At 41.1% G+C, this 232,354-nt stretch overlaps 4 protein-coding genes and 2 non-coding genes across 8 annotated transcripts in view; 4 read left to right on the top strand and 2 right to left on the bottom strand.

Annotated features, from left to right (window-relative positions):
- The window catches only part of LOC103183182 (cytochrome c), a 7,740-nt gene extending 4,147 nt beyond the window's left edge, over positions 1–3,593 (top strand). The window contains 2 exon segments of one of the 2 annotated variants that reach the window (NM_001292392.1): positions 658–841; positions 3,196–3,590. In NM_001292392.1, the coding sequence (NP_001279321.1) occupies positions 673–841; positions 3,196–3,344 (318 nt within the window). In that variant the 5' untranslated portion in view covers positions 658–672 and the 3' untranslated portion in view covers positions 3,345–3,590. 2 annotated transcript variants of the gene reach the window in all.
- Positions 3,594–23,600: 20,007 nt separating this feature from the next.
- On the top strand, positions 23,601–116,509 carry osbpl3b (oxysterol binding protein-like 3b). Of its 2 annotated transcripts, XM_007900520.2 has the most exons (23): positions 23,601–23,974; positions 56,429–56,675; positions 61,967–62,092; positions 63,078–63,131; positions 65,258–65,371; positions 65,458–65,628; positions 72,109–72,241; positions 74,398–74,501; positions 74,677–74,769; positions 76,563–76,719; positions 79,505–79,638; positions 84,109–84,216; positions 94,995–95,132; positions 95,789–95,882; positions 99,214–99,464; positions 100,494–100,631; positions 101,946–102,009; positions 102,649–102,727; positions 106,923–107,067; positions 107,664–107,808; positions 109,930–110,056; positions 114,871–114,993; positions 115,871–116,509. In XM_007900520.2, exons 2-23 carry the CDS (start codon positions 56,583–56,585, stop codon positions 115,974–115,976), a joined length of 2,697 nt encoding a protein of 898 aa, XP_007898711.1. In that variant the 5' UTR covers positions 23,601–23,974; positions 56,429–56,582; the 3' UTR covers positions 115,977–116,509. The 2 variants fall into 2 exon arrangements, with proteins under 2 accessions (XP_007898711.1, XP_007898712.1); XM_007900521.2 differs by lacking the exon at positions 84,109–84,216.
- trnav-aac lies at positions 101,799–101,867 on the bottom strand. The gene has a single exon. It is a non-coding gene; the product is annotated as a tRNA-Val (tRNA).
- A 15,001-nt stretch (positions 116,510–131,510) lies between the features above and the next one.
- Positions 131,511–147,188, top strand: gsdmeb (gasdermin Eb). Its single transcript, NM_001292402.1, is given in 13 exon segments — positions 131,511–131,543; positions 131,973–132,040; positions 132,427–132,546; positions 132,676–132,907; positions 133,343–133,535; positions 138,947–139,118; positions 139,853–139,940; positions 139,943–139,966; positions 141,145–141,336; positions 142,644–142,771; positions 144,271–144,466; positions 145,338–145,411; positions 146,480–147,188. Coding segments are annotated over 10 exon segments (1,512 nt in total). The 5' UTR covers positions 131,511–131,543; positions 131,973–132,040; positions 132,427–132,546; positions 132,676–132,696; the 3' UTR covers positions 146,714–147,188.
- Positions 147,189–160,105: 12,917 nt separating this feature from the next.
- On the bottom strand, positions 160,106–229,730 carry bcl2a (BCL2 apoptosis regulator a). The gene is made up of 2 exons (XM_007900541.2): positions 229,150–229,730; positions 160,106–162,652 (listed from the first exon to the last, which is right to left on the bottom strand). Exons 1-2 carry the CDS (start codon positions 229,627–229,629, stop codon positions 162,518–162,520), a joined length of 615 nt encoding a protein of 204 aa, XP_007898732.1. The 5' UTR covers positions 229,630–229,730; the 3' UTR covers positions 160,106–162,517.
- Positions 209,702–209,773, top strand: trnam-cau. The gene has a single exon. It is a non-coding gene; the product is annotated as a tRNA-Met (tRNA).
- Positions 229,731–232,354: the final 2,624 nt, after the last annotated feature.

Below are 232,354 nucleotides of genomic sequence, written 5' to 3' on the forward strand. Positions count from 1 at the left end.
ATGTCTCCAAAACCTATTCCTCCAATTTATTGTACTCAAAGAAAACCTGATTCCAGAGTCCATCACCTTCCGTGGCATGTGATCACATGATCTGGATTGCACTGCTAGTACCCATTCCACTCGCATTAGCTTACAAAATACACAGTCAATCCACTTTACAATATATTCTGTGAAGCCCTTTGAGTCATCTCAACAATGTGATAAGGGGCTAAAAATGCTTGTGCACCAGTTAGTCAATCTAGTTTTCTGATCTGTAAGTAACCCATGGTTCGGATTCATGAAACGTAAAACTGAAAAATTGTAGCATTGAAAGTGACACAGGGTTCAGGGCATATACTAAATGAGTTTTGAGTGGCACTTAATTTGATATTTCAATTTTCCAGTAATGCATTGACTGCGATATTTTACAACAGTCACAAGATGATAACCATGGTATAGTCCTAACCTTTCAATTTTATGTTTGACACGATCATAAACTGTTTGAAGTAACTACCCACAACTCTTGTTTCTGCTGATAAGATGTCATGATATGATGCTGCAGACAGATTTGCAATTCCACCTGGTGAAAGTTCATGATTGGTGACCTTGACTGCTGAACTATTTTGCAATTGAACTGGGCAATTTTACCATGATAGTGATTTTTCACTTTTATCATAGGACTGACAAAGCAAAATGGGTGACATTAACAAAGGCAAGAAGATCTTTGTTCAGAAATGTGCACAGTGTCACACTGTTGAACAAGGAGGCAAGCACAAGACTGGACCAAACCTCTCAGGCTTGATTGGTCGCAAAACTGGACAGTCTCCAGGCTTCTCTTACACAGAGGCTAATAAAAATAAAGGTAAGGTGTTACAGCATCTTGAAATTGCAGTCTCAGCCACCTATTCTGGTGGATTAAATGTTGCACAAATTGGGTATAGATATATCAATGATGTGTGATATCTTATTAAAATATATTGATTTCTTCAGATGTCTTTGTAAACCGACGTCCAATTTGGCATTGTCTTCATTTTTTATCTATCAAAACTTCCATCAATGGTTATAAAACCATTGTTTTTAGAAACTTTTTAAGATTGTTATTTTTTCTCTCTGAATACTAAAAATGTGTGAAGGCTGAGCTAGGTGGGAACTTTACCAGGTATGTAAGAAGTGACTAGTGTCAGCTAGGTGAGGTTTCATTTAAACCCTTTGACACTGTTGAGAAATTATCTATTCAAAAGAGAAACTGTTGAAATTTCACAGATTTTTTTTGTTTAAAAAAATACCAGTTTTTGAAGGACAGTTTACTGTGACTCCCTTTTTTTTAGAGAGGTGAAATATAGACAGTAGTTAACATTTAACTTTGTGAGGAATACTGTTCTTTACTAATTTGCTAAGAAATGTATTTCTAAACTTTGGATTAAATACTGCACCTTATCAGTCCTGAATTCCACAGTTACTTTACAATTTTATGGTTCAACCAGATGCTATTATTCCAAGATTTGTGCTCATATTTGCTAGACTAATATTTGCTGCATGAGGCAGTGCTCACGACAACTGTCTGAAATGTTGCTGGTGGGCAAAAGGACTCACGTTAGCCCACAAAATATACAGTCAATCCACTTTACAATATATTCTGTGAAGCACTTTGAGTCATCTCAACATCGTGATAATATCAATATCAAATGCAAGGATTATTAGGATTTGGCATATTTTAGTTGTGGAATTAACTTGGGTAGGTAGATTAGATGTACTGTAGATATATTAGATGTAAAGTTGTCTTGTGCTTGTAATTGGAGTCCTGTAGCTCAGTGGTTAGAGCACTCGCTTTGCAAGCGAGAGACCTGAGTTCAATTCCAGGCAGAGGGCGAAACCTTGGGCAAGTTTCCTTACTCCACACGCGTAATAATAATCCCTCCAAAACCTAAAACAATAATAAATTGGTCATTTTCAATCTACGACTGTTTGTGGGACATTGCTGTGCGCAATTGGCTGCCCCGTTCGCCCACAAATATACAGTCAATTCACTTTACAGTATATTCTGTGAAGCGCTTTGGGACGTCCTCCCGACGTGAAAAGCGCTATATCAAATGCAAGGATTATTATTATTATTATTATTATTGCCACAATAATTCGTATGATAACAGCATTGAAGATAATTAGAGCAATACAATTGGAGTCCAGCTGATACAAGCTCAATCCTTGGCAGTCTTACACCAATTATTTACAGATCCTGATCCTGGCTTTCAAGGAAATGGGATCTGTAAAGTCTAATCTCGTTGATTTTAATTTTCTGTAGCATTTTTTGGTAAATTATTCTAATCCTTGCATTTGACACCCTGTTGGACCATCTTAAAGCATTTCACAAGTAATTGATATAAAATGAACTGACCTTGTATGTGTATGTGAACACATTTTCACATAGCAATATTCCACAAAGCTGTGGAGTACATAACCAGGACACTGGGAGGATCTCCATTCTTGTTTTGAATAGTGTCATAGGCTCTTTAATGCCCACTTAAACAGACAGATGTGACCTTGGTTTAACATTTGAATTCAAAGGCACCTCTGACAATGCAGCAGTCCCCAGCACTGCACAGAAGTCATCCTAGACTGTGTGATTAAAGTCCTCATGAGACTTCAACTTACCCAACCCAGAAAAGGGAGTGCTCCCAATTGAGCTAGGCTAAGACTTATTTGTTACAGTTGTGTTAATGAACAGTTTCTAGAGTTTGCCTGTATGGAATGAAAAAAAACAGGTGTAGAATAAAATAAAGTAGATTCTGTTTCTCTTCCTCTTGGAGTGGAATGCTTGCTGTTCATTCATTGCCACGATGACCCTCCTGGCTGAAAAGAGATTTATATGGCTCTCTTGGCTAAAGTGTTCAACTTTCCTTCAATTTTTATGTGAAATATTAAAACATGAAGTCCCATCTGCTTGTTTAGGTGGACTTTAAAAATCCAATGGTACTATTTGAAAAGAGAAGAGAGTTTATTTGGTGTTCAGGCCCCCAAAATTCCCCAAGTTAAATAAAGTAATTAATTTCTTGGCTGGTTGTGGAACATTGCTGTGATTGAATTTGCTGTACTGTTCCGCTTGCAAATGGATTCACTCTACCTTACATTAAAAAAGTGCTTTGAGATGTTGACATAGTGAAGAGCTATATCAAATACAATAATTAATTTTTAAATGTTTATTCATTTTTTATAAAAAAGGTATCGTCTGGGGAGAGGAAACACTTATGGAGTACCTGGCAAATCCAAAGAAATATATCCCAGGAACAAAGATGATCTTTGCTGGCATCAAGAAGGCAAATGAACGTACCGATTTGATAGCGTACCTTAAATCTGCCACATCGCAGTAACTTTCAGTCACAGCATCTGCTGCCTTATTTATTGGAATGTAGTCATGTCTTCTAATTGGAAACCTGAAAGTGATGGTACTTTGAATATGGCAATTGTATTTTTAAAGATCAGTAGTGGATTCACCACATAATCCTGTCCAACCATGGCATTATCTATCAAAGGTATCATTGTACAGTCGATCTGTTTTAAACCTGTGAATCACTGCTAACCCTTTCTGTTTGAAAGACAATAAAAGGGATTGACTTTCATCCACCTATTTTTTTTGTTCATTGTGCAGTCACTTGTGGTGAGCAGCTAATCAACGAGACAGTAGTAGGGATACTAACAAAGCTTTGGTTGCATAGGGGTTTCTTCTGCCTGTCCCTCACACTAAATTTACTGTCTAAACCAGTGGGAAGGGGCCGCAACCACCATGTTTCCATGAAATAGTGTTACCAAGGAAGTCGGAGAAATGACTCAACTAAGTGGGAGGGAAGACGTTAGGAAGACTACACAGGGAATTGGGTTTTTTGAATTGTCAGTAATATACTAGTGCGGTGATATGATGGTGTCTGCATGTAGTTTTTTTAAGTAAAATGGGGGAATACATGTCTCACTGTTATACAGTTAAAGTGATGCAATCTGCTTGAGTTTAGTTCTGTCACTGTTTATGAATTAATCATCATAAATTGATTTCCTTGCAGGAAGTCCTGATTCTGTAAATGATGAGATACCCAGAAGCTAACTTCTGTGGGATATCCCAGGAGATTTCACACTGCACAATACTGATTTTTTAAAAAAAAATCCCTTTAGACTTAAGCAGTCTTATTTTCTTGTCATACTCAAATACAACAACAACAAGATTGCATTTATAGTGCGCCTTTCACGTCGGGAGGACGTACCAAGGCGCTGGACAGTTGGGTTGGGACCCGAGCAGGGGGTAAATGGTCAGGGTGAGGGATGGGAGGGAGCAAGGAGGGGGTAGAGAGTCGAGAGGGGAGCTGAAGGCACGGTCCCTTTTTGACAATAATACTGGTTGTATTTAACAAACCACAACTCACTGAAACTTGTGATTTAAATTCATATCATCCTCTTTACATTATAATTAAAACAGAGGATTTGTATTATGGTGCTGTCTCTGAATTCTACAATATGTTCATTTATTAAATCGTTGGTCTCAGCTTTTGAGTGCTTTCTTCCAATATGACTGGATTAGGATACTTCAATCCAGATTACTTTTGAATTTTTGTTCCAAAAAGTCCTGAAGTCTGCTTTAATATCTACTTTATCAATCTTTGGCAGCTTTTTCTACTCCCATATCTCTATAGTGCATTTATTTAAAATACCCATCTTTTGATATTGCACTTAAGCATTTCCAATTGCTACTGCATTGATGATCTTTTGAAACAGTAAATACCACATTGCGGCTCTCTGTGTGAAAACGTAGGCAGAGAAAACCTGTATTTTTGTACTGCCTCATTGTGACACATTTCAAAGGGGTTTACAATAGATAGTCAAGTGTAGTTACCTTTTTGAGCCAAACATATCAGCCTTTTTGCACCAGCAGTGTCCTGCAAGCATTTGGATGACTGTTGCCCAAGACTCTTGGAGAAACTCCATTCTCTTTTTAACTAATGTCATAGGATCTTTAATGTCGATCAGATGGAAAGTATTTTGGATTAGTAATAATTCAGCCAAATGTTAACACCTCCAATGGCATTGACGTATCAGATTTGGGTTATAGCACTCTCGCCTCCAAGTTAAAAGATTGTGGGTTCAAGGTCCACGATGGAACCAGTACACTGCTGGGGTTGTGCCTCATTGTCAGGTGCCATACTTGGATGAAACGTTACACCAAGATCCAGTATGCCTGTTGAGATGGACATTGAAAATCCCATGGCCCTGTTCAAAACCAGTTTCTCCTGGTATCCTAGTGAACAATCCCCTAAATTTCATTTTGTGGCTGTTTGAAGAACATTGTGTGTAAATCGATTGCTGCACAATTTTTGTCGCTATAGATTTGTCAACTCTGAAGCAGAATGTGACCTAATTGCCCCAATGTGAAAGGCACGATACCATCTATACGGAGACCGTCTACAGTAAATCTCACATAAGTCAGATCAGTTGGAACCATACATTTAATATGACTTATGCAAAGTAGGAGTTAAGTGAAACTTGCACAAGTCATATCATATGACTTATGTAAAGTTGTATTACATTGATTGTCCGATGCCTGAACTGGTTCGTGACTGTAAGGCAAAGTTCATGTACTATGTTTAATCCACATGAAAGCTACTGTAGCCCTATCTTTCCATATACATTACTGCACCAGTACCATGAGGTAAAGTTTGGCTTCAAATAAATTTTGAAACTGTGTCCTTTAGCATTTCAGGATTTGCAATTGGAGAATTGGGTACTTCTCGTGATTGGTCTTTGTCAGTAATTTGCATTTAGTTGTGCAATCTTCTTTGCTTGATGGCTGGTCAAAACCTCGTCTTCTGTACTTGTTCACTTTTCTGTGCTGCGCATGTGGTCTTTAGGTATTGCAGCCAGTATGTGGATGACGGGTGGGAACTTAGGTTCCTGTGATTGTCTCACATGGAGCACTGCATATGCTGCTTCAAAGCCAGTAAGTGCGCATGCAGTGAAGGGTCCTCTTCACACTCCATGTGATCAGACATTCTTCAATCCCTCGCTCACCATGTGATCAGGTGATGCTCTCCTCTCAGACCCCCGCTCGGCTGTGTTTGCTGAGTTTGATGTTACTCCCCAAGGAGCGAGGGTCCAGAGAGCATCAGGGTGCGAATGTGATGTTCTGTTTCAAGTAGGCACGGGAAACTTAGTTTTGACCCGGCAGCCAGTATGTTCGTAGCGTCCAGTGCAGAAGCGTAGTTATGAATTGAGTGATTGTTAATACAACAACTTCCATTTATATAGTGCCCCTCATGCAGGATAGCGTCCCAGAGCGCTTGACAAGTGGCGGAGCATGACTGAGCTGGGGGGTGGAGGGGTGAGAGGTGACCGTAAGCACAGTCGAATAGGAAGGTCTTCAGGCGCGATCTGAAAATGAGGAAGGAAGGGGCAAGGCAGAGGGATAGAGGAAGAGTGTTCCAGAGTTTTGGGGCTTAGTGGCTGAAAGCGCAGCCACCAATGGTGGAACAGAGGGTATGAGGGACATGCAGAAGGCCAGAGCCAGTCAAGCAGAGGCAGCAGGTTGTGGGTTGGCGGATAAGCAGGTCGGAGTGATAGGGAGGTCCCAGGGCATGAAGGGATTTGAAAGCGAGTGTGAGGATTAATACAATTAATGCAGATACATTTAAGTAGATTTAATAGGAAATTCAACGGGACTTGTGCAGATGTATGACGGGTGGTTAAACAATTTCTATAGATCAGAATTGTGAGTTTTACTGTATGTATATACTATGCTATATAGTTGGCATTATGGCATCTTTATTCATCATTCTATGACCCCCTAAATTGCTTTCAAATTGGGAGGATGTCTTAAAGTGCTTTATACTGCTTGTTGGGCACCTGAGCCCAAGGAGGGGGTAAGTTGAGTGGGAGTACTGAAGGGGGTCAGGGGTGGTAGTTTAAAAAAAACGTGCTGAAATGAGCAAGGGTTCAGAAGGGCATAATCAGGGGAGAAAACTCTAGGGAAATCGCTTGTCGCTGCCATCCAATGAGGGAGTATTCCTGGTATTCCCCAACTCATTTCCCAACAATGGAATCAGTTACCATCAATTTCATGTTCCTCAATTTTATTTTGTAATGTCTTGTGTGGAACCTTATCAAATAGTTTCTGAAAATCCAAGTGAAAAACATCCAGTGATATTCTATCTAACATCTCAGTATAAATTCTTGATCAGTTTACCAACAAGTTACAAGTTTCCACAATGAACATAATTTAAACAAATATTCTAGCTTTTTTTCATTAAATGTAAATCTGCAGTGTGTTCAAAGGGTTATCATGAGTGAAAGATTCATTGAAAGTTACAGTTGTGTTCAATCCTGTCCTCCTGAATTCCCATACACATTTTAACAGGAGATGGTGGTTTGTGATGAATAGCAAATACCCTGGCTGAATTTGTGGGGATACAACGTGCAACCATTAATGTAACAAAATTGCATGAAGTAATGGGATACAGTTGCACTGGAAGATTCTCAGTGGAGGGTATGTGTTTTTATAAGGAAAGAGCATCGTTCTTGGATTGCACTTGTACATCACCTAGTAGACAGTTCAATGTACAATCAATTATTCCCAGAGGTTAAGAGGTGGAATCCTATAAAATAGTGGCTAGAGTACTTGCCTCACAACCAAGAAAACATGGATTTGATTCCCAGGCGGGACAAAAACTTAGGCAAGTTTCATAAGAACATAAGAAATGCGAGACAAAAAAAGACCAAGGTCCATCTAGTTCGCATTCCACCTTCCTGGAGATCGCATGCACATATGTCCCGAACTACCTATGTACTACAATGTTATTTTCCTAAAAACTATCTAATCTGTGTTTGAAGGAATCAACATTTCCTGCTTCAACCGTCTCCACAGGTTTACTATTCAAAGATTTACTTATTCCACGTGCTTTTTTTACCCTAGTAGTAAGTAGGAACTTGGTTGTTAGTCGATTAGCGGATCGCTTTCCAGAGGTAATAATCCTTTTTTTAAAAAAAATGGTCACTGAATCCAATACTATTTTTGGGACACTGCTGTGCGAAATTGGCTGCCATGTTTCACCTGCAAAATGTATAGTCAATTCACTTTACAGTATATTCTGTGAAGCGGTTTGGGACAATGACGTGATAAGGTGCTATATCAAATGCAATATTATTAATATTCTAATAAGCAGGTCATCATCCCACATCCTCTTGTTATCATTTCTGAATGATGAACAGATAGATAGAAAAAAGGAGCTTGCACTCCTCTATGTACCTCAGACTTTTACTTGGTTATAATGTTTGCGTTTTAGAAAGTGAAAAATTGTTTTCTTGGACAGTTATGCCTCATCTGCATTTTGCTTGTAAATTTCTTACCAGGAAGTAATTTTTCAAATCAATTTTGTTTTGAGATGCAGCAACTCTATACGTCATTTCTGTGCACGCATCACCATCATTCATCTGATCTCACTATTACTCGTGGATAGTTTAACCACAGATCATCTTGAGACCCTGTCTGGCACAGTTATTATTCAAAGGTGGATATGATGAAATCACATATGCATTTTTCGCAGATTTAGTAGTTGAATAAACAGCATATCCAACAGGCATGGCCTGCACATCACTAACATCTTAAAACTTGTACAGTTCTGCTCAGGAAATATGGTTGCAGAAGTTACAGAAAGTACAACAACAATTTACATTAATATACTGTAGTTACATCTCGGAGCACTGAAATAAACAATTGAAAAATGTAAATATTATTTATTTGTGTAAAGAGATTTCAAGTGGAGTAGTTTCATGATAGTTGCAAATAAATTCAAATTAGCATATATAAATTGAGTGTAACTTGCTTGGAAGGCACAATCAGGAGGAAGCCAGTGAGGTCCTTTGGGCAGTGATAGCTGTGCCTTTTGACTACCTTTGAGATGAGACCATTTAGAATTTTTTTTTGTAGTATAAGAAAAAGTGATGTAAAGATTAGTTTTGTAACCTGCTGGATTAGCAGAGCTGCAGGTCTTTATTTACAGTGAGCTGTATCTCCACCCCACACTGTCACTGAATTTATAACCCTGAAAACCAAAGGTCTATACGAAGGGATCTTTAATGTCCACCTGAACAGGCAGGTTCTACCTTGTCTTAAAGTCTCATCCAAAGGGCATCACCTGGAACAATGCAGAATCATGCTTTAAACTGAATCCAAGGATTTTTTTGGGGGGTGGGTGGGGGATCAGCTGGGTGTCTGATACAGGCTTAAAAGATGTGTTAGTCACACCCAACACACCCATCTCTCTGCTTAAAAATATCCAAACCAAACAGAGAGTTCCATGCGTCCCACCTATACGTAGAAATTCCAGAGAAATTTATTGGAATGGAATGCAGACTTTCTCCCGGGAGGGATGCATGCCACTTATCTAATTCCAGAGAGTATTAGGTGCAGAGCCAAGGCTTGGGGACCCCAGAATGTGGTTTTGGGTTACTGCTAGAGTCTAACCAGCTAAAAACACATAGCTTGCCATTAATAGCAATGTCTGGCAAGCTTTTCTGCTGCTTGTTCAGCTAAGGCCACCCTATCCATGCTTTGGGTTGCAGGTTTAACAGCAAATAAGCAGGAAGATTCTCTACCCCCAGTGACTGGTGTGCCGTTCCAGGTCCAATCCATGAGCCAGGCTGGCTGGGCTTTCATCAGCATGCCTTGGAATACTAATGACCTGCCTGGCTCAGGAACTGGACTACTGAGACCATCACAGAGGGCTGGTTATAATCTGACATTCCGTTGCCAAACATGTCACCGCTTACCTCCATTCCCCCCCTCCGCCCCCCCCCCCCCCCCCCCAGGATCATAGTTGGTCATTTTACATCTTACAAGCGTGTATTTGAACTCTCACAAGGTGGATGACATGTAACAAGAACTCCTACATCCTTACCAATAACAACATATTGCATTTATATAGCGCCTTTCGTGTCAAGAGGATGGCCCATGGTGCTGATGTTTTAATGTTGCACTTTACAGGAATTATCATCAAGTGTAATGGCTATTTTTGTAGACATTTAACGTTTAATGCTGATACTTTATATTTACACTGTCAATTATGCAGGTGCTAAAATAGAACATTTTTGTTTTGTATTATCTGGATTCAGCAAGTACAATTAGCTGCAAGCTACTTAGTTTCTGTATTTTGTTTCTGAGGCTTAAGTGATTCAAAGTAGATATCTTTGCAAGTAAGATTCATTGATTTGAAATGTTTTCATCCTTATCTGAAGCAGATCGCTCATATTTGAACCCTGGAAGCCAAAGCCCTAATGGGCAAGATGGTCCAAACTGGACAAGCAATGGGACAGCTTACCACACAGTGCTATCGATGGTAAGCTATGCGATTTTAGCTTGTTAAAACTCCAGCAATATCCCAATACACACTCTGGGGTCCTCGAGCCTTGGCTCTTACTAATCTGTGCCTAATACTCTCTGGAATTAGGTAAGCAGGATACATCCCTCCAAGGAGAGAGTTTCCATCTGTAGATGGAATGAATGGAACTCTGTTTGGTTTGGATACTCTTAAGCATGATGATGGGTTTCCACATATGTCAGACACCTGGCTGACCCAAAAAAAATTCAGTTGCAGAAATCTCTTACCACAGAGCATACAAATACATTTACTGAAAATAACAAAAAAAAAACTCATATCCTTACACTGTATTTATAAAAGACAGCACAAACTGAAGTGTGCTTAACAACAACAAAACCACATTTGTAAAGCGCCTTTCTGGTTGGGAGGACGTCCAAAAGTGCTGGACAGTCAGGATTTGGACCCGAGCTGGGATTGGGATCAGGAGGGGTGGCAGGGAGGGTAGGGGTAAGAGGGCGACCAAAAGTGCAGTTGAAGAGGAAGGTCTTGAGATATGCTTTGAAGGAGGGGAGGAGGCAAAGGGATTGTGGGGTGGATTTCCGAAGCGTGGGGTCAGAGAGGCTGAGGGCCTGACCGCTAAGGTGGGGCAGACTGGGTGGGGGATGTGGAGAAGACCGGAACCCGCTGAACAGAGAAATTATAGATCAGTATTAAAGGCTATGATGCATTGCAGGATTCAAACACTGAGAAAGCACTGACACTCAGGCAATTTGTACTGGTCCCTTATAGTCTTGTCACACATCCAGGCCTTTCATTATCCAATACAGAAAGCAGCAACAACAACAACAACTTGCGCCCCTCAGGCAGGGCAGCATCCCAGAGTGCTTGACAGAGAACATGATGCTGGAGTTTTAACCAGCTAAAGCCGCATAGCTTGTTATCATCTACTGCATATTGAAACAAATACTGAAATAAAATAATTTGTGACTCACTGACTTCAGACTTAATTAATATCTATCACCCATAAATGGCTTAGACTATGAAGGTTTCTTAATGCTTCTAAGGCTGTGAATACAATATCCTTAATTGACAGAAGTAAAGTGCAAGGCAGAGACATATTGTCTATGTCAAATCAGATTAAAATTAAATATATAAAGCAGCAAAGTTCCTCGATGTACAAAAAAAGCATTTGAATCTTTGTAAGATAGTCTTTGTCAAAGACTATCCAAATAGTACTTGATGTGAAATATAGATTGGTTACATGATGTCTTCCTCCAATGATTCATATTCTTCACAATATGGTTTAAATTGTTCAGTGCTAAAAAGTCTGCTAACAGTGGCTTCGATGGGTCATCACAGAGTGCTGGTTAGACCTCATTTGGAGTACAATGATCAGTTTGGGATTCCATAACTGAGGAAGGAGAAACTAGCTTTGGAGGAAGTCTAGCAGTGATTCAGCATAATGCTGTCATTCTCTTCTTAATGGTAAATTACAAACCTTTGATGATGAATATGATTGGGAAGTGTACCAACGAAAATATAATTCTAAGACTTTTTCACTTTACAAATAAATGCAAAACAGCATGAAATTATGAATATAATATCGGTCTTCAAGTAGAAGGTGTCAACTTGGTTGAAGCACTCCTGCCTCTGCATTAAAAGGTTTGGGATGCAAGCTCCCAATCAAGACTTGCATTTCACAGTTTAAGTTGACATTCCAGTTCAATATTAGAGAAACAATACAAACCATCCTTTCTTGAAGGAATTATTACTCCCGGAAATGTGATCCGCTAATCGACTAACAACTGGGTTCCTCCTTACTGCTAGGTAAACAGAAGCGTATGGAATAAGGAAACAAAAGGCACTGTAAGAAAATTAAAGGCACTATATCAATTGCAAGGATCGTGCTGCACAATAGACATTTATAGTGTGTCTTTCATGTTGGGAGGACATCTCAAAGTGCTTCACGGTGCTGGTGTACCACCCAAGATGGGGGTGGGGAGAGGAAAGATCAGCACAAGTGTGGTCAAATAGGTACAGTTGTGAAATGCCTTGAAAGAGATTAGGAAGGAAATGAGTTGGAGGGACTCTGGGATGGAGTTCCAGAGAGTGGAGTAAGATTATTTAGTCTAGGCATATAAATTACTGTGAATGATGAGAGAAACCTAGTGTGACCTTGGTGAGAAACCATTGCGATGTCAACCCAAATTGTGAGACCCCAATTACTGATTCTTGTTACAATCTCTGATTTGAGCTGTAGCAGTTCTCAGTTGGTCCACTAGCCGGTGCACCACTTGACAGTCAAGAAGCCAATAGACTGAAAGAATCTTTCTACCAGACATACTGCATTGTGGTCCAATTGACAAAAACCCATTTCCTGATCAACAAGCGGAAAGTATCAGTCACACAGCAACTGCAGAGTTGTGCCTGACTCATTCTCCTGGACAGCGGAAGAAGTGAGCTGGCAGAAGTAGTGGCACATTTGGAAGAAAAATGGTGCCAACGTTAGTGAATGAAAGAGCGCATTGTTGAACATTTCACACACATGCAATAATCTTCCCTGTTTTCTAATTCAGTTTTTCAGGATGTTACAACAATTTTTTTTATTTTAAGAAAATGTATGGAGATACTCTCCCCCAAATTAAATTTATGTTTATCTAAATAAATACTTGGGATGTCCAGTTCCAACATTTCTTGGGACGTCTTCCCGTTGTGAAAACTGTGTACCTTAACAATTCTCCTGTGCACATGAAAAAGAATTATTCTGCATATAGACCTCAATAAGCTATATGACATACGACAGAAGCTTGTTTTAATCCTCTGCTTAGACTAGTCTTTGGTTAGTTTCACAGAGGGTCTCCCAGAGTAACTTCTTTCAGTTTTTCTTCTATCGCCCCTCACTCATTCACCCACAAATGATGTGCTACATGGAGGCAGGCTTGAGTGCTGAAACTTGGGCCCGGGAATTCAGTGGAGGAGAGGGGGCTGAACTGCAACCACTATGCTATGTTACTACTTGTTCCTCAAATATGTTTTACTTTAATAGAATGATTCCAACACGCAAGAGTTGTTAGGACAATATGGAATTGTGTGCGTGAAGGGAGATTGTTGATTGTATTACACCAAGATCAACCTGATTCATACATTTCTTTTGCTGCGATATGACCACCAGATGTCTCCCTGCACAAAAGATGTGCTTTTCATTTGCACAGAGCTGCTTAACATGGCAGATGTTGCAATCTAATCTTCTTTATAATCTCGAATAACTAATTTCCTTTGCTGCTTGCAAGCAAATATGTTCCCTTCATGTGTTATCATTTAAGTTCCGTCATTTAGGATTACATTTCTGAATGCTTTATGACGGTGAAACTGCTATTGTGTTGTAAGTATTGAATATTATTTTGCTCTTGTGTGTTTTAAACTGTACAGTAATAGCCGGTGAGAACTGCTCAAAAAGAATTGGCCACAGTTAAGTCCTTTGTGTTGAGAAAGGAAACAGGAAGTAAAGGTAAAAATTGTTGAACTGCTCCGTGCTTGCGCTTCATATCCTTGTCAGTAAATACCATTGAATTTTTGGAAAGAAGCATTCATATTGAAATCCAGTAAATTGGAAGTAAAGTTGTAAATTCGCAATGAAAACTAAAGTGGTATGGTCCTCCTATTGTCATAAGATTAATTGACCAAGCGCTTTTTCAGCTTCTGTCAAAGCTTGTTGGACTTGCACAGAAAGGTATAAATGATGGCACAAACCCCAAATCCATCTTTGACTTTGAAATTAAGAGAAGCTTAATTTCAAGGAGATACTCCTTTGTTTCTAGATCTGAGAGAAATGATAGTTGGACCTCAAGCGCGCATCGCTTGCTCCACATTTTCTTGACTCCACACACCTATGTTTACCTAGCAGTAAGCAGGAACCCGGTTGTTAGCGAGTTGTTAGTCGATTGGCGGATCGCTTTCTGGAGGTAATAATCCCTTAAAAAAATTGGTCACTCAATCCATGACTGTTTGTGGGACATTGCTGTGCGTAATTGTCTGCTGCGTTTTGTCCACAAAATAAACAGTCAATCTGCTTTACAATATATTCTGTGAATCGCTTTGAGACATCTCAACAATATGATAAGGCATTATATAAAATGCAAGAATTATTAGGATTATTATTATTATTTGTCAATTTATCCATCTTAAAAAAGTGAAATCAAAGGCTTGCACTCAAGTGGGTGATCGCTAATTGTGGTACACATTACATTTGGAGCCCAAATTCATAACCATTTCTCCACTTATTTCCCTTTGGCTTAATTTCTTTAGATTGGAGGACCTTTAAGCAGGTATAATTATTGCACAACTATTTTAATGTATTTTAATTTCCACTGTTTGGAAGTCGGGTTATTATTATCTATTTGCACTAGTCCTTTCCACAATAATTTTTTAAAAGTACCCATTTCTCAAAACCATTCCCAGGCACAGAGTACTCAGATCTGTCAATGTGATTCTAAAGCTGGCCATCAAGAGATGTAAGGGGGGTACCTGTTTAGCTCACAATTCACCTCCTCTTTCTCCCGGTAGAAAGCAGCTCATCTCTGCTCAGCGTGTCTTCCAGTGACCTGGATAAAATTAGGACTAGAAAGACACAAAATCCTCATTAATCATCATATTTTATGCCAAAATATAACTGATGGTTTTACTTTTAGATGTCATTGTGCGGCAAAGCTACATTGACCCTGGAAAAAAACCATTCTTATTTAGATTCTATATATTTATGAGGATGATTACTGCTGCATTCAATGCTACTTCAGTATTCAAGTCAAGTGTGATGAATGTGCCATTGCAGTCTCTTAACGCAAATCAATCTACACGAGTACACTGATGATTTGTCTATAGTCTATTCCCCTTGCCTCTATTGTGTTATTACAGGGTAAAAGATCCCAAACTGCCAGAAATTGTTTTATCTTTTTTATTCCATTGTCCCATTATTTTTCTGAAGTCCTTAACTTCCTCTGGATTACTGGTTGCTGGCCACTTTCCAGATCATTGCTAGGTCACCAATTACTTGTATTTTGTAAGTATAGCCAATGACTGTTGACAGACTTTTTGACCATGGGAAGTATTGCAGCAGCGTGTGATTCCTGTACCCACCCAACATTCACAACCACACAAGTATTATTCAGGAGAAGGGATACTGGCTACCTTTTCCCTTTCTTGGACCCAGGGAAATAAAATCATTTGCAATATCTGTACTGCTATTTTTCTCAGATTAAGGTCTCAGATATGTTGATGGACACTGGCCGTGAACTTAATCTTGTGTAGATTGATGCCTGGCCTTTTGGCAAGTAGATGAAAATAATAATGATAATAATAATAATCCTTGCATTTGATATAGTGTTTTTCATGTCTTCCAGGCATCTCAAAGCACTTCACAGAATATATTGTAAAGTGAATTGACTGTATATTTGTGGGCGAAACCCGGCAGCCAATTGCGCACAGCAGTGTCCCACAAACAGTCGTGGATTGAAAATAACCAATTTATTATTGTTTTGTTTTGGAGGGATTATTATTAGGAGTGTGGAGTAAGGAAACTTGCCCAAGGTTTCGCCCTGCCTGGAATTGAACCCAGGTGTCTCGCTTGCAAGGCGAGTGCTCTAACCACTGAGCTACAGGAGTCCAATATAGAAATCATTAAATATTATTGGATCCTCTGTTAAAAGTCTTGCTGGTCTTTGGCAGAGAAGTTGGTTCAACCTCCAGAATAGGCAACTGTGCACTTGGGTAAGATTTCATTAAACTTAATTGGGGGGAGATTGCATCCTTTTATAATACTGAACTAATGTGAATTATACAGGGAATGATACTGTACTTTTGGAGACAGCCAACATCTAGTTTGAGCATAGCTTCTTAAGGGGAATCGCACAAATCTCACAAATGATATTAATTACAAGGAATTATGATGAACATGTCTGCCTAATTTATATTTTTTCATTTTTTTAATATTATCTTCCAATGCTGATTACAGAATTTGCTGCAAATGTGTGGAAGAGTTTCTGAATCTAATTTTGCATGAGAGTTAAATCAAATACTTGTTGCCAGATCACCTCTGACTCTATTAAACATTCAACTTGGAATTGGTTTTAGTACTCCAGTTCCTCTATTAGCCAGGTCCGCAGTACTCCAGACCACTGCTGATGACCATTGGCAGACCAGTCACTGGAGGTAGGCATTCTTCGACTCAGCTCTGGTTTGTTTCCATTTTTCTTCTCCTTACTTTTTGTAACTCCTCCCTCTCAGAGTAGAAAACATTGTTTCCCACTGATTATGGTGTATAATCCCTTGATGCAGCGCAGCTATCAAGCTGCCGGCCCATCTCCAACCTCCCCTTCCTGTCCAAGGTCCTTGAAAGAGTCATCGGCTCCCAACTTCGCTCTTTCCTCTCCACCCATTCATTGTTTGAGCCCCTTCAGTCGGGTTTCCGTGCTGCCTTGACCTGGTCAAGGTCACTAATGACATCTTGACCATCTGCGACCAGGGCACCCTCTGCCTCCTCGTCCTCCTCGACCTATCGGCCGCATTCGATACGGTCGACCACGCTATCTTCCTCCACCGCTTGTCCTCCCACCTCAACCTTCAAGGCCCTGACTTGAGTGGTTTAGGTCGTACCTCTCCCACCGTCTTCATTTTGTTTCCACAAACGGCTTTTCCTCCACCCCCCGCACTGTCTCGTTCGGTGTCCCTCAGAGCTCTGTCCTCGGTTCCCTCCTCTTCACCCTCTATATGCTCCCCCTTGGTGACATCATCCGCAGACATGGGGTTAACTTCCACACATATGCGGATGACACCCAACTCTACCTTTCCTCCTCTACCCTCAACTCCACGACCACCGATGTCCTGACAGCCTGCCTGTCCGACATCGAGTCCTGGACGAGAGACAACTTTCTTCAGCTCAACGTGCGCAAAACTGAGGCCCTCCTGATTGGCTCACGTCAGCGCCTCCGCACCTCAGGCGCTGACAGCATCAGCATCCAAGGCTGCACTCTCCACCTCTCAAAGCCAGTCAGGAACCTCGGTGTTCTGTTCGACCCTGAGCTGTCCTTTCTTCCTCATATCCGCACCACAACTGGCACCGCCTTCCATCACCTCCGGAATATCACCAGACTACGGCACTACCTCACCCCTCACGCTGCTGAAACTCTGGTCCACGCCTTTATCACCTCAAGGCTGGACTATGGGAACTCTCTCCTCGCCGGCCTTCCCGCCACCTCCCTCCACAAGCTGCAGGTCATTCAGAACTCTGCAGCTCGTGTACTGTCCCGCACCAGACTTCACAACCACATCACTCCCACCCTCGCTCGCCTCCACTGGCTCCCCATCCCCCAGAGGATCGAATTCAAGATCCTCATCCTCACCTACAAGGCCATTCACGGCTTCGCTCCCTCCTACCTCTCCGACCTACTATCCCCCTACTTACCTGCCCGTACCCTCCGTTCCTCTGGCTCCGGTCTGCTCCACATCCCCCGCCCCAACCGCCCTACCATCGGTTACCGGGCCTTCAGCCTCTCAGCCCCGAGGCTCTGGAACTCCATCCCCCAGTGCCTTCGCCGCCTCCTCCCTTTCCTCCTTCAAGGCCGGTCTCAAGACCTTTCTCTTTGACCGTGCCTTCAGCTCCCCTCTCGACTCTCTACCCCCTCCTCACTCCCTCCCTTCCCTCTCCTCACCCTGACCATTTCTCCCACTGCTCGGGTCCCGACCCAACTGTCCAGCGCCTTGGGACGTCCTCCCGACATGAAAGGTGCTCTATAAATGAAATCTTGTTGTTGTTGTTGTATATCTCAAATGGTTGGCTAGTTGAGAATGATTACTTGGCTGTAAACCTAACAGTAGAATCCGAATACATTATAAACCATAATCACTCCCAAAACCCAGAGACTACATTGTGCCCTGTTGATCATTCAAGTCGTTCTTTACATCATATAAACTGCCAAGGTTTATGGGTTGACCTCATTCAGATATTAGTCCCATTTATTTGCCAGAAGAAACTATCAGTGCAGTAGACATCTTCCATAATGTTTTATATTGAGGCAATTCACAATTAAACATTAAGAATTATGATGGTGTTAATGCAAATTCACAAAAATAAATTTGCTGTTCAGAGCTGTAAAATTATATAATAAAAATAATCTTTGCCTTTGGGAAAGCATCTTATCGCATTGTCAAACCATCTCAAAGAGCTTCAATGGATTGTTACTGTGAAATGTAGTGACTGCATTTGGTAGACGAACCGGGCAGCCAATTTGCTAACAGCAACGTCCCACAAACAACCATGAAGTGATTTGTGAATTTTATCTGGAGAATTGTGGGCCAGGCCATTGGGAGAAACTCATTCCTCTGAGTTATATGCTTATATAACAGCCAGGCTCCACTGGCTCCCCATCACCGAACAGTTCGGCTTCAATTTCCTTACACTCTTATTCAAATCCCTTCACTCTCTGGCACCTCCCTACTTCTCCGACCTCCTCATTCCCCAATCCACCATCTCTGCTCAACTGGCAGCGGCCTCCTGCCTGTCTCTTGCACCCTCCGCTCCACCATTTGAGGTCGCGCATTCAGCCACTACGCCCTCTGAAACACTCTCCCTCCATCCCTCCGACTTGCCACCTCCCCTTTTTCAAGTCCCGCCTGAAAACCTTCCTTTTTGACTGTGCTTACTGTCACCTCCCATTCAGCTCGGAGTCAGGCTCCGCCACTGTTAAGCGCTCTAAGACCCTGCGTGGAGGGAACTGTATAAGTGTAAGTTGTTGTTGTTGTGTATGACACTTTTAAATTAAGTTACAACAAATTATATTTGTATAACGCCTTTCACATCAGGAGGACATGAAATAACGTGAATAAAAGTGACATAATTGTATGATGGTATAAACATTTAACATAATTGTGTTTAGCTAAACAGTTCCTAAGTTTTAATATGAATTAGACCTAGTAGAGTCATGCACATCTTTAACTTTGGATAAATTAATAAACCATTTCCATATAGTGTATATTGAGATAAGCCTGAAAAGTATGCCTGACAATCACTCCTCACAACACCTTGTGCCTGATAACCTCTTGGCTAACCACCTATGATAAATCCAGGGTTTCTTGGCAACCTCCCTTCAGAGAATGCACATTTAAAGTCACTCAAATTTGATCCTCACGCCTCAGTGATTCAAGCCTCCAAAATCAAGCAGTTCCTTCTTCTGAAGCACTCCATCCTAAAATACTGTCATATCTAAAAGTAATTAAAAAGGGAATAAATTAAACAGGCAAGAAAATACATGTTGTTAATTTATGATTGCCACCTACAATTCCACCATTTCAAATTGTTGTCAAGTTCAATGTAGTAAGGCGATAAAAAAAAATAATAATCCTTACTTTTGATATACAACAACAAAATTACATTTGTATAGTGCCTTTCATGTCGAGAGGACATCCCAAGGCACTCGTCAAACAGTGTTTCGGACCTGAGCTGGGGGGTCGAGATTGGGGAGGGTGAAGGGCAAGTGGGGGAAGGAGGTTGACTGAAGGCACAGTCGAAGAGGAGGGTCTTGAAATGGATCTTGAAGGAGACAAGGGAGGGGCGAGGCAGAGGGACTGCGGGATGGAGTTCCAGAAGGTGGAGGCAGAGTGGCAGAGGGCCCACCTGGCAATGGTGGGTCACCCATTAAAGGTTGGTAGGGAGTTAGAGGTACGGGACAGCAAGGCCATGGAGGGCTTTGAAAGTGAGCACCAGGATCTTGAACTGTATCTTCTGTGTGATGGGAAGCCAGTGGAATCGGGATATAGAGCCTTAACACGTCATTGAGATGTCACAAAGTGCTTCATTGAATACATTATAAAGTGGTTTGACTGCGTATTTTGTGGGTGAAATGCGGCAGCCAATTTACGCACAGGAATGTCCCACAAACAGCCATCAAGCGAGTGACCAATTATATTTGAGGGATTAAGGGAACAAATTTAAAAAAAACTTTAAAGACTATTGTTCAAACTCTACAATGTAGAACTAAAATATCACTAAGGTTTACTATCAGTGCTCTAAAATATTCATAGATTGACAATACTGCTGGCAGGGTAATGAGGAAATGATCATGCACTGCTATGATTGAAAGCCAGCTTCATGTCTTTGAGGCACAAGTTTTTGATAATTGTCCTTGTAATCTTCACAACAGCGGTCCAAGATGATTGATTTCTGCAAGTGGTCAATTCTAGCTAAAGGCAGTTGAAGGCGATGCAAGTTAGACTTTATTATTATTGCAAGCGCTGACTTTCACACACATCATTGCTTGCCACAAATTCTTGCATAGCTGAGTCATCTTATCTGACAATGAGATTTCTTACAGATCCGTATACATTGTACAACATTTCTGAGCACATATTCTTTGGCTTGTTGCTCAACTTTTTATAATTATTTTCAGTGAATAAATACCACGCCCAGCAACAAGGAGAGTATGGATATGATGTAAATTCTAAAGCTTTGTTTTGGCAACTCTCGTCTTTACAGTGTTCCACAAAATACATTTTTAGCTACAGGACATTAAACATATATTCTCAAAATCACATCCCTTGATGGATCTAAAAAAAATTCCAGTGGTTTTCTCTAGATCAATTCTTTCCAGCAGTTTGTCACTGATTTGAACTGTCCACGACTGAATAATATATACTGTATAGTTAACCCCAACATCTAAAACCCAGTGCAAAGATCTTTAAATCTGGACTAAATTTCAACACTTCACTTTGCAAAAGTGTGCATCCATGTAATTAATGAATGAATTGTTGACAAATTCAATTAATTAAACATGATTAAGAAAAAGTAGGGTTACGGTTAACCCGAACCAGTTTCTCATTTTGTATACACTACTTGGCAAACAGTGCTCTCAATGGCAACCAATTTGATTTTATCTAGATAACTCTAGTATACTCAGGGATCCTCAGGCCTTTTCGCTTGCCAATCTGCACTCAATACTCTTGGTAATTAGGCAAGCAGGGTGAGTGCCTCCACAGAGAGTGTGTGTGAATTCTATTCCAGACACAAGTAATTTTCCTTGTGTAAGTGGCATACATATGTGGAACTCTCAGTCTGATTTGGGTACTCTTAAGCATGGTAATGGGCTCCTGCATTTGTTGGACATCTGGCCAGTGGACCAAAAAGAGTTTGTTTCAGTTATTTGGTCACATTGATCTATATGTGGCCAAACATCTTTGATCTACTGGTCAAAGTCACTAATGACATACTGAACATCTGTGATCAGGGCTCCCTCTGCCTCCTTGTCCTCCTCGACCTCTCTGCCGCCTTCGACACTGTCGACCCTCCATCCTCATACACCGCCTCTCCTCTTTACTTAATCATCACCGGTCTGCCCTTGCCTGGTTCGATTCCTATCTCTCTCACCATCTCCACTCTGTTGCCTCTAACGGTTTCTCCTCCAGCCCCCGCACTGTCACGTCTGGCATCCCCCAGAGCTCTGTCCTTGGCCCTCTCCTCTTTAATACCTACATGCTCCCCCTTGGTGACATCATCCGCAAACATGGGGTCAACTTCCATATGTATGCGGATGACACCCAACTTTATCTTTCTGCCTCCACCCTCAACTCCAGGACCACTGCTGTTCTGACAGACTGTCTGTCGGACATCAAGTCCTGGATGAGGGCAAATTTCCTACAGTTGAATGTGAACAAGACTGAGGCCCTCCTGATTGCCTCGCGCCAGCGCCTCAGCACCTCAGGCTCTGGCAGCATCAACCTCCATGGTCGCTCACTACAACTCACCAAGCCAGTCAGGAACCTGGGTGTCTTGTTCGACCCTCAACTGTCTTTTCTTCCCCACATTCAAGCCATGACCCGCTCTGCCTTCCCTCACCTCCGTAACATCGCCCGACTCCGCCACTACCTCACCCCTCAGGCCACTGAAACTCTTGTTCACGTCTTCATCACTGCTTGTCGGCCTTCCCAACCCCTCCCTCCACAGGCTGCAGATAATCCAGAACTCTGCAGCCCGTGTCCTCTCCCGCACCAAACTCCATGACCCCATCTCCCCCATTCTCGCTCGACTCCATTGGCTCCCTATCCTTCAGAGGATCCAGTTCAACATCCGGGTTCTCACCTACAAAGCCCTCCACGGCCTCACCCCACCCTACCTCTGTGACCTCCTAACCCCTACCATCCCGCCTGCTCCTTCCGCTCAGCCAGCTCTGGCCTGCTCCGCATCCCCCGACCCACCTGCCCCACCATTGGTGGGAGAGCCTTCAGCCACTCTGCCCTCAACCTCTGAAATTCCATCCCCCAATCACTCCGCCTCGCCCCCTCCTCAGCCTCCTTCAAGTCCCGCCTCAAGACTCTCCTCTTCGACCATGCCATCGGCCACCCCCCTACCCCCCTTCCCCTCCCCTCTCTCCTAACCCCCTGACCCCAACTCGGGTCTGAAATGCTGTACTCTGTCCAGCGCCTTGGGATGTCCTCCTGATGTGAAAGGCGCTATAGAAATATAATCTTGTTATTGTGATGTGAGGGATAGGGAGGAAGGCTTTTTTTTTGGTAATTGGGCAGCACTTGCAGTATAGGGCCTTCTGCATCACCTGGGTACCCGGACTGGCATTGCCAGTTGCCAACCGCCAGCTAAACACGTGTTATGCCCACCTCTTTCTGCATCCCCCATCTGCCGGCAGCGCGGCCAGAGATTAAAAACTCCTTGTAGCCCAAAGTCAACAAAACCCTAGCCCAAAAGTAGCCCAATATCATGTGTTGCCTCCCAATGGGTGGCAGACTGGTCAATTTAGGATAGTGCTTTTGAAGCTTAAGAGAAGATCTTCAAAGTGTGTGTGTGTGTGTGTGAGGGAGGGGGTGGGGTGTGGGGGGGGGGGGGGGTTGGTTACAGGTTTGAACTTAAAAAAAAATTAAAAATCAGGCGGCCGCCCAAAGCTGGGATTTTTTTTTACACGCACAGGCAAGCTAAACCCGCCCAATTGGAGGAAAACCCGCCCAATTGGAGGAAAACCCGCCCAACCTGACAACGCTGCGGTGCGGTGCTGTGCGGTGAGGTGAGGGGACCTGGGGGGGGGGAGAGCCACCGGTTGATTGGCAGGTGCGCGTCATGGAAAAGGAGCGTGGGGGGCGGGGCGCTCGACGTCACAGAGGGCGAGCGGCGCCTGATTGACAGCCGAGAGGCGGTCCCGCCCCGGGAGCGAGTTGTGGAGTTGGAGGGAGAGCAGCTCTCAGCTGTGCAGTCAGTGCTCTGCTCTCCTCCTCTCCCCCGACACTCCCTCCCTCCCTCCCTCACTCACTCACTCCCTCACTCACTGCAACACCGACCTTTGGTCGTGGCATTTTTTCTTTCTTTCTCTCTCTCTCGTTTCTGCAGCCATCCCCTCCACCCGCTTTGCTGCTGCTGTTACTTCGCCGCCTGGTGTTGCTTTGCTGTGCAGTAGCCAACTTTTCTTTTCTGTGTGGTCGGTGCTGGACTGTCCCTCTGCCCCGCAGCCTCGCACCGCTTCTTCACTTCAGTTCGCTCCGCAGTAAAGCTGCAAAATAAAAATAAAAAATCGGCTGCACAGCCGGAGAGAGGGAGAGGGAGAGAGGGCAAACAGCCGGGCCATCCCCAGCAGATCAGACTGCGGGAGAGCTCCAACACGCAGGTAAGCGGTGCGTGGCTCGGGCTGACTCCCGGGGAAGGCACAGGCGGGAGGCGGGAGGCGGCCGCTCTGATCGGCTTTTGAACTCAGTCCGTAATGCAGAAAGCACCACTTGTCCCGCGTGTGTGTGTGTGTGTGTCTGTGTGTGTGTGTCTGTGTGTGAGTGTCTGTGTGTGTGAGTGTCTGTGTGTGTGAGTGTCTGTGTGTGTGAGTGTCTGTGTGTGTGTCTGTGTGTGTGAGTGTGAGTGTCTGTGTGTGAGTGTCTGTGTGTGTGTGTCTGTGTGTGTGTGTCTGTGTGTGAGTGTCTGTGTGTGTGAGTGTCTGTGTGTGTGTGTGTCTGTGTGTGACTGTCTGTGTGTGTGTGTCTGCGTGTGTGTGTCTGCGTGTGTGAGTGTCTGTGTGTGTGTCTGTGTGTGTGAGTGTGAGTGTCTGTGTGTGAGTGTCTGTGTGTGTGTGTCTGTGTGTGTGTGTCTGTGTGTGAGTGTCTGTGTGTGTGAGTGTCTGTGTGTGTGAGTGTCTGTGTGTGTGAGTGTCTGTGTGTGTGTGTGTCTGTGTGTGACTGTCTGTGTCTGTGTGTGTGTGTCTGCGTGTGTGTGTGTCTGTGTGTGTGAGTGTCTGTGTGTGTGAGTGTCTGTGTGTGTGAGTGTCTGTGTGTGTGAGTGTCTGTGTGTGTGTGAGTGTGTGTCTGTGTGTGTCTGTGTGTGTGTCTGTGTGTGTGTGTCTGTGTGTGTGTGTCTGTGTGTGAGTGTCTGTGTGTGTGTCTGTGTGTGTCTGTCTGTGTGTCTGTCTCTGTCTGTCTGTGTGTGCGTGAGAGTGTCTGTGTGTGCGTGAGAGTGTCTGTGTGTGCGTGAGAGTGTCTGTCTGTGTGTGAGTGTCTGTCTGTGTGTGAGTGTCTGTCTGTGTGTGAGTGTCTGTCTGTGTGTGAGTGTCTGTCTGGGGGGGTGTTTGTGTGTGTGGGGGGGGTGTTTGTGTGTGTGTGTGTGGGGGGTGTTGTGTGTGTGTGTGTGGGGGGGTGTGTGTGTGTGTGTGTGTGGGGGGGGGGGGGGGGTGTGTGTGTGTGTGTGTGTGTGGGGGGGGTGTGTGTGTGGGGGGGGGTGTGTGTGTGGGGGGGGGGGTGTGTGTGTGGGGTGTTGTGTGTGTGTGTGTGTGGGGGGGGGTGTTTGTGTGTGGGTGTGTGTGTGTGGGGGGGGGTGTGTGTGGGGGGGGGGTGTGTGTGTGGGGGGGGGGGTGTGTGTGTGTGGGGGTGTTGTGTGTGTGTGTGTGGGGGGGGGGTTGTGTGTGGGTGTGTGTGTGTGGGGGGGGGTGTGTGTGGGGGGGTGTTGTGTGGGGGGGTGTTGTGTGTGTGGGGGGGGGTGTTGTGTGTGTGTGGGGGGTGTTGTGGGGTGGGTGTGTGTGGGGGGGTGTGTGTGTGTGGGTGTGTGTGTGGGGGGGGGTGGGTGTGTGTGTGGGTGTGTGTGTGTGTGTGTGTGGGTGTGTGTGTGTGGGGGTGGGTGTGTGTGTGTGGGGGGGGGGGGTTGTGTGTGTGTGTGTGTGTGGGGGGGGGGGGGTTGTGTGTGTGTGTGTTGTGTGTGTTGTTGGATATCGGAAGACTTCATGAAACAAACTTGCGAGTTTGCGAGGGGTCCGACCACGGGGACGGTTTCGGCTGTCAGTGCGGGTGAGACCGTCAGAGTGTTCACCTGTGAATCTGACAAAGGATTTATTATTATTAAATTGAGTGTTTGCAAAAACAATTCACGCCGATCAGCGGGGAATCAAGTCGGTGACCCGGGTTTTTAATGTGGTTCCAAAAGGGGAATGAGACGATGGTTTCATTGCACTGTTTATTTATTTTAAAACGATTTTTTTTGGGGTGTGTGGGGTGGGGATGGGTGCGGGGTTTGGGGGGGGGCTGGGGATGTGTGGGGGGGGTTGGGGTGGGGGGCTGGGGATGTGTGGGGGGGGGCTGGGGATGTGTGTGGGGGGGGGGGCTGGGGATGTGTGGGGGGGGCTGGGGATGTGTGGGGGGTGGGGGGTGGGGTGGGGATGTGTGGGGGGGTTTGGGGTGGGGATGGGTGGGGGGTTGGGGTGGGGGGATGGGTGGGGGGTGGGGATGGGTGGGGGGTTTGGGGTGGGGGGGTGGGGATGTGTGGGGGGGTTTGGGGTGGGGGGTGGGGATGTGTGGGGGGGTTTGGGGTGGGGGGGTGGGGATGTGTGGGGGGGTTGGGGTGGGGGGGTTTGGGGTGGGGGGGTTTTGGGGTGTGGGTGGATTTACAACTATTCACTGTGTTGGAAACGGAGCATAAAAGTGTTGCATTGAAGTACAACCTCCCCCCCCCCACACACAGCGAGAGTCTGTGCTATACAATTAGATCACATTTCAGTAACTTGGGAGCCCGGAGGATGGAGTTTACGTGGTGCAGATGCGGTGCGCTTTTCTCTTCTCTTCTCTCCCGTGTGTTCAGGGAGAGAAAAGAACATAAAATTATGTCTCATTCGCTCCAATGACCAGAAAGCAGAAGGAACTCTTGCACTTCAGTGTCAATGGCCAAACCCTTGGGTTGATGGTGATCTCTATAATAATAATCCTTGCGCTTTTCATGTCGGGAGGACGTCCCAAAGCGCTTCGCAGAATATACTGTAAAGTGAATTGACTGTATATTTGTGGGCGAACGCGGCAGTCAATTGCGCACAGCAATGTCCCACAAACAGTCGTGGATTGAAAATGACCAATTTATTATTGTTTTTGGTTTTGGAGGGATTATTATTAGGCTCTGTGTGGAGTAAGGAAACTTGCCCAAGGTTTCGCCCTCTGCCTGGAATTGAGCCCAGGTCTCTCACTTACAAAGCGAGTGCTCTAACCACTGAGCTACAGGACTCTCTCTCTCTCTCGTGTCACTGCGGGGAATTGCAAAGCAGTGAACCTTTCTTTGCCTGATCTGCTCCTAAGGGTGTGGACAACCCAGATTGTGAAGTGCGATTAACGCCTTAATGCACACGTCGCCTCTGGTTAGCAGGAACATTACTTTTGTTACCTTAGTTTCGGGGGGGGGGGGGGGGATGAATCACATTTTTTTTGCAGTATTTCGGTGAATTTGTGACACAATCTACTTAACATCTAAAAGTTGTTCAAGTCATCAATAATTCTCTCTAGATTTAAAAAGGCCCGACACCATTCCAACCAATAATAATAATCCTTGCATTTGATACAGCACTTTTTCACGTCTTCTAGACATCTCAAAAGCGTTTCACAGAATAGACTGTAAAGTGAATTGACCGTATATTTGTGGGCGAAATGCGGCAGCCAATTGTGCACAGCAGTGACCCACATAAGTTGTGGATTGAATTTACCAATTTATTATTATTGTTTTTTTCTTGAAGGATTATTATTAGGCGTGTGGAGTAAGGAAACTGGCCCAAGGTTTCACCCTGACGGAAATCAAACCCAGGTCTCTCGCTTACAAAGCGAGTGCTCTAACCACTGAGCTACAGGATTCAATCTCGCTCTCCTGGCAGTATATTAGCTCTATCTATGTATATTATTTGTTGAATAATTTTAATACAATGCTCTGATATTAGTTACCTATGCATTTAAATGCCTAATTAAAACAAAACGTGATTCTCAGCATGGTCCTAAGCCAAGTAAGTGTTGATATGTATAGTGAAATGGAAATGAGTTGAAACATATGGATAGGTCACTTGCAGAGCTGGTTTGTTAAATGAGGAAAGCTATTCATTTCATTGCAAGCGCTCATCGGGTTTATTATGCTCATAATTTTATATTGTACAATCATTGCACCCAATTTAGCAGTGAGAATTATGCCCTTCTCTTAAATCTTAAAACTACTGATTCATATTGTTAATGGTTCTGCATGCTCCGAGCATGCCCCTCAGTATCCATTATTCATGTATGAGTACACGCTGAGTATGAGGCTGTGTAACTGTAGGCAGTGTTACAGCCAAGCCGCACCCATCCTGTCCACACCTGATATGAACGCTGCCTAGAAGGGTCATTAGGTTAGCTGATTTTTTTTCCCCCACCTTCCTAGCTCCAGGCTACTGAGGCAAATTGTAGTACCCCTGTTGATAGCACACCAAAGATCAATTGAAGTAGCACTTAGGATTGCAAGTTTGGATCTTGGATCTTTCTTGCTATGCATGACTCAGTTTCACAAACTATGTAGTACATTTGCCAACTTAGATATTGGAGAGATTGAAACAAATTTTATATTCTTTTCTTTTGAATGTTCCTGAAACTCCAGTTGTGATTTTGAACTCAAAGTCTAGCTTGCCACTCCTTTGTTCATTGTGGAGACCTGTAGCTCAAGTGGTTAGAGCACTCACCTCACAAGTGAGAAACCTGGGTTTGATGAAATGTTTGCTTACTCCACATGCCTGTTTACCTAGCAGTAAGTAGGAACCTGTGTTAGTCGATTAGCGGATTGCTTTTCCGGAGTTAATAATCCCTCAAAAAATAATATAATAATAATAATTTGGTCACTCAATCATGCCTGTTTGTGGGACACTGCTATGCGCAATTGGCTGCTGCGTTTTGCCCACAAAATATACAGTCAATTCACTTTACAGTATATTCTGTGAAGTGCTTTGAGACGTCTAGAAGACGTGAAACATGCTATATCAAATGCAAGGATTATTTATTTTATTAATATAAATCAACAACATCGTCCAGAACAAAAATCAGATATTATTAGAATGATGGCATACTTTGTCGTTTGGATGTTGGTAGAAACTTGACTTTTTCCCTCCTTGCTTTATGTAATTGGGTCAGATCTTGAATGCATCCTGCTGTGTGTGAACAAACCATCATGAGATGTATTGCTGGAACAGAATCAAAGGCAATACAGTAACTGTTGTATGGGAACTTTTTCAACTTAGCACGTTTCCTCTTTGCTACAATATCGATGCTATCTGCCACTGGAAACAAAGGATCTGTTGTGAAGTTGGTTAATACTGAATGGGGGTGGGTAGGTATGTAACGTGAGCAGATCCATTTTTTAAAATTTCATAGCATCCTTAGTGGAATAAAATCCGGGATTGTGAAGGTTCAGAGGGTACAGTATACAATGAGCTTGAAGTAATCGGTAGTTTATTGGCATTAGTGTATCATATTATAGAGCAACTTCCTCTAGAAAATCCTGTGTTGCCATTGCTGTGGAATTTGCCCTTGTTTATAGTCCAGAGTGGATTGCACTGCACTCTTGACAATTGTTCAGAATTCCAACGTTCATTTCCTTATCGTCGGATATTATAAAACGGAAACAATATTGCTGTCCCCTACAGGTGATCTGAGAGATAAGCCTATTCAGATATGATTGGGGGTTGGTGTTACAGAAGACAGCATTTAATAATAATATTATAATAATTCTTGCATTTGATAAAGAGCCTTAACCTATTGTTGAGATGTCTCAAAGTGCTTCACAATAATTTGTTTATTTTATAAAATAAACTCGTCAGGCGCTGACAGCATTAGTCTACGTGAATGCATGCTCCACCTTGCAGAGCCCGTGCAGAACTTTGTTTAGGGTGGAGAATGAGATGATCACTGATTTGTGTTAGCTTTTTGACATTCTTTGCATTCTTTGCTTTACTGGGTTGTGGTAAACTGCCTTAGCGTTTCATTGAGCTGTCTCAATGCCCTTCACAGAATACATTGTAAAGTGGATTAATCCCTTTAATCGAACAGTTTTGTTCTACTCCAAAATGTCGACTGCCCGCCTCTTCTCTCCACGAGCCACAGAATGTCAGAATTCTGCAGCTCGTCTTCTTTCCCACACCAGGCTCTGCAAGTATTGCCTCCATCCTTTCCCGCTTACACTGACTCTCCATCCCCTAGCAGATTGAGTTTGATATCCTCGTCCTAAACTTTAAATCTCTCCACGGTCTTGCCCTACCCTACCTCTGAGACTTTCTCAAACCTTACAAACCTGCCCATTTCCTTCGCTCAGCAGGCACTGGCCTGCTTCACGTCGTCCGCTCTACCCTCCCCCACCACTATCGGCGGTTGAGCTTTCAGTGTATCTTCCCAACTCTCTGGAATTCCATTCCGGAGCCCCTTTCCTGCCTTCTTCAAGGTCCACCTCAATACCTTCTCTTTGACCACTCTTCGGTTATCTTTTTCCCAGCTCAGCTGCACACCCAGGATTGTCCAGCATCTTTCTGGACATGAAAGATGTATATAAATGTGTTGTTGTTGCTCTGTTTAGATGTCAATACAACATTGCCTGAATATTACTATAACGAGAATTATTCAAAGAATCATCCAACCACATTTCTTAGATTTTTACAGTCCAATTCATCTAACATGATTTTTTATATGTAGCCCTTTGAAACAACTTGGTGTGTTAGATTTTAAAAAGTTGAAATAATTTTATTTTATAAATTGTGTTTGCACATTGACATTCCCTTTGTTTCAAGGCTGCAAAATTAAATTCTTCAGCTCTTTGTATCTGATATGTGGTGGTTAACGTCCGTAACCTTGTCTGTCCAGCGCCTTGGGACGTCCTCCCGACGTGAAAGACGCTATACAAATGTAATTTTGTTGTTGTTGTTGGTGTTGATGGTGTTGTTGTTAAAAGCACTGCCTGGTGTAGCATAAGGTCACACAGGCCCAATGTTTGCAGATTTGAATCCCAGTCAGTGCTGAGAAGTCTGATAGCTGCTGGAGCAACCTTATGAGGCATTGCAACTGACCTCATTGTGGGTAGATTGAGTTCCTATTTTTGGTCACTATCCAGTGCCCTTGGTATCAAGTAAAGAAAGGATTGGGTTCATTTACAATGCATTGAAAATAGCCTGCCAATACTTGCTGTCAAATAATCAGTCATGACTAATTGTGCGAGGTACTGGAGGACCAGGAACTCTTAGGAAGTTATCCTGGAAGAAGGGGATGGGGAAAGCAATCCAATGTTTTCAGGAGAAGAAGGGAGAAGAGTAGAAAAATAGGCAAGATGATTTTTTTTCTAAAAGAGCTATTGGTTAGATGTTGAGTTTTGAAAACTTTTAATTGAACTTTCAATATCTGAATATTTAGTTGATTGGGTGATTTTAAAATGTTACCTCCCAGGGCAGTATGCATTTTAAAAACCCCTGGGATACAGAAAGCTTTCAAGTGTGCGTGCGTGCCCGTGTGTGTGTGCCCCCCCGTGTGTGCGCGTGCCCATGTGCGTGCGCATGTATGCGTGCGTGTATCTGCGTGTGCACTTTGAGAAGTTCCCCCCCCACTCCCCCGACATGAAAGACGCTACATAAATATATATTTTTTTAGGTAATAGGGTAGATATCACAACTTTTTGGTCACCTTGTATATTTTCCTTTTAGTAATTGTCTGTATGTAGCTTTGTGGCTGCCCAGATATGGGTCAATATGGACAAACCTAGCATGGCTTTCCAACAGGGCTCTAATAATTCAATAAATCCTTACAATTAATATTCCATCCATAACATTCAGATGTCTCAAAGCGCTTTCTAAGTAATTGCTAATGTATCTGGAGGATTGTTGGTGAGAACACCAGAAGAAGCTGCCTTTACAGTAATGTCACGAGAGCTTTTAAACATCCATCTGAACAGACAAATGAGATCTCGGTTTAATGGTTCATGTGAAGGATGGCACCTTTGACATTGTAGCTCTCCCCCTGTACTGAACAGTGTCATTGTAGCCTGATCTCAGTTTAAACAACCTTCAGACCCAGAGGTGAATGTTACAAACATCTGTCTGGATTAGGTAGTCAATTTGCAGTACATGCATCCAATTGTGCTTTGCAGCCAGAAAAGACTCCTTTATAGGTTATATTACTTGTGCTGGGAGAGAATTATTCAGAGTAACTGTTGCTGACAGTAGTACCAGTGGAGTTTAATCATCCACTTTAATGCCCATAAAAACATATTTTAAGTCTCTTTTATTACCTCCTGTCATTGCTGTCGGGTATGTCGCTGATTGTGTTTACAGCAAACTTTTGTTTACAGCAAACTTTTGTTTACAGCAAAGTTTTGTTTACAGCAAAGTTTTGTTTACAGCAGTTATGATACATCATCTCACCTGTGCAGTTTAATGTATCTAACACGTAAATTGCAAAATAATGTGGATCAAAAATAAGTTTGCAAACAAGGCATAAATTAGTTTTAAGCCAATATACTTGGAATCTCAGAATCGAGCGAGCCCTCTGTGACGGTCTGAGTAGTCTGGTTCCTGAGCCGGGTCGGTCCGCAGAATTCATTTGCTAGGGTCAGCTCCTGTTAACCGTGCAAACCAAAGCACGAATGGGTAGGGTGTTCTTAGATGGACCAGCAGTGGGAAAGCTTGCCAAACAGTGATATCAATGGCAAGCTATGCAGTTTTAGCTGGTTAAGACTCCAGCAGAACCTCAACACACACTCGGGGGTCCCCAAGCCTTGGCTCTTGATCTAATACTTTACGGAATTAGGTAACCACGATTCATCCCTCCAGGGAGAGAGTGTGCATTTCATTCCAACAATCTATCTCTGGGATTTCGATGTGTAGGTGGAATGCAATGGAAATCTCAGCTTGGTTTGGATACTCTTTAAGCATGGTGATGGATTTCCGCATGTGTCAGACACCCGGTTGACCAAGAAATAAATATTTACAACATTACTAGATTACAAGAAAGTTTTGGATGAAATCAAAAGGCCTTCAGCCCATTTGATGTCATCATTCATTTAACATTATGTTTCTCTAGTGTGCAATCACACATTGCATACTAGAGAATGCACACTGCATTACTGTGCATCAGCCTGGCTCAGTTGGGAGTACTCTCATCTCTGAATTAAAATATTGTAGTTTCAAGCCCCATGTTAGGACTTGAAACTCATATAGGCAAAGCTGGCGATCGAATGCACGGCTGAAATGTGCTGCATTGGTGGAAGTGGCGTCCTTCAGATAGGACATTAAACAAAGGCTCCATGTGCCTGTTCAAGTGCCGTTAAAGATCCCATGGCACTATTTGAAAAGAGAAGAATGTTCCTCCCAGTGTCCTGACCAACAATCCCCCATATAAAATTGGTCATTCATTTCAAGGTGGAGAATGGGACATTGCTGTGCACAAATTGGCTGCTGCATTTGCCCACAAAAAATATACAAGTCACTAAACTTTACAGTATATCCTTTTGGTGCTTTGAGACGTTCTCCTGACATGAAAGGCACAAGACCAATGTAAGGAATGTTATTTATTAAAATATGGGTATTGTGAATGTTCTTTTCTTTGTTTAAAAGCAAAATGGTGATATATTGTATATAGATTTTATTTCAAAATGAGAATTATTTCCCAACTACTGTTCAGTCATGATTCATATCATGCCCAAATCAACTAGTTTTCCTTATGGGGAACTACTTTGTTCTTTAGCAAATAACCAGCACAACTTCCTTCAGTTTCCTTATTTTCCTGAGCATTGGTGCTGTCTGAAGTTTCTCCTTTCCACTTCCCATATTGATTAAGATCATCATTAAACCAATCCATTTGACTTCTTATGTACACAAGTACCCTTAGCATGAACTTTGTGCAGGTGATAGCATTGCATTTTACTTACTGTGGCTTTCCCTTCGAGGATTTGCTGATCGTTATATAATGGTAGCTAAAAGCTGAAGGAAAATCATTTGTTCCGGTCTTTCCATTTGCACTAAAACATTCAGCTGTATTCTCTATTACATTAGTTTACAATTTATGTCACAACAATTTTAAAAAAATCAGAAGTGAGAAAACTCTAGCCATGTTTCAAAACCTTGAAGTAATGTTGCAATACACAGCTCAACGATATGGGGCACTCCAGAGACTTGGAAGTCTGGTGAATTTGTACATTTGATTTTGCAATTACGTTTCCCCGAAAGCAGTACAAGGCTTCGCTCAGAAATCATTATTGAATTGTAATTTAGAGTTGTACTGAGAAGCATAGCAGAATATTAAAAAAATTATTAACGTGAACAATAGGGACAGGAGTGGATTGCTGTCAATAAGTGAACTAGAGGGCTATTACCATGAAATAAATAGTTTCACTCTTACCATATGATTTCTCATTCTAATAACCTGTTCCCTTCCCTTTTTTGGAGTATTTGAAGACACCACGTTTACAAAAGTTGCCCCCACTTTACATTTTACATTCAGGCTTCCAATGGCCTGGTTAGGCTACATCATATAGTATAGAATTATGGATACTTGGATGATATTACATCCTGGAAATACTGCAGTAACAGAAAGGAATTGACTACTCTTGTGATTTTACAACAATAAATTGCATGTATTTAACACCTGACTTTTCACCTTGGGAGGATTTTCCAAGGTGCTGGACAGTCAATGGTTTGTATCCAATCTGGGGGTTAAAATTGGTAGGGGTGGGGGTCAGTGGGCGTGGGAAGATGATCGAAGGCATTGTCGGAAGGACCTTGAAGAAAGCGAGGGAAAAGGCAAGGCAACGGGACTCCAGAATGGAGTTCCAGAGAATTAAGGCTGAAGGTCCAACGACTGATAGTAGGGCGGGCAGGGCGAGGGACATGAAGCAGACTATTGCCTGCTGAGCAGAGAGAGAGAGAGAGGGCAGGTTTGGTAGGTTTTAGAAGGTCACAGAGGTAGGGTGAGGCAGGACTGTGAAGGAATTTAAAAGTGAGAACAAAGATCTTCAACTCCCAACTTCTGGGGGATAGGGAGCCAGTAGTATAGGGTGAGGATAGAGTTGATGGGCTCACAGAGCCTAATAGGTTAGAGGACATGAGCTGCAGAGTTCTGAATAGTCTGAACTCTGCAGCTCATGTCCTCTAACCCATGTGGAGGGATGTGGAAGGAAGAGTTTGGGATTTTGGACCCAAGGAAGTACAACATCTCGTAGTTGGAGGAGAGGTATGGGAAGGTAAGCGGTAAGGTTTGGCGTGATCCACAAAATCTGGCGTTGGTGCATTAGGTTGGATTTGAGCCAGATGCATTCATCGGCACGTACTGTGACTTGAGGAAGAGGTGGTAGGTAGTGTACCAAGAGGCTTTGTGGGAGGTGATGGGGCCAAGGATGTTAGTGAGGGAGTTTTGAAGGTGGATTACTGAAGTAAGGTTGTTGTGGAAGTTCAGTGGAGTTCAGATGACTCGCGGAGAGGGAGTATGGGGGTGATTTTTTTTTCCCCCAGGGGCAGATAATAATAATAATCCGTGCATTTGATATAGCGCTTTTCACATCGGGAGGACGTCCCAAAGCGCTTCACAGAACACACTGGAAAGTGAATTGACTGTATATTTGTGGGCGAACGCGGCAGCCAATTGCGCACAGCAATGTCGCACAAACAGTCGTAGATTGAAAATGACCAAATTATTATTGTTTTGGGTTTTGAAGGGATTATTAGGCGTGTGGAGTAAGGAAACTTGCCCAAGGTTTCGCCCTCTGCCTGGAATTGAACTCAGGTCTCTCACTTGCAAAGCGAGTGCTCTAACCACTGAGCTACAGGACTCCACAAATATAATTGGGTTGGGCGGCAGGGAGTGGGGTGGAGGAGTTAAGGGAGATGAAGGAATAGTTTGAGATTGTTTTATCGTGATGGTAATGTCCGAAACAGTGAGGCCCTGGGTAATCACCAGGTCAAGGGGCTGACCATGGATGTGGGTGGTGGAGTTAATATGAAGGGAGAGATTGAAAGAGGAGGGGAGGGAGGAATCATCAGCAGGAGTGAAGCGGAGGTTGAAGTCGCCCAACATGAGGATGTTTTCAGAGCAGAAGGAGAGGGAAGACAGAAGGATAGAGATGTTGGAGAGAAAAGTGCAGGAGGATTTTGGGGGAGGGAGGAAACAATAGATGAGAATTTTTAGGGAGAGATTGGAGGGATGGTAAAAAGCAAGACGTTCAAAGAAGGGGAAGGTTCTGGAGGACTAAGGGATAGACGGTATGAAGCCCTGTAGATGAGAGGCACGCCACTGCCATGATGGTTTGGGTTGTGGGATCTGCTGGAAGGTGTAACCAGCTGGGGTTGTCTCAGTGAGGGGGACACGTCGCAGGGAGGAATCCAGGTTTCAGTGAGAGCCAGGATGCAATGTTGTTGTCAAGGATGAGGTCATGGATGTTGAGGGCTTTGTTGGAGAGAAAGTAAATATCTTACAGGACGATGTGGAGGGGCAGGCAGCACACGAAGGGGGGGAAGCGGGTGGGGTGTGTGTGGAGAAGCGCGGAGGAGGATTGGTAGGAAGGGTATGTTGAGTCAAAATGTGGATTTTAGAAAAAATAATCAGCAGTATTGCAGGCTGAATTGTGTTAGATTAAATTGGAACTTTATTTTTTGTCTGCAGAGAACGTGACAAGCAGAAACCATTCACTGTGCTTGAGAGTCTCCAATTCAAACCACTGAGAATTTCACATATGTATGGGTTTTGTTTGTCTGGTATGGAATGTGCCTCAGAGGGACACACCCTTCTTACCTAATCCCGGAGAATTTACGCACAGAAAGGCAAGAGTGGGCAAGTTGAAAGAAAGAACGTTCATTAGTGCATCAAACATCTCAAAACGCTTTGCAGTAATTAAGCATTGCGGAAGAAAACAAAATATTACTAGTTTTTGGGACTTTTTTATTCATTTTCATATCTCAAAATATCAAGAGGTAACCCTGTATGGTAATTTGCAGTTAATAATAATAATACTTGCATTTGATATAGCACTTTTTCAAGTCTTCTCGACGTCTCAAAGCACTTCACAGAATATACTGTAAAGTGAATTGACCGTATATTTGTGGGCGAAACGCGGCAGCCAATTGCACACAGCAGTGTCCCAAAAATAGTCATGGATTGAAAATGACCAATTTATTATTTCATTTTTTGGAGGGATTATTATTAGGTGTGTGGAGTAAGGAAACTTGCCCAAAGTTTTGCCCTGCCTGGAATTGAACCCAGGTGTCTCGCTTGCAAGGCGAGTGCTCTAACCACTGAGCTACAGGACTCCAGTAAAAGGATTTTAAAAGCAATTTAAAAAAACTGAAAAGGATTTAATTTTCCTTAAAACACTTGGTTTCCTTTTGCTAGTATGTTGTACTGTATGTGGCAATTTAGCTGAAAACTCTTCTACTTTAAGAATTAAGTGCAGAATTTATTGTACACGAGAGGCAACAGCTACACAGTAAATGGCGAAAGCTTGAATGCTTATGTGCTGCAGCAGCTAAAAGAGGAAGCTTGCAGGTGGTTGACCGCATGTGTCATCCTGGCAGTTTTTGTTACCTATTGATCCCTTTTACACAGATGCTCTCGGCTCAGAGTATGTATTGTTCACCTAAGAGGTTTTTGCTCTATTTGCAAGAATAAAAGAGAATTTTGAATGAAGAAGGCCTTTCAGCCCATTTGACCTGAACTTTCCAAAATTCCAACTCTCTATAAGAATTTTAATTGTGAAGAAATGGATTTTGTTGTGAAGTAGTGTGAAGGTATTTTTTTGTGTGTGTAATTCACAATTTGTTTTTGAAAAACAGGAAGAACAACTGGGAAGAAACTGGTTCTGTGTTATGTTACTGACTGTGTTGAAAGCTGATTGTGAAACGTGTAGCATGTGCCAACTATCCAGTTGTGAGACAGTCCCCTCTGTTGATACCTTCCGCAGAGGAACATCTTTGACTCTGTCACCGTGCATTTCAAAACTGGTTCCAGCATGCCAGATAAGCCGGTATTCTGCACTCAGCACTCGAGGACATTCGAACATAGTTGGGAAAACAGAATATCCTACAATTTGATCATACAGAGTTGCCCTATTTCACAGCGAATCCTGTGAAGCACTTTGAGATGTCCTTCCGACGTGATAAGGTGCAACAGCAAATGCAAGGATTATTATTTTATATCACATCACATAACCACCATTTTCACCCCCTTTGAATCTGAAACATAAGAATGTCGGTAGCACTTATGAGTAGGTAGTCTAAAATGAACTGTATAACAAACCAGGAGCTCTATGGTGAATTAGACTCAGTAAATTTTAATTCAGCATTAGATCAAAACTACTACTAATAATAATAATCCTTGCATTTGATATAGTGCTTTTCACGTCTTCTAGACGTCCCAAAGTGCTTCACAGAATATACTGTAAAGTGAATTGACTGTATATTTATACCTCCATCAATGAATTAATAATATAATAAATATTTGAATTTCACACAGTGCCTTATCACATCATTGAGACACTTCAGGATATACTGTGAAGTGGTGTGACTGTATTTGTGGACAAATGTGGTCAATTTGTGCACAGCAATGTCCCACCGTGGAGTGAGGGAGATTAAGGAATTGATATACAGGATCTACAATAATTGATATACAGGAAGAAGTTTGCAAATAGAGTTAATTATTCTAATCCTTGCCCTGATATAGAATCTTTCACACAAGGTAGCATATTGGAGAGCTTATATATAGTATCGCCTAAAATATTAAATGTTGCAAAGCACTATAATATTTCTGTATATTTCTATATATTTGTAAGCAAACACATTAATTGTGTTTGCTTACAAATTGTCTTAGAAGCAGTGATGAAGTGAATGCCAATTTCATTTGTGGATTTTTGGTCAGCGCACCAGGAGAAAACTTCCTTATCTTTTTGAATAGTGCCAGGAGATCTTTAATGTTCACCTGAACAGGCAGGCTGGTTGTCCTTACATTTCTGGGACCTGCTTTGAATTTGGCTGAGATTAATAGTATGAAAATGTCCAAATGGTTGCCTGTAGAGGTCCTTTGTGAAATAAACTGTACAGTGCAAAACTGCCCACAATTTAGTACAAATGAACTAGAAATAATAACAATCCTTGCATTTGATATAGCATCTTATCATGTCATCGAGACGTCTCAAAGCCCTCGTGAAGGAATTATTACCCCTGGAAAAGCGATCTGCCAATCGACTTGCAATTGGGTTCCTACTTACTGCTAGGTGAACAGAGGAGTAAGAAAACTTGCCAAAATTTTGCCCTGCCGAGAATCAAACCCAGGTCTCTCGATTGCGAGGCGCGTGCTCTAACCACTGAGCTACAGGACTGTTGAGAAGGCAATGCAAGAAGAATAAATTAGTATGTGAGCCGAGGAAAACATCCAGACAGAATAATTTGCAGAATACATTTGCTTTTTACAACAAGAATCCATATTCTGATATAATTGTTTTTAAATTGGGATACGTCTCTACATTTACCTGACCTGTGTGTAAGTTTGGTGGAATGAATTGAAAATCTGAAAAAAGTGAAGTACTTTGATAATGTATCATTTTACCAAATCAGTAAATGAGATTCTCTTATTGTGAAAAATGGAGATGCATTCAAGGTACCCACTTATGTAATATATTTTTAAATGTTTTCTTTCCTGGTAGTGAAGAAATGGCATATAGTGTGGAAGCTTTCAGACAATCAATAGTAACTGATGTAAATTGTGTTTTATGGTCTATTTTTTGTTACTATAACTGATTGCCTCCAGAGAAAATACATCACTCCTGGCATGGCTCTGCACTTATAATAGAGAACGGTCTCTGCAATAAAGGATTGGTCCTAAGTGAATTGCTCTAATCTTGAAATAAATATCAAAACAAGTTAGTACAAGGTGTTCTTAAAATTCTTTACTGTTGTGGTTGAAAATGACATTCTGAATATGGGACCAATTTTCTTTTTATAAAAAGTAAGGTGCTTTGAAATATCAATTTGAAATGAATTGTTTTTTTTCCCCAGTAAATAATACTGTTCCACTGGCTGCATGCCTTAAGGATGCAATTTATAAACTTGCAACCTACTTTACTGCATATGTTTTTATGTTCCAGTTTCCACTCTTACCTTGAGAAGGTAAATTGAGTTATAGCTTTTTGGTGCGTTACCCAAGTGGCCATTCTTTCTGTATGAGGTTTGAAAGAGCATGGTCTCAGCAGGCTTTTCAACTGAGAGGAAATTGCAGGCATTCCTGATTCTGATGTCAACTGTGGACTCCAGCCAACAACTAAGTATTGACTGTAACCGGCACCCATCCTCTGTGGCAGTCTCAGTGCTCTGGTTCCTAAGCCAGGAAGGACTGCAGGACTCCAAGGCCTTGTTCCTGCCTGATTAGCCAACCTCTCTCAATAGTGGGACTTGAGCAGACCGGGCACCAGGGATTCATACCACTCAGCTCCTGTCAACCCTGCAAGCGAGCCCAATCCCTAATGGGTAGGGTAGTTCTAGCTGAACAAGCAGCAGGAAGCTTGCCATTGCTCACAATGTTAGCGAGTTAAACTCTAGCAGTTCCCCAATGCATATTATATGCGCCCCAAACAGCAGACTTCCTATCTCAGAAACCAGACCACTGAGATGGACTTTGATAGACTATGGACTCCTCTTGGCAACATGCACCTAATACTTTCCTGGATTAGATAAACTGGGTGCTTCCTCTAGCATTACATACCCAATGAACAGAAATTATACACATGTTGATCTCTAAGCATGCTATTAGGTGTGTGAATGTGTCATACCCAGCTGATCAAAAACAGCAACATCTTATGTCATTGCTGAAATTGAGTATAATTAATCAAAGCACCAGATAATGGACACCAGACCTGGTGCATCAAATGGGGCAAGGGATGAGTAGACTCTCTGTGGTTGAACCCAAAACCTTGAGGTCCCAAGGTTGATGCTCGACGAACTGAGGATGTTCAACTAACTCAGCCCTCGGGCAGAGTCTGCTGGGCGAGGGAGCCTACAGGTTGTGAGTATGTGTGTATGTGCGTGAGAGAGAGGTAGAGGTAGGCAGAGTGTGTGTGTGTGAGAGATATAGAGGCAGCAGCGTATGTAGATCCTTTAGGAAACATTCCATTCAAATCTGTGGCAATTAAAAATGAATTAAGTTTGGTTAAGATACCAAATTTCAAAGGCTTGTAGGCAGCTGAATCAAAGAGCCTTTATCTGGTCAGTTTATTAGGGTAACAAAAAGGCCAGTCACAAGGCAAGAGAGAATAGTTGTAGTAAAAGAGGCCATATAACCGTTAACCAAAAATGGAGCTGCAATATTTTCACCAGTAGCAGTAGATCAGACAGAATCAATTGATCATTTTGGTGCCAGAAGACTGACAAAGTGTTCACACCAAAGACAGTTAAAAGAGTAAGTTTCCAGACCATTTAAAACTTGAATTGCTGATCACTCTTGAGAGAAACAACTAATACCAGCTCCCAGTCAAATTTGGTGTCACCTGATTGAAGTTTAATTCTACCCATGTCAGCCTACTTTGCAACTATAAAGAAAGTTCTAAATATCTAATGTGACAAAGTACGATGGATATGTTAATGGGGAGTTCTAGTCAGATTGAGGCATATTTAGTCAGATTGAGAGCAGACAGGAGATTGTCAGAATCAACACGAACAACAAGAAGATTACATTTGTATAGCGCCTTTCACGTCGGGAGGACGTTCCAAGGCGCTGGGACGGATCAACACAGATTGACTCGGGTTGAGGCAGATTTTCACCAGATTTGACAGGGATTCATTTAGATTTAAGGGGAGATTTGTAGAGAGTGAAAACAACTTTTCTGCACCAGGTTGTGCTTCAGTTTGTGAAGTTAGTGTTTTCCATCAGGAGTAAAAAGGCTGGTAAAGAATACTTTAATATGGTAAAGAATTTTATTATTTGTTCAGCTTTCTCAGGTCTTGACCAGCATAGAGAAGCTGAGTCACCTCTTGTTTTGGCTGGAAGTGGGGGAGGTCTTTTTGTGTGTTCTCTATAACATAACATGTAGGAGCAGGAGTAGGCCATTCGGCCCTTCGAGCCTGCCCTGCCATTCAATCATGGCTGATCTTCTAATCTAACTCCAGCTAATAACCTGACCCTGCCTTAGCCCCCATATCCCTTAATCCCTTTTGCAATAAGAAATCTATCTATCTCAGTCTTGAATATGTTCAAGGACTGAGCGTCAACAGCCCTTTGGGATAGCGAGTGCCATACATTCACCACCCTTTGAGTGAAGAAGTTCTTCCTCAACTCAGTGCGAAAGGGCTGACCTCTGATTTTAAGGTTGTGACCCCTGGTTTTAGTTTCTCCAACCAGGGGAAACAATCTCCCACTATCTACTCTATCATGTTTCTATAAGATCCCCTCTAATTCTTCTATATTCTAGAGAATATAGGCCCAAATTGGTCAGCCTATCCTCGTAATTCATCCCCTTCATCCCTGGTACAAACCCAGTAAATCTACGCTGCACCCCCTCCAAGGCAGGTACATCCTTCCTTAAATAAGGAGACCAAAACTGCACACAGTATTCGAGGTGTGGTCTCACCAGGGCCCTATACAGTTGCAGCAACTGTATCTTGAGTCTCCTTGGTCTGCAACTGTTATTTTAATATTAGACTGCTTTTGCACTGGGAAGGCTAAGGAGTCATTTACTCCCACTGAATCTCTTAAGTAACAGATGAGCTCCTCTACTTTGTTCCCAACTGAAACCTGCCAAATGTTGCTTATTTAAAAAATTAACCCATTTTGGTACTATAGAAAAATAAACACCGCACCACATGGCTAAAGCACTTGCAATCTGATTTTCTTTTTTCCACGTCTTGATTCTTGCTTCAAAATTTGGTAAAAGATAGACCTTTCTATCCTTTTTTAAAAAATGAAATATAGTGTGTGTGTCCCCCCACCCCCGTATGGGACTTAATATAATAAAATACAGGATCAGACTATTGCAGTCCATTTGACCAATAAAGTTTTTTTAAACGCTAATTTGTATAACCTTCAATTGTTTAAACAGTCTTTGTTTCATTGAGAATATTTAAAAAATCTGGAACAAGAAGGTGACTGTGACCAAGAGGTACATAGAAATAGTTACATAAAAAGTGATGACTGGACTCTATTAGGTAAAATGCACTTGCCCTGATTCATAATGGTGTATACTGGAAAGGTTTCAGCCTTCCTGAAACAACACGGGACCTAGTTTTAGCCGTATTTCTGATGTAAATAAAGCTTGTTGAAGGAAGTAGCTACTTCCTGCTCATCTTTGCAAATGAAGAATGCAGCTTTTTTGCACAAAATTTGCACTAACGATTATTATTTCTTTCTGGGGGTAATAATCCATTCAAAAAATATAAATAAATAATTTGGTAACTCAATCCATGACTGTTTCTGGGACACTGCTGTGCACAAATGGCTGACACGTTTCGCCCACAAAACGCAATCAATCTACTTTACACATATGCTGTGAAGTGCTTTGAGACATCTCAACGGTCAAATGCAAGGAATATTATGTTTCCACCATGTTCACAGCTCTGCTTGGTGAGGAAATTGGATAAGGCAGTTTACTTTAGTCTTCAGTTTTGAGTGATCTACAATTTGCAATCTGTCCCTTTTCGTATGGCTTACTAGGTTAATGGATAACAAATTCTGGGCTAGTGTGAATGTTTTGTGGCATTAATAGTTATTTGATCAAATTTCCCAGCTCTTTGTGTAGCTTAGCAAAGCAGGCCTGGTTTATGGGTTATTGAGATGCCAGCGAGGCATGTTTGGTCATTCGTTTTAACATAATTGGAATTCCTGTGTGCTGCTTATAGTTGATCTGCGTGGCAACATGCTTGTTTGTGATGAGGTTAAAGTAGCCTTTATTTAAATGTGGCGAGGTCTAACTTGTTTCAAATAGGCCTTGGGAATGTGAAGAGTTAATGATTGTGTTTCTGTGGGGGCAGCGAGTCAGGAATCTGCTGATAAATCATCTCATTTCATACCTGGGACTCCAGTCTGGATTTGCACCTATGGTCCTAAAAGTATAATGTTGACTAATTGAAAGACTGGGTAATTCAAATTTTTTCGATTAACAAGGGTTGATTGTTGATAACAATTCTCTAATTGTGAGACGTTGCTGTGTTGATCCTGGGGATCTTTTAACATCCAACTGAACAGTCAGAGGGTAACATTTCCTGCCACCTGTCACATTTCTACCATATTCTACCATAGTGACTGTATATTTTGTAGAGATTGGTAATAAAGTGAAGTATAAACATTTTTAAGCTATTGACAAACTCGATGATGTATGTTACCTCAATCAGATGTGTGTTCCCTATTTGAATATCTTGATTTCACTGCTTCCTACTTACATACTGTAAGAGGGGAAGAGCCACACGTTTAGCTTGAGTACTAAGTAGAGAGAAGGGGACATGGTTTCCTGCCTGCATTCGATGTGGCTGCAGTTGCAAGTGACATTGTGCTCCAAGACCTGCAAGATAGCAGGAAATGGGCAGAGGAAGGCAATGTTTTCACTTTACTACTTGAAAGACTTTTAGAGAGTGTTGTACTCTGTTATGCATATACCTTGAGAAATTTGAGAGCAGTTGTATTTACTTCAGTGACATATCAGATCACCCATGTTGCCATATGAATTTTCTTGATTTTTCCATGCCAGTATGTCTACATGTCAGTGTGGCACTCTCGCCTCCAAGTCCAAAGGTTGTGCGTTCTAGCTCCATGTGAGGATTTTGAACTCAGAGTCTAGGATGATACTCCAATACAGTGCTGGGGGAACCTGAATTCTCAGAGATGCTGTCCCTCAAATGAGACGTTTAAACCAAATTCTCGTCTGCCTGTTCAGGTACACAGTCATTACATTTTACAGTAAAATCCTGTCAAAGTACTTTGACATGAAAAGTGCTTTATCAATACAGATTATTTATTATTTGTGGGGTCTTTGAGTGTGATTGATAATTTATGTTGTTAATGGGTACTTGGGGTTGGAGGCCAACGTCCATTGGGACCAGGGCTGAGACTGCTCAAATTTTATTTATCCTACAGACCCTTGCAATCAGCAGAGTAGAAAGGCATTCATTAATTCTGTGTTGGTTTTAAACCCCTTTATCGTGGTCAAATGCCAATGTGTAAACATATTGCTACTGTCTATCATTCTCTTTATTTGACACCCATCTTCTAATCTGGGGGACGAAGGAGGCAAGGAAGGAAAGTATCTCCTGCCTAAGGACAGGATCCTTCAGCCCTTTGAGCTTAGAATACTGAATGCAATTCTGGTCACCGTGATATAGCTTTGCTGCCCAGGCACTAGACACAGTACAGAGAAGACAACAAGGATGATCGCCAATGATAAAGGGTTGCACTTTGAGGAAGGAAGGACACAGGAAGTATTTTTTTTGCACAGGGGCTAAATCATGACTGTAATAGGTTACCAGGAAGTGGTTGAGTCCAGGGCACGTTATTGAAGAAATGGCTTGCTGCTGTAATAGAACAATGGTATCTTGGGTATTCTGAAAGAAAGATCAAAATGGGCCAAACCACCTTTTTTGTGATCCTTTAATCCCATTTCCCCACCTTTTTTCGTATCTCTTAAAGCCCTATATCTCAGGTATCTGTCTACTTCCCTTTAAAACTCTGATGTTACTCCATATGATGGACATTGTATAAATGTAAATTGTTGCTGTTACTTTATAATGTTTGCATACAAAATACATGGGCACTACATTTTACAGTATTTCCTGTGAAGCACTTTGAGATGTCCTCTTGATATGAAAGATGCTATAATCAAATCGTTGATTATCCCAATTGATTTCTGCAAGTACAGCCACGTGAAGCATTGTTCAAAAAAAAATCGCAATTTGTACATTTTACACTTAAGGACATTTGCTAAAGTACCTTTCAAAAATTATAATTTTCAATTAAATTGCCCAAACCACTTAAATATAGGACTATCTATCCTTCAGAGGATCCAGTTCACGATCCTGGTCCTCACATACAAAGCCCTCCATGGCTTCGCCCCACCCTACCTCAGCGACCTCCTAACCCTCTACCAACCCGCCCGTTCCCTCCGCTCAGCCAGCCAGCTCTGACCTGCTCCACGTCCCCTGACCCACCATTGGCGGGAGAGCCTTCAGCCACTCTGCCCCCAACCTCTGGAATTCCATCCCCCAGTCACTCCTCCTCACCCCCTCCTTAGCCTCCTTCAAGTCCCGTCTTCGACCATGCCTTCGGCCACCCCCCTTCCCCTCCCCTCTCTTACCCCCCCCAACCCCAGCTCGGGTCTGAAATGCTGTACTCTGTCCATTGCCTTGGGACGTCCTCCCGACGTGAAAGGCGCTATACAAATGTAATCTTGTTGCTGTTGTTATCTCCTTATATTGCGATTCTCTGACTCCAATTTCTCAGTATTATAAAAGAAGCATGAAAATGCAATCTAGGTTGCCAAGTTACCACCACGAAATGCATAAATGTGTTATTATTACATTAATTAATAAGAATAATAATCCTTGCATTTGATATAGTGCATTTCACGTTGGGAGGTCATCCCAAAGTGCTACACAGGGTTTTACTGTGAAGTAGAGTGACTGTGTATTTGTGGGTACACAAGATGCTCTGCTACTGACTTCATTTCCTTCATACAGTGACGTTAGTGGCAACATGACAACTTGGAAGTCGATCAGTCAGGGCCAGAAGCTGGGTGTCCTGTGCTAATGGAAGTCCACAGGACACCAGCATTGAAACGAAGCAGCACTGTACTGGTGAGAGTTATAATTGAGTTCCCTTGTAGATATTTATAAATTTTCTCAAGCAGAAAGTAAGCAATGTCATTGATACAAACTGAGTCATAGCAGCTTTATTTTAAATTTTACCATTTATACTCTCGAGCTGAATTATAAAACCATCATTGAAGGGACCCATGTGAAGGTCATTAGGTGGAAATAAATAGGAAAATGAGTAAAACAAACTAATGAACCTCCAGAGTGTAGTAAGATTGTGTGCGTGGGTATATTAGCAGCAAGGATGTCATGAAGATGATGAGCTGAATAAAATTATCATGCAGTAGTAGTATAATAAAAATATTATAGAGCAGTAGTAGAGAAGGTCAGGTGGAACCCTATTGATTTTATTTTTAAGGTGAACCGTTTTGGAGACAATAAAGTGTTGTAACTTTCATTACCTTTCCATCCCAAAAAACAGTTAAAATTGCTGTTTAATTCAGTTTGATTTATAAATTACACAATGGAATTTGGAATTCCAATGTGACTACCACATTTTAATAATAATTCTTACATTTGATATAGCATCTCTCACATTGAGAGGACATCTCAAAGTACTTTTCAGAATTTGTAGATTTACAAGGATGTTACCAGGGATGATGGGATAATACAGTCAAACCTGTTAAAGCAACCACCTCTATTCAGCAACTACTTACTGTCAATAACCAGCCTGGAATAGTCCTCGCTGATTTTCCGTAATCGACCACTTCTATTCAACAACCACCTGTCTAATGCAACCAATGCCCCTTTTTTATAGCGCTGTCAGTGTACAGAGACCATTTTCAGCAGCCAGTCCTAAGTGAAATTAAGTGTAATTACCAACAATGCATTACCAATTTCCGCAGGCCCGTGTATAGACCCCAGCTAGACTACTAGTGCATTTACCAACGCTACACTTAGCAGCTCATGTGATGCCCACAACTTCCTGTCTCACATGTGAGGTGGAATTGATAAATACGCTGGGAGTCTAGCAGGAGTCTACACCAGGCCTCACTTCACTTCAATATGGTGTAACATAATTCCTGTATAGTGACTGGGGCTTTTAGAGTAGAGCAGGAGGCATTTTCTTGATGCATTGTCTCAGCTGGTATGTCAAACTGAGTAAGGGTAACTGGTGGCTGAAGACATCAGTAAGAAGAATCCTCTGACCCTAAGTACGAAAGCCCACAATGGAAGGTAGGTCAGAGGAGATACAGCTTGTGATCAAGTGCAAAAGGCATTGTGACTACATAATTGTGAAGCACTCAGGACTTCACCATTACTTCATGTTGCTGGGCTGATCCGTGTGCACCTGAGGGTGTGATTGATCTGCATCATTGACCTCATGTTAATCTACAACACATAAAGATCAATTTGGAAGTACTTTCAAATATCTGCAGGGTTCATTCAGCCAAAAGCACTGCTATTGGTCAATGATTAACAGTTAATCTGTCTACACCATTACTGTCACCATCACTTATTGTAACGCTTAAGTACTCGTGTACTCAGCAAAATAGCAAGTGATCACACTTAATGGATTCCAATTAAGACAGTGCTGTAACGCAAAATAAGTAATCAAGATCACGTTTGTAAATGCAGTAGTTTGGAGTCGTAATTCTGTTCTTTTGCTACTGAGCAAATTGTATTATGTTTTTTGGCAGAACTGCAGAAAAGCAGGTTAATAGAATAAAATACCAAGGTCCCACTTGTGCAAATTCCTAGCAGTTTTCAATATTGTTGAATTAATCTTGCAACCTTGCAAGTCTGGTTTACAGTTAACATACCCCCAACCACCACTTGTCGATTACCAATAAATATTGCACTGCCTTTTTCCTCTTTTGGGAGTCTTCACCACATGTGGAAGTCAACGAGCAGCAGAGTTAAAAGGATGACCTTTTCACTTCCTTCTGCATCATTATCGTATACTCCGAGTGCAGTCCTTGCATACCTAATTGTGGCATTTTCCCCATACTGGGAGCCACATTTAGAATTCATCTGTAGCAAACGAAAGAACTTTGAGAAGTGGTTTCTGGTGTGTTGGGTGGGGGGGAGGGGGAGGAAGATCGCTAAGGTCCAGGTACAGACATTTATGCTTTCATTGATCTGAGTTCCAGGGCCCTAGCAATTACAGCAGGTTGGAACTGGCATTTCTGCTTCGTTATTCAGAGATCTTAAAATGTGTATAATGAACAAAAAATATTAACTCTTCCTGTCTCCTGCATCTGGGTGCAGACTTTTGCATATTTTCAGTAAGGCAGATAAAATGCTGAAAAATATTAAATAGTTTTTGATTTATGAAAAGGACTTTAAAAAATCTGAGAATCAATTCGTAAGCTGCCATCGCTTTGCTTGCATTCAACAGTTGTGTTGCAGCAGCAAGCAATGAAGCAGCTGTACTCGTCATTTTAATAAATTGATAAAAATGAGTAACATTATAGGTAGGTGTTGGTGATTTCATGGCATTGGAGTTTGATGTAGAGGGAATAAAGCACAAGCACAATATTTTATAGCAATAAAGTTGACAAGTGTTTTTTGCCCTTTCTGGAAGCAAAAGTTGTTTCCCTGTACGTTCTGCTTGAATGTATTAGAATTTTCAGAGTATCGTACTTGTGCTTTGTTCCTTCTAAATGAAACTCCCCATACAAAGCACCAATACCTACCTGAAATGGCATAATTGTATCAATTTATACAACAACATGCATTTATATAGTGCCCTTCACACAGGGTAGTGTCCCAGAGCACTTCAAAATTACATGTGGACTGTTGCCTTGTTGCTGGTTGATGGAACATGAATGTAAAATGCAAATGATGGCAGCTGGCATAGGTGGAAGATGAAAGGCAATAAATAAGGCAAACTGGATGCTGGGCTCTACTTCTACAAAAACTTAGTTGAGTTTATATCCGTTTCACTCAACCTGTTATAATTCTCTGCTCAGGTGACACATAAGGGTAATAATGCTTAGATTTGGTTTAGTGCTTTTTACTTTGGAGAAGAGATTCTTGTCAGCTTGAGAATGTTTCCAGACTCATTTGGAAATGTTTCTGACTGTAAAATTTGCTTTTAGTCATGCTACTTGTGTAAACTGACATTGCATGAAAAATAGAGAAAGGTGTTTTACAACCCACAGAGAGCTTTGTGTGCGCTTTTTTTTGTTGCGGGGAGGAAATTCAATGCATGGTGTGAACGTGCAGAATATATTTAGAGCTGTTGCAACTCTCCACCTTCGATGAGTTTATAAAAGCTCCTACTTAAATGTCCCTTAAACAGGCGAAATGGATTCTGGTAATCCATGTTAAAAATAGCCTCAGTCGATTAAAATATGCTGTATAGAGTATTATGGGGACAGTGGGCAATGTGCTATCTCTCATGATCCACAATGTTCAAAGTGTTAGATAACCTGCAAGTAATTGACTTTGTTTTTCGTACTAAAATGTTTGTTTGAGAAATTGTAAGTAAATTGCAAGATATTAAGTGGATCCCAAAACGAAGCATTGCTTTTACACTCTTGATTTCATGGCAATTTTATATTTCTGCTTAGTCACTGTACATCTAATTTACTTGCCATCCATTTGTCACGATTAGATTACACCTTTGGGAAACGGATGTAATCACACGAGTTTCCGTGTGGACAATATTTCCAATTCACCAAGGGTATTAAGTTAACATTACAAGCAGGTGCTTAATGGGTTAATGTAGGACAGACATTTCACCACCTCCTATTTGTACTGGCCCAGGACTGACTCCTTTCTGCTGTGTGGAATGTATTTGTAATTCCCCTACACAATACACAGTCACTACACTTAACAGTATATCCTTTGAAGTGCTTTGAACCATCCTATTGGCGTGAAAAGAACTGTTTCAAATGTGAAGATTATTGATAGGAACTGGCTTGTGTCGCATCACTTTGGCCCTTTGAAGCCAGCAACGTTGAACACTCTGGAAGTGAATTTCAGGACTGTTGAGATGAAGAATACATACTAATCCACTGCAGCACCTGCTTTATTAATTAATATTTAATATAGTACCTGGAAAAATCACTGCATTATTGGATTGCATGTCCTGTAGAGTCTGGAATAGCTGAAACATAATGATTACATTAAAGATATCTGAAGGGTGTTCCTACTGCATTATAATGCTATATGTATGACCTGCAAGAATTAATATTTCTTAAGTCCTGTAGTTTTCTGCTGAAATGTTTTAGTAACTATATATGCAGTGACTTAAAACTTAAGATGTGTATTCAGCATTGATATTGTCATGGTTTCCAATAACTAGTTACTATTCAAAGAGACTGTTCCTGCCAACAACCCTCCAGGTAAAATTGGTCATTCACTTCATAGCTGTTTGTGGAAAATTGCTGTTCACATATTGGCTGCTATATCTACCTGCAAATGTATAGTTCCTGTACTTTACAGAAATTTTGAAGAGCTTTGAGATGTTATCAATATTATAGGTACATCCATCAAATGTAAGGTTTACTATTATGTACAGTTGTCTTTTGTGAATTCTAAGGAATAACCTGGGTGTTTAGTGGGTGCCTTTATTTACTGTTACTTGCCTAAAGGGTTCGACTTTCTGGTGGGGAAGTGTAGAGTTTCAATTCATTGAATTCTTGGTATTATGTTTGCTCCAGGGATTAGACCAGAGGTAACACAATATTGTACTATTGTATTAAACGGACCCAACTGAGGTCTCGTCTGCCTGTTCAGACATTAAAGATCCCATGCACGTTTGAAAAGCAATCGGTCAATCTACAAACTTACTGCTCTGTAAACAGAAGCGTGTGGAGTAAGGAAATTTGCCTATGGTTTTCTCCTACCCAGGAACCCAGGTCCTCCCACTTGCGAGGCAGGTGCTCCAACCAATATGCTACAGGACTGCACAATATAAATGCAAGTTGTTGTTGTTGACATTCTGCTGCCAACCATGTCACTGTGGAGCTAGATCAGCAACAATAAGAACTTTTTAATAGTGTATTTTTTTTAAAAAAGGTGGATTTAAAATTACGATACATAACAAGTGCTGGTGTTAAGTGGCTGGTAAAGATCTCTCGAATGAGTTTGGAAGAGCATCATGAAATTATACTGAAGTATGCATTACAGGACTCAAATATGTATTAAAAGTTCTCATTTTCCTATTTACGTTCACTGGAGATCTGAAGATATCTTTCATTCGAATAGACCTTTTGAGCTAGAAGCTTATGAAGGCAGTTCATGAAGCAGGTTGGAACACGATGATAATGTTTGAGTTTTGCCGCGTACCTTTTTTGTTGGATAATGTGGATGCCAAACTGCTGTGATTTTCATTTTCAAGGAGCACTATCTTTTTCTGCTGTGGGGAGGGAGAAAGCCACAATGAGACACGCAAATTGATTGACAAAATAGCGCTCTTTTTAAAATTAAAGGGAAATTATTTGATTTGCTTTTTTAAAATGCACTTTCAAACAAATTGCATGTTACATGGTGAAATGTATGTTCACCATAGACTTTCATAAGGATGGTGCTCATTTAATTGAAATTGGCTAAATACTCACATGTAAACATTTGAAGAAGGATTCAACTTTATAAATTTTTATATAATCTCCAATTTCAGTTAAAAAATGAAAAGTTACTGTTCCACATTGAATTAAATGCAATATCCTGCTAATGAATGGAACAAACTACCAAAGAGAAGGTAATTTCATAGCAGATAAAATAAAAATGTTACACTCGAGTAAGAATATCACAAGATGATCCACTTTGTATTGTACAAAACATGACAGGAACAACTGAATTTCAATTGAAGAACAGCTCTGAAGGTCTTGCCTTTATAAGAACTCCTAGCTCACGGTTTATCCTACAAATAAAAGATGTTGAATGTTGCGCTCTTGAACTTATCTGAGGATAATGAAATCATCAAGAAAACAAATAGAAATGTGGCTACGTTGTTCAAAAGGGAGAAGCATGCACAATTTGCACAATGTGAGGGTGGGTGATACAACTTCCAACAGACAATTGAAATTAATTTTCAAAGCAGAGATTGAGATCAAGAATTTGCTGTTTATGTATGTGTTCTTGATCTTCGCTCTTGAGCTTCTTGATTTGTGAGAGATGAAGATTTTGTTACCAAATCTGAATTCAATTACCTGATTCTGTATTCATCTGCATTGTGTGTCAGCTCTTGAGATAGAAATGCATGACTCTATAGAATCGTGCAGATTTCAGGACATAATTCAGTTAGTCATGTTGACTGATTTGCCATCATGTTTCATTTAACTGCATTAATGAGCCTCAATTATAAAATTGCAATGATTTTACAGCAACTGTATAAATCTGCTGGAGACAGCCACTGTACAATACTTCTTTGGACACTAACAAAATAAGAAAGAGTAAGACCTGACGGTACATTAGCAATCTATAGCCAAAAGATTGTGTGCTGCTGAATTGTTTGGAAAAGCTGGGTTGTGGAGTTAATGTTGCTGTACAAATCCTTTGCTGCGACTAACCTAATAATGTGTATCTTTATGGTTGTGTAAATGGACAACATAAGGTTAAACTATAACCTGATTATTATTAGATCGCCCTGCTGTATGGAAACCACAAAAGAAATTAATTGGAAACCAGATCCATAAACATCATTTTATTTCCGTTTTGGAAGGAAGGAGAGAAATCATGAATTAAACTGCATGTCTATATCAAATGAAACTTTGTTATAAGCAAAGAAATCTAAGAACGGGATCCACATTTCAAAAGCAATATCGGAGGCCTTTAAGGAAATTGTCAGACAGACCCTTTAGTTCTATTACTCTCGAGTAAATTCTGAAATTTCTCGATCTATCTTGATGTATGACCACAAATGTCTTTATTATTTCTGTCATTATCAGGAGGTTGAATGCTCTGCAGGGTGCAGTGATCAAAATAAGTAAATATTAAATTTGATATTGTGCCTTACATGTCACGAGAACATCCCAAAGCACCTCACAGGATATACGTAGAGTGTAGTGACTGTATTTAATAGACGCCTACAACATACACTATCACTCCACTTTGCAGTATGTCCTGTGAAGTGCTTTGAAATATCCTCCTGACATGAAAGGCGATATCAAATGTAAGTATTTTTATCAAGAGTATTAAAACCAGATTGAGAATTCTGCAGGTGTATGCCACCTACATGTGGAAATTTTCTGTCAGGAATGAAATGCACACTCTGGAGGGATGTTAATTACAACAACCCACTCTCCCCATTTTGTAGGCATTTTAATATTCAGAGCAAATTGTCTTGTCTTGTAAATTTGCAGGCAAATCATGGATCTTGGCCTGCTGGAGAAATTTGTGAATGAGTCTGCTGCATTACGGTCTGTTTTAGCTTGAGGCACATGATTTGCAACACAAACTAAAGCTAATGAGGCTTAAAATGTAAAATATTTTAGTCCCTGCTGCTTAATCTGGATAGGGGTACTCAGAACCCAACCTGTTGGATCAATACAAATTCACATTTATATAGTGCTTTTCACATCAGGAGGACATCCCAAGGTACTTAACTATAATGGCTTGGCACCTGAGCTGGGGATGGGGGCCAAGGGGTTGGAGAGAGGAAAGATACTGCAAGAAGGTCAAAAGAGGTAGGGATTGAGATGGACCTTGAACAAAATGAGAGAGGTAGCAAGTCTGAGGGACTCCGGGATAGAGTTCCAAAGAGAGGGGGCAGATGATAATAATAATAATCCTTGGATTTGATATAGCACCTCATCACGTCTTCGGACGTTGCACAGCTCTTCACAGAAAATGCTGCAAAGTGAATTGACTGCACATGTTTGTGGACAAAAGCTGAAGCTGAAAACCTGGGCGGGTAGGACATAGACCTGCCTCAACTGTGTCTCCAGGTGGGGCATTTCATGTCTTAACAAACCTGTGTATAGAAGAAACTTCCCTACCTCTGCATTCCTTTGGTAATTGCCTTAAATTCCTAAATCCATGCCCTTTAGTTAGTTATTGACTCACCCATCAGTGGGCATAATTTCTCTCTTGTTTATTTTCAAAACCCATCATCATTTTAAAAACCTCTATCAACCTTCTCTGTTTTAGGGAAAAACAGTCTCCAATCTTTCTTAAGTAAAACCTCTTATCCATTGTATTGTCCTAGCAAATCTCCTCTGCATCCTCTCTGTAGCCTTGATCCTCATCCTCACCTACAAGGCCATTCACGGCCTCGCTCCCTCCTACCTCTCTAACCTACTATCCCCCTACCTACCTGCCCGTACCCTCCGTTCCTCTGGCTCCGGTCTGCTCCACGTCCCCCGCCCCAACCGCCCTACCATCGGTGGCCGGGCCTTCAGCCTCTCAGCCCCCAGGCTCTGGAACTCCATCCCCCAGTGCCTTCGCCGCCTCCTCCCTTTCCTCCTTCAAGGCCGGTCTCAAAACCTTTCTCTTTGACCGAGCCTTCAGCTCCCCTCTCGACTCTCTTCCCCCTCCTCGCTCCCTCCCTTCCCTCCCCTCACCCTGACCATTTCCCCCTCCTTGCTCCCTCCCTTCCCTCCCCTCACCCTGACCATTTCCCCCCTCCTCGCTCCCTCCCTTCCCTCCCCTCACCCTGACCATTTCCCCCCTCCTCTCTCCCTCCCTTCCCTCCTCTCACCCTGACCATTTCCCCCCTGCTCGGGTCATGACCCAACTGTGCAGCGCCTTGGGACGTCCTCCTGACGTGAAAGGCGCTTTATAAATGGAATCTTGTTGTTGTTGTTGTTGTTGTTGATATCCTTCCTATAGTGAAGTGTTCAAAAATGGTGCAATATTTGAATAGCGGCCTAATGATTTATACCACTCCTCTGCACCCCCCTACCTCTCTGACCTCCTTTCTCCTCAAAGCAGTGCCTGTTACCTTCGTTCCACCGGATCTGCCCTACTTCTCGTCCCCTGAGTCCTCCACTCCACCCTCGGCAGCCGTGCCTTCAGCCACTATGCCCCGAGGCTCTGGAACCCCCTTCCTGACTCCCTTCGCCTCACCCTCTCTCTTCCTGTTTTCAGGTCTCGCCTGAAGACCTTTTATTTCGACCGCGCCTTTGGTCACTTTCCTCCCCCTGATTCAACCCGGAATCCGTTACTGTGAAGCGCCTTGAGACGCCGTCCGCCGTGGAGGGCGCTATATAAATCCAAGTTGTTGTTGTTACAGGTTTAGCATTGGCCCCTTTGTCCTTTAGTGCCCTTATTTATAAAACATACATTCGTTTATTTTTTTCAGTTTAGCAACTTTCTGATGAGATTCTTTTAAATCGTGATGACTTAAAATTTACAGATGCCTGCTCTACATCTTCTTGAGATTTACTCTCATCTGATCAGTTCCCAGGCACTAGAAGATCAAATTACTCAAGCTAGTTAGTTGGCTAATTAGCTTCCCAGAAACTTTTACAGCTTCGTGTCTTAACTGAAAATAACCTCTTCATAGATTTGAAGCTGGGCTTTTTATGCAACCTGCACTGATGTGGATAGAGTGATTCCTATTAGAGTCTTTTATGATTATTGGAAGGAAGTGAAACAATTTCATGTTGCCCATTAAACCTAACCTTATCTGCCTCATGGGGGAAATCCAAAGTTATGATGTGGATTGTAAAACTAGGTTCATAATGTTGGAAGCTCATGTATGTATGTCAAACCTTTCTTACAACAGCCCGGAATCTAGTAAGATTCATAACGTGGAAGAATATGCTACATGAGCACTTTATGAGGAGGTGCCAGGGGACTACATTTTTTTATGTTTAAAAAAAACAGTAAGCAGAAAGAAGGAATTTGGCACCGTATGGATTTGGGTGTAATTTACTGAATCCCTGTGTTGAAGACTTCTTCTTGGAGCTTTGCAATATTTAGTGGAAAATGCTGTATTATGTATGTTGCTTTGTGTAAACTTGAAACAAAAAGGGGCCAACGTTTGGAAGGCCTGGGTTGAGGGTTTTTTTTAAGCTTTTTTTTCCTGTCGCACTCTTATTTAGTTTCACACCTTTTATGTATTTGGCTGGGTATTCCTGTCCAACATTTTAATTTATTTAATCAATCTGTTTCTGATCCTAGGATGAAATGAAGAGAAGAGTCACAGAAACTGGATTCATCTTCACTTAACCCGAGGCGATGCTTTGCAATGCAGGCAACCAAAGTAACCTGAGGCATTCCGCTCCATGAAGTTAACTGAAGTGGCCCCCAAAACACCAGAATACCTGAGGTCATCATGAACAGTGACGAGCAAAGCCTGACAATGTCCCAGAAATTATTGACTCCTACCCTGAGTTCCAGCAGCTCTTTTAAACCAGATATTCGGCAGGTATGACACCTTGTCTTGCAATGTACGAAGATGTCTTCTGTTGGCCAATATTACACATTCACTCACAAACAATATGTTCAGTCCAAAACTATCACACTGATGAATGTCACCACATCATTTAGCAGTTGTGAGTTAGAATAATTAGTATTTCTCTCACAGCTCTGGCAACATTTAAACTAATACTGTACAAGCATCAAATAATGCTAGCTTTTATCTCTGATTGTATGCTGATTACTCAAATACAAAACCATCCTTATCTTGCCCCCATTTTGCCCACAAATTATACAGTCAATTCACTTTACAGTATATTCTGTGAAGCGCTTTGAGAAGTCTCAAAGGCGTGATAAAGCGCTATATCAAATGCAAGGATTATTATTATTCCTATTGACCAAGATAATCTACTGTACAGTGGTAGGATATGGGTTGGTACTTGTATGGTCAGTTCCTGATATTTGGAGTATGTTTGGAAAGTTATCAAGTAAACCACAAGAGCAACTCCTTTTCCTTCTCCTTTATCTCTTTCTCCTCTCTCCCCCCCCCCCCCACCCCATCCCCACACAAGTGAGCGAAAGTTTGGTCAAGTCCCTTTAGCTTTTTTCAACCAATTCTACAAAGTAAAAATCTTCCTTTGCAAAAGTTTGCTCTAATGTCTCCAGGTGTATGGCTGGTGGAAGCCAAAGAAGAGGTGCAAAACGAATGGGATACAGCGGATAGAGAAAATAAGAGAAATAATATGAATTTTTGTTATTCATTGGTTTGAGCAATGTCTTTCAGTATAGAGGTCATACAAAACTAGGAAAAACACAATGTAAGTCACTCCTCACACCAGAAAATGCATCTCCTGCAGGGGATTCCATGTACATCATGCAGACCCATGAGATCTTGACTTTGATGAGTTCTCATGTAGGAGTCACGTTTTGCAAGTCAACATCTCCCTGCAAGAAATGCACTTTATAGCCCGAGGCACTTATTTGTGTGCTGAAGTGCTGTTTTTGCCATTAACCCTAAATCTAAAAAACCTAACTTGGAGCTTGGCTTCCTCAAACTCTGCTGACCTGGCTGCTTCCTTTGCTCAACAAGCATCGGCCTGTTTCATGTCCCTTGCCCTGCTTGCCCCACCATCGGCAGGTTGGCTTTCATCCTATCTGGCCCATTCTCTGGAACTCCACCTCGGAGTCCCTCCCAACTTGCTCAGTTTCAACGCCTCTTTGAGTTGGACATTTGGTTATCTTCCCCCTCCCCACCTCCCTTTCCCCAGCTCGGTTGCCAAGACATTTTTGTGCCTTGGGACACCCTTTCAACGTGAAAAGCCTTCTATAAATGTAAATTTGTGTTATTTAAAAGATGAAATTGCATGATAAAATTATGTGCATTTGCAAAGGAATGAAGTTGAAGAGCTTCTGAACAGATCAGAATAGTTCTTGGGTGACAGCAAGCAATTTGCTATACGTGGAGCAGAACACGCCCCAGTGAGTCAGAAGAAATGTAGAAATTATATGAGAATAAATAGAAATGCCACATAAGTAAATTGGAATGTGGGTCAAATCCTGCCCACATCTGAATTTTGATTTATATATTTTACTTGATGCTTTGCATTCTGTGATCTTCAGGGGTTATGGTGCTAAATGTCTGCTGCAGCATGTTCCTTAGAGATTGAGTGTAGATTTCATTGCATTGATGTCTTCAGGGCAAAAGAAATAGACAATGTGAGCCTGTGAATGAGTCCTGGTTGACACATATACAGTTATTAAGAAAAAATCATTTCAATATGAAGCTTCACATCTTGTGTGGCATTTTGTTGCATTTCTGTGCAAAATAAAAATAGATTAAATAAGTTCAACAATATCAGTGATATGGAAGCCAAACGTTTTTTAAAAAACTATTATTAGGTTCAATGTTCTTTTATAAAATAATGAAATACGTTTTTCGTTGCCATATTTTGTGACCTATTCCGGATCATTCTTTTTTAAAGTTACAAAGACATAAATGGAAATTGAAATTTTCAGGTCAGAATTAAGCCATTTGGCCTATGCCAATGCCACTTGTATTATCACCCTTTTAATATTGCATGGAACATTACAGCACTGAAACAGGCCCCTCAGCCCAACTAGTCTATGCTGTATACTACAATACAATACAAATTTATATTTATATAATGCCTTTCACAGGGGAGGACGTCCCAAAATGCTTGACAGTTTTGGCTTGGCACCTAAGCTAAGGATGGGAGCTGAGTGGGGGGGGCGGGGACAAGTAATATTATGGAGGAGGGGAAAGGTAACCAAAGGCGTGGTTGAAGAGAAAGATCTTAAGATGGACCTTGAGGGAGGGAGCGAGTTGGAGGGAGGGAGGAAGGAATGGAGTTACAGAGACTGAGTGGGCAGATGGGCTGAAAGTATGGTAGTGGGCATAAGGCAGGTTAGTGCCTGCTGAACGAAGGGAACAGCTAGGTAGTTATAGTTTAAGGAGGTCACAGAGGTACGGTGTGGCAGGTAAGATTCATTGAGGATGGGTGCTAATGGAGCCAGGGTAGAATAGGGCTGATAGTTTGTAGCTTGTGAAGAAGGGGATCAGGTAGTCCAGCAACCCGAGAGTTGACATAATCAAGCCTGGATGTGATAAATATATGGATTAGTGTCTCAGTGGCACAAGGGGAGAGGTAGCAGCAGAGTCGGGTAATATTATGGAGGTGGGGGAAAGATGAGCGGGTCAGAGCACTAATACGGGGTTTAAAGGACAGTCAGGAGTTAAATAAGACACCCAGGTTCTGCACTGGCTTTGTGAGGTGGAGTGTCCATCCATGTAGAATGATGCTATTAGCACCTTCGGTCATCCTCCTAACCCTACCCTCCATGCAATCCATCCCCCTGATCCCAATCCCTAGCTCGGGTGAAAATTCTTGACTGTCCACCGCCTCAGGAGATTCCACCTGACATGAAAGGCGCTATACAAATAGAATTTGTTGTTTTTTGCTGCCTTTTAACTGCAGCATTTAGACAATCTCATTACACATGGAGTATTTGCCAGACCGTTGCAATATTATATTGCAGGTGACTGGGTAATGAAATCGACACCTGGGCAACAAGTAAGTACCTGGGTTTAAACTTTTCCTCAAAATCACTTTGGCACATAGACTGAATTGTTTGCCCTAAAATGCGGCACAGGAAGGAGCTGCTGCTTGAAGGATAGGACAAAGGAAGTTCTCTGTTTGAGATCAGTATATTGATATTTATTCAAGTCCAGCTCTGACTAGTTTTCTGGAAGGGTAAGCAGGGGAGGAGGAGGGAGAAGAGTGAGAAAAGAACGCTGGAGAAAAGTAATGTTGGCAAGAAGAAAGAAAGCCTTCAGTGATCACAGTCCAGCACTGAAAGTGTGCACACGTCAAAGAGTGTTTGAGGGAGGAACAATCCAGTTCCTCATGTGGAGATTGCTGACTCCCTGTGAATCTCAAGCAGAGAGAGCTAAATATCAAGTCCTGAAGGGCAGTGTTGAAAGTAATTGTCAATAAGCAGGAGTTCAAACCATTCTTATCCTGAGAGTACACAAGCTTCAGAACTTGTGTGCATGCCCTCGGATATCAGAGGGCTTCAGCAGTTGCTTGTTAAGGAATTTTTACCTCACTGGCTGGGTAACATCTACAGTGCTGTAATGAGGAAGGGTCACATCCCACAACCTTAGCTTTTGATCCAAATTAACCAATTGTAAATCTCCAGCATTCAGTGTTTACTTTTTATGCATTTGGGGGGTGGGGGGCAGCTGAGTGTCTGGCATGAGCGGAAAGTCATCCTTAAGAGCCTGCTTACCTAATTCCAGAAAGTATTGTGCACAGGCTGGCAAGAGCCAAGCTTTGCAGATTTCAGAGTGTACTTTGGGACACTCCTGGAATTTAACAAACTAAAACCGCATAGCTTGCCTTTGAAAGCTTCCCCACTGCTCGTCCATCTTGGACCACTGTACCCATTAGGACTTTGGCTTCCAGGGTTAACAAGAGCTGAGTGGGAAGGGACCCCGTCTCCTGACATGGTCCGCCCTTCCAAGTACTGCTGCTGAGCCACACTGGAGTAATGCAAACCTGCCTAACTCAGGAATTGGTTGCTAAACAAGCCAGTTCAGGTTCCAAGGAGATCCTGCTATCCACCTCCGCACCCTCCACTCCGTAAAGGATAATTGTTATTTGGGTGTTTGTCATCCAAAAAGAACAGGTTAGAGCCCTTACAAAGTGGATGGCAGGTGCCCTCCGAGTCTTTGATGGTCTGTTTAAAAAGCCTATTTCTGAAACTGTCTTTAGTTATCCTTGCATTTGATGTAGCCTTATAACATCATCCCAAAATGCTTCACAGCATGCTTCACAGCATTTTGCTATAAAGTGCAGTGACTGTTTATTTCCTCAATCCTTTCCATTCTGTGCTCTATAAAGTATTTTACCCGTGGTAACTTATTAATTACATTATTATAATATTTTGAAAGCAGGCAATTTGTAAGATTATTGCTAATTTTCACTTCCTATGGACAAGAGTGAAACGAAAGAAACCCAGTTTCCAATTGTCTGCTTCTGGCCAGTCTGAGCTTGTCAATTGTCCCTGTGGGAAATAAATGCACACTGTCTGGGCTGAAGAGGAGTGACTTGGGCACAGCTGAAAGTGATAATATATGGTAATCCTTGCGTTTAATATATCGCTTTATCACGTCTTGAAGCGCTTCGCAGAATATACTGTAAAGTGAATTGACTGTATATTTATTCGGTGAAATGCAGCAGCAAATTGTGCACAGCAGTGTCCCACAAGCAGTCGTGGACTGAGAAGAACCAAATCATTATTAAATTGTAACTCAAAACATTCGGTTACCATTTTGAATCTGCTTTCAGCGTGAATTGAAAAACAAATTCGGGGCTTTCAACTTTAATTTGTAATAGTTGGCTTAAACTTCTAGTTTCCTGAGTTTTTTTGAATATTTGGTTAATATTTAATGTCTGGTCTTGACATGTTGCCATTGTTCTGATCTCGAATAATGTAGTCCCTTCTCAAACTACATTTTTATTTATGCTTGCTGTCCTGATTAGTCATAGTCTCTTTCTACCAGTATCGTGAGCGACTATTAAAATAGATATTTTTAAAGAATGGACTGAGGGAGTTGGGTGGAATGTGGAGGAAATTAATTTGGTTTCTCACAGCTGGATATCCAACCGGGATCAAATTATGATCTGTGGACTGCAACTTCATATGAGGAATATGGATTTGCATAATACATCTGATTAAAGATTTATCAATAAAAAAAAAATTTCTTTTGATTTGTAGTTGGAACAGGACAGCTGGGAGATTGTGGAGGGTCTTCGAGGTGCTATGAATAACATCCAAGAGCCAAACACACAGGAAGGCTACCTACTGAAGAAGAGAAAGTGGCCTCTGAAAGGCTGGCATAAGGTAACTTCATTTGTGGCATGGGAACACCAATCGTTTAATTTTAAAGCAGTTAACAAGGGGAAAGGTAGTATTCAAGCAGAGTGGTCTGGCAAATTGGAAATAATGTAGTAATAATAATAATCACCTTTGCATTTTATGTAGTGCCCACAAAACGCAGTCAGAACTTTACAGTGTATTCTCTGAAGAACTTTGATACATCTTGGTGACTTGATAATACGCTATATCAAATGCAAGCATTATTAATATTATTCACATCAACCATCTCAAAGCACGTCACAGAGTTTTTTGTAAAGTGTTAATGACTGTTTTTGTAAGTGAGATGTTTTGAAAATTAACAATGATTTGGAAGGCCAAACAATAATAATTCTTATATTTGGTGTAGCACCTTTCACGTCGGGAGGATGTCCCAAAGTGCTTCACAGGATATACTGTAAAATGCAGTGATTGTGTTTTGCGGGTGAACAAAACTAAACTCTCATTGTTCTGCCTCCAGCAACTTGTTACCCGATCCTGAGAAAAGCACTTTCCTAACTGTGCAAATGTTTAACCCATTTCTATGCCAGTTATTCTCATGGCCTTTCTGAATGTAATTCCTGAATTATGGACAGTTCTGTGTTATGGACTTATGCACGCTCAAAATTAATAGTAGCTCCTGAGTCTCATCTCATGTAGAACCCATAGAAGAAAGTCAATTTAGGCTGGGTTAAAGCGCAGTGTCCCAGAAGTTCAGGGATAGTGTTGAACCTCTCTGGTTTACCAGTTCCAGGTCAATAATAATTTTTAACCACTAGAATTTCTAGTAGCATGAATTCATAAACTTCAGGATGAGAAATTGATAACCCGAAGGGAAACTCTTTGCTGTGAATCAAAATAATTAATCACTAATGTATAGGACTAAAATGTATTGTGGCACTATTAACTTAAGGTATTAAGACACAATTTTCCCTTTTTTTAAAAAAACTTAGTGCAGTTTTTGTACTTTCAGAGATATTTCTTCTTAGATAAAGGAATGCTGAAGTACTCCAAGACTCAAGCTGATGTAAGTATAATTAAGAGTATTTGTGCAGGATTTTCTACAGAACTATCCTAGTGTTAGAAAATAAAATCAGCCAAATCTGTAAGGAAATAACGCTAATTTCTTTAACCAGATATCAGACTGTTTTATTATTATTCGTTCGTTATTCCCCAATATCCCGATGGGTCAGACCAAAGGCCGGTACAATCAACAGATCTTATAACAGAATAATACCACCGTAGATATCTCGAGTTCAAGAGTTCAACACTGTGTCTTTACAGCACACAAGCTTGATTCTTCATGCTTTCAGTCTTCTTGCTTACAGCTTTCAATCTTCCATCTGATATCCTCAGTCTTAGTGTTTCTAGCTCTCAGTCTTCCATCTCCCGTACCCTTGTCTCCGCAGCCTGGGATGGCCCCATCTCCCGTATCCTTGTCTCTGCGACCCGGGACTGCACCATCTCCCGTATCCTTGTCTCCGCGACCCGGGACGGCTCCATCTCCCGTATCCTTGTCTCTGCGACCCGGGACTGCACCATCTCCCGTATCCTTGTCTCCGCGACCCGGGACGGCCCCGTACACAAAGTCAATGGAACTCTTATACCAATGTTCATCCAATCATGGTGCGGACATTAGATCACCTGTCGAAATCATGCTGGGTTCACGTGAACACCTCATGGGGTGTACGTGCCTCAGCGCACATACACATTGTCCTTAAGACCCCCGTTATCTGATCTAATTGTCTAAGATAGAGGATTGATCAGTTTAGGGCTGTATCTGGTGCTCATTATTTTGTGGTGTGGGATCATTAGTACATTCCTTTTAAGTGACTGGTTATTCCTTATCAGTATCCCGGGATGGTACCAAGGCCCTCTAGTTTAAGCAACTTGCTCATTAGTTGCTATTCTTGAGGGTTGCCTTCTGTCGGTTGGCAGCCCTGTCAGAATCTAGCGACTTACTGCTCAGTCGAGATCCTGTGTCGACTGGTACCTTGGACCGTTACCTCTGTGGCTCGTTGTCATTTACTGATAAGAGGTGACCCCCTGCCCCTGTCCGTTATTCGTTCAAAAACAGAGAAAACCAGATGTGTCCTATCCCATGACTGTCAGTCCAGTTGTCCCCCACACTTAACTTAAAAGTAACCCATTCACAACATCTATTATGATTCTAACAGTATACAAAAAGTGTATATTCTAACACTAGCCATAAATTATATAGGAACACAGCCAAAATACTAGCTCTACGTTTTGAGTTGAGATGTCCAACAACAGTAACATTTATTCTCCCTCCCTTCGATGACCTGCCACTTGACTTTTTATGTATCCTTCTGAATAATGGTTCAAAATCCAGAGCACTGGGTGAGAAATTTGTATGCTTTATGAAGGAAATATCAAATAAATAATGTTTTCCCTCCGTTAGTTTTTTTTATGCATTTGCTTTTATGCTTCTGTTGCCAATCAGCAAAGTTGCTAACTTATTACGAAAACTTTTTAAGTGCTTCAGTGCTTTTGTAGTTTATTTGATAGATAACATGTCCTTGGACTAATGAAAATATAATTCTCAATTTTTGCACACCATGACATTACAGAAAATCTAAATCTCGAAACTAAAGCGGCTTATTAATAAAACTCAAATAACTCTATTCAATTAGAATCAATACTAAACATATAAATAAATATAAAACAGTTTAAAGCCTTGCTTGCCCCTCCCTATTTGTTTTCCTTTCTATCTTAATTTTTGCATTATTTCTATAATTACCTTATCTATGTTTCCTATACTTTTTTTCTTTTATAGAAATATTTTTCTTATCTATGGAACTTCTAAGGGTTAGGTATCTATCTCCCTTAATGTTATCCACTTTCAATAAACAGCAAAGTGGCTTCATCTCTTCGAAGATAGCTCTTTAGAAATGGGAGAAACAGAACAAAATATAGCTGCTGATTGACTGGAAAACCACTCCAAAGGCCAGTTTTTCAACCACATGAAACTACTTGACTTTGACAACAGATTATAAATGCAGTCAAATCAATCTTTGCAATTTTGAAGTATCAACTGAGGACTTTCTCTCAGTCTGTCCTTCTCTCAGTGAGATTGATAACTTGTCGACTTTGCCAAAACGATTTAAGAATAAATTGGGTTACATTTTACAGATTCAGAAGGGAAAGCTTCATGGATGCATTGACGTTGGATTGTCCGTGATGTCAATAAAAAAGAAAGCGAAATGCGTTGATCTAGATACTGAAGAACACATATACCATTTGAAGGTACTGTACTTGCATCTTTTTAAACTTAAACCAAACACTTATTTCAGTTCATGTTTCCTAAAATCGTTTAAATGTACTTTCACTAGGTAAAATCGCTGGAGTTATTTAATGAGTGGGTCATGAAGCTACGTCATCACAGGCTTTACCGCCAGAATGAAATTGCCAAGTTTCCACACGAGGTTACTACTCACTTCTTTCCAGTCTCGCCTGTTACAGACTCTTCACCAAGTTCTTTGGAATCCCCTTCTCTCAGAAAGGTAACCAGCTCCCTGAAATGTAACTGTGTGATGTGTGTGCATGTGCGCACGCATGCGCCCGCGTGTGTGAGACAGCACTCTACACCACCTACAGAATTAGAACAGGGCTTTGTGTAATTCATCAATTTGTACATATTTCATACACCCTTGCATGTCTAAAAATAATAACGATTACGTTTGACATATCATCCATAACTTCAGCTTCTCAAAAGGCTTCACAGATACTTGCTATCGCATGTAATATGATCCTGTAAAAGAGAATATAAACTGAGTTAGCTCAGATATCCTAGAGGATTAAGAAAAGTTGAGTGTTTGGCTGGATTTCACTTGTACCTAGTTCCCCAAGAACACTTTGAGATGTCCTTCCACTATGAAAGAGGTGCTATCAAATGAAGGTCTTATTATTTATTATTATTAATATTATTTGTTAATATGTATTCATTGTGGTACAAATAACAATACTTATATCTTAAGTGAGTAGAAAATTAGCTAAATAATGAGGCTCAAATGTCATGTTTTCTGGAAATGAACTGATGTATTTGGATGATTGGAACAGCAGCAAGAAATTTAATTAGTACCTATAAAAATATGTTTCCTTGTTACTGCTGTTCCAAATGTCCATGTCCAGTCCATCTTGCCTTAAATATTGAAAAAGAATATGAAATTGGGCTCAGTAAACTATAGTGAATACAGAGTAAAATTAAGCTGCTTCTCCTGGATATATTTAAACCAAAGATGAGTGAGGTAAAGTATTAATAGGGTACATCTTCCTACAGATGATAATTTTTCAGTTAGAATGTAAAGCAATTCTTGGTTTGTAGGAGCAATTTAAGCTACTGTGCCTTCAAAAAATGTGGTGTGTAACAAGTCTTTCAAATCCTTCATTATTGGATCATAAAAGCATTTGAAGCAAAATGTTGCACTCCAATGCAGTTAAACCAAGACCTTCTGTAATGAACACTGCATTTTTGTAAACCTAGGATGATTGAGTATATTTTATATTACCTCCTATTATTGCCGTTCAACAGGTCTATCTGCCTTATCCATCATTTGTCATTATTTGTTTTGTTCTATCCACGAGGAGCAGATAGCTGCCTCATTGTATCCTTTTATTTCTTAATACTATGGAGGTGGGGGGAGAGAAGTTTCAAGTGATTCTTTTATCACCTACACCAAACCTGCTGATGGAGATAGTAACAGCTGGCTAAACAGAATGTTTTATTCACCAACAACAACAACAAGATTCCATTTATTGAGCGCCTTTCACGTCGGGAGGACGTCCCAAGGCGCTGTACAGTTGGGTCAGGACCCGAGCAGTGGGGGAAATGGTCAGGGTGAGGGGAGGGAAGGGAGGGAGCGAGGAGGGGGTAGAGAGTCGAGAGGAGAGCTGAAGGCACAGTCAAAGAGAAAGGTCTTGAGACCGGCCTTGAAGGAGGAAAGGGAGGAGGCGGCGAAGGCACTGGGGTATAGAGTTCCAGAGCCTCGGGGCTGAGAGGCTGAAGGCCCGGCCACCGATAGTAGGGCGGTTGGGGCGGGGGATGTGGAGCAGACCGGAGCCAGAGGAACGGAGGGTACTGGCGGGTAGGTAGGGGGAATGGTAGGTTGGAGAGGTAGGAGGGAGCGAGGCCGTGAATGGCCTTGTAGGTGAGGGTGAGGATCTTGAATTTGATCCTCTGGGGCACCACAAGGGGCACAAGATATTTCTCTGGTTTGGTCTACATATAATAATAATAATCCTTGCATTTGATATAGCGCTTTTCACAAAGCGCTTCACAGAATATACTGTAAGGTGAATTTGTGTAATGTTCATTACAGAAGGGTTTGGTTAACTATATTGGACTGCAACAGAGCATTTTGCTACAAATGCTTTTATGATCCAATGATGAAGGATTTGAAACACTGGTTACAAACCACACTGTTAGTGAAGGCACCTGTATATTTGTGGACGAAACGCAGCAGCGAATTGCGCATAGCAGTGTCCCACAAACGGTCGGAGATTGAAGTGACCAATTTATTATTGTTTTTTTTCTTGAGTGATTATTATCAGGCGTGTGGAGTAAGGAAACTTGCCCAAGTTTGCCCTGCGGGAGTTGAACCCAGGTCTCTCGCTTGCAAGGCGAGTGCTATAACCACTGAGCTACAGGACTCCAGGTCTATTTTATGTCCTCTGAGTTGAGTGCAGTGGTTTTGTATTTGAAAACCAGGAATCTTGTATAAAATTCTAGTTGCTGTTGTGTTTCTACCCCTCCCCATTCTCATGTACAAGTCTAGGCTGTCTTCCTAAGTGCAGAATAGGCCACTTGTACAGTAATAATGTGGTACTTTCAAAAGGTAAAATCAAGCGTGCTTGAGTGGGGTGGGGGGGTGAAGGTGGCAAACAAAATATTTCTGAACCTACAAATGATTTTGTGTATGATATGAAAGTTCAATACAAGAGAGTAAATTGAGTGTGCTGCGAGAAAAGTAAATTATTTGTGTGTAAGGTTGTTGTTTGTGATATTCTTGTTGCCCCACCCTACTGAACTGAACCTTGCTAACTTCTCCAGCAGCTTTGTTAATTGTGTCGGGTCTGGATTTGATGCCTGCCTCTGCTGTTTTACACAGCTATAATCAGCCCTGTCTGACTTTGCCTCATGACTTGCATGGAACTCCTTGCAGGATATTGAAATTGTACAGTAGTAGTGATCTCCAGAGTTATCCAATTTCACTTCGTAAATGTAACATTTTTGTGACCTCCCCACCCCACAGCCCCCAATTCCTTTCAAAGAACCACAATCCTTGTTTGAAGAATTCGTGACATGCCCTTAATAGCCATGAAGGTAATAGCAAAACTGAGTAGTAAGTGGGAGCTGCATCAATTCCCTTTCCAGGCACACAGTACAGAACATACGGAGTTTATGAACTCATTCATGTGCAGCCCTTGCCACCACTTACAATATGGCTGATGTCTAAGAAATAAAATGCAGATAGAGTCAGCACCATTAAGTTCCTATTAAAGAAAGTCTTATTTAAAATTCTGACAAGTAATGGATACTTTTTACAAGGATGTTGGATGCTGCAGTGGGATAACATGCTATGCTTTCACTTAATGCTTTCAATCCATCCATGCCATGAAAGTCTCCTTTTTCTTCCAGCTCCAAGCTTGGACACTCAAATCCAGTTCTAATGCACATGTTATCAACAGTGCACAGGCAATTATAACCATGCAGTCTTTATGACTAAAAGCCATCATACTGTACAAGTGCTTAAGGTGACCTTTGGGCAGAGTGAAGGGCCTTTTAATCTGTATCTAGCCCATGTTTTACCTGATAAAGGGGTGCTTATTGACACTGAATGCCAAAATGAATAAAACTAGTCAATTCTCAAACACTTGAGATTCTTCATTTCAGTGAACACAAAAATATAAATTTAACATTCAATGATTTTAAATCTTCCCGAGTTGGATCATAAAATATATTGCATGGATTGCCCAATGCAGATCTGGGCTTTGATCTCTTAACTGTCCAGCTTGTAATGGCATTTAGTATCACATTGATATGAAGGTATGGGGGGGAAGGACAGAGAGCATAATTTGGAAGTAAGCATGTTTGTGAATAACAGTTTAGACTACAACAAGAAAGTTTGTCTTTCATTCAGACAACAGTTTATGCTTTGTGTGCACTTTGTACAGAATAAATAATCCTTACATTTCATATAGCGCCTTTCATGTTGGGAGGACGTCTTGGAGATTCTAAATGTCATTACAAGCTGAACAGTTAGAGATCATTGGGATGATGTCTAGGAGCTTCACAGGACGTGGTAAAGTGTAGCGACTGGATTTTGTAAGCAAAGGTCTGTAGAAGTGTAATTTAATTCTGGGCAGTAATTGCTTTGTAATATCTATCTGTTCCTAAGCAGTGAAATGAAACTCAGTCATGACTTAGTTCAATTCTGATGATTTGGTGATTGAAATCTGCTGTATGTAGCCATCCACAGTGGAGGAACGTCAACTCCTCTTAGATCCAAAGATTGAACAGTCTATAATGCACTTGATTCCTTATGTCCTGTAGCTCAGTGGTTAGAGCATTCGCCTCGCAAACCAGATCTGAGTTTGATTCCCGGCAGGCCGAAATGTTGGACAAGTTTCCTTACTCCACACTCCTCTGTTTACCTGGCACAAAGTAGGAACCCGGTTGTCAGTCGATTGGTGGATCGCTTTTCTGGGAGTAATAATTCCTTAAAAAAAATAATAAATTGGTCATTTCAATCCATAACTGTTTGTGGGACAATGCTGTGTGCAATTGGCTGCTGCGTTTCGCCCACAAAAATATACAGTCAATTCACTTAACAGTATATTCTGTGTAAGCGCTTTGAGACATCTCAAACACGTGGTAAGGTGCTATGTCAAATGCAAGGATTATTAATATTATTGTGTTACTGCTGTGTAGTGCTCCTGATTTGATTAAGGTGTCTATTGTGTGCCATGTATAAATCATGTGGAACACGCCTGTGCTATGAGATGTATGGATGTATGTATGACATGTTACACGTGTAACAGGTGCCCGAGTTAACCAATGATTTATAATTAACAACCAGTCCCTTCTGGCGCTTAACTACATAATTAAGCATACCTGTAATTCCCTCCATACACGTTTGCACTTGGCACATAATATAGCTGTTGCATATGACACATAATAATAATAATCCTTGCACTTGGAAAAGCACCTCATCACCTCGAGCGACCAATTTTGTTTTGGGGGATTGTTGGCCAGGACACCGGGACAAACTCCCTTCTCATTTTGAATAGTGCCATGGGATCTTTAACATTCACCTGAACAGGCAGACAGGACCTTGGTTTAGTGCCTCATCCAAAGGATGGCACCTCCGACATAACCCCAGCACTGCATTGCAGTGTCATCTTATGCTTTATGAATTCAAGGGATTTAATCCATAACCTATGACTCAGAGGCAAGAATACAACCACTGAGCCAAGCTAACATAATACAGCTGTTTAAACACTGTTCAGACATGACACGCAACATCATTTTTTGGCCTATAGATATATACACATATACACACACATATGAAATGTGTGTCTCAAAAATTTATGTTTTTTTAAAATCATTTCTACTTCTGAAATATTACAGTTCAATGACTCAAACTTTTTTTGGATGCCCAATATTAAAAAAATTGAAGTATTTAAAGCAGTTGAATGAAAATTACATGTCAAATATTTGCTTACGCTCATGAAAAATGTGTGGCCTCAAGCATTACCTGACATTTTACATTACAAGATGTCAGTGCAATTTGTTATCTGACGTCGTCCTCAATTTGAACATTCCGAGGACTTCCTTCCAGTGGGACTGAGCACAAAATCTTCATCTAAAACAATTCAGTAATCACGAAACCTAGTATCCTCCTGTCTTCTTTTAGCCCCTCCTCAATCCCTACTGAATGATTGTCAAACTCACGGACTATCTATAAAGGATAAAGTAAATCTTGCAATACCAAATAATAATAATCCTGCATTTGGTGCTGCATCTTATGTTGAAACTTTTCAAAGCACTTCACTGAGGTTTCTATAAAGTGTAATGACTCTAAATGTATAGGCATAAGTCTATATACTTATACTAGTGGAGGCTTCAGGTAGTTGGTCTAATGAAACATCAGTGTTTTATAGATTACAAGCTGATTATCAGCAAGTTCTGTTCAAGACAGTGATTTCCTCTCTTCTGAAGAACTGGGTCAGATTCTCATCTGTCCACGGAATTGGGTAGCAATTAAGCACCAGCTTTGTTTGGCAGTCATTTGACCCTATTAACGAAAGTCCCGAGCCACCTTCAATAGCTTAAAATAAATCAGAAGAAATGCACTGATAAATGGAACTGACTTTACTTATGGGTCAATATGTAGGCTGGAGTGTCGCAAGGCAGAGGATTGTAGGTAACAAACTACATCATATGATAGATTCAGTTCATGTTCATGAGGTTACTTTCATTCCACTTATGTTCCTATCACAACAATTCAAATTATGAATTATTTCCCAGGTGCTAATAACTGCTCAATGCCTGTACTAATAAAGGGGAAGTTAAAGCTGAAATAGGAGTAGTAATGATAATAATCTTTGCGTTTGATCTAGTGCTTGTAACACCAAAACATCCCAAACTGCTTCATAGATTTTTGCTGTCAAGTATAGTGGCGTCTACTTTTGGGCCAAAGAAGCAAACAATTTGTCCACAGCACATATAAAAAGCCATAATATCTCAATAATATTCAGAAGAAGAGATTAGCTCTTCCTTGGTGTCTGGGGAACAATCTTTCTGATTAATGGTCGCTCAACTCAAGACTGTTTGTAAGATATTGCTGGCAATAAATGGCTGCTGTATTTGCCAAGAAAAACAGAAACTTCACAGTAATTATCTGATATTTTGATGTGGTAAAGCTGCAATTATAATTAATTCTTCTTATTAGTTTTAATTGAATTTTGATTTGTGTTCTTAGTTGCAGAGAAACAGCCTATCCAAACAAATGTCTCTCCAAGGTGCCCCCAGCTTTCCTCTTACCTACTCCAACAGTCAGTTCAAGGTGGCAGCTTGGTTACAAAGTTCAGAAGATATAGACAAATGTTCAAAAGGTGAGTTTTCTTAACTAATTGCTATAGCTTGTGAATTACTGTATTTACGCAAAAATAAACAATCAGTGCCCTTGATCTTCCCCCATTATCCGAAACCGGAAGGTTGTGGGTCATATACAACATCTGATTCCGCTTGGAATTCAGGGCGATCCATCATAAAATATTTGTACTGATACATAAAGATAATATTCTTCATTAAACATAATTGCACATCTCTTGGGTTTGCCACTGGTGCTGCATTCTGGGAATCAGTTAAATGAGCTTTTAACTGTTCGAGTTCTGGATCCAATTCTTGTAAGACTTCTAAGCTTAGAGTTTTAGGAATGTTTGACCGAGTTACAATTGCTATAGGAGCCGTGGAACTCAACGGGGGTAGTTGACAATTTGTTTCCTCCCCGATCCTGATTCATGCAAGGGAATTGGCCAGGTTCCCTGCCTGGCCTGTATCTGGTTGGTCTGTATCTGGAACTTTAGAATAACACTGAGTCTGTGCAATGACTAACTGTGTCGTTAATCGGGTTAAATTTTACTGTAGCCAGCTGTATCACATGAAATAACATTTGCAAAACCTGGAAATAATAATAATAATCCTTGTATTCAATATAGCGCCTTATCACACCTTCTGGACGCCTTAAAGTGCTTCACAGAATATACTGTAAAGTGAGTTGACTGTATATTTTTGTGGGCGAAAAGCGTCAGCCAATTACGCACAACAGTGTCCCACAAACAGTCGTGGATTGAGTGACCAAATTAATATAAGTTTTTGAATTTTCGGTCCACATTAAACCAGGGTATAATCCACGTAGGAGAGAACGAAGGGGCAAAGAGTCCAGAAATTTTGGAGTGACCCTTAATTTTCTTAATACATGCCGAGAAAAAATTATGAATAATTGAAATACCTGTATATGTAAAAATGGAGACAAAATCTTAAATATGAAAAATAGAAAGAGTATAGTAAGCTCTATGGATTACTACACATCCAAGACATTTTGATGAGTTGAGTGCAACGGCTTACGTTTTCATATATTGCTTTTCAAAATAATTTAAATTCTGAATGCAGCAGCAACTTGCATTTATATAATGTCCTTATAAAGCACGCTGACAGCATCACCATCCAATGATGCACACTCCACCTTACTAAATCATTCCAGAACCTTGGCGTCTTGTTTGACCCTCAACTATCCTTTCTACCCCACATCCGTGCCATGACCCGCTCTGCCTTCCCCCACCTCCGCAACGTCATCTGGCTCTGCCACTGTCTTCACACCGCAGGCCGCCGAAACCATCGTACACGCATTCATAACATCGAGGCCTAACTATGCAAATTCCCTGCTTGTCGGCCTCCCCAACTCCTCCCTCCATAGGCTGCAGATCATCCAGAACTCTGCAGTTTGTATCCTCTCCTGCACCAGGCTCCGTGACCCTATCAATCCCATCCTCACCCAACTCCACTGACTTCCCATCACACAGAAGATACAGTTCAAAACCCTGATCCTCACCTTCAAAGCTCTCCATGTTCTTGCTGCCCCTTACCTCTGTGACCTCCTAACCTCCTATTAACCTGCCGCTCCCTACACTCAGAGGGCTCCAGCCTGCTTCACGTCCCCCGCCTCACCCGCCCCACCATTGGCGGACGGGCCTTTGGCCACTCTGCCCCCACCCTCTGGAACTCTATCCCGTAATCCTTCCGCCTCACCCCCTCCCTAGCTTCCTTCAAGACCCATCTCAAGACCCTCCCCTTCGACCATGCTTTCGATCACCCTGCTTACCCCCTTACCCTCCACCCTCCCCAATCTCGACCCACAGCGCGGGTCCAACACACTGAGTGTCCAGCATCTTGGGACATCCTCCCCACGTGAAAGCGCTATACAAATGGAATGTGGAAAACCCCTCTCATCGGTAGTGTCCTGGAGCACTTAACAGCAGCGTGGCTTGACGCCAAGCTGGAAAGAAGGTGGGAGTTCGCCAAAGGCAGTCAAAGTGGAAAGTCTTCCAGTGTGATTTGAAGATGGGCAGGAGTGTTTGAAGCAAGAAGTTCCAGAGATTTGGAGCATAATGACTCAATATAATTTTTTATGGAACCATAAAGAGATTTTGGGGAAAGAAAAACAAAGTTGATTTTGCAAAATAAACACAAATCTTCTTTATTTGTTTAGAACTCTCTCAGTGTCAATCAAGTTTAACAGAGCTGGCACAGCTCATAGAACACATGGAGGTAATACACAGGACATATTCTGCACCAGCTATAAATGCTATTCAGGTATGTTGTTCAGATTAGATTTTTTATGTTATATAAACTGAAGCAAAAATAACAGCAATTGTGCCGTTGATTTACATATTTTAAAGTGCAGTCATCAATATAGTAAAACTAAAATTATCGTACAATTTTGAAAGAATTGCTTTTCAATTAAATCATTTTTTTCCTTTTCTGAAAGGGGTACGTCTTTGAAAGTCCAAAAAAGGAAAAACGTGTTCAGAGAAGGTGGCTCTCTAAAAGTTTTGGCAAAGATGCTAAAACAACACTACAGGTAATTACCTTGAAATCAAAGGCGTTTTCTCTCAATAGCCAAGTAGGTAAGACACTACCTGGTGCAATACAAGGCCATTCAGACTAGAAAGTTGCATGCTTGAATCCTGGACAATGCTGTGTTAACTGATCAGAGCCAGGACAGTAGTTGGGATGCTACAGTTGGCCTCAGTAACCCTGGTTTAGGGTGCGTGGATTCTTGTTACTCTGATCATTGTACAGACACCTGCTGGAAGATGCTCTTGTGTGAATGTCAGTTAAGGACAGGATCGAGTTCCACTGTGATACCTCTGCAGTCCAATAGCCTATTAACGCTGTCATATTTGAATATGAAGAAGGATCACTTGGAAAAGCTCCTGGAGGCTTCCTGTGAGGGCGTACCCAAGCAGAAAGAAAAAAGGAGATGAATACATTCAGGAGAAAGAAGGAAAATTGGTGGAGAAATATTAAAAGAACAAAGGAGCTGTACTTGCTGTAATTCTAGAAATAACGCCAATCACGTTACAGGTTGCCAACGTTCGAATGTGCATGTTGTGCGCGGGTTCACTTAAACGAGTGCAGGTTATAAGGGATGGTTCACTGGTCTCTGGTGCGGACTGCCTGACTTTCCACAGTAAAAAATGGTCAGTTGTCAGGTCACCACTGACGTCACCTCCTGTGTGCTGTACATGCTCAGGAAGCAGCTCTAACATCGCTTTCGAAAAGGACGTGATGTCAGCAGTTAACTGGCAATGCATTCGCCCGCAAAATACACAGTCACTGCACTTTACAGTATATGCTGTGAAGTGCTTTAAGACAACCTCCTGACCTGAAAGGCGCTATAAGAAATGCAATTTGTTAATCTTAACTCGGAAGTTGGCCATTTTTTATAATGGGGCCTCTGGTAATGGATCAAGATGTTATGAAAGGGTTTCCCTGTGTTATGAATGGATATTAAAGCTTTTAAAAGACCTTATATCAGTCAGGAAAGCATAAGGCATGACTAGTTATCAATCTGTTCGGCTTGTTTTTTTAAATGCATCCCTGCTCCATTGCTAATTATTTTCCCTTCATGTGGCCATTGTCTTTCAGACTGTCCTCTGACAGTACTACTTAGGACCTTGTGTGTTCTGTTACAGCTGCTGGTCCCCATAATCAGTTTAACAGTGGATCACCAGATGTCTGCCTGGCTGGTTAGCTGCGATTTAAATAATTTATTGACTTTGTTTCATTAATGCTTGAGACAAATGCTCTCTAGATTCATTGATTTACAGCCGTGTGTCAGCCTGGCTCAGAGGCGGCACTCTCACCTCTGAGTCAGAAGGTTGTGGGTTCAAACCCCACGTCGGGACTTGGAATCACTTCGTCGAAGCTGACACTCCAGTGCAGCACTGGGGCGGTGTTGCATTGTTGGAGGTGCCGTCCTTCAGATGAGATGTTAAAACGGAGGTCCTGCCTGCTTGTTCAGGTGGATGTTAAAGATCCTATGGCATTATTTAAAAACAGAAGGGAGTTTCATCCAGGGTCCTGGCCAACAAATCCCTTAAATAAAATTGGTCACTCACTCCATGGCTTGTTTGTGGGACATTGCTGTGCAGAAGCTGGCTGCCATCCCAACATCTCAACAACTTGATAAGGCGCTATATCAAATGCAATGATTATTATAATTGCAAATAATAATTGTGAATGGGCATTTTTCACTCATTGAAACACTTCTATTCATTAGGCATAGCTAAAAACATTGTTTCATACCTAATTTTTGCCTTAAAGTCAAAGAATATTAATTAAGAGGTAATGATTTGTTCTCTTGTTTAGGTCCCTTCAATCTCTGCAAATTCGATGCGATTGCATGCCTCAAACCCTAACCTGTCTGAAATGTTTCTTGGAGAAACAAAACATTTTTCAGATGTTTCTGATCTACCTTCAAACTACTCCAAGCTCCAAGAAGAGTTCTGCCACATTGCACAAGAAGGTAACTGCTGTCATCGCTTTCAGCAAAACCTAAAAATATCTTTTTTTCTCACAAGTTATAGCTTTAAACAAAAGGATTGTGCACATTGGCTGAGCACTTTCAGCTCTAATTTCTCCTACGTTTTGTCCTCAAATAAAAGATCAGTCTACATTTCGGATGACTTTGTATCCAAAATGAGCAAATATTTCAGTAAAACTTATGATGGAATTTGATATGATGCTTGATGCAGACAAACCAGAAAGCAGGTATTGTCAGATTAGAACCATGGCTTGAAATTTATTTTGAATAGTTAATATTTAAAATTTTTAGGAGTAAACACCTAATGATCATAGAGTATCATTCATCTCCTTCAATTGGTGGGGGGTGTGGGGGCAGCGTTGGGCGAGTGGTGGGTGGTCTATAGAAAGAGAGAAAATATTTGATTAAGGTTCAAAAGGATTGCTTGGATTGATTGACCAGTTGAATCTCATTTGATTTTGGATGAACATACAAAATCACATGTTGAAATGTGATGAGGTGTCAAGACGTCAACATTCTTCAGGGTAAACTGTTCACTGCTGCTGTTGAGACAGACAGTTATTCACTTGCAGATGACCAGAAAAATAAGATGGCAAGTGAAGGACAGACAACAATCAATTGGTCATAAGACAACCATTAGTGTATTGTGCTGAAGATTGATCTACCTATCCTCATTTCTCAATAGGCAGAATAGGCGGTCATCCTTTTGTAAAAGCATATAGGCATAGAATTTCTCTAATTACAGATTGTTTTGGGATGACATTTATATTGTGACATCCCAAACCTTTAATACCTTATCTGTATGTTTGTATGCATCAGATATGAGTTAATAGTACACAAAGCAAAGGAATTTACTGGGGTAGAAATCATTAAAAGATTAATCAAAAAACACTAATGGGCTGATATAAATTATACTACTCTTGAGGTAAATCCTGTTTTGTCTGACATGTGCAGACTGCCACCACCATGCTTAAGAATATCCAAACCAGATAGATATTCCACATATGCTAACTACACATGGAAATTCCTGTTTCTGGAATGGAATGTACACATTCATCCTGAAAGAACACACTCTGCTTACCTAATTCCAGAGGTTGGCAAGAGCCAAAACATGGGGACCCCAGAGTATGCTTTGTGGTATTATTTGTTCTTTAACGAGCTAAAGCACACAGCTTGATACTGTCTGATAAACTTCCCGCTGCTTGTTTAGTGAGAACCAAGCCTCTCCTCGTCTTCGAGATGTCTCAAAGCACTTCACAGAATATACTGTAAAGTGAATTGACAGTATATTTTGTGGGCGAAACGCTGCAGCCAATTGTGCACAGCAGTGTCCCACAAACTTTCGTGGATTGAAGTGACCAATTTATTATTATTGGTTTTTTTTGAAAAAAATAATAATCGGGAACTGAATGGGAAAAATCCCTGCCCCCAATGATTGGTCTACCCCTTGAAGTTCTGCTGATGAGCCAGACTGGCTGCTCTTTCAAAAGCAGTGCCCTGGAGAACTGTGGACCCGCTTGGCTCAGGAACTGAACTACCAAGATACCTGCAGAGGATTGACTCAATTCTGACATTCTGTTGCTAAGTATGTCACCTTTGAACCAGTTCAGCTCCAAGGAGACCTGCTCACCTACCCCCCCCCCCCCCAAAAGAAGAATGGTCAAAAGTAGTAGTCCAATTGCAATAGAGCGCTGGTCAGATATCATATGGTTCTGGGTACCCATAGCTTAGGAAAGATAAACCAATTCCAATGATAATTCACCAGCTGTGACGGTGTTACTTAAATTTGAGTTGTATGGCCCAGATTTGAGATTACAAAGTGATTTAATTGAGGTATTGCAAATAATATTTCACAAGGTAGATGGGAATCAGTTTATCTCTCTAGTATTGGAACTAATAACAAATTGGGGACATCATTTTAAGATTGGATCTAAAACAAATTAAAAATGAACACTTTTGAGAGTGTGCTGCATCGTTTGGTTAGGTGGGATGTTGTCTTTAGGTGGTTGAGGATAATTTGATCAAAGTGATTAGAATTCTGAAAGGGCAATTCAAAGTGAGTAACTTTCCACCTGGTGGAGCCACGAGTTACAACAGAGTATAATGTTAAAATGAGAGCAAAATGGATTTGGCCCAAGATGAGGAAACATTTCTTGTTACAGAAAGTAATGGGCATCTGAGATGCACTGCCCCAGAAAAACAAAAAAGGAAATCGATTGAGAAATTTAAGTGAGAGGTGGATAGATACTTGGAGGTAAAATAAATTATGGATATGGTGGGATATGGAGGTTTGTAATATATGGGCCGAATGGCTTTCTCCACTCCTATTCCTAATTTCCTTTTTTTCCCTATGGAATGTGAAAACCACTGCCATAAAAAGTCATCCCTACAGATTGAACTGAGTTATTTATGAACAAGATAGCCAGTGACGTAGGCAGTGAAGTTATTCAGGAATATATTGAAAGTTGAGGAAATGGTATTGGAGAGATCAGTAGCTGTCCAAGAAAAAATAAAATGCCAGAGCAGACTTGAGTATGATTGACCGTCTCCTGTTCCTTCTTGTACTTCTTTCCCTACTATTTTATTATGGTAATTTCTAATAATATTCAAGAATTGGTGTGTTGTACTTAAAACTACACCACTATGTAAAATTCAACACCATATTCCTAAAACCAGTTTGGATATAATTCGTGCAAATGTTTTGTCATTCTGAAGTCTCGTTATTCTGGATATAATCATTAAAATATTTTTCATGTTTTTTTGTTAGTTCATTGCAGTTTGAAGTCTGCATTTAATACAATAGTAATTGAAAAGGAGAAACTGAAGCAGATGGTATCGGAACACGATGTTTGCCCATCACCATCTGGACAAATGATTGGCCTGAAGAATGCCTTATCCACGGTAAGCTTGGAAAGGTGCAACAGCAATTACTAAAGTTAAATCTCTTTACAAATGTATAAATGTGAAAAATAATAGGAAAGATGCTTGACGCTGTTATTCAATACTTGTTACCACACTGCAATCAAAACTGATGCACAAATTGATGTTTGCTTGGGTAACCTTTTTGTATTAGTCTGGTGAGGAAAGGTAATTGTCTTATTAATGTCTTGCATGAATAATTTTATCTTTCACAGGAACTTTGTGTGGAATTTCTTGGCAGTCGTACAACGGAATAATTGTTTCACTGGTAGCTTTTGTTCAAGCTTGTTATCTGTACACTAGTCCTTTACAGTATCAGGTTTATAGGCATCAGTGGAAAGGTGTCAAGTTCAGAAAACGAACATTACATCAATCTTATTTTAATATTTGCTTTCTTGGGGGTGGGGGGGTGTTGTATCAATTTACAGTTTTGTTTTTGATTCAATGAATACAAGAAGTGATTGTAATCCCATTGACAAAATTGTTTTGGGAACCTTATGAAGCTCAGTTAGGATCAGTCAAGATGTAATCAGACATGGTGGTTTTAGTAATTCCCATTTCAGTTGTATTAATTCATCTCTTACCCAATTTACTTCTGCAGTATCCTGATGTTCTATTTTTCCCATTGGTATTTGAATGTTCAGACAAAAAATAAGAAAATTAATTTGTTTAATCACATAACGCTCTCTGGATCAATACATTCCATGCTGAACGTTATTTATGTAAATTACGATGGCAGATGTAATTTATGGAGTTAGAGAGACCAAGCGTTAATTTGTATGTTCTAAATTTCTGCAAGGTTTATTGGAGATATGGCGGTCCTGAGAAAACCATCAAAAAGGCTTCAGTTGTGCACAAGTTTAAAGCGGCTTCTCTATCCCATAGAAATTAATGCTCCCAATATCAGTAAGAATGTATGTACACAGCTCTTTGCAAGCCTGTAAAGTACACCTTGTGTTGCTGGGTAGCTCAAAGAACCTCTGAGAAATGTATTTGTGCCAGAAATACTAACATGCAGAACCAAACAATGACTAAGGATAACAGTTAGTGTCAAAAAAATTGTTAAAAAGAAAATCTTTACAAACCCTCAACATATCTGCAATAAGGAGGGCTTCAGTGGACTCCCAGAAAATGGTAACTTATGTTATAGAGAGGCAGGGTAATGAATCTGACTGTGCATGTGTGCAGCAGTTGAGTCGCTCATTGCATGTTGTAAAAGAATAAATAGCCAATTTCCAGGTCATTATGTCGTCACCAATGTTGCTTCTTGTTTGCTGCAATTATGGCTTGCGTAGGCCATTAGATCACTACCAGCATTACACCTACTTTGCACCTGTGCATCAAAAGTAGGAAGTGCTATTGAAGATAACCTGATGACTGTGCGTGTGCAGTGGATGGGGTCCACTGTTATAATGAGGTGTTCAGTGCAACCACGTTATAAGCATGTTTCCACGATGGAGAAGTGAATTCTGAGGTGCATTTCTCCTCACATGCCTGACTCTCAGCATAACCTATTCATATATTAGAGGGAAAGAGAATGGGATCCTTGATGGTGCATTCCTTGGGTAGGGGGAGGAACTGGAGATGGTTAATAGCCTAATTTCTTACCCACCCCCCCTGAACACCTTCACTAACCCCAGAGAAGGCCTTGTGACAGTACCTCCCAGGGCTGGCTGGCATACTTCTCACCCTCTTTCCACCTTATCTCTCCAGTGCTGCATCATCCACCTTGCCCTCTGAGCTGCCATGCCCTGAATGTTGCTGTGAACCTGTACTGTTTGTTGCAGAGTAGGCCTGTCTAGGGGGCACCAGGAACGAGAGGAACATGTTGATGGCCTTGTTCCCTTACGTTTCTCTCTATCTCTACTTCTTTGCTCATGGCAGGTTTATTTGTGCTTTGGATATTTCATGCTGTATCAAATTGGTAATTTGAACCATTTCCTAAATACATAATTCCCTGATTTTCAAGTGAATTATGAAGATTTTGATCAACTGACACCTACTCCATCTTGACTAATGATCCTTTGTTTCTGCAACTTTCAAGACTAGGGATATTTTTATGCATTTTGTAAGTTCATCATTCAAATATATTTTATCACCTTTGAATAGATTGTGCAATTTCAGAATAATAAAAATATCAAAACTACCGTCTAGTGTGAAGTCTGAACTAAGCAGAACAGACCTAGGTGATTTGACAAGTTGATTTATTTTGAACCACACTAATACCTCATCATTTTTTTAAAAAAGCTACATGTCAAGAGGGGAAAGTCTATCCTTCATATTATATGATAAATAACCTGTCAGTTTCTCCTCCCAATGGTGTTTAGCTTCTCTTGTGTTCACCGTATCACATTTCAGCTTTGTAAATATTTGATTTCAGGGCTTCCACTGTTAATATTGGTCTTTATTCTTCTTTGTCTTAAGAAAAATAGGAACATCAGAAGAATTCCATAATGTTATAAAAGTTGCACAAAATGTAGTATGTTACGTCGCTTCCTGGTTGTAAGAGTTTATCTGTGATGTGCCAAATTGTCGGGCAGCAAGGTTTTAATGTTCTCCTGAGTTTAAAAACTTCCACAAAGTAGTTTTCTTTTAATATGTTTGCTGTCTCTTGTTCATTCTCTTTTTCAACCACTTTAGGGTACTTTGGGGTTTAAATCAAACAAGATGTTAAACTGAGGTACTATCTGCCTGTTCAGGTGTATGTTAAAGATCTTATGGCACTGTTCAGAAAGAAAATATGACTTCTTCCTCGTGACCTGGCTAATAATCCCCAAATGAAACAAATTGATCACTCACTTTATAGCTGTTTATGGGACATTGCTGTGTGCAAATTGGATGCTGAGTTTGCCCACAAATTCAGTCACTACACTTGACAGCAATTTGAGACCTTTTGATGTGATCAGGCACTATATCTCATGAAAAGATTTTATTTTAAAATAAAAGTGACTGACTATTTTGGTGGATCAGCTAGGGATTTTTGTTTGGCCCACATGTCACCTTTAAGTAGCTATTTCTTACCTCAAAGTGTGTTTCTGGGTAAATCTCAAGCTATTTGGTATCTCTGAAGAGCTGATCAGAATTTTCCACCGAAGCATTTTTGCATGTAGATGTTCTGGATGTATTCTTTGAAGTGATACGAAATGATGATGCACAGTTAATGAGTGGTAAACTGTGATACTGAAATGTAATGACATGAAATGCTTAAAAGCTGCAAGTGATGGAATTGGAAGTGGTTACGGTGTTTGAGAGAGTCTTGTCATTATTTTTCAGGTTCTCAGTGTTTCTCTCCCCTGCCATCCCTAATAGAGAAAGGTGTGCCTTGTGATTTAGCTAAGAGGTCAAAGAATTTGATTGATGCCTTCCTTTTCTCTTTTAACCCCCACCCTCCCCACCTCACGCACACACACAAAGATTATAGATTCCTCTCAACATACTGTATGCCTCTCCCTCCAGGAACAGTTTGCAGGCTACTGCAGGCAAAGCTTAATTTAAAAATAAATCCAATTAAACTAATTGCCCTAATCTGTACCTGGTACTTTTTCTGTCTGCTTCTATCATTAGAAGAAAGAAAATATTTTATTTAAATTTCCTCTCTGATTTACACTTTTAAAGCACCTTTGATGCATATTTTCTGTTTCTAACATGGTAAATGGAGCTATAAAGAATTTTAAAAGGAACTTGACACTGAAAATCAAAAAGGATTCAGGGTTATTAGGTGATGAGGCAGATGTGTGAAAGGAATCTTTTAGTAAATTGGAAGGATAGGCTAGGTGGCCTAATCTACCTGAAACTGGTACTAGTCATAATAACCTGCTTTGTGCTTCAAAGTCCAGTGCACAAAATGCAAAACTTGGAGTTTAACAGGCGTCACAATCTCTTAGTGTTTTGCCGACTAGACGAAAGCACAGTGCAACTTTGACAACAGTTTTTAAGCTACAAAATTAATTTGTCCATTTTATTTTTCCCCATTTTTTTCCTTTTTGTCCAATAAAACTATTGTTCTTTCCGTGTTCATTGTTTGAATTGTCCTTGAAAATTTAAAGGTACCAAATTCACCCTCCCCCAACCCCACCCCCCAAAAAATCGCTGCAGATTTGTTGCTGCATTTATCTATATGACATTTCTATATTAAGTACAAGGTGCTCTTCAGATATCATCCTTTTTTGATTGGGTTATTCATTTAGGGTTTGCGTGCCTTGTGATTTAGATGGACGTAAAGACTCGAATTTCAGTTCGACTTTAAAATAACTTTACTATATGTTTTTTTAAATGAATTTCTGGGGTCTTTTTATTAAAATTTCTGAATGGGCTGATATCTGGGGTGAAAATTTTAAGTGAATTGCTGAAGACTTAATGCAACTTTCTGGCATGATCAGTCTGTTTTATATACTTTTTTTTGTTTTAATAATTCATGTTTTCTGTGTTTCCTTGATAACTTTTTTTTATCAGGCCATAGCTCAGAATACAGAGCTCAGGGACCGGCTGTGCAGGATACACGCTGAGTCTAGGCTGGTAGACCCAGCTGTCACTGTAAATTCAAGTCCAGGTCCAGTTAAGGTGGGTTGATGAAAATATTGTTCATTATATCCATATTATAAATCAAGAATTTTTAATGTGTAACTGTAGTTTTTTGAATTCCTACAATTGACAAAGAGCATGTACGTCACAAATACCGAGATACATCTCAGAAACATGATATATCTGTAATTGCATAGTTTGTTCACAATTTATTCTATTCAAACCATTGATGCAAAAACAAACTTTTCCCATAAACTCTTATTGATCAAGTTAGGTCATATCAGCGAGGTTTCAATGCCATATTTAACATTATGTGGTTATAGATTACAATATATTATATTTAATATTATATTTAACATTGGCTATTTGTGGAACATTGCTATGCACAAATTGCCTGCTGCGTTCGCCCACAAATACGGTCATTACATTTTACCGTATATGCTGTGAAACTCTTTAGGACATCCTCCTGACATGAAAAGTGCTACACCAAATGTAAGGATTATTATGTGAAAAATCTTAGCAGCTCATAGTTGTACAATTAATAATTCATAGTTAGTCATACAAGAATTGTAGGATGGATATTTTTGGATTGAATTTCTTTGCATAAAGAGGCAGCCTGTGTTTGTTTTGAAGAAAGAATCTTTATGATTATAGATTTAGTCTATTCTCTCTTGTAGAAGACTGGGGAACACTGAAAAGGCACCAACACAAAACATTGCTGTTTTGTTCACTCCATGGCTGTTTGTTGCTGTGCCCAATAGGCTGCCGCATTTCACTCACAAAATATACAATCAATCCACTTTACAGTAAATTCTGTGAAATGCTTTGAAATGTCTCAACAACATGATAAGGCACTATATCAAATGCAAGGATTATTATTGCCATTGCCTTCTCAAAAACTCCAGTGACTGGAAAGATGCAACACTTTTGTCTTTTTGCTTGTAGCTGTGTTTTATGTTGAGAATGCTGGTGCTACTTACATCAGAACAGTTACTGAATCTATCTGTTTAGGAGGGCACTGAATTATTAGTTAAATTGTCAGGTTTACTGTCTTTGTTGGGTGTTCACGTCTCCCAGCCAGTTTCTCCACAGTGATTCTTTCCACATTCTCAGTTCTAATAAATAATATAATCCTTGCATTTAATATAGCGCCTCATCAGACAACAACAAACAAACAAAAATTACATTGGTACAGCACCTTTCACGTCAGGAGGACGTCTCAAGGTGCTGAAAACGTCTCAAAATGCTTGACAGAGTATACTGTAAAGTGAATTGACTGTATAAAACTAGACATTTAAAAATCAGCAAACTCACTCTGCTCCTAAATTGTGTAAATGATATTAAACTGTGCTTCGTATGTGCAGAAATGCAGATTTTTTTTCAAGCTTCATATTTCTTGTCAATGTAAAACATTTCTGTTCCCTCAGGATGAAGTCTATAGTGCACTGTCAGTGGCTAACTATTCCACTATCACTTCAAAGTGGCTTTTAAAGTGTTACGTGCACCCAATGTCAATCATGACATTTGCGATATTTTCTCCTGTATTTTAATTATCTTTGTTCTGAATGATGGTGTCAGTCCGGGAAGAAACTCCTTATGGTTTATGCACCCCCTCTTGCCCACCTCTCTGAGTTTTAAATTTAAAATAAATAGAAAGAAAGAACTTGCATTTTATAGCACTTTCTATCAAAACATCTCAAAACGCTTCACAAATAATTATCATCAAGTGCGATGACTATCTTTGTAGGCAAATATAACAGTCATTTGCGCAAGCAGGCCCTATAAAAACCACGAGTGACGGGTTAATGTGGCAGATTGATGGCCAAAACACTGGGAGAATTCCCTTCTCTAATAGTGTCACAGGAATTTTAAGGTATGACCTCAGATAACCTCTTATCTGAATCATGGCATTTCTGATAATGCAGCACTCCCTCAGGACTGCACTGATGTCAGCCTGGACACTTGAACCTTCTGCCTTAGAGGCAGCACTGTTACTAACTTGACATATTTATGTTAAATAATGCAGCCGAGAAGTTGAATAGTAACCATTACTGAAGTTTTTGATAGTGGTGAAGGGTATTTTAATACAGAGAATCTGGTTCAGCACCTCTCTCCCTATCATATGATTGTCATGTTATCAAAATGTGATGTGTTTTTCAGGAGGTTTAAAGTTGTATATTGTTTGCATGTTTTCTCGGCAGTGTCACTTATAATCAAAGCCGTTTCTTTCATTGACTTTTAGCGTGATAATGTGTGGAAATTACTTGGAAAGTATGTAAATGAAGGGCCGGGCTGCAAACTAGGACATTTTGCGATTAATTTGCATATTGCCAGCTCAGGCCCACAGAGATTTCAGTCTCCAGCAAATCTCCCTTACTGCTCCTTTAGTCTTCACATATCCTTAGCCCATTTTCAACAAGCTTGAAATTGTCTTCAGTATTCACTTCCCCATATTCTCTCACCAGCAAACGCCTAAATGTTTTCTTGGATCACAACTAGAGGTATTGATTAACTGCAATGTTTGATAACTGAAAGGATTTTTCAAGTGTATTAATGTTCATATCCCATCTGTAAGAAGCAGTCCATAAACTGTTTGTTAATCCAAACATTAGCTATTCACAATTGTTCTTTCCTGAAGTGTTTGACCAATTCTAGCTTGAGGAGGGGAAGGGGCTTGTTCAATTGACAGTGAATGTGATTTGCTGTTGTGAGGAAAGAAACACCTGAGCAGATGTGTAAAATGTAATCCTACCACATAAACAAAAATCAATCAGCAAGCGATGGACTCCCATAGTACATGATTTTATTCTGCTTTTATGTACAATACCAACTCTGAGTTACAGCTAATGACCACCAAACTAGAAATGTTGAACGTTTCATTCGGCGCACAAAGTCAAAGCATAGCCAACAGTATTTTTCCATCTTATTATTTCTCTTGCCTTTATCTTTTGTGTCAAATTCGGTTTCACCCGGATGACTCATCTATGACTTTACAGTGATGATGACTCTCATTTATATTCGTTGTGGTCTAGATTTGTCCGTTCTGAGCAATTCAATTTCTGAGTAATGTGATTACCTGGCAAGGCAATCCTAATTATTTAGTGGAAACCAAGCAAGCCCGAGTAGTTGAGCCTAATCGGGATTTTCCATCACCACTCAATTTTCCAGTGAGCATTTAATGGGTTGCACAGGATTGTTAATTCAGAAAAGGTCAGTCGCAATGAAAGACTCTTTCCAATTTGTTTTACTTAATGAACCTTACCAGTAAGATCATTTTAGGTGCATTTCTTCCTGAAATGCAATTTAAGAGTCTTGGATAAAGTAAGTATTCAAACAAGGAATTGGGAATATTCCTGGAATCTTAAGTGTTCAAGGTTATTAGAGGATGAAATTGATATGCTGAAGGAATCCTTTGGGAAGTTTGAGTATGTTAGACAGACCAATGGTCCACACCTGCCTGGAACTTTACATAAAATGGGATTTGGGGTAAAATATAGAACCTGTTACAAAATTGGGTTCAAAATGAGAATCAAACTGCCTCTGATGGCTCAAAGGGGTTTATGCAGTAGCTGAGTTAAATAGAATAGAATGGGAAGGTTCAAAGTTTGAGTTTCCAATGTTCTGAGGTAGCTGATTTGAATGGAGGTGGTAGAAGGAAAGCTATTTTTGACCTCAGTGCCTAATATACATGCCTACAGTGCATCAGTAATAATCATTGTCTGATCTGTGAGATATTCATCCCAGTGATTAGCTGCAGTAAATGAGGCAAAGAAGTACTGGAGTAGATAAGTAAAAGGTTAGAGTGCATATCAAAGGAGACTATAGTAGTTAGTTAGATCTCTTCTTGATTTCTACATATCCACTCACGCTCTAATCCTCTTATCTTTGGCCTCTTACACTGCTGGAACCAAGCTCAATGTAAACTTCAGAAAGTATTATCTTCCTTGAACAATCTTCAACTCTCTGGGGCTAAGCAGAAGTTTTACCCCCCCCCCCCCCCCACTCCTCCAAACACCCATTTACCCACTCCATCTCTGAAGTATTTATTTATACGTTGAGTTCTGCCAGATCGCCACCCGTTTATTCTTTTGCCTTATACCCTATATCTGTTTTATCTAAAACTTTTGAAGTGGGCATTCAATGGATCAATAACTGGCAGTACTCTACACATCAATGAGACCAGAGCCAAGCCACTTTGCTTTATAAGTCTCAGTAGTACATTTCCTGAGCCTAGGAGGGTGGAGTGTGGGGTGGGGGGCAGCACTCCAGGGCACTTCTGATGACAGCACAGCCAGCCTGGTTCATCGGCAGGACTTGGAGGGACAAAACAATTACCGGAGGCAGGGAATCCCTGTTAGCCAAACCTCTAACAGGTTGGGCGGTCCTAGCTGGATAAGCAGAGGGAAAACTTGCCAGGCATTGCTCTTAATGGCAAGCTATGTGGTTTTAGCTTGTTACGCCCACAAATATACGGTCAATTCACTTTACAATCTATTCTGTGACACACTTTGAGATGTCCAGAAGACGTGAAAAGCACTATATCAAATGCACGGATTATTATTCTTTTATTATTATGCTACACTCCAGCAGGACTCCGACGCATGCTCTGGGGTTCCCAAGCTTTGGCTCTTGCCAACTATGCCTAGTACTTTCTGAAATTAGGTAAACAGGATATGTTCCTCCAGGGAGAGGCTGTGCATTCCATTCCACTAAACATCTCTAGAATTTACATGTATAGGTGGGATGCATGGAACTCAGTTTGGTTCGGATACTCTTAAGCATTGTGTGTCAGACACCCGACTGACCAAAAATAAAAAAGTAAGTGATGTTAAGAAGATGAGGTGGGTCGAGAGAAAGCACCCAGTCAATTATTGTAGGTTAGCAGAGAATCTCGACGGAGGATCTTCCATTCAGAGTAGACCCATTCAGCCACTCCACCCATTCAGAATATCACTCAGCCTGCCTAGAACTAATCACTTCTGTGTTTTAATAAATTACAGTCACCATTTCAGCCAGCTAGTCAAGCTATTTTTATTAACTTCTGGGGCTTAGGAATGTAACACTGATGCTTAAAGTGATGGCTTGGATTAGTTGGCAACACTCTCACTCCTGATCCAGAAAAGATAGGTTCAAGATCCACATCGGGACTTTGAAATCAGTCTAGGCTGACACTCCAAAGAGTGCTAGAGGAACGCTGCGATGTTGGAGGTGTCTTCCTTGTGATGAGACACACTCTAAGGTCCCCAAACCTTGTCAAACTAAGTGGGGCAAAATCGTGCTTTGTCTGTGATGCCATATCAAAATGTCTGTGGCAATACATTGGCTCCTCATATTATACTGGTGGTCATATGGTGCTGATCCACACTGAGAACATTACTTTATGAAGATCTTGCTCCTGTCGTCATATTGATTCTTGGTACCAAATTCATCACTGAATGGATCAATAAGTCGTAATGGTGTTAGTCTTGTCCTTTTAAAATATTGTCTTACTTGGGAAAATATTTTTAGAAAGCTGCTTCTAAAGAAGTCAATTTTAGAAGTAAACTATCTTGGCATTTGAGTGAACACGAATGTCTCTTCATATCTATTCTGATAAAGGTGTTTTAGGTGTGCATCAGTTCAAGTCGTGTCAAAAGGTATTTGTGTCTTCACAGTTATAATACACTGCACAAAAATTGCTCTATCAAAACAAAACTTGTAGCTGTGAAAGATCAAGATCCTCTAGGGAATATTTTTTTTCCTTTTTCAATTTATTACTTCCAAAATAGGTTTAGAATAACACCCAAAGTTAAATGCTAGTTCAACTGAGCACCCCTGCTTGTTTCTTTATTTTTCTCCCTATCTTTAAGGACCAACTTGTAAACACAATTTGTAAATGCAAATCGCTCACTTGCTATCCAGCTAATTCCTGAATACCATTTTGTAATTAGATGGCACTGTATCATGTACATGAGGTAGATTAACGGACAGTACCTGTGTTCTTATTGTCGCAAACCTGTCATGTAAGAATACATTTTTAGCTTCACAGCTTCCCTTTCTGTATGAAGGAGAAAACATTGGGAACTAAAAGTAGGTCGTGATAAAAATAGCCTGTTTAGGTGTCACAGTAGGTCTGGTTATTTAGGCCAGCCCACAGGTTTAGGAATACAGATTTTTTTAGTTAAATAAATTAATATGTTGCCAGATATCCTGTAATTGCAACTGTTCTCTTCACTGTTGCATTTTTAAAATGAGTGTGAAAGATTGAACAACATAATAAAAACCGGATAATAATCAATGATATTGTATGAACCACAAAAGGCTTCATTTTAGACAGTGTGCGCTAATTTTGCTATTTTCGATTTTGATGTTGTTTTGCTCTCTGCTTTTGCACTTTGCCAACATTCGGAAACCATAATTATCTGTTTTGTAAATATTACAAGTTGAACAATTTTCGGATGTCAGTCACAAAGCAAATGCACATATCACAAATTAGACCCCAATATCATTTTTGTTATACATCCTGGTTAAATTCAGCATTTTATCTTCCTCTCCGCTGTACATTTTTAAATGTACCTTATGGATAAATATTATAAATTGACTTCTGTTTAACTTCCCTTCACTCAGAAATTGCTGCAGTTAAAGGAATCTGTGATACTATTGAGAAAGTACATATCACTTTACAAATTCAAGTAAACACTCTATATACTGATTTTGATATTCAGTAGTCTGCATTTCGTTATGATTGTGTTTGAAAATCATTGGATCATTGGTTCTGAACATTTGGTAATTTTTGCCCCTCTTGTACCCAGTAAAAGTTGATTTGTCCCTCTTGGTTTGACGGAAATTAAATTAATTTATATTTAAAAAAATCCAAACTCTCAAGAGTCTCTCCTGGTGAAATGTGTAACTGCTAATTTGAATAAAAGACAAAACAACATTGACCAAAATGTAACTTTTTAAGCGCTCCAATGTTACTCACGTGAAGGACACTGTATAAATGCATGTTGTTGTTTTCCAATATTTCAGACAAATGAGGAGAGAAGTTTTTTAAGTGAATGACTTTTTCTTATTTTCTGTGAAAGTTATCTGATTATTTTAATGCAGTATTGCTTGGAGAATGCTGCAGGGGTGCAGCATTGTGATTGGGTCAGAATGTCCCAGGGAGGAACGTGAATTGTGCACGAAGCAACTTGTAGCTGAGTCAGAATTGCTGTTTCTGGTTTGTAGAAGTGCATTCTCTCCTTCAATCATCTCATAGTTTAACTATGTAGAACGTGCAATATCAAATGCAAGGATTATTTTTATCTCATAACAGATCCTGGTGTTCGTGTGATCCTCTTTTTTGTGCTCTGTTTGCAGAGAAGTGCCTGAAAGACCAACAATTACACTGATTGTTGCAATTTGATCATTAGAATTGCTGTTGTCTCAGTCCAAAAAAATCTCTTAAAAATAACATATTACAACGCAAACCCACTAATAGTCCAATGTAACAACTGACTTTACACATTAAAATCAAGCAAAACCTGGCAAATAAAACAAAACTAATATATTATACACACACGTACTAGATAAAGCAATAATCCCTCCACGAGGGGTTAAATTAGACTTGTATTGAAATGTGTCTTGCTTCAGGTAACAAACTTGGATCAATGAACAATTGTTGACCAACTTGCGAAAAACTGCTCTCCTGGTATCTAGCTTTTTGTATCCTGGCAGATAAGGCTTGCACGTGTCAGACTATCTAGCTTGTTATATCGTCCATACAGCCACTAATAGTCCATTAAACTATTAATACAAATAATTAATTGTTGTATGAAAGGCATCAACTGATAAACTGAAGTGTCTATTATATGTTTCCAGAAAGCCTTAGTATCGTCTTTGAGAAATCTCAAGGGGTACAGGATACTTTGGATTTATTAATGTTAAGAATGCTAAGATTTTATACTGAGTAGTATATTGTGCACAGTCTTGTACTTACAGCTACACCTATTTATATTACTACAAAGGTCCTGCAGTTACACTAAATTAAACCAATATCAAGGAAAATGAGTGAGAGAGAGAGGGGAGAAATTGTGGTGGTGGAGAATTTGTGTGGAGTACAAACACGGGCATGGACTAGTTGGGCCAAATGCCCTGATTCCATGCCGTATCATTCTATGTAATTCTGTGTAATGAAAATGGAAAGTAACTGAAATGATCCTCTTTTCTACACGAGAAGCTAATTTAGAAAATGGTTGCGTTCACCACCTCTAATCCCACCACTTGTCAATCAATGAATGATGATTACAATCACAGTGCTAAACATTCAATAAGGATGAAACACTGCAGAAGCTTTCCATTGATTGCTACAACCACCTGAGCTTGTTTTGCTGTTCCATAACTTGCATTTTGGGTGTGCCGGGTGAAAATTTCGGGAAGTCTTAAAATGTTGTACGGTAAAATACACAAATTATAAAACTTTTTTTATTTTTTTAAAACTCATTACTTTACCGACCTGGAAGCAAATTGCAAAATTTTCATCCTCATTCTGGATAGTTCATGGTTCAGTCAAACACATGAAATAGAACAAAGATTGAACAAAACTTATAGACGTTTGGGTAGGTGAAACTGGAAGGCTTAAGGAATCTATTGAATGCAACACTTCTGTTCAAAGATTAATCTGGTGTCTCAGGACCAAAATACATGCATCAGACTTGCTCACTCCACAGACCCTTGCCAGCATTTATTAAGTGTAATATTAAAATGTGTCCAGGGTGAGGTCGTTACAGGGCTGAAGTTTGAATTGGCTTCTGTTATTTTGTTGAAGATTGAGGTTGAACAGACGTGAATCTCTGTGGAGTCCCAGTCCATCAGTGGAATTCCTGGGTTGTGTTCCCATCTCCCTTGCAGGTTTTCTGTGAGATCTCCTTCCGTAGAGTACAGTCTGAGATATATTGTGGAGATGTATTTATTCAGGGGGCTGGGTTTGTGATGATATTTTTCTCTGAGGGTAGGTGTGAGATTTGAAATAAAATGGTGCATTATTGTAAATAATGGCGCGGAGGGGAATTCTGATTTGGAAGTTGGAACTTCTCCTTTAACTCCAGACCATAGAAAGAAAGTGGGGTTCATAGTAAGGAGCCTGAATTGCTGGACAGATACTCAACTTGGAAGTATCTGAAATAAATATAGGAGACAGGACAGAATATTAATCCATCCAATTTTTATTTTAACATTGCATGAATCCACACTTATCTACTTACATTGTGATGTTATGTAATCTGTTAATGCAGTGGGGTTTGCATCAATTTTATAGCTAGGTTAAGTGCTTTGTAGCTTTAAAAGTAGACATCAAGCATTGTGGTTCAGAGGAAATCTATTATTTATCACATTGTCCTGATGTATGCGATCAGTGTATTTTATTGTGTGGCCTATTTAATATTTTATGGGGTCATCTCCCCAACCTATGCAGTAAATTAATACCAACTGTGTGCGTACAGTGGAGTATTTGAAACATTTCGGTTTCTGTTTATGTCAAATAGTAACTATTTTTGACGTTGTCATCTTATACTGGATTTAAATAGAAACTACCCAGATCTACTTTTGAAAGACTATTGAATATGTTACCAATGTAGGTTGGGTGTGATCTCACAGCTTAGCTAAATGAAATACCAAGATAAGGATGGGGCAAGAGCTTGAAGGCAGGGTACGGATCTTGAAGCCAATCTGCTGGAGGATAGCGAACCAATGGAGCCGGTTAGGATGGGGGAATGTTGCTTTGTGTAGCTGAATGCAGGAGAGGAGATAAGCTGCAGAGTTCTAAATGTTCATTATTATGTGTTGAGCACTCTGTTTTATATAATTTTAGTTCAGCTGTGCTAGGCAAATCCATTCCAATTGTAGTTAAATCTCTTGCTAGTCGTAGGAATACTGTACAACAGTATAACAATCGGTTGATTAATGCTATTGATTCTAGTTGTTCATTTTAACATTACTGCATATATCAAAAGAAGCCTTAAGTAAATTTTGTAATAATAGATCAACATACTGATTTGAATCCAGTATGAAATAGATTAAATTACTAAAGAAAAACTGAAAGAAATTTGGTATTTGTACTGTTGATTAAAACTAGGCATGCCAACAGTGTAGCATTTAACTTTTATTATAATATGGTCCAAAAAGAAGTGACAGTAATATTATTTACGAATCCAATAACTGGGGGAAGGTTACCAGCTGGAATGAAGGTTGATTAATGTTGTCTTGTCCTGTATCTGTGAGGATGAGAGAGCTTCATGCTTGGTCTAGTGGCTGGTTCCAGTCCCACTATTTCATTAGACATTGAGTACAGGGAGATAGATGCAAGGAGAGACTAATTCTGTATCTCTGTGTCCCACTGCACGGTTTGTCATCAAATGCCCCATCTGCTGGATTGGCTATGAACTGACAGTCATTGTGGACCATTGGGTACAAATACCAATTAACTCGGGAATTTGAGATCTGGCCTTGGGCAGGGAACACAGCATTCTATGTGCTGCATTTACCAGGGCTGCTTAACTTCGCACACTGCAATCCTATTGGCTTTGGTTCAATTTGTTTTGAATTTCACTGACACAATTATATGCTGCAGCTGCCGTATTTTACATGGATCATTTCTAACCTGGAAAATCTGAGCCAGTCAAAGGATACTAACATTTATATTCCACTTGAAAATGTTCCAGCCAATTCTTAACTGTATAACCCGATTGAAATGCTTTGTAATTCATTGAAAAGTTGATTACCTGAATAGTTATTGTCCTATAATTCTTGACATTGGAATATGAATAGTTACATTTAATTTTCTCCTTCTCACCCAACAGCAGCAAGACCTTACTCAAGTAACCAACCCTCTGGTGCATCAACTCTCAAATGAAAGCAGGGTCTCTCGAACAGACTCTCTCTCCGAATTTTTTGATGCACAGGAAGTCTTGCTGTCCGCAAGCTCTTCAGAGAATGAAGTTAGTGGATATTCTACTGCAAATCAATAATTTACATTTTTATATAGTGCCATTTCATAAAATAACGTCACTAGAGTGCTTATCTCGGGGGAGGGAAGAAAGAGTGCGTACTCCATACCATGTACTTGGAAAACTTATATGTATGGAACTTTAATATTTTTTTCTGCTGACTCTTCAGAGTCGCACAGAACACAGGTTTGATTCCTGGTCTGTGTTCTAGCCGATTCCAGCCAGGGATTGGCTGGGGTGCTAAAATTGGAGTTAACTGGACTCGGGAGGAGAAACATCAGCCAGGTTTCCTGATTGTTTCCAGTAATGTGTGCTGACATGGGGAAGGGATTGTAGTTTTCCCAAGGCACGATCAGCCTCAGATACGTCATCTCTAAGGTCAAATAATTTGCACCACTCAGTGTCTAGGCTCAGGTATAAATAATGTTCACTTGGAAAGTTATTGGAGGGTGATGAGTGCGTGTGGAATTCCGGCAAAGGGTCAACTACCTTCAAGAGAGGAGAGGAGATGAGGAGGAAATTGGCTAGCATTAAAACTAACTCTGTGGCACAATCATTTTTACGTGGCACTTTATTTTTGCATTTATGTCCATACTAGTTATTCAGATATTTTAAAAAGTGTGAATAAAGTGTTTTCTCTGTGGCAGGCTTCAGATGATGACTCGTATGTCAGTGACATAAGTGACAATATTTCAGAGGACAACTTAAGTACTGAAGTGGAGATTGATACTCCGAATATGTGTAAGATTATTTTGCTTGTTCTTGACCTGGCATATGTCATTCCATGCCACATGTGCTGGTGGGTGAATTGGTGTTTATTGAAGAGACAAGTCAAATTTCCAAAATAATTTTTACTTAATGAAAATGAGACTTGTAGCAAAATGAGTTTCATTTGAAGCTAGCTGCAAACCTAACCTCAGCTGATAGTAGCAACTCTTGAGAAGCTCTTCATTTTAATTATTTTATCACTAGTGTCTGAATATGCAATTTGCTTGATATCAACTAATCAAGTTGGATAATTTTACAGGTTGTAAGTTATCAGCCTACATACCTGGCTTCGAGCACCTGCAAAAATATTTTTTTCAGTATAGCTTTAATCAAATACACACATCACAATAAATGTGAATTAAAGCTCATTGGTGGTAATTAGCTTGTTATTGGAGTTCACTCAAACCCTCTGAGAAAGCAGCAAATTTCACCCTCCCTGTAAGAATGCTGTATTTTGTTGCACACTAATCCCATCATGTTATGAAATAATTTGCTAATGGCAGTATTTCTCTGCAAAGCCTTAAAAGATTGAAATGCTTTGTCAATGACCACTTGCACCCTAATAGTCACACAGCATCAACACTTGTTTCTGTCTGGTTGTCATTTTGTAATCCCTCAGCATGCATTAGCTTTGGGACGGTGCTCACTGTCAATCCGGCCGATCACATTCTACATTTGTTTGTTTTGTCTAGTTCTGCTGCAAGGGTCATTTTATGACCTCCATTTTCATTGTGTGAAAACATCCCCCAGAAAATAGATTGTGTTTCAAGAAGCGTGTCTCAAAACCTTAGCTATTTTGACAATTTTGTTAACTCAACATTTGAATTCGAGCCCGAGAAACATGACATTGGAACACTGATAATGGTGACTTCTGTCCCTTTCCGTGACTTCTCACACCTAGTTTCTCATTATTGTGTGGTGCAGACCCAGGATAAGTGTACATTATTGATTATTTTCTTATCTCAAATCTTATAAATAAAAAGATTTGCAAATGTTACATTCTTCCTTTTCTCTTGCCTCCCCCCCCCCAGTCTCCCATGCCTCACAGAAAGGTCAAACTGGAGGCCAGTAGTGATTGAAGTCCCTCAGGGATTTGCTCTGAGCTCCATATTCCTCCGTAGATTTGAAGAGTCGGAGCAAGATACAGTAGTTATATTTTCAGTTGGAACCAGGCTGGAGGGAGGGGAGGAGACTATGGATTCAGAGATGGTAACCAACACCTTACAAGAGAGCTCAGGAGGGTGGCATACACTGTGGGTCAGAACTTTAATGGGTACAAATGCACAGTGTTATCACCAGGTAGGAATACAGGTGAGCACTCCCTATCAGCCGAACCGGGGGGAGTGGGGTGACCATAGGCACAGTTGAATAGGAAGGTCTTCAGGCCCGATAACTGCATGACCACTGAACTGCAACAAGTTGAGATTATGAATTTAAATCTATAGTTGAACATATACATGCATGTGCATTTAACCAGCAGGGATTTTTTGTCCTGCCAAGCAAGCATCTTATAGACAGCAGGGCCTAATACTCTCCAGAATTAGGTAAGCAAGGTGTGTCCATCCAGTGGAAGAGTGCACATTCCTCTTCTAGACACAAGGAGATCTGAAGGTGGCATGCATATGTGGAACTGTCTGGTTCGAATACTCTTAAGCATGGTGATGAGATTCTGCATATATCTGTTTGACCAAAAAAAATATATTCTTTGATCTGAAATCATCTCCTGGAGGTTGATTTGTGATGGGAACGCAAATCTAGAATCTGTCAGTGCAGCAATCGGAAACCATTGTCCATTCAAAACTTCAGCCAATTGATATTCCAAGTGTAATATAAATAGGTTGTAAGGTTCCTGGGGAATAAAAGCTTAAGTAGACAAGACAGAATTTGGTGAAAATATTTTTTTTAATATCTTCCCATTCAGATATAACAGTGAATAGTCATTTCACTCATTGTGAAATGTGTTATATAATTTTCTTTCACAAATAGGGACCCAGACAGAAGGAAAGTGGAAGGTCAAATGAGTGTTAAGACTCTTAGAGATGACCTGAAAATACCTCTCTTCCTACAGAAAAATAAGCAGTGCTGAGATCAATTAAGTTCATTACTAACATAATAGAAACTTCACTTGAACACTGAAGGTCTTAGCCCTTATTTATGGGACCTCAAGTATATACATACACCGTGTTTAAAAAAAAATACACTTTTGATTAACTTCAGCTCAGGTTAAATGTGCCACTTATTAATCTTTTAATGTGTATATAATGGCAGCTCGAAGTCTTCTGCCATTTCATACTGTAGATGATTATAATTGATTATTGTAAAATTGCGTTCATTTTCACATTTAAACAAAAAAATAGTAATCAGTTCTTTATGAAGATTGTTCCTAATGTGCAATTATGTAGGTTGTTTAACCTGTACAGAAACTTTTGGCCAGCTGTACATATCTGCTCACCCTGATATCAAATCTATCCTGCATGCTTTCTTTCCACCACTCCATCATGGATTAGTAAGTGCCAATAAATTAAAATATTTTGTGCTCACTGACCAGTTAGTAAATATATTCCATCTGGAATGTAGTTAAGTTTCTATAAATAGGACTGCAAATATTGCAGACAGTGGGTTACTTTCCATGGATTTATATAGACTCTTGAAAAGTACCGTTTGTTTTTAAAATTAAACTTATAGTAATAATCCTTACATTTGATATAGTGCCTTATCATACCATTGAGACATCTCAAAGCGCTTCACAAAACATATTGTAAAGTGATTTGACTATATTTTGTGCGAGAACTTTTCTAAATGTACAGAATAGGGCCATTTTCTTTTCTTTTTAGCTAAGTTTACTGTCCTCCCCACATTGTGTACCACTTCTTGTTGAAATGGACTTCATTTAACCTGTTTACTCTGTAAAGTTGTACGCAGGATTAGGATGCGCTTCTAGATAATTGGTATGTATTTCATAGTGCTGCATTTCACAGTCTATTATTTTCTTTGTTCCCCCACTGAGAAAGCAATAAAATTGGAACATGAATTATAGCATCAATGATTGCTGTAACCTGACAAGCATCTGATCAATGCTAGAAATAAATAACAGAAAACAAAAAGATTGATCTTCTATCCAAGGTTATAAGAACAGAGTGGCTGTGCTTGCCCCTATGTTACAGTTGAGCTGTTTCTGTGAGAATACCAAGTAAAACTGCACAAAACTGCAATTTGCTCAACATTGTATGTAGATGTTGATGTTAGTATTCTGAAACCTAAACAAATTATTTGCTTCCTTCTTTTGTTTGTTTGTTTTAAAAAGTATCTGCTGCCCAAAATGGGACGGAACATCTTGCGAGAAGAAGATCGTGTCTGCCAGCTCCAGGACCAAACATCAGTAATATAAGTTTGTGGAATATTCTAAGGAATAACATAGGAAAAGATCTTTCCAAGGTTTCCATGCCGGTTCAACTAAACGAGCCATTGAACACTCTTCAGCGCCTATGTGAAGAACTGGAGTACAGCGAACTACTGGATAAGGCATCTCAGACCCTGGACCCTTTTGAAAGAATGGTAAATAGCTGTTTAAAAGTTGTTTGTATCCAAACATGGGATAACCCTTTGTGAGGGATCACTTCGCTTGATAAAGAACCCAGCCAACTGTGAGAATTCATATGAACTGTAAGACCCGTTGATCATTAATACTTTAAATGATGAGTATCGTGTTAACCTTTTCACCAACACGTTGCCAGTTTTCTAATGCTTGGGTTTTAACTTTGTTTAATCTTTCTTTCAGTGCCTCCCTGATATGCCTTAGCATGATTTGTTTTTGTAAATCGGTCATTGTTGATATTACAAGATTGGTTCGGGTGAAGAAGGCACTTCGGCCCATTCAATCTTTTCCTTGCAGAACATCCATCCTACTGTCTCACATCACAGCATCAACCTAGACTAGTTTCCTGGCTTCAGGAATGGCCTCCTTTTGTGCTGTAATATTCTATGATTCCATGATTCTACTTTACAGTAATTATTGTTGTGACCTTTCCTGAGTATTGACTGCCACTTCAGTGCAGAACTGGGGCAGTTCCGCATTGGTCAGAGGTGTCATCTTTCAGATGAGATGTCAAAGTAAGGTCGTATCTGTCCATTTAGGCGGATATTAAGGATTCACGTGACCCTATTAAAAAAGAGAACAGAATTTCCCCTGTAGAAACAAGGAAAAGTTGCCCAAATTTCAAATTGTGTGTTTTTTTAATAAAAGCAGTTTTGCTGGCCTTTTAAAGTATTACAGTGGAATAAATAATAATCTTTCAAATGGTACTTGTTGCTTCTATTTTGTAGAACACAACAGTAAAAATATTATTTTAGGAACTTGACTTTGTAAAATCAAACTTGTTTGACCTTCAGTACAAGATTTTTTTTCCTGAGCATGTGTTTTAAATAACGAAATATCCCTGTTCACTGGTTCTATGTAAACTGCCACAATGTAAAAAGAATTAATGAATGATAATTCTGATTTCTGTATCTTAATGAATCAATGTTCCGGGAAGTGCTTAAGTGATGGAATGAGAACAGGATCATTTATCTTTCATATTCCCACAGGTTTTCGTAGCAGCTTTTGCAGTTTCAGCTTATGCATCCACATATTACAGAGCTGGGAGTAAGCCATTTAACCCAGTTCTTGGGGAAACGTATGAATGCGTGAGAGAAGACAAAGGCTTCAGGTTTATTGCAGAACAGGTAATGCTGCTTCCTACACATTTAGGGTGTTCATATCATGTCTCTAAATGTACAGAGTGAAACTGCTTTTGAAAGGTGTTTCTGCACCACTCCTCTACTTCATGAAGTGTAAACCTGCTGAAGCATCAAGTTGGTTGGTAATTCATTCACATCAGTGGTGGCCAACCTGTGGACCCACTGGGCCATCAAGAAGCCCCCAAATTATTTTCTTACCCGACCATAAAGGTTGGCCCCACTAATTTATATATTGGTTACAATGATAAATGGGTAAGCAATGTATTTGAAATAAAAATACCGTAGTACTGTAGATTCTAATCATTTGTCTTGTTTTGTATGCTTCATGACTATAACATAATTTAAGAAAAGGGGAAGTGACTTAAGTGTTGATGTAGGTGAATGGTTTGAGTCTAATATAGTCAGAATGTAAGAAATGGGATTCCTTGTTGTTCAATATATACAAGTATTTTGAAGCAATCTTGTGGGAGGTTGGATGGATAGACAAATGGTCGACTGACCCCTGCCTCAAACTTTTATTGTGTTTCTGAGAAGCTGTGAACAAAACCTTTGACAAATCAAATTCTGAGCAAATCAAACCAATTTCAACAGTTTTTATGACAAATCAAAAGTAGAACCCAAATGGATAAGTATGTAAGTATAAGTATGTTTGCAGTTTTGCAGACAGATATGGACACTCAATAATTGCTCATCTCGAAAGTCGTGGCAAAGGGAGAACTCCTGTTGAGACTAGAAGTGTTTTTCCACAATTCTGAAATTCTTCAGCACTGTTAAAAGCTAACTAGATTCAAATTCAGAGGGTGGAACAAGTTGGAACTCAAGGCTATTTTTAACTGTTGCATGCCATGAAAGTGAACACTATCTTTTAATAATAATAATTCTTGCATTTGTTATAGCGCTTTTCACGTCTTCCAGACGTCTCAAAGTGCTTCACAGAATATACTGTAAAGTGAATTGACTATATTTGTGGGCGAAACGTGGCAGCCAATTACACACAGCAGTGTCCCACAAACAGACGTGGATTGAAATGAGCAAATTTTTTTTTAAGGATTATTATCCCCGGAAAAGTGATCTGCCAATTGACTAACAACTGGGTTCCTACTTACTGCTCGGTAAACAGAGCCCTGGGAGTAAGGAAACTTGCCCAACATTTCGCCCTGCCGGGAATGGAACCCAGGTCTCTCGCTTGTTAGGCGAGTGCTCTAACCACTGAGCTACATGATTTTCCCATGATAGCAGATTTATTTTGAGAGGAGAGAGGAAAAAAATTGTAACTTCAAAAAATATTTTCTTTTCTAGGTCAGCCACCACCCTCCCATTTCTGCATGTAATGCTGAATCAAAAAACTTTGTCTTCTGGCAAGGTAGGCTTATACAACATGGAAGATTTGGGCTTCTAAACCTGAATTGTAGAATGTTTCTGCACAGAAACTGGCCATTCAGCTCATTAAATCTGCACATTTGATCGGATTTCCCTTCGTGCCCTGGCACCTCCCTATCTCTCTGACCTACTTACTCCTCAACCCACTACCCGCTGTCTCCGTTCGACTGGCTCTGGCCTTCTGTAAGTCCCTTGTGCCCTCCGTCGGTGGCCACGCTTTCAACCACTGCACCCCGAAACTCTTGAACACTCTTACTCTATCCTTCTGCCTTGCTCCTTCCTTCCCCATCTTCAGGTCGCAGCTAAAGGCCTTCCTCTTTGACTGTGCGTACAGCCACCTAACCCTGGCACCAACTGTCCCCTTTAGTATTCCTCCAATTTAATTGCTCAGTTTTAATCATCTGCTAATAGAAAATAATTCTCTCTTCATTAACCAAATACATGATGCATTTTATGATTTCGGAACTGCTTGATCTACAATTAATTTGTAATGTATAAAGAAATCAAGATTTATCTAAGAGTAGAATATTTGTACTTTTAACCTTGCTCTCAGATGGTATAAAGTTGATTTATTAGGATTATAAATGATTGTTTCGTAGTATTGATTTTTTTTCTATTTCAGATGTGAGGTGGAAGAACAAATTCTGGGGTAAATCGATAGAGATAGTACCAATTGGCACAGTACATGTAACTCTGCCAGGGTGAGTATCATTATGGACAAATCTGTGGCACAAATAAATTGGTTGAAGTAAAATGCACTTACAGTCCAACCCTTTTATAATGCAAGTTTGCTTATTGCGTGGTTGGGATATAGATCCACCTAACTAAAAAATCCAAAATGTGGTATCATCACTTCACACTGGAACTGATGTGGTCAACCTCTGATGGCCTACAAGTCATCCATTTGGCTTTCGTCATACAAGCTGGATTTTGAAATGCCAAAGGAGCTGGCCATCTCTTTGCACATATGCCCAGTGATTGTGAAAGCACTATGTGTTAGAGCTGGTTAGGATTCGAAGGGCAACAACCCCAGGGTTCAAATAGGCTTCTACTGTAGAGAGAGCAGTTTTTTTTTCCAAACTAACTCATCTCTCTTCTTTGCCTCCCTATCCCTCACTGCTAGATGTTGGAAGATGGAGTTTTTGCTACGATTTTACCGTTTATCAAGGATAGTTTAGCAACTCATACGCACCTATAGGAAAGAACAATTTGCCATTTCTATTTGCAAGTTGCATTATATTCTGTAAAAATTAAAACTGTTTGGTAATTCCTTTTCTATTAAGTAGCCTAGACATGTATTTGCAAATGTAATTTATGACCATGAAACCTGTCTTGTGACTGTGGGTCAGTTGTGAGCATGTCCAGTATCTGGGCAGAGCAGTGAATTAGTACTCAGTCTTTTCACTGATCCAATTGAAGATTTACACATTAAATGAGTATTGCTCGTGGTTTCTGGAACTGGCAGGTTAACAAACGCAGAATACAATGGATCCTCATGTATCCACCACTGACGCACCACTCATGCACTGACACAATTTTATTCAGCAAATATACTTGCAAAATAACGTCAAGACGTCTGAGGTTATTTTGCAAGGGTACGTCAAGTAATGTCTTTTGTTGCAGTGAGTTTGCAGAATAAAATTGGTCAATTTGGCTTTCTGGAGGTCCTGAGAACCACAGTATGAAAGTGTCATTGATATTCTGTCGACTCACAATCTCTTCTGTATGCAGTGTTCCAATCCAATGCAACTAAATTGTATCATAAATTGTAGTGCTTGTTCATTCATTAAAATGGAATAAAAGTAGACTGAGTGCATGCTCTGCAGTTTTGCACATTTCAAAAGTTGTCAATACCTTTCAATCATGTAGTGCAACTACATAATTATCAATTGTAGCATTTTATTGAAGACCCAAATTAATAGCAGACTTAATGAAGTGCAAAATGCTATGTTTAAAGCATTCAAATGCAGAACTGGAAAAATCATCTGGTCATAATTGTAAAGCTAAAAAGAGAAGCTTAGAGAAAATATCCTGTATATTCCTGTGAAAATGACAGTTTGGGAAAGTAGATGTTCAGAGGAAAAAAAATGAGGCCTGATGCAAGTCCAAGCTCATCTAGGGTTCCAGTTAGGCTGGTTTAACCCTAGGCATGACTCTGTGAAACATATTGAAGGGAGCAAAATAGACCCCATTGAATCCGATTGGCTATAGACTAAAAATAAAGAGTATGCACTAATGGCAATGGACTATACTCTGTCCAGATAGAAATAACTGTGAAACTAGCAACATTACACAACAAATTTTACACGGATGTTTTTGATGTGTGCATCATTAAATATTAATAATCTGTGCAATAAAAGTTTTTTAACTGCAAAAAGCACAACCATTCCAAGCTAGTTGCAGAGTGCAGTGAATCAGCAAGGGATTAATTCTATGGAAATTAATTATTTCTTGAACTTTCTCCTTTTGTAAACGATTGGTAACAATCCCCCAAATTAAAAATTGGTCATTTGTTTCATGGCCGTTTATCGGATATTGATGTTCACAATTGTGCTGCCGAATTTACCTACAAATAGTCACTCCATTTCACAGTAAATCTTATAAAGCGCTTTGAGATGTCCTTCCAAAGTGATGTCGTTATACCAAATGCAAGGATTATTATTATTGTTATGATTTATCTAATAGGATACTTTTATATATTCAAGATTCAATAATCGTTGAATTTAATTATGGTTCCTCAGCATTTCAAATTGCTGCATGGGATTTTATTGTAAAGTGTACATTTGAAGGTGCAGCCAATGTTGTGCACAAGTGTCCACAAACGTTATGAAATGAATGTCCGATTTTTTTCTAGGGGATTGTTGGCCAGACACCTTCTCTTTTTGAACAATGCATGGGATCTTTAACATGCACCTGAAAAGGCAGACAGGGCCTAGGTTTAGCATCTTACCTGAGTGATGGCACCTCCAGCAATATAGCACGACCCCGGCCCTGTACTGGACTCTTAGCCTAGAGTACGAGTTCAAAGTCACGGTATAACATGGGGCTTGAAACCACAACCTTTGGACTCGGGGCAAGGCTGACCCCATATACACTTCCTATGATATTGTGTTGAAAGATGAAAGATTTGCTAAGAAATTATGAAACAATCTAGTGTGTTGGCTGTTCACCTAAAATAAACTTCTTAAAGAGCTTTATAGAATGAGATTAATTAGAAATGAAATTAATAAGAGGCAGATAAGGCAGCTAATTTGCCCCAGCAACAGTTTGCAAATAACAATGAGATGCGTAGCAAGATTATTTAATTTGGGGTGGGATATTGTTGTGGTTGTTGTTGCTTAAAGTTCCTTAGTTATAGTCTTTCTGTCTTCTCTCTAGAACTCATCCTAGATACTCTCCAACTCACTCACTCACCTAATTCAAGGTCCATCACCAAGACGTCCTTCTTTGACCTGCTTTTAGTATATTTTTCCCTCCCCACTCCCTTCGGCTCCCACGCCTAGCTGGGTGTCAGCCAGTCCTGTTAAGCACCTCAGGACATCATCGTGACATGAAAGGCGCTATATAAATGTACATTTGTTTTATGAATTATTCATAAATCTGTTATGCAGATTTCAAGCAAATTCTCCTCCCCCTAAAAAAGTGTACAGAAAAGTGAAAGTGTTTTATTTTCCCCCCATTCTGTTTATTTCTATATAAAATACAATTTTTTGGTCTGGTTCCTTCCTCTACTACAAATACAGCATTAAAAAAAATCATGTTTCACTTAATTCTCTGAATATGTTCTGATCTTTCTTCCTTCCGATTCTGTTTTTAAGGACCTTGAAAACATATAAAACTATAAGCAAGCAAAAAAAAACTTCTTTGTAGCCTGTAGCTATTTGTACTTTGTCATTAACATGCAAAGAGTTAGTTACCTCAAATATTTTTGGTCAGCCAGATATCTGACAAATGTGAAAATCCAGCACTTTGCTAAAGAGTATCCAAACCAAACTGAGAGTTATATAATAATAATAATAATAATCCTTGCATTTGATATAGCGCTTTTCACGTCGGGAGGACGTCCCAAAGCGCTTCACAGAATATACTGTAAAGTGAATTGACTGTATATTTGTGGGTGAACGCGGCAGCCAATTGCGCACAGCAATGTCCCACAAACAGTCGTGGATTGAAAATGACCAATTTATTATTGTTTTTGGTTTTGGAGGGAATATTATTAGGCGTGTGGAGTAAGGAAACTTGCCCAAGGTTTCACCCTGCCTGGAATTGAACTCGGGTCTCTTGCTTGCAAAGCGAGTGCTCTAACCACTGAGCTACAGGACTCCACGAATTGGACTCCAGTTCAATGCATCCCACCGATATAAGGAAATTTCATGTTTGGAATGGAATGTGCACTCTCTCCACGGAGGGACACATCCTGCTTACCTAATTCCAGACAGTAATAGACACAGGCTAGTAAGAACCAAGACCTGGGGCCTGCAGAATGTGTGCTGGGGTACTGCTGGAGTTTAACCAGCTAAAACCGCATTACTTGTGAATGCACTGACTGGCAAACTTTCCTGTTGCATGTTCAACGAGGCCAACCCTATCTCTTAGGGCTTTGGTTTGACTGGGAAGAATACCTGCCCCCAATGACTGCTCTGCCCTTCCAAATGCTACCGATGAGCCAGGCTGGCTTAACTGCTAACAGCCATACCCTGGAGTACTGCCGATCTGCCTGGATCAGGATCTGGACTACCAAGACCACTGTAGAGGGTTGGCTCGACTAGTTTCCAAATAAAATGATTTCATCAAGTATTTAAGTAATTATTCCATCATTAAATCCAGAATAATCAAAGCCAGGCTTTTTTTTTAAAAAAAGAAATCCCTTAGCTAATTGGTCCTTGTCTTCTTCAGGTATGGAGACCATTATGAATGGAGTAAAGTAACCTCTTGTATACACAATATCCTGAGTGGACAGCGATGGATAGAACATTATGGTGAAATTTTAATAAAGAACAGGAACAGCAGCATTTGCCAATGCAAGTTGACATTTGTCAAGGTATGAACAGATTTTTGCTCTCTTCCTTTCAGGGGACGTCCTGAAACAACATTCCTAAAGGCATAATAATAATTATTATTGCATTTATTATTACATTTATTTATTAAATTGGTATAAGTGTGTAAAGCAGAGGATTTTGCTGTGTTGTCAAGAGATTATTTCTGCATATATGTCCTTCATTCATTCACCGGAGCAAGCCTATATTTAGGTTTGAGCACACTGCACTCCAGAAATATTTAACCTACTTTGTTTCTATACACATTCACACTGCTAACTTTTTGATTTTCAATTCAAACAAAATTTTATAACAATTTAGCATCTTGTGGATGAAATTGACAGCTATAAATGCTTCATCGTTCATTCTGTTTTCATATCGAAATGCAAGAAAAAACTGTAGAATGCAAGTCTTACTTTCAGACAGGGACACTTGACTGCATTTTTTTTATCAATTCACTAGACCTCTTTTGTTAATATAATCCCTATATTGGGATTTATTATTCACATTGTTAAATGCATATATACCCAGGGGACTGCAAATGCCCTTAACTTTGCAAGTGCAAATGAGTCAGTTCTCACACTGTTCTTTGATGTTTTAGGCAAAATATTGGAACTCAAATGTAAATGAGGTTGAAGGGACCATAATGGATCAATATGGGAAAACAGTGCAAAAACTGTTTGGAAAATGGCACGAGGGTATATATTGTGGCTCACCCCCATCAGCAACTTGCATCTGGAGACCAAGTGAGTACCTATGTTAAGTATCTCATTTCATAAACTAATCATTCACTTTATGGCTGCTTGTGATACGTTGCTGTGCCCCAGTTGGTTGACCCCTGTCCACCTACAAAAAGAACAATATACTTTCAGAAAAATAGTTATTTGCCATGTTGTAATTCAGATTGATTCAGATGCGGTTTATCTTCCTGTTCAGTTGGTTGTTAATGATCCCATGGCACCATTCAAGTCCTAACAACTCTGTGCCTAAAATAAAATTATTTCTCTAACTACAACATCTTGCATTTATATTGCGCTTTTTAAGCCGAGTAGCATCCCAGAACACTTTACCTTCACGAATACCTTAAAACTATTTCCTCTAGTTACTGATTCCCTCACCAGTGCAAATAATTTAATATTGCCAGAAAACGTCATTATTTTAAAAATATCTATCAGGTCTTCTCTCAACCTATTTTTCTCTCGTGAAAACAGCCCAAATTGCTCCAGTCTCTCCTCGTAAGTAAAACCTATCATCCTGGCAAATCGCTTCTGCACCCCTCTATGGCTTTGACACCCTTCCTATATTAAGGTGCGCAAAGCTAGACTAAAATTCCATCTGCAGCCTAACTAGTGCGTCATGTGGAATCCTGTAGCTCAGTGGTTAGTGGCGAGAGACCTGGGTTTGATTCCCGGCAGGTCGAAACCTTGGGCAAGTTTCCTTACTCCACATGCATGATGATAATCTCTCGAAAAGAAATATGAATAAAAATAATTTGGTCACTCAATCCACGACTGTTTGTGGGACACTGCTGTGCGCAATTGGCTGCCGCATTTCGCCCGTAAATATACAGTCAATTCACATTACAGTACATTCTGTGAAGCGCTTTGAGATGTCTTGAAGATGTGAAAAGCTCTATATCACATGCAAGGATTATTATTATTATGGCTGAAATTCACCTGTTTATGTTTTGCCCGCCTAATTGTAAAATCTAGGATTTTATTTCCTATTTTATACTTTGTCATCCTACCTTCTCCCTAATTGTTCCATGTTATATTGTATTTATGTTGCATATGTTTTGTTGTTCAAACCTTTAGCAATTCAAACAAAAATGCAGGAATGTGAATTGAAGATCAGCATAGATTTCTGTGAATTTTTACTGTTCTGTAGTTCCAGAAGATTGCTTCAGATTTAGCAGCTGTAGAATCCTAAAATGCAAGGACACATCAGCTGCACGTATGGTCAGCAATTCACTCAGACTATGATTGTTTTATACTTGCACACGCATATGTGCACATACAAACGCAAACATTCAGATATAGGCTATAAAAAAAACACCAATAGAGGTTTGGACTTTATATCCAGCGAGATGGAATATAAAAGTGAAGAATTTCTACAAAACCTTAGTTAAACCACACTTTGAAGTCCAATGACACTACACTCCACACTATGAAAATGATATAGCATTGATGGAAAGAGTACAGCAAAGGTATATTTGGATGATACCAGGACCTGATAGGATACTGTTACTGTATCAGGACAGACCAGATAGGTTAAGCCTTTTTTCGCTACAGAGGGCACTCTAAAATTATAGAAGGGTTTGATAAGGTTAGCTGTTTCCATCGGTTGGGGAGTCCATAACCATGGGACACAAGTACAAGACAGCGATTGGAGGATCTAAAAGAGGATGTAGGAAGAACTACTTCATGCAAATTTTGGCCTGAAATCTTATTAGGTCGAGGAAGCTAGCTACTCATATTGTGTGTAAACCACATCACCTAGCCGCTTAGTCAAGGAATCGTCTTTTTAATAATTCTTAAGAAAAATATAATAATAGGTATTAACAGAAACTTATTCTTTTTATGAGGTCTTGGTATGCCCTGTCTGAAATGAAGAATGATCTGTATATGAGTCCATATGATTCATATGATGCCCTGATTCACTTTCAGTGCTGCTTTGCACAGTCTATGCTCTTATTTTAATGAGAGGTCTGATGTGCATCGTTAAGTATCTGGAACTTCTGAGCTGGCAATCTCATCATGTGGAAAAGTGCAAATGTAACTTGAGTCTTGTCAGCGTGGGTAGCATATTGCAGTATCAGGATCCTGGGCCACCCTATACATTCATTTGTTTTCCCCTCCTCTTTGCAGATTCTGTTCCAAAGGAGTTTGAGCAGTACTACGGCCTGACTAAATTTGCACTAGAATTAAATGAACTGCACCCTGATTTGAAATCAAGCCTGCCATCCACTGACACAAGGTTTCGGCCTGATCAAAGGTACTTCAAAGATTATAATAGTGTAAGAGTAAAACAGCTCTCTTTATTACTCAGTTTTTTCATCTTAATTTTCCTGTTTTCTCTCTTTCCCTTTTCTTTCCTTACTTCACCTCTCCTGTATACTGAGGTGAGAAACATCAGATGTGGATTTACATACTCTTTGCTTTGGTATCATTGACAGTGAAGGTGGTCTCTGTGCCTAGATTTTCTAGATTGAAGCTTTCTCCTTTGATCTTTTTCTTATTTTTTTAAAACAAGTTTTGTGAGTGCTGAACTGCAACATAACAACAAATTACATTTGTACAGAGCCTTTCACGTTGGGAGGATGTCTCAAGGGGCCCTGAATCTAACTACTTACGACATCTGTAATGTGTTTTTTTTTCCTTCCTCCTCCTCCTGTTCTGAAGATAGTGATTCATGTTTGGAGTATAATTTCACTGGTGCGAGCAATCATCTAGCAGCTCACCTAAGCACCCATTCATAATGTGTCATCTTAATGTGTGAGCAGGATATTTCAACCATGGGAAGTCGTACAACTGAGCCCAATTCTTTCCTAATCTGATAGTCACACACCACAATTCTTTACTTTTTCCTACCTGGAGGGTGCTGAGGCCGTTTGTGGTTCTGACACAGTTCCATTGGCTGAAGACATTGTACTTTGTTTTAGAAAAGAAAATCCATCCCTAGAAGTTAACATAAGTGAATTTTTTCCAATACAAAATTTAATGTATCATATTTTCAGGCTAGATTAATTTGCAATTATTCTTGCTGATTCAATATGTGTGATATAATAATGCTTACGTTGCGCCATACACTTTCTGCTCATAATTTATCATAATTCTTTTTCTACTCTTATTATAAGTTCTATATTTTTATTTTATATTACTTTTTAAACATCAATTTTATTCTAATCTATTTAACCATGGAGCCTTTGATTCATGTCCTTTACTCACAGTAGGAATGGATTTAACCTGTATCATTCATCTCGTACTTAAATATGTACTGCTCGCTGTTCTCCAAGTAATTTATTTGGCTTAGGTCTCCCTTCATCCCATTGTCATAATTGAGTTCCTGCAATTATCGTACTTGACTCTAAAGCCAAGGTCTCTAAAATATTCCCCAACAATCACACAAATAATAGTAATGTATTCTGTTGCTAGGTTTCAGCACAGAGAACGCCCACATACTCTCAATCATTAGAACATGGGGGAAGACCTTTCATTGTGAGATTTGTTTTTGGCTTCTGTTTAGAAGATCCAGGAACTTGTCTGATTCATACAATGTGACATCAGTGCTGTATCTTGATTATATTTTCTGGCTCCAACTTTTTTTTCTCTCTTTGTATGTTTCACTGACTTGACAGAACAATTAAACAAAACTTGCCTTTATGAGTGAGCCTTCACTTGTCTACGCACAAGAAGTAAATAAGGTTATACCAAATCAAGTGCTTTTTATTCTCTGGTGACTTTTATTTCTCCAATGTTTACCTCTGCTTTTCCACGTTTTCTTACCTCTGTACTTCTGTGCTCTGCATTTTTTTCTTTCTTTCTCCCTTTCATGTTCTGTTTTCATCATAGGATCATAGAAATTTACAGCACAGAAGGCAGCCATTTGGTCTATCAAGTCTGCACCGGCTCCCAGAGCAAAGTATTCCATTCAATCCCACTGCCCTGCCTTAACGCCATACTCCTTTAAGCCTTGATCTTTCATATACCTGTCTATTTCCTTCTTGAAACCCACAATGGACTCTGCCTCTACTAATTTACTTGCCAGGACATTCCACATCCCAAGAGCTCTCTGAGTGAATATCTTTTGTTATTTTGTCATAGCTATTGCCCTTGTCACTGGTGCCAATTTCTCACTCTTTCTGTCCGTCTCTCTCTCTCTCCATCTCTCACTTGTGTTTTTGCGCTCTGGGAGCCTGCTGCCCAGTCCCTGAGATAATTGGTTTGATTTCATTTTGAACATCATGTGTCTCTGATGCCACATGTGCCTCCTCGTCCCATATCATTAGCCCACTGTTTCTCCATGAATAACTGCTTGCTTCTTCTCATCTCATAGCAAGAGCCATGGGATTTATGTCAAATGACGGAATATCTCTCTGCTCATCACAGGGAATAGTTTCAGAATCCCAGTTTACTTCCACCTCCTGTCATGTTTCCTGACTCTTGTGAATACAGATTAGTCAACGTTTATCGTGAGGTAGGACAGAATGGCAGGTTGGGTTCTTATATCACAAAAGTGAAGTTCTTTTTGTGTCTTTCCTTCCTGGGTCTGATCAAAACTCTGAATCTGTTTGGGGTGGGAAGAATTGCATGTAAAGTGATGCAAGAACAACAACAATGGGCCTTATATAGAGCCTTTCAAGTAGGTTAATGGCTCAAGTGCTCCACAACAGAAAAAACTGCATTTATGTAGCACCCTTCACACAGGGAAGTGTCTTGGAGCTCTTCGTGGCAGTGGAGCTTTACAGGGAATGTTGCAGATCAGGGTAGAAATAAGGTGGGTTTAGGTTGACCACAGTCTAGTAGGTTTTTAGAAGCATTTTCAAGGCACAGAGAAGGTAAGGTAAAAAGGGATTTGAGAGAGATCTTTGGCGAGTGGGGCAAAGTGGCTGAAAGCTCTGCTACTAATGTTGGGACAGAGCGGAGAGGAATGAGAATTGAAGTTTGGAAGAGGGAAGAAAGTTTTCTTCATTTTCTCTGTAGTTTAGCTCCACCTAGTGAATGTTTGTAGAAATATTTTGGTAAAATAATGAGTGAGAGTTCCATTTTACCGAACTTCCCATTATCAATGGCCAAAGAATATCAGAAAAATGCCAGATTTCCATGTGTTACCATGCAATTGAATTCTGGTCTGAAATAAAGTTTGTTGATTCTGGTGCAGGATGGCAATGTTTGTAATTTTTTTTACCCTGGTTCTGGTCCATTACGTTCAGACACCCAAGGTAGCTGATAAAAGGTTTGATTTGATTGTAAGATTGCATCAATGAGGTAACTGATGAAAGCTGACTGACTGCATAGAAGCTTTCATCCTACAGTGTTTTCCCTATTCCATTAGACCTCAATATATGGTGCCATCTAATTCTCAATTACATTGATTTCCACTCAATGAAAAAAAAGGATGTTCCACTTTGTGAGGTTATAACCATTAACTCTTATTGTTCAGCACAAGGATGGATTAATGCAAAGGTAAAAGATTGTTTATATTTGATGACCCTGTGAACATTGCTGTTAGCCAAGACTCTGCAACGGGCCTTCCATTGAGCACCATAAAGATTGGAAAGAAAGATAAGTTGAGGAGCAGTGGTTAAAATGACATTTGACACTTAGTTTCTTATCAACAACAATAACAACTCTTTGAAGCGTCTCAGAGCGTTATCAGTGCATCAGCATTGCATACCTCAATATTTCAACGAATAGCCAATCAAAAGAATCACTTTATATTCAGAATACATCATGGTGGTTTGGTGCCTCCCATTTCTGAAAATGTTTATTAACCTCGTCACTGAACACAGCTTGCCTCAAAATATGCAAATTGGGATGTTGCTACAAGTGGCCACTCATCGCTAATAATAGTCACTCATCGCTAATAATAGCCAGTCCTCTTGAGCGTTATATTTAGAACTCTGCAAGATACGTTTGCATCCAGATATTGCAGCACCTTTAACAGTCTTTGTACTGTTTTTAGAGCACCGTGTCTTGGGATTCTACCTTATCTCAGATGATGATTTTTTTTATTTATTTGATAAAAATGTACTTTGTCTACTTGAGATAAAGACTGTTGCTGCTGTGTTCTGATAGGATTAGAGGAGACAAAGAGTTACTTTACAAGTCTTGTCTCCCAAAAGACATGCATCCAAATGTACTCATCTGTATGAATAGATTTTCAAGGTGTACTGACAAGGATTACTCCACTGAGAATGCCTTCACTGTGATTTGTTTTTTGTCGTTTTGTTAGAATGGAGGCAAAACAAAAATGTTGTCCTTTGAAAATAGTTTATTTGTTTCGCTTCAGCAATTTGTTATTGTCAACCTATTTTGAAAGCTAATGTGATCTATAAAAAGAAGGCTCTGTCCATTTGCATTTAAATATAGTGAATCCTCACTTTGGTCTTTCAAGCTAGAAACACACGAGGTGATGTTTCATCTTTTATTCTGTAAAATTCATTCTCCTACCAGTTACACACAAAGGAAGTAGTGTAGGGCTGCAAAAACATGCTTAAGATATCTTGGAAGTGTTCATGCTCGCATTATCATAACCTTTCAGTTATGGAGTCCTGTAGCTCAGCGGTTAGAGCACTCGCTTTGCAAGCGAGAGATCTGGGTTTGATTCCCGGCAGGGTGAAACCTTGGGTAAGTTTCCTTTCTCCACACATCTAATAATAATCCCTCAAGAAAATAAGATAATAATAAATTAGTATTTCAAATCACGACTGTTTGTGGGACACTGCTGTTCGCAATTGGCTGCCGCATTTCGCCCACAAATATAGAGTCAATTCACTTTACAGTCTATTCTGTGAAGCACTTTGAGATGTCTAGAAGATGTGTAAAGCACTATATAAAATGCAAGGATTATTATTATTATTAAGACTGTACAAATGCTTCTCGTCCTTCAGACACAAAGCACTCTCTCCATCCCCTCCCCCCCACAAACACTTCTCTTTGCTGTTATATGTCTCTTGTTTACAAATTAAAAGATAAGTAGTTTTAAGTATGGCCCTTTTTAATATGAGTTGCACTTTCTTAAAGCATGTTTTAAAACTCCTTAGATTCAAATGGCTTCTTAATGTTTATTTCATCTTTGCTTCAAAGATATTTGGAAGAAGGTAACACTGAAGCTGCAGAGTCCCAAAAGGAAAGGATTGAACAACTTCAAAGAGAAAGGAGGCGAATTCTTGAAGAAAACAACATGATTCATCAGGCTCGGTATTTTAGGTAAGTAAGTTAAATTTAGGTAAATTTCCGATGTAAATTTGGTTCTCACAATAGACATTTTATATTATAACGATAAGAATACAGATACTAGAGAATTTATTTAAATTACTTTTTACAAAATCATTGCAGGTGTGCCCTTTGGATTAAATTTTACTGCTTAATTTTAACACCGAAATACATATAACTGCTTATTTTTATGTTAGACTGTGTCCCCTTAGTAATAAGCTGCACAATTCCCAATGATATTGACACTAGTACAAGAAACTTATTTACTTCCAAATACATGAACAATATAAAATTATACTGCTATAATTTTTTTAAATATCCATTACATCCTTTGAGCAGTCTCTATCTAAATGCATATTGAACATACCCCAAGTTAAATTAAAATGTATGTATGAGTAGTTTTGTCTCCAGATACTGCTATCACAAGTGAGTAATCAAAGCAGCATTAAGATTTCTCTCCAGAATTACGTGCAAAGGACCTGATATTGAAACATTGCCAGAGTAGCTATTAGTTCTGGATTTTTGCTCTGGATACGGTCAGCTAGAGTATCTGAACCCTTGTAAAGTATCTGAATAAAAATAATAATAATCCTTGCATTTGATATATGCCTTATCATGTCGTTGAGATGTCTCTTCGCAGGATATACTGAAAAGTGGATTGATTGTATTTTGTGGGCAAAGCAGCAGATCTGTGGCAGCAGTGGAGATGAATTAGCATTTTATTTTGGTATCTCATCTTGTCAGATCTCACGTTGCATCTATTTAATAATTACTTTAAAAACATATTGTATAAATGTTTTATCTTTATTTGAATGAATAAGTTTCTGTATTTTAATCAAATTGATCACTTAAAATATGTCATTTTTCATAGACAATCTCATGACGTTGGTAAAGAATCTTGGATCAGCACAGAAACCTACTGGGAGCTTCGAAAAGACCCAGGCTTTGACAAGCTTGAGTGCCCACTGCTTTGGTGAAAGGTTACAACAATTATTGGGCACCAACACATCCATTCTTTGTTTCAAGACTATTTTCTTTGGTTTATTAGTAATCTCTTTGGAACAGATGTGTATTGTCAAACACAAACACTGATGAGTCATCTGTAGTTGTCTTTATAAATCAAGTGGTGACTTGTATTTATTTATTTTAAACTTATAAAGGCATTGAATATGCAGTTTTATGCCTTAACAGAAAGTACTGGATCTAAAATTGATGTAACGTTGCTTCAAATATTTTATATACTGCAGGGTTTGGTTATTTACAAGGAAGCACAAAAACGTAGATGTGCAACATATGCAAATATATCATGTATTTATTGCTTATAAAGCATATGAATGTTCTATATAAATCTTATATAGAGAGAATCTTATAATATGCCTTTTACATTCCTTTTCATAAAGGCTTTCAGAATGCTTTCAACATTGAATTTATTTAAAGTTTAGTACTGACCGCTTTAAAAGGTGATAGCATGTATACAAGATATATTATAAAAGTCTCCTGTACAAATTAAGTCACGTGCATTTGGTCTGAATAAAATATTCTAGTGTCATCCAGGCAAACCTTTTCTACAATGAAACTTGTCCTGAAGCCTGAGAACTCAAATTTTCCTCTGTTGCTTTCTAGTGCAATGCCTACCAAACAAATGTCAAGCTGAGCTGTAACCAAATAGATTTTTGTTCTCGGTCTCTCTTTCATTTCATCTATTTAACCCCTACCCATTGGAAATACACTGGCAAATTGTCTCCTGGCACTCTTGTGAAAATGCAGACCTGGGGTAAAACAAATCAGAGATTTGTCTCTACTTGTTAACTGCAAGAAAGCCCCTGAATCTGTATCAGGACCTTTAGATTCATGAAAATAATCTTGTCCTTTACCCCTATAAAAGGAGTCCGATAGATTAGTGGAGATCTTTGACATCCATCCTCTCGTAAGGAACACCAGTTGTGAGTGAGCGAGCACGCTGTATTTGATATCTTCCTCTATCCATAAGAAGGAAATTGCCTTCAATTGGAATGTTTCAGCTTTCATTTTGCCACTATTCTTGCACCTGAGCTCCATGAGGGTAATTCTATGACAACAATTGCCTGGCCCTAAAAGCTTATCCATACCTGATTATGTATCAAGAACTTATTGGTCTGCTAGGGAAGTTTATTGTTATGGGCAAGTTTCACTGTACTTCCATTTCCCATCTGTACACATTCTACCTCTTTGAGAAGACATTTTTTTTCTTCCATTCTCACACCATTTCTGAATCCTTTTTGCCTTAAAGGAAAAACACTCAATTGAGAAAAAAGTGGCCTTTTCAATCTGACATCACAAAATTGTGTCAAATATTAAAATATTGAGGGGGGAGGAGTCTTCCTTTAGATATTCTCCTCTTCCTTTGTTTCGCATTTCAGGTTGGCTTGCATAGGACTTCAGCAAGTCTGGGTGGGATGAGCTAGCCAAAGCTGTCATTACAACATCCATCAAAATTTTTAATGGATAGTAGGGTATGCGATCTTTATTTCTGCTAAGCTTAATTATACTATTTAATTTCTTGCCCTCCCTCCCCTCACTGTGAGCACTTTGTATGTAGAAAGGTGGCCTAGTGCAAAAACTGACAAATGTGTTTGACTCTGACTTTCTAATTGGGAAACAAATATAAAATTGCTTACATACCTTTTTGTTTCAGTTTGTAAAGGGAAAACAAAATGCAATGTTTTGGTAGAAATTTGCCTGGTTAATAAAATGAGATTCCTGGTTAGTGGTGTGAAAAACATGTCTATAGGTTTCATTTTAATACAAATTTGAATTTGCTTGATGGCCATTTTACAGTAGTTATGCTGGGTAATAAAAGAGAACAATCAAGGATGGTTAATGTGGCTTGATACTTGCCCTTGGACCTCATAAATGCAATGTTTCATAGTAATGAATAAATTGATATAACGACTCGGAGTTATTGCAAGTTGCTGAGTGTACTGATCCAGTGTCAGTACATCAATTCACTGCTGTACTATTTCACTAGTGACATGTTCCTTGGCAATGATTCAGGACAGTGAATTCTTTTCAGCCGTAAAGGTATTCGAATGCCTTGGAGAGTTCATTATTATTTGTTTGACGCTGACTGTATATTTATGGATATCACCCAGTTGTTGGTGCTTCAGACATCGATAGTGCTTATTAGGAGTTGAAGACAAACTAAAATTAAATTACAATTGAGACATAAGAATCAAATGTGCCACATTAAGAAGCACAGCAGAAAATGCTTTTATACATTTTGATATTTCTTAAAATTTCAACCAAAAATCCTCGACTGCTACACCAAAGTGTGAGTGAGAGAGAGATGCATAAGGATTGAATTTCCCAGGAAACTGGGAACTTGTTCTCTAAATATTCTCGGTTCTAGACATTATTGACGTTTAGAAGAGCAAATTTCAAATGGAGGACAATTTGATTTGCAGACATCCTGTGTCCATCTATTTCAGTGTTATTTTCTCAGCCCCCTTTCCTTCCCAAATATGGCTTTGGGTAATTGTCTTGAATAAACCTCATATTGATCAAGCAGCCTTTAAGTTGAAGAAATTAATAGCTTTGTTCATTCTCCACAAGGAAGTGCTCTATGAGTAATTAAAACCAACCACCATTGATTCAATTGACACCTACCCTCCCCAGAAGCAAAAGTGTAAGAGACCTACTAAAAGCAGATTCCAAGAGACTTGGTAAACAAATGTATCCGATAACACTCCTTCATGTAACTTATTTAACTTTTTGCTCAAATGCAATGATTATTAAATTATCAGCTATCCATCTTCTGTATATCCACACTTACATATGGGGTGTTTTGTTTTGGTCAGCCGGGTGTCTGACACATGCAGAAACCCATCACCATCCTGGGGTTGGACGACTGATTTGTCACTGTACATCCTGGGACAGAGAACTGTGAAACACAAAGGAAAATCTGTCAAACTCCCATGTTCTGAATATCCTTCCTCTTACCCTCCCCTCGCTCCATACACACACTGGTCTGGATCTACTTGTAGTGATTTTGCATTTAACATTTTTAGCTTAGCAGGAATAGTAGAAGGCCATCAACCTTTTTTTATTTGCTATATTACTGTCAAATTGTATTTGATTCATCTTGCACTCAGACTGGTTATGTTTTCAGGTGGCTAAAGTTTATTTAATAAGACTACTGCTCTTACTTTAAACAGACACCAATTAGCTGTGACATCCACTTTTTGTGAGTGACTCTTCATAAATTCATTATGTTTTTTGTCACAGATAAGCTAGAGTGGGACAGACATTTGATTTTCTCTGGAACAATGAATTTTTTAAAAATTGGTCACTCAATTCACGAATGTTTGTGGGACAGCAATTGGCTGCTGCGGTTCACCCACAAAATATACAGTTAATTCAATTTACAATATATTCTGTGAAGTGCTTTGAGACATCTGGAAGACGTGGTGAGTTGGTATATCAAATGCAAGGATTATTATTATCATTATGATGTGAATTGCAGGCCTAATATGGAAATATCCTGTTTTCTGGAGCCTTTTTGGTTCTCATCATCATAAGATCATTGCAATTTATTTTCATAGCTATAGTAAGATAAATATAAAATTGTCCTAGGCTCGGTATTCAATTAGAAAGAGTATTCAAATTGAGTATGGGTTTGAACATCTCAAAGCATTTATTGCCCATGGAAGTTATGATCACCACCATACAAGCACTCATATCGCACTTGTTTGTAACTGACAACAGCAACTTGCATTTATATAGCACCTTCATGCAGGGTGGTGTCTCGGATCGCTGAACAGGCTGAGTTTAACAATTTATTTAACCATCATTATGATCAAAATTGGGGGAGAGAAGCAAATTTTGAGTGATTGCTTTCAAAAGGACAGATCTATAATAGTAAATATGTTTAATTTAACCACTTCTATATTTTTTTAAGAGGACGACTGTTACTATTCACTCATATGATCTATCAAAGTAGAAATAAACTGGTTTGACTGCCACGTTACTTAATGTATTCTGCATTGGTAAGACTTCTTTAGTTGACTTTTTTACTCTTCGGAATGCATATCGAAGTCCCGTAGCATAATGGTTCGCATGTTCGCCTCGCAAGCGAGAAGACCTGAGTTTGTTTCCTGAGCGAGGTGAAACCTTAGGCAAGTTTCCTTACTCCACACGCCTGTCCAGCAGTAAGTAGGAACCTAGTTGTTAGTCGATTGGCAGATCGCTTTCCGGAGGAAATAATCCCTCCAAAAAAATAATTGAGGGTCACTCAAACCACGACTGTTCGTGAGACACTGCTGTGTGCAATTGGCTGCCACGTTTCGCGCACAAAATACAGTCAATTCATTTGCAATATATTCTGTGAAGCGCTTTGAGATCTTTGAACAAAGTGATAAGGCGCTATATCAAATGCAAGGATTATTATTACATATTCTAACAAGATTACTATTGCAACAATACATCATCAATAGGGTAATACTAAACTATCTCACGATGATCTAATCCCAGATCATGTTCCCTATTAGTTGGTGAATAATTCAACGTTTGGTGAATTCTGCTTCACAATGATAGAAAGAAATGACACCAAATGACTAAAAAGTGACATTGCAATGAATGCTTGACCGTCACAAGCCAGTTATCCCTGTGGTAACTTTTCTGGCACCTCCTGCTTAAACCCCAGAAAATCAGAAGAATCAGTATGGGTATTTCCTTTAACTTTAAATTACATTTGTTAAATTGCATGTGCACCAGGACAGCATTTTTAATACAAATCCTTTCAGCATTAAACAATACCAATTTATGTAGGGAGAACATCTCACATCACTTCGCAAGATCATAATATTAATTTGGTTGAAGAAGACCCTTCAGCCTACATAGCCAGTGTCCTGGTTTCACTTGGCAACCTGATCTTGTCATTAATTACTCTGGGTTAAGAAAAACCTCCTGGTATCTATCCTGAAATTGCCCTTTGCAACTCTATACCTCGACCCCAACCACCCTTGTTCTGCTATCTTGTAATCCTAAAGTATTGCTCTTGAACTGTATCCTCTGTGTGATGGGAAGCCAGTGGAGTATCGGTTCTGCTCAAGGACCCAAATTGCTCATTAACTCAGAGGAGTGAACATCTTCCCAGGAAAATATAAATTGTAATCAGAAGCTAACCTCAACCCGTCTAGCAAAGCTACTTTTAACCATTTAACTATCAAACCTTCTGGAACATTCGGTTGCTGTATGAAATATACCAATGTATCCCGAGGTGATAGTCAATATATTTCAACAGCCCTAACACCTCCCTACTTCTTAACCCTGCGCACATCCCACTCCTCTACCTGCCCGCTTTGTTCACCCAGCTCAAGTGTTCTGCATGTCCCTCGACCCCTCTGCTCCACCATCGGTGGATCGGCTGTCAGCCACTAACCCCCAAACACCTGGAACCCCCTGTCTTAATCCCTCCACCTTGCCCCTCTTTGCTTCTCTTCAGATCACACCTGAGGACTTCTTTTTTGACCGCGCCTATGGTCACCTCGTTTTTCTCTTCTGCTCGCTATCAAACTTTGCCATCGATCAGTGCTCTAAGATGCTTATACAGTGCCTTTCACTATATCAATGCAAGTTGGTGTTATTGAGGTGTTGACATATGCTCAAATAATGGTTCCATGGATACTGGCAGGCCTTTCCCACCTTATCCAATGGGTGTTCTTTGTCTTTGGGCTCAGGCTATGAGTTTCAGTAGACTATTTTGACCACTGAGTGCATGTGGGCAAGAGTTGAGGGGAGTTTTGTGAAGAATGGTAGCCTGATCTTGCTCTTTTCCCAATGTTTACTTTCCAGCGAAGATCAATTGACGGTGATAAAGAACAGAAAGCCTGGATGATTTACTTCCTATCTCACTCCTTCTACCACTGAAGCCTTCATCCGTGCTTTTTTTAGCTCAAGGTTACACTTTTCCAATACTCTCCTTGCTGGCTTCCTTAGCTCCACCCTCCACAGGCTCCAACTCATTTAAAACTGTGCAGTCTCTATTCTCTCCCAAACTAACCTTCAGACATCAAATTGCCCTCATGATCACCAGGCTCCAACACTAGGCTCCACAGGTTTACTTTGGATCAATTTAAGATCTTCAACCTGACTTTCAAATGCCTTTCATGCTCTTGGCCCTTCCTATCTATTCCTTGTCCTCCAGCCCTATTCTCGTTCCTGAATTCCCTGCTCTTCCAATCCTGGTGTATTGCTCATTTTTCACTCCCTCCATCCAACCATCAGAGACCGAATTTTCAACCAGTAGATTCCCTCTATGGAATTCTCTGCCCAAATATCTTTGCTGTGGTCTTTCTCTCCCTGCCTTCAAAAACTTTTTTGATTGTGTTTTGTTCACACGCTTAAATTCTTATTGTAACTTTAAATACCTTGAGACATTAAAATCCTGTGTGAAAGATACTATATAAGTTCAAATTGTTGTCCCATAGTGTGCTCAAAGTGGCAAACATGGTTTACATTTATCACTCCGAATTAGCATTCATTGAGGCTCAGATGAGTCCTACAGTTGCACAACCAAACATATGGTCAGACGTTTGCTAACCATCTTCAAATGCTGGTTAACGTTTCAAATGTTACTTTTTAATAACATTAAAAATTGTACCTAACCGTTAATAATTTGACAGGCGGTGGCAAGAGTATAGTGTTTATTCCACTAATATCAAATATTTAAAAAACGATAAAGTTCAACAATCTGTATTCAAACTATATGACCACATATAACGACCAATAGTCTGCACCATACAACAAAGCAGATACACAAATCAAATAATTGAGAAACAACAACAGGCACTCAGGAATTGCTCAGTACTCCAGACAAAACAATAAGCCCGAGAACGCACCTCAACATATACAATAGCAATCAGCCCCTGGAAATCCCTCAGGGACAACTAATTCTATAATACAAAACTTAATAGGGACCAGCGCCTGGTTAACCCTCAGACCAATCTTATATAAAACATACACAGCAGAGATCACAGAACTATCATACAGAATCACAAAGAGTGGATCCTATAAGCTCAACAGAAACAATCAGCTCTTAGGCCAGTACCTCACACGTGCTGCCTAACCTGACTTCTGCATTTCAAAAGGATCAACCAACCACTACTACTGTTATTATTTCTCTGCCTAGCAAACAGAACCGAAAACATATTACCCGTTCCCGATGTCTGAACAGCGGCAGGAGGGAGATCTCTTCTTAGAATGCTTCCCCAACTGTTGTGTCGAACCAAACTTTTGCGCCTATCCTTGTCTTTCCTGCAGATTGGTTCTCAAGCATTCCATTCTCACTAATGTATCTAGTACAGATAGTTCCTCCATTTGTTGCTATTCTGCCATAATCTTCTAGGTCCAGCTCCCTTCTTACCTTGTGACAGGCCAGGCCTTGAGAAAAGTTTCTGCCAATGTATCGACTGGCTATCAATTATGTTCATTGTGTTAAAGTCGAGTATGACAGAGCCTGATAGAGCCTGAGGTTTTGCTGACAGAGCCATTCTCCACAATTCCGTGGTTACAACTTCTAAAACACTTAATACATAAGCATGCCTACATATACGCATATTCGCTCTATAGATATATAGTAATCAAAAGAATACATTTTGACAAAACCTATACTAATATAACTGACTCTCCAAGAGTTTTCAAGGGGCATTATTTTGGCAGGTACTGAATCAAATCACATCTGTACTGCAGTGATGCAATCTGTTTTGTGGTCTTCAGCAGAGCGGCCTCAGGATGCGATCTCCAGTACAATCCATTTCACAAATGAATGGCTCATACAGATTTATACTATTTTTCATATAAATAGAGCACATAATTGCAATGAAAAGACTTTTGATACAAATAATAATGATGATCCTTACATTTGCTATAGCGCATTTCACATTGGGAGGTTGTTCCAAAGCACTTTACAGGATTATCTTGATGTCCACCCCCATCTTTGTAAAGCACTCTAAACTGGTATCCTATATTAAGGGCACTATACAGATGTAAATTGTTTCCATTGTTACTATTATTATTGTTGTTGCCCATCTCAACTCTAAATCCTGATTATTTGTGTACGTGGCACTATCTAGTTTCCTCTCAACTGTGTTCCATATAGCACAATAATCCACGAAAATACTGTGTTACATATTCTGTTAGTTGCTAACATTACTGGATTCAAAAATTCAAGCAGGTTGTTCTTAATCTATGAAAAGCCATTGCAATAAGAGCCATTTAACTTGACATATAATACACAAAGTGCATCTTGATAATCCAAGGTCATGTGATGTTTTAGAATTTATTGCACATTAAATTGCCATTTATTGATCAGAACAGAATCCACAGGCTAAACTAATTTTTGGTACACTTCCATGTAACCCACACTGTTATAGCTGCTTATAACTAAGCCTTTGGTTGTATTCAGCCTCAGTGATCTCCATTAGTACAGTATTCTTAAGAAAACATCGTAATAGTACTTGCCATTTTTATAGATAAATTTGTGACTTAATCCATGATGGCCCATATGTTGTTTCTCAGTTGCTTTTCTAGTGATCTTCTTGCCAATGTTATTTTCATCCAGAACTCTATTATTGGATATCTTGGTGATTGTTTTACCATTGGACCTCTCAAAAACCTTTCGCTCCAAACAAATTACTACCATTTGGTTCTTTCACCATTGTTTTATTCACAAGTATCTAGTTTCCTCTCAACTTTCTCCATCTATGTTGTAGTGGATTTCAAAGGCAAGGCAGGGTCCTGTAGCTCAGTGGTTAGAGCACACGCCTTGCAAGCGACAGACCTGGGTTTGATTCCTGGCAGAGCGAAACCTTGGGCACGTTTCCTTACTCCACATGCCTGATAATAATCCCTCAAGAAAAAATATAAATAAAATAATAATTTGGTCAATCAAGTTATTTGTAGGACACTGCTGTACGCAATTGGCTGCCGCATTTCACCCACAAATATAGTTAATTTACTTTACAGTATATTCTGTGAAGCGCTTTGAGATATCTAGAAGACGTGAAAAGCGCTATATCAAATGCAAGGATTATTATTTTATAGTGGGTTTCAAGATCCTCACACTCATGTTCAAATCCTTTCACTCTCTGACACCTTCCTACCTCTCCGACCTCCTAACTCTCCAATCAACCTCCCGGCGCCTCCGCTCAACTGGCACTGGCCTCCTGCTCATCCCTCGCACCCTCCATCCCACCATCAGAGGTTACACTTACGGCCACTATGCCCTGAAACTCGGGAACACTCTCCCTCAATCCCTCTGCCTTGCCCCCTCCCCTTTTTCAAGTTCTGCCTGAAAACCCTCCTCTTCGACCGTGCTTACAACCACCATCCCACCCCCCTTCCCTTGGCTCAGAGTCAGGCTCCACCACTGTTAAGTGCTCGGAGACACTACCCTGCGTGGAGAGTGCTGTATAGGGTCTAGTGGAGATGAAGTGGAGACAGTGTAAGAGGTAGGATCTGAACCATTCAAGGACAGAACCATGAAGGATGAGGAGAGGTGGTGGAGGAGGATAGAATGGTCGATGGTATTGAAGGCAGCAGAGAGGTGAAGGAGGACAAAGCGGCAGAGGGAGCCCTGGTCGCAGATGGACAGAATGTCATTTGTCACTTTAACCAAAACCGATTGGAAAGGTTTGTGAAGGGAGTGGCAGGAAAGGGAGGAGCGAAGCTGGGAAGCAACAATTAATTCCAGGACCTTGGAAAACAAAGGGAAGTTGGAGATGGGGCGGTAGTTTGAGAGCAGAGATGGGTCCAGGGAGGGTTTTTTAAGGATAGGAGTGATGATGAACATTTTTATCTATGAGTAGAGGGCCAAGAAGGTAGAGTTGGGAGGTAAGGAGAGGGTAGGGATTGGGCAAAGTGAATTGATTGTGTGTTTTGTGGGTGAAAAGGGGCAGCCAATTGCACACAGCAGTATCCCACAAACAGTCGCGGATTGAGTAGCCATAAATCCTGATTTCTCATACACCCAGGCCGCCCTTGCTTATTAGATACAATGACCAGCGCTCCCTTCACTCAGCGAGCACCAACCTGCATCGTCTCCCTCTCCTTTCTGCTCCACCATCGGCGGGCAAGCTTTCAGCCGTTCTGCCCCATCTCTGGAGTTCCTCCAACTCACTTGCTTCTTCCCCTCTTTCAAGGCACATCTCAAATTGTATTTCTTTGACCATATTTTTGGGCATCTTTCCCCTCCCACCCCCTCGGGCTCGGGTGCCCCTCCAACACTGATAATGCATTTTGGGATATCCTCCTGGTGTGAAAGGTGGTGTATAAATGTATATTGTATTGTAATTATTATTTTAGACTATCAAACCACAATCTTGGGCATTGTTCTTGTTACATCATTAACATTTCAGTGATGCCAGAACGTTGGTTAAACACTTTTGAGATGATTGAGGAATTTAGGAATTCACTACAATATCTCAGTTTACAGAGTGAATCACATAAAATTGGCAATTGTTGTGCAAATTCCTGAAAAACCTTCATTTGGCCTTTTTATATAATTACAACCTGCACTTATGACATCCTACAATTAGGCTGTCAAAATGCTAAAAAATAGATATCAGCTAAGTTTCAAAATCTGCTAAATTATATGAGCTATATTAATAAAGTTTGTGGGTGGGTTTAAATTATATGTATTTGGATTTTGTGGTGTGCGGGCAGAGTGAGTTCTTTCTTAACAGATTTGACATTAACCCTTGATAGCAGCCTGATAGCTGAAAAAGGAATCTTAAAATACAATTTACATTGACATAGCACCTTTCATGTTGGGAAGATGTCTCCAAGTGCTTAAATCTTAACAAGAGAGGGTGGGAAATCATCAGAGCAAATGGTCAAAGCTGACAGCTCAATTCCATTACACACTGTTTTTATTTGGGGGGGGGGCGGTGTAATCTTTATCTCACTTTACACTGTCTTTGTTTTTTTAATGTAAAGAAGTACATAATTCACCGCTTTTGGTAAAAAGGGTTGGTTTAGCACTTTTTAGAAGAAGGAGGTGAAGGAATCATGAATTACAATTATAAGTCCATGTTTTACTACTGTAATAAAGCCTATGCACTTTTCACCACTTTACCAATCATCAAGTGAGATGACATTAAGTTGGTAGGAAATGGGTTATTGTCATTTTAAAATAAGAAATACAAAAGGTTATGGGGAAAAGGCAGGAGAATGGCACTAAACTTTTGTTACTCCAAGCACTCCGAGGCATTGTCTTGCTTGAAGGGTGCTATATAATTGAAAGATATTGTTGTACTAGCATGGGCAGGATGGGCCTCCTTCTGTGCTGTAAAATTTCTATGAGTCTAAATTATTTAAACATGACATTTTATTTGGAATTTCTCTTTTGCTGCTTCTGCTTCCACCACTCTCTTTTCGAGCTCTTTCAATCCAGTTTCTGCTGCACTCACAGCACTCAGACTGCTTTGGTGAATGTCACCCACAATGTTCTTTTCATCTGCGACCAGCACTCTTTGCCTCCTTGTTCTTCTCATCTGCTGCCTACGGCACCATTGACCACTCCATTTTCTCCACCATCTCTCTTCCCTGCTCCACTTCTCCGATTTGGTATCTTCCTGCTTTCACGCTTACCAATCCCAGCATCTTCAGTTCATCTCTTCCAAATAGCTTCTCCTCCCACTCCTGCACAGTCACATGCAGCATTCCCAGGGCTCTCTTCTCATCCTCTCCAATTCACCATCTGAATGATTACTTTCATCCTCTGTAGGCAATTGGGTCCACTTCCACACGTACACCAACTCTAACTCTCTGCCTGTACCCTCAATTCCAGGACCACAGCTGTTCTGACAGATTGCCTGTCAAGACATCAAATCCTGAATCAGTTCTAACTTTGTATAGCTAAATGTCAACAAGACTAAGACTTCTGTCAGTGCCTTCTTACCTTAGGCACTGACCACAATGACTTGCTTAGATGCTCACTCCACCTCACAAAACCAGTGCAGAACCTCAATGTCTTGTTTGTCCTCCAACTGTCCATCGAAACCTACATATAGGCTCACATGTGTTCGGTTTTCCTTCACTTCCACAACATTGTTCACCTCTGTCACTAACTCTTGCCGAGACTTTCGTCCACACCTTCATTACATCCAGAACTCTGCAGTCTGTGTCCTCTCCCACAGCTGGCTCTCATTCACTCATGGAGTAAGCCCAATACTCACATCTTGACTCCACTGGCTTCCCATCTGCCAAGATCCATCTATTCAACCATGCTTTCAGCTACTTTTTTCCTGTACCCTCCCGCCCCGCATTTAGAGCTCCCAGTAAGCTATTTGAAGTGCTATGAGAATTCCTGGTGAAGGTGCTATATAAATGTAAATTGTTGTAGCCATGGCCCAGACCAATAGAAATGTGCGGAAATATTTGCCAAAAGTTGTGGAGCGTTTTGCAAATTCCAGAGCATTGCGGTGGAAACCTTTAGATTTTGTGGAGAATTGCGGAGGTCTCATTGGTGCTACTGAGAGACACATTTTGCTGCTAACCTGCACCCATGTCCTCAACATGTTTCTTCAAAAATGCTTCATGCTCAGGAATAAGCTGCTTCAAATATATATTATGAAGCTGTGATGGTGTTGGAATAGTCCCTCCCTGTTTTGTGTACTTGCATAGAAACTCTTGGAAGGCAGGAGCTTTTTCAAGCGATATGTCTGCTCTAGTCAAACGCAGCACGAAGTCCAATATGAATTCTTTCCTCTCCATAGATGATCCAGTGGCTCTAGAGAAGCAGGCTATCAGAGCCACTTACCTTTCAGGTCCAGATCCATCCAGAAAGGAAAAAATAAAAATTGATTTTCACGATGCATTTGTCATTAGAAATGTTGTTTTATGTGCTTTTAAAATTCAATCAAAAACGAGAAAGATTATCTTTTGTAATCATACAAATTAAAAGTTTCTCTCAAAATTAATGTGAAAGCCAAAAATGATACATTTTTATTTAATATTATATATATATCAAAAGTACTTTACCTTCATTTTTTGTCTTTATTGCCGCTGCCTTGCGTTCACAATGTTTCCGAGATTTCATGTGCTCATCACTAGTGTACTTGTGAACATGGTCAATTGTGTGACAGCAAACATGGGAAAACAACTGCCCCCACTTCTTAATAAAGGTTATCTGGATAGAGTACAGTTGTATCTGAGGGACAGATGGAAAATGAGACGTGCTGTCCCTTGGCTTCCTCATGGGATTTACAAAAACGTTTTGACATTTTTGTATTGTACAACCTAAAAAGTGAAACAACCGTGATTAAAACTATAGGTATATATTTCCTGAAAATGTAGCTTTCTTTAAAATACTAATACTTTAATTTGAACAGTACAGCACTTACCAAGAATTTGTCGCAGTAGTGTCATTGTTAGCTATTCTGTCCTTCCAGGTTTCAACTTGTCACGGTCACCCCTTTGTTTTCTATGCCTGTCTGTTGTTTAAAATTTGTTCTGTATGTGTTTGCTAAAAGCATTAGCCAGTGAAAGTGTGGTTAGTAATTACCGATTGCGCTCGTGGAAACTCGGAAAGTGCCGAAGTTAAGTAGAAGTGGCTATAAGCGCATTACAAATATATTGAGTAGCCCTTTAAATAAAATTTTTATTGTATTTAACGTTTTTAATACTTATGGTGCCATCAAGTCGATTGCAACAATTTGGCAGGTAACTGACTATCTATAATTTGCATAATAATAATCCTTGCATTTGATATAGCGCTTTGGGACGTCCTCCCGACGTGAACACTGTACAGAACACTGTAAAGTGAATTGACTGTATATTTGTGGGCGAACGCGGCAGCCAATTGCGCACAGTAATGTCCCACAAACAGTCGTAGATTGAAAATGACCAATTTATTATTGTTTTTGGTTTTGGAGGGATTATTATTAGGCGTGTGGAGTAAGGAAACTTGCCCAAGGTTTCGCCCTGCCTGGAATTGAACTCAGGTCTCTCGCTTGCAAAGCGAGTGCTCTAACCACTGAGCTACAGGACTCCACGTAAGTGGAGAGGAAGGTTCACTGTTTCCCTTTTGGGTCACTTAAAGGATGATTGTGATTGGACCATAAAAAACGCATCGATTACATCAAGTATCTGGTGCAATACAATTCCCATTGGGTTCCCTAATTCAGGGAGGGCCTCAATGCCCATAAAAGAACGAGCGCCATATGCTCGTAGTCGCTATTTTTCTACCTGATAACAACAAAAGGTACTATCTGGCTATTGATGAGTAGTAGTGAAAGGCTGGTGCTTGGTGCTTTACATTAACTTCATTACAAGTGGCTGCTAGCATGTGTAGTTTAAGTGTGATTAATGTTTGTTATCTTATAGTTGTGTTTGTAGATATTTATCGTGTCGTTTAAGATTTAAGGCCGATGGTTGTGGATTTCATCTAAGCTGCAATAAACTTCCGTTGAGTTTACTTCACCGTGCTTTCTCGAGCTTTCTGATTAATCAAAGGAGGGAATACACAAACCGATTCAGCCTAGGTCACAGAGGTGTAAAATAAACCTCTGATTGACTGAAGCTTCCCAATTTGCTTTATTTTAAATAGCAATTGGTAGTACCTGTTGTCGCGGAAGGACTCATTAGTCAAGTTACACCGAGTTATAGGGACTTGCATTCATTAGTGAGAATTGAACACAGGCCACCCAGTACACTATGAGGGAGAGCGAGCCATATCGTCGATGTACATATAAGGGTGATAGAATCATCTCACACTTCAAAAGCTACGGAAGTGATTGCACTGATTTTTTTTAAACGAGGTAGTTAATTGATCCATTTGCTGTTCAAATATATTTTATTTTAACTGCATCGTGCCTGTTGCTCCCCTCACTGCCTCTCCCAAGGTTGTATGGTACGAGGCACCTTCAGTCACCATAAGTTGGCGTTCACGCAAATTTCCATTCCTCGTGGCGCCACTGTTTCTGCTAAACTCGACTTCAAGATTCTCACTCGTCCACAAATGCCTTCATGCCCGGGCACCTAACCACCTCTCCAACCTGCTTACTACCCACGCCACCACCTGCCGCTCAGCTGGCTGCGCACTCCTGCGTGTCCCTCGTCCCCTCCGTTCCACAATCGGCCGCTGTGTTTTCAGTCACTACGGCCCGAAACATTGGACCTCTCTCTCTCAATCTCTCCGCCGTGCCCCTTCCTTCCCCTTTTCCAGATCACGCCTGAAGATCCTCCTCTTCGACCGTGCCTGCAGTCACCCTCCCCTGCCTCAGCGTCGGGCTCCGCCACAGTTAAGCTCTCCGAGACGCTACCCCAGGTGAAGGGAGTTATATAAATGCAAGTTGTTGTTGAGCAGAAACCCAGATGGATTCCTCTTCCTCTGTGCCCCCACACTTTGCATTGCCAGGGTAATGAGCAAACCCCACGGGAGGCAGACAGACAGACAGACAGGCAGTGGAGCTGTTGAGAGCTGTCTGGGCGGGGACTTGTCTTTGCTTTGCTGTGAGAGGGGGACAGACAGTGTTGGCAGATGAGGGCGGGTCAGACCCAGTTGGGTGTGTTTTGCTGCTGATTTGGGGGTGAAGAACAACAGCTTTGTGCTGACACCTGATTTAAAATACATCACTTGGTTGTCGGTTCCTTTGAAGACCTTTTCCTTATTACACGGTTTCAAAAGCACGGAGTTGGCCACTGCTGTGCCAAGGAGGCGCCGCACCGCACCGCTCCGCACCGCCCGCCCGCCCCGCCGCTCCGCACCCGCCCCGGGGCCGCTCCGCACCCGCCCCGGGGCCGCTCCGCACCGCCCGCCCGCCCCGGGGCCGCTCCGCACCGCACCGCCCGCCCGCCCCGGGGCCGCTCCGCACCGCACCGCCCGCCCGCCCGCTCCGGGGCCGCTCCGGGGCCGCTCCGCACCCGCCCCGGGGCCGCTGTTTGGTTGACTTTGGGCTACAAACGTCTGGTAATTCCTGACAAACCCTAAACAGGACAGAGAGGCTCAGCCCCGAGAGGATCACAGCATTTCCGCCCCTGTGAGAGCTGAAGACTCACTTGGGTGAGTCAGTGTCTGTGTGTGAGTGTGTGTATCTGTGTGTCTGTGAGTGTCTCTGTGTGTGTGAGTGTCTGTGTGAGAGTGTGTGTGAGTGTGTGTGTCTGTGTGAGAGTGTGTGTGTGTGTGTGTGTCTGTGTGAGTGTGTGTCTGTGTGTGTGTGTGTCTTCAAGATGTCTCAAAGCACTTCACAGAATATACTGTAAAGTGAATTGACTGTATATTTTGTGGGCAAAACGTGGCAGCCAATTGTGCACAGCAGTGACCCACAAACAGTCATGGATTGAGTGACCAATTTATTATTTTTTGATTTTATTTTCTTGAAGGAATTATTACCCTCGTAAAAGTGATCCTCCAATTGACTTAACAACCAGATTCCTACTCACTGCTAGGTAAACAGAGGTGTGTGGAGTAAGGAAACTTTCCCAGCGTTTCACCCTGCGAGGCTGAGCTACAGGAATCCACAAGTGTTGAACATATTGATATCTTTGAATGAGAGGTTTTATTGGGCTGTAAGTATATTTCCAAATAGCACATTGCTGTACAGACGGTGATTGTCAGATTGTTTGTATTGCTTCATTAATAGCTGTTCAACTCAAGAAACTTCTACTGTAATAGACAAAATCATCTTTATTTTGTAGGTGGAAGTTCATCCTCTGAAAATGTTTGCAACAGCAACCAACAGTTTTGTGAAACAGATCGACAAGGGTGGTGACCTCATTCCTGTTAGAAGTTTGAATGACTCGGATAAACTCCAGCTCCTGAGCCTGGCAACAAAGAGGAAGATGAGATGGTTCTGGCAAAAGCCAAAATACCACTCTTCTTCCTTCAACCTTGAAGACATATTGACTGGTGATGTGCACATCAAACCGGGTACTGTTATAGTTCCTTACCAAATCAAATGATTTTTCAAAGCATTACTTATTAATTTGAATGTACAAAGGTAGTGAAAAATTCAAGACTCTTTTGCCCTATTTGATCCTGAACGGTTACATCAGTTAACATTACTACAACGTACAATAGGTTTTGAACCCCATTCCCTAGACTTTTCCTGGGGTGGTTTCAGGAATCAAATTGTGGCATTGCTGCAGTATAAGTCTGATTTCACTATTGGGAACCTTTTTATTTTTATTTCCATTGAACTCTGCTTTGATAAACAATTTGCCCCTCTCATGTACTTAAGACATGTTCTTAGATTTTACCAGACTTCAATTGAACAAACAAGGGGTAATGTACTCTTGCATTATCATGTGCTGGGAACTATGGTGACGTGTGCTGTCCATAACTTAAACTCTTGGTATCTTGCAGCTGTTAAAGAATCTAACTTCTTAAAGTATGAGGGAATTTTTGAAAACAGTGTTGGTGGAGCCATGAACACTTTGATTGCTGATATCAGCTTCCATATCGAAGGTCAGAACTCCATAGCACTGGAATCTTCCTTTGGAAAACTGAGGAAACAAGAAGTCGATTTGCACCAAGTTTTGAAAATATCTCAAGAAAGGTAAAGGATGATACAACTACAGAATAATAAAAATAAATAATTCTTCTTATTTATATATTCTTTTATCAAGATGTCCGAAAGCGCTTCATAAAAATACAATACAAAATTACATTTGTAAAGCTCCTTTCAAGTTGGGAGGATGTCCCAAGATGCTGAACAGTTAGAGATTAGGGCCTGAGCGGTGGGGGTTAGGATCGGGGTCGGTGGCGGGCAGAGAGGGTGGCCGAAGGCATGGTTGAAGAGGAGGGTCTTGAAGGAAGTAAGGGAGGGAGCAAGGCAAAGGGAATGTGGTGGGGCAGGCTGGGTGGGGGACATGGAGCAGTCCAGAGCCTGCTGAGCGGAAAGAGCAGACAGGTTGCTAAGGGGTTAGAAGATCGGAGAGGTAGGAGGGGCAAAGCCATGGAGGGCCTTGAAGGTGAGGACGAAGATGGCCCTAGAGTGTGATAATTGTTATTTTGTAGGTGCATAAAGCAATCAGTTTGCACACAGTAATGTCCCACAAACAGTGAATGACCAATTTTATTTGGAGAATTGGAGAAACTCCCTTGTTGAGTAGTGCCATGAGATCTTTAATGTCACCTGAACAGACAGATGAGGCCTTGATTTGATGTTTAATTTGAAGGACTGCATCTTTAACAACGCAATACCCCCCAGTACTGCATTGGGTCAGCCTGTACTGTGTGAGCTCCAAATTCTGATGTGAGGCTTGAACCCACAACCTTCTGACTCCGAGTGCTGGCAACTGAGCCAGGCTGATAACCTACATGACCTAACTCGTTGTTTTCTTTTCATCTGGAACCACTATTAGGTCAAACAAAAGCCAATGTAATAGTTGCCTACGAGCACAAGTTACTTTATAATAATAATAATCCTTAAATTTGATGTAATAATAATAATAATACTTGCATCAGATACAGCGCCTCATCATGTCTTCGAGACGTCTCAAAATGCTTCCCAGAATATAATGTAGAGTGAATTGACTATATTTTAGGGGCGAAACGCGGCAGCCAATTGCACACAGCAGCATCCCACAAACGGTCATGGATTGAAGTGACCAATTTTTTTTTTTTTTTGAAGGAATTATTACCCTTAGAAAAGCGATCCGCCAATCGACTAACAACCGGGTTCCTACTTACTGCTAGATAAACAGAGGGGTGTGGAGTAAGGAAACTCAACGTTTCGCCCTGCCAGGAATCGAACCCAGGTCGCTCGCTTGCGAGGCGAGTACTGTTACCACTGAGCTACAGGACTCCACATATAGTGCTTTATCATGTCATTGAGACCTGTCAAAACGCTGCACAGATTATACTGTAAAGTGAATTGACTGTATATTTTGTTGACGAAGCTTTCCTTCAACTGATTACATGGAGAGAAAAGAGGGCATAACTGTTCAGAGAATGGGCTAATTTTAAAAGGAAGGAATGTTTACTTTATAATTAAGCTTTAAAATGCAGGATCATTTAGTTAATGCCACTGACATGTGCCTATTCAATAGTACACAAGAGTGAGTATATTAGTTTATATTGCTGAATTCATCAGACTATAAAGCTAACATAGAATCTAGCTGTAGGAAAATATTTTAGCTTCCCACCTAAATGATCCCACATGCCTTGGCCACAACAACAAGAGGGATGGTTCTGGCAAAGCCCAAATGCATTTTTTTTGTGTAGCCTCAGAGTCAGTTACTGGCAATTGCAAAAGATTATTCAATTAATTACTTATTTAATTGTGAATGCCCCTGCATAGAATCCCAGAAGCTTGACATTTCTTTGAAGTAGGCACAGAGCTCCAATGTCAGTTTGTGGTGATGTAATATACTAGCATGCAGCAGGAAGTTGTGGTTTTTCTTCAAAATTGTGGAAACGTACTTCACACTATAAATACTTCTGTTTTTTTCCTTTCTCTTCCACTCCTGGTTATCTTCCATTTGAATATAATCTTTCTTGCTTCTCTGTCTTACAATACGATACAAATTTACATGTATATAGCACCTTTCACGTTGGGAGGATGTCACAAGGCGCTGGACAGTCCAGGGTTTGCATTCAGCATGGGTGCCAGGTGGGTAGGGGCGATTTGGTAGCTGGGGTCAGTTGTGGGGGAAGGAAGGGGAGGGGAAGGTGGGTGGCTGATGGCATGGTTGAAGAGGAGGGTCTTGAGGCGGGACTTGGAGGGGGCGAGGCGGAGTGACTGGGGGATGGAATTCCAGAGGTTGGGGGCAGAGTGGCTAATGGCTCTCCCGCCAATGGTGGGGCGGGTGGGTTGGGAGTCGTGGAGCAGGCCAGAGCCGGCTGAGCGGAGAGAACGGGCGGGTTGGTAGGAGGTTAGGAGGTCACAGAGGTAGGGTGGGGCGCGAGGCCATGGAGGGCTTTGTATGTGAGGACCAGGATCTTGAACTGGATCCTCTGAAGGATAGGGAGCCAATGGAGTCGGGTGAGAGTGGGGGAGATGGGGTCACGGTGTTTGGTGCGGGAGAGGACACGGGCTGCAGAGTTCTGGATTATCTGCAGCCTGTGGAGGGAGGAGTTGGGAAGGCCGACAAGCAGGGCATTTGCATAGTCGAGCCTGGAGGTGATGAAGGCATGAACAAGAGTTGCAATGGCCTGAGGGGTGAGGTATTGGCGGAGTCGGGCGATGTTACGGAGGTGAGGGGAGGCAGAGCGGGTCATGGCTTGGATGTGGGGAAGAAAAGACAGTTGAGGGTCGAACAAGACACCCAGGTTCCTGACTGGCTGGTGAGTTGAAGTGAGCAACCATGGAGGTTGATGCTGCCAGAGCCTGAGGTGCTGAGGCGCTGGCGCGAGGCAATCAGGAGGGCCTCAGTCTTGTTCACATTCAACTGTAGGAAATTTGCCCTCATCCAGGACTTGTTGTCCGACAGACAGTCTGTCAGGACAGCAGTGGTCCTGGAGTTGAGGGTGGAGGCAGAAACATAGAGTTGGGTGTCATCTGCATACATGTGGAAGTTGACCCCATGTCTGCGGATGATGTCACCAAGGGGGAGCATGTAGGTATTAAAGAGGAGAGGGCCAAGGACAGAGCCCTGGGGGACACCAGACGTGACAGTGCGGGGACTGGAGGAGAAACCGTTAGAGGCAACAAAGTGGAGACGGTGAGAGAGATAGGAATCGAACCAGACAAGGGCAGACCTGTGAAGATTGAGTAAAGCGGAGAGGCGGTGTATGAGGATGGAGGGTCGACTGTGTCGAAGGCGGCAGAGAGGTCGAGGAGGACAAGGAGGCAGAGGGAGCCCTGATCACAGATGTTCAGAATGTCATTAGTGGCTTTGACCAGGGCTGTTTCTGTGCTGTGGGCAGCGCGGAAGCCGGATTGGAGGGGTTCAAAGAGGGAATGGTGAGAGAGAAAGGAGCGGAGCTGGGACATGACGACTCATTCCAGGACCTTGGAGAGGAATGGGAGGTTAGAGATGTGGCAGTAGCTGGACAGGAGGGATGGGTCCAGGGAAGGTTTTTTCAAGAGGGTGTGATGATGGCTGTTTTTAGGGGTGTTGGAACTGAACCGGTGGACAAGGAGAGGTGGATGACATCGGACAGGAGAGGGGCCAGAAGGTGGAGCTGGGAGACGAGGAGACAGGTGGGGATGGGTGAGGTGTAGGTCATGAGGGAGAGGTGATGTGGGGGTGGCTGTGGACGGGGCTGAGGTGGCTGAACGTATCCCCTCGATTTTAGATTCGAGGAAGTCCAGCATCTCCTCACCATTGGAGTTTGAGGAGAGGATGGGAGAGGTATGGGAAGGTGGACGGAAGAGATGGTTAGTGATGGAAAAGAGAAGCCTGGGGTTGTCCTTTGCCTCCAAGATAACCTTGGAGTAGAAGGAGGATTTGGCGGAGGCAAGAGCACAGCAGTAGGTCTTGGTGTGGTGAAGCCAAATCTGCCGATGGACCGTTAGTTTGGATTTGGTCCAGGCGCATTCGGCAGCTCGCACTTGTGCCTTGAGGGAACGGAGATGGCTGGTGTACCAGGAGTATTTACAGGATATGAGGCAGTTCAGGAGGTGAGGAGGGCAAGGGAATCCAGAATGGAGGAGAGAGAGTTGTGGAGAAAGGAGAGTGAGGAGGGGAGATCGGTCAGTGAGGGCAGAGGTGAAGGAGTTCAGATGACTCCAGGGCAGTGGAGAGGGAGGAAATTTTTTTCCATGGATGATATGTAATGGTGGAGGGTTGGGAAGGGGTACTGAGGTGTTGAGGGAGATGAAGTGGTGGTCCGAGATGGCTTTATCGACGATGGTGATGTCCAAGATGGTGAGGCCCCAGTTGATCACCAGGTCAAGGGGGTGGCCATGGTCGTGGGTGGGGGAGTGGATGAGGAGGGAAGGTTAAGGGAAGAGAGGAGGGAGGAGAAGTCAGCAGAGGTAGAGCAGGAGGGGGTGAAGTGGAGGTTGAAGTCACCTAAGATAAGGAAGTGTTCAGAGCAGAGGGGGAGGGAAGATAGGAGGGTGGAGATGGCCGAGAGGAAGGTGGGGGCAGGCTTGGGGGGATGGTAAACAAGGACGATTTTGAAGGAAAGCCTGGAGGGGTGCTAGAGGGTAAGGTGTTCAAAGGAGGGGAAGGTTCCGAAGGAGTAAGGGCAAAGGTCGAGGGGGGACCGTGAGAAGACACAATCAGAAGAGTCTCAGTCTTCTCGAAGTTGAACTGGAGTTGAATTCCTAGTTCTTATTGCATTTACAACTTGTGCTTTATGGTGGATAAATAACAATCTGAACTGGTAACATTAACAATTGCTTCATTCTATCACAGATCATATGCAAAGTGATCAGCCTCTTATAATGTAATGATAAAGAACCATTTTACACTCAATACTCCGTGTACTCTACTTGTTTTAATTGAGAGACAAACTTGGCCCAGATCCATTCCCTGAGAGGATGGATAAACCATCTCCCCTAGATTTCTGCAATAAGACACACTTACCATTGAGTGACTGGTATATGACTTCTCCACCACTGCGCTCTTAGAGTTTTGAAAGATCTCATCCACGCCATCAACTGGTTTGTTCTGACACTCGGGTCTCCAGACCTGGTGCTGTGTCCTTTGAATTTCATGAAGTTTTTATGTCTGACCTCGGTTTATTCTGAACCTTTGGTGGCAATATTTCAAGAAATACCATGTGCAGGGCAGCATAGTATGCTTGATCTCACTCATGACCAGTGAAGCTCTTCAAAGGTGATAGTTTTTACTAGATAAATACAATGACTAACTAAAATATTTTAGGGATTTTTTTCTTACCGGAAGAGCTGTTCATCTCAGTCCCCTTTTCCCAAGCTACAGTAAGAAATCTGTAATGCACAGTTCATTGCGAAAAGCTTATAAACCCTGATTCTGTTTTAGTCTTGCTTTCCAAGGACTTTGTCAATGTAAGACTTAAACGGTTATTCGATCCACTTGCTTACTTTTCCAGGACTATAAATATGAGGCACAGTCTTGTGCAGCAAACACGTGAAAGAGGAGATGAAGTCTTGTGTGTGGTTAATGAAAAGATTATCACAACCCAACAGTGCTTTATATCGGAGCACCTGCAGATTGCGGAAAAGTGTGGTGGCATGTTCGGACTCAAAATCAAAATGTTGAAGGTATGTATGCTGACTGATACGCATTTGTGTGTTTGCTTTGTGTTGTAAGACAAACTTAAAAAAATACACTTCATGCCTTTGTAATGTGGACTTGGGAGCCAGCCCAATGGCACTGGACAATGAGTTGGGAGATTAACGTTAATAAGAGTCCTTTTTCAAATGCCTTGCAGTTTTTTTCTGCCGCTGTGCTTGTGTGTGTGTGTGTGTCGGCGAACTTGACATTATATGGGTATGGAAGCATTTTTACTGGATTGTTGCTTCAGTGGGCACAAAATATCATCAAGTGCATGGAATTTCTGGCTTCCCACCGCACAGGCAAAATAATAAGGCCACTTATTGTAAGAAGGTTGAGAATGTCTGAACCAGTGGGAATCTGATGGTGTTACTCCACTGCTCTTGCAAGTGGTGTATTGCATTTTGCCAATTAAAGCAGGCATCAGTATGACTTCTTAAAAATTGAATACACTGTGCCTGAGCAGTCACATCATTTCTTCTCTTAATATAGGAACAATGTTACACAAAATTTATGGATCACTTTTTTTCGTGGAAAAAAAGGCTTTTAAAATAAGACTGAATTGAACAATTTTCCAAATTTTGCACAATCTTCAATTTATATTCTTATGATGTCCAAGACTTGTGAGATTATGGGACTCTGGAGTATTTGTCTAAATTTATAATGTGGGATTCTTTCATAAGTTCTCTTTGACATGTCTCTAAGCAGCCTTCTTTTGTAGGTGTCAGCAAATAACGATGGGAGTTTATCAAAGGAAATTGTTTTGGAGATCCCACCTCAAACTGTTATAGCATACAGTGTCAAAGAACTCATCTAAAAACTAATGGACAGTTTGGTACGTATCAGCAATTCGGAGTATACTTTAAATGATGATGATCTGATAATGAAAAGAGAAAGTTCATAAATTAACAATACTAACATTTTGCGTAGATGATTTTCTTTTTAACTGCACTTGGTTTAACATTAGAATTAAGCAGTGAGTGAGTTAGTGCATTGTTTTTTGTATTTTGGACTGGGTTCAAATGTAGTTTAAATTGACTGGATTTAAAAGTCTCCAAGTTACCTCTCCTTGATGGCGTAGAGCATAGATAACTAAGATGTTAGTTAAGAAGGTATGCCAGTCAAGAATTATGATCATTACTAATAATATTACTACTACTACTAATAATAATCCTTGCATTTAATCTAGCATAGGTAATTGCTGTTTTAGTGTGGTGACTGTGTAGGCAAATGCTGTAGTCAATTTACACACAGCAAGTTCCATAAATGGCCATTAAGTAAATCATCAGTTTTATCTGGAGATTTGTTGGTTAGGGTACTGTGAGAAAATCACTTCTCTTTTTGAATAGTGCCATGGGATATTTGTCATCCTCCTGAAACAGCAGATGGTACCTTGATTTAATGTTTCATCTGAAGCACAACAATTCTGACAATGCAGTACTCCCACAGCACTGAAATAAATTGTCCAATCTAGATTGAGGGCTCAAAATCCCAATGTAGAGCTTGAAAACAACTGCTTGATCCACAGGTAAAATTGCTACCAACTGGGCTGAGCTGCTTGAGGCTTTGTAGATTATTTGAAAGCTGACATCACTGTCAGGATTTCTTCCTTTTGTAGGCTTCAAATATGGCTCTTTGGCTTTGTGTAGTATTGGGTAACTCTTCTGCTTTGTGGGTAATTACTTGCCTGCTTGCCTTTATAAAATTCTTTTAATACTACCCTGCATGAAATATATAATATAAATGCAAGTTGTGCTATGAAGGTTCTATGAAGTCATGCTGAGTTGGGTTAGTCTATCTTCGGCTAAGTTTCAACATAGAGCCAAACCCCAGTGAATTAGTGATAAACCTGTGGTGTTATTTCTGGGCTTTGGGAAGTCGTATTTAGGCTGATTCTGACGATAATTGTTTTGTAACATGATTCATTAGAGGTTTAATTCTTTAATGGTTAGTTGTGTTGTGGTTAAGATATTTAGCATAGCTGTTAACATAAGTGTTTTGTGTTTGTGGCAGAATTGTGCCTGCTTTCAGACAAGTGTGGAGGCTTTGATAAAGCTGAATGGGATAAGGGGAAAGAAGCTTATGTTTCCACAGCATGTTCTGCTTTAGACTGTGTTGATGCTTCAACACAGAAGCATGGAAGCCGGCACCATACAGATGAGAAGAATGTTTGCAGTGAAACATCACTGAGTGCTTTAAAACAAGGTAAGTTTATGAATTTATTGGTGCCATTGCAAAGAATGCTCTCACGATTCCAACATTCATGAGATTCAAGCTATCTCTTTTATTGTTTTACTTTTAATTGTCATGTTTTCCGCTCCAGTTTTCTCTCCTCCACATTTTCCTGGAAGCAACCTGCCAACATTTTTTTTGCCCTTCTATTGGGGTATGGTTCCACAGGTGCTGCTTGCCTTCATGGGTATTATTCCTGTGTACCTGTGTGCCTGATCCTATGATGTCATACATAGTTGGGTTAGTCTATCTTTTATCCTTTATATTTCGCCCACAAATCTACAGTCAATTCACTTTACAACGTCTAGAAGTGAAAAGCGCTATATCAAATGCAAGGATTATTATATTATATATCCTTCCCGCATCTGTATCCACACATATGCACATGGGAGCAAGGTGAGTCACACTGCCTGTGATACAGAGGAGGATTATCTTTAATGTTTATACCAAGAGGATAAAAGTTTTACTTTGTGGTATTTATTGCTGGTAGACATCAACCTCTTAAATAAACTGGCAAAGTGTCACTGAGAGAACATTGTGCTTAGAGAATTATTCGGTTGGCAGCGTTTAAGTTATTTTCATGAAAGTGTTTTCTTGTACTCATTACATATTTAAGGATACTTTTTGACTGAGATTATTAATATTACAGTGCGTCTCATTTTAATTCATTCTTTCCCAAGATCTCAAGACTGAGGCACTCCACCATACTTCCCAGTCTACCCTTTCTCATTACAGACCTTTAAACTTAACCTTGTGCTGTCACCTAATCACTACATCTCAGTTTACCTGTTGATCTTGTCAACCGTGTCCTGCACTATGGGTCTCAAATGTTTCATCTCGGTTCTCAATTTTTTAAAATTTCCAGGTTGCTTATACTTGGGATTCCTGGAATTCAGTTTTGAACAAACATCAATGAAGTAAGAAGTGGTTAACACAACTTTTGGGATGTCCAATTTACTGCCTATATTTTGGCATGAATATTAAATGTATAAAAGATCCAAAGTGGGGCTAGTCATTTTGGTGATGAAGGGGGAAAGGGAGTTTAGGTTTGGGTTTAGTCCATTTATTCAATATGTGAATATGATCTCTAATGTGTGAGCTTTCTGAATATGGTCCCACCTTATGATATCAGATTCTAATGTTCAAGGTCTGCTGAGAAATAGTTTAAATGTCTGACAATAACTGAGATAAGCTCTGCATGTGCTGTGATTGTAGAACTTAATGTTTAATTGCCACGGAACGTGTCCTCAACTCAGATTTGTATTTATAATACTTTTCAGATATCGAAGAAGCTAAGCAACAACTCCAGCCATTTGAAGCTCTTTCAGAAGGAAAATGCCAGCAGTTGTTTAGACTGTACAGTGAACTCTTATATCAGGGTGAAGCGATTTGCCTTCTTGAAACTATTGTAAGCCAATTTTCTGGAACCATAGACATCAAGAATGAACTGTACATGCTTTTTATAAACTTTTGTTGTCTCAGCTGAGTGTGTGACACACATGGAAACCCATTTTCATGCTTAATCTGTGAAGCGCTTTGAGACATCTTGAAGATGTGATAAGGTGCTATATCAAATGCAAGGATTATTAAGAGTTTCCAAACCCAACTCCTGAATGTTCCACATATCCATGGAAATTTCCATTCATCTGAATGGAATAGACACTCTCTTCCCAGAGGGATGCAACCTGTTTACCTAATCCCAGAAACTATATTCACATTGCTATGGGATTACTGCTGTGCATCTCTGTGGAAACAGAACCACGCATCCAGCTGAGCACTAAATGATCTCAGCAGATACTTTCAGTGATGGCAGATTTCAGGTGTCATTCTGACAGGATCAGTCTGCTTAGTGAGCACAAACTCCCAGCACAAAACAACGCCTTCTCCTATGATTCACTGAAGCTGGATACAAACAATGATAGGATATTTCTGCCTCATTGACTCAACAGAGCTGATTTGCACCTGCTATATATATATATATATATATATATATATTTAGGCATTCACCGAGAATCTGAATTTGAAAGTAAATTAACTTGTTAAATGATTTGTCCTGTTACTGAGCAGACAAGTCGCACAGCAACAGGTAATCCATCACTAAACCAAACTAAACTTATCCTCTTTGGAACTGTTCTGGCTCCAAAGTGATGTGCTTGGTAATGGAATGTCAGGATTGAGTAAACCTTCTGTGGTGGTGTCAGTAGTCTGGTTTCTAGGATGGGGCCTTATTTGTAAGTGGAAGTTGAATGAATGTTAGATTATATTGGAAGGGGAGTTTTTTGGGGGAGGAGATCTACATAGAGAAGGTCATCCTCAATGTATAGTTCTTCTTTCTAACCTGTCTCGCACTCCGCTCTTGTGAAGCTTGGCACTGCTTATTGATAACTGTATTGATAATTATTTCTTGGTCTCTCAAAGCTTGTTCCGCTGATTAAAGAATGAACGGTGTAGTCCAAAGTGAAGCTTGTGTGTGTTACCTGAGTGAGAGAAGTCTCCTTATCAAAGTCTAGGTGACTCAAATGTCTCTGTGACTTTCTCCATTGGGATGCTAGAAGTTCCTATTTGCATGTAGATTGATTTAAAGTGAGCAACACTATTAGGTAAAATAAATACCTAATTAGGTCTAAATTTACTCTGTTAACATAGCATTTCAGAGCGTAAAGAATTTAGTCAAATGATTGAATTCAGTTTTAATTTTGAAGCCTGTTTTGTGCAGGTCTTTAAAAAAAACTACTGAAAACTGACTTCAAACTTTAAAAATCAAATTTAAGAATTTTCCAATTCCTGTACATTCTAGAGTAAATCTATACCCAGGTGAAATTTCCACCCGCATGTATCATAGGTAATCAACATTGCTCCTATTTAATACTGCCTATAGGATCAACAATTTTGTTGTTTGTTTTGCAGCTAAATGAGCTTTCTTTGGGTGAGCAGCCAAATCTGTCGGGATTACATGAGCTGGAACCAACTCAGGTGCAAAATGTCAAGGAGCTGCTGCAGTTTCTGGGTTACAGCACAGACAAAGAGCACCTGAAAAAAACCAAAGAGATTGCAACACAGGAGCTATTTACAACTGTGTTCTATTTTATCAGTGCTTTAGATGGTAAGTAAAAAAAAACCTGAAGCCTGGACATTTTTATCAAATATTAATCTCTAGGAAATTAGTAGCAAACAATTGTGCGATCTCTGAATGGAAGAAAGAGCTTATATTTTTATAGTTTCTTGCCACATTGAATTTTACGAAGCACTTTGCAAGTAATTGCTCTCAAGTATAGTAATTGTTTCTGTAGACAATGTTTGCACTGGCAAGGTCTCACAAACAGCTATAAGGTGAAGGAGGGTTAATAGCCTGAGAAACACCATTTAATTACCAATTGTGCTGTGAAATCTTTAATGTTCACCTGAAAAATAGGCAGACACGATTTTTGTTTATGTTTGTCTTGTTTAATTACAAAGACTGTAATGAGGGAGAAGTGCATTGTTAGAGCCAGCCTAGACTATAAGCTCAAGGCCCAGGGGGCTTGAACCCACAATCTTCTATCCCAGAGATGAGAGTCGTACCTAGTAAGACAAACTGAAATCTAATTGTTTCAAAGAACATTGAGGTGATGTAAGGAATGACTGTCCAAATTAATCACTAATGTAGACTTTGTTGAATTATATTTGTTCGTCTTAAGCTCTTTAGTTAAATACTTTTGAATAGATATTTTTAAATTAATTTTGGTAAGAACTAAATTACATTTCATTGAATTGTTTTAAACATAGTTAAAATGATCAATTATCAATTTAGTTTGCAGCTAAATTAGTTTCTTTTCTCCAGATTATTCCTGGGGCAGTCTTAAGAACAGCAATGCATTGCAAGATCCTTGTCTGGACACAGATTTGGTTTTATTATAAATACATTGAGCTTTGAAACTTGTTTTTTAAACTACAACTGAAACATTATATAATAAACAAACCGTTTACTTGTTTAGATATGTCTGACGCGTGTCGTACAGTCTTGGGTATTTGCTGTGAAATGCAAGTCATTCCTACACTATGGCATTTGGTAAGTTTAGATAAATAATAATCCTTGCATTGGCACAGTGCCTTTCACATCAGGAGAATATTTCAAAGCACTTCATAGGAGGTTGCTATAAAGTGTAGTGACTGTGTATTTTGTGAGTGAATCCAGCAGTCAATTTGCACACATCAATGTCCCATGACGGTCATGAAGTGAATGACTGATTTTATCTGGGGGAAATTGTTGGCTAGGATACTGGGGGATATTTTCTTCACTTTTTGAATAGTGCCATGAGATATTTAACATCTACCTGAATAGGCAGTCAGAATGTCGGTTTAATATCTCATCTGAAGGACGGCACCTCTAACAATTCAATGAGCTGCCAGTCAACAATTGTGTGAGTTCAAAGTCCCCGTATAGAGCTTGAAGCCACAACCTTCTGACGCAGAGATGAGAGTGCTACAAACCTAAACTAAGTCAGGCTAATACTTAATAGGAAAAGACTCAATTATCAGCTCATCAGAACTTTAGGGCCGGTCATTTTCTAAACTGCCTTATTCTCAGTTGGGCTGCAAGGTAAGGTGGAAAATGAGAAAATATATCACTGTACCAAAGTCAAACTATTCTTTGACCAAGAACACATGAAGCATCAATTGTGGAATTCGTATTTGTCAAAGAGCTATCTGAAATCCAGATGTAAAACATCATAATGAAATCTAACAACACGACTACTGGAGCATTGGCCACACCTATTGCCAGGGTTATTAGGGGATAAGTGGAAGGAATCTTGTAGTTGTAGGAGTGGGCTAGCTGGGCTAGTGTCTACTTCTGCCAGAAATTTACTACAATATGTTGGAATATATCTACGATTCAGAAGGGATCACAGTCAAACCTCAATAATGTTTGCCTCATAGTCAAACCTTATGGCATTCATCGTGAATTAGAAATAACTAAGATGTTACCCCATTTGATCTCATGCTTCCAGAATACCCATTCCATCATCTTCTTGTTACATCGTCATTCACTGCCCTTTCAGGAGAGGAACAAAGAAAATTGAGAGGCTTCAACTATTACTTGATTAAACAGAATAACTATGTATTGTCATCCTTTTAGATAAATAACCTCTCTGATGATGGAACACTTCCCATCGACAGCCCAGGTTTGTTCATGTTGAAAGAAGAGAACAAATTCTACACAGCCCAGCGACTGTTTGGTTTATCACACATGCAGCTCGAGAGGGAAAAGTCTTCTATCAAAGTGATGACTAGGAAACAGCCTGGAGTTCTTCCATTAATTCTCTGCATAGCTCTGCATGGGTTTGCAGGCCTAATGGGATTAAATCAATAGTGCAATTCTGTCTCTCTCAAATCTATAATGTACACAATATCAGTCTTAAATGGAGTGTTTTTTAAAAAAAATTCAAAATGGTTGTGTTCATCAGTATTTCAGTAGAATAAAGATACTTGGGAGACAATTCACATCCCGCAAATGACTGACTCCCAAATAATAGCCGTGCAGTATTCATGAATTAATTCCAATTTAGCATCATAAGTAACATATAAACTGTTCCAAGTATCTTCATAATGTTGTATGTTTGTCCGTTAAATTACAGGGAAAAAAACATGTGATTTTTATCCAGAATGTTATTAGCGATCGATTAGTTGTAATATGGAATTGTGCCGATTGAGAATTGGAACTAGTTATTAGATGGAGGCACTGTAAATGCAATTGAATTAGTATGTGAAATGGATTTGGAATGTTATAATGTTCTCTTAAAATGAATTAGCTAAAATGTTTTAACTAAAATATGATAACATAAAACACATAGAGGCGAGTACAATCATGGTGTGATTTGAATGATGGCTTTTTATGGTGCCGCGATGTATGCGATAGAGACTCCGCCCGGGATGGAGAAAGGAGATGAGAGAGCAGGGACGGTTCGTGCCTACAGCGTGAGCCAAGAGGCTGGGAGAGGACCTGGCAATGCACATGCACTGCTTTGTGGTGGGAAGGTCTTCGGATGAAAAGTAAGTTAATGTTTGAAATTTCCTTCCCTCATGTCCCTTCATTTAGTAATACTTGTACAGCAAAAGAAGAACGGATCTATTTTGGAGTTCTGAAGCTCAGTGGTCAGAGCATTTGCCTCGCAATCAAGGACCTGGGTTTGATTCCTGGGCAGGGAGAGTTTCAGCAAGTTTCTTTACTCCACAAGGTTCTGTTTACCTAGCAGTAAGTAGAAACTCTGTTGTTAGTCGATTCGCGGATCACTGAGGCTAATAATCCCTTAAAAAATACTGTACAATAAAATTTTAAAAAATTGGTCACTCAATCCATGACTTTTTGTGGGACACTGCTGTGCGCAATTGGCTGCCACATTTCACCCACGGTTCACTTTACAGTATATGACTTGAAGACATGATAAAGCGTTATATCACATGCAAGGATTATTATCCTTGCCAACTCTATCTCTCTGCCTCCACCCTCGACCACAGGACCACTGATGTCCTGACAGACTGCCTGTCAGACATCAACTCCTGGGTGAAAGTCAACTTTGTACAGTTGAATGTCAGCAAAACTGAGGCCTTCCTGATTGGCTCCCATCAGCGCCTCCGCACCTCAGGCATTGGCAGCATCAACATCCAAGGTTACACACTTTAACTCACTAAGCCAGTCAGCAACCTAGGTGTCTTATTTGACTCTCTCCCACATCCGTGCCATGGCCCGCTTTGCCTCCCCCACCTCCGCAACATTGCCCGACTCCGCCACTGCCCCACCCCTCAGGCCACCGAAACCCTCAAATATGCCTTCATCACAACCAGGCTCGACTATGCCAATGCCCTGCTTGTCGGCCTTCCCAACTCTTCCCTCCACAAGATGCAGATCATTCAGAACTTTGCAGCTCATGCCCTCTCCTGCACCAGGCTCCGTGACCTCATCACACCCACCCTCGTCTGGCTCTACTGGCTCCCCATCCCTCAGAGAATCGAGTTCAAAATCCTTGTCCTCGCCTTCAAGGCCCTCCATGGCCTTGCCCACTCCTACCTCTCCGACCTGCTAACCACTTATCAACCTGTCTGCTACTTCCACTCAGCAAGCTGTTCCATGTTCCCGCCTGCCCTGCTCCACCATTAGCGGTCGGGTCTTCAGCCTCTCTGCACCCAACCTTTGGAACTCCATCCCACATTCCCTTCACCTCGCTCCCTCCCTTGCTTCCTTCAGGGTACGACACAAGACCCTCCTCTTCGACCGTGCCTTCAGCCATCCTCCTACCCTCCCAACCTCCACCCTCCCTGATCCCAATTCCCCAACTTACCCACCCACCCCACTAGGGTCCTAATCCCTGACTGTTCAACCCTTTGTGATGTCCTCCCAACGCGAAAGACACTTTATAAATATAATTTTGTATTGTATTATTATGGATTCTTCTTTTACTGTATAAGTATTTATGTTAGTACCTCTCTGTACAGAGAGCGTCAGGAAGAGAGTGAGAGCAGTCTAACTGTGGACACAAGGTGCAACCTCTCACATTGCAGAGGAGCCAATCGCACAATTTAATAATAATAATAATCCTTGCATTTTGATATAGCGCTTTTCACGTTGGGAGGACGTCCCAAAGCGCTTCACAGAACACACTGTAAAGTGAATTGACTGTATATTTGTGGGCGAACGCGGCAGCCAATTGCGCACAGCAGTGTCCCACAAACAGTCATGGATTGAAAATGACCAATTTATTATTGTTTTGTTTTTTGGAGGGATTATTATTAGGCATGTGGAGTAAGGAAACTTGCCCAAGGTTTCACCCTCTGCCTGGAATTGAACTCAGGTCTCTCACTTCCAAAGCGAGTGCTCTAACCACTGAGCTACAGGACTCCACAATTTGATTGCTTCCAACAAGATCCCAAAAGCAACAGGTCTCTAGACCTTGAACAGTGTACATTTCTGCATTTGCGTAGTACTGTATATGTAAAACACAAAACATTTTTAAATTCAACATTGCAGTATTTTAGAAACATTTGCAACTGCTACTAATAGTTTACAGTTTATAAATCACTAGTTTGCTCCTGAACCAGAAACTGGTTTATCAGTTACTAACGGAAGGGTATTTAAGCTATAAATGTAAAACTTAATAAAATTCTTAATCTAATATTTTATTTAGAAGCTGTTATGTGAAAATCTTTTCAGCCTAAGTAAATTAATTCAGCACATCTCTTGCTAACATCAACAGAGCTGCTGTGTGTCCTCCCTGTAATGTACGGCAGTGAAGTGTTGCAGTGCAGGAGGGAGGATCTAGGCATAATGTGACAGTGGACTGAGTCACAGCACCACATGAGATCCTTCCCTTACAAACTGCAGGGAGCAGCCATGTCCCTCACAACAACAACAACATGATTGCATTTATAGAGCGCCATTCACGTCGGAAGGACGTCCCAAGGCGCTGGACAGTTGGGTCGGGACCCGAGCAAGGGGGAAATGGTCAGGGTGATGGGAGGGAAGGGAGGGAGCGAGGAGGGGGTAGAGAGTCGAGAGGGGAGCTGAAGCAAGCAAGAGAGCACTCGCCTCACAAGCGAGAGACCTGGGTTCAATTCCTGACAGGGCAAAACTTTGGGCAAGTTTCCTTACTCCACACACCTGATAATAATCCCTAAAAAAAATTAATAAATTGGTCACTTGAATCCACAACTGTTTGTCACGACTGTTGACCCACAAATATACAGGCAATTTACTTTACAGTGTATTCTGTGAAGCGCTTTGAGACGTTTAGAAGACGTGAAAAGCGCTACATCAAATGCAAGTATTTTTTATGTCATTCATTTTGTGCTTGTATTACCAAGTAGATAATATTAATCATTACATTTGGTATAGCATCTTTCGGGACGATGTCCCAAAGTGCATCACATGATTTACTGTAAAGTGCAGTGACTGTATTTGATGGACAAATGCAGCAGTCAATTTTGTACATTGTAATGTCCCACAGAAGCCATGAACTGAATGACCAATATAAACATGTATTAAGAAGGGTGAGATCAGGTGGCCAAAGAGCTTTTCAACCGATTTTGTGAGGTGAAATGAGAATAGACTAACTTCCGTAGTTTCTAATCCAATTGGCAAGTGTTAGATGTGAGGCAATTTCAGAGAGAGAAATATTTGGGGATGGGGTGGATCAATTTGGTTTCATTTCTTGTAGTCTTGGGAAAATCAGAATTAAAACTTTGCTTGCACACATAGTTGTTTGAACATTAAACAACTGTTAATGAGAACTATTGCAGGAAGAGGTTTTATGATGTAAATACAGCATGAACCAACTTTTCAGTCTCTAGGAAGGTAAAGTGTAAGAGAAAGAGAAATTTTACATTGGAGTCCTCTAGTGGCATGAACTGGGTAGTGACAATCTATGACTATGGAGTGCTGATAATGTGAACTGAAATACCACCAGGAGGGGGTTTTCTCTGCAGTCTGAACCTTCTTTAACAGCACTATCTGTGCAGGCTTTGTCAGTATGAGTCAGAATTCACAGGGCGTGTATGTGACTGCCCGGCAAGGATAAATAATAATAATCCTTACATTTGATAAAGCGCCTTATCACGTCTTTGAGACGTCTCAAAGCGCTTCACAGAATATACTGTAAAGCAAATTGACTATTTTGCGGGCAAAACATGGCAGCCAATTGCACACAGCAATATATCAGCTTTTAATATGCTGGAGTAGATTATGTCACTGAAAATGTCTCGACTAACTGAATATTACTTCTGCAAAACAAATGCCTGAGTGGTAAATGGTTAAAAAGTCATAATTACTTTTTTGTCATTGACAAAAGTGGTTATACAAATAAACTGCTTTTGTTATACAATCAATTAATCGGATTAATGGGGGAAGATCCGGTTCGGAAAACTGGAATTTGTGGCTCAGTGTAATTGCGAAGCCGTTGTCGTTTTTTTGTCGCTGAAAAATGCAGCACCTAACATTGTAATTGTTTGAATCTCATGAGGGTAGTGAATAAGCTATCTTCTGTTCCTAACATTCAAACTAAGTCAAAGTTGGTGAGGCGGGGGTTACTGTACTTAGAGTTATATTATCATAGAACAGCAAACCTGTGCTTTATACCAACCAATGTGACCAGGCTCCTCTGATCTCCTCTGGGTATGTCAGAGCAGAGTTCCTGTAAGTCAGCGAGAGAGACCAAAGTGACAGACTGAGAGACAGACCGGCAGCACGACAGACTGATTGACAGACAGGCAATGTAGCAAAAATGTAAAGCAGAGATATTTCATTTTACTTTGAAACAACAAAAAAAATTACATTCAACAACAAATTACACTTGTAGAGCGCCCTTCACATCGGGAGGATGTCCCAAGGGGTTGGACAGTCAGAGATTTGGACCCGAGCTGGGATTTGGCATCAGCGGGGGTGGAGGGCAATGAGGCTGGGAGGGTGCCCGAAGGTGCGGTCGAAAAGGAAAGTCTTGAGACGGGCCTTGAAGGAGGCAAGGGAGGGAATGAGGTGAAGGGACTGTGGGATGGAGTTCCATTGGGTGGGGGCAGAGTGGCTGAAGGGTCAACTGCTGATGGTGTGCCAGGCTGGGCAGGGGACATGCAACAGTCTGGAGCCTGCTGAGTAGAGGGAGTGGACAGGTTGATATGGGGTTCGCAGGTCACAGAGGTAGGAAGGAGGAAGGCCGTGGAGGGCTTTTGAAGGCGAGGAAGAGGATTTTGAACTCGACCCTCTGGGGATGGTGAGCAGGGAGAGGGTGGGGGTGATAGGATCACGGAGTCTGATGCGTGAGAGGACACGAGCTGCAGAGTTCTGGATGATCTGCAGCTTGTGGAGAGAAGAGTTGGGAAGGTCAACAAGCGGGGAGTTGGTGTTGTTGAGCCTAGATATAATAAATGCGTGGATGAGTTTCGGGAGGGTTAGGAAGAGCCAAGCGATGTTGCGGAGGTGGGTGGAGGCAGAGCAAATCTTGGCGAGGATGTGGGGTAGAAAGTATAGTTGAGGTTCAAACAAGACGCCAAGGTTCTGGACCGGCTTAGTAATGTGGAGTGCGCAACCATGGATGGTGATGCTGTCAGCGCCTGAGGTGAGGAGGCGCTGACGGGAGCCAATCAGGAGAGTCTTGTTAACTTTCAACTGGAGAAAGTTAGCTCTCATCCAGGACTTGATGTCTGACAGACATTCTGTCAGGACAGCAGTAGTCCTGGAGTCAAGGGCGGAGGCAGAGAGGTAGAGTTGGGTGTCATCCGCACACATGTGGAAGTTGACCCCGTGTCTGCAGATGATGTCACCAAGAGGGAGCAAATAATTATTGAAGAGGGGGCCAAGGACAGAGACCTGAGGAATGCTGCATGAGATGGTGTGGGGGCTAGAGGAGAAACTGTTTGTGGAGACAAAATGGAGACGGTGTGAGAGGTATGATCTGAACCATTCAAGGACCAAGTCATGAAGGTTGAGGTGAGAGGCGAGGTGGTTGGGCAAGGGACAATGATGGCTGTTTTTAAGGGGGTGGAAACGGTGCCAGTGGACAGGGAGAGGTTTATGATGTCTGAGAGTAGGGGGGGCAACGAGGTGGAGCTGGGAGGTAAGGAGAGGGGTAGGGATGGTGTTGAGAGAACAGGTAGTTGGTTTCATACGGGTCGTAATGGTGACGAGAGAGGAGAGGAAAGACAGGTTCAAAGGTATAGAGGGAGAGATGGGTAGGGACCGGAGTGTGAGGGGGAGATAGGGAGGGTGTAGCAGTTGGAAGGGTAGAGGCAGTTGAATGGATCCCCTCGATTGTGGTCTCGAGGAAATCGGGCATTAAAAGTGTGGAGCTGCAGATCTCTAGACCTGTGTAAATTCCCCATTGATCAACGGATGTACATTTTAAACCTACGCGGCTAGTCTTTCATCCTGGTTTCAAAGGTATTTTGGCAGGACTTTTGTGATGTCAGAATAAAGCGCCTTCTTCTTCAACCACACCAATCTGGTGATTTGCCAAGGTGTCCTTTTTATATTAGGTGATATAACAACAGGGTCAGCCTGGACACAACTTCAAAAAGAACAAAAAAATCAATCCTTGCTACTTGCTGAGAACAGACAAATTTGTAGACACGGTGCTGGGTTATAAACTGGTACCAGACCTCTCGGAGCTGCATGTTCAGCAACCCTGGTTCAGCTTGAACAAAATGTATCAGTCACAGCTGCTCACATCTGAGGCCAGATCTCAGGTCAGACAGTCAGTCGGGTTTCAGTTCTGCCAATTCTTTACAGATTAGCTTCATGAGGAAACCATTAGTAAGTCAGGCTGATTTACAGGCTTTACACTCCGACATAATCTACTTTCAGAACAGAGACGGATCCTCCTCCATCCCACTTTACAACCTGCGCTTAAGAGGAATATTGAATGAAGTATTTTTCTGAAAACTACACATTTTAATTGTGTAGATTCCCTACATTTATTATACTTGCCCGTAAAATAGGATCGTTATTTTGTGTGTATATTTATCTTAATGTATTTTCATGTGGTTTTATGGAAAAGTGTACATGGGAGAACCTGAAGTTCTTTTTACAGTATAAACATGGGGAAATCTGTAGACTATGGAAAAATAGTTATGGATCTGAAAATGCCACATGCATCCTAGTAAATCAATACCTTGAAGGGGTAATGTTATACAATGTAGTCACAGTCTAATAAACACTATTAAATCTCCTCAATGGGTCTAATATGCAGCAGTTGCGAATGAGCTTCCTTAATAAGGAAAGCAGAAGTACAACATGTGGTAATCTGCTCTGATGTCATCTACTTTCAGTGCAGTCAATGCACCTCGATATAGCATGCACGACAAACTTAGTTACCGGAATTATTTCTTACAGATTCATTAATAAGGAAACCCATTAGGATTTATTTTACAGGATATCTCTGTAAGAAGTGTGTGGTCTCAGCCTTCATATTGCAATGTGAGAGATTATCATCTGGAAATCAAGCACCAGGTTCTAGGAAGTGTCTCCATAAGTTTATGGAGAATCACGATCTCCTGAGCTGACTGCCTCTGTATCATCTGAAGGAAAGCAGGACTTTGTAAATGTTGAGTTCTACTTGCGGCGAGTTCCCAAACTTGATATCCACGGAGTGATCTGAGTTAAGTCTCGACCAAAGGACACCACCTCAAACTGCACCAGAGTCAACCTAGGTTACGAGTTCAAATAAAATCCTGATGCAAGACATGAACTCACAACCTTTTTGACTTGGAGCCAAGAGTGTTACCAACTGAGCTAGGATGGCACTCAATTGGTTTGGCTGTAAAAAAAAACTGTAATACATACCCAAATAGAAACTCATGATGATTTTGCTGTGGCAGTAATTGGAAAACTTGACTATTGTAGTTTCACATGTTGGGAGTCACGTGCACTCTAAAACAGTGCAGAATTATGTTGCCTCATGGTATACAAGGCATGGCATCAATTGTGGTTGCAGTTACAGTAACAGGTTCAGATTTCAAAGAAGTTAGAAACACCAGCAGATAACATAATAATTCTCTTTATTCTGCGCAGCAATACCTCCTACACAAATAAAGTGAGTTGCTGGTTTATATCAATTTCTGTAGACACAAAACTACAAGTACACAGAAGTATACAAAAAAGCTTAAGAAATATTTTTTTCCAAATGCCTAGTCTGTATAAGCATTTGCTACACTGAAATTTACACACTTGAACAATACACATCACATCATCAAAACAGGTATACACATTTTGCCAGTTTTACTTCGTAGTTCTCTTACTACATTAATGTAAACCTCTATTAAGTCATATGTAGCTTATAAGGAGCATAGACTACATGCAATTCAGGTAGCCTCATTTTTCCTAAGTTACTGTAAAAAAAAGGTTCTTGCATCAAGTGTCCAAAGGGTGTTGACATTGTCCTAGACTTTGAACAGTACTGCAGCATCCCCAAATCTATGTGAATTTTCACACTTGACATGGACAATTGTAAACCTCACTAATACTGGGTTTGAGCTTCCATATATGTTGGCCATTTCTGAAGAATCACTGGGACAGTCTGAAAATCTCAGCAGGCTGGAGCCTCATCCATCCCACTTTCCAGCCTGCGCTTAAGAGGAATATTGAATTAAATATTTCTAGAAAAACTACACATTTTCACTGTAGATTCCCTGCATTTATTATACTTGGCCATAGAATAGGATCAACATGAGTTTGTGTGCATGTTTATCATGGTGTATTTTCATGTAGTTTTGTGGAAAAGTGTACATGGGAGAACCTAAAGTTTTATACAATATAAACATGGAGAAATCTGTAGACTATGGATAACTTGTCACTGATCTGAAAATGCCACATACATCCCATAATATACACAATGTAGTCACAGTCTGATAAACGCTATTAAATCCCCTCACTGGGTCTGATGTGCCTCAGTTGCGGATAGGGTTCCTTAATAAGGAAACCAGAAGTGCATCCTTCCAACGTATGGTACTCTGCTCTGAAGTCATCTACTCTCAGAGTTGCTGCAGGTCAGCAGAACGTAATTCCGCTTACCAAAGGGAGATCTTCAATTCCTTAATAAGGAATCCAGTTAGAAATTGCTGCATACAGGACTCCAATATTTTGGATAGTGTCTAGTTTTTGACTAAAATTCACCCCCATCCTCCCATGTGTATCCATATGATGAATGGAAATACTGATCCAGGCAATGTTCCACATTTTGTTCATGACCTGTTCTGCTTGTTTTTGAAGGGAAAGGGAGAGGGAGATACTAATATGCATCTGCTCATTTAGGAAGTAAAATTAAGAAAGAAATTTGGTGAGGACTGAATTAGTGCTGAGAGGGGAACATGAGCAGTCCCATAGGCAAGACATTTTCAGTAGATTATTAAACTGTGGAGTTTATATTTAATTTATACATTATATAGCATTAAGTAGATGGGTTTAAACAGGTTAAGATGACAGAACAGATGAACCTTGTGTTGTTGTGTGAGGCTTGCTGGACATGGCTCAAATACCAGGGTAAGGCAGGCATTTTTCCAGAACACATCTCCAGCTGCATTTACTTGAGCTCCACGTTACTGAACCTCAGGAACAGCAGGAGAGAGGTGGAGAGGTTTCTGCCAAGGAACAACAGGTGGTCACCCCACAGACAAAGTGTTACAGGATAAGGACGAGACTGAGAGGACCATAGACACAGTGCAGGGGTCTGCTGAAAACACTGCCTTGGCAAATAAGTATTCAATGCTGACTCAGGCGAGGGCGGGTACGAGCACCACCAAGGCACTGGGGAAAAAGTTGTTGCCCAAAGGGAGTGACTGTCAATTATGAAACTGTAACCCCAAATGTTGTGTTGCCTCACAGAGACCAGATCTGCAATGCAAGTGATCAGCTCAAAGTTAAGTTACATATTGGAACTAATGATGTAAAGAAATGGATTTGGGTACCCTTGTTATAGGAAGGATAGAGAAGCAATGGAAAGGATGCCATATAGATTCACTAGGATGGTACCAGAGACAGAGAGAGGGGTCTTGTTATGGGGAGATACTTAATTTAGACCTTGTTTTCAAAGTTAAGGTTCAGGGGTTTCCCTGATTGACATCTTCAAAGATTTTAAAACTTGCATTTATGTAGCAGCCTTGACTCAAGGGAATGTCCCAGAGCCCTTGACAGTGGAGGAGCAATTGATTATTTCTGATGGATGGCGAGTCAGTAATGAGTCGGCACAAATTAAAGTGATCACAAAAAGAATTTAAATGGGAGGTTAGAAAAAACTACACAATTGGAATGTGGAACTGTATACAACCAAATCCTACTTGAGGGAGAGTACATACATTTGTTAGACAAATCCTTATTAGAGAGTGATGGGGAGCTGGCAGGCAAGTGAGATTAGATGCGATGGTTCATGTGGAGAAAAACACCAACGACAACTTGATGGGCCAAATGGCCAGCTTCTGTGCAATAACATTATACAATTTTATGTAACATGCCTCCTACATGATATTACAAAAGACACAATACAATGGGGTCTAAAATGCTGGAGCTGAAACCTGGATTTGTAAAGGATCATAAATCCTGTATCGAATGGTCCCAGTAGGCTAACGTACGGCATGTCCACCTGGGGTAACTATGCTCCAAGTGGCTGGTGTGACACTTGTGCAGTCACTGGCAGGATTCGATCTTTATGATTATTTGCAAATGCCATGTTCTTTGCCACACATGCTTTTTTTTAAGTGCTTTTTTTTAAAAAGAAAAAACTGTGAGCAACTTATTTTAAAAGGAACAAAACCCTTTTTACTGTCCTCTACGAAGGTCTTTGTTAAAAGTACTTCATCAGCTGAAACAGATGGTAATTACAGTCATAAAACGTATACTAAAGGAACAGAATGCCCCTAAAAAGTTGAGTTAACATTCAATTTTCATACAAACCATTTACATCCAAAGCCACTTATAAAGTACCAACAGCTGGTTTTAATGGATCAGGAAAATGAAATATATATATATAAAAAATAATATAACATTTCATTAGGTAAATAATCAGACAAATACAACAAAAGGAAGCTTTGCAAAAAACCTCAATGTGCGCTCTTAAACTCAATAACCTTTGCCTCAATATTGTTATTTTTATTTAAATGGCCTTGAAAATCACCAGCAGGGCAAATTATTCGCAAACACAGTCGGACGTGTATAAACATTTAGAAAATCACTCTACCAATTGGGTTCAGGAACCAAAGACACAGGATAGTCTGATACCAATTCTAAGCCTACTTATTTTGCAATGAAGCACATTATCTCCATCACTATTACCTCCAACAGCAAAATTAAATTTGTAAGGCATCTTTCACATTGGAAAAACGTCCCAAGGCACTGAACAGTCGGGGATCAGGACCCGAGCGTGGCGGGGCAGGGTTGGGGTGAGGAAGGGCAGAGAGGTAGAAAGGCGGCTGAAGGCACAGTCGAAAAGGAGGGTCTTGAGTCTTGCTTTGAAGGAGGCAAGGGAGGGAACATGGCAAAGGGATTGTGGGATGGAGTTCCAGAGGGTAGGGGCAGAGAGGGTGAAAGCCCGGCCGCTGATGGTAGGGTGGGAGACCTGGAGCAGGCTGGAGCCTGCTGAGCGGGAGGAGTGGTCAGGTTGATAAGGGGTTAGCAGGTCAGAGAGGTAGGAGGGGGCAAGGCCATGGAGGGCGTTGAAAGTGAGGACTAGGATTTTGAATTCTATCCTCTGAGGGATGGGGAGCCAGTGGAGCCGGGCGAGGGTGGGGGTGATGGGGTCATGGACCTAGTGCAGGAGGAAACATGAATTGCAGAGTTCTGGATGATTTGCAGCTTGTGGAGGGAAGATTTGGGGAGGCCGACAAAAGGGGAGTTTCCGTAGTTAAGCTTTGAGGTGACGAATGCATGTATGAGGGTTTAGGCGCTGACACCATCAGCATCCAAGGCTGCACTCTCCACCTCTCAAAGCAGTCAGGAACCTCGGCGTTTTGTTCGACCCTGAGCTGTCCTTTCTCCCTCACATCCGCACCACAACTGGCACCGCCTTCCATCACCTCCGGAACATCGCCAGACTACGGCATTACCTCACCCCTCACGCTGCTGAAACCCTGGTTCACGCCTTTGTCACCTCAAGGCTGGACTACGGGAACTCTCTCCTCGCCGGCCTTCCCGCACCTCCCTCCACACTGCAGGTCATTCAGAACTCTGCAGCTCGTGTACTGTCCCGCACCAGGCTTCGGGATCACATCACTCCCACCCGCGCTCGCCTCCACTGGCTCCCCATCCCCCAGAGGATCGAATTCAAGATCCTCATCCTCACCTACAAGGCCATTCACGGCCTCGCTCCCTCCTACCTCTCCGACCTACTATCCCCCTACCTACCTGCCCGTACCCTCCGTTCCTCTGGCTCCGGTCTGCTCCACATCCCCCGCCCCAACCGCCCTACCATCGGTGGCCGGGCCTTCAGCCTCTCAGCCCCGAGGTTCTGGAACTCTATCCCCCAGTGCCTTCGCCGCCTCCTCCCTTTCCTCCTTCAAGGCCGGTCTCAAAACCTTTCTCTTTGACCGTACCTTCAGCTCCCCTCTCGACTCTCTACCCCCTCCTCGCTCCCTCCCTTCCCTCCCCTCACCCTGACCATTTCCCCCCTGCTCGGGTCATGACCCAACTGTGCAGCGCCTTGGGACGTCCTCCTGACGTGAAAGGCGCTTTATAAATGGAATCTTGTTGTTGTTGTTGGCGGCCTGAGTGGTGAGGAAATAGCGGAGTCGGGCAATGGTGCGGAGGTGGGGGAAGGCAGAACGGGTCATGGCACAGATATGGGGGAGAAAGGATAGCTGAGGGACGAACAAGTCGATCAGGTTCCTGACTGGCTTGGAGAGGTGGAGTGTGAATCTGTGGATGCTGATGCTGCCAGTGCCTGATGTACTGGCGTGAGCAAATCAGGATGGCCTCGGTCTTGCTGACATTCAACTGTACAAAGTTGGTTCTCATCCAAGACTTGACATCAGACAGGCATTCTGTCATGATGTCAGTTGTCCTGGAGTCCAAGGTGGAGGCAGAGAGGTGGTGTGTTTCATATGGTGGTGATGATAGAGGGGAAAACAAGTTCGAATATGTGGAGGGAGGAATGGGTATGGGTCGGAGTGTGATGGGGAGAGAAGGGGAGGGAGTGGCAGTTGGGAGGGCGGAGGCAGTTGAACGGATCCAGACTGCATTCCTCATTACACCGTGCTTTACAAACATGTGCTTGAATGTACAAAATATGACCCTGGTTGCTTCACTAAAACTGATTTATTGAACACACAAAGACTTTATAAACAGCCAATCACAGAACCCTCCCACATCCTTTAGCCCCAAGCTGAATGATGTTTTCAGTTGGAAACTCTATATTTTTAAAATTTAGGCTTGCATACAGTTGGTTATGTGGATTTCCAATTAAACTGTTCTTCCTTCCTTTCCTCTCTTCTCCCACCACCCCACCTTTTGTACTTTTAACATCTAAATGAGTATCACCACGGTGACAAAGTGCATGTAGCAGTGAGTACACACACATTATAAAATCAACAATAAGTCATAGAAATATTACACCTAGGACACAAAGCACAGCTGCTAAGATGACTGGAGAGTTTCCATTGTAACAGAAATCACACGCTAGAGTGCCCACCAAGGTGCACAAACACATACATTATATCCAATACAATCCTTACTCTTTTTTCACATCCGTATAAAATGACATGGGTCATCATTTTCTACAATGTGCTTATTTTCCGCTCATAGCCCTTTATAATCACGGAAAATATGACAATACTGTTAGCTTACTCCCAGTTTCAGTTGTGCTCTTTCCTTCATGTTACATTCACGTTGTCTTTTATGAAATGCTGGTAGGTTGAAGTCTGTCCTCATTAGCAGATGGAGCACTGCTGCAATTGTAACCTTATATTTCAGCCTTTGGTTTCGGGTGGGTGAATTAGAAGCAAATCTTCAAGCTGGAGAGCACGAAAAATAGAAGAGCAGCTTTTACCATTTGTAGAAACAGGAGACATTTCAACCACGTCAGAGATTCCAAGCAGCTCATCTTGAAGAATCGATCCATGAACGAGCATCGCACACAGATCAGTCGGAGCTTCCATATTTCGCTGATGTAGTATTTCTCACAGGAGAAAGTCACCATCTACCAACCTGACGTCATTCTGGGTGAGAATGTCCAGAGTTCACTTGAAAGCAGAAATTTGCAAAGCCTTTTCAATACATTCTGAGGCACTTTTCTTGAGCTGATTATGATAAAGAGACTTATGCCACTGGAATGATCACATAATGCAAAACTAACTGCAGAAATGCCCTTTGGTATACACCGGTGTCTACAAATTGATCAATTATCTGACAGGACTTAACTAATAGCAGCAATGCCTTTTTAACTTTAAGAAGAATTGTAAACTTTAAATAAAAATTAAACAAATCTTTATTAAGCGTTTATAGAACACTAGGCGGAAAATCCATTTTCTGGATTTCTTTTTTAAAAAAAAGCTCTCGCCTACAACAGCAACAACATCTTAAGTAACATTAAATGAACTTTTTTTCCACAGAACAGCTAGAAACATTAAATATGCTTTCATAAAATAACCTTTAGAATCTGGTGCAGTCAGAATAGACACTGGGAAGTCAATTTAGCTGTCTTATTCAGTGTCAACAATTGGTAACAAAAGCAAGGTTACCTGAGCAATTGTTTATTTGTATGTGTTTGGTTCTTTAAGTGCCAATATAGGCTCAAACTGATGAACGTCACTGTTTTTTCTCCTGCTTTTTCCAACATTCGTGTCCCACCTGATTCAGTATAGAAATACAGTCCATCTCAACCCAAGTGCTCAGGTCACAATAACAAATATATAACAAATATGCCTCAAACAACTTCCTACTGATCAGTTGCAAGACTAATAAAATCAGAAATAAAGCGTCTTTTGCTCAGCATCACGCTCTTCAAGACTTTCTGTATAATGGCCAAGTCTTGGATGTCACGGATCATTCCCAAAGTAATATACAAAAATTAAATGAAAATGCAGCACAAACACCCCACCCACACCTTCGTTGAGGGGCTGTCAGTTAACATGGCTACTTGGCTGCAGCTCCCGCCATTTGATATCTTAATCAAGTTAAGTCCTATATCATGCACTGTATACAGCACATGGCTGTACTATAGCAAGCACTATCATGCTGCATATAGTACAAATGCAAGGATTATTATTTACATGGCTGTTCAGACAGCATTACAAAAGGTGATGGGAGTGAGTGGCACGACAGGGGCAGCCTTGGAATCCTGACGATATTTACAGATCTGTGGTTTGATGGATTGACAAAATGTAAAAAATGTAAATGTAAAATCCCCACTCCTTGTCGCACTGCACCACTGTCTTGTAGCCACACACCATGAAACTAGCTAGTATCAGAACAGTTCACCTCCCGTGAAATGTACTCTTAAAATTTGCTTCACACGAACATTGTCAACAGACAACTCAACACAAACCCCTTCTCCTCCCCAAAAAAACACTCCTGGGATATCTGAATGAATATACAGGATATTTCTACGGCTGATGAATTTGGTCCCATTAGATTTAAAACAACCAGTCTGTAACATGAAAGCAGCCTAAGAACACATTTACAAGCAGCTCTAAAAGAAACTCAGAATATTGATTATTAATACTGGTGGGCCAGATAAGCAATTGTTACACAAGTCACCACAGCTGCAAAAGCCAAGGCAGTCCAAAGATGTGGCAACGGGATGTCAAAGAAGCGATGCGCGTTGTTCCCATAAAGTTCCACAAAGGCATCCTGTAAATAAAAAGAGAGAGTGAGTGAAGAAATGGTTCTGTACCCAAACCCAAATCAAGTCGACAGTTCAGTAACTGTGTGATTAAGCTGTGGGAGAGCAATGAAACAGTGATGAAACTTGTCACATGTTAATCTATGCCTAAAATCTCAGTAAATGGCTACTGTAACAGCTGACTGACATTGGACACAGATATTATGACAATTTCCAGATGCTCCAGTAGTTCCTCAATGTAAAGCCATTCTGCCTCTCACAGTATAAAGCACTCACAGCCAGATAAATATGGCTTCAACCTGCCCTGAAACCCACCCAAAATCTAATAATAATAATCCTTGCATTTGATATAGACCTTATCAAGGCCTTCAAGATATCTCAAAGCACTTCACAGAATATACTGTAACGTGAATTGACTGTATTTTGTGGGCGAAACGCAGCAGCCAATTTCGCACAGCAGTGTTCCACAAACAGTCATGGATTGTTTGACCAAATTATTATTATTATTAAGGGATTATTACCCCTGGGAAAGCGATCCGCCAATCGTCTAACAACTGGGTTCCTACTTACTGCTAGGTAAACAGAGACGTGTGGAGTAAGGAAACTTGTCCAACGTTTCATCCTGCCCAGGAATCGAACTCAGGTCCTCTCACTTGCGAGGCGAGTGCTCTAACCACTAAGGTAAGGACACTAAGCTCCATTATGAAAGACATTGCATTCTACTTAAACATGTTGAAAATATAAGACTAAAACTACATACTTAGGATGTTCTTGCCTACATGTGGGAGAAGGGAATGGAGGGGCATGGGAGGGAGGGGATTGGGAGGTTTGGCCGAATGGTCTGTTCCCATTTTGAACGTTCTATGAAATTCTGTGTAATGTGCAATACATCTCAGAACCAGCGGAGGGCGTAGTATATCATGAATAAAATCTTCCAGATTTTTAATCATAAGGAAGATTTGGTTGAAAAAGACCCTTTGGCCCATTAGATCTCAGCCTCCTAGGATAGTCATCCTACTGAGCTGCCATTGCCACAATACATGATTCTTGGAGCCCAGCATCCAGACCTCAACTCCTCTTCCTGGTAACCTCTGGGATGCTACCCCGGTGAAGGGCGCTATATATATGCAAGTAGTTGTTGTTGTAACCCATTCCCGTCTCTAATTATAAGCCTATTAGACAGACTATTTGTGAGTTCTTGGAAACTGAATGTCATTTCTCCATTTTAATAAATATGGGATGTACATACAGCATTTAAAGAAATAAATCTTGAACAACATGATGGAATTTGTAACTTCCATTAAAATAACCCCCACCCCCCTCAAACGTACTGAACAATTTGTGGGCTTTATATTATCAAAGAGGTTTGTGCAGGATAAAGTACAGACAAAGTAGTAGGGGGGAAGGGGGAGGGCAAGCAGGAGAGAGAGAGAGAGAGAGAGTACAAGTACAGCCCACAGTGGCAAGAGAAACAGAGGGCACAGCCCAGAACGGTGGTGAAAGAAGCGAGAGATAAGTCGTGACTGATCAGATGGTTGCTATGCACTGCCCACAAGCCACAGTCTTTCCTGATAGCCTGACGGGATGTCAGTGGCAACCTGAAGCCAGAAGCCATTGTTATTCCGTGGTCCAGTATAAGTCTAAAGCTCCAAAGCAGCATGTTATAATGTGCTCAATCTTTACATTGTCAATTCAGACAGTATAGGAGATAATAATTCAAGCAGTTCAGGACTCAAGATTTGATGATTGATGCATTTTAAGACATCAGAAATGATTAAAATCTATAACAGGAACAGTCAGGGGGAAACGTTAAACACATCAAATCTGATACTGAATTCTATATCATATTACCTCTTGTGTAACCAAGACAAAAATTGTTATGGTTCATAATGAAAGTTTATTTTTCAATAATAACAATAATACTGTGGTTACAGTCAGTATAGTGCTTTTCACATTGGGTTGATGTCCCAAAGAGTTTCACAGGATATACTGTAAAGTGGATTGACTGTGAAGCACTTTGGGACATTTTCCTGACATGAAGTCACTCTATACATGTAAATCGTACTGTGATTATCATAACTCTCATCCAGAAATCTTAAGAAATGCCACAAATTAAACACAGTTATATATTTTACACACATATACACAATGTCTGCTGATGGAGCTTATTTACTGCTCTGGTACCTCCTGTATGAATACTAAAAGCAGCAATTCTGAAGCTGGTATTGACACAGACACAAGGACATCCATGAGAGGAACAACATAAGAACTCACAGGCAAAGTTACGGTCAGTACCTCTCTGACTAGCTCATCCTCTATAGGTCATCGTGTCACTGATAAAGGTTTAATGTAAATGTTAATTATTAATATAACACAACCATTCAAACCAAATGATTGTGGATTACATGAATAAAATCTACTCTCTCTCCCTCTGGAGATACAACTGATATTAACTATATAATTAACAATAGGATCCTTGATTTAGTTACTTTCACTGTGCAGTATCATAATAATCTTTACATTTGGTAATATGCCTTTTACATGGGGAGGACATCTCAAAGCATCTCACAGGATATACTGTAAAATGTAGTGACAATGTGTATTTTGTGGGCAAATGCAGCAGCCGATTTATACACAACAATGTTCCCCACAAACAACTATGGCCAATTTTACTTGGGTGATTGTTGGCTAGGACACTGGGAGAATATCCTTTCTCTTTTCAAATAGTGGCATGGGATCTTAAATACCCACCTGATGGGACCTCGGGTTAATGTCTCGTCTGAAGTACCTCCAATAACGCAGTGGATACCAACACTGAAATGGAGTGTCAGCCTAGTGAATTTGTGAATTCAAAGTCTTGACATGGAACTCGATCCCACAACCTTCTGACTTGGGGGTGAGAGTCAGTCTGATCCCCTTTGCTTTCCAATGGACAGCGCTCTGAGACGCCATCCGGCGTGGAGGGCGCTATATAAAGTTATTGTTGTTGTTGTTGGACAGCTTTTGTTTTAGACAGGTTCCTGTGGGATTCACCCACAGGTCAAAGGATTTGTTTCTTTTTAATCTCGAGCAAATATTCAGATAAGGAGTTTGTGGTCAGGGGGAAAAGAAATGTCATTTGCTCAGTCTTTTATAAATTGTCATTAAAAGCCTCTCCAAGGAGCAACCAAGAGGAAATGACTATCGTTTCATGGGTGCCAGCCCCTCCAGTACTTCTCCCAATTGTCATACTTCTGGTGCAATGTTATTTGATTGGAGGGTGGGGGAGAGAGAGGAGGCTAGAGAAGGTTAAGCCCATCTTGTATACTCAAGCACACTGCCAGTAGCAGGGGACGCTGAATAATAATAAGAAGCAGCATGGCAAGCTGATGTTTCCTCTCGCTCGACCAGGAGCACCGAGGTCAAGATCAATTCCTTTTTTCAATAGAAAATTTTCCTCTCTCTTGTTATGAACAGGTTAAGACGTCTCCCCGTGCTCTTGAGCCTCTGCCAATGCTGACCTGGACTTGCAAACAGAGCTGAGTTCAGCACAACCCCTGGTGGGTTTCCCTCCTCTGGTGTAGTGACCAGCCTCCAGTTCACGCATAATAATTCATAATATTTGAATTAGTCCCCTATCATGTCTCTGAGATGCCTCAAACTCACATTTTGTCACACATCCTGACAAAAGCATGGCTGAAATGCAGAACGACAGGCACTACTGTGGTGCGACAGCTTTGAGAGACAGCAATGAGCACAGGACTGAGCTTTAGGGCACGTGTAGCCCATGGTGTATAACTCTCGATTCAGGTTAGGAATCATTTATAGAATACTTCACACAACAACCACAACAACAGCATCTGAGTTATCAGTGTTCCTAAGTAAACGGAAATTCATTGTAAAACTTATAATAAAAGAAAATAATCTTTCCAATCATCAACACATGCTGGAGTAGGAAGTGGCCGTGCTGGTGGTTAAACGGTCTCATTCAAAAAAAAGTTTGCAACCCATGTAAATAGCGTAACTGGCAAATGATTTAAACATTTGAGAATTTCATTGAGCAAGTGGCTGTGCTGCTGTATTATTAGCAATGGAGGAGGGTAAAGCAAAGCAAAAAAGGAAGCAAGAACATCCTGATGAATTTTAAAATGCTGAACAGCTGGTCAGGAAGCGACTTTATTTGCCTGGTTATCTCTATTGGTTTAGCAGGATATCCTTGCTGTATTGTGCTGAATGAAGCAAAAGCAAGGGTTCCATTTGATGAACGGGAATGCCCTATTGTTTTGCCCTTTTTTTAATAAATACACAACTTGCATCTGTCAGATCTGTACCACATGCTTCCAAGCTTAAGACTCCAGGCTTTTGAAGAAACTAAACATTTCATAATATGAACAAGGAAGAGGAACAGCACAAAAAATGGGAGGAGGGGTGGGGGAGAAGGTAAGGAAGAGTTGAAAAGTTAAAGAACCTGTCCTTCAGTGCTGGTGCCAAGGGATATGTAAAGTCTAAAGTCATGTTCTACATTTAACCAAATACAATAAGGGCCTATTATAAAAATACAAAATAATGCTCCTCACACCACGAGTCTAGAAGATAATAATAATCCTTGCATTTGATATAGCGCCTTATCACATCTTTGAGATGTCTCAAAACACTTCACAGAATATACTGCAAAGTCAATTGACTATATTTTATGGGCGAAACTCGGCAGCCAATTGTGCTCAGCAGTATCCCACAAACGGTCGTGGATTGAGTGGCCAATTTATCTATTTTTGAAGGGATTGTTACCCCCAGAAAAGTGATCTGCCAATCAAGTAACAACCGTGTTCCTGCATACTGCTAGGTGAACAGAGGCGTGTGGAGTAAGGAAACTTGCCCAACGTTTTGCCCTGCCAGGAATCGAACCTAGGTCCCCTGCAAGTGCTCTAACTACTGAGCTACAGGACTCAATGATGCACAAGCTCTTGGAGCGATGATGGTCAGTTCCATTTCACAAGATCAGTTTGGAAATCATCTCCTAATTCGTAATGCCACTCCCCATATCCTCCATTACTTACCAGCTGCACTGAATAGATTGCATGGAAATATTCATCCTGCCCCATTGACACATGCGCACTTGCAGGCTGAACGCAACGAATTGCAGGAAATGTAGTTTTGATCTGTCACCGCATGCGCAGAAGAATTTCACTTCTAGTGATTTAATACAATTTCAATACTTGACAGTAAGTGTGCACATGGCAATGGTTAAGATGCATTGAATCCGAGGGATGTAGTCTTGAGCTGTCACCGCATGAACAGTTACCAACTGCAGTGATTACATATGCGTGGACAGGGTAGATTATTGATTAAAAATCGGATCTTTCACAAATTATACAAGTTTAGTGTAACTCAGATTACGCACAAGTCATATGAAATGTTATGGTCCTGAATGATACGACTTATGGGAGTTTTACTGTGAAGGAGTGGAGCGCCATTCCACGCAATTTCCCTTTCTTTGTCAGGACTAAGACAGCTAAAAGCATTACATTGAGCACTGGGTTACAATCAGATTAACCCATGGTCCCGTACGGCAGACTGCAGCACCATTTTACCTTGTGAGAAATCAGGGACAAACATGTATTGACGTCTAGTGGCCACATAAAAAACAAAGAAGCAAGTTAAATTTTAACCCATTTTTGCAGTTTGTATCTGTAAAGTGAATAATGGATATCCATTCTTATATTTGCAAAGGGAAACTCGCTCACGGTTCCTGTGGACACAGAACTCAGTTTAAATGCACTTTCTGGGTGTAGAAAGAATATGTCCGGGTTCTTTCTGGAGATACGATTATTTCCATGCAATCCATTCAATGCAGCCGGTAAGTGTGGGAGGATAGGGGAGTCACATTACAAGTTAGGAGATGATTTTCTTATCTTGGTTACAATCACCCTTTGAGAAAGGCAAGATCTAATACTTTACAGAAATAAAATATAGCCAATGGATTTTTGTTTGTATCTCACAAATCTGAATTTTCCAAATATACTGTAAATGGCCAGATCCTCACAATTGTGGGCGAAACGTGGCAGCCAATTGCGAACAGTAGTATCCCACAAACAGTCATAGATTGAGCGACCAAATTATTATTATTTTCTTATTTTTTGAGGATTTATTACCTCCGGAAAAGCAATCGACTAACAACCCACTTACTGTTAGATAATAAAGGCCTGTTGAGTAAGGAAATTATTTAAAGAAAGGAAAGGTTTCTTTAAGGAAAAAATGTTTCATCCCGCCCGGAAATCGAACTGAGAATGCACTTTGGAAGCAGTTTAATTTATCCTGCGTCAACTGAGAACCACGAGTTCTATGTCATGCGCCATCAGCTGACTCCCCCAGGTTTGTACAGGAATTACAGAACCAAATGTCCACAAACTTCTTTTGTTTAGGTCAATACAAGGAAGTCTCAATAGCGCAACTTTTCTTGCTTTCGTCAATTCTTCAAGTGTAGGGATGGTGCAACAGAACTCGTGTTCAATGAGACCTTTGGAAATCATGAGCCAACTTGGTCAGGAGAAAGTCATGGAGACAACAAAAAGTAGCCTCGTTGTATTCGTGAAGGAGCCATGCCACCGAAGCATGTTACTGTAAAAGCTATGTACCAATGAATATTACAGTGAGGCTACTGTATTTCTAGAAGTATAGAAGCAAAACCCTGGAAACAATTTGTGTTTTTTTGAATCCATACCAGACCTCAGAACTGCGACTGTGACTGGGGAGGAAAAGAACCCAACAACAACTACTGTATAAACAGCATTTATTTAGCGCCCCTCACGCAAGGTAATATCCCAACACAAGTCAATGTCTACATAAATCACACAGAAACTTTTTTTTGCAAGCTTATGGTTTTACAATTACATTAATGAGTTAATAAAAGATACATAGTGCTGCGAGTGTCTAATCTTTAGAGATTGGACACCATGTAAACCTCCTTATCACCTCTTGAAGTGTCTGATAGATTTGCAAGGAAACAAATTCATAAGACGAGTCAGATGCCTATAATGCAGCTACATGAATGAAGATTTTGCTGTAGATGATGTTGACTTAAGACAAAAAATAACAGTTACTGGAAGAAGTCAAGTTTCAACAACTTACACTTAATTGGTACCTTTCAACTAGGGTGATATATCAAACTTTCCCTGAAAGACAACGAATTTAAAGAAGCTGATGACATGTATGTCAGTGAGACATTTAATGGAATCATTTCACCAAAGGAAACACACTCAAGAGTTGTGATGCCCTTTTTAACCTTAAGACAAACTGCTGACCTAGAAGGAAGTATTCAGAGCCGTGTGTCTGTCTTATCTACCGGATTTTCACACAGCACTATACAGCCATCACATTCCTGTTGTACTATTGTTTGAGTATAAACAATTTGAGTATGAAAACACAAAACAAAGCAAAAATTCAGGTGCACATTGTCCTAACAGGGAAAGATCACCTTGTACCTTTAGGTGCTGTACATTAAACCCCCAATTAGTGACCCAGTCTTGTAACGCACACCATATCAAAGACTTCCCTAATTTTAGTTAAGTTTATTTCGGAGCAGCAGTGTCATGCAACACTTGTGATTTTCAACATGTCAATTCTACTTAGATTAATCATCATGGGATACATTGAGCCAAGTGCTTCCCAATGGAGGAGGGGCAGAAAGTTCTCTCAAACCACATTTTGTATCTCTCTCATCATTCAGATAGAGCAGCGTTGACAGTAACCTGGGAGCAGATCAATCTTTCCTGTTTTCTCAACAGCCACATAAAGATGTCAATATAGACATAGTGAATACTGCAGGTACTTCACTATGCCTTCCAGATTCTCTATTGTAAACAGATGAAACACACATATGCATAGTAATCTGTATTGCTGACACCAAACTATGTGCTGACAGAAAACTAAGTGCAATTAAAATAAACTTACTGCTTTGCCCAAAGTAAAAGTAGCAATCAAATAGCATTGTGCATTGTTTCTACAATACTTTTCCACTCTACTAAGAATCAAATTAGTGCAATCAATTGATGGCATTTTGCACTATGTCCTTGATGCCCTTTCCCAACTAAAATCTGCTCTCGCTGGAGGGAGAGAGGCTTCATTCAGCTCTTCGACTCTATGCATTGCTGAGCTGCCAATCTCATGGAAGGAGTCAGGCACCTTCTGCAGTAAGGAAGAAAATCCATTACAAAGCAATCACTCTCCACTCTTCTCCACAATACTCAGCACCAGTTCGGGGATGAAGGGAGGTACTGTATCAATTGAAAAAAACTTATTAATGTACATTTTTGTGCTGCTGCTGATTCATGAAGTAAATGTCAAGGCTGACAGGAAAGAAGCATTGTTCCCTTATCAAGTAGCTGTCAGTTACTCAGCCATTCACATTCAATATTCCCACAATTGTCATGTGGGACATTTGGGTCCACATGTAAGGCTATTTGAGTTTCAGCACCATTTATATTGAAACCATTGACAAAAACAGCACAAGATTCCCTTCATATCACCCTAAGAATTTCCCCCTCTTATGAACAGCAACATTATTAGTGGTACAGAAAAGAATCTTACAGCAGCAGAACAGTGAACGAGAATGGCAAAATCCCTCAACAGGACCTCTCCGACCTCTTGACCCCATATCAGCCTGTCCACTCCCTCCGCTCGGCCGACACTGATCTGTTTCAGGTCCTCTGAACTTCCTGCCCCACCATTGGTGGTTGGGCATTCAGCATCTCTGCCCCCACAGTCCAGAACTCTATCCTGCAATCCCTCCGCCTCATCCGCTCTCTTGCCTCCTTCAAGTTCTGTCGAAAGACCTTCCTCTTCAACTGTGCCTTCGGCCACCCTACCACCTTCTGTTCCCTCCACCCCTCTTGACCCCAACTCCCAGCTCAGGTCCAAAAATCCCTGACTGTCCAGCGCCTCTGGACGTTTTTCCAACGTGAAGGGCACTATACAAGTGTAATTTGTTATTGTTGGCTAGGTTTAACACATAAAAAGGTTCAATGCTTAACGTGTGTTAATAGAGTAAGTCTGCAAGGGGTTTACCCTGTCCAAGGTCTTCTTTAAAAGCATTCATCCTTGCAATATTGAATTAAAAACAAACAATATACTACTGCGCTGCTCAAAAAAAATTCATGCCATCCCATACAGTCAAATAAAAACAAGCATTTGATTGTTTTTGTAAGATGTGCGTTGGCATGTCAGAGCAAAATCTCCCTTTTACTGCTTTTTCTGTGTTGTAGAGCTGTGAGGAGTGGGGGGAAATGTATGTATTCATTTGATAAGAACAACCCAAGAGCTGAAAGTTCATTTAGTTCATCCACTCACCTCCTGCTGAAGTTCGTATTGTTTATTTTTCCACAAGTGACATTTGAGAATGATGGAAAAATAAAAGTAAAATGTTATCAGTAACTGGCATGTTACAGCTGAAAGCAGGATGGAATAGTTCCACCTTTTGCATTTGGAGGTTATGAAAATTGATCCATGGTAGCATTACTGTCTATTAAAACAAACACTGACGTACAGCTTGCTCAGATCTTTGGGAATTCCTGTATTAACACAAACCCAACGTTAAATAAATTACAGACAGGAAAACAACAATCCCTGTGGATACATTTTCCATTACTACCTTTACTGCTCTTTAAATTGGGACATAGATTCTCTACCTGTGTGATGTTCATACATGGTGTTGGAAAACTGTAGCTGCCAGTTTAAAATGGCTTTTCAAAAATATGGTACTGTGAATTTTAAGGTAGGTTTCAATTGGAAGGTGGGCAGGTAATATTATGAGGTTGAGATTAATGTCTCCAGTTCAACTGGACACAATTATGACAAGTGTGCAAACTATATACAAGTGAAAGAAACTAGTGTTCACAAGACCTTACATTCTGCCAGTCCACGGGTGGATTATGTACATTGTATAGAAGAGAAACTGACTGATAATGTATTTGTGCGAATGCCTTCAACAGAAGAGACATTTATTTAATCCTCCAGAAAACTATCCTCGCAGTATACTAGGGATTAAACAGTACTGAGTATACAGAGCCTCAAGAACCCATAGTTCACAAGTTCATGCCACAGTTTAAAGACTCATATTAGTTAAATGCAAAAAATAGCCCTAGCACTTTAAAATCTCTTTATAGTAGCTTCGACAGGAAGAATTGGAGCATAAACATTTAAGGTGAGTACTCACGAGTGCTGAGCATGTTTTTCGAGAAACATAGTAAGGTACAAGACTAAACCCGGTGTATACTAAATCCTAGATTTAAGAATCTAAACTTTTCTGCAATTCTCCAACTTTAATGGTGGAGGTTTAATTTGAATTAGGAGACTAGTTATCCAGCGTTGCTCACATCCCTCTCAAACACATCACACATCATCTGTTGGAAATTTCCGTTCTCAACATGGGTATTGTGGAGGGTAGAGAGAAAAGACGTGTATGTAAACTTTGTTGTTTTGCTTCCCTGTCCCCAAAGCTGAGATGAGACCACTTTACCAGGGGCAGAATACACTGGGACTTACAGTGTCTGAGCTGCTGTTAGAAAACAGAAAAGGATTCAGAGATGGGATTAAAGCTATAGTTCTCAACTTTAGAAACAGGTGTAAAATGGACTGCAGTTCTGTTCAGTGTTTACTTTTCCAGAGTTACATATATCAAACCAGGTCTCATTTATAATCTTCTGAGTGACTATCACTCCTTAACAAACGACACTTCACAGCTGTGTTAAACTATACATATACCAGGGGGTTTCCAATAGTCTTCGGCCAATCACAATCCAACCTTGTTCCTCTAAAGCTAGCACAGGAAGAGAAGTAGACTATTCATTATACAAAAAAATGATTAAAACCTTGCTTTCTCAATCCTACACTGAAACACTATCAAACTGTAATATTTGTGCAATGATCAAGCTTATAAGTTATAACAAAGGCCAATGCTAATTGTTATCAAAGTACAATGTGTGTATCATGCACCATGTTACGCATTGGGGTTAATATTGCAAGTCAAGTTGCCTAGAGTCATCTTAAGACAGCTCTAACTACCCTAATGCAGGTAGGAATTCCCCCTCCCCAACTCTATTACAACAACAACAACTTACATTTATATAGCGCCCTTCAGGTGGGATAGCGTCCAGGAGCGCTTTTAGACAACAAAGGACCAAACGACTGGGACATGAACGACTGCCCTGCTCAGACAGTCTTTGTAGCAATGGCAAGAGGTCTCGTACTTTCATTCTATTGCACACTTTCACTGTGTCCTTCAACTATATCTCTGCATCAAATGAACCTTCAACTGATACATCCCCTCCCTCCGCTATCCAGTCCCCACTCACTACTCAGACGTGAACACAGTTTCAAAACAAAAAAAAGTTGCTTATTCCCTCCAAGTGCTCAATTGGTGCAAAAAAATACATAGAGTGAAATTGCCACACAGATAGAAGATTCCTGGTTGGTGCTGTGCAGGACAGCAACAAGGAAACCTGTGGATAGCAATCATTTTCCCAACCTTATCCAGCAACTCTGAATCCCCATCTGCCCAGTTGAGATCAGATGTCTCAGGGCAGAGCAGCATTCAAACCTGCAACCTCCTGGACTTCATAGCCTTTATGCAATGCTGTCAGAGGGAGCTCATAACAAAGACTTTTTTAGAGCAACAAAAAAAATATTGACAGCCAATTCACCGACAAAAACATTTATGACTGCCAAGTTAAACCGCAAACCTCACAATAACTAAATCAGATCAGGGGAATTTTTAGAATTGACTTGATAAACTTGGGTTAAAAAAACAGTCCCTTCAGAGTGAGTACAAGATGACTGATCTCCACAGAGTTGCTGAAACTGAAACCTCACTCTGAAACCATGCTGCACATTCTACAATTAAAACAACCTACAACAGATTGGGGAGTTTCCAGATAAATATTGAAGTATCAGCTACAAGGACCAGTCTGGACTTGAACTTGTAAGCACTGAACAAGTGAAATACGTTCTAAGGCATTTAGCTAAAACAGTTACAAAGCATTAAGAGAAATATCAGTACAAATGAACAGCAAATGCTTGGGTGAGATCCTGGAGGGAAGTTGGCTCTTTCATAATCCAGCATGAGACAGCGTTCAGGAGAAGAGGCTCCACATGTCTGTATCACGAACATTCACAGGAGTCATTTGGATGAAGAAAGCCGTGTGGTCTGTCTCATCCTATCCCTCCAGAATATCGACTTGACCACTTTCCCATTGCAGCAACGGGCTAAGTTTGTCGGAGTTCTGTAGCTCAGTGGTTAGAGCACTCGCTCACAAGCGAGAGACCTAGGTTCGATTCCCAGCAGGAAAAATTTTGGGCAAGTTTCTTTACTCCACAGGCCTGTTTATCCAGCAGTAAATAGGAACCCAGTTGTTAGTCGATTGGCGGATCACTTTTCCGGGGATAAGAATCCCTCAAAAAAAATTTAATCACTCAATTCATAACTGTTTGTGGGACACTGCTGTGCACAATTAGTCTGCCGCATTTCGCCAACATACATATACAGACAATTCACTTTACAGTATATCCTGTGAAGCACTTTGAGAGGTGTCGAAGACGTGATAAGGCATTATACCAAATGTAAGGATTATTATTATTATTTCTTAAATTAGTTCAGTGTCCTCACCTCCACTACCATTCCTAGGAATCCATTCTAGCCATTAAATATGCTTTGTGAAAATAAATACTTCTCAATGTCTGACCTGCAATTGCCTTGTACAAGCCTGACCTGTGTCCTCTTGTACCTTTGCTGTGGCACAACAAAATTTTGTTCTCGATTTAATTTCTCTTTTCATTATGCATACTGTATACCTATAATAAGGGTCCCGCAGACAACTGTAAAGGCTGAAGAAGCACACGTTATTGAATAATTCCTTAGAGTTTATCATTTTAACACCGGGATCATCCTCATTGTTCTCCTCCATTTCTAGGGACTGACCTTTATGAACCAGAACTGTACGCATTACGTAGCTCGTACAGTTCTGGTTGCTCCAACATATACCAGATGTATGCCTTCGGGGCATCTGAACTTGGCATTATAGCTCAGCACCCTGTTTGCTTTGTTTGTTGCTGATTCAAAAGGTGAAGCAAATCACCTAGCAATCTTATGTCTTCTTTAACCTCTTCAATGATCCCATCTATGCTAAGACCATCTACCTCTAGCTTGGTGTTGTTTGTAAATGTCACAGCCCTGCACTGAATGTGCAAATCCATCCAACTTCTCCCGCAACTAATGCTTCATACAATGAAGTGAAATTCCCAACAAACAAACTACACGAGAAATAAGTATTCCAGATGGAAGAGGCTGACTCCAACGACACGCGTGGCCATGTAGGCAGCTCTCGCTGGTTTGGGCAGGAATCCTCTAGTATTCAAGCTACTTTTACTATACTAACAAAGCCATTGGGTCAGACTTTTGTAGCACAAGGTTGAGGGTGCTCTGAACATTTTGAAGATAATGGAAGTTTGAGAGAATTGATTATGAAAAACTCTTTCTGCTGGTAGAGGACTCAGACAAGAGGACATTAATTCAAATAGGTGCCTACAAATCATCCTTCTACTCCAAGATAATCTTGGAAGCAAAGGACAACCCCAGGCTCCTATTCTCCACCACCAACCGGCTCCCCCATCCACCCTACCACTCCTCGCTAATTCTTTCCTCAAGCTCTGACTGTGAGGAGATGTTGGATTTCTTCGAGTCCGAAATCGAGGGGATCTGTTCAGCTGCCCTCCCAACCGCCACTCCCTCCCCTTCTCCCCCCACACACTCTAACCCCTACCCAACACTCCCTCCACATTTTCAAACCTGTCTTCCCCTCCTCTCTCATCACAACCATAACCAGCATGAAACACACCACCTGCTCCGTTGACCTCATTCCCACCCCTCTCCTTACCTCCCAGCTCCACCTCCTCACCCCTCTACTCTCCAGCACCATCAATCTTTCCCATTCATCTGGCACCATTCCCATTCCCCTAAAAACAACTACAATCAACCGCATCTTGAAAAAACCTTCCATGCTTTCTAACTACCGCCCATCTCCAACCTCCCTTTTCTTTCGAAGGTCCTTGAAAGAGTTGTTGCTTCCCAGCTTCGCTCAATTCCTCTCCTACCACTCCCTTCACGAGCACCTCCAATCCAGTTTCAGTGCTGCTCACAGCATGGAAACTGCTCTGGTCACGGTAACAAATGACATTTTGTCCATCTATGACCAGGGCTCTCTCTCTGCCCTCGCCCTCTCTGCTGCCTTCAATATGGTGGACCACTCCATCCTCCTCCACCGCTTCTCCTCAACCTTTAAGGTGCTGTCCTTGAATGGTTCAGGTCTTATCTCTCACACCATCTCCCCATATCTGTGCCATGACCGGCTCTGCCTTCCCCCACCTCCGCAATATTGCCCAACTAAACCATTGCCTCATGCCGCCGAAACCCTCATACACGCATTTGTCACCTCAAGGTTCAACAATGGAAACTCCCTCCTTTTCGGTCTCCCCCAATTCTTCCCTCCATAAGCTGCAGATCATCCAGAACTCTGCAACTCGTGTCCTCTCCGGCACCAGGCTCCATGACCCCATCACCCCCATCCTTGCCCTGCTCCACTGGCTCCCTCAGAGGATAGAATTCAAAATCCTCATCTTCACTTTCAAGGCTTGCCCCTTCCTACATCTCTGACCTGCTGACCTCCTATCAACCTGTCCGTTCCCTCCGCTTCCGCTCAGCAGGCTCCAGCAGCCGGGCTTTCAGCCCGTCTGCACCCACCCTCCAGAACTCCATCCCAAAATCCCTTTGCCTTGCTCCCTCCCTTGCCTCCTTCAAGGCACGACTCAAGACCCTCCTTTTCGATCATGCCTTCAGCTGCCCTCCTCCCTCTCTGCCATCCCTCATCCCAACCCTGCCCCCAATGCTCAGGTCCTGAACCCTGAATGTTCAGCGCCTTGGGGCGTACTCCCAACGTGAAAAGCGCTTTACAAATGTAATTTTGTTGTTGTTGTTACATAGGGTTCGGTAGAACTTCTCCCAGAGAGGTCTCAGGGAATGGAATGATTCGCCAGAGGGTGGCTGGTAGAGCAGAGACGATTGGGCATTTAAAAATAAATGAGATAAGCAGGATATTAGAGGGTACGGGGAAAGAGCAGGGAATTCGGATTAGAACAGATGGCTTCTTGGAGTGCTGTCCAAACCTTCAAACTGTTAACCTTGTTTCTCTGTGGAAACTTGATTCACCAAAGTACACTCGACCCCTCAAAAAAAGATTATGCAAAGGTATAGCAATAATATTCCACAATTTATCGAGGTCAGTGGGCAGACTCAAAGTGAAAGCGTGCAGTGGATATTATGAGTCATACAATCTTCACTTGCATTTGCATTCGGTGAAATCCCTCTACTGAGCTCAAATTAGCTACGAGTGCACCACCTTTTTAGCTATGTCCTATAGCGACAACCCTGCTCTAAATTTAGACACCTCTGCAAATTTCTCAAGTAGATTCAAGCGTGAGAATTCTGGGTGCAGATCATATCTGTTCCTGTATTACTGAATTACTGGTAGACTAATTGATTTCAGTTAGATTTTGAGAGTTTATTATGGAAATGCCGGAAGCCAGATCTGTGGTCTCTTGACTACAATATGTTTGAGTACAATCTTTTGCCATGTTAAAACAGGATAACCACTGCAAAGCAAATGAGAAATCACTGATGAGCAACTGAATTACGGGCAGAATAGTGAAACCACAAAAAAGTGCAATGGTCTTACAGTAAACTGGTTTCCCATTTTAACAAAGTGCCCCATGTTTTTTTTTAAAAATCCCCAATCTCTCATCCAATCCAATCCAATCGCTGACCACCTGAGTAATTCCACAGAGCCTACATCTTAAAACATATTAAAGTTGCAAAGATAGATCAGGAAGTCTAAAGTATGAAACAAAAATAGAAGTCGCTGGGAACACTCAGCAGGTCAGGCAGCATCTATGGAGAAAGGAAAGTGAGTCACGTTTCGGTTCCAAGACCCTCCGACTGACTCACTTTCCTTTCTCCATAGATGCTGCCTGACCTGCTGAGTGTTCCCAGCGACTTCTGTTTTTGTTTCAGATTTCCAGCATCTGCAGTATTTTGTGTTTTAGTCTAATGTATGAGTTTGCTGGGGGGAACAGCACACTTGGCAAAATGTACCACACATTATATTAGCAACTCCCCACCACTTCCCCAACATTTTGGGGCATAGCTATTTTTATGCTGGATTTAGCTTGTATTTCTGTGTGTGGTGGCAAACCTGACCATCCTGGTACATTGGGAGGCGATTGAGACTCAACTTGTTTTATTATTGGATGTCACTTCTCTCTTCACAGGTTGTTTCCCTCCTTGGCCTGATGGCTGTCAGCGGGGGCTGTATGACGTCATTTTGTTACACCTGCGATGGCATCGCAAGCACATAGACGTTAATGTGTAAGCAGCGGAATCACACTGGAGCTCGTGCCCATGCAAACAAACACAAGGAGCTTTCACAATGAAGGCCTTCAAACTAAATACAGTCTAGCTCCACTATGATGAGGTGGTTGGGGGTCCATAAAAGTGAGATAACATTTTTCAAGTGACCCCGGATATGCGAGTGTGTTCCAAAACACGTACACCAGGTTTCACCTTCCAGCAGCGTTTACCTCAAGCTCACTATTCTACATGGTGGGAAAGGCCTATACAGGATGACTTGTGACGTGCCACAGCCACCTTGATGTTCTCAGGGTCCAATCCAATGCTTGTGTTTCTGTGTGTGATGGCAAACCTGACTACCAGCACAGACTTGGCATATTGGGAGGCGTCTAAATTTAGAGCATGGTTGTCGCTATAGGACATAGCTAAAAAGGTGGTGCACTCGTAGCTAATTACTCAACGACAACTGTCGAATCCAGTTCCTTGTGAAGGACTTTGGTAAATAATGCACCTGCTTTGATGCTGATCTTCATTAGAAACTACTTTATGTCATACTCTTCTTGAGCTCTTTTTGTGAGGTTGGCAAAGGGCTATTCTCCTCAGGTTCAGCAAAAGTTTCAAAAATGTGACCTTAGATACAAGTAACTAATCATGATGTCTTGTAACCCTATATACAAGTAACTAATCAGAATATCCCCATCCCAAGTTAAGAACCTATTATTATACAGTGAATGTTGATGCACACAGAGAAAATACTGTACCTTGCTCAGTCTTTTAAAAGTAAATGACTAACATTTAACTGATTACAAAATATCTACAGCATCAATTATTGAAAGCTCTAAACGTTACCTCAAGATCTCACAACTTTCCATGGTATTTCAACAGCCCTGTAGTCTCCAGTTTAGAATGGTTTCTAGTTACTGCAATGCACTCAGGAATCCAATATATTTTCTGATCAGTTGCCAATGTTAAGCAAACAAGCACTGAAAAACAAATGTCAAGGCTTCCAGCAGAAGACCTCATTCTTAGAAAACACTTCCCACTCCCTCCACAAGTGTTTCCAAGGCTATTAAAAAATAATGGCCTATTTATATTAGAGGGATACATCGAGCAGAGCTTCTGGAATGCTGGTACCTGTGGTGCTGTAGAATTTATGAATTTCCGTTGCGAAGCAGATCAATGTGGAGTTGGTTGTAAGTCACGAAGGACAGCTTTTGTTTCCTGGTCATGCACCATCCCCAACTGTCTGGGGAAGGGATTTTCAGTCTGGCAATATAAGGACCACATCGCTGCCTGTACAGGCGGGCTAAGCAGAGATCAACACTGGGTTCACTTATATTTACAAACAGATGTACTGTTGCCTCTGCAGAAGTCTCAAGAAACACCCCTCAAGGCAAGTCTCAGATTCTCCAGTGATGTTCTTGTTTTATTACATCGCTACTGACAGGGATACATGTTTATAAGCAGGACCACTACACCACTGACAAGTCACAAACGATTCCTAGGGGCAAATTATATAACTTGCCTATTATTAATCTTAAAAGAATAAATTGACTAGTCTCTTCCTTCTGTTTTTTTTATAAACAAAGAAGCATCACTAAAGGCACGTGTTTATTTTTCTATCTTTGGCAAAACTAATTCTCTATGATGCCATACAGACACCTCTGGAAGTCTGCATTTGTATTATTTTGTTTTAGAAGTTACCGCAAGTGTTTAATGCATTTGATATGAAGTGCAATGCACAAACCAACAGCGCTGCTCCAGGGTTCAGTCACACTGGCACAAAGGTGCCAGGAGTGACTTGTGATTTGAGCAAATACTAGTGCATTATAAAGAACAGCTCCTGACTAATTTCATAATAGTATTAGTGTTCATATTACACTGTGACGTTGGAATTTCTTGAACCTGAAATGTCAAAATTGTCATTTCAAATACATTAATAATAATAATCCTTGCATTTGATATAGCGCTTTTCACGTCTTCTAGACGTCTCAAAGAGCTTCACAGAATAGACTGTAAAGTGAATTGACTGTATATTTGTGGGCGAAATGCAGAAGCCAATTGCGCACAGCAATCCCACATTACTGTATGGTTAACAATAAAGACAAAAGCTGAGCCCATTTACTTGTATATGCAAACACATTAATAATGATAAATAATAACCTTTACATTTGGTAGATCACATTTCATGTCAGGTGGACATCTCAAAGAACTTCTCATAATTTTTCTTTTATATTCACCTCTCTTGGAAGAATTGACTCCATGCTAGAATACAGTTACAGGGAAGCTAAAATGACTATTCTTCAGGTTTGAATATAAACAGTGAAGGATATTTCGAGGGTGCATTGCAGGCAAGCATACACAAGTATCCATAGAGATGACACTGAGTAACTATCAGGAGCGGCAATCCTGGTTAACGCAGCGCAATGAGGACAATTCTCTTTTGTAACGATTTAACAGTGAGAATGCTAATAAATTGCCATCCCAAGATACAATTCCTAGTATAGATACTGGAATCATTAAGTGGAAAACAAGTACAAAAGGTCACCAAAGCTGATAGCAAGTTTCTCATTTTCAATAAAGTGATCTCTTAGCTAATTAGATAACAAGATCATCACGGCATCTGTGTGTGTGTGTGTACATGCGGTGGGGAGAAGGGGAGGCTGCAAATTCTGGAGGAGAAAAGGATACACAGATTTCTATGAATACTTCAAAAATACCAAGTTGATTTTTTAAAATAATTCATGAGGTCTTGATCATTGCTGAAACAAGAGGGGCAAGAAGGAAAATGTATAACGGTCGGGGAGGGGCGGGAGGAAAGAGAAAGTTTTGAAAGTGGAAACGCTGAGGTCAATTGTGGTGCTCCAGTCACCTCACTAAGGATAAGATAACTCAGCCCTGGGGATCACATCTATGTCCTTGAAGGTCTGCACTGCTCAGCTATTTACTGAACGTCACAGAACACTGAAGGAACCTACATATTCTTAATAACTGATATATGTACCAATATCCAAAGCTTTACTTGAGGTATAATCTTATTGCATTTTAAAGTCCAAGCCTAAATAAAACTGATACCAGGATAAACCAGACTCTGAATACCCCACATAAACACACACATACCCACATCTCCTCATCCCCCCACCCCCACCCTGCTCCGCCCTGTCCCCAAATTGTCAATAACAAGCTATTAATAACTTCATTTCCTATTCCTTCTAAATACAAAAACAAATCCATTCCATCTGGTAAATGGGAGTCTGGTGCTGTCCCAAAGAATACAAATGAAATTACAAATTGGGGTTTATTTAAAGCTTTTAATGATTCATTGATTCAATATTGCAACCATTTGGTTACTGCGTTACCCAGTGTGGATGGAGCAAAACTAGTCATCTCCGAGTAAACATGATCTTATGTAGACGTTGGGGCAGCAGGATACAAGTCAGTTGTTTCATAACTCGACAGCGTAATCAGGAACAGGGAACTCGCCTGCCCTGCTTAACCATAACCTCTTGCCTTTCATTAAGATTCTTTAGCAAATGTGCCAACCCACAGATTCTGACTGGATACAGTGAAGGGACCTATATACTCATCTGCAAACCCTCTTGACTGCCCAGCGCCTTGGGACGTTCTCCCAATGTGAAATGTGCTATATAAATGCAACTTGTTGTTGACGTTGTTGTTCCTGGACAATAAAATTCTAAATATCCAACTCAACTGAAAAAAAACATCAGCGAATAAAATACGAGTACAGAAGTTCTTGAAATATCAACAGGTCTAAAGGGGTCTACAGTTTCTGTAGCTAACTGGTTTGTATGTTTTCCAACTTAATCATTGGGTCAATGGGAAAGACTCGATTACTGTATTAAACTATTGAACGCCAGGATAGATTTATGACCAACATCAATTCATAAAAAGGTCAACCCTAAACCAAATATCAGGTTAAAAAAAAGGCAATAGGAACCTTGTTGACATCTCTACATAGACACTGAACCTGAACAAGTCAGCTCGAGCTTGGTACTTAAAGGGTTGTGTTGTGGCATTTCTGCGATGAGGCTGGATAACCCTGGGTTATATATCTTCAATCATATAGAGCTGAGGAGGTGAAGGAGTGATCAGATTCCTAAAATTAATGAAAGGAATTGAAAAGCTAGACAGGGTTTGATGCTTCTCTTCAGTATAGGGGTCATAAATAGGGAGATATACTGCAAACTTAAAATTAGAGGTAAAAGTGAAATTAGAAAATAATTCTTTGCACAGAGTAGATTAAGAGTAAGTGAAATGTAGTGTCCCAGAAGGCTGGAGATGCAAATATTATTGAGATGCTTAAAATGCAATGCAATCTACATTTTTATAGTGTCTTTCACATCAGAAGAATGTCTCAAAGTGCTTTAAGCGCTAAAATTAATGTAGGTAGCTAAATGAGAAGGAAGGATATTACGAGATATGGCGAAAAGTGGTTTAAATTATGCCATGCTCTAATAAAATATCTTTGACAGGATAAATGATGCCCTTTTCTTCCTATTTTCCTAGAACTCTCTGGCAATGTTGCTTTAAGACTGGCAGCTAGGTGGCACACAAGAGCAGCCTAGTACCAGCCTGGCTCAGTTGGTAGCACTCTCACTTCTTGGTAAGAAGGTTGTGGGTTCAAGCCCCATCTAAGGACTTTGAGCTCACAGAGCCTCGGTTGACACTCCAATGCAGTTCAGGTGGCGCTTTCAAAAAGAGAAGGGGAGTTTTTCTCCCAGGATAAAGTGGAAAGCGAAGTGGGCTTCATGAAAGATTATGCACCTATGAGGAAAGCAAAGAAATCTTGGATCGATGACACTTTTATCCCCAAATACGAGTTACATTATATTACACACGCAATACATAGTACAGTATTGGGGGGGGTGAATAGCATTCCCCAGTCTTCATGTACTTGAACATGAATCCAACAGATGCTTAGAAAATATTACTACACATAACACAGGGATAGGGTGTGGCAGTGGGATTTGGTGAACATTTTGCTCTGATACCTGATGCAGACATGATGGGCTGAATGGCCTTCTTTTGCACTGTGATTCTATGATTCTATACCTACTCAAAGCAATGGACAATGATGAATCTATGCCATTAATAGACTTGTGCATGTCAAAAATAAAAACCACCCTGGATAAATTATAAGTAAACTATTTCTAAACTGAGTTGCCACACCAGGCTGTATCCAAATAGGTGGCATGAAGATGAAAGACAACAGTGTGGTGTGAGACCAAAAAATTTTGGGGCGGGGGAGACAATCCTGGATGGGTCATTTTGAAACAGAATAACCACCAGTGCCCCAACCAGATGAATAACTTTGTCTGGTACACACAGAGCAATGACAAAATGTAGTTCTGTGGTTGAGAAAAGGCCACCGCACCCACCAGAACGGTTTCTGTTTCACCCGTTTACAGCATCACCTGTTGGAATGCAGTAACATTCTTGGTTCCAGAATTACAGGTATTTGATGTGAAATTGATTCATCCTCATGGCTTTGGCTCGTTGATTAGAAGTGGAATTTTATCCCACATGCTACATAGCCAGTCTTTACTGTGTTAGGAGTGTCCATTTCACCTACAGTATATCCAATATGAAAGGTACTGTATAAAATGCAAGGATTATTTATTAACCCAATCTCCCATCTCTTGCTGATTTCACTAATTTTCCTCTTTTACCTAATTTCTTCCCTGAAACTTTCTCTCTTCCTTCAAACGCATCCCTCAGGCTATTCTCCCTGCTCAGTTTCTCTCGTCTGCCTAGTTTGTGTTTAATTACGTGGAGTTCCTCCAGATTCACATAACACAAATAGTTGAGTTCATCCACAGCATCTGTACCAAGTCAATGGATTGCTCACTGTACTCAATGGAAACCTAGAAAATTGTCTTGAAAGCAAGCCATCTCTTTCGTAAAACTGACGTAATGTCTTTAAAAGTGTGGTGAGCAAGTGCAGTCTTTGCCCACCAGCTCGGTGAGATAACCACATTATAAACCATTGTTCTAGAATTTTTTCCCGTTTTAGACGCAGCAGGAAATGCACTTTAAAGCGGCTGAGGTTCTTGAGCCAAGGAAAGCACCATCCGCAGTCAACGCATCTATCTCTTTGTGGGCAGCCCGCACGAAGGATTCAATTGTACCGTTTGTGAATTCTGAAGTTCAATTATGTGCTATTGATCTCCCAGTCGGATCCTGATGAGCAACAGCAATTTGTGTAAAATGCCCTCTCCCACTCATAATAAAATCCTTCCATTTGGTATAGTACCTTTCACGTCAGGAAGAAGTCCCAAAGCAATTCATAGGATTTACTGTATTTGTGGGGAAACACAGCAGCCAATTTGCTCACTGCAATGTCCACACACTGTCATGGAGTGAGGGACCAATTTTATTTGGTGGATTGTTGGCCAGGACACTGGGACAAATGCCTTTCTCTTTTTGAATCATGCCATGGGATCTTTAACTTTCATCCGAGTAGGCAGAAGAGACCTCGGTTTAATATCTCATCCAAAGGACAGCTCTTCCAACAATGCAACACACCCCCAACACTCCTGTCATGGGGCTTGAACTCACAACCTTCTGAGCCAGAGACGAGAGTGCTACCATTGAACCAGGCTGTCACACACACTCTCATATTACCCTCCTCCACTAAGAGGGGATTTACAAAGCACAATTCACAAATCAAAATTAGCAAACACTGCTAGTTTAAAGCTTGATTCATTAAAATAATCAATGGTACAGTAACTGCTGCTCACTGTGCAAATCCACAGGTTACAACTCAACATTAGTAATATAAAGGGGAACTAAGAACACATCTGATGTTTAATTACTTAAAATTCCCATTGAATGTCTTGGAAGGCTTAACAATGCCACCATTCATTAAAATGGGCAACCTTACAAAATAAATGTTTAATTCTACAATAATATGAACAACAGGCTTGTATCTCCTTGCAGGAGGCATCTCACTACATCTTGGCTGGGGTCACTAGATGGAGCTGTGATACAGTGGAGCTTTCCACCTCAGAATGGTGGTGTAGAAAGAAAGAAGGTTGGAAAAGCAAAGAGGATCTGATAGATCTTAACTCTGGTAATTCAGGTACAATCAATACAGCACACAAGCAATTTAAATCTTGCTCTCCAAGGTTGGTGGAGAAAAACGAAATGAGGGGGAATGGATGGGGGGAGAGAGTAAGAGGAAGAACTTGCAAAATTGAGAGATGAAACAATCCAGCAGGTCTCAACTTTGTTACAACATTAACTGACTTTTTAATCTCACTGCACATCTTCAAGTTCCCAAAAACAAATACCTTGCCAAAAGAATGTGGAGCAACAGATTAGATTAACTCGTTTCATTGAACTGACTACAGTTAAACATGGATTAACCCAGAACCGTATTCCTAAATTGATCCAATAATAATAACAAAGTGTTAAGGATGTTTAAAAATTGTAAGGTTGGTTTGAATCACCAAAGCAGGTTAAATACATCTGGAGATTAAATATGCCTCTTAATAATAATAATAATAATAATAATAATCCTTGCATTTGATATAGCGCTTTTCACGTCGGGAGGACGTCCCAAAGCGCTTCACAGAATATACTGTAAAGTGAATTGACTGTATATTTGTGGGCGAACGCGGCAGCCAATTGCGCACAGCAATGTCCCACAAACAGTCATGGATTGAAAATGACCAATTTATTATTGTTTTTGGTTTTGGAGGGATTATTATTAGGCGTGTGGAGTAAGGAAACTTGCCCAAGGTTTCGCCCTGCCTGGAATTGAACTCAGGTCTCTCACTTGCAAAGCGAGTGCTCTAACCACTGAGCTACAGGACTCCACTCTTCTTTTTGATCAGCAGTGCCCAGATACATGTATTTATTACAGATTGTACCATTTCAGGAGGCAGGAAAATAAGCTATTTGGTCACTGGAGGCATTAAAGCCGAGAAGTTATTTGTCCTCATCTCAGTCCTGACTTGCTTTGACATTATCTTGTTTTATGGCCTCTCCTAACCTGCCTTTCACGTTAGCTTAGTGCCCCTTTCCCCTGAATTCCTAGCATTCTCATAAATCTTTACATTTAAATCTAGAGAGATTTGCATTCTCTCCAAATCAAATGCATCTTTCCTATAATGAGGTGCCCATAATTGCACGCAGTACTTCAATTACACATAGAAGAAATGGGTATAAAACAGAAGTCCTTGAAATATCAACAGGTCTAACCCCATCTTTTTAACCCCAGCTAATTGTTGATCTAGCCTTCCAATCTCACTTTGTTTTGGTCAATAATACCATGGTTTCAGACCACCAACAATAAATCCACGATAAACATATACAAAGTCCTTCCAGCATCTTGGGACTTACAAATATAAATTGTTGTTATATTGCAACGTATTTGGCTTAAACAGTGAAAGTCAGTTCCACCACCTACTCACTAATCCAGCACAAGTTCAACACGTGCAGTGAATCAAATTAGCCACTGCGCACGAGCATCAAACAAAACATAAACAGATACAGGCAAGCATTGTGACCTCTTGCAAGCATGATTCATCCCACACAAAACAAGTCCTACAAACTATTCAGCACATGCTACTGAAAAATGTAAGGGCGTGGTCTTTCAATCTTTAAATACTGGCGGGTGGATTTCCTTATGCATTTCACAAATTAACAAATTGTGATTCACTCTGGTGGGTAGGGCAGGAGTTCCTCTCTCCACCCACCGCACACACACACACACACAATGTGGATCTTTATGTCCAGCTAATGATTTTTATCAGGGAAAAGTTTGAAACAATGCTCGACTTTGACTTTAAATTGCTATAAATATTACAGCTCATTTCCAAATAAAATAATGGAACAAGCTCTAAATAGCTGATGAAGTCAACTGTCCATGGAACAGAAAACGAAGGATGGGCCGGAGTTTGAGTCAGATTCAGTATTTCCATTGTACTCGTGAAAAGTATGGTTTACAGCATTTTAAACATTTTTAAAATTGCATTTTTTTTTACGACATTAAAAAAATGCAGCGAGACATAGATAAGGTTAGGTGATTGGGCAGGTAGTTGGCAGATAAAGTATAATGTAGGAAAGTGCAAAGTCATCCACCTATAGGTAGCAAAAACAGTAGAGCGGGTTATTTTTTAGAAAGGGAGAGATTGGAATGTGTTAGTGTCCAGAGGGACTTGGGTGTCCTTGTACACCAATCACGGAAAGTTAGTCTGCAGCTGCAGCAGCAATTAGGAAGGTGAACGGTATGTTAGCATTCATTATGAAAGCATTAGAGTATAAGAGTAGGGAAGTCTTGCAACTGTATAGGGCCCTGGTGAGACCACACCTGGAATACTGTGTGCAGTTTTGGTCTCCTTATTTAAGGAAGGATGTACTTGCCTTGGAGGGGGTGCAGCGTAATAAAAATAATAATCCTTGCATTTGATATAGCGCTTTTCACGTCTTCTAGACGTCCCAAAGCGCTTCATAGAATATGGGCGAACGCGGCAGCCAATTGCGCACAGCAGTGTCCCCACAAACAGTCGTAGATTGAAAATGACCAATTTATTATTTTTTTTGTTTTGGAGGGATTATTATTAGGCGTGTGGAGTAAGGAAACTTGCCCAAGGTTTCGCCCTGCCTGGAATTGAACTCAGGTCTCTCGCTTGCAAAGCGAGTGCTCTAACCACTGAGCTACAGGATTCCTTACAAGGTTAGTACCAGGGATGAGGGGGATGAGTTACGAGGATAGGCTGACCAATTTGGGCCTATATTCTTTAGAATATAGAAGAATTAGAGGGGATCTTATAGAAACATGATAGAGTAGATAGTGGGAGATTGTTTCCCCTGGTTGGAGAAACTAAAACCAGGAGTCACAACCTTAAAATCAGAGATCAGCCCTTTCGCACTGAGTTGAGGAAGAACTTCTTCACTCAAAGGGTGGTGAATGTATGGAACTAACTACCCCATAGGGCTGTTGACGCTCAGTCCTTGAACATATTCAAGATTGAGATAGATATATTTCTTATTGCAAAAGGGATTAAGGGATATGGGGGCTAAGGCAGGGTCAGGTTATTAGCTGGAGTTAGATTAGAAGATCAGCCATGATTGAATGGCGGGGCAGGCTCGAAGGGCCGAATGGTCTACTCCTGCTCCTACATGTTATGTTATGACATTACTGTTGAAACAAAAAAACCGCTGAGACAATGCCCTTGTGAACTCTGACAATAAGGATAGGTGGTCTGAATACTATTCAGAGAAGCAACAAGATTTGAATTCCTAAGGTTCAAATGTCTCAAAACCCTCCTCTTCGTCCTACTCCTACCCTCCTCACCCTCCATACCTCCTGATCCCAACCACCAGCTCGGGTGTGGATCCCTGACTGTCCAGCGCCTTGGGGTGGCCTCCTGACGTGAAAGACGCTATACAAAAGTAATTTGTTGTTGTTGTCAACATACAGCATATGGAAGCAATTTTATACAAATTTAAATAAGATTTCAGCCCCTCCCTTCTCCTCAGCTACTGAGATACCAAATCAGGTTGTCCATAAACTACACTAATCATCAAAATACAAAGATGGTTCCTTCACTAACCACCTGGGATCAGAATTTTAAAATTCCTGCGCGGGGGGTGGGTGGTTCTAGCTGTACACACTAGAGAATGATTAAGTTAAACGTTTGGCGGAACTCAAACCACTCATCTGAAAATGTATATTTTGTCATTCATTCAGCATGTCAGCAACAAACATTGTGCAACAAAGGATAATAATAATAATAATCCTTGCATTTGACATAGCGCTTTTCACGTCGGGAGGACGTCCCAAAGCGCTTCACAGAACACACTGTAAAGTGAATTGACTGTATATTTGTGGGCGAACGCGGCAGCCTATTGCGCACAGCAATGTCCCACAAACAGTCGTAGATTGAAAATGACCAATTTATTATTGTTTTTGGTTTTGGAGGGATTATTATTAGGTGTGTGGAGTAAGGAAACTTGCCCAAGGTTTCGCCCTCTGCCTGGAATTGAACTCAGGTCTCTTACTTGCAAAGCGAGCGCTCTAACCACTGAGCTACAGGACTCCACAGGATATCATATTTACACGGGCAGAATGGCATTATTTCACTACAACTGCAGGCTGTGGTTTATTTTCAAACAGACAGACACAGAACGGAGGGCACACTGGAACCTGAAGGATCAAAAGCGAGCCAAACCTCAGCTATTCAAGAAATGAACCCGAGCCAACCCGATGCAGATCACTTTACCTTCGGTGCTCATCTCAAAGTTGATGTTTAACCTTTAAGCGTTTCCTTCACACTTTCCTAATATTTCTCTACTATTTTTACTAATGGAATACTTCAAAGAAACGTGCAAAGTGCAGAAATTGCTCCATTTGCACACATTGCGCTGATCGGCCAAGCAGCCAGCAGAAGTTATACGTTTTTGGCAGATACAAGGGAGGAATTGTGACTCTTACTTGGATGCTTGAAATTCCATTGCAGCTTCTAAAGGATTAATCCAGATTTTAAAAAATGGAAGGCACCAGCGGCAAGTTTCATTATCGATTACAAACTCACTAATGCTGTGCTGAACAGGTCTTGGTTTTAGTGAATGAACTCTTAAAAACCTAGTTGCTTGCCAAGCAGGAAGTCAGACATCCATCATGGTTTATTTGCTGTGCAGTTGTAATTATAATAAACAACAACAAACCATCTGCAACACAACCTGGCAGAGAAGCAAGTTATTGTCTCTCATTACTGGTGTGCAATAGTTTTATAAACAGCGCTGCAGGAAGCCCCCAAGATGTGGGCAATGATTGTATTGTGACGAAACCACCCAGTTTCTTAGAATGAAGATATTCACCACTACCGGTGTTCTTAGAGTTCAGCTAATGCAGCCTAAACTTTTGACTGATTATAGTAAATTGGGTTCATCCTCACCTCAGCTTCACTTATTTCCATAATTTGTGTAGGAAAAGTGTAGGAAAGGAAGCAACAGAGAGCCCTTATCTCAGAGGAGCCAGACTGGCTGTCAGATAGCGCATTATAAGGCCACAATAATACATGAAAGCATATTAGAAAACAAATTTTAAAAATGAACTTCTGTGAAAAGTCCCTGCCTTCTATAAATATTTCTTCCTCGTCTAACTATTGTTTCAGTTTGAACGTGGGCTAAGATTAGAAAGTATATAGGTTACCAAAAACAGAAACGGTATATTTGTAGCATTACAATCTACACAAGCTTCATGAAAATAAAACAAAAATAAAAGCTGTATAACAATGCAAGTTAAAAAGCTCAAAGCAATTTTAGAAACTCTCCACATCGTCAATGTATTCCCTGCAAATAAATGAAGATAAAAATATTGCACAAAAGCATTTGAAAATCTGCACTAATGCAACAGATTCCAGTTTAACTGAATATCAGGAGTAAGTGGATGGGGGAGGACTAGGATGATTCTGCCCTACTTTTCCCTTCGCTTTAGATTCTTCCTCTGCACAGATGCACCATATGCAACTTCCAAAAATAACAATCGTGCTTTGTTAACTGGGTCAAAAAAAAATCAGCAGCTCACTGTGTGGACCAGTGACCACTTGTTAAAATGTACATCAGGGGCTCCCCTGACTTTTTAATTGGTAAAGAAAATGACTAGCACAACTTCACGTCACGAGGATCAGGAGGATTGGTACCTGCACACTTAGTACACCTCAGATGTGGCGGCAGGAATTGAGGAGGGCGGAAAAAGTACAGGTCTTATAGCATTGTTCCCAATAATTTTGATATGAATCCATATTTAGGAAATCAGATATATAATATAATGCTTAGATTTTTCATATCACACCTTATGTTGGCACGATGGCTCAAAGCTCTTCACGGGATTGTAGTGTAAAACAGTCAGTACAATCCGACTGTGTAATGACTATGTACTTTGTTGATGAACCCAGCAGCCAATTTGCACACAACAATATCCCACAAACAGTCATGAAGTGAATGATCAATTCCACCTAGGGGATTGTTGGCCAGGACACTGGGAGAACTCGCTTCTCTTTTCAAATAGGGAATCTTTAAGGTCCACCAGATGACTGAGTGGGAGAGACAGTTTGGCCTAAATTCAAAATTTAGGTCCCAGAAGTGAAAATGCAGCACACTGACCCATTGCACCACCAACTGCTCACACTTTTTAATTGTTCTTTACAAAAGCGATGTTCTTTCCTTATAACTTTTGGCAAAAGCAGCTCACATCATTGGGGACTTCTTTTTTGCACATTTTGGAAGAGCTCCAGATACATTTAGTAGCTCTGTCTGGCGTGCACAGAATAACCCACATTACACATGTCATCAGCTTGGCTCAGTTGTTAACACTCTAGCCTCCGGGTCAGAAGGTTGTAGGACTTGAGCTAATCATCCAGGCTGACACCCCCATGCAACACTGGGGCAGGTAGGCAGGTAGGGGGAAAAGAGAGCAAGGAAAGAGCTAAATTGTCAGAAAGGACATCTTTTGGATGTGAAGTTAAAATCTGTCCAGTTCAGATGGATGCTAAAGATCCTGCTACTATTTGAAAAGTGGGATAACACGAATAATAGAGTTGGTCATTTCAAAGGTCTTATCAATGTTTTTGATTAACAAGCCGCCAAATGTGACTGGAGGAATACGGTCTGACCACCTTCAGCCTCCTACCTTGTTCTCTTGTTCATGCTGCTTGGGTAATTTTAACTCCTATCCACAACCATGGATGGCTGTTTCAGAAGAAGCACACGTGTGCATTTAGCCAGTATAACAATGCATGCTCTCTAAAGGGTAAACTGTCTCCCCGGAGAGGCAGCCTAATGAAAGATTGTTACCAGATGTTTAATTTATATAAAATGCCTGTTGTTCTGGGAGTTGAGAAACCTGCTCTGGCAATGAAAGCAGTGTTTCCCAACTCCCCAGAACATTGGAACTGGAGTAAATTATAAATAAGTAAGGAAGTGGGTCCAACCTTGGCTTGGGAGGAAGAGAGCTCCTGATTGTCAAATCTATTCATTTTCACCAACCGCTGACGATTCATGACGGTTCTGACCAGATCTCTCTCCCTCCCCCCACCCCATCTTTAATGGTGAGGCTTTCCTTACTTTTTAATTGAGCTTCAAAAAGTGATGAGGAAGAAATGCCTTTTCCCACCCAAACCTAAACCTTCGCAAGTTTTAAACTTCTCCACACATATACTTCCCAATTCTGCAAATCTGGCATTTTCATAGCAAAAAGTTTCATTTACTAATGTGAAACATTAGTGAGTTTGCATCAAAATTTTCCTTGAAGAGAATTTCAAGAGGAAACTCCTCATTGAACAACCCACCGGAGACAGTACTCTGAGCCAATGCAGTTGAATGTTGCCACAACTGCAGGGGGAGAAATGTTTGCGACCCACAGCTGCAGCTGAACAAGGCAAAGGGTCAGAAGGACTTGGAGCAGATTGTTGCTGCGCACCCCATTTAGGCCAACCCTCTATTCCGAGACAGTTGACTTAATTCAGCTGCTTTGACTTAGTTACTTAACTACATTAACCCTAGCCAAGATTGAAAGTAACTGCAAACACTTCATTAGGATTAAAGGCTGCTGAGTATTCATATTATGCACAATGAATCATAAGGAAACTAATAGTGAAAGAGGGTAACAGTTTGACTCCGTAGGTAGCACTCTCACGTCTGGGTAAGAAAGTTGTCATTTCAGTTGTCCAGGTAGACACGACAGAGCAGTGCTATCCTTCAGATTAGATTTTAATCCCAAATTATGCCTATTTCAAGCAAATTTTAAAGATCTCCTGCCATTGTTTTACAAAAATGTGTCCCAAGGTGCTATTCATCCAGTTTCCTGGCCAATGATCCTCCAGATTAATTGACATTTACTATATAGCTGTTTGTAGGACCTTGCTGGCTCAAATGGGTACATGCTCTTACAGAAACACACCGGAATTTGAGACGCTGTGGCACTATAAAATGGCAATTTAATAATAACATAATAATCCCTGCATTTCTTAGAACACGTATAATATCTATGCCTCAAAGGACTCCACAGTCTTAAGTGCAGAGCATTTTGGAAGCAAAACTCACAAGCAAGGTCCCACAAACATGAAGTGAATTACCAATTTATCTTGGAATCTTTAACACCCACTTGAACAATAAAATGTGACCTCAGTTTCATGTTTCATTTAAAGGATGACACCTCCAACAACATAGCACTCCCCCGTTATTGCACTGAAGTGTCAGCCTCTACTGTGTTCTTAAAAGTCCAATATTGGTCTTTTGAACCCAAAACCTTTTGAACAATAGGAAAACGTACTGCCAACTGAGCCAAGCTAACACACTGCTTTGCACTTGATATAGTGCCTTACATCAAAAGGTTTCAAAGAGTTTAATAGCAATAGAAAAAAAGCTGGTGCAACACCAACAACAAGATTACATTTGTATAGCGCCTTTCACTTCGGGAGGACGTCCCAAGGCACTGGACAGTGTACAGCATTTCAGACCCGAGCTGGGGTTGTGGGGGGAGGGGAGGGGAAAGGGAGTGGCCAATGGCATAGTCGAAGAGGAGGGTCTTGAGGCGGAACTTGAAGGAGGCTAAGGAGGGGGCGAGGTGGAGTGACTGGGGGATGGAATTCCAGAGGTTGGGGGCAGAGTGGCTGAAGGCTCTCCCACCAATGGTAGGGCGGGTGGGTCGGGGGATGTGGAGCAGGCCAGAGCGGCTGAGCGGAGGGAATGGGTGGGTTGGTAAAGGGTTAGGAGGTCCCAGAGGTAGGTGGGGCGAGGCCATGGAGGGCTTTGTATGTGAGGACCAGGATCTTGAATTGGATCCTCTGAAGGATAGTGTCTTGAAGGAAGGGCTTTTATATAGCATTTTGGAATGGGGGGGAGGGGGGATCACAGGACACCTAGTCGTATTGATGGAATATAAAGTCTTAAAAGAACAATATTATTTCCTTCAATTGGATGGCTGGCAAGCCATTCTTCTGCATAGTGATTGTGCATGAATGAATGAGGAAGAATGAGCAGTTTTACATAACACTGTATATCAGGTGATTTTCCTAGTTATTGTAAATAAACTGGATTGTAATTGTAGAATACTCCTTGTGGCTTAATTTATAAAATGTCAATGAAGACTGAATTTCAGCTTCCGCTTTCACTCAACCACTCTGAGTGGAACGGTTGAACCAGACTACGCATAAATCAGGATGGCCTTACTGGAACATGCCAGAATAAAAAACTAGTGAACAGACAACTTAGACACAAGCCAAAACATCTGAAGTAGTGAATTGATACACTGATACAGTAGTGATATGACCACCAGCTTTAGATACTTGGAAATGTGTATTCGTAGAAAAAACACATACGTTTCTGAGCAAATTCCTGATAAAAACCAACATAAAACCACAAGCCACCACTGCACCCAATAGATAGACATTTTAAAAGAAGCAGCATAATATAAGGTGGCCTACATAGAGATTCCATTTTTAAAACTAAAAATCTTTTTTAAACAATACTTTCTGTACAATTGTAACTTACCTCATGCAAATTTCTATGTTTTCTGTTCAGTGCAATCTATCAGAAATACATAACTGAATGGTTTCACAAAGCTCATGGCTGTCTGTGTCAGGACTGTATTTACAGTACTGGAAATTAATGCTCAGTTCTCATGGAACAGAATTCCATGAGAATTCCCGTGCACACAATGTAATGATTAACATTCAAGCTCTTCATTTCAAAACTATGTGACTGCACTGTTTTGCAACCACCAACTCGATTATCAACTGCAGTTTACACTCAGAATCTTATGAGGAACCTTAAAACAGGTAAGAAAGGGCTTTGTAGGGGTGGTGGGGGGCATGGAAGAAGGCAGGTCTAACTCTTTACAAGAAAGCAATTGAGTGTAATCAGAAGACACAAATGTGTGCGCCCACATACACACTTTTGAGCTATGAGACATAAAGAGGCCATGGGAGGTGTGGGGGAAAGGAGAGTGAGTGAAAAAGAGCAGGAGAGCACAAAGATTGTGGGGTTGGCCCCATGTACGATGAGGGAAAAACAGAGTGAGGGGTAACAACATGTAATGAGTGAGTGTAACAGGAGCATAGCCAAAGGAAGTGCAAGCATGACTGGGAGAAGAAAGCAGCAGCATCTTAAGGGAGACAACTTTGCCCCTATTACTCACTTTGTCCACAGTAAAGCTAAAGTAAAATATACAGTCAATCCATTTTACAGTAAATTCTGTTAAGTGCTTTGAGACTTCTCAATGAGGTGATAAGGCGCTATTTCAAATGTAAGGATTATTATAATAATTATTGTAATCACTTAGGGAAACTAGCAACCCTAGTCACTACCAACTGGCCAATAACTTTACACTCTGTTGTCCATTCTAGAGTTCATTCAGATTAATTTACTTAAATTGTGTGGTTATCCCTCTTCTTGGATCAAACAAGTGTTCGTGATGGGGAAAAAAGTAAAAGGGAGCACAGCCAGCACTTCCCAGACAGAACCTTCAGTCACATGGCCCGACTGAGACCACAGGCTGATGTCACACAATGTGGTTGTGCCCACGTGGGTGAATGACAGCTTCGAAAAGTAAACACAATTTTTTTTATTACAGCAGTGATATTTTTTTTTGGGGGGGAAAAAAGGGAAACCGAAGGAGAAACATTCTTCGGATATTTTCAAATCATAAACACAACGACCGGGTCACACAGCTTTAATAGAAGCGATTACAAAGACAGTTTCTGTTGCGCCCAATTTGTTTAAACTTCACAGCCGCAATTCAAAGTCAGAACAAAGAAAGGTTCACAAGCTGCTTGGAGTTCATTAGAGGTTATGCAATGGTTCTCAGCCAATTGGAACACTGCTTCATACCAAACTGTACATCACAGTCTTTCAAGCTCACCCCCCCCTCGATAAATCATATCTATGATCTATCGCACTACTCTAAATAACATCGTTTTCTTTGATTTTGTACATCTTTACATCAATAGACGGTGGTACAAAATTGTCAGACACAATTGACAGGCAAAAAAACTACTTGAAAAACTTGAAGTGGAGTTGAGATACAAAAACACTCCTTTGGCAAAGGCTGAGCTCCCTGGCTGTGTGGGTGGTTTGACATTCTGTGAGGCCCAGAGAAAGGAACTTCATTCTCCCAATGGAGATTTCCACGATTAATTCATGAGCAAACAGAGGACTCACAAATTCTCCCCCCACCCCTCCACACACACATTAAGACATAGCTGCGGTTTCCTCACACCTTGCGAAAACTGAAATCCTAATTAATATATCCCTACTGCTGCTACGCTACACAAAAAGAAAAGAATTCGTCTGACCACAAGTTTTGCTATTAGCCTGCTGAAGCCTGCAAACCATGTCAGGAATGCGGTGAAGTGTGCAGAGTGTGTTTGGAGTTCAAGCCACAAAGCAATTTGAAGAGGCTCAATCAAAACACAAGAAAAAAAGTGAACAAATCCATGGACCATACTGCATGTAAGGAGCTCATCTTTAGCTGCAATTTTATAGATAACCCCCAAATAAGGCATTTACTGCACATGAATGATTAAAAATAATGTATGCACCTTTGGGCTTTGATGTAGAATCAGCTTTGATTTGGTTTGTTCAAAGTGACTGCACTGTGCAGCTAAACCTATGTAATGTTAGTCCTGTTTCTGCCCCTTTTCCTCCCCGTTTTTCCCAATCACATCATTACTCTATTATTATTATTATTATTATTACTCTGCAGCACGAGTGGATGATTTTCTCCCAGATCTCACTGCAATCACTTATCCTGAGGTGCAGAGGAACAACCCACTTTGATGCCCTCTGATTCTGCCTGGTGATTAGGAATCTCTCTTCTACTCAGTGACTTCCCTCACATAGTTCAGCCAAGTTTAAGACCTCAAGACAAGTGTTCCTCTGCTCTACGGCTCAATACATCAGTGCTCTTCAAAGCAGTATGCCATCGAGCCAGCTTCTGAATTGGACCTTCGGCAGACGACAGTTGTGTGTGCAGATGCAGTCTTCACTACCAACTAGTCCCACTCCCCCGCTCTTACCCCATAGCCCTGCACATTCTTCCTTTCTAATTACCTATCTAATTCCCTTTTGAAAGCTATTATCAATTCTGCTACCACCACCCTGTCAGGCAGTGCATTCCAGACCGTAACAATATATATTATATAATATATATACTATATATGTAGCGCCTTATTACGTCTTCGAGACATCTCAAAGCGCTTTACAGAAAATACTGTAAAGTGAATTGACTGTATATTTTGTGGGCGAAACGCAGCAGCCAATAGCACACAGCAATGTCCCACAAACGGTCGTGGATTGAGTGACCAAATTATCATTTTTTTTAAAAAGGGATTATTACCCCTGGAAAAGGGAGCCGCTAATCGACTAACAACCGGCTTCCTACTTACTGCTACGTAAACAGAGGCGTGTGAAGTAAGGAAACTTGCCTAACGTTTCGCCCTGCCCAGGAATCAAACCCAGGTGCTCTTGCTCGCGAGGCGAGTGCTCTAACCACTAAACTTTCAGGGCTTTGGGACATCCTCCCGACGTGAAAGGCGCTCTATAAATGTCATTTTGTTGTTGTTTTAAGCTACAGGACTCTAGAGAGTTAAAGCACTCTGGTTAGAGCACTTCCCTCGCAAGTGGGAGAGAGTGTGCATTCCATTCCAACAATCTATCTCTGCAATTTTCATATGTAGTTGGGATACATGGGATTCTGAGTTTGGTTTGGATACTGTTAAGCATGGTGATGAATTTCCACATATACCAGTCACCCGGCTGACCAAGAAAAAATTACCACTGATCAAGATGCCAAAAAGAACCAAAAGCATATCCCGTTCTAATCTATTGCTCACAAACTTTCCTGCACCATTCAGGCTTTAACTGGAATATTGCATTCCATTTGGGCATCCAATCTTAGCCATAGAGGGTGTCCACAATGATTCACTAGATTAGAATAACAAGATTACATTTGTATAGCGCCTTTCACGTCGGGAGGATGTCCCAAGGCGCTGGACAGAGTACAGCATTTCAGACCTGAGCTAGAGTCGGGGGGAGAAGGGAGGGGAAGGGAAGGAGGGTGACCAATGGCGTGGTCGAAGAGGAGGGTTTTGAGGTGGGACTTGAGGCGGAGTGATTGGAGGATGGAATTCCAGAGGTTGAGGGCAGAGTGGCTGAAGGCTCTCCCTCCAACGGTGGGGAGGGTGGGTCAGGGGACGTGGAGCAGGCCAGAGCCGGCTGAGCGGACGGAGTGGGCGGGTTGGTAGGGGGTTAGGAGGTCGCAGAGATAGGGTGGGGCGAGACCATTGAGGGCTTTGTATGTGAGGACCAGGATCTTGAACTGGATCCTCTGAAGGATAGGGAGCCAATGGAGTTGACGAGAATGGGGGAGATGGGGTCACAGAGTTCGGTGTGGGAGAGGACATGGGCTGCAGAGTTCTGGATTATCTGCAGCCTGTGGAGGGAGGCCGACAAGCAGGGCATTTGCATAGTGGAGCCTGGAGGTGATGAAGGCATAAACAAGAGTTTCAGTGGCCTGAGGGGTGAGGTAGTGGCGTAGTCGGGCAAAGTTACGGAGGTGAGGGAAGGCAGAGCGGGTCATGGCTTAGATGTGGGGAAAGACAGTTGAGGGTTGAACAAGACACCCTGGTTCCTGACTGGCTTGGTGAGTTGAAGTGAACAACCATGGAGGTTGATGCTGCCAGAGCCTGAGGTGCTGAAGCGCTGGCGCGAGGCAATCAGGAGGGCCTCACTCTTGTTCACATTCAACTGTAGGAAGATTAATAGATTAATAGCTAAAATGAAGGTGGTTCATTATGATGAGAAACTGAATAAACTTGGGTTATATTCCTTAGAGCTTAGGAGGTTAGGGGAATTGACAAGTTAGATCATAGATGGCAACAACAATGACAACAACACAGCAGGTTGCATTTATATAACACCTTCACGTGGTGGACAATTATTCTTTTATATAAAAAAACCAAAGAGGTGCTGCAATTTTTGGTGCAGTTTATAAAAATGAATGCTGGCCTACCAGGGAAAAACAAAGAGTTTCTCTTAATATCAGGATTCGATCCCTGATCAGCTACTAGAGCCACGAGGTGATCAAACACTAGAGCCAAGGTGCCAAACCAAATACTGGGTTTCAAACAAAACATTCTTTAAGAAAAAAATGAACTGGAGACTTTAACTGGAAAAGCTTAACCTACAAAAACTAAAAATGAAAAATCTAAATAGATCTCTATAAAGGTCCCCTCTGAGATATCTCCTTTGCAGTCAGATAATCCCCAGTTGATCTAGTTGTTCCTCTTAGCTCATCTCTCCAACAAGGTGGATAAGCTTTGTTGCTCATCTATTCCGTCTGTAGTCACAGCAACCAGAACAGTACTCAGTGCTTTAGGTGCAGCCTGACCAAAGCACTGTACAACTTGACCTTCAAATAGCCGAAGAAGCTCGGCATATAGCACTTTACCTATGAGTTGGAACAACTCAGTTTGTGGCATACAATAACCCTTAATTTGCATTATGCTGAAATGATTTGCATTTTTTAACTTCTGCCAAGTGTAGTGACCATTGGCAGCTGCGCTTTCAGCCACTAACCCCGAAACTCTGGAACACTGTTCATCTATTCCTCCGCCTTGCGCTTTCCATCCCCATTTTCAAGTCGCACCTGAAGACCTTCCTATTCAACCGTTCCTACGGTCACCTCCCCCTCCCCTTGGCTCGGAGTCATGCTGTCACTGTCGAGCACTCTGGGTCGCTATATGAATGCAAGTTGTTGTTAACTATATTTGTAGTTAAACATGGCAGCCAATTTATGACTGTAAGGTGCCACAGACGGCCATGATCAATTCAGAAAGAGATTATTTAAACAGTATCATTGGATCTTCAATGTTCACCTGACGATAGGTAAACAGGACCCCAGTTGAATGCCTCTTCTGAAGGGCAGCACTTTAACAACATAGGTTTCTCCCCCTACTATCACCAAATAAGTCTCAGAAGAATCTCTGAAAAACCACGCAAGTAAAAGAAACAGGTCAGAAATAAACAGGACAAGGGGACACTCCGGCTACATACACAAGCTATATATACACATAGAGTAATGTTAAAACTAACAAACCATTTAGTATTTATTTTTACATCATAAACCAAACAGCCACACATTAGTTTGCAGTGTAACAAAGAGTGAAGTATCCTTCCCAAAGCATGATAACTGCTAATGCAAACCAGAGCTCATGTTTTTAATCTCAGGAAGAGGAAAAGCATTTCTTTCTGTCTGGCAAATCGACACAGCGTCACAAACTACAGCGCTGTAGTAGATTATTGCTCCCTTTGTGGTGAAACAATGAACAGTTTACACTCCAACTTTTGCCCACAAAACATGGACAATTCACTTTTCAGTATATTCTGTGAAGTGCATTGAGATGTGTCGAAGATGTGATAAGGCCCTATATCAAATGCCAGGATTATTATTATTTGAAGCACTTCTAATAATTTTACTTTAAATGGATAATGAAAGAAAATATCAGGATGAAGGTGTGTGGTTTACAAGTTATAAGTTTCAAACTCAAGCTGTTAATATTCCACAGTTCAGACCAGGGGGCAGCCAAGCAGAAACCAATCAGAATGGTCCACAATATTTACATATAAATCCTGTAGATTTATAGATCATAAAAACCTACATGAAAGGGCAGCTTTTAGCTTTTATACTAGTGTGAACTTTTATTTTGGGAGGGAGGCGAGTGAAAGAAGTGGACATCTGAAGTTTATTCCACGGATATTAAATATATTTTGCTGTTTCCAAATTCTGCCTCAACAATAATCATGGAAAATGTAATAAAGTGATACATTAAAACAAATCTGGAGAGGTGAGAGGTCTATCGAAGTACTCCAATTAAGAATGAGCTTCCAAATCTTCTGAGCAGCATGAATCGAATGCTAACACAGGCATTTTATTTTGGGAAATGGACAAATTCACGTCCCTCCTGCTTCATCCAAAAACAAAATAATTTACAAATACCTCATCAAAATAGCATCTGATAGCTGGGTTCAAAGCTTATTATACAATAATGTTATTATTGATTATTGACCCTTTCACTTTCATTGAGATGTCTCAAAGTACTTCACAGCATTTACTATAACGTGTAGTGACTGAATTTTGTAGGTGAACTTGGTAGCCAATTTGTGCACAGCAATATCCCACAAACTGCCACAAAGTGAATGACCAATTTATCTGGGGAACTGTTGGCCAGTAACTCTCTTCGCTTTTCAAATAGTGTCATGTGATCTTTTACATCCACCCAAATAGACATAAACAGGACCTCAGTGTAATGTCTCAACTGAAGCACAGCATCTCATTTAATAGAACATTCATCAGACACTGCACTAGATCATCTGCCTAGACAAGAGTGCAAAGTCCCTGAAGTGAGGCTCAAACCCACAACCTTCTGAAAGTGCTACCAAGGAGCCACATGGACATCTAAGAGATTGCTTTAGAGTAGGATTTTTATTTATTTCAATCTTCATACTGACCCTTAAGCTTAATCAGAAAAAGTAATACAGTATGTCCTTGCAAAATAGGCCTCAATTTCGGGATTTATGAATTTTGACTTCTTTTGGCAACTTCACAGCAAATCCTGTGTTGCACGTTGAGATGTTCTTCTGACATGAAAAAGCAAGGATTATTATATTTTGGAAGGTGGAAAGGCAAAATGAATGAATGAATAAATAAATGAATGGTCAACCTTTGCCTGAAATTGAGATTCAAATGGTTAATTGTACAAAGAACAAAAGTGACTATCATCTTTGGAGGGTGATAAGTGGGGCCTCCTTGGAGATGAACTGGTTCTAAGGTCACATATTTGGCAACATGTAAGAACCAAGTCAAGCCTCTGTGACAGGCTTCATGGTCCAGTTCACGAGCCAGGAGGGTTCACAGTACTCCGGGTCACTGTTGATGACAGACCAGGCAGCACAGTTCATCCATCAGTAAGACTTGGAAGGGCAGACCAGTCACTGGGGGCAGAGATCCTTCCCACTCAGCTCCCATTAACCCAGCAAGCCAAAGCCCCAACAGGCAGGGTAGTCCTTCCTGGACAAGCAGCAGGAATCTTGCCAGTTAATAGCAGCCAATGCGTTTTTCAGCAATTCGCTACACCACATGAAGGGCGCTATATAAATTGTTGTTTTAGCTGGTTAAAATTAAGTAATACCTGAACAAATGCAATGGGGTCGCAAGTCTGGTTTCTTGCCAACCTGCACAAATTACTCTCCAGAATTGGGCAAGCAGGGTGCATCCCTTTAGGGAGAAAGTGCACATCTGATTCCAAATGCTGCAATTTCCATGTGTAGGTGGCATATGTATGTGGAACTTTCAGTCTGGTTTGATTACTAATATGCATGGTGCTGGGTTTCCACATGTGTCAGACACTGGCTGATGAAAAAATAAACTGACAAGCTTAACTAGCTGAAACATTGAATAGATTTTATCATCTCTCACTCTCTCTCTTCCGCTCCCCCCCAACCATGAGATCAGCTACAAAAGGATTTACAAAAGTCCCTTGGGGATTTTGTTTTTCTAACTCTATAAACAATCACACAGAATGATGAAAAATCTAAGTTGCTAACTAAGCCCTTTGGCTGCATATTTCAAGTGATTTACAGTCACTCACTGCCAGTGCACACAGTGTGTATGTGAAGCCAGGGATAGTGTTGGTGAGAATTCTAGTGCTGGTAGGAGGTGGGTCACCATGAAGAGAAGCAATGACACAGAAGCCATACATGAGATACCGAATATGCAAACCTGTTACACGAGACAGACAGAATCCACAGGAGTTTCTTACTCAGCAGAGAGACCACAATCTTGTTGCTCTGCTTCTGGCAATCCCCAAACTTAAACTGCTCCACTTTCAAACAGTTTTGATCAGCGTTAAATTGAATATCTTACGTGATGACTAAAACCACTCTAATGTAACGAACTTTCTGGTGGCCTCTTGTAGATGGGGGATTTTTCCCTTCAATAATCCATTTGTAACAAAATGTCACCACCTTGGCAAGTGCACAGTCAAACAGAAACTCGTGGCATTTTATGTTCCTTCGCTGGCAGATGAATAGAGGTAAATGTCTGAATGCCACCAATATAATTTAACTACAACGCACTCACTGAACGTAAGTGATCTACGTTACATAGAATCTAATACAATGAAACGGATCACTGTGCCCAACTAGTCTATGCCAATCTTTATACTCCACGAGTCTCCACCTCTACTAATTACCTCTCTCAAACCCTCTTATTCCCTTCTCACTCAATGTTCTGCCACAAGAAAAACAAAGACTAAGAAAACCAGCTACTGAATGGATAGCAAAACTATTTTGCAGATATAAAAGTATAAACATGAAAGTGCTACTTGGGATTGTATTGAGCTATTTAGGCCAAGTGCACAGCTTTTGCACGACTATAAGCCACTACAATGATTTTGTGATCCCAAACAACAGCACAGGGGGCCAAAAAAAGCAGGAGCAAAGTTACACGATGTTCAGGCACATCTACCAGCCTTCTCTGCAGTTGCTTGGGTAACAGAGATCACAAAAAAAATTCTAATTGTTTGCACATGCAATTACATCAAAAAGCTTGTGCATGCCGAGGACATCACCTGCTTGCGAAAAGCAGCCTCAGCAGTCAGTCAAGGTCCTGGCTCCTGTTTCTTACTGAATTTGGGGAATCCAGAATCACAAGATGCAAGATCCATTAATGAGTTTGCCTATCGCAGCTCCATGTAGCGAAATAGTTGGGGGTGAAACAAGTGTCTTTTGTGTCTCTGTTGTCCCCTTCGCTTCAGATAGTTACTAGTCCAGGTCCATGTTTAACCATGATATATGGTACACATCAGTTTGTAAAGAAGTTGCTCATCTAGTTTCTAACACAGAATGTTTAGAACCTATGTACACAAAGCCATATGGCTTCCACTGCCATGCAGGACGTCATCTCCTTGAAGTTGGTCAAACAATATAATCTTCCGTTTTGCTTCCAATGATTTTCCAGTGGGGCTTCAATTTTCATGTATGGCTCAGTCATGCTTTTTGAATGCCAGAACCACGGTAGTTTGTTTCCAGTGTGTCAGGACATTTTCAAAATGTTCACCGATTCCCTGAAAAGTACTGTCTCCATTCTGGACTCGCTATATGCAGTTTTTTTTAGTGGACAACATGAACGGTTATAAACCGCACTCACTCAGCACGTGGGCTTATTCAAGGTGAAGCCACAACACAAAACAGCAAACATTTCACTTTTGACTTACTAAACAAAATTACTGTATTTACTGTAAATGGTCAGAATGAAGTCAAATTGTTTCCCAGGACATATCAATTGCTCTCTCCGCTTTATATAAAGGAAGCATTTGCGGTTTCAACTTTTCACTCACTTCAACGGTAACAATATGCAGCTGGAAGAATCAATGATTGTAAAGTAAATTATGTTGTACAATCAAGATCCTAATCAACCCGTAAAAAGCTTCTCTGAGGGCCTAGTTGGCAAAGGCACTGTCGAGTGTAGAATCAAGCCCTCCACACCAGAATGCTCCACATGAGAATAACCGTGCTGATTTAGCTGACGTAAGCCAAGCCAGCAATTGAGCTGTACAACACTGCCAAGCTAAGTGGCCGGGGGGGGGGAGAAGGAAAGAGAAAAATCAATGGATGTGTGGATGGTCTGGGGAGGATGTGGCTTGTAATCAAAACTGACACTCCAGTTCAGCACTGGGGGACTGACACACCTGATGCAGACCTTCAGGGGATACAGCAAACCCAAGTCCCAACTTGCTCAGTCGGACGTCAAAAAAATTCCACAACAGTATTCGAAAAGAGGAAGGGAGTTTCTCCTGATGACCTAACTAACATTCCTCCAGACAAATTGGTCATTTGCCTCATGGTAACCTGTGGGACCTGTTATCACGAAAAATAACTATCACCTTTACCCACAGAAATAGTCACCAAAATTGACAACCACGCCAACTTGTATTTACATAACATCTTTCACACAGAGTAGCATCTCAGAGTGCTGAAGGGCTCCAGAGCACCAATAGTAATTATTGTATTGTGCCTTTAAGGCATTTGATATAAGGTGCTGAAAAAATGCCTTCTTTCTAAAAGTACATAAATAAATGGAGTTCTGTATCTTCATGGTTAGAGCACTGGCCTCGCAGGGGAGAGAACTTGGGTTTAAACCCTGGGCAGGGTGAAACTTTGGGTGAATTTCCTTACTCCACATGCTTCTGTTTACCTAGCAGTAAGTAGGAACCTGTTTGTTAGTCGACTGGCGGGTCACTTTTCTGTGAGTAATAATCCCTTAAAAATAAATAATAATTTGGTCACTCAATCCACGACCGTTTATGGGACACTGCTGTGCGCAATTGGCTGCCGCATTTTGCCCACAAAATATACAGTCAATTCACTTTACAGTATATTCTGTGAAGCACTTTGAAACGTCTCAAAGATGTGAAAAGACTATTTCAAATGCAAGGATTATTATTATTTTAAATCCAGTGTGAAAACAGAAATACCCACTATCGAGCAAAAGACCTTTATTCCCAGCCTTCACTGTAAAGAGTCAGGGAATAAAGTTGAATATTTTTGACAGAGTATTTCCTCCATCCCCCTCCCCCACCACATACAAGAAACTGGATGCAGCAGGTTTAACCAGCCCCTTTTACAATCGCAATGTCGGATCCCTGGCTCACTTAAATTACTTGCTGTACTGAACCACATCAAAAGCAGTTTACAAGCAGGCGACACTTAATGTCCATAATCAATGAAAGGAAGAACGAGTCAGGTTACAACAGGCCTTGACCACCTTGTTTCAATAATCCACCTTCAGACAAGCAGCAGCTGGTGAAGATCTAATTTCAGCAGCACTGGGTCCTCTCCAGCTGCTAGTTTATCATGTGTGGTTACCTTGATGAAAAGGTTTCCCCTTTCCCTTTACCACTTGATATGTACAATAACGCAGATGAAACACTGAGGGTTGCATACAGTTGGACGAGTTGGATTTTGAGTTCTATAAAAGCACCAGTGAACAGTTAGTTATCTTACACTTGAATGTAGTAAAAGGAGGGTTGTGACCATCTGCCAGACCTAAACGTCCTTGGATTCTTGGCAATACGCTACAATTTAGTCCAATGTGTAATATTCTGCCTGTACTGTACTAATTTTAAACCATATTTATAGGTCATTGTTTCAGCACAAATTCATTGTGTCAAAGTGTATTCATCATTGAATAAACCACCGGGGGGTTAGCAAAAGAAGCAGATTGAAAAGAAAGTTCGGAGTTTCTATAAACAGGTTTTGCCCAGTATCATGGGATTTTAAAATAAAATATCAGTTATGTTCCAAACTACGTCAACGGAATACAATCCAATTCCGGCGATGTTTTTGGGTGTGATTCAGCACAATTGTTTGAATTACAAATTATTCCAGAGGTGGACAGCCAGTCCTCAAATGTTCTGTACTCACAATTCCTCATCAGGTTTCTATGGAAATCATTGATATCACTCACTGAAAACAGTAGGTGAGAATACATGGACAATTTGACTAAACTCAACAAATGAGTTTTGCTGAGCTGAGATGCTTGCTGAGCAAAGGGAGTAATGGGTTGATTAATAAATTGTTAGAATGAAGCCTGAGAAACTTCAATGATCCATTGGGGGTGAAAAGCCAGTGGAGTCAACAACAACAATTTCCAGTTATATAGTGCTTTTCACATTAGGAAGACGTCCCAAGATGCTGGACATTCAAGGGTTTGCACCCGAGCAAGTAACTGGAATCAAGAGGTGTGAAGATCAAAGGGGGATGGGGGTGGGAGGATGACTGAAGGCACGATCAAAGAGGAGGGTCTTGATGTGGGCCTTGAAGAAGGCAAGGGAGTGCGAGGCGGAGGAGCTGACAAGAGCCAAGCAGGTGAGTCTGCAGCTTGTGCAGGGAAGGAGGTGGAGTTCAACAAGCAGGGTGTTACAGTAATCGAGCCTGGAGGCGATGAATATTATCATTGTTGCTTTTCATACAGTACCTTTCACGTCAGGAGTGCTTCTAACAGCAGCGCAGGATTTTACTGTAGTAAAGTGTAGTGACTGTGTATTGTTTTGAAGGCAAATATCTGACAATTACAACTTTCATTACCCAACAGTCTTACATAGGACAGCAGCTGGGGTGGGGGAGAGAAGAGAACATGACGCAGGCTGATGATATTGTGAGAACAGAGCGAATGCAAGTTCCAACGTAAGGTTTGAAGCACAGCTGGGGGTTGAGCAAGACATGAAGGTTCGGGAGGTGCAGTGAGGAATCCATGCAGTATGATGCCATCAGCAGCTGTGAGGAGATGCTGACAAAAATACTAATACTTGCATTCGGTGTAGAGCTTCATTACATCATTCAGACGTCTCAAAGCGCTCCCAGAATATACTAAAGTGTATTGACTGTATATTCTGTGGTGCGAAAAAATTGCGTACAGCAGTTTTCCGCAAACAGATAAGAGCCAAGCAAGAGACCCTCAGTCTCGTCGACATTCAACTGCCAAAAGACAGAACTCATCCAGGATTTGATGTCTATCAGGTAAATTGATCAGAACAGCATTGGTCCTAGAATCGAGGCTAGATTGAGCCTGGTGTCCTTCCAAGCACATGTAGAAGTGAACCTCATGTCTACAGGTGGGGCTGCATATAGGTGACAAGGAAGAGAGGACCAAGGAGAGAACCCCGAGGATAAACGTATGGGACTCGTGGTTGTTAACGGCTCAGTTTAACTGCAGGCACCAATTCAATGCGCTCTCAAGTGGATTAATTCCACTATAGAGTAAACCACAGTTAAGGTGTCCCTGCTCCACATCATTCCCATCTGGGCTGAGGCGATGGAAAGCAGATCTTTGTGGTACACAACCGAGCCACAGCATTTTTAAGTTATTAAAGAGCTAGAAGTATGGCTCATCTCCAACAGCAACATTGGACAACTAAGAACTTTTAAACTCGATTTTGTTTTAAGCATAATAGTGCACTCTGCATCAAAACAATTTACGCTGCTGCTGTTCACAGATAATTCATAAACTATCTCTATCTCTACAACAGAATTATTAAATCAATGTCACTCAAATCTCGAGTTTTCCTATATACCAAACATCTATTTGATGCAGAAATATCATTGATAAAATGTGCAATGTAACTGCATACAAGGTTTCCCAACTGAATACTGGATTAATTGGGCAGACTGAAATTGCCAATAATTTTGGCGTAAATTTGCAGTCTGTAATTTGCAATGTGGGACACTGCTGTGCGCAATTGGCTGCCGTGTTTTGCCCACAAGTATACAGTCAATTCACCTTACAGTCTATTTTTTGGAGCGCTTTGAGATGTCGAGAAGACGTGAAAAGCGCTATATCAAATGCAAGGATTATTATTTATTATTAATCTTGCTCAAAGGGCCAGAAAAGCAGCACAGAAATATTACATATGTAAAGGTTTCTCTCTTCTGATATTGGGGCTAGTTTAAGAACAGGGCAGGTTAGATAAGATTTGCAGATCTTAACTCAACATCCCATCAGTGCTATAAATGACTTGGAAGTGTTCGATGCTTGTGGAGTCCTGCAGCTCAGTGGTTAGAGCACTCGCCGCATAAGCGAGAGACCTGGGTTCAATTCCCGGCAGGGCGAAAGGTTGGGCAAGTTTCCTTACTCCACATGCCTCTGTTTATCTAGCAGTAAGTAGGAACCTGGCTGTTAGTCAATTGGCAGATTATTTTTCCGGAGGTAATAATTCCTTAAAAAAATAATAAATTGATCACTTCAATCCACATTTGTGGGACACCGTGCGCAATTGGCTGCCACATTTCGCTCACAAAGTATATAGTCAATTCACTTAACAGTATATTCTGCGAAGCTCTTTGAGACGTCTCGAAGACGTGATAAGGCACTATATCAAATGCAAGGATTATTATTATTATTTGGGTGCTTGAAATGGGGAAGGTTCCATCATTTCGAAGCGCTAAATGACTTTCACCTTGAGATGGCAAAACTTGATATTGAAGAGGAAAAAAAGGCTTTTGCTGAAATCTGGTACATATTTCAGCTGATGAGCACAAGGGAAAACTGCACACCAAGCACAAGCACCACTCCTGGACCTGACACATCACCCGTCTTTCTTTAATAATAAATGTAGAACTGGCACCATGTAAATATTTCATCAATGCAGAGTGGATTAATGAAATATCAATATTCGGACAGGATACAGCATGAATTAAAATTCCATTATACTAATGACAGAAACCACAACAGGACAATGTCTGGGGGGAGGCAAGGGGGAGAGAAATCACAAGTTTATTGACTCATTTTGACATATGGTGTCCTTAAGCCATCTTATCTAGGAATTTGGCAAGATCCAACTGTAAAAAAAAGTCTTTTTTTTGCAGTTTTGAGCAATACCACATTTAAGTTGTATGAAAATGCAGCGTTAAGTAGTACTGAGTGCTAAAGCAACAACTGTGAACAAGAGAATGCACAAAGATGTGAATAGAGTAGAAAGATACCCAATATTTTAGGAGAACTCTTCAACTTAAGAGGGCTTTCAACAAAAGGCCAGAAGTCTCCACTTCAATATCGTTTAAAAAAGATGCTATAAAAAGTAGTCAGTGCTCCAAGCCACTATCATGTGTGAATATTATTATTATTATGGGCACTATATAAATGCAAGCTGTTGTTGTTATGGCACAACACTGAAATTAGTATTTTTTGTGGTAACTTATGCAATACTATTTTTGCTCACTCAAGTACCCCACAATGTTGAATATATTCCAGTGCGGATAAAAAATTTAAAGTAAATAAGTACAAATCCTTGCATATGTCAATGACATCTTGACAGAACTTCACAAAGATGATGGGGATCACCAAGCAAGGAGGAAAGGAGGGCATCTTGACAGAACTGACGGTCAGATACATTTTAAGATGGTTGTCAAGGAAATAAAGGCAGAGATTTGGGGGAAGGTACTTTCCAGAAAATGTCTCAGAATGTTAGTAGCAAATTTCAGTTCTGCACAACCACAGGTACACAATTAGACCTACAATGTTCACAATAAGCTTGCGATCATAAATGGCCCTTGGAACAGACAACAATAATATCTTGGCCACATTGTAGGGAGCACAGTCAGCAGCAAGGCCACCCAAAAGAAACAGTCCACAGTGCAGACTGGATGCTCAGGAAGGGTTACACCCATGACCTTTCAAAATGATTTACTTTTCACTATGGTGGGAGGATTACACATCTGACTGTATATCAAAGAATTCTTTTTTTAAAAAAACATTTTTAAAAAAACACCGAGAGCGTGGATGCAACAAAGATCGGCCCTGAAAGTGCTCACTGTGGTGATTCGCAGCTCTCGTGGCCTCTGCGTGCTTTCCCATTATCAACATAGGCATCGAAGATTTAAAAATTCCCTAGTCTCACAATGTCTACCAATAACTGCATTGAGTCAATGCCAGACAATTAAGATCTGTTTCACTACCAGAGTATATTAGTCAGAGGAATTTAGCTTCATGCTTACTGGAAATGCCACAGGCTACAGCATTAATCTAGTTGATTTAAAGAGAATGCCCAAATCTCCTTAGGGTACAAGCTTATGAATTTCATACATCACAAGTTTTTTTTAAAACATTAGGGATTTTCACTACACTGTTGATTCATTTACAATAATAAATAATGATTCATTTACAATAATAAAGAATAATTCTTGCACGCCCACCAAAATTACAGTCAATCCACTTTACAGTAAATCATGTGAAGCGCTTTCAAACATCTAAATGATGTGAAAGGTACTATATCAAATGCAAGGATTATGATACATAGCATCTCATCACATTGTCAAAACATCTCAAAGAGCCTCACAGTATTTACTATAAAATGTAGTTAAGGTATTTGTTAGACGAATAACATTGTAGTGACTAAACAATGTTAGTTTCCACTCATATCAAACAGAAGAGTACAAAAATCCATGATGCTTGACAAATAGCTCATCAAAGTAATTTTATAGAAAACCTGGCCAGTCACTGGGAACAGGGATTCTTCCCCTCAACTCTAACTAATGGGTAGGGTGGCCCTAAGTGGACAAGCAGTGAGAAGCTTGCCTGATAGTGCTTTCAATGGCAAGCTATGCAGTTTTAGCTGTTTAGACCCTAGTAGTAGCCCAACGCACACTCTGGTGTCCGCGTGTCTCGGTTCTTGCTAACCTTCGGTAATTTCCAAGTGAGGTGGCACACATGGAATTCTCAGTTTGTTTTGGATATCTTAAGCATGATGATGGATTTCCACATGTGTCAGCCACCCAGCCTACCAAAAAGAAATATGATTTATGAAATATAGTCTGATACAGTAATTGCAAGCCATGAGCCAAGTAAATGCATCATAAACTACTGGCATCTAACCAGCTAAACGCTTAATAACTTGCTATTGAAAGCACTACCTGGCAAAGTTCCAAGCTCTTTCAGGTGTCCTCCTGACATAAAAGGTGCTGCAGAAGTGTATATTGTATTGTATATACTTAAGTGTATAGAGTACAGAGTACGTACTCTATACACTTATCAGCTGTGTCAGCTAAAGTCAGTTGGTAGCACTTTCAGGTCAGAAAACAGTGGATTCAAGCTCTAAGTTGGAACTCTGTGTCTTGATCTAAGCTGCAATGCAGTAGTCCTGAATTCTCAAAGGTGCCATCTTTTGGATGAGATAGTAAACCGAGGTACTGTGTGCCTGTTTAGGTAGATGCTAACGATCCCAAGGTACTGACTGAGGTTCTCTTGCTGTCCTGGCCACAGACCTCCAGATTGTGTTTTTTTCCACCTGAATGTTGTCGGCGATGTGTTGATGGCAGAAATTGCTGCTACATTTGTCTTCAAAAACAGACATAAGAAGACAGTAACTATCTGTAAAGTTCTTTCCCATGTGCTATAAATCACAATTTCTTTACCAGGTCTCTTATACCGCAAATAGTATGGCAGGCCAATTATATACTCTATGCTTAGTACAAAAGAAAGTGCTAAACATTCAGAATTAAACTGCAAAATGTAATCCCTGTGGGATTTTCATGGAGTTCTTTCTCTTTTCTAAAGACAATAAACCTAGTCTGTGAACAAGGGTTTTGCAGTGAATCTGGAGACAAAGGTTTGCCTTTGTGCACGATGCAAAAGATCCTCCATTTCTGAACCACAAATTCGGCAGAGTTCTTGTATCAAAGCCTCCAAAATGGCTCAACCAATTCATCTGAAAATTAATCTCTGCTTCAAGTGACTTCAAAGATATCAACAAAAGCAGCTTGCATTATGTAGCGACCTTCTTATTGTCTCGGAGCGCTTAACAGTGGCGGAGCCTGACTCAGAGCCAGGGGAGAGGGAGAGGGAAGGTAAGCACAATCAGAAAGAAGGTGTTCAGGTTTCAAAATTTCACAGCACTGTTTCACAGCCTCCAATGGTGGCCCTGAGGCGACGAGGGATAGGCAAGAGGCCGTAAACAGCCGAACAGAGTTGGTGCGTAGTGGAGTGGGGAGTAAGCAGGTCAGAAAGGCATGGAGGTGCCAGGGCATGAAGGGTTTTGTAGACGAGTGTGAGGATCTTGAAGTCAAATGGTGCAGTCTAACGAGCCCAAGAATTAGCCTTTACAGATTTCAATGTAATTTCTGGCATTATGCAAAGTAAAATATATAAATAAAAGACCATCTCCTCCAAATGAGGAAGGTCCTGACGAAAATAAGCATCTATATCTAGAAGTCTAACAAGTATCTTTCTACTTAAAAACACATTTTGTGAGCACAATTATTTTACTATTTGTCTGGGAAGAACAGGCTTGTCATTTTCCAATTTTAATTGATTCACCGATTATTTTTTAAATTTTCTCCACTAAGGAGAAATTCCCTTTCTTATGAACAGCGATGTTATTGGAGGTGCAAAAAACAATCTTTTATCTGCAGCAGTTAACAAGAATGGCAAAATCCCTCAACAGGACTTAATAACAATCTTTGCATTTGATATAGCTCCTTATCATATCTTCTAGACGTCTCAAAGCACTTCACAGAATATACTGTAAAGGAAATTGACTGTATATTTTCTGGGCGAAACGCAGCAGCCAATTGGGCACAGCAGTGTCCCACAAGCAGTTGTAGATTGAGTGACAAAATTATTATTAGTTATTTATTTATTTTTTTGAAGGGATTATTACCCCCGGAAAAGCGATGTGCCAATCAACTAACAATCGGGTTCCTACTTACTCCTAGATGAACAGGGGCATGTGGAGTAAGGAAACTCGCGCAACTTTTTGCCCTGTCAGGAATCGAACGCTTGCGAGGCGAGTGCTCTAACCACTAATAATAATAATAACAATAATCCTTGCATTTGATATAGCGCTTTTCACGTCGGGAGGACGTCCCAAAGCGCTTCACAGAATATACTGTAAAGTGAATTGACTGTATATTTATGGGCGAACGCGGCAGCCAATTGCGCACAGCAATGTCCCACAAACAGTCGTGGATTGAAAATGAACAATTTATTATTGTTTTTTGTTTTTTTGGAGGGATTATTATTAGGCTCTGTGTGGAGTAAGGAAACTTGCCCAAGGTTTCGCCCTCTGCCTGGAATTGAACTCAGGTCTCTCGCTTGCAAAGCGAGTGCTCTAACCACTAAGCTACAGGTCTCCACATTTGTATGCAAGATTTACCACATAAAAAGATTCAGTGCTCATTGTGTGTTAATAGAGTAAATCTGCAATGGGTTTACCTTGTCCAAGGTCTCCTCCCAGGAGTGAAGATGTAGAACTGATTTTTAACTAAAGTAGATGCTACTATGCAATGTAACACCCTCAAAAATGAACTAGCAAACTCCAGATAACTCATAATTCCAAGGGGAAAAGGTTCAGTGATGAGTTATCAGGAGTGGTGAGTTAGGCATATGTATAAATATATAAATAAATGACAACATGACGACAAGCAGTAGTGACAAGTTAAGTCAGGATCGAGTTATTAGGAGTGAACTGTATCTGGTTGAAACAGTCATGAAGGTTCTAGGGATGGGTATAAACTGTTCTGTACAAATAGTCTATGGGACAAGATGACTTTTAGTTGATGACCTTTGGTGATCAGGGAGCATCAATGCAGAAACTTTTCCCCAGGATGGTGGGTGGAGTGAAGTCTACAATGACATTCTGTTTCCATGATCTGTGGAAGAAGTGGGTTTAATGGCCTTTTCATGTTCCATGCTTTCTTATGTCTGCGTTAGCAGATTTGAAGTAAATGTACCCAGAGCAATGGCCACACTTCAGATTTTACAATTTAAAGCCAGACAAAAAAAATGCTGCAAGTTGATGTGTGTAGCACGTGAGGAATTTTCAGTCACTTGATAGTTGAATGGTAATCCTTGTTCCATCTTTGGAACACTTAGCTGGCTTGTCTGCAACCTCAATGAATAGCCACGATCAAGCCTGCACTCCCACTGAATAAATGAGGTGACGAATAGGCATTTCAAAAGACTAAACAAACCAGAGTGAACAGCACAACAGAGAGAGCGAGATGAAAAAGCATGATCGATTGTTAACAGTAATTTACACAGTGTGAGCAATGCCAAGATTGGAAGCACGCTGGTAAGAACGTATGAAAAAAAACAGAAGTTGGCCATATGACATATGAGTAAGGGATCACAAGATGAAGGTTTGGTTTGGAAGTGCTCTGCAATTTTTCTCATTGAATTAGTGCCATTGTTCTGGATTATTACCCAGAACCTTTGATTTGGCCCCAAAACAGATCATTCAGTCACCAAGATTAGAAATGGTGCAGCAGTTCACTTCGAATGCAGCACATGTTTGTTATTTAACATTTTCTGATACTTCTACAGCTGCGTTGTGTGTTGCCATGACACAACCCGAATTGTACCATATTGTGTACGATAGAGGAACATTTGTTCTTTTATCCTAGGATTGTTCTCACTAACTTCCTGAAAGTTATAATATGCATACATGAACTATCACTACATACTGAAGGTTGTATGTTGTATGTTGTATGTTGAAGGGTGATCCACGAGTTATCACAACCAAATCCCATCTTTCTTGAATACCCTTAGGCATAGAAAGTGATCAGAAGTGATCAGAAGAAGGAACCTTGGTTGTTTTGTCCTCCTTTCAACCCAGAGAGAATAGTGTCAGCACTACCACACCTGAGTAACTACACAATGGATCAAACCTGGCACTTTCCTGGTAGACACAGTGCCATACCATACAATGTACTTCAATCATTGAATCTTCAGGGTACACAGGAATTTTAATCCAAATCATGGTCACTCTTCTCAGTCTATTGCATGGTCAAGCTTGTTTACCTGATTATTGGACTGAAGTGAAACCTTGTTGCCAGTCAATTGAATATTTTGTTCAATGAGCTACTATTTTATATAAACACATATTATTATTTTGTTACATTGATATCACATTAGAAACTTACAGCATAGAATGTGGCACATTCGGCTCCTTGCGTCTACACTGACTCCTTGCGTCTACGCTGACTCCTTGCGTCTACGCTGGCTCCTTGTGTCTACGCTGGCTCCTTGTGTCTACGCTGGCTCCTTGCGTCTACGCTGGCTCCTTGCGTCTACGCTGGCTCCTTGCGTCTATGCTGGCTCTTTGAAAGAGTATTTCATTCAGCCCTATTTATCTGCCTTTCCCCCATACCCCTCCACTTAGTGTGATTATAAAATATTAGCAGTTTCCTTGTGCGAAGTTTGGGATACCTTAACATGTGGGAAAGTTATTTGAAAAAGGTAGGATCTTTACTGAGAATTGTAGAGTGCATGTCTATTAATGAGACTAATCTTCGAACATGAGTTTATTATCATGCCCTCCACACACAATTTCCTTTGAAAACAGAAAATGAAGCATGATTGATCCAAAAGGTTGAAGTGAATGAGTTAAGGGGAACTACAAGAAACAGAAGATTTACAGTATGAAAAGAAGGAATGTGCAGGGGGAGGGGTGAGGAGACCTGATCAAACATACACAACATGAACTGTATAGAGACTCCAAACTCAGTCAGTTGCTTCAAGATTAAAAAAAAGCAGGACTAAAAGGATTCTGGGTTAAAGTAAATTCGGAACAGATATCAAAACTCTATTCAAAAGTGTGATTTTATCCCTTTAATTTACCAAATATGGTAATGGATGCAAGAACATTGGGCTTCATCCAAATGCAATTTGATGGGAAAGTTAACATACTTGAGAGATGATCTTTGGTCAGCTGAATAGTTTTCTCCCATGTCTGAATTTACAAACCCTCCAAAAATGCAAGGAGTTAAGCTCGGAAAGTCTCAGGTACCAATTTCTGAAGCAACCCTCACACTAAGAATACTTTCAGGTGGCTCAAAACTCAATAGCACAACTTTAGGGATGAAGAGTCAAAGTGGTGTTTCAGATTCAGCTCATATTTTGATGGGTCAAGGCCATTTAATCTGAATTTCAACATGTCTAGTTCAATCCCAAGGACAATCCTCACACTAAGGATGCTTTCAGTCCTCAGTTTATTTAATTTGCTCTCTGGCTCTCCCACCCTCCCTTAGGCATTTAACTTTTTTCCCCCCCTCTACAAGAGTATAGTTCTATAGGTGTCAGCTACTTGGGCAAGTTACCAGAAGGCAGCAATTATTCATGTACAAGCCCTGACAGACTGTGACTGCCGGCAGGCTATTTGACAGCTGGAGGGGATGGGAGTGGGGGGGGGGGGGGGCTTCTTACCAGATGTCGAGTAATTAGTAGAGGGAACTTGACCAATCTGTCTCTCCCTAACAAAGATGTGAATGCCAAATGTGGTTCCCCTACTAGCGACATTCTGACTCAACAAAAATATTGAGGAGGGTTTGAAAAACAGGGCAAAATTAAAAATCAAACCCACAACTGAATTACTGCTGCTCAGATATTTCTTCATTTCACAAGAGTAATCATGATTACGCATTTTGGGCCTCTCTCCTTCACCCCCCCCCCCCCATATCACCACCCCCTCCCCCCACCACCTAAAAATTAAGAAACCTCCCAGCAGGTTGGTTGAAAGCACTTTGAGACATCTTCCCACCGTGAATAGCGCTGTATACCCATAAGTTGTCATAATTACTAGAATGCTTCAGAGATTTTTAGAAGTCAGAGAATAGTCTGAAGAGTTGAAGATCTGCACACATGCAATCCACTTTCTAATCTCAAAACACGCTGAGTGACAAAGACCCACGTGAACCCTTCACTCCAGCTTTGCATTCCAGGTGACAAAATAATAAACTATTTTCTTACAAATGTTATGGGAGCAACCCCAAGGCCAAAAATAAACAGCCGAACAGACCTTATGCAATGAACCAAAGAAATTTACAAAAGGAGGCTATTCAGGCCATTGTGTCTGTGCTGGCTCTTTTAAGAACAATCCTTTCGATCGCATTTACCTGCCCCCATACTCCAGATCTTACTCCCTTTTAGGTATTTATCTAGTCCTCTTTTGAAAACTAATACGGATTCTGTCTCAACCATCCCTCCTGACAGGGCATTCCATATCCTAACTAATCGATGCATGAAAAAAAAACTTTCCTATCCTCCCCATTTACCCTTTTGCTAGTTATCTTAAATTGATGTCCTCTAGTCACTGACTCATCGACCACAAAGGAGGGGGTGTTGAAAGAGAAAGTTATATCAAAGATGGGTTGTGATTAATTTCCTACCTATTCGAGTACTGAATCAGTTAAACACTTATCAACTCTTATGAACAAACTAGAAACAAGTCACCATATCTGTATTCAAATTTTCTCTCCAGTTAAGAACATAAGAAAATAAGAATTGGGAGCAGGAGTAGGCCATTCGGCCCCTCGAGCCTGCCCTCTATTCGATAAGATCATGGCTGATCTTCAGACCTAACTCTAATTACCTGCCCTATCTCCATATCCCCTAAACCCTCTATTTTTTAAAAATCTATCATTTTCATGCCGATTAATTTTCAATGCTAAATTATCAAATAATACCATTAAAAAGCCTATATAATATTTTACAGTAATGAAGTCTTCAACATAACCCGCAACGAGCCATTCACTAAGATAATTCCTCTGATGGTTGAAAACAAAGCTGTTCAAAATTAAGAAAATGCATGATTTAGTTCACTAGCAACTACTACAAACTAAACCTGTGCTATGCAACCCATTTACCGACAACAGTGTTGCTCTGGCTATTTATAAAAAGTAAAGAATTGATCTCACAAATGCCCAATATTTAAAGCAGAAGCTGCATTTACAAAAAAGCAAACTTCAAAAGCACAAATTTCGCTGTCTGTCTGCTGATTGACCATAAATGCAGACTGGGTGCATCAGATGACTATAGTATTCTCTCAAAGAAGGCTGAAAGTACAGCATAGTGTCTAGACAAACTGTTCTTTTTTTTAAGAGCAGTTATAGGATTGTCTATAAATTAGTCAACAGATTTGTATTTAAACGTTTTCCAGTTAAGCGACGCATTTAGTAAAATTCAACATTCAGTCTCATCATTACTGTAAAGCAGTGGGGGCCAACCAATGGCCCACAGGAGCGTCAAGAAGAAGCCGCCGAACATTTGCACTAGTTTAGGGAAATATGTTAAATCAATGTTTTGTATCCAGTAGCTACTGAGTAGCGAGATTTAAGGGGTGGTCATAAATCAAGAAATAGTCAATCGATAAAGAAATTTTTGGTTGGCCAACCAAAAAGGATGGCCACCACTTATGTAAAGCAATGCTTCTTTTAAAATTAAGAGTAGTTACTGTATTTCTATACATCTAAATGTTATTACCTGAATTACAACTGCTGTCTAAATGATTCCTTCTGCCCAGGCACAAATTTTACCATATTTATAATCCCATTTATCACTTCCACATCATGTGCAGCTCAGCTACTGTAGCATTGTGCATTTTACACCAAATGCATTGAGGTAAATATATAGGGTGTCCAAAACAGCATTTCTTCATACTAGTATGCACAGATATTGAGATAAGGTCGAGCTCTTCGGCATAGCAAAGCACCCACTCAAAGAGAAGACACACTGGGATAAAGTCACTATGTGGTACTGCAGAGTACAGGCTTCAAGAACATTTTTTTTAACAACCCATTGATTTTGATATAGTCATTAATTCTTTATCATACACACGTCAACTTTCAAACTTCTGGCAAATATCAAATAATTCTACTGTAACTGCAATTCTGAAAAAAATCTTAAGGAAACATTCCGTTTGGAAAAAAAGTATATTTGGAAACTTTTCTGGTCTTTACACAGCTGCAAAATGTGTTGGATTTCTTCCAAGGTGTTTCTAAATAAACTCTTTGAGTGATACCTTTGCTGTCTCTCTAGGTTAACTTTTATGAAGATGCCAACTTTTTTTTAAAAAAACTAAACCAAATGCACAACCAGTTTCGATAAACAAAAGTGTTGTAAGATCAACCGTATTCAAGGAAGAATTCAGACAAATACAGCAGATAAAAAGGTAAACAAAAATAGCTTACTGATTGAATCTATGGTTTTATATGGCAAAAAACAGGCTACACCACATCCAAAAACAAGAAGATCTCACAGACAGACTGAATACAATCAAACAGCAGATGTAGGCGTTTCATGGGCTGTTGCACTGAGTAGGTGGCTTGCATCTTCCTACACTTTCTCTCTCTCGCTCACTCACTTCCAGGTATTTTATTTGTTTAAAAAAAAAGTATCAGCAACTATGTATCTCAACACCTGTGCATTCCTCTGAGACTTCAGACAGATAGACAGACACACACACACCTACGTATTCTCCAACCTGTATCAACCCCCACCACCCACTGCTACTTTCCCACAAAACCACTATGTTCAGCAGCAACACCCAAATCAATCTTACACAAATCGCTCTCTCCTATATTAGACATTATTGATGCCAAGTCACATACTTTATATTCAACATGAACGAACAGCCTTCGAAAGATAATTTGATTAATACAGAAAAATTACCTGATGTGAATTGAAATTCAGAATTATGTGGTCAGTGAAACACAAAAGGTTATGGAACAAAATTGTCACACAACAGTTAAGGTTTTCTGTTCTTTAGGACCCTTTTCAACTCTGAGCACCATAGACAAACTCATTTATTCGGACACGAACAGGCTGCAAGGACAAATGACAGCATGCACCTCTTGTTTCTTAGAACATTAATAATCGTTGCATTTAACAAAGAGCATCATCAAACTGAAACATTTCAAAGTGTTTCAGAGTTTTCTGTAAAGTACAGTGACTTGATTGATTTGTAAGCAAACATGGCAGACAATGTGTTCACAGCAATGTCCCACCAACAGACATGAAATGAACGGCCCACTTGTTTTAAGTGGGGAATTGTTGGGACAGGAAACCATGATAAACTCCCTTTTCATTTTGAATCATGTCCTGGGATCCTGAATATGCATCTGAACAGACAGATGAGACCTTGTTGTAATGTTCTTATGCTATTTTCAATTCAAAGAATGATCTCTGTTATTCTAGTCTAGAGTCTGGGGTTTTCCACTACCTCAAAATTTATGTTTAAAGTTAGTTTTCATGCCAAGTTGTTTTTATCTCAAACAGAAATGAGAAGAAAGGAGGCGAAAGCTTTTATAATTTAAAAAAAGATTCAAAGGTGACCATTGCATTTTCCAATGTTATTTCCATAAGCCCAGATGCAAAAAACACATTGTGGTCCACATAATATCAATAATAATTGATCATTTGTTAACTTTCATCAACAACTCATACATTAAGCACTTTGAAACATTTAACTATGTGAAAGCCACTTTAACCTTCAATCCTGTTCCAAAATCCATTAATATTTTTAAACTGAAAAGTGCATGCATGAATGTTAAACATGGACAAAATTAAGCTTAGCTCTGATATTTAGCACAATGGTAGAACTTACTGATCCACTCAGTGTGTGGGTTATCCATCAAGGAGGGATATTTGAATGAGGTACCAGAGTTGCCAGCACCCCTCTCTAACATGAGCAACACCTTAACAAGAGGGAACACATTTGAGAGTATGTGTGCGTGTGCATGTGAGCGTGTGTGTGTGTGTGTGTTTGGGGGGGGAGGGGGGGGGGGGGAGAGTTGTATACACCAAAGGTGTTTTAAACTATTTGAAAGAACAGCAAATAAACATATTTTTCATGTTTATAAACTAAGAAAACAATGTCTTATGCATAGTCTTTCTAAAAAAACAACTTCAGCCCCCTCAAATTCCGAAAATAGATCCCTAAACCTCACACTAACAGAGAAAAATAAATCTATTTGGTGACTCAGATTGTAGTACAGTAATGTGAGGCTCATGCTTTGTTTACATTTAGGTGGTCAGTCAGCCACGTGGGTATGATCCTCTGACAGCTCCCTGCTGTCTTAGTCACACTCACTCACAGCTGGCCGACTGACTACTCCAAAAACGTAAATAAAAGCGGTCGACTAGAACTCAGCATTGAAAGCATAATTAGATATGGAGTTAAAACCCATGCTTCTAATCTCAACAGAAACGATGCAAATAAAAGCACACCAGACTGGTAAATTCTCGCATTGGAGTATAAAAACCTTGCAAACCTAGATACCAAAGTAAAACTAAAAGGAAGAGCCCCAAATCCATCATAGCTCAATAACTATTTTGCACCTCTCCTTCAGCCAGTTCACACTCCCCTTTCAAGCACATTTCACCTACAAAATACATAGTCAATCCACTTTACACAATATCTGTGAAGCGCTTCAATAATAATAATTTGAGACATCTCAGCAACGTGATAAAGAGCTATATCAAATGCAAAGATTATTATTATGACACACACATACACATTGTTGTCAAAATATTGTAGTTGAAGATTAAGAGTTCAGCTGTTCCTCTCTCTATGGCTCAGTAGGTGGCTCTTCCATTTACGGGCAGATGGCCATGTCAGGAGGACATGGGCTCATTGTCTAGTCTGATACTCCAGTGTATTAATGTACTGGGATAAGGTTTTAAACCAAGGATCTATCGCAGTGATGGCCAACCTTTTCGGTCAGCCAACCAAATACGTTTTCTTGATTGAATATGGCAGAATTCAAGAATTCTAAAAAAAATGCAGGTTCTTTCCTTTCATTATTTTTAAACTTTGGCCATCAGATGTATAAACAATTTTTAAAATAAAGTTGTTTATGAGAGGTAGCTTTGGCACATCATAGAACTTTACAGCAGCGCGGTAGCCATTTGGCTCATCATGCTGGCTCTCTTTGAAACAAGGATACAGTCAGTTCCATTTCCCTGCCTTTTCCCCATACCCCTATAAATTATTTCTTTTTAGATATCTATCTAGTTTCTTCTTGAAAGCTAATATGGATCCTGCCTCGACCACCACATAAGGTTTGTTGGAAGTGCATTCCACATCCTAACAATCATTTACATGTAGAAAAGCTGTCTTCCAAACACAGATCTTATCAAAAGACTTCTGAAAATCCATATACAGCACATCCACAGCATTACTTTTATTTATTCTCTCGGTTAATTCATCAAACAATTCTTAAGATTTGTCGAGCATAACTTGTTTTAACAAATTCATCCCAATTGTGGTTAGCCAACCCATGCATTTCTAATTGATTATTAATATTATCCATACAAAGATCTCTAAAAGTTTGCCCATAAGAATATTAGCTGCAGGATTTCTAGTCAGCTCTCATAACATATGCCAGGTTTATTCCAGGGTGAGAGATCTCATTTTATCTCCTATTCATATGAATTTGTTTTCCAACACACAACAATGGCAACTTGCACTTATATAGTGCCCACCACTAAGGGTAGCGTTTCAGAGCGCTTAACAGCGGCGGAGCCTGACTCCAGGCCGGGGGAAGGTGGCCGTAAGCACGGTCTAAGAGAAAAGTTTTCAAGCGGGACTTGAAAGAGGGGAAAGAGGGAGCAAGGCAAAGGAATTGAGGGAGAGTGTTCCAGAGTTTCGGTACGGAGTTTGGTTCGGGTTAGTATGCGGAGGGCAGAGTTTTGAATCAGATGGATCTTTTCAATGGTGGAGTTAAGGAGACTGGCGAGGACTGTGTTTGAGTAATCCAAGCGGGAGATGACAAATATATGCACGAGAGTTTCGGCTACTTTTGGGGTAAGGTACAGTCAGAGGCGGGCAATGTGGTGGAGGTGGAAGAAGGCGATCCTGGTCAGGGACCTAATGTGGAGGAGGAAGGACAAACTGGAGGTCAAACTGGACACCTAGGTTGCGCACTGGTTCGGTGAGTGTGAGGGAGAGCCCAGGGAGGTTGAGGAGCTTAGATCCGCAGGAGTGAAGACCTTGACAGGAGCCAAGGAGTATGGCTTCCCTCTTGTCCATATTCAGCTGCAGGAAGTTTACACTCATCCAGGCCCTGATGTCTGCCAGACAAGCTGATAAAACATCGGCGGACCTGGACGTGGTACTGGAGGAGCCAAAGTAGATTTGTGTATCATCCGCATACATGTGGATAACATCGCCCAGAGGGAACATATAGATAAGGAAAAGAAGAGGGCCAAGGATGGAGCCCTGGGGTACCCCGCAGGTGACTGGGCGGGGGTGGGAAAAGAAACCATTTGCCGAGATGAAATGAAAGCCAGCAGGGGGGAGAGGAGAGGGAGTTGAGTGACCAGCTGCTGGGTCGGGACGTGGTCGAGGCAGCAAATGGTGAACTTCATCCGGGTGATTGTGGTTGAGGGAGAGGAGGGAGAAATGGGGGCAAAGGAGTGTAAGGAGGGAGGAATGTCAGGAGTCGTGGCAGAGGCAGAAGTCAGTGTGGATGGTCTGGGTGGGGTGGAAGAGGACATGGTGGGGTGGGGGGGAGAAGAGGATGATGTAGCCAAGCGGATGTTTTCAATTTTTGAGGACCTCTTCGCACTTGGCATTTGATGTGTTACTACCTTTCTCACAGATGCCAATTCATAAAATGGGAATCAGAGCCATGCAAATCCTCCATCTGTTGAGCAGTGACATAATTAATGGGCTTTCAGAAATAAACAAAACCCATTGCACAGATATGCAAATGTTACAGAACTTTTTTTAAAAAAATTTTCACTCACATCACGTTTCTACATAACAGGCTGTATGCAAAAGAGACACAGAAGTCAAGGAAACACTCAAATGTCCAATATCATGTTTCGCATGGGATCACCTGATACAAACTAAGTCCACATAGTTGTATATATAGTTTATTTGACTTTTTGCTGGATTAGTGGATAAAGGCACCAACAAACAAAGCTACACACAAAGTGACAAAAAAGTAAAGGAAATAAATCCTACAGTCCTTTCCTTCAATAGTCTAGGTTGACTTGAGTATGGGGAAAGAAAAGAGCACTACATTGTCAGAGTTGCTATTCTTCTGATGAGATGCTAAACTGAGGTCCAGTCTGTCTCTTCAGGTAAACTGCAAATACAGTCAAACATTTACGTTCTGTGGGCAGCATCCAAGACGAATGAGGTGCTTTAGTAGAGGGTTGATCACTTTAGTTGAACACTGCTCAACTGGTCAGGTGGCAGCAGCCCACGGAACATTTCAGGACAATATTTCTTGGAAAAATTTAAGCTTCTCCGTCTTTGAATTAAGAGTTACAAAGGTTCCATTCATTTTCAATTCTAAAGGAAACGGAGTTTCATGCCTTCCTGTTCCATTTGCTAATGAAAACATCCACTTCTACAACAACAAACACAAACCAGCTCATGCAGTTTTTAGAAACTGGTCCTGATCAGGTCACAATTCGACAAAATCTCTGAATCTCACCTCCTAGAAAATTACTAGACTTTACTGTAAATCTTGATAAACCGTTTTTAGCTGACTTACCCATATTAAATGCAATTATTATTATTAATAAAATTAACATACAGATCAAGAACACAATAAAAAAGCTTGATGAACAGAAAAAGCTTGGAACACATCTCTTTGTTTGATTACCTGGAGACTAGAGGATTAGAGCACAAAGCATTATGTCTCCACTTTCTACAAAATGAAATTGAGCAACATCTATGCAACCTAAGCCTTTGGACGAGTACATTTTCTTAAAAAGTTGACTTGCTTGCACAAATATCACTGCATTTCCTATGTATAACACATTATATTTTCTCTCTTTTGTTAGTACTGTATTTATATATTTTTAAAATAAGAAGAGCTGTGAAATCTGATCAAAAACATCAGGTCCAAAATGGAAAACGTTGCACCAGTGTTTTGTTTGAGCCCTTGGTAATTAATTGGACATATGGAGTTTAGGAGAATATCCTTTCTTTTTAAGCAAAATCAAAAGTAGTCACAAAGCAGGGAATATATTTTAAAAATTGAAGTAATGATTTGAAATAAGTAGGCTTGATAGGTTTGTAAGAACCAAAAGATTAAACAGTTGTTGTATTTACATATTGTGTGCATACTGGCACTTTGGATTATTCAATTGCTTTACAAGGATCAAACATCCAAGGAAGCAAATTCAAGACACGGAATGCATCAAAGCTAAACGTCCTGCCTTCCTTTGGAAAGTTAATAAGAATTTCAGCACCTGCAATAATTTTGATCAAAGACACTGCCTGAAAGACTAGATGTTTTGTTACATATAATATACAACATATCAACTACTGTATTTACTCAAACCATGAGGCTAATCCAGATGAACCCAGAGGTGTTTACAACTGTTAATCATTTACCGCATTTTCACAGCGCAGATCCAGATTAGCAATTAATTTAAAGTAAACAGGACTGAGGAAGTTTGAATGACCAATAAGATGAACCCTTTAAATTTGCTGTTATTGTGGATTTTTATAAAAAGAAATGCATTAATAAAATGTTACTCAAAGGCACAAGTTAGACCAAAAGACAACAAGGGCAACATCTTCCATTCTTGATCGTCAATAAATTTATTCTTAGCAGTACATAAGTTTGATCTGATAAATAATATGAATGGTCGTTATAGGACGATCCAATGCCGACAGATGTTTTCATATGGAGAAGGAAAGATGAGAGAGGGGATAATGATTTACACAAATGAGGTGGAGCTATAATCTGCCACTGCACATATGCTGGAATTGTAGTTCAGATGATTAATACCCAGACCCAATTTTGTGCTGGTTTAACAAGCGCAGATAATTAAAATGGAAGCTAAGTGAAATATAAAACACAACAAAAAGCTTAAGTCAGACAAACAGTCCTATGCACATTTTTACAATTAAATTTCATGATGTGCAGACTGTATTAGCTAACAGATATTCCTTCAGTTTCTGGAAATGGCCATTTCCATTTAGCATAAGATTCTGCATTTAAAAGTCCAACAATTAAACTCCGACAGCAACAAATGTCTCAAGTTAATTCAAATAAGAGGCCCTAATAACATTTACCCTCATGTACCTTGTTAGAGAAGTTTAGTGAATCAGAATGCATTTCACCTTAGCTTCAGTCCAAGGGTTAACTTGTGGATTACATTTTCTGTTTATGAAATGATAGAATAATCATTTTTTAAACACTAAAGAGTGTATTTTACTTAAAAATGCAAACCTTCGCTGATTAAATGTAAAAATTGCTCAAACGCTCTAAATTACAACAACAACTTGCATTTATACATCATCCTTCACACTGGATAGTGTCTCAGAGCACTACCAGGCATGCAAAACATAGCGAACATTGCAAAATGTTTCAGCCAGAAGTGAATCATGAACTCCTAAGAAAATAACTGTGGAACCTGTAAACCATGTAAAACTGGTCATTGACTGCAAGCACTACTGATGGTAGTTAACGACTGTCCAGACACTGGATATTGATCAGACAAGTTCTTGACAAATCTTGGAGACTAATTAGTGCTATATTCCGTCAATCGTCATTGTATAACATATTGCCGACCACAGAAACAGACCAGACCAAACTTTTACATGAACCCAATGAGGTAATCACTCCTGGTTCTCATACTGAGAGTAGCACGTGGGTGATAATAATATATCTTGCACGTGGAGTGCCTGTCTGTCATTGGGTTACAGTGGCAGAGTGATTCATACTCCCGTATATAGATATACAGGAGTAAAAAGCACTGTAATCTACATAAATAGCTGCAATATAAACAATAGCAGAAATGTTCCTGCGGAAGTTATTCAACACAGTTCAAACAATTTCACAAGAATTGAATAGAAATGGAAGAGAGCTGAAGTGTTCCAAGTCTGAGTGGTTTAAAAGTCGACCGAATATCTAACGAAACAAATATTTGTCTTTTTCAACAAGTCAAAAGGAAGCGTTGCATAAAGAATTATGAAATGATACAATAATCAACAATGCTTCCCCCAACACACACAAGATATTTGCATAGATCGTTTTTAAAGGTAGGCAGACACAGAACGAGATGTACAAAAAACAAGATACAACGCATGCATGAACATTTTTCTTTAGAAAAACACACAGGTATTGAAATGATGTAGGTGTATTTTTCTGTTTAGCTGCCCACGAGAAAAAAAGTGGACAAATAAGAAAAAAATATAGTGGGTGATACAAGTGGGCAAGTAAGCGAGTAGATGAGTAGGTGGGCATGCAAGCAAATAAGACTGTGGGCGTTGTAGGTGGGCTGGCAGGTAAGCAGGCTGATGGTGGGTGATGTAGGTGGGTTGGGTAAAGCAAACCGATGCGTAGGTGGAAGATAAGAAAAATAAACATAGGGTGATGCAGATGGGCAGATAGATTAACTGGAAAAAAAAGCAAACGCATACACATGGGGGAGACAGACAGCTCCCTCTCACACACACTGGGCAATGGGTTCCTTACACATATAGCGCTATAGGTACTCTATATACACACACACACATACACACACACACACATAGGGCAATGGGTACCCTATACACACACACACACACATAGGGCAATGGGTACCCTATACATACACACACACACACAGGGCAATGGGTACCCTACACACACACATAGGGCAATGGGTACCCTACACCCACACACTCGGGCAGTGGGTGCCCTGCACACACTCGGGCAGTGGGTGCCCTGCACACACTCGGGCAGTGGGTGCCCTGCACATACCCAGTCTCCATTGGCGCTGATCCAGTTGGCCAGGCTGCTGTCCAGGTAGGCGGTCATCCAGGCGGCGATGCTGTCCACCAGCGGGGCCATGTCCCTCCTCTTGCAGCTCTCCACGCACAAGGTGCCGCCGAAGACGAAGAAAGCCACGATGCGGCCCCAGTTGATCCCATCTCGGAACAGCTCCTCGGCCACAGCGTCGAAGCGGCTGCGGGCGCCGTCCGGCTCAAAGCGCATCTGCAGCGCGATGTCGGCGAACTCCTGCTGGTACTGCCGCTCGAAGCTGTCGCCCACCTCCCGCAGGACACGGTGCAGCTTCTCCAGGGCGGCCGAGGCGGGGGCGGGGGCCGGGGCCGGGGCCGGGGGGGTGCTGGTGTGCGGGGAGTCGGCAGCGCTGCCCAGAGCCTCCTCCCACACATAGCCGTGCCGGGACACACGGTAATACAGGTAGTGAAACACCAGCTCACGGCTCTCGTAGGACATGGCTGCAAACCAGCCCCGGAGACCAGTCAGCAAACACTTCCCAACTCAGCACCAGCACAGCATCCTCACCCACCACAGCCTCTCTCTGTCTGTCTGTCTGTCCGTCTCTCTGTCTGTCTCTCTGTCTCTCTCTCTCGATTTCTCTCTTTCTCTCTCTGTCTCTCTCTCTCTCTTCTCTTCTTTCTCTCTTTCCCTCCTTTCTCTTCACACACACACACACGCACACACAAACCTGGTGGCAAATACCAAGCTCGTCCAAAACAAACCCAAACTCTTCCAATCCCCAAACTAAAACAATATATATATATGTATTATATATATATATATATATATGTATTGAAAGGAGTAAAGTGTTAGGCTTTTTTTTTTGGGAGGGAATCTCTTGCTGTGGTCCGGTTTAGCTGAGCTCGAGGTCTCCAAACACCATCCTTTCCTTCCTCCCCCCCACCCCCACCCCCACCCCACCCACACCTCTCTCACCTTCTCTTTTAAAACATCCCCGGTTTTCCTTTCGGAAGGAAAGGGGAAAAAAAAAACAAAATTCCCGGTAAAATGCCCTCTCGGTTTTGAGAGCGGTCGGGATCAAAGGAAGATTGCTCCGGTTTCCTCCTCCTGTGGCTCTCGGTGTACATCCAAAGCCTTGTCCTTTGGCTGCAAATCGCTCTTCTTCAACTGCACAATTTCTCAACCCCCCACTTGGCTCTCTATGTGCGAGTCTCCAGCATCGCTGTAGCATTGAACCATCAGCTCCTTCAGAAAGAGACAGAGAGAAGAAAATCAGCTCCACCGAGTTACACATATACTGTATGTATATATATATATATATAAGCGAGAGAGAGAGAGAGAGAGCGCCTCCCTCTCTGCTACACAAGGATGAGGGTTTGGTTTCCAGGCTGAGCTGCTGGGACAGGACAGGCTCTTACTGCAGTTGCTGGTAACCTCAGGTGGTCGCGACTCCAGCAGCGAGTTACTCAATCACTCACTCACTCAGTCAGTGACTGAGCTGCTCCCGCGCTCTGGTTTCTCTCCCTCCCCTTTCACACACCCCCTCCCTCCCCACACACACCCCTCCTCCCCACACACACCCCTCCCTCCCCACACACACCCCTCCCTCCCCACACACACCCCTCCCTCCCCACACACACCCTCTCCCTCCCCACACACACTCCCTCCCCACACACACTCCCTCCCTCTCCTTCCACACACCCCTCCCTCCCCACACACACTCCTCCCTCTCCTTCCACACACCCCTCCCTCCCCACACACACTCCTCCCTCCCACACACACTCCTCCCTCCACCACACCCCTCTCCCACACACCCCCTCCCTCCCCACACACACCCCTCCCTCCCCACACACACCCCTCCCTCCCCACACCCCTCCCCCACACACCCCCTCCCCCCCACACACACTCCCTCCCTCCCTTCCACACACCCCTCCCTCCCCACACACACCCCTCCCTCCCACACACACCCCCTCCCTCCCACACACACTCCCTCCCTCCCCACACACACCCCTCCTCCCCACACACTCCCTCCCCCCACACACACCCCTCCCTCCCACACACACTCCTCCCTCCCTTCCACACACCCCCCTCCCTCCCACACACACCCCTCCCTCCCACACACACTCCCTCCTTCCCCTTCCACACACCCCCTCCCTTCCCACACACACCCCCTCCCTTCCCACACCCCCTCCCTCCCACACCCCCTCCCCACACACACCCCTCCTCCCACACACACCCCTCCCTCCCCTTCCACACACCCCTCCCTCCCCACACACACCCCCTCCCTCCCACACACACTCCCTCCCTCCCCACACACCCCTCCCTCCCCACACACACCCTCCCTCCCACACACACACCCTCCCTCCCCACACACACACCCTCCCTCCCTTCCACACACCCCTCCCTCCCCACACACACCCCCTCCCTCCCTTCCACACACCCCTCCCTCCACACACACTCCTCCCTCTCCTTCCACACACCCCTCCTCCACACACACACCCCCTCCCTCCCACACACACCCCCTCCCTCCACACACCCCCTCCCTCCCCACACACACTCCCTCCTCTCCTTCCACACACCCCCTCCCTCCCTCCCCACACACACCCCCTCCCTCCCTTCCACACACCCCCTCCCTCCCCACACACACTCCCTCCCTCCCCACACCCCCCTCCCTCCCCACACACACCCCCTCCCTCCCCACACACACTCCTCCCTCCCCACACACACTCCCTCCCTCCCTCCCCACACACACTCCTCCCTCTCCTTCCACACACCCCCTCCCTCCCCGCACACACTCCCTCCTCCCACACCACACTCCCTCCCTCTCCTTCCACACACCCCTCCCTCCCACACACACTCCCTCCCTCCCTTCCACACACTCCCTCCTCCCCTTCCACACACCCCCTCCCACACACACCCCCTCCCTCCCTTCCACACACCCCTCCCCTTCCACACACCCCCTCCTCCCACACACACTCCTCCCTCCCCACACCACCCCCTCCCTCCCCACACACACTCCCTCCCTCCCTTCCACACACCCTCCCTCCCCTTCCACACACCCCTCCCTCCCCACACACTCCCTCCCCTTTCACACACCCCTCCTCCCTTCCACACACCCTCCTCCCCACACACCCCTCCCTCCCTTCACACACCCTCTCCCTCCACACACACCCCCTCCCTCCACACACCCCCTCCCTCCACACACAGCCCTCCTCCCACA

This window comes from Callorhinchus milii, unplaced genomic scaffold (genome assembly GCF_018977255.1).
Source record: "Callorhinchus milii isolate IMCB2004 unplaced genomic scaffold, IMCB_Cmil_1.0 Scaffold2, whole genome shotgun sequence".
NCBI classification, from domain to species: domain Eukaryota; kingdom Metazoa; phylum Chordata; class Chondrichthyes; order Chimaeriformes; family Callorhinchidae; genus Callorhinchus; species Callorhinchus milii.

Excerpts from the sequence above, each read along its gene's own strand:
- osbpl3b (XM_007900520.2), top strand. The coding sequence starts at position 56,583 with ATGAACAGTGACGAGCAAAGCCTGACAATGTCCCAGAAATTATTGACT. Across the intron at positions 74,502-74,676 it reads CAGCTATAAATGCTATTCAG|GGGTACGTCTTTGAAAGTCC; the intron begins GTATGTTGTTCA and ends CTTTTCTGAAAG. Across the intron at positions 102,728-106,922 it reads GTACATGTAACTCTGCCAGG|GTATGGAGACCATTATGAAT; the intron begins GTGAGTATCATT and ends TGTCTTCTTCAG.
- bcl2a (XM_007900541.2), bottom strand. The coding sequence starts at position 229,629 with ATGTCCTACGAGAGCCGTGAGCTGGTGTTTCACTACCTGTATTACCGT. Across the intron at positions 162,653-229,149 it reads TCAGCGCCAATGGAGACTGG|GATGCCTTTGTGGAACTTTA; the intron begins GTATGTGCAGGG and ends TTTTATTTACAG.